The 262,367-nt window shown below is 35.9% G+C and overlaps 6 protein-coding genes across 8 annotated transcripts; 2 read left to right on the top strand and 4 right to left on the bottom strand.

Annotated features, from left to right (window-relative positions):
- Window positions 1–281: 281 nt before the first annotated feature.
- On the bottom strand, window positions 282–75,042 carry LOC149075621 (uncharacterized). Its single transcript, XM_089243107.1, has 19 exons — window positions 74,770–75,042; window positions 28,683–28,741; window positions 26,378–26,525; window positions 25,244–25,639; window positions 23,078–23,176; window positions 19,598–19,708; window positions 13,459–17,763; window positions 12,903–13,310; window positions 12,485–12,699; window positions 12,147–12,333; window positions 9,988–10,089; window positions 9,125–9,235; window positions 6,986–7,123; window positions 6,367–6,888; window positions 6,016–6,233; window positions 4,568–4,754; window positions 3,757–3,858; window positions 712–822; window positions 282–599 (listed from the first exon to the last, which is right to left on the bottom strand). The coding sequence occupies exons 1-19, from the start codon at window positions 74,861–74,863 to the stop codon at window positions 511–513; spliced, it is 7,602 nt and encodes a 2,533-aa protein (XP_089099233.1). The 5' UTR covers window positions 74,864–75,042; the 3' UTR covers window positions 282–510.
- A 38,698-nt stretch (window positions 75,043–113,740) lies between these two features.
- On the top strand, window positions 113,741–124,024 carry LOC149075620 (uncharacterized). Its single transcript, XM_089243106.1, has 2 exons — window positions 113,741–114,033; window positions 121,273–124,024. Exons 1-2 carry the CDS (start codon window positions 113,841–113,843, stop codon window positions 121,848–121,850), a joined length of 771 nt encoding a protein of 256 aa, XP_089099232.1. The 5' UTR covers window positions 113,741–113,840; the 3' UTR covers window positions 121,851–124,024.
- Window positions 124,025–129,825: 5,801 nt separating this feature from the next.
- Window positions 129,826–141,070, bottom strand: LOC149075619 (isocitrate dehydrogenase [NAD] subunit gamma, mitochondrial-like). Its single transcript, XM_089243104.1, has 12 exons — window positions 140,928–141,070; window positions 138,859–138,909; window positions 137,777–137,880; window positions 136,963–137,078; window positions 136,768–136,825; window positions 135,730–135,862; window positions 135,465–135,598; window positions 135,235–135,337; window positions 134,912–135,058; window positions 133,639–133,733; window positions 132,781–132,841; window positions 129,826–132,148 (listed from the first exon to the last, which is right to left on the bottom strand). Exons 1-12 carry the CDS (start codon window positions 141,012–141,014, stop codon window positions 132,059–132,061), a joined length of 1,179 nt encoding a protein of 392 aa, XP_089099230.1. The 5' UTR covers window positions 141,015–141,070; the 3' UTR covers window positions 129,826–132,058.
- A 1,999-nt stretch (window positions 141,071–143,069) lies between these two features.
- On the bottom strand, window positions 143,070–147,993 carry eIF2Bgamma (eukaryotic translation initiation factor 2B subunit gamma). Of its 2 annotated transcripts, none has more exons than XM_089243102.1 (2): window positions 147,897–147,993; window positions 143,070–144,449 (listed from the first exon to the last, which is right to left on the bottom strand). In XM_089243102.1, exon 2 carries the CDS (start codon window positions 144,424–144,426, stop codon window positions 143,104–143,106), a length of 1,323 nt encoding a protein of 440 aa, XP_089099228.1. In that variant the 5' UTR covers window positions 144,427–144,449; window positions 147,897–147,993; the 3' UTR covers window positions 143,070–143,103. The 2 variants fall into 2 exon arrangements, with proteins under 2 accessions (XP_089099228.1, XP_089099229.1); XM_089243103.1 differs by having other exon boundaries at window positions 143,070–144,445; window positions 147,897–147,983.
- Window positions 147,994–148,212: 219 nt separating this feature from the next.
- Window positions 148,213–167,267, top strand: LOC149075617 (uncharacterized). The gene is made up of 11 exons (XM_089243101.1): window positions 148,213–148,372; window positions 149,789–149,883; window positions 151,516–151,622; window positions 151,771–151,954; window positions 156,499–156,603; window positions 157,391–157,467; window positions 157,589–157,702; window positions 158,802–158,901; window positions 160,423–160,591; window positions 163,566–163,660; window positions 167,061–167,267. The coding sequence occupies exons 1-11, from the start codon at window positions 148,285–148,287 to the stop codon at window positions 167,214–167,216; spliced, it is 1,290 nt and encodes a 429-aa protein (XP_089099227.1). The 5' UTR covers window positions 148,213–148,284; the 3' UTR covers window positions 167,217–167,267.
- Window positions 167,268–170,063: 2,796 nt separating this feature from the next.
- ssh (Protein phosphatase Slingshot) lies at window positions 170,064–254,705 on the bottom strand. Of its 2 annotated transcripts, XM_089243099.1 has the most exons (14): window positions 254,380–254,705; window positions 243,367–243,422; window positions 235,860–235,954; window positions 234,895–234,965; window positions 230,410–230,588; window positions 229,419–229,484; window positions 188,766–188,900; window positions 188,225–188,284; window positions 185,568–185,661; window positions 185,241–185,416; window positions 184,192–184,338; window positions 183,170–183,370; window positions 178,909–179,141; window positions 170,064–176,072 (listed from the first exon to the last, which is right to left on the bottom strand). In XM_089243099.1, exons 1-14 carry the CDS (start codon window positions 254,452–254,454, stop codon window positions 173,569–173,571), a joined length of 4,092 nt encoding a protein of 1,363 aa, XP_089099225.1. In that variant the 5' UTR covers window positions 254,455–254,705; the 3' UTR covers window positions 170,064–173,568. The 2 variants fall into 2 exon arrangements, with proteins under 2 accessions (XP_089099225.1, XP_089099226.1); XM_089243100.1 differs by lacking the exons at window positions 229,419–229,484; window positions 230,410–230,588; window positions 234,895–234,965; ... (1 more) ...; window positions 243,367–243,422; window positions 254,380–254,705 and adding an exon at window positions 220,341–220,468 and having other exon boundaries at window positions 173,331–176,072.
- Between the last annotated feature and the right edge of the window lie 7,662 nt (window positions 254,706–262,367).

The following is a 262,367-nucleotide window of genomic DNA, read 5'->3' as shown; positions in this document are numbered from 1 at the left end:
AAGAACCACTGGGTTAGAGCTACTTCAAATACAATACGGTGCATGTTATGGTAGTGTTTCTCAAAGTCTGCGTCGCGGCGTGCTTGAGGTATTGATTCGTGTGCCTATATATGCTTTGAAGTGGTTCTTTTATAGGTGAAATGCCTACAAAACCATTCGGGGAGCCATAGACGAACCATGATTTGGGCAAGGGAAGGAGCTATATAGTTTGTTTGTTGAAACTTTTACCGTTTCGATATTTGTTGGACACACCAGAAAAATAAGAAAATGAGACATTTTTTGAAGGGATTTTTTATTGTTTTACAAAATTACAAAAAAGAAACATCTCACGCAGACACACAAACATTGACACACAAAAAAGAGGAGCGTCTCGCAATCGAAACGAATATTTTTTTTTACATCCATTCCATTGAAACAGAAACAACCCAGTTCTTTCTTGTTCAAAAAAGCATCACTTTTTTGTCTCTCTCTTTCGTCTCCAATCGATACCTATTTATTCATTTTTTTTTCTCACAGGAATTGGTCAATGATGTGCACGACACCATTCGTAGCCGTGATGTCAGAATAAACGATTGGCACAGAGTTGACAGATACGCCACCTGTGAAAAAGAGGAAAAAAAACATTGATATGTTGAAATATTCTACTGGAAAAAAAAAGAAAAATTACACGTTAAGGGAAAAGGTGAAATCCGCCATATTAAAAATGTATACCTTCGTAGACGTTGAAGACGACTATCTTGTTGTTTTCCGTTCTCCTTTCGTCGCCATCTTGGAATCCACTCGTGAAAATGGTGCCTCGCAGAATATGACTTTTCAGAAATTCTGCGGGAGGGAAGAATAAATGAAGCATTACGAATACTTTATTTTGAGAATCGAGTCGTACGGTATATGTTTATAACTATCCCATACAGAGTGACATGTCCTGACACTTCATATATATATATTACGGTAAATTTTTGATAAATCGGTTACTATGCACAATCGCCTCGATAAGTTTGATAAATTTATCACTTTCACCGGTGTTTATGCATAATTGTTTTCTTAATAACACAAACATGTACAGACACAAAAATATACGTAGATACAAACATATAAACGTAGAAAACTCATACACTTCTCGTGACCTTACTCATACACTTTTACTTCTTTTGAAATCCCAGGCTACGGTCTCCAGCCCTTATGTGCCACTGGGCGCACGTGCAATTTTCCTCCCTGGACATTGGGTTCAGGTATCCATTTTTAGTCAAATGGCTATTACGTTACATCGACTTGATAGCTGTCTTCATGGGGAGAACGGCGCGAGAGATTCCATACTTGCGAGCACGATGCGAGGGGGCCACTGCTATAAATCTTTGCTAACGTTTTCCGACACAACCCTGCCTGTTTTGAGGTAACGGAAGTAAGTCACTTTGCATCAGTCCGGGGTTGTGAGCGGTTCTATCTATCTAATCTATCTACACTTTATGGCCTCAAGAGACCCGAAGGTCCTTTTTCCGAATGCAGTTGGTAAGTTTAGTAAATATGGAAGAGGAATCATGCGGAAATATCAAATTCAACCATGAAATCAGTTTCACCCGTACGCGATTGGTGCATTACACATGTTACTATGAAAATCAAAATTAAGTTTATATAAGTGGAGCCCGGACGTTAAGGCAAAATGACATAAATGCCTATTTTAACATTGTTTAAAGTTTGTTCGTAAATTTCAGAGGCCATCTTATGTAGAACTTGGATAGTTCGAGCATGAGGAACTTCAAAAGATTTGATTTTTTTTAAATTTAAATTTCTAATTCTTAGTAGTAATTGTTATCAGAAAGCCCCAAAACTCCCGTTCCAGACCCTTTGAAAGGCGAATAGGTGCAAGTGCCTGAGAGATAGAAAATTTAGTGTTGCTCTGCATTAACTTTGCTTTGGCCAGATGGTGTTAGACATGTGAATGCTTTTATGTCAGACAAACGCAGCTATGTATGATAGAAGCTGAGAAATATTTAGAAGTTTGATTTTTTTCCCCTCCTTATTAACATACATCCGATTCTCGTTTTAACGAATACCGTTATAGCAAAAAAATCCCGCTTTAACGAAAACTTTTCTAATCCCCCAGATAAGTTTGCATAGGAGCAATGTAAATATTTGTAATTTCGTTATTACGAAGTGATTCCTCCATGATGTTGGAGTTTGTTATAACAGGATTTCGACTGTATCTTGCTCATGCACTGGACTGCATTGTATATGTATGGCTGACCGATCACTGTGTCAAGAGGTCATCAGTTGACGTCATGGCTCACCCAGGCCATGCAGGAGTTGAGAGGGCTCTGGGCCCATACTGTATTGAGGACTATTTTGTTTTCTTACACCTTAAATGCATTGCAAACACCATGGCAAGTTGTTTCAGGTACTTATTATTCGATTGAATTGACCAGAGACTCCTTCAGGGGCGTGTGACACGTGCAGCAAAACCGGGCTCTGCCCTTAAAGTATATGTCCGCAATATGTGTAATATATGAATAAAAGAAAGTTACTTTCTTTTTACTACAGTAAAACACGGTAGCTGTGATTCAAAGCAAATAAATGAGAATCATGTGCTTGAACTAGATGCCTGGTCACCCGGGGCAAGTAGGCATATTAGTGCCCCCCCCCCCTTGCGATGTAACTTGAAAAGGAACCCCATAATCATTTTCCCTACGGGTGCCGAGTCTGGTAATGCTGCCTCTGAAAATCGACATAACCTTGAGAGGACCTCAAACACTATATTTTTTTTGCATAAAATTAATTTAATTTTGAAAATAATGTTATTATGAGCTATAATTGAAATGTAGACGCAGTAAATGCAACCAATTTTGAGCCAGTTTTCGGGCACTCAATATCTACGTTTTTAGTTATTTTTCCTTTTTTTTCATTAATTATAAATGCCTTTTTAGTGCCTATTTTAAGCATTTTTAGCACCTTTTGGCCTGCCTATTTTGACCATTTTCAGTGTCTAAACTTCCGGGCTCTGGTTATAAGGATAAAAATTTATAAATTATTATCAGTCTGGTAATGTTAGCTCTCTTCGCATTCATCAAAATTTCGAAACATATTCAAATATCGCAGATTGTCATCACCAGCTCCATCATCCACCTAGACTCAAGTTTGAGCAAAATGTTCAGTAAGTTTAAGTAATTCATTGACAATTTATTTCATATTTGCCTATACGAACTGAGAACTATGCATAATCACAGGTAAAAAAGTGATAAATTTAAGAAAATTTATCAAACTTCCCAAAATGGTCGGCGAATATGCGTAATAACCAGTTGTTGTTAATTACCGGATTTATATTACATTTACCGAAACATATACAGGGTGCATAGGTGACAGGGCGGAAGATGTTTTAATTGTGAACCGTTGATCCTAGAGACTTAAATTACAATTAGAAGAAATATCCAAATAACATGTAGTATTCAGATATGTTATTCATGTTGCAAGGGGGTTGTGTATAGTTATTAAAATAAAAATTTTATATTTTTATACGAACACCCTGTGCTCAAGGACACAGTTAGGAACATGTTCTCTTCTGAAGACAACAAACAAAAAAATTCCACGTTTCTTAGTGCAATATGCACTGAAACATTCGAATTCAAAAAAAAGGAGGAAAGTTTGGGGAAAAACAAAAAAAAAACACAGCGTTAAATGCGGGTAAAACGGTTCACCGTTTAGAAAATTTTCTTTCTGTAAAAATTTTTCATAGACCAAAAGCATGAATTATATTGTGCCTATTACCTGTGAATGCTTGTTTATTTTCGATGACCTGCTTCCTTTGATCTTCGGTCAATGCCTGGAAAGCGACGTTGCTTGGAGCGAAAAGCGTTTTGCCTCCTTCTCCTGTTCAATTGCATGAACACACAAAAGAATTAACATCTCAAATAATCATCAAATGAAACAAAAGTTACAACTTCGAAGAAAAGAAAATGCGAGAGCCTGAAAAATAAGATATCAAAATTATAAATTCATTTCTCCAATGCGAGTCATTATGTGACCATATAACCCGTATTTTGTGGACATTTTCCCATATTCTTTTTTACTTTTGACATCTCTCTCTCTCAATTATTATCGGCTTATTAATTCTTGAGCAAGAAAAGCTCTATGGCGCATGCATTGTGGACTATTACGTCTACAATTTTCACTACGAAAATACTGTATCATACTTTCCATTTCCATCGCGCTTTTTATAACTACCTATAACACAATTCCTCCTTGATAACTATGAGGAAACTATGAAATTCAGATAACTAATTAGATGTTATGAGTATGAGCGGTCTAAGGGCAAAGTTAAGTTAAAATTATTTTATGCGGTGTGTAGCGCACAAAAGATAAATCTGTCATTATACGTGTTTGTGGGACAGCAATCACCGCATACACTCGATTTACTTCTCGCGAATCGATTTGATGACTATATTACAGTATTTTACATTGAATTGTAAAACAGTGTGTAATCATTTCTGAGCCACCTCGCAGGGCAATTTGCCTGTTGCGGCCTTTATGATTGTATTTTTGTATTTGTAATGGATGGCGAGTCGATCTGTATACAGACCTGATAGCATCCAACTCAGGTGAGCGTTTTTGATGGCTTTGGCGAATTCGGTCAATTCGGGGTGAGATTCGATAATCTGTAACAAGTTTCCGGAAGGAGGCTGCAACACCCTGTCGACGATGATCAGTCTCACTGGACTCGAATCCTCCTGCGTTCGCTCAACAGGTACGCCTAATGCCGTCACCACCTAGTAGCATAGCACACAGAGTTAACACATCATTATATATATTTTATCAAGATATAACATAACTATATTCTGTATTACAATATTAATAAGTATTAGGATAATATTCAATCAGCTAGATCAGAGGTGGCCCGCGAGGTGATTCTGTGCAGCACCCGACAACTAAAAAATATTGCGTATCAAATTAAATTTGCGATCATTATTTGAGCGCAGATTTCCTGGTTAACAAACATGCATTTATTTATAGTGACGAAAACAATTTACTATGTTTCTCATCATACTGCCTTTTCACACAAATCACTCATGTGAAGTTTGTTACAGGTTTTTTTTTTCTCTATTGGGCAAGTTGCCTGTTGTTATCTGAATGCATATTTGGCATTTTGCTCACGGCGACTCACAATGACACCTCGAAACTTCATCCGACTGAACCACGCAGACTCTGGGCAAAAATGTGTCATATTTGATAGTGATTTGATATTGTGCCGTTGACCAAGGAACAGGAACACGATGATTTCCGAAAACAGAGAAGCATTCGTCTCTGAATTTCGACATGGCAGGTTGGTGACATTCCTCGTTGCAACTAAAGACTGGCACTTCTTCAAACTGAGAATCACCAATATTCTGGTTGAAGAAGGTAGCTCGCGTACAGTGGCATCGGAGCCGGTAATTTGTGGCGCGGATCCGAGCAACCCAGAATTGATTCAGAAATCAAAATTTCCTACATAAAGCCGAGACGAGCACCCACAGGTTCGAAACGCTTCCGACGTCCGTGCACACGCAAAAAAGAATACACTTATCACACATCTGCTTTTTTTTTACATCCGGAATTTAATGGAAAATGGTTTACAAGAAGAAACTGCAGTTTTCGATGCATTGCATCTAGCTGAGAACGCAACCAGATAAGTGGTAAGTTTATGAAGAAGGAGGGAGAGGAATACAAAGCTCTCGGTAAAAGTAAAACGACTTAAATTGCCCGTGTTTCCCCATATTACTTATGAGGTATACAAATCTGCAAGTTTTCCGGATGCGGCTTATATTGCTGCGTGGTACCCTCGGTGCAGCCCACTTCGCTGCAACTGACCATAATGTTGACCCTCGAACAGTGAGAGGTTGGCCACCCCGAGCTAGATCAAAGGAATGGAAGCGTTCCATAGGTTAGTGAAGCCCACGTAGTCTTTTCGAGGTGATGTTTGATGTTTTTAATATTCTCTGCTATTAAGTGTTGATTGGTCGTTTTTTTTATTTTTATCTTGTCTTCACTCACCTGTCCACCGTGGTACACATTAAAACGGAGCTTGCTGCCCTGTAACAAAGTAGATGCTGTCTCGTCGTTCCTCAGCGAATCGGAATTGAGCTTCTGCGGGAGGACGTGGTACCTGAGTAAGTCCATGACCTGCTCCGGAGCTGCGTCCAAGGCACCTACTAGATCCGGTGGCAACGAGTTTAGAGCTTCGTCAGTAGGAGCGAAAACCGTGTAGGAGCCTGTAAATAAACATATCATTAGGAGAGATTTGTAAAATTTCTCTCTCGCTTCAAGCATAGAAAGTGGTGCACAACACTGACCAATCTAATTTAAATGAATTCACTTCATTGGAGTGAGTCAGCGCCTACGCACCTCCATCTTCAATTTTGTCGGATAATCCGCTGCTCTTGAGGTATTCGGCGAATTTCCGTAACCCGATATCGTTAGCTAATTGAGCGACACCGCCGGAGTATTGACCAGAAGTGGAATAGGTGAAAGTCTGCGATGAATGTCTGTTTGGCTGTGCGGAGCTTTGATTGATGGCCTGGACGAAGATACCTTGGACAGGAAGGTTCCCTGCCCGGACTGGGTTGTTGGAAGGCAATGAAGCCGACGATACTGCCTGATAGGTCCTAGACCTGTGACCGAAACTAGAGTGTTGACTGTGGGTGGTGATAGTCTGGCCGCCCTGCTGGTGACTAGTAGTGGTGGTGGTAATTGGTGACCTCATGCCCATGATGAATGTCGTCGTGCTTCCTTGATTTGATGTCAAGGAGTTCCGACCGGGTGAGGAGACGGAACCGATCCTGTTGATGTTTGATGGAGACTGAGGACCTTGAGGTTGTGGTCCAGTCAACGACGAGTGAGTTTGTTGCGACGATGGTCCATTCACATCTACGCGAAACAAAATAGTTCCCGTTACTATCACGAAAAGCACTTCAAACGGAAAAAATGGCAACATGTAGAGAATGCCATGTCTGTATGTCCTTACCATTGATGGTGTTCTGGAAACCTTCGAAGAATACTAAATCCTGAGGCGTGAGCAACAGGTTCTCTATCACGTGAATCACGCCACTGCCCGTCACTACTTCTGGCGTCTTTATGTTTATGTCATTCACTTGGTAACCAACTAAAAAAACAATCGAAATAAAAAATTACCGCGATTGGAGGAAAAATTATCTTTTGTAAAGTTTTATATAAAATATACACTGTGGTGAAATTTCTTATAATTATATAAAATTGTTTTAAGAAATTTCTTTTTATAATTTTTTTTGGCGAATATGTAGTGTCAAATAATTACCATTGGAACCCCGGTATAACTAATTAAGGTTTTCAGATTTTCAGTATCAAATAAAATACAGTACACTGGCCTCGTCAGGCCGGATTGGGGGGGGGGGGGATAACAGAAAAGCAGGATAGATCGGAGTTCAATAAATGCTCACTTCAAACGGAATTAATGGTCCAAGAAAATATTAGACCCATTATATGATAATTTTTTGTATCAGAAGCCACTAGGGGTACTGCAATTTTTGATTTAGTTCTTACTAGTTGCGAGGATCTTGTTGAACATGTTTCGGTGGGGGACGAGTTTTCCTACAGTGATCATCGTGCCGTTAGTTTTCACTGCAACTTTTCTTCGGATAAGGTTGATAACAAAAAACTGGTTCCTTGTTTTCGGAGAACTAACTTTGATGTTTTGAGAAAGAGGTTAGCCGAAGCTTCAAAGAGCGGTCGGAATCAGTTAGGGTTGTAAGTCAATAAAAAAATGTTGTATGAAGCTGTCCTCTGTTTTGCACGACCTAATACACTTTGTTCGAAAAAAGCGTGTTTGTACATCGCGCCCCTATGGTTCACGAATAGCGTGCGTAACCTTTATCTTGAAAAGAAAATAGCATTTAGAGAGTATAAAAGTGGACGAGGTGACCTGACATTGTTTACTGAGAAAAGAGGGGTGTTGAAGAAAGCGATAAGGGATCGAAGAAAGGAAGTTGAATCTAGGTTGACAGATAACATTGGCTCTGACCCAAAATCATTTTTAGATGCGTCAATAACGGATGTAAAGCGACTAATTGGATGTAAGGCGAAGTTGTTATCCCCCCCTGTCGATAGGAGGGTCTAGGGTAGACAGCAATGTAGGCATGTGTAGCGTATGTGCAAGTTTCAATGACTTTTTCGCGTCGGTTTTTAATAGAGATAATGATATTCAATGTACGGGTGTTGCATGGGGTAATAAAATCTTCAACGATATTCAAGTGGATGACGTGGAGGTCCTAAATCTTCTAAGAAATGTATGTGAAAGCAAAACACCAGGACCAGATGATATCTATCCCAGGGTCCTCAGAGAATGTGATAATGAATTGTTGGGGCCCGTCGCACAGATATACAGGAGTACTGTTTGCTGAGGGTATCGTTCCAAGGGATTGGAAACTTGCTAATGTTGTTCCGATATTTAAGAAGGGTAGTAGAGAAGTTGTGTCTAATTATCGTCCAGTGAGTTTGACGAGCTCCCTCTCGAAAATTTTGGAAATTATCATCAAAAAGCCGTTAGTAGGTAGACTAGGATGGGCCAACCGAGGCACTGCCTAAGACCTCGAGCCGAATGGGGTCCTCGACAAAAAATTTACACTTATATTTTGCAGAATAATAACCCTTTCAAGGGGAGCCTCCAAGAAAAAGTCTGCCCCTAGGCCCTGAGAAGGCACGTTACGGTTCTGATCCATGTGTTGATATAGGGAGAGTATAAAAAACTTCCCACTCCTATCTCCAATTGTCGGAATTTTCTCTTGCAGAATCATTGTGAGAACAGGCATTTCTATTCAAGAAAACAGCTTCTAGGCTACTGGGTAGACCAATATCCGATATGGCAGGGCTTCACTTAAAATTACTTAAATCATGCTCCTTGATGTTTCTGCCGTTCATGATATCAATTTCGATTTACGTACGCTGCTTTTCAAAGATCACTTGGAGAAGTAGACTTTCACACTGCGAAATAACAGCTTGATCCATCTACTGCACATGGAAAATGCCATCACTATCAATGTCCCTTTTATGTTCACACGTGTTGTCACACCAAAATATTATTCATTACTATATATGCAGCACACAAGTAGAGAAAAGAAAGCAAACTTACATGAAACAACTCCAAGTTTGAGTTTACCACCTCTGATATTCTGGAAGCTTTTTCCCAGCAGGAATTCTCGTCCGTAATGGGCACCTTCGATAATGTGACCTAACAGCAAGGCTATATAGATATAATTGGTTAGTGTGATTGTCCATCCTTCAAAATATTTAACAGATAATCTATCTAGATATATGCATGTTACTGCCAAAGCCCGAAGTGCAGTCAATCGCAAAATGACCGGCCACTTCGGGAATTGGCCGAGAGTTTTGGCTTAAGTCCCTTTTGCAGAAAAGATTCGGACTTTGGCCGGCCAATTCGCGAAGTGGCTGGAGATTCCTGGTCAATGGTCAATATGCTGATGTAAGACGGTCCGGTAGGCACCAAATCTATTTTTTCGTCGCCAACACGTTGATACATGGACGAGCGCCATGTGACGAGAGAGAAAAAAAAGAGAAATTTGAGAGGAAAAACTAGTCATATATAATATAGACAAATATATAGACAATATAGACAAATAGTTTTTCTGTCAAATTTTTGAGAGAAAAAAAAATGATTACCTCATCGTGACTGTGATATGATGGGTTGCCATAATTACAGTATTGTATGTCCATGTTAGCTATCATGAAAAAATAAATACGCCAAATGGCGATGACCCAAATTATGCGCCTTTTCTTTACGGACTATAACCTAGGGATCTCCAGCCACTTCACGAACTGGCTGGCCAAAGCGAGAAATTCGGACATTGTCCGGGTCAATTTGCAACGAAATTGGCAAATTCGTGAACTGGCCGATTTCGGGCTTTGGTAGTATTCTAGAAAGTTTATATATACATAAGAAAGATATATATCGTAGGAATTGTCATAAAAACTCACCTCGAAGAGCAGTTGTGTTCTGAGCCAGTTCTTGAAGAGCAGCGTCTGGTAATTGATTGAAGGCTGCGTCTGTCGGCGCGAAAATCGTGTAAGGCTGGTCACCTGTAAGAAAACAAATGAATTCGAACAGCTTAGTCTCGCACTAAAATGACCATGTGGGGCTGACAGGGGGACCAGAAGAGTGGGACTGACAGCTCCAGCCCAGGGACCCGGGATAACTACCAGCATTTTTTGTTCTTTCATGCCATAAATTCAATATATAAAGGTCAGTGAAAAGTCTGGCTTTGTGGGGGGGGGGGGGGGGCCGCCAAAGATCCCAACCTAGGGACCCTGCCCCAGGATGTGAGGGCTATGAAAACGACACTCGAGCACAAAGAGCTTCGATCTTACACGTTAGGGTGGTACTGCCCGAATTCCAAAATTTTTACATTCTATAAGGGTTTGGTTTGTTTGAACGCGGTAATGTAGACACTCTAGCATTTTGTAACACGTGCTGCTAGGGATGCGAAAGCCACTGGCACTTGGATTTAAGATTGGTGAGAAAGGACCAATCATGTGAACGATCAAAAGAGTGATCTGGAGCGTGTGTAAGCTTATGAATGACCAAAAGAGTGACCTAGAGTGCGTGCAAGCATGTGAATGACCAAAAGAATCACCTAGAGCATGAGTAAAAGTGTAAATGATCAAAAGAGTGACGTATAAAGCATAGAACCATGCCAGTGAGCAATCAAAAGAGTGACCTAGAGCATGTGCAAGTGTGTGACCAAAAAAGTGTGTGAGCATGGAAGTGACCAAAAGAGTGACTTAGAGACACAGGTGTAGTTGCAGGAAGGGGTGGGGGGAGACCAAGTGGGTTATAGCATGGGGTGAATCCGAGTAAAGAGTAGTCAAGAAAATTATACTAGAACGGGAGAAGAGCGGCAAAATTCATGTAGCCCACAGGCGGTGAGCTTCTAAATTCACCTCTAATAATAATAATCATTATGCATTCAACATTCCAAGATTCGAAGTCACAGAGAGTTCATCTATAGAGATCTATTGTGCCTCCCCCCCCCCCAAAGCTGAGGTGTTTGGTCAATCTCAGCCCCTGTCCCCCGTTCTGGCAGACTTCTTTGGTTAATCCCAGGTCAGAATTTTTTACAGGTCTGTCTCAAGTAAATTTATATAAAAAGATAAAAATAAAAGTAGGCTCTCACATCCCGAGCGGCAGAGCTAAAGTCCTGTCAGCCTTCTTCCTATGAGAGCGAGGGGGGGGGGGGTTGATGTGGTGAAGCAAATTTCAAAACCAAATCAGCCACACCTCGTGCAGCATGTGCTCAAGAATTACTGAGCATCGTTCGATCAAAGATCCACCTGTATTGCTACTGTTTTACATGACAATGTAGGTAGATGTCTTACTAGCCTGTAGGAACCTTTCATGATTCGAGACACCATTCTGGTGAACGTACATCTCCAATCTCCAACAATATTTCTCTTTCGAAAATATTGTGGCAATATTTGCTAGCGCACGATAGTCAATGTTATTGTTGCGTCCTCTGATTTCTAAATTTGATTGAATATCTAATTCGAATATCTGATTCTAAATTTGGACAACAGAAAATTTTCTCCCAACATGAAAAGAGGTCGGAAATGGACGAATGATCCCAAAAACCGTTTTGAGCCGTTTTTCCTCCGCGGGAAAAAATTGCTTGGCTCCTATGAAATGCGGTCGGCAACTAAATGTTCATTTTTTTCCCGATTCGTCAAGCCTTAACATCTTCTCTTACAAGCTATTGGCAAGAAATTCGGATAATCTCTATTTCACGAATCGGCGATAAATATGTTACCTTGTCCCAATCTAACCGCATGTTAAAAAAAGGAACCAAGGAGAACGAAAAAAAAAGTAGACGAAAAGGAAGAAAAAACAAGTGAAAGGAAAACAGTATAATAAATAAACGGAGGTAAAAAGAACAACTTTTTGTCAGTTGCAACAAAGTTTCACGATGATGAGGAGAGGGGAAAGAAAACAGAGAGAACTTATTTGAATTTATTCCACTGGCGTGGACGCAATATCATGTCCTTGATCGTACTGTTGTCTACTTGAAAAAATCAAATTATTGGAGTTGAGGGTCATGTTGCGACGTTATAAACTGTTCATGGAAACAAAATTATATTTTTACCTCTCAGAACATCTTCCAGCCCGGCTATTTCGATGTAATTGCTCATCTGGGACAAATCCGGCCTGTTCTTGAGCGCCGAGACTATGTCGTCCTGAGGTAACGGGTACAAAAGCTGATTGATGACGTAGAAAATACCATTGTTGGCTCGAGTGACAGCGACCGCCTTCGCCCCGCTAATTATGATGAGCTGCAAAAAATAGAATATAGTGATTCACACATGATTCATCCGTAGTGCAATAGTTTGACAAAAACTAAAATTGTAGTAATAACTTTCGAGCGAATTCAGTTTCGTACTGTTATTGATATTATCGTGAAAAGAAGTTTGATTATCGACTCACTTTTCCGTTCTGTGACATGGTTACGAGCACTTGATTGCCCTGCAGACTTGGAACGAAATAGCTCTCTTCTGTTCCACTTGGTAGCACTTCGCTAGTTACGATGTGGAAGAGAAGGACGTTTCGAAGAAGATCTGGGTTCGATTCCAGCTGTTCGACAACTCCCTTTGGCAAGCGTGAGAAAGCATCGTCAGATGGCAAAAACACCGTATACGGACCTTGGAAAAAGTCACAAAAGTAGAGGTAAATATCACAGGAATGTATGATATATATATACATTAGATCAGTCGACTCCACCTTTGACGCCACCGCCACGCCCCCTCCCCGTATCTCCGCCCATGACGCAGTGGATCATCTCTTCTCAAAGAAGGATAAATTTTGATTTCTAAAATGAATTTTACATGATATTCAGTTTATATACCTGGTTCCAAAAGAAGATAATCCAGACCAGCTATCTGGAACAGGTGGAATATTTTTGTGAGTCTGACCGGCTGGCCCTGGATCAGTAAAGCTGGATCCTGGACGATCTCATATAATGACCGGGGTCCATCTCCAGTTTCGCTTGATGTTGTTACCGCCGGTGGAGATCCCGGACGAGTTCCTGTGAACGACTGCGTTGGAGATCCTGGACGGATTCCAGCAGGTGAAGGTAATCCTGGACGTGATCCAGTCGGTGATGGTGATCCTGGACGTGATCCAGTCGGTGATGGTGATCCTGGTCGACGGGCAGTGGAAGATGTTGGCTGTCTCTGTCCGACAGGTGACGGCCTACTTGAAGGGTGAGAAGCAGGTCTTGATCCTGGGGATGGTTGAGCTGAAGGACCTGAACCTAAAACAAAGAAAAACTAGACTCTAAATACACACACACAGAGTTCGGCTCGTGCATACAAACAATTCTTTTTTTGTTCCAATATATATTATGTCGGAAAGCATAAATAGTTGATTATTTAGTATTCAGAGAAGCCTGGTGTTTTTACCTGGTGTCCTCCTCGAGTCATCCCAATCTGGCACTGGAAGATTCAGGTCATTATCGCCACCGATTGAAGGCTGCTCTACTGCTGGGGGCGATCCGCTAATTCTTTGAGTGTTTTGACTAGGTGGCCTCCTCGTTGTTTGAAAACCTCGAGCTGGTGGTCGTGAACCCGGTGTCTGAGCTGGTGACGGCTGTCGTCCAAAATCGTCGTCCGGAACAACATCTTTATTTCCAGTGTTTCCGTCTTCTCCTCCGGGTGATATCGAACCTGGTTGTTGAACACCGGGAGTTCGTGGTCCCGTTTGAATTGAGGGCCCCCTTGTTGTTTGGAAGCCACTTGCAGGCTGCTGGGGACTGCCTCCAGGCCTACGTTGGGGTTGCAACCCAGGAGTACGACCTCCCGTCGTCGGGCTGCAAACTGGTCTCCTGTCTCCAATCGTTGGCCTTTCGTTTATTGGACGGCAATCGGAAGGCTGTTCTGGTTGTTGCGGTCGCCCCGAAAGTTCTGGCGTGGTATCTGGAATAGAGGGTGTTTCAGAAGAAGGCAAGCTCGAGCAAAGTGGTCGTCTGTCACCGGCATATGGACGTTCATTTGCTGGCCTGCAAGTTATGGTTCCTGCAGGAGAGCCGGGAACCCGCTGACTGCCTGGCCTTGAAGAATGAGGACTTCCGGGTGCTGGTCGGATTTGTTGAGGATTTTGTTGGGGAGAAAGAGGGCTTAGGATCTCATTTCCTGTGCATGTAGGTCTGTTATCTCCTAGCACTCTTGCTTCACCCGGTTGTCTGCACTCGCCCGGTTGCCGAGGTTGTTGCTGCCCACACAATGGTCGAGTATCGGTCGGAGAAGATACTTCACCCCGATGTCGGCAGGACGAAATTTCTTCACAAATTGGTCTAGGATCATTTGGATCGTAATTTTCTTCTAATCTTTGGCAATCGTTGGGGTTGTCTGATGTGACACATAACGGTAGCAATCTGTTCTGGTTGGTTATGCGATCGGTCGTTCTTCGACAGTTGGGTTGCAGTTGTGACGGTGACGTCGGCGTTCGAATTGGCGATGAACCCCTCGATGGTTGGTTGAATGATGTTTGACCGGTGGAAGTCGTTCGCGCTGGTATCCTACCGGGATTTCCATGCCTTTGAGGATCGAATGGTTGCCCCTTCGTAACGTGCGATGTTTGAAAGCCAGGACGTTGCGGAGGGAAAAGTGAAGATCCACTGATAGGTGTAGTTGGACGTGATGGTGGTGGTGGTCTCAGTCGTTGTGATGGTTGATTGAATCCTGTAGGTGGAGCACCTGACGACGGTGGGCCAACAGGGGGCTGCGGTTGACTTCCCGTGAATCCATCTTGTTCTCCTGGTCTTGTTGATTGCGAGCCTGGGCGAGGTGGCTGAACTGGAAGCGATGGCGTTTGTTGCCCTGGTCTCGCTATTGGCTGTAAGCCCGGACGCTGAGTGGGTTGAAACTGGCTCTGCTGGCCGGGTCCGATCGGAGGCTGAACCTGTCCGAATCGATCGGGCTGTTGTGGCTGACCAGGCTGTCCCGGTTGTCTACCTGGCTGTTGTGGCTGTCCCGGTTGTCTACCTGGCTGTTGTGGCTGTCCCGGTTGTCTACCTGGCTGTTGTGGCTGACCCGGCTGTCTACCTGGCTGTTGTGGCTGACCCTGTCCGAATCGATCGGGCTGTTGTGGCTGACCAGGCTGTCCCGGTTGTCTACCTGGCTGTTGTGGCTGTCCCGGTTGTCTACCTGGCTGTTGTGGCTGACCCGGCTGTCTACCTGGCTGTTGTGGCTGACCCGGCTGTCTACCTGGCTGTTGTGGCTGACCAGGCTGTCCCGGTTGTCTACCTGGCTGTTGTGGCTGACCCGGCTGTCCCGGTTGTCTACCTGGCTGTTGTGGCTGACCCGGCTGTCCCGGTTGTCTACCTGGCTGTTGTCCTGGTTGTCTTCCTGGCTGTCCTGGTTGTCTTCCTGGCTGTCCTGGTTGTATTCCTGGCTGTCCTGGTTGTCTACCTGGCTGTCCCGGTTGTCTACCAGGCTGTCCTGGTTGTCGACCAGGTTGTTGTGGCTGGAATTGTCCAGGCTGTTGTGGTTGGAATTGTCCAGGCTGTTGTGGTTGGAATTGTCCAGGCTGTTGTGGTTGGAATTGTCCAGGCTGTTGTGGTTGGAATTGTCCAGCATGTCCCGGTTGTCTACCAGGCTGTCCTGGTTGTCGACCAGGTTGTTGTGGCTGGAATTGTCCAGGTTGTTGAGGCTGGAATCGTCCAGGCTGCCCCGGTTGTCTTCCAGGCTGTTGTGGTTGGAACTGTCCAGTCTGCCCCGGTTGTCTACCAGGCTGTTGTGGTTGAAATCGTCCTGGCTGTCCTGGTTGTCTACCGGGCTGCGGCGGTTGGATCTGTACATCTTGCCCTGGTAATTGTGGCTGGAAATCTTCTTGCTGCCCTGGTTGATGACCAGGCTGCTGTGGCTGGAACTGCCCTTGCTGTCCTGGTCGCCCACCAGGCTGCTGTGGTTGAAACTGCCCTTGCTGCCCTGGTCGCCCACCAGGCTGCTGTGGTTGAAACTGCCCTTGCTGCCCTGGTCGCCCACCAGGCTGCTGTGGTTGTATCTGTCCTAGTCGGCCTGGTTGTTGAACAGGCCGTTGGGGTTGCAATCTTCCTGCTTGCCCTGGTTGTTGCGGCTGGAAATCATCTTGTCGGTCTGGTTGTTGACCAGGCTGCTGTGGTTGAAACTGTCCTCGATCTCCTGGACGCCGACCAGGTTGTTGTGGCCGTAACTGACCTGGTTGTTGAGGTTGGCCCTGTTGTCCTGGTAGTCTACTAGGCTGTTGGGGTTGAAACCGACCTGGTTGTTGAGATTGGGGCTGACCAGGTTGTTGAAGTTGACCAACAGGTTGTTCTGGTTGCAATTGTCCTCCTCCTCCCGGTCGCTGTTGTGATGGCCTTTGTATCGGTCGTGGTTGTTGTACTGGTCTTGTACCAGGGACTGGTCGAGGCTGCTGTACCGGTCTGGTTCCTGATCCTGGCTGAGAAGGAATACGTCCAGGCTGAGATGGCACAGAAGGCCTTGGTTGAAATCTAGGCGGTTCAGCAGGTTCTTGATCGGTGATATCGGATGGTTGAAATACTTCTTGTTGTATAGGAATATCGTGAATGTCGACAGTATTGTCATCCAAAGGAGGAGAGACAGGGCGCCTAGAAGGAATTCTCTGGGTTGTCTGGAAGGGACGTCTTTGTGGTGGTTGTGGGGTAATTCGTGCTGCGGGTGGTCTGACTGTAGGTCTAAAAGCAGGGGGTTGTCCAACTGGAGGTCTAGGAGTGGGGGGCTGTCTGATAGGAGGTCGAGGAGCAGGGGGTTGTCCAACTGGAGGTCGAGAAGCAGGAGGCTGTCTAACAGGAGGTCGAGGAGCAGGGGGTCGTCTAGTTGTAGGTCTTTGAACAGGTGGTTGTGCGAGCGGAGGTCGAGGAGCGGGAGGTCTTCCCGATTGCGATATACCACTTTGGGGAACTAATGGCTGACTCACGTCTACTGTTTCGGGTTCTTGATCATCAACTAAATCAACTATTAGAACATCTCCAGGAATTCTCGGTCGTTCAGTTTGTGGGCGTCGTGGTATTTGATCACCAGGTGACTCTGGAAATTGGCTCAGTCTGTCTGGTGAAAATGGTGTTTGTGTTGTTATCGTATCTTGGGATACAGGTGCTCTTGGGGGAGTGGCTGGTCGTCTTCCGGGCACGGGGCGTTGTGGTCTCGGTGAACCTGTGGTAATCGTCGGTCTCCTACCGGGAGAAGATGGTGGTGAAGGAGCAGGGATTCTTGGAACACCAGGTTGTACATCACCTGGTGCCTGAGGTGCCGGTGGTTGGAGAACCGGAAGTTCTGGCTGTGAACCGGGTGGTCTTCTCTGGAAGCTTCCCGGCCTTTCTGGAATGCCTGGCTGAGTGACTGTTGGCCTTCTTGGTGTTGGAGCACGTGAGCCGGTTTGACCCGGTCTACCCGGAACAGCCGGTATGGTACCCCCAGGCCTCTGTCCGGACGGAGGAACGCCAGGTTGTGACTGCGTACCTGGTCTGGAACTGAATGGTGGTCGTGTAGTACCTGCTCCAGGAGCTGGCCTCACGCGCGACGGTTCGAACGGTCGACTCTGACTAGCTGCCGATGGGCGGGTGGTTCGACTAGTGTCAAGTGGTTTGCAGTTGCATTCTGAATCGATTCCTTCTGGAAGTAAAACCCTATTTATGACGTGGATTGCTCCATTAGTAACAGGAATGTCTGCAGTGACTATCGGAATTCCATTCACGAATGTTAGTCCTGGAAAAAAAGAAGAAAAATTGTGCTCAATTTTCTATTGCTTTCTTATTTACTGTTCGTCTAGTACTATTATCCTAGTACTGCCAAGTACAGTTGAATTCTACTATAACGGCAATATTTGACGGTTACGACTGATTAAAATAAAGAATAATCTTAATGAGCCTTGCTTATGACGTTAATGAAAACGCAAAGACCCCCCCCCCCCCCGGATATAACAACACATTTTTTTGCCTTTATGCTATACAAATACAAATACAAATACAACGCCACAACAGGCAAAATGCCCAACGAGGTGGCTGATAAAAAGATGCCCATAAAAATATGGATGTCATATATTTCACAAATACAGCAACCCAATTAAAAATGCAATTAACACAAATTACAAACAATATATACACATGATAAAATATTATACAATGCCCATAAAGAATACTTATGGTTGTCTTATTCTAAGAATGGATAGCTTCTCGATTTACCCCAACATGTTTATCGTATTTCTTTTTAAACGTGTCAATTGTGTTACAATTTACTACCTCCGGGGGTAAGCTATTCCATTTATTAACAACCCTATTGGAGAAAAATTCCCTGCGACACCATAACCTTGCATTGTCCCTCACCAATCGATACTGGTGTCCCCTTGTAAAAGCAGTCGATTGGCGGTGTACTAAAAGTTCATGGTCCATCCTATCCATCCCATTGAAAATTTTGAACACTTCGATCATATCTCCTCGACACCTGCGTTCATCCAATGTAAACATATTCAAAAAATGAAGTCTTTCTTCATAACTCAAGCCCTGTGTGCCAATAAGGACACGCGTAGCTCTTCTCTGCACCCCTTCAACCAAGTCTATGTCCCTCTGTAGGTATGGTCTCCAAAACCTTACAGCATACTCCAGTCCAGGGCGAACTAAGCCTCGAAAAAGCGGAAGAATGACTTTAGGAGAACGCGAAGAGACCTTTTTGAAAATGAGACCAAGCATTCTATTCGCTTTTTTGACAACCGCTGAACAATGTTCAGAAAACTTAAGTCGCTCGTCAATGAGAATTCCCAAATCGGTGACTCTAGTTGCATCCGGGATAGTGACACCATTCAACTCGTAAGAGAACCGTGGGTTGTTATGCTATATTATATATCGTAATTAGGGCTATAATATGACACATATACGGAATTTTGTAATTTTCCCTTAAAGCCTTTTTTTATGAAAATGTTCCGTCTCTTCAATGAAACTTATTTTAATTCATAAATTGGGGGATGAAGATAATTTGCATAGTTTATTAATAATATTATGGTAATTATGGCTGTAAATATGAAAATTAATCTCACATAAAAGGTGTCTCATGATGATATGATCATGTTAATATATACAGGGTGCATAGTGGCGTATGATATTTCAATGGCGAACCGTTCTTAGAGGCATACTTCCAATTAAAAAAGTATCCAAATAACGTGTAGTACTCAGATATGCCATTTATATTGCAAGGGGTTGTATAGTTATTAAAATAAAAATTTTAACTTTTTATACTGACACCTTTTGCTCAAAAACCCAAATAGAAATTTGTTGCCTTGTCTCTCTTAAGGCCAAAAAAAAAATTATAAGTTCCTAAAGAAATATTCACTGATATATTCGAATTCGAAAAACGAAGGAAAGTTGGGGAAAAACAGCATTAAATGTGGGTATAAAACGGTTTACCGACATCTAATGTTGTTATTTCTTAACTGTAACAAACAAAGTTCCACGGATTCTGCGATGTTGTTGAAACAGAGTTTGACTGTTCTGTTCAAGCCCGTTGATCTATTTATTTATTTATTTTGGTAAAAAGTTTGTTTTCATACCTCTTCGTTGAGTGAATATCAAATCTACGCCTGAAACTGTCTGGATGTAAGAGCCATTAGTTATGGCTCGGACGAATAAAGTCGAAGGTATGAGATGCAAGAGAACCAAGTCTGAAAAAATAAGAGAATATCAAGCTCTGTAGCACAACAACAACTGCAAATTTATAACACATCTATACAACAGCTAAAAAAAAGGGGCAAGTATCCTTGTCAGTGTTTCTCAACCTTTTTGAAAACAAGGACTAGTAAATTTTCTGAAACAATGTGACGGACCTCTTGTGTCCACGAAATGTCCCGTATTACGGGACATTTTCGTGGTTTTCATTGCTCCGATTTTTTTTATATATGTGCCCTGTTTTTCAACTTTATATTTGTAATGTTTGCTAAAGTCATGAATACAAAGTGCTTTCTTAATATAGGGTGGGCAAAAAGTCCGTAGAAACTTTAAAAATTCATAAAAGACGGAAAAATAACCGAAATAAAAAACGGTTTGCAAGGTTTGAATCGCTAGGTCACGGGAATTTTTTTAGGACGGGGAAAACAAAACCTCAAAAAACAGCCGATAGGTGGCGCTGATGTACACAAGTCAAAGAAAAGATATGCAAAACACGAACGGAATTTTTCCGGTTTTTATTCGTTTTTAAATTTTCTACGGATTTTTTGCCCACCCTGTACACAAATTATACTATGATAATTATGGCAAAAATGATAAATAATATTTATCTCACAGTTTTCAATTTTTTTGGAATTTTAATTACGATTTATGATTATTCCTACTTCTGACAATGTTTCGATGTCCCGTGTTTTACGGATTATTATTTAAGAGATTCCAGTTAACCGAATTTTATTTTTCTCAGTGAAGTAATCATATCATTTGAATATTTTTTTTCGTGAAATACATTTTTGTTTACTGAGATTGTAGCAGCCCTTTATTTCTACAACTTCAGTAATTTTATCAAAATACATTTAAAGCAATAAATTGCAGTTTTTTTGCAAAATTTAGTAATATTCCAATTTTAGGATCGAAATTTCTTGCATTCTACTCGATGATGTATGGTGAACCTAAGTATGACGTCGTTATTTCATTGGGAATCCATATGGATATCACAAATATCATTTACAAAAGATGAATAATTTCTTCAAGTATGACTGCGGACCACCTATGACATCGTCGCGGACCATAGGCTGAGAAACGCTGTCCTATGCGGTAACTACTCGGATATCAGCATTACGGAACTAAGTTCGCGAAAAAGTGAAAAAATGTTGAGACTTACTTCTTCTGATTGTTAATTCGGTTCAATTAATGGTCATCGCTCAATCCATAGTGATAATTAGTTTATAGAGAATTTTATAATGAAGATTCGACCTTTTTTTGATTTATGATTGACGATTTACTTTTGATTTAATGATTTTGTGATTTATGATTACCATTTATGACTTAGTTGTACAGTATGAGGACACGCTACTGTACATATGACCAGTGTTCACCAATACGCTTCTAGATGCGTGATATTCACGCATCAAAATTCGATTTTACTCCTCCAAAGTTCATTGAAGAGTGAAAAAACTCCTTCAAATTTTAGATTTTTAAAAAAAAAAAAAAAAGAGTTATTTCTCTGTTTTTCCATTGAAAAGTTCCCTTTTTTTCAAAACTAACAGCTTAATGTTTAAGAGAAGATTGAAATTACTGTTAAAAATTATTTTATCAGATAACAGAGTAGTACACAGTACAGTAGGACCTCCCAAATCCGGAATCCTCGGGAACTAGGCAATTCTGAATTCTGGATCCACTTTTATTTATTTCCCAAGTTTTCATATTTAAAGCAGTAATATGCCTGTTTGAGCACTTTGATTCACACTTTCCTGTAAAAAAAATTAATAAAGAAATATACTAAGTGATTCCATAATTGCCGTTGGTTCATTTTACTGGCAAACCGTTGGTGCTAGAAGCATACTTCCAATTAGAAAACTATCCAGGTAACGTGCAGAACTCAGATACGCCACTATGTTAGTTATTAAAATTAAAAAAAATTTTAAGTTTTTATAAAGATCTTCTATCCAAGTTTTATAGTGTAATCCCGGCCTTAGAAAAGGGCGAAACATAATTAAGGTAAAGAAAAACATCAAAAGTCCCCAGTTAGGGGAAAAAAATAAATTCGGTCGAAGTGTCCGGATTTGGGAGATCCTACTCTATTATGTAACATATAAGAAACATCATTGAACTCCTGCTGCCACCTATCATGTAAAATACACAACTCTTATAATCCTTCAATTAAAATTGATGGTTTGATTGATGTGCGCACAAAAAATATGGTGTGTGATATTACTAAATATTTTATGAGCAATATAATATTGGTTTAATCATAAAGTTTGCTTTGAAATTTTAACAGTTGTTGTGTGCTGTAAAATAAACGTTAGTAGAGCAAAATGTAGCCCTCCTTGGCTTTTTGAAATCGCAATTGAAAAAAAATATATAGACCAGAAACAGGTCGATTAAGGTTTTTCCTTTCGACTAGAATTACAAAAAGCCAAGAAGGACAACATTTGAATTTATTAATGTTATTATGCAAAATTGAATTTTGAATCTAGATGACTTATTGGCGAACAGTGCTGCACTGTATAGTTATTTTCAATATTTCCTTGAAGGCATATTTTTGCTTCCAAAATTTTATTTTTACCCGTTTGTTGGTGGTTGTGGGCAAAAGTAAGTAAGAAAAGCACCATTTTTTTCTTGGTGAATAAGTTTACAAATTATGGTCGTTTTAGAGTCAAGGAATGACTGAGAATGCTTCTGTGTACACAGAATTTTTAGCTACGCAGAAAAAAAATTCCCTACGTCAAATAAAGTAGCATGCTAATTGCCATTCCCCACAGATGTAGATTTTTTTTTTTGTATGGGGCCGTTCAAGTATTACGTAAGCAAATTTTTAGCCATTTTTGACCCCCTCCTTCCCCTTGTCAGCAAAATTCAGCAAAATGCTAACCCCCCCCCCCCCCCTCGTGAGCAACATTTCGTCATCAGCTCTGCTCCTCTGAATCCTTACTCATATTCTCATAAACGGTGGTTGATGACGTAAGCATTATCCAACCCCCCCCCCCTGTCATCAAAAGTCAGCAAATCGGAAACACCCCCCCCCCCCATCGATGATGACGTAATACTTGAATGGCCCCTATCTAGTGTTGTGTCTGATTTTTCAGTGGGCTGCCATCCATATTTAAAGTTGCGAATGAAGTGTAATGATTCATGATGAAAGTAATATTCTCTGTAATGACCCCATTGTTCCGTCGAAAACGGACGTTGTATCGTAAAGATAACGTACAGGATAGTAGTTATTTGAAAGAATTTGGAATTTATCCTATCAGTCGTTATAATGGAAAGGTCGCTATAACATGGGGTCGTTATTACGAGCGAGTGACGACTGCATTTCATTTTTTAAGAGAAAAATTATTGAGGAATACACAATCGAAGAAATCCAATACCATATGCAAGTGTTGCATTTGTTGCAAGCATGTCTTTGAGTTCGATGCTGAGGTATTCGAAAGCCTTGTCTTCGGGTGCCAAGACGGTGAAAGTGCCATCTAAACAGAAAAAAACATTATAAAATATGCAAGCACAAAGAAAAATTTCTTATTGACGTAATATAAATATCATTTCCGTGACAAAATGCAAATACAAAAGGCCACAACAGGCAAAATGCCAGCGAGGGGACTGAAAAAAAGAGGCCTATAAAATTACGGTTGTCAAATATAACTAAATACAGCAACCCAAAATAAAAGCAATTATCATGAAAAAAACGGATACTGTACAAACTAAAATAAAAATTAAAAACTGACGTTTATGTGCCATGTATTTAATAAAAACTAATGTTTAAATTACACGGTCCACACATACAAAAAATTATTTTCGTCTTATCTAAGTATGGGTAGCTTCTTAACTTATCCCACTGTCTGTCTATCGTACCTGTCAATTGAGTTACAATTCACGACCCCCGGGGATAAGATATTTCATTTATTCACAGCCCTCTTAGAGAAAAATTCCCTGGGACACCAAAACCTGGAGTTGTCCCTTACTAATTGATGTCGGTGTCCCCTTGTAGAAGCAGTTGATTGACGGCGTATCAATAATCCATAGTCCGTCCCATCCACCCCGTTGAAAATTTTAAACACTTCGAACATATGCGAGGATGACGTCACTCGTCTCAGAGGAAAGGTTGAGATATCCGCTGCCTCTGTAGTCTAGGGGTCTAGGACGTTCACACGGAAAGTGAAAGGACGTGGGTTCAATTCCCCTGAGAGGCAGTTGAATTTTTTTTTTCACTATTTCCAAAACTATATCTTCGCATCAGCCAGCTGTTAAAGACCTTTGTATACTTCGACAAAATATCCCCACGACACCTGCGTTCCTCCAATGTAAACATAATCAAGAAATCGTCTCTTTCTTCAGAGCCCAAGCCTTTGTATGCGCCAACAAGAGCACGCAGAGCTCTTCTCTGTGCCCCACCCCCCCTCCCAACCAAGTCTGTTCTTCTGTAGGTATGGTCTCCAAAACCTTACGCCATACTCCAGTCCAGGACGAACTAAAAATAGGAAAACTGAATCGCTATAGGACATACATGCTCGGCCCATGGCCAGTGGGCCAAATGTGGCCCTCGGAGTCATCTGATGTGGCCCATGACCTCAAACTTAATTTTTTTAAAAATGAACTAAGTGGTACATTATCGCTGAAGTGACCCGCGGCGCAGTTACGCATCATTTAAGTGGTCCACGACACATTCTTAGATTACTAAAGTGATCCGCAGCACACTTCCAGATAAATATAGTGACCCATGGTACATTCCCAGATCACTCAGGTGACCTGCGACATGTTTTTAACCCAATGAAGTGGCCCGCACTCTCCAAAAGGTTGAGCACCTTTGCTTTAGGAGAACGTGAAGACACCTTTTTAACCACTTCACGTACAAGCACTTGACAAGAAATTTGGATCGTCTCTATTTAACGAATCGTCGATAAATATGGTAACCTTGTTCTAACCTAACCTCACGTTATAAAAACGAAGAGTGCGGGGAAGAAAAAATATTAAAGTGAAAAGTATAATAGATAAGGTAGATAACAGAGAGTCCTCTTTTCGCTCTCACCCTACGTGTTCTCTTCCGCTCTTACATGCATATAGTAGAAAGATATATTGTATGTGTGGATGAAACATTTCCCGTAGGTAATACGGTTGCTATAAAGCTTGAAGATAGAGGAAACAGAGAATTTCTTTGAATTTATTCCACTGGAGTTTGGACACAATATTACACCCGTGATCATAAAGGCGTTAAGAATGAAACCGAGCGTTCTATTCGTTTTTTTTCCCCCCACCGCTGAACAATGTTCAGAAAACCTAAGCCGCTCGTCAATGAGAATTTCCAAATCGATGACCACTCGATGTAACAACCCCTACCATTAAACGCATAAGTGAAACGCGGGCTGTGTTCGAACCAAAATGAGCGACCACGCACTTCCCATGCTGCGATCATATTCAATTTTGTACTACCCTCTATTAGCTTCACGTCATTTGCGAATTTTCTAACAATCCCATTGATACCATGATGGAGTGTATCGATGAAAGGTGGAGAAAACTATATTATACGTATTTCGTCTAACCTGAGAAGTAATTAGAAAGTCCGGCGATCAGAATGAGTTTGTAGAATTCCTTGTGATAAGTTTGCAGGTATCCCATGATGTCGGTGATGGGTAGCGGATACAAAGGTCTGTCGATCACGTGGATCCGTCCCAACTCGAAGCTCAAGTCTTTCTGTAGAATTTCCGCGCCGGAAACCATGACCAGCTGCTGGCCGTAGATGTTGAACCTGATCGGGTATCCCTGCATAGAATCGACGACCATTTCGTCCGTCATCTGCGTGGACGCCAAGTCTCCGCTCACGAAATGATGCAGTACGAACTCCTGGAGCAATCTCGGGTTCCTTTCCAGCTCTTCGAGGGTTCCGCCCGGCAGAAATGCGAAAGAGCTGTCTGTTGGGGCAAAAATCGTCCATGATCCTGAAAAAGAAAATAAACTCTTCCTAAAAACACAGCATTGTCCACATTGATGACATTCCTATATCGGTTCCTAAGGGGTCATTCAAGTATTACGTCAGCATCGAAGGTGGGGGGGGGTTTCGGATTTGCTGACTTTTGACTTTTGATGGCAAGGGACGGAGGGGGGGGGGGTTTGAATGTTGCTTACGTCATCAACCACCCCTTTTTGAAGATATAAAATATTCTAAGCTGCTGACGAAATTTTGCTAACGGGGGGGGGGAAGGGGGATCAGTGTTTTGCTGACAAGGGGGGGGGGTCAAAAATGGCTGAAAATCTGCTTACGTAATACTTGAATGGCCCCTAAGAGTCACTTGGAAATAAGGTGGTGGGGGAAAGTCGAAGGACAACCTAAAAACCACCACATCTTGAAAACTTGTGCTTATAGGCGCGTGGAAATTTCAGATTGATAACTTCAAGTAAAACTAAACATATTCCACTGAAAATTTTTATATAGTATTATTTTACTGTAATTTTAAAATTTTTTTGCTGATGCAGATCTGAATTATTTTTACTGGAGCAAGTTAAGTTGGAATCGTAGTTTTAACACTCTTAAATTTTCATACATCTACAAGCACAGGTTTTCAAGATGTGGCAGTTTTTCGGTTGTGCCTTTAAACTTTCTTTCACCACCTCAGTTGGAATCCACGAGGAGATATGAGCAATCTTAACCAATCGAAATGGGACAAACAACTACTTACCCGCGTTCACTAGAACAGATTCCAAGTTTGCTTTCCTCAGTAAAAGACAAAACCTGTATAATCGATTTCGGATGAGGAAGTCGTAGAGGGGTCCTATAGGTCCATCATTCACGTATTCGACTTCACTTCCAGGAATATTCAGTTGGAGCTTAGGAATAAATATGACAGAATAACATTTATCTCTTAAATGGATGCCTATTACAAGTACACACATGCATAAGAAAATATGACTAGAGTAGAAATGCGGTTAAACTCTGTTATAACGACACTGAAGATTCCACGAAATTTCGCCGTTTTACCGAGCCTGACGTTTTCAAGAAATTTTTTGATCAAAAATATAAGCAGAGACAATCAATTACTGCCTGCACATGAACTTATTTGTTTATGATTGGATTGTGATGACCATATTTGATCAAGAAAAATGCGGGAAATTGAGATGATTAATACGAGACATCACCGATTCTCAAAAAACATGTCAAATGTTGACAAATATTGCTTATAAATGGGGCTGGGATTTCTATGGCTTTGCAAATTCTTTTTATATTTTTGCATATTTTAATGATTTTAATGCATTATTTTGCATAGTTCCGCATTTTCAATAAGAAATATTTTTTCCCTTGCCGTCTCATCTTCTAATGGAACACTCTTAGGCCGGGATTACACTATAAAAGTTCTTTCATAAAACTTGAAAAATGCAACCAATAAGCCCAAAAATAACATGGCAGTAAATTTATTTATTATTTATGTTGTTATCTATTCAAGAAGTGCTGGCATCTGTCTTCGAATCCGGAAGCAACAATTCAGTGGGGCCTGTATATATTTAGGGTTACCATACGTCCTCCTTTTCTTATATTTATTTTACAAATACAAACATATACACAAATTGAAACACGTGTTGCACAATGTAACGCAAATATCAATATATAGGATAATACACAAATACATACACACACATAATGCAAACACTTTGTAGCCTCAAGGGACTGAAAAGTCCTTTCAAAAGGCCTAAAGGAATTATTGAATATTATGGAGGACATGTCATCATTTTTACTGTACGTCACTTGAAGTGTCCTCCTACGTTTTAGAAAATTTGTCCTTCTGTCCCCCTTTTCAGGTTTCTGGAACTTTATTTTCTCTAGGGACTCCCAAAAACCCTCCAAATGACGGGCCTGCCCTCGAAGAAAACCACAACATCCATTTCAAGAATACCATTGTTTGCTCACCAACAGCTAGAGACATGTACTTAAGTGGAGAGGGGGAGCGGGGGAAGAAGCCAGCAGTGAGATATTAACGCATGGACCCACTAGGGCACAGCCCGGGGGACGAGGGGGGGGGGCTCCAGTGCAGAAAAGCACTCATGAAAATGAAATTTAGTCAAAATTTTGACAGTGAGTATTCAAATTTGGTAACAAATATTTCTGATGGATGGGGGAGGCGCACCAGAAAATTCACTTTGCATGGTGGGGGGGGGGGCTTATGATGCTGTTAAGATGCCCTTGAAGGAGGGAGAGTTCCAATCAGAAATATAGAGAAAATAGTAGTATAAAATTTTTAGACTGTCTTTTTTGTCACTACGGTGGTGCCATCTATTGTGAAAATTGGAAAAATGTGAAGTTTATGATCGCACGCGCAGGCGTCCTCCTTTCTCATTTTTTAAATCTGGTAACCTTATATTTATTACCACATCAATACAGAAAAACAGGACGGAATACAGTTTCGAAATAATTGAGGAAATAATTCCTCAGAAGAATGTTTACGGGATGTATACACGGTTAAATGTCAGTAGTACCACAAAATTTGAGAACGTTTTCTTTGAGGGTTCAAATTATGCCGTACGGTCACCCAAAATATTGGTTTTGCAGAAGGTGAAGATTTGTGCATAAAGACCCACGAGGGGTTGGTTCAAGATTTATTCTCCAAAAGAAATTCCACTCGGCGAGAAACTTGACGATCAGGTCAAATTCGGTCAATCCAAACCTGTATGCAGTCGACGCCCGATTTACGAACCTCTAATTCATTTTTTTACGAACTAATCTTCTGGTCCCAAATAATATACTATTCCTTTAAATGTCTTTCTCATTTACGAACTACTTCGCACGTCCGTACGGGTTCGTCAAAACGAGCATCAACGGTATTACGAAGTCTCGAAGGTAAATGTGACTCTCTCAACACTTGAAAACCATCAAAGTGAGCTAGAAATCTCACTGTCCAATGCGGTTGGTTCGTCACTTTTACGATAAAGAGAAAAAAATGATTAAATTGTATGTTACAAAACTTTTGACGCTCATCCTAATAAAATACTCACTTCAGTGGCAGGTGCAGGAACGTATGGAGCACTGACAGGAGTCCTGGAAGCTGCCGCTGCTGTAATGGAAATAAGTAATGCAAATGAATCAAAACGTTATTAGTCAGAAAAGTATTGCGAAACTAAACGATCAATTGAAAGTCCGGAGAACTTTTTGAAATCCATTTAATAATGAATTTTTTTTCTCTATTGCTATATTTCATCAGGATTTTAATCATTAGTAAGCCTATTATTATAATAGCAGTAATATTCAGTAGCATTTTTTATCGAATTTTTATCCTAAAACTTCAAAATTTCGAAATTCTGAGTCAGCATAGTAGATGGCGCAAACCCAGTATTTTGGTTCTCCCCATAGTCCTATAACAGTTTTTTTTTTCAACATCACGATTCCGGTTCCATTAGCGTAACGATTTTAATGGCGATAATGGCCTAGAAAATGGGCACAAAAATTATTTAAAATCGAATTTTTTTCCCCCGTAGTACTGAACAACTACATTTAGTTCGATGTGATTTTGCCATTAAATAAAGTAGCCGTGTCTGGCTACCTAATTGTTATGTTGCAAATGAAAGACGCCATCCCACAGAAACTTCTCATCGTGATGGTCACGACTTGAAGTGGAAGACTAGTCACCGACTTTTGTGACCTGAAGAATTTCCGTCACAGGGCGTAATTTTTTCGCAGATTTCAACAGTTTGGTAAACTGCAAGCAAGATTATATCCTCTTTATGACATGAATGTCGCTCTCCACTTGTTAATACAAGATATACAGAAGACTGGATGTTGTGAAGATATTTAGTATTTGAGATGTTAATTTTTTTAAGGAAGGAAAAAACTCATCTCTGCCTCTACCGGGAGTCGAGGGACCCGGGTTCGACTCCCGGTAGAGGCAGAGATGAGTTTTTTCCTTCCTTAAAAAAATTAACATCTCAAATACTAAATATCTTCACAACATCCAGTCTTCTGTATATCTTGTATATATCCTCTTTGTTAGGAATTTTCTTCTCGACCATAATATTCATCCACCAATATATTTCTGTTCTCTTTCATTATGAATTGTGTATCTGATGAGATTAAAAAAAAATTTTTTTTTACAGAATTATTACTTATTAATAGATCCTGATTTATATGTACTAAGAAGTGGCATAATATGCATTAAAAATAAAGACAAATCTGCACTTACACCACTGCAGAGATCAAAAAAAGATGCGCCAAGAATGAAAACGCATGTATCTAATAATGCCGAAACATGACGTTAATAATGGAAATTATACGCAGAAATGAGAAAAAAAAATATGCACTTGAAAATGTTGAAAAAAAAATTATGAAAATATGCATTTAAAAATATCGATCGTTATATGTAGAAACTAAATATGCCTAAAAATTTCTTCAATAACCTCTCGGGCATATTAAGAATGTTAAAACGTTAAATAAATAAAGATGCATTTAGAAACTGAAGGTTTCACTATAGCATAGTTTCCCAATCTCTATGTCCTATCGCCCCCTTCTTCAGCAATACTTTACTCCCAACGCAATATAACCCATAGGATCTAATGTAATAGCCGCAGCTTCCATCGCCCTCCAGGGGGCGTTAACGCCCACATTAGGAATCACTGCTCTAAAGCGTCAAAATATGTGCAAAAAATAAGCAAGCAAGTAAATAAATAAAACGACGCCATCTCACAGAAGATGTGTCATCATATTCGCAAATTGAAGCTAAGACTAGAATTTCTGCCTGTGATGATCCCGAAGAGTTTTTGAGAAAAGACGAGAATACTGTCGTGACATTTTTGTCCACAAACTTTACGATCAGAGCACTTTTTTTAGGAATTATTACGATAGATGCCGAATTTCAGTCTAATACGTATCGAAATCCGTGAATTGACTCGTGTAATGAGATAATGTTCACAATAAAAAATCGTAGCGCTGATATTTTCATGGTACTTCAGAGAAGTTTTGTGGCTTAAAGTATTGCCATCAAGGATTGTTTTTTCGTTTTTTTTCTTCCCCGGATAGCATTGCTGGTATGGCAAACACATACAGGGTGTGCCACAAAGAACTCCCCGATTTTAAAATGCAATTATTCGGAAATGGTGATTGATAGAGAAGCATAAATTAAATGGTATGTTGATTTTGAAAGCCGTAAAAATCATATAGAAGTTTCAAAATTAGTTACAAATTATGGCAACAGGTGGCGCTGTGCGGTGTATTCGCAGTACGGAGTCTGAGAAATAGGCTGAATGAATGAACGCCAGGGGCTCTAGCACCGGACTTATCCCGTTGCCGAGATCTCTTCCAGCCCAGCTTCGTGGCAGAGTCTGGGACAAAGTGAGTGCACGTAACAGTTTGAGTGTGTAGCTAGTATTGTGTTTGAAATTTCAGTGCTGCCATCTATACTTCAAATTGTGAGTGAAGTGTAATGATTCAATATTTTGTAACGTTGTAGGCTTGTTGCTCTCTGTGGCGAGACTTCCGAGAAATAGGCTGTAAAATGTCCTTTGCAAGCACATCACAATCGATTTAAAACGCGCGTACACCTTTCGCAGCCCAGAGAGAACGCAAACGAAGAAATGAAATTTTCAGCCACCTTCTGCAGTGCCTCAATGGAAATGAACGCACATGCCTCACAGATTAAATCTTAAAGCTCCCTAGCAAGGCCGTAGCGAGGAGGGAGGACTTGGGGGGTCCGGTCAATCCCCCCGAAATGTGAGAAAATGACCAAAAAAAAAGGAAAAAGATGGTCAAATCTATTGTTCTATCACTTTAGTCCCCTTCCCCGAAATGAAAGTGCCCCCCCCCCCCTACGAACGAAATTTCTGGCAACGGGCCTGCTCCCCGGTGTTGCATGATTGTTCCAGGAAACAGGGTGCTTCAATTTGCCTCAAAGAAACTAGTCGCAGGGGGGCAAGATCGAGTGAGTATGGAGGCCAATCCCTGCCTGTTGCAATAAATGCGGAATTGTGCAACACACACACACACACACCCATCTTACATGAACCACGAAGTGTCTCAACGATTTTCCAACCCAGGCGACAAATCGTTCCGATGCAACGTACCATTCTGCAGTAGCAATCGTACGCGCTATATCTGTGCTCGAAACGTGCAAATTTTGAATTGATTGGGATGTGATTGCAACGACTGCTTGCAAAGGACAGCTTATAGCTTATTTCTCGAACTCCGTACTGCGACTTCGATTTCCAGCGTCTCACCCGTCGACAGTATTCATAACGAATTGCGAAATTTTATCAGATTTTTACGGCTTTCAAAATAAACCGATCACTTGTTTTATTCTTCTCTCGATCAGCATTTCTGAGTTACTTCATTTTAAAATCAGGAAGTCCTTCACGGGACACCCTGTATTATACCTGTTGCGCTAAGGTATAATCATTTGTAATATATTTAATTATATACGAAAACACAAAGGATTCTTTTAATTCTGGAATATAATTCAAGGAAAAAAATCCTCAAATTGGAAAAATAAACCCATCCATCTAAGCTCCGCGGAAAAGTTTGGAAAAGCATCCACTCAATCACACAAATCCTAGCAATTTTTTTAGATTAGTTTTGTTGGTGATTCGTTATTTCTGAAGCAAATTTCGCGAAAAGGCGTAAACACAAAAAGTGGTTCTAATATTTTATCTAAGGCCACATGAATCAAATCTAGTCACGTATATCCGAAATTTCTATTCTCTGCTATTTAAATCAAACAAACAAACAAATGCATGTATATGTATTATTTCAAGTATATTGAGAAATGTGTGTGTGTCTAGTTTGTTTTTTATCAGAATAAAAACGTCATTTCTTGTTAAAATTTGGTTTTTTTACCAAGTTGTTTTTGTTTTTTTCATTCAGCCTCATTCGATCCATCTCAAAGTTCATTTTTAAGTCTAAATACCATGTATGTTGACCACATTTCATCGATGCGAAACCAGGACGGCATTGGTGGCTAAAATACATTCTGTTAACATTTGCCAAGTATCGCCAAAAAAAGCCAATAAGTGCCCAGTAATAGACCAAACTCCATTTTGACTCAAACTCACATAAGAAAATCTAAGAATAATAAAGAAGGGTGTGTGTCCCTCATACAGATTATTTTATACATCGGAGTATCCATCCCGTGACGCAACAAGCAATTTTAAACAAGATTAAAAATTTTACTAATATTTTAAATAATATTATTTAGAGTAGATGTCAAGTTTCTTTTGCCATTAAGCGCAGATTTTTTCCCCTCCTTTAGTGGAAGATTTTTTGACTTAAAATCGTACGATTGGCTTTAAAATACTTTCATCAACATTCGTTCGTGTTTCGAGTGTGGTCCAAGAATATTTTTCTCATTCAAGTGTGACCCAGGAAACCTGAAAGGTTAGACACTCCTTCTTTAATTGACACTTAAAGTGGAACATTTAGGCCAACTACTCCAAAATAATCACCAAGCCAAGCGAAAAGCTTTATGCTATTTTAACTGAACATCTAAATCGAAACCGGAATTGTAATATCTTCTCAATAGATGGCAGCAGCGTACTTAAGAGAACTGCCTAATTCAATTCATAGTGGCCGAATGAATGACTTTAGGGTCAAGTTTTTATTTTTTAAATACAGTCAACGTAAACAGTGTGTACCGTCTATAAATGCGTATAAGACTGCGTAAACTAGAAAAATACGTAAGAGGCATTCTGACGGCCGTATTCACCGATAGAGTTTAAACTACAACCGCAGGTGAAAGGATTGAAGATCGAGACGGATTGGTTAAATTCAGGATTTTAACCAATCCTTGTCGATCGCTAATCTTTTAACCTACGATTGTAGTTGAAACTCTGTCGGTGAATACGGCCGTTAGTGTACCCACCCTTATAAATGAGTGAGGCGCTTGCTTAGCCCCCTACATGTGCAGATTTCTGGATCGGTACTCTATAGAAAAGAGTCGAAGGCATATCCCTAGGAATGCGTAGAAGACTTCGTATCCCTATATATGCGTAAAAGTCTTGTGTACCACTACAAATACGTAGAAGGCTTAACACGAAAAATGCGTGGTAATGATTCGTATCCTTAGAAAAGCATGAGAAGCTTGCGTACACCCCCCCCCCCGTATTGAGCCGTACTTAATATTTATATGACATCCATCATATTTTTATGGGCATCTTTTTCTCAGCCACCTCGTTGGGCGTTTTGCCTGTTGTGGCGTTGTATTTGTATTTTCAGCAAATTGCTGATTATTTTTCCCGTACCCCGAGCAACCCATAACGTACCCTCCACAAATACGCGTACAGCAGATTAGAAAACCACAAAACCAAACACTCATGAATTTATATCAATAAAAATGAAACTCGATTTCATGAAACACAGTAAATCACGAGAATATTATCGAGAATCATGAATGGATGAACAATTGTACCGAGCGTGGGATGTGCCCATCACGTAATAGTTATATGAATAATGGACACAGCAGATCTTTAACCTGCTTCCCACCTTATGTCATCTCATCATGATTGTTTTTTTTCCTCTCTTCCTTCCAGTAAGAGAATTATGTCTGTGGATATAGTACTAGACACACCTTTAAAAACCTATTTACATAAAAAAAATAGGATTTGTTTTACCTTATTTTTACTAGTACTACTAAATCGAGTTGGTTTTTTTTCCCGTTCAAAATCCATTTGTCAATGCTACTCTTCGTTGTCTATCCTCGATATTTCTCCCGCTTCTTGTTCTTCTTGATTCATACAAAATATATTACAGTAAGATAATCTCCTAATCAAAAGTATGCATGTTAAACGGATTCATTTAAAGCACAGTAGGTCATAACAGTTTCGCGTGGAGGAGGATAAAAAAAAAACTAATATTGAAATTCCCTTCCCCATTTTGGATAATAATGAGTGATTCGTTCTTAATCCTCTTCCCACGAGAGTAGAAATTCCCAGAAAAAGAAAATGAAATTTTATTTCTCTACTTTATTATATTTTATCAGAAAGTCATCTTGAATGTCAAAAGCACTTCCTAGGAACTTTATTTGGAATTTTCAATTTTTTTTATATTTATATATGTATGAGGGAAAAATCCGAAATACGGGGATGAAAATATTTCTCTGGAGAAATTCGAAATTGAATGAAAAATAAAATCAAAAGACCATCAATGGGAATAGAAAACCAGAATGGAAAATTGAAGTTATTTGTCTTGTATACGTTTCAATCCATAATACAAGCATTGCAGATTTTTTTTTTCTTATCTTTTGTCCGAGAAATATCGTCTACGAAATGATATCAAGGCTAAAGATATTATTTTATATACGTGCAGGGGTTTGGAAAATTTTTTCTCGAGGGTGTTTTTGTACAGGGTGAGCCGTAAGTGCGTGAAATGATTTCTCAAAATATGAAAATATCTTTTAGGTGATTCAAGCTGTACATAAGAGAAAAATATAAAGTTAGCATGTGTCGTGTAGTTTCTTGGAATATGTATTTTCTAATCGTTTTTGATTGAGTTATAGTCTCACAAAATAATTATTTCCTCAGAAAATTAAACTATAAACATTATGCTCTTTTTTTTATATTCTTTGACTTGAATGTATACAGGGTGAAGGGCAAAGTAACTTGGTTTTTTTAAAAAAAACCATAAAAATTTAGCATTCATAAATCCATCAGATTAAGCAAAATCTATGTCATGGTTTGGAAGATTTTACTTTTTAACTTTGACAAAAGTTTGAAATTCCACCGATTGGTGACACTTCTTGATATGAAACATGGATACGCAAATGAAATCACTTTTCAAAACAGCCGTCTGTTTATAAAACTCCAATTTTTCTATTCTAGTTGGATTTTCAAGATGAGATTTTGTCCATCCAATGTAATTTTTTCTATGATGGAAGACGCTTTGAATATACTTGATACTGTGAATGAATAAATCTGATGAAGCAATTACAGTAACTTTGTTACTGGGTCAACTCGTCGCTCCAATTAACGGGTCTGATTGCCCTCTATGACGTTTTAATGTTATAAAACGGCTGATAATGTTATAAAACTGCTGATAATGTTATAAAACTGCTGATAATGTTATAAAACTGCTGATAATGTTATAAAACTGCTGATAATGTTATAAAACTGCTGATAATGTTATAAAACTGCTGATAATGTTATAAAACTGCTCCTTCACTCAGTAAATGTTCCATATATTCGTAGAAGTGCAACTCCCAAACATTTTGTGAAAATTATCGGATTTATATTCAGTGTGAGACGTGAATCTGAAACGCGTTGAAAAGGACTCATATTTAGGACCTTTTTTTCCCCTTTAGTCTCATAGAACAAATTCTGTGAGATAAGCTGAGATGTTTATCGCACATTCACCGTTTCGACCAGACTCATTTCAATTTCATTTTTACTTTGCTTTCATCAAAAGAGCTCCAAGAAGAATAATCCCTCTCTGAACATTGTAAAAGCCACAGGAATCGTCTTCAAACCAGCTAAATGATACCATTTCATTGCTTAAAAACAGCTTAAAGTAAAAAATGACACATTCTTCGAACGGTAAATTTTTTTCTAGAAAAACAGAACTCTTTCGGGACAGTAAAATGAATTTAAAAAATTCTTTGACTTAGATGTAAGATAATAAGGTTTCGGGTATAGCCATCATTAGATACAATTGACAAACATCAGGTATCGTAGTTTCCAGTAAATAAGTCACACTAAGAAAAAAATGATCGAATAAAAAAAAGTTTTCGTACAAACGTCATGGCTTTTTTACACGACATAGCTTCGTATAAGCCGCACGGGATTTTCGACTGAGAACTAAAAAACACTAGCAACCAAAAAAAAATCGAATTCGGGTGCTTAAGTCCACGCTCTAATTACCTTTGAGAATTTTACAATACAAGGTGTCCCATAAATTCGTAAATTGTTGAGAAATTCATAAAAACGCAAGGAATTAATTGTTACATTTCAATGCGGTTTGCAAAAAAAGTAATTCTCACAAAACAGGACTTTTTTTCTTTTTGGTACAGAAAAAAATTAAGTTCAAATTTTTGTCGTTAGAGGATGCTGCACAAAAACAATTCAATGGAAATACGCAAACCAGAGTCCTATAAAATGCATTGGGTGTACGATTGCCAGCTCATTACTGCGAAGTGCCCGAGTGGCATGGTGGTAAGATGTTCGTCTACCATCGCGAAGGTTGTTGTCAGGGTCCCGGGTTCGAACGCAAGGGAGGATATAGATAAGATATTTTCCCTAACGAACTCGAGGCGACCACCGATAGACAATGCCTTCACTTCCAACCCATCGCAGTAAATTGCAATATAGCGATATGGCCAGAGTTGGTGTTTGGTTCAGTAGCTCATTACTGCATTTTCGTGTTACTGGCAGTTTTTATGTGATGTTGACTGGTGAATGCAATTTCTATTAATTTATTTTTTTATTATTATGAATTTTTATTTAATATGGATTATTATTTGCTATAAATGTATTTATTTCTATTCACGAATGTATGTGATATCCTGTATAACACGCAGCATTTGACGTTATCCCGTTAAAAACTCTATTTGTTTAAACAGGATTAGAAAGGAATACATTTAAAAAAAATCTCATAAGAGTTAATTAGAATCCTTTAGAATCAGAAATAAACTCATTGCGGGAAAATAATAAATAACGTAAAAAAAAGGGGGGGGGCTGGGGCTTTGAATTACCCACAAGACCTAAAAATTAACTTTTAAAGCTATATATACATAAGCAGCGGTTTACGTATTTAATTACGGTATATTTAATGAATTTTCGTAATTTCCATACTAAAAATAATCCATATAAGAGGAAAAACGCCGGTTCTCAAACAGCGAACACATGGCGACAGCGAAAAGAAAACCAGACACGGGACAAGCTTCTATACCGAACACCCTCTATTCAAAGAGAAAAATAGATGACTGATGCTGTCGATGTCATGGAGGAAGTTAACAACCCCAAAGAAAAGCAGAACAACAACCACAAAAGAAAAGACAATGTGGCACAAAACATCTCGATTAGCAATTTTAAGGGATCACCAAACAATACCGTCGCATCAATTACCTCAATCCTCTTCTTCCTCAATGGCTCTTTTTCTTTTTTTTTTATCGGGGAAAGAGAAAGCGTGTGACTCCAAAAGAGATTCTGTGAAACTCCCTTTTTTGTTCACTTCAAGCCAACAGATAACAATATGATGATGATAATGATAATAATAATCGTTCGTGTAACCTGCATTTTCTTTTTCCAAGTTGGGTTTACGTGACAAAAATTCCAATACCTTTCGCGGCTCCTGGATACATATCTCGTTTATTCTTGTGAAATATTATCTTTGGAATTTTTAAATATTTCCGGAATATTTTAAACGTTACAGCTCGTAAAATATCATCGTCACGCGTTTTTGTTATTCAGTAGAGAATTCAAGAGAATTCGCGCTTTCTTATATAGGAAATTTCTTTATTTCACACAATGCTCCGATTAACATATGAAACGCATAAACCCGTTTTATGAATTCGTGAAAATGCTGTGCGGATATTGTTTCTTTTACCTACTTAGCACGTGTTGCTGTTAAAACTGGTAGGAGTTACGAGATGCAGTCAGTAAGTAGTAGAGACGTTACTGTTCTTTGGGCAATTCCATGATGATGGGTAATGATAATTCAGATCATTCATAACGTTTAGTTTTGAGCCGTGATCGTAATTTCACACTGCTGCGCATATCCTGAATGAAATATTCAACTCGCGGACATCTTAATAAATTGAGAGGAATGATGTTAGAAGCTGTGGGAGTGATATATATCGTTGCTGTTGCAGGATGAGCACGTCTGAAGAAAATAAGACGTCGATCGTGTGGTGCTTCCGTTCTCAAAACATAGCTCGAGGACACTTTTTGACAGGTCGCATGCTGCGATGTTTTACTGTACGGATTTTGATTTAGAATTTATACGTCATTGCAAAAGATCGCGGAAGTTGCCATAAGATAACATTTCAAATGTGATTATGTAACATTTTAAGTTGAGATAAAAAAAAGAAGTGGTATATATGGGGTGTGATTCCTTTAACTGCAAAGCCGTGTCATAACTCTTTTTTAACCAAGCATTCATTTTTTGAATTTTAAAGATTCCTTTTCTATTTCTGATGTTCGAAAATGCATTAAAAACCTAAATGCCATCAAATCTTTATTTTTTTTTTTACATTTTCAATTGATGTATTTTTAATTATTATTTTTTTTTGTGAAGAAATAATTAATTTCGTAGATTTTGGATTTTTGCGACCCATAGGTTAAAAACCTTTGGCCTAAGGGTACGTGACAAACTATTTAGGGGCAAATAATTAGCGATGGCTGACGGAACGAGTAATGTAATAAAAAAAATGGGCAAAAAATTAATCATAGCTCAATATACTAGGGGGGCCATGCATGCCTTTAAGCAGGTTTTCTATGCATTTATAGAGGCGTTTGAAATCCTCCTATGCATTCTCGAGAAAATATGCTAGCTTCCTACGCATTTCTAGGGATTAGAAAGATCCCACTCATTCAAGAGCGTATGCCTTCCACGCATTCCTAGAAGTGCGCAAGCCTTCAACGTATTTCGATTAAGCAAGTCACCGACGCATTTTTATGCATGAATATCGCAAGTATGAATATCTCCGCCCATGTTCAGTAGATACAGGGCTAGAACTTTCTAAGTGGAAGTTAGAGGACGGGGGACCGTATGGAAACTTAGATTTTTTTTTATTTTATGACACACTGAATTTATTTGAAATAAAAGTTTTTCCATGTTTCTATGCAACTTACAGCATTTTATATCGTGGGATTTGGATTCAGAATAAGTCACGAAAAACAAAATTCAGGTCGATGACGTGACAAAATAAAGCGACAACAATAAAAGGGGAGTTTTCCGAGACTTTGGTCACCATTACTGAAAGAATCGGTGTTATGAAAGCCATCTTTCACCATAATCTTACTTTATAGCATCCATTTCCCGAGCTTTAATATCCGTTGTGAGGATCAACGACTTTTTGTCATGTCTTCCATTAATTTTTTTTTTTTAATTTCGAGTAATGTACACCGCCCGCACAAAAAATTACCGGTTTGAAGTTGTGAAAAGCAAAAATCTGGTTACTCATTGTCAGCCTTTGACCTTTTCCTGCTGACATACGTTTGAATCATCCATAGAGTTTATTGAATGTTTTCGAGATCTTGTTTTCTGAGACTTTACATCTCTGACTCGGAACCACTCTTAACGGTCCACTCTTAACTCTTCCATTCACAGTTTCGTTTTTAGAAACAAAAACAATTTTACAACTGACAAGTCCGGTTTGGATGACACCGAACCATGATATTCGGCAAGAAACTACGTTATAAATATAGATGACTGCGTTGGAACCACCGCTATTTTGAGATGAAAATTTATCACTGAAGCCTTTATTTTTATTTTTTGCTAAACAATGAATGTGTGCACTGAGATATTACTGATATTCAATTTCTCACCATGACAGTCTAATGCAGACATTTTGTGAAAAAAACGCACAGCTGTTCAAAGTATGCCTTCGTGACAGTAGTGTTCAGACGCTCTTCCCTTGGATCGTCTTCAAGCCATTGTCAGCTATCTTTGAAGCATCCATATCCCATTAAGGGGTCTCCTAACTTCTAACATATGTCTCCTACCCTTTAATATGGATCTCCTACCTTTTGACACAGTAAAAGCTTTCTTATGTGGAAATACTATTTGTCAATTGATTTATTTCAAATTTTTGGCGCATATATTTGATTGTGTTATCCTATGCACAGGTACATCCATGTTATCCTATGTGCCTGTACAAAAACTTTTACATATCTCCAATACTTAATTTTTACAAATTTTCAAAAAAACGCATTTAAAACCGCTTGTGCACATGATAAAATGACATAAAATCAATGGAATTGAATAAAAATAGACGGAAACTGTTGAGTTCATAAAATGATGAAAAAGATTTGAGATCCATTCATAAACACTGGAGTTATAATTTTTTTTTAAATTTCTTTAAATTTTGAAAAATTTTGAAATTTAAAAAATCTAGTTATTTAAATTGAATTGATAAAGTCTCAATCTTCTTCCATCATTTTATGAACGGAACGGTTTTCTTTATTTTGACCCCTTTTTTTCACTAAATTGCATTGATTTCGTGCAATTTTATCATGCGCGTGAGCTGCTTTTAATGCATTTTGTTTGAAAATTTGTAAAAATATAAGTACTGGAGATATGTAAAATTTTGTACTGGCACATAGGATAGCATATACCAGCTGTTCTCAACCGGTGCTCAGCGGAGCCCTTGGGGCTCCTTGTGCACTCTCCAGAGGCTCCACGGCCGCTCGAGGAAAATAAAAAAAAACTGAAATTCAAAAAAATAATTACAAATATTTTTAATTAGTAAAAATAAATCAGTAACTTCGATGAATAACTAAAAAATTGGCCTACGGGGCTCCGCCATAGAATTTTTTTACTTAAAAGGGCTCCGTGTGAGTCGAAAAAGGTTGAGAACCGCTGGCATATACAATCAAATATATATGGTAAAAATGTGAAATAAATCAATAGATAAATAATATTTCAACATAAGGAAGTTTTTTACCATGTTAAAAGATAGAAGACTCCTTAAAACACTGTTGAAATGTTTTGACTAATGTACGAGATATGCTACAACAGTTAAGCAACAAAAGCAAAGATGTTTAAAGCAAATGTTTTTCCCATTTTTTGTTGGCATTTACACAGGTCATAGAATGAAGTAAAAGACATTCTCAGCCAGAATTGCAAAGAAAACTCACACAACAGCCGTATAAAAGAACAATATATATTGAGCCACAAAAACTTCGTATAGGTCTGTGAATATGGGATATTACCGCCTCTGCTGAATACACAGACTTGACAATGTCAATCCCCGTACCAGTAATAAGATTATAATTAATGGTGGCTTGGGTATATCAAGGTCCATAGCAATTGATCAACGGTTCGCCAGCAATTTCCAGTGCTTATTGTTAGCTATGTGCATAAAAATATAAATACCTTAAACAAACTCTAATGAAAATTCCGAAATTATGAGAATTTGAAAATTAATGAAAGAACAATATGATTCCGAAATTGATGACAAATAATTTCAGAATTATTAGAAAATTTCCAGAATTATTCTAAAATTAATGGAAAGGTTGTAATGAGAGAAATATTTCCAGAATTAATAAAAATTCATATAAGAAATAATTCCAGAATTCGTGAAAGCTTTCAATAATTTTGGAACACCCGTTTGATTCGGGGGCCCTCGGCTCAGGCCCTGTCGGCACCCTTGCTAAGATGTCATTGGCTGGTTTCACTAATTTTAAAAGTAAACATTTTTCTTAATCAAGAATATTTATTCGAATTTTTTAAATTAAAAAAAGATCAATGTACCGCTAAATTGGTCATGTTATTGATTTTGAGTCATGTCTGAAAAATTCTTTAGTCTCGAGGGAAGGGGGGGGGGTGATACAAACGGGGCAGTTTATCACGTTTTTGTAGAAAAAAATTAAAAATTTAAAATTTAAATTTTTGACAAAAAATTTAATTTACTATTGACAAAAAAAAGGAAAATTATATTTTTTAAAATTAGTTTTTAAAATTTTTATTTCCATTCCAACCTCTCGGAGAAAAATTCTGCAGGTAAATGACATATAATCTGCACTTACAAACTCCAATGTTTTTTCAACGTGCAATCCGAGAGTTTTACGCAGGAAAATTACAATACTTCATTAATTATTTCTAAATCTCTGTAACTAAAGATAATATCAACAGAGTAGAGAGATAATGTTGCACGACATATATCTCAGTATTCCACCTTGACCATTTTTCTTACTACTCGTCAATCCTCTGTGACATCAGATGTGTGATAATTCACCATCTATTTTAACTAAAGTTGTGTAAATTCTTGAAAGTGGTAGAAAGAGGACAAAATCTCCAAGAGGTCAAGATAGTTCAGATCGAGCAAAAAAGCCTCTGGGTCCCGTGTGTCCTCAACGATGAGGACATCAGCTAATTTGCTCGCTCTTCTTCAGTTTGTTTAAGAAGCTTAACCCACTTTTATTGAAAGAGACAGTGCCATACACCCAAATAATCCCCACAAAAGACAAGACTCGACCACATTGCTTTTATTAAACTACGAACAAAAAAACCGAGATCTCAAAAATTTTTCTGAAAGTCAACAGACAGATCATCGTAGATTTATTTATTACACTTTACGAAACGCTTCACAAATAAATAAATACACATACTGATTATGAATTAGCTCATAGACTAAGTAAACACAAAGAAAAGAGGTTTCCTGGCTTTTTATTATTTTATTTCCACAAGAAAAAACTCGTATCTATCAAAATTATCCGTTTGTGGGTGAAAAGGTGACATAGAAATGCCATTTTTTTGCTCTCTCACGTGCATAAAATACCCAGAAGGTGAAGGATAAGATTTCGTGACACCAAACCCTGATGAAGGTTTGGTTAAGAAAATAATGATAAATTTAAGTTGGGGAAAAAACAGGTTCAACAGCAAAAACGTGTAATAACACACGTGTCTTCAGAAAAACGATTATTTTATGAGCCATTTAAAGTGGAAATTCCCATCCGTTTAATTCATGGTTAGTTTTAAGGATGTAGATGAAAAAAAAACCTGATATATGAAATTTGGAAATCGAGATGATACGAGGAAATATGGAAAGACTAAGAAAATATATATATTGCTCCATGTCATGAATATTTTACCGTTAATGGATGATCTCATATCTTTTAACGTAGGCAAAAAGTCTCAAAACTATGCTCTCTCTAGTAGAAATATTATTTATCAACTTATTTATCTAAAATTTGGTACCTCATAAATTTCGATTGTATATCCTATGCTATATATAAGCCATACAATGCATTAAATATCTTCAATATGCACTCATTTTTGCGCAAGTTTTTGAATATTAAGACAAAAAAAAAAAGTTAATATCTTGATATAATAGCATAATATCAACGTAACTGAACAAAAATTGATTCAAGGTGAAGAAAACTGTTCAGTCCATAAAATGATGAAAAATGTATGCGATTATTCACAAATACTTAAATTGTGTACTTCTTTTAATTTCTAAAATTTTTAATTTTTAATGAGTCAATGCAATTTTTATTTTTCCTCGTTTTATGAACTGAACAGCTACTTTATTATTTTATTTTTAGCATGCTATTTTATCATGAGCACAAAGAGATGTTTAAAATACATTTTTTCCTTAATTTTTTTTCAAAAATTTGCAAAAAAAAAAAAAAGAGTTTGGAGATGTATGAAACATTTTTATATTAGCCCATCGTTCTCAGTCCTGAAAGAACTTTAAATTTTACGTTGTGTTGATTTTGAACCGTGAGGTTGCCTAAAGTTAGTTTCTGTCGAAAGATAAGTATGAATGATTCGCTACCACAAATGTTTCAAAATCTAGAACTAATTTTGAGGTCTCTGTGAGCATTTCATTTAGCTAGGCTAGGTAGAACTTTTTGAGTCTAGCGTCACCTACTGGCGATGCTAGGACTGAGTAAGATTTGTGCCCTTAGATTTGTCAAAGGGTCGGATTTTTGCTCACGCAAGCAAAACAAATTAGTTGAAATTCCTCGCCGACAGCACCTGAATATGTCAGAACTAAAAAATAACTCAACTCTCAGCTGAACTACTGCCATGCATGTATATCATACACTGTAATTTTATCAAATTCTACAAGTACAATAATCAATAGATCAAGTTAATAGTTTTACAGGGATCCGGAAGGAATTGACCGATTTTAAAATATTTACAAAAATTAAAAACACAAAACACGCGTGATGAGTAATATGTGAATGTATAGGGAAAATGTTTACATTAGAGATTATGAACAATTAATAACGCTAGTGTGTCGTTTATGAAGCTCTTTTGATGAAGAAGTAAAGTCAGTGGACCCAGTGCAAGAATATTTTCAGGATTCTTTAGTAGAAAGAATAATTTTAGTTGATTTATATCAGTTGAATATTCTTATGAATATTTGTCCTGCGTTTGGTAATGATTACCCTGAGATGGGTTACAGACTCTGGACCATTACGACGCGCCAGATAGGCATTACGTCCTAACTTGCGGTTCTGCTGATGACACACTCCGCAGGATTCAATCAAAGCTAAAAAAACGAATGGGTAGTTTGAAATTTCATAACAAAACAATTCTTCTAACTAAATATCGAAAAAGAATTTGATTTCATTCATTACTCATTCGGAAATTAAAGCACATTAATTAACAAAAAAAACCAAGAATGTCCCGTAAAACGGAACATATGGTCACCCTATGTAAGGGGGGTTGCCGATAACGTTCTGGTCAAAAGGGGTGGTCTCGCTTCAAAAAGTTAGGGAACCACTGTACTAGAGTTTTGAGGCTTTTTGACCCTGTTAAAAGGTATGAGACCCCCCTTAATATATTTTTTGTGGAATGGGGTACAAAAAGACATCACAAAATATCTCTCTTAATATAGACCACAAGCTATGCAGACTTGAATTGATACCGATAAGAAAAATGAGTATATAAGTACTAAGCGTGGGATGGAATTCAGTCACGGGCAGTAGTTTATAAAAAGCCTCATATATTTTATCTTTGATCCGATTATTCTATTTATAGTCATGAAGTCAGTCTATCTTGATGGGATTTTTGTTTTCCCCTGAAAACAAATACCAAACCACTCACTACAAAAAAAAGAAAAGAAAATGAGATGAATTATTTTCCTTCAAAGAATGATATACCTATATTTTAAGTTTCCCTGATCTTATCTTGTACCAAAAACAAACATTTTTGAGCTTGGTATATGCATTAATATTATATTTATACGAATTCAGCGTATGGTTTATTCGAGAGGAATGAGAGAGACCATTGTGTGGTAATTGTCTTCTGGATGGTTATGCCTTGGTATAATATCTAAGCCTGTATTTCTTGAAATAAATTCAATGTGCGGTTTCGATGGTAAAATAAGATGCATCGCCGTAAATATCGTAATTTATTTTTTTAAATGTCATTATATGGATGGAAATTAAATGCTATAGAAATGAATTATTATCATGTGCTTCGTGACTTTTATGCATGAATTCTGACAAGAGTTATCAGTCTAACTGCCGGGTATACATTATCGGGTGTATGCATGTTGATTCTGTCTAGCTAGAGGACCTAAATTACTAAGAATGGTCTATTTCTATCCAAACGCAGCTGAATGCTTTTTTTTTTCTTTTTTTTCTCAAATTATGGATCTTTCTTTGAAAGAATCGAAGTTAACGGCTTGAGGTGCTTGCCAGGAAACACTTTTTAGTTACCGTCAAACTCGGTTATAACGACCTCGGGTATTACGTCGATAATTGGTAGCTGACTACTATGGAGACTACTTGTTTATAACGTCTATGAAAACGCAGCGATCTCGAAAATAAGGACACATTTTTCGTCACTTTGCTTCCGTGTCGCAAGATATTCTTGGAAAATTTCTATAAAAAATGTCTCGTGTTTTTCCGACGAAACTTGCTTTAATTCAAATACTAAAATCAGGGATAAAGATACATTGCGATTTGCGTATAATTTATAAATTATGTTATAAGAATTTTTCCAATAATTATATTAAGTATAAGAATATCTATAAAAAAGTATTCATCTTCCACATATTTATTATGTAGAACTTTTTTCCCAACAAAAATAACTTTCAATTTCTTGCAGACTTACTGTAGCATTTTATTTCCAGTCATCGGTGTGTGTGTGTGTTACTTATAGGCAATAACTTGAGATATGCAACATTTTCGGCAAGAATTCAAGACAACATCCCTTGTTCATGACCCCGATTTACCGTATTTTTCTCGATAAAGTATGATCCCCTTCCCCCTAATCTTTGAATTGTGAATAACTTTAATTTTATATTTAATTGTATCTGAGTATATTTTTCAAATTTTAAAATGTCTTGTGGAAAACGCCAATATCTGTTATAAGGGCAAAAAGAGTGAATGAATCTTTGATGTTATAATCGAGTTTGACAATATTTAATTTTGCGCGGTTTATTTTTCTCACGCTTTAACCTTTGATCGGCACCAAGGAAAGAAGTTGATAGGATGGATTCAGATAGAACTGTTGGTTAAAAGATTAAAGATGTTAATTCCATTAATTTGATGAAATATACAGATTTTAGAGAAATGTGCATTCAAAAATGTGCGAGATCGATTTGAACCGGCCCTGTTTTTGCACCAGCGAAGGCGAAAGTATACTGTATTGAGAGAGAGAGATAGAAAGAGAGGGAGAGAGAGATAGAGAGAGAGATAGATAGAGAGAGAGAGAGAGAGATGATTTAAGCTATTATCGCTATAAAGATGTTTCCATAGACAATAGTTTGAAACCTCTAGCAAGAGAATCACACATCCAGTGTTAATTGTGTGCTTTTCGGAGAGTAAAACGAATCCTTGGCTTCCGAGGACAAGGACGATAAACTTTTAGTTTCTCAAAAATTGCGCAAGAAGTGCTTTCAACCCATTCTCTTAAAGTCAAAAGAGTGATTCATTATTTGGAATTATTATACAGATGCGATGTCGTGATTAGACCTTTGTATTCTTCCCCCTTGAGGTTAGGAAGGGCCTCTAAATCAGAAACACACATAAATTTCATCGGCTACCCCAGGTGGCGATTCAACGAGAGCTTCGCTGTCAGTTTATATAATGAAGTATTGCGTCCCATTTCAGGGATGGGTCATAAGGTTACTTTAAGACATAAATATTTATATATTGTGTTTATTTATTTCCTCATTGTTAGAAAGATACATCTTATCAACTATCGTTGTTGTTCTCAAGCACACCCCTTTGATATTTATTTTCTCGTGCACTTTCTCTTATTTAGTAATATCGCATCTGTAAAAGAAGAGACATTTCAAGTAGAATCACAGTTGTGGTGGGAATTGGTGATCTGGGTTTTAGTCGTGTTCAGAAATTATTCTTTTCACATACTAGCATTCCCTTTCTTTTTTACAGTATCAAATTCCACCTTCGCCTCAATGAATTTAAATGATAAATTACAATAACGCTGAGAAGACAATGGGATAATCATTGTGTTTGTATTGTTCAAGAAGAATGGATATAAAGAAATAACACTGCTGGAAATTAAAAAAATGCAGCAATTTAAATGAATTATCTAATATTTATGAAGTTTTTACCGGAGATAAGCATACCATAGATGAGCAAATGATCACAAAGTCAAAGGAAAAAATATGCCGCATTTTCATGTCTTACATAGAAAAATAGGAAAAAATTTCAGTAACTTGGTGTACGCCCGAATGGCGTGGTGGTAAGATGCTTGTCTACTCCCAGTGAAAGTTGCCGTCTCAGGTTTGAACCAGGAGAAGAATATAGAACAAGATATTTTCCCTTACGAGATTGAGGTGACTACCGATAGATGGCACGATCATTTCCAGCCCAACTCGTTAATGGCAGTAAATTGTGGTATAGCGATATTGGTCGGAGTTGGTATGCGGTGAAGTAGAAGTAACTTGGTGTAGGACTCTTCTCGTCTTCCTATGCAAGTTTAAATATGTTGCGGAAGGCTGCAATAAAGTGCTTCTGTACGTTGTTGGGGTATATAATGCCATATTTCAAAAAGACGATGCCCCAAATCTGTTAAAATTTCTGATGGATTCCGATAGCAATCCAGATCTTGCTCCCATCATGGCTTAAAAATTTTCCTTAAGCCTGGGGTCTGGTGAACGGGCCGACCAAGATATCGTGTGTATGTTGTGGACCTGTATATACCGCAAAGTCACTCACAACGAGTGGATGTGAATTACTCTGTTGGAGTATGTTCCTCTGACAGCGTGTGTGTGTGTGTGTACACTGGTGTGTTACCAGTTCCGATCGAGATGACAACCCCACACCATCAACTTAGGTATTTCATGTGCCGATAACGTAAGCAGTATGAGGCATTTTTTTTTTCCGGAAGGCATCTTTTATCCACTGTCCACCATCATTTTGATCAAGGCAAAAGTGATGTTCGTCACTGAAAGCAACATCAATTCACTGTTGAATGTTCCAGTTTGCTGCAGCTCTACATCTATATTGACGATGGTGCCGTCTGTGGATCAATGTCAGATGCGAACGCCTTGCTGAACGTGATACCAACACGATAACTGCGGAAATCTATCGCACAGTCCGGGTTGAAAGGGGCGATGATATAAACATACTGTCAACTGTGGTTTCAAAATAATGTTGATTTAACTATAGGCATTGACGTAACTATAGAATGTGATCGATGAACATATTATTGACCGCATGTCTTTGTATGTACGTCGAAAATGAGACATATGCATGTTGTGTATGTTTCGGAATTCACACACTCACAGCTTTCGAACCATCTCAATTTTATACTTTATATATTTTATTTTCCATTTTTCTTTTTGTTCTTTTAACGTTAAATTCCATTCCAAGTCTTACATGTTTTTGTGTTTTAATCTGTCAATTTTTGTTGTTAAAGTTTTGTATATTTAGAAGGTTTATATTTCAATTTCTAATGTTTTTGTGTTTTAGTTTGTATATTTTTATATATCCTTCATTTTGCTTTTAATCTTATATGTTAAGCTTTTATTTATTTCAACGATAATTTTAAGTCTTAATGTTTTTGTTTGTCCTGCAATTACTTTTATGTTTACTTTGAAGTTTTTTATGTTTTTGTTGTTAACTTCTTTTAAACTCAGTATATTGTCGAGAGAGTTGTTTGCTTTAATCACTGTGAAATTGTGATCGCTTCGAACCCACCTTTCCGTATCGTATGCCTGTATAGGCGGGACTGCCGAACTTATTGATATACCGTCAACTGAGATACAGAAATAAACCTGTTACTGAATTGCATTTGTCTGAGTAGGAACTCAACTCGCTCGTTAGTTGAGCGTGGTTTGCCAGAACCTTATCCACCGGAGCATGTGCCTCGATGAAGATAACACTGTCACTCTTTGTGAACAACACTCCCTTTTTCGTTATTGCGGTGCTCTTCTTTTCTGTACTATACTCCGTTCTTGTTCAGTACAATAAATCACTTTCACTTTCACATACGTGGGATAACTCTGCTTCTTCACACATTGTTGAGACTACTACTGCTTAACCGCACATGCACCTCGTAGACATTCCTCTACGGGATTTCTAACGAATTGTTCTGAGTGTATGTGTGGCCCTAACGTATTTATGTTGCGAAGTTGCGCTTGTTTCGAGTTCATGCTGCCTACTTCAAGAATGCAATATGATTGATGAATAGAAGTAATTCAAGCAGAATTCGAAGTACAAAATCCTGCATACGCTTTAATTCACTGCCCTATTCCCCCTAACTTTGACGTCCTTTCGCAAAGCGATTGAATAGTCAAAAATATCCAAAGAAAGCCACATCAATTAAATCTTCCTCCCTATCTCACGTGTCTTTAAAATTTCAGATCAAAAGCATCACTGCTTCAATATGTTGCATTTTTATTTTCCGCAGCGTTTAGTTTTCTATATTAAATTTCTTTCATACCCATTCCGCATAATAATCTGTTACCAACTCTCGAATTGATTACGGACACGAAATTTCTTTCATATGGAATATTACGTGTCCATATCCATACACGCCATCAAAGAAGAGATTGGAAAACACTTTGACTCATGAGTAAGGCTTGGACAAGGTTCTTTTAGTTTTGAAACACGAGATTCCATTTCCAACAAAGAAGAAATAGTATTTATCTTACAGTTCGAAAGAAAACAGAACTAGAAATGTTCGTAAAAAAAAAAATCCAAACATAGTAACTCAATCCATCAGCCTTCAAAATTCGACATCCAAGACAAATTAATGGTATTATCTTTTACTGATTAACAACACCTATCAGTTCCATACCATAATATAATTGTTTGTCGTTGTCTTACTCAGAACCTGATCAAGATATTTCTCTTCTGACCTTTCAACAAAAGATAGAGATCAGAGATTATATTGGTGGGAAAAAAAAGAACACTACCATTGATGCCGTGCATTCTCGAGACATTATTGAATATGAATCCAGTTTATGACGAAGGTCGAAGCATTGTAATAGTTAAATTATGATACAAGTTTGAATAAATTTCTTCAAAAAAAGGAAAGAACATCTCACCATTAATCTAAATAAAGGAATGATTTCTTATTCGAGAAAGAAAAAAAGTGTTTTTCTGGGGCAAAGTTCGAGCAACAGCAGCTCAAAGTAACGAGTTTATATTTCATTAAATAGAAAAATGGCGGTGAAAAAAATACAAAAAAAACTAAACCAATGACCCATATAATGAAGTAGCTTCCTATACACAATATATTGTGTGTGTGTGTTGATGCCGAGGGCGACCAACCGGTCTTGACCCCTGAACCCTTGCTACGAAATTTACTAATCTCTATCATCTGAAATTAGTTACACTAAAACTACATTATAAAACTTGAAGGATTTTTTTTTATGTTATTATTATGATTATTTCTAAATAACAAAAAAAAAAAAAAATAGATGGGTTTTGAAATCACTATATGGGTTTTTTTTTTGAACGAGAGATGTTTGACAAGTCAAACATATTCATTAAGTTACAAGCGTGTAATTAAGGTAAAGGAATGGTAGGTGACACGGCATCAAAACCTTCTTTGGTGAAGACCATCTCTTATATATGATATTGTTCATTGTAATTGAGGTCTAAGAAGGTCCATTCAATTAAATCTAGATGATGACACGTTGGAGCATCTCACAATGATTACCTGTCCCTTTTACTCATCGGAGGACGTCTTGTCCATATTCCAAACTGATGGTTTTACCATAGGAGATAATTAAAAATAGCTTAGTCATGATAATATTTTCACAAATATGAAACTTAATGATAGTGTATGTGATCTACAATTTTCTAAACTATCACCTTGTTGGAGATGTTTCTTCTGCAATGAATCCAAAATCATGCAGTAAAACTTTAGATTACGAGTGTTTCGCAGCAGAAATAAAAAAAAATTGAATGAATTTTGGCTTGGATAAACGAGCAATGCAGTACAAGCAAAAATTTCAAACGTTTCAACAGATCTTGACTTTATGAACTACAGCAGGGGTGGATAAGAGCCACCATCAAATGATGACGACAGTTAAGAAGAAATAAGATTTCTAGCTGGAAGTATATTTCAACTCAGGGAATAACCACACCCATCTCCTCGGGAATTGAATGCAAAACATGGTATAATGAAAATGGAGGCTCCTCAATGCTAAAATAAGAGACTGTTAAGGTGAGACATCTCTTCAGTATCTTTTGTATCATTTCGAAAAATCCATGTGCCGTCAATACAAAATATAAAGCAAAACAAAATACAGACTGTCATGGAACGAATCATTTGAGTTTCCATTATTTCTTATAAGGAAGTTTGATTTGATGTACGAATGTGTTTCGAATCACTAGCACATATGCGGAATAAATTAAGCTCATAAAACGAAGTTTCACTGTATACGAAGACCAACAGCCAATTCCAGTCCTACTTTTGCGAAGATTCCGCTGAGTTTTCCGCTATAACTAATTAAAATTCAGTCTGGGGTTTCATTAGCTTAATAAACCGTTATTCATTACTTTTTTCTCCCCCATAAGAATTCTCATATAACCGTGAATTAAAATTCAAAACGGAACTGAAACTATTAAATGAGATCACTGAAATAAATTGAAATTCTCCAAGACGGTATATTTTACTCGTGGAAATGGGCAAAACCCGAATTTTTTTCCTCTAAAGTAGACACTGAGGAGTCTGATCGAGGCTCCTTGTCACAATGTTGTATTATTTATCTATGTAAAGATGTTATAACTGGTCCGGAAAAAGACATTTTTATCATGTGGTCACATACTTACATGCAAGTATGTAATAAAGTACGTATATGTACGGTAGCTAACTAGATATATAGGCAAGATGCCCTTGAAGAAGAAGAAAAAAAATGTCTCCTAATGACTAAGATAAGCCGACAAAACTCTGGACAGCCGTAAGCGAGGTCCCTTGTATCTTGTGACAGCCAAACAAATTTAAACTCTACGTTTAAGGAAATAAATATAAAAAAGGGTAAGAAAAAGAGAGAAAAAATGGAGAAGTCATTAATTTCACCATCCCGTCGAGAAGCTTCTAGAAGACGTATATACACGTTCTGGATACCGAGCCATGCGCTCCCATTTAACAAGGAATGATGAATGTTCGGACTAACTGATTAAAATTTATGGATAACGCGAAAATTTTTTAGCTTTTATATATACTTTTTTTTTCTCACTGGGGACGTTTTTCTGTTTTTTGGGAAAAACCAATGGACAAAAGAATAGGACGATCTATCATTGGAGAAGTTTTAAGTTCAATGGGGGTCTTTAACATGCGGATCAACGATTTTTTGGCATTAATGAAAATGTTGTTTAGAAAAAAGAGTGATTATTCTTTCTCCCTGTGATGATCAGGGCAATTAAATGCAGAGAAATTGAGCATTTTTCTATTCATTGGAAATTGTTATTTTTCTTTCTATGGCCTTTGTACTATGAATATACACTGTGTTTACAAAAAGTCTGTGTCCTTTTCGGAATTTTGACTTTTTCCTCGAATTTTCTAGAAAAATACTAGGTGAATCGTTCTGAAATTTCGGTCATATATACTAATATTTGTATCCACCATTTTGAGTGAAAATTTAGTCACGCGTGTATTTAGGGGACGGACACAAAAAATTAAATAAGAACAAAAAGTTTCCGATCAACACTGTATCAGTAAAAAAAGCTGCAAATGACTTGCAAAGATGTTGTACTAACTTTCTGCACTACTTTTGTGCATTTTCGTGAGAATAGTGCGCATATTCACGAAAATATAAAACATGTTTTCTTATAAAAATTCCAATTTTCATCGCACTTTCTTGCTTATCCTCTTCAAACCTGAGACAAAACTAACCCTTGAAAAAAAAAATTTCAATTGGTTTGTGTTTTCAAAATATCCTTTTAAAAATAAAAGAAAATTGAAAAACAATTCATTTGGGTCGATATCTTTACTATTACCATTTGAATTGGATACCCTTACGCATACCTTAAGTCTTAACTTGAAAAAAAGAATCCTTAAAACCATGAAAAACCGTTAAAAATAAAGGTACACATATGTGTATCTCTAGAGCAATAACATGCCGAGTTTTTAACCGATTTTTACGAAATTTACAGAAAACATGATGCTGTACATGAGACATACGATGTGGTAATGTAAAATGTGAAAAATCATTATTAAAAATGAAATACGAGTATTTTTGGTAAATGATCATTAATTGCACATGCGCAAGAAATAACAATTTTATTTTCCAGTAATTTGATTGCCAGATATATATAGTGCAACTTATTTTTAAAAATTCCCTGCTGAATGTTGTGAAAATTCAGGAAGATATACGTGATACTGTGAGCTGTGATTTTGAAACTTTCTGAAAGTAACTGAATAATAAGGATTTTCCATAAATTGGTATACGCTTATTTTGTCATTTGATTATTTAGAGAAAAACCCCACAGCATTATGCGAATAAGCGAAGACGAGTGTCTGATGCTGTGTAAGAGAACGTGTTTTAGCATAACACGCGTGTATAATGTCAAAATAAACAAACTGTGAAGTCAAAAATGAAATAACAGCAAGTAACCGTATACCCATTTATAGAAAAACCTCTTATTATTCAGTTACTTTCAGCGAGTTTCGAAATTACAGCTCATGATATTGCGTGTACCTTTCTGAATTTTTCACAACATTCGGTAGGAATTTTTAAAAATAAGTTGCACTACATATATCTGGCAATCAAATTATTGAAAAATAAAATTGTTATTTCTTGCGCATGCGCAATAAATGATCATTTACTGAAAAATACTCATATCTCATTCAATAATGATTTTTCACATTTTAAATTTCTATACTGTATGTCTCTCGCACAGCGCCATATTTTTCTGCTAATTTATTACAAATTTGTTGAAAGCTCGGCACGTTATAAGCGAAAATCATGCGATGGAAATGGGAATTGTTATAGAAAACATTTGTATTTTCGAAAAAACCTCAATCTAAAGGATCCTTGAAATCCAGCCAAAATTCTCAGGAATCAAAAAATCGACTGAGACACCTGGAAAGATGATTCAAACCTCTATGTCTGGACTTCTGGTTTATCTTTTTATAAATATATTGACCAGATTATACAAAATTACGAAACCGGGACTTATGGACAAATACAAATGCAACGGCCACAACAGGCAAATTGCCCAACGAGGTAGCTGAAAGAAGATACCCATGAAAAATATGGGTGTTAAATATAACAAAAATACAGCAACCCAAAATAAGAGAGACTTCTAGTCAAATATCCTTATTTTTCTCCAAATATTTACGACCACGTTATATCATAATAATGGTTCACCGGGTTGAGTCGAACTTCGACCGGCATGTTTTTTCAACCGGAGTGTCTACCAAGTATGGTCATAATAATTACAGACCTTCAATTCATTTAAATATACAGGGTGTCCCTGAACTCATGGGCCAAACTTTAAGGGAAGGTAAAATACATATAAAGAAGCATTTTTTCTACAGCAATGTGGGATCGGAAATGACAAGTGTTGGCGGAAAAACACGAAATGCTAAGGAAATGAAAAATTTTCAGTCGCTGCAGCAACTGTTCGTGAAACACTTCCTGGCATCGTCGAAAGGGTACGCCAATCAATTGCCATACGCTGCCAGGCCTGTATCGATGTTGGTGGTTGGCACATTTGATCACTTACTGATATTATTAATGTAAATAAAAAGCTTTTTTCATTTAAAGCATTGCGTGTTTTTCAGCCAACACTTCTCATTTCCGACCCCACATTGCTATACAAAAAATGCTTCTTTATGTGTATTTTACCTTCCCTTAAAGTTTGGCCCATGAGTTCAAGGACACCCTTCATACAATATTAATTAATATCGAATCGCTAGAAAGCATTTTACCAAGCGTTTTCACTTGATCGCTGTTTTGTTTATTTTATTTGTTTATTTTTTCAATTTTTCAGTAATATTCAAAAGGCGGGACAGATCTTTTCATAGACGAAACGGGTAGTGTTGTTTCTGTCTACCAATAGCGATAAGAACAGCCCACATTCACGTGACTGAATTCGCAATGAACGTGTAATAATTGTTTATTCCCAAGCAACCCAAATTTAGATGTAGATAGGCATAGCAACAGTGCCCGTACACAGAAAGGATTTATAAATTGCAAGGATTATACAAGAAAAAAATTGCATATTCGTTATTTTACCCATAAATTTAAATGCCACTCATCCTGTCCACTTTCACTTGAAACTCTGACAGTACGCATCGATCATTGCCAAAGAATTGGTTATTAATATATGGGCCTGCATTATCATTATTATTATCATCATCATCTGTATAACTGAAGAAAACAGAAGGGGCTAAACCTAGTGTGTGATGTGCTTTTTTTTCTCTCTTCTAGCTGAGGAGGTCATGACATTATTCAGCTGCCACACCTTATAATATGAGCTTGTCTGACCCATTGGATGCTCGTACATACATGCATTAAGCACTGCCATTGTTCGAGTCGGAGAGTCAGTCTCGTGTATTCTGGCTGCTTGAAATTTTGCTTTTTATGTGTTCTCTATTTTTTTTTAATACATAACCAATAACATTAAGAAAAAACGTGCATCTCGGAAGATAATTCCATCACGATCACACGAATTTCATGCGATGTACCAACATGGGATGCAGTATGTACTTGAAAGCGTGAAAAACGAACAGGGTAGTTATAATGGCCGAGAGTTGTTGTCACTGTTCAATATGCCGTTTACAGCGAGAAAGGCTAAGCGATCAGATTTCAAAGAAGATGAAAACGGGACATTTAGGCAAAGCATCAGCGATTCTCGCCAAATATCACCGATTTCCCTCAGTTAGCTCCGATTCTAACGTCGCCAATTTTCCTCAGCTATCACCGATTCTAACATTACCAATTTTTTCTCATCTATCCATTTCGCTACTACTAATATCAATTTTCAGCAGCTATCGCCAATTCCAATCAAACATCAGTTCTTATCAGCTATCGCCAATCTTCCCCAAACATAATTTTTCAGCATATATTGCCTATTCTCACCAAATTACAGCTACAATTAACAAAAAAAACAAAAAAAAACTGCACTTAATACATGTTTCAAGTGTTTCCTCAACCCTTTTCCGTTCTCGGTCCTCTTTGGAGCATTTTATCGTCCCTTCCTAGTCTTACCCGGACTCCCAACATCCATGAGTGAAACCCTTTCTACTTAATGAGTTGCTTTCTGAGTAAATTTACACCGTACAAAAATTTGGTGAGTAAAATAGATCTTACCCGCCAGCAAGACACCTATGATGCGTTATCGTAGCCTCCATTCAAATGCCCTTTTAAAGGACTATTAAAGCTTCTGAATCAGAAGAATACACGCTGACACCATTTGGAGATCCAATCATCTTTTCAAAGGAGGGTTCTTTAATAGTATTATCTAGTTTCTTGAGTTACGTATATGTATTCTTTGATAAGCCATGTATGTCATGAATGAAATCGCACAATAATTGTATTATTCATCATTCTGAAAGCATAGTAATCGCATTTGAAGTCTGCAAAGGCCGTTCACTGCCTTCATTTGATTCACGAGTTTTCCTCCTTATTCCTTGTGATCCATCTTTTAACACTAGGATTATCAGTTCTTCAAATCCCCAAGACACACCAATACCCAAGCCTGACCATGCTAAATTAATATAACACAATATGTAGCTAATCATTGTAAATCATTGTCGAATTTGATTGATTGATGACCAGAAGTAGGTTATACTTGGTGTGATATTATTTCATAAAGGCGAACATGGAAAATTCGGATATTCAATACCAGAAATCGCCAAATATTGCCGAAATTATACTCCTCCCACCCGTTCTAACTACCAAAATATGGTAAATATGATGAAAATATCGCCAATAGACGAGAGAGACATAATGGCTAATTTTCTCTCGTTATTATTCATTTTAGCATCATCATACTGTACTTTTTGATTATTGCTTTAGTAAATGAACAAATTTTTTTTGCTTATTTTGGTATTTTTGCTCGTTTATTTGCTTTGTGTGTGTGTGACATTTTTACTTTTTAGTAATTGTGAATTTGTTTGATTTAGCTGCTTTTTTTGTACACGAAGTTTTATATGCTTTGTGTGTATTTTTCCATGCCCAATGTAAGGGCAATCATGCCTTCTGGGCATGTATTTGAGTAAATATGTAAAAATAAACAAACTGAAACCCTTAACAGCTAAATCTTAGAACATGAAAATTATCTGTATTCATGATTTTAGTAAAGACAACGAATGCATTGAATACATTATTCTTCATTGAAATAATCAGGAAAATACGGGACACATTGTCACGGGACCTTAGTTAAATCGTCTGCCGAAAGTCACCAAGTTGGCATAACTAACATCACAGCCTGCGTTTATTTTAACTCTATAATACTCTATAATACACTTTCATGTGTATATAGTGTTTGTAATTTGTGTTAATTGCATTTTTAATTGGGTTGCTGTATTTTTGAAACATATGACAACCATATTTTTATGGGCATCTTTTTATCAGCCACCTCGTTGGGCATTTTGCCTGTTGTGGCGTTGTATTTGTATTTGTATTTGTATAATAATACAATTTACAAAAAATATTTTTTTTTCAATGAATAAAATCAATTGCCGTGTATTAAAAAAAATAGAAAATATTTTCCGACATTATCTAATTATATAGAAACACGTGTATAACAGAAACTTCAAAATACGGACATCTACTAATACTAATACATTACATAATACACGGAAAATGATAATTAAGATCCAAAAATTAATAAAACCTTCATTTCAAGAAATATATCACATCAGAAATCCTAGATGACCGTAAAACAGTTTCAAGGAAAATAACTTAAAAAAAATATATATTATTATTATTATAAATGATATTTTTCTTGCGTATTAAATAGATAGGAAAATAAATTCTAGGAAATATTGCAAAAAGCAAAGAAAAAAACCACAATAAGGGTGATAATTGTTTTATATTACAGCGTACGTTTCCTTCAACGTAGCACTTATCCATGAATCACCAGCCATAATCAAGTTGTTAATCTCTTAATAATAATCAGAAGTTGAAAATTCCCGGGATGAAAAAACAGAAACCTCAAAAAGTGATTTTCGATCATTTGAAAACAACGAGGGGAAGAGAAAAATAAAAGAAAGATATTTAAAATCTTGTAGTAAATCCCTGGTGTGAACTTGAACTATGCAAATTATCCACATTTACGGTTTTAGTGTATATAATGAAAATGCAAATATGCCATGGGATCTTAGTTAAATTGCCTATTAAAGGTTGCTAAAAAAATATATATTATTATTATTATTATATAAATGATATTTTTCTTGCGTATTAAATAGATAAAAAAAGAAATTCTAGGAAATATTGTAGAGAGAAAAGAAAAAAAACCACAATAATGATGATAACTGTTTTTTTATTACAGCGTACGTTTCCTTCAACGTGGCACTTATCCATGAATCACCAGCCATAATCAAGTCGGTAAGATCGTAGTAATAATCATATGTTGGAAATTCCCGGGATGAAAGAGCAAGAACTTCAAGAAGCGAGTTCGGATCTGTTAAAATCAACAATGAGGAGAGAAAAAAATAAGAAAAGTATTCAAAATCCCGAAGCGAATTAGCATTGAACTACGCAAATTTCCTACATTCACGATTTTAGTGTAGATAATGTGAATGCAGATAATATAGTCTGCATTTGAAGTAAACCGGAAAATACAGAACATTTTTTATCAAAATCAGGATGATCAAAAAATGTGAAAAATACGGGACACACAGTCTTGGGACCTAAGATCCTTAGTTAATTGCTTGGTCACCAATTTAGCTTAACTGACAACTGACATCCCACCTTATATTTGTTTAACCGTATAATATTATAATTCTCATCAGAAATGATTTTTTTTCGACGAATGAAATCAATTGCCGTATATTAAAAAAAAATTAAATTGGAAATTCCGAAATTTTTTTTAACCTAATTTTACAAAAAATACACACAAGCAGTGCCGTCTTCACGCTTGGATGCACCTAAGCACGGCCCGGGGGCCTCAAGAGAAGGGGGGCCTTACAAAAGTGAGATCTGTTTGAAATTTTCAAGAATTTCCCAGGTAGAGCCTCAGAAAAACCCCTTGGCCCAGAGGCCCATGATACTCTTAAGACGGCCCTGCATACAAGACAGAAACTTTAAAATACGAACACCTACTAATAACACATATACGTATCTTAATGCAAGAAAATGTTATTTAAATTCAAAAAACTAATAAAATATTCACCAATAAAAATCACACCGGAAATCCTAGATGATCGAAAAACAATTTCTTCAAGGAAAATAATTTCTCAAAAAAACAAATTAATAATTATTATGAATGATATTTTTCTTACGTATTAAAGAGATAAAAAAAGAAATTCTAGGAAATATAGAAGAAAAAAAAACCCCCAATAATGATGATAATTGTTTTACATTACGGCGTGCGTTTCCTTCAACGTAGCACTTATCCATAAATCACCGGCCGTAACCAAGTTGGTAATCTCGTAATAATAATAATCACAAGTTGGAAATTCCCGGGATGGATGAAAGAACAAAAACTTCAAAAAGTGTTTTCGGATCAGTTAAAATCAACAAGAAAAGGGGGAAAAAAAATGAAAGATGGCGAAAGAAAAAGTAAAAACTTGTTTTGTTTTATCCCAATATATAAGTATTAGATGATTCTTCGGCCATTATTATTTGACTTCTTAAGCTTCTTCCGGGATGCTTTTATTATTATTATTATCAAAAAGAGGTTTCTTACTTTGACCTTACGACATTTGAGGAGATGGTGGAGTTAAACGCCATTTTTTTTTTGTTTCATTTTCCTACGCCTTTTTCTCTGATTCTCTTTCGTGTGAATTTCGCTTTCTTTTCTACTGTGTAAACCACACATATTTCTAGTATTATGTGTGTCAAATATGAAAAACTTTTGAATGGAAGAAACGACACACACTCTTTCTATAGAAAAAAAAAATAATAATAAGTTCCCACCGAACTCTTTTGGTGTTTTTTTTAGCTAAAAATAACTGCTGTGTGAATATGGAAAGAAAATACTAGTTTTTTTTTTATAAATATTTTTATGTGTTTTTTTTTTGAAAGAAAAATGAAGAGGAGTGTCTTTTGTGTGGTATGTGAAAAATGGAAGACAATACTCTTTCTCGTGATTATATGTATTTGGAATGGTTTCGTGAGCAATTAAGCGTAGGTTCTTTTTTTTGAGGGTGATATCGGTCGTGACTTAATTAGTATTTAATTGTTTTTGTTATGCAAATTATTCCTTTTTATTTATTGTTCGTTATTTGTTGGATTTCTGAAAAGATTCATTTGCATGTGCGATTAGGTCTGAATAGAGAAACGGAAAAAATCACAAAATTATGATAAAATTCTTGGTTTTTACTTGAGTAATGACGAATATTTTCTTTGAGAGAAAATGGTTTTCTATATTTTTTTATTTATATAGTTTTTTTAAATAACGGTAACTGTAATAAAGGAAGTATGGAATTCATAAATTATACTCAAAAATCATCATTCTTTTATAAATAAATATTTTTGATTTTTCTTAATTATAAGAGTATAAATGAACTAAGAATATTTCGTATTATTATTTCTCTTTCGTTTTTTGTTTTCTACTATTACAAATGCAAAAATAATTATAATAAATCTATGATTCCGGAAGGAAATCCATAAATGGCTTGAATACCTCTATCCATCTCTTCAATGATATTTAGAGATGCTGGTTTAAGTAATTAATCACTTATATTGCGATTAGGCCTGAATGAAGGGATACAAAAAAATCACAAAATCATTATTTAAAAAAAAGAAATGGTGGTTAAATGACTTCTTTGAAATTTTTTTTCGTAATAATAATACGTGGAAAGGAAGTATGGAATTTATAAAATGTAAAATTATATTCCCCAATCATTCTTTCATGAATAAGATTTTCTACGAATTGGATTTGCCTCTAATAACAAAATATAAAAGATCTTGGAATAGTTTGTGTTATTTGTCCCCACTATTATTAATTTCAGAATAATTATAATAATTCTGTGATTTCGGAAGAAAATCCATAAATGATTTGAATAATCTTCTATTATTCTCTTAAAAGATCTCTGGCGATGCCAGTTAAGAGATTGAATGCTTATATTGCCTGTTCAAATGTAAATTGATTAGAAATTTGTTGCAGTGAACCAATGGAATTGATTCATAGAGGTTTAGAAACTAATAGGAGTGTCTTTTATTATGTATATGTTATGGTAAATGTGATAAATTTTGCGATTATTATACATAATAAATGGTTATATTATGCATACTTACCAAGCATTTTGGTAAGTTTGATAAATGCTACAGAAATTATCACTTTTACCGGCGTTTATGCATGACACCAAAGCGTCGGTGGTGAATTTAATAAATACTAAAACAATTACCATTTTTACGGGAAATTATGCATAATGCCCAAATGTCGTTGGTAAACATGATAAATTGTACTAAATTTATCACTTTTTCCGGTTATTATACATAATTACAATTTATTGGTGAGTGTAAGAAATCGGTCCCATTGCCGTGATAAGATTTAGATGATAGCACTAATGAGCCAAAGTCTGAACCGGATATAACGAACTCTGATTTAACTAATTTTTCTGAATATCCCCGAAGTAACTCCTATTAGCGATAATAGTGATCTTTCATTTGATAAATTTTACGATCTTATTCCGTTGTAATGAACTCCCATTTAACAAATTATTTGAAGATTTCTTACAATTTTATGTGCGTATACAATCAGACCTCAATATAACTCCTATTTGACAAATTCTACGATCGAATCTCGATATAACGGATATCAAATTCACCAATTACACTAGTGTAATATGCATGAAAACCGGTAAAAGTAATAAATTACAAGCATTTATCAAATTAACCAGGTAGGCTTTTAGGTAGTATATATATATATAATCACCGAGGAAAGTGATAATTTTTTATCATTTATCAAATTTACCAACGGCACTTGGATATTAGCAGGAATTACACTATAAAAGTTTGATAAAAGATCTTCCACAAAACGTGAGGAAAAACAATCCATAAGCCTATTGGTTACATTCGTTCAAATTTTATAAAAGATAAAAGAACTTTTCTAAAACGTTTATAGTGTAATGCTGGTCTTGTGCATATTCGCCGGTAAAAGTGATGAATTTATCAAACTTACCAAGACGATTGGTAAGTATGCATAATAACCGATTATTATGTATAGTTGGCCTATGAAAGATTTACTTTCTCCATACAATTTTGTAGAAATTAATCTCTTTTAAGGAATTAAATAGAATGTTTTTTTGGGAGGGGGGGGGGTTCACGAGTTGATTATAAATTAATTTAATTGTTTGCGTTTGTGTAAATTATTTATTTCCTTTCTTTATTCATTTTTTATGTTGTCTTTCTTCGGATTTCTCAAAAGATTTATTTGCAAGTACGATTAAAATGATAAGAAAGATCTTTCTTCAGAAAATTGTGAATTAAATAAAAAAAATCTTGTTTTCAACTTGAGTGGTGATGGCAAAAAATTTCCTATTAAAAATGTCTCATTGAAAAATATTAATTAAAAGTAATACAAAGGAAGTATGGAATTTATAAATTACAGTCGAATCATCATTCTTTTATTAATAAGAAGATTATGGATTTGGATTTGCCTAATTGAAAGAATATAAATTATCTGAAACTTTGAATTATTACTTTTCTATTTGTTTTGCACTTTTAGTAATTCTAGGATAATTGTAATTATTCTACGATTCAGTGAAATCCATAAACACTTTGAATACCACCTCTCTTAAAAAAGCTTTAGAGAAGTCTTGTGGGATATATCTAGTCAAATGCGTACCCGAGACTGAATTAATTTATTGGAGTGATATATATTCAAAATAGTTTTATAAAAGATTTTTTTTAAAAATTCGGACTTTTTATTGTTTTCCGATTGTTTTTGCCAACCTCCCTCATCGTTTACGGAGTTCTTCAGGTTCAACTGCACATGCATAAATTCGTATTGCATTGTTTAATACTTTTAATTGCAGTTATAATTATATCAGTTTTATAATGCTCTAACTCTTTTTTATGTACGAGAATAAATTGAATTGAAACTGAAGTAAATCAATTGTATTGCTTCATAGACCTCACGTATAGAAAATTCAATATGGTTGTCATAAAAGACTTTCTCCGTATAATAATTTATTGGATAATTACTTTCTTACTATGAGAAATTTAGTAGAAGTTTTTTCAAATGTTTTATCAGCCACGACCTAATCAGTATTTAATTTTGATTTTTTTATATTTTTTTAATGTAAATTACTCTTTCTTTATTGTTCTTTTCTTGGTTGTTTTTCAGTGGGTTTCTGAAAAGATTCTTTTGCATGAGCGATCACATATGAATGAAAGAATCACAAAATTACAATAAAATTTCTTGTTTTATAATTGAGTAACGACGGTTGAATATTTCCTTGGAAAATATATTGATAATAGCAAAAAAGGAAGTATGGGATTTATGAATTACAGTTGAATCACCATTCTTTTATGAATAAATATTATGCATTTTCTTAATTAGAAGAATATAAATGATCTAAGAATATATTTTGTTTGTTATTTTTTTTCGACTACAGTAGAGCCCCTATTATGGAAAAACTCGAATCTTTCGAAAAACAATAAAAAATGCTTTGAACTGTGGTGTTATTTAAAAAAAAAGACAAGCAAAAAAGCATTACTATACTAGCATACTTACTGCATTTTTAATTCATGAATAAGATATGTAGATGCCATACGATGCATTTCAAAAAATGAAGAATGTGAAAAGGTTGGGAAGATGAGAAATGATTGAGAAGAGTTGAATTAATGGGATTGATGTTGAACGACGCTAAGATACTGACAGCTTTCAACTGCCTTTCCAATGATTTTATGTAAGTAATTAGGGTACAATGCCATGTTCACCATTAGGAAGAAAACGGTCAAGCTTTTCTCTTTTTCTCTGCGACTCCCCCCTCCCCTTAAAAGTTAAAATGATTTACGTGTTCATTTTAGGGAGTATAATGTTTTATTACACCAATTATGTCCATTATAGGGCTGGGGGTTGACTATTCCCTTTCAAACTGAAATTAATGTACAATACGTACCTTGTACTTCTGGAGAGAAAAAAAAGGTTTAGAGGAGAAAAAAAAAGAGAGAAAGAGAGGATCTCAAATAAAGTAAATTCGAAAATTTTCCGTGCTTTGGATTATCCGCAACCTCGAACTTTCGAGGCTCGGATTTCCGAGGATCTACTGTATTACTAATTTCAAAACAATTATAACTGTATGATTCCAAAAGAGAATCAATAAATTATTTAAATATTTCCGTTCAAATTCTTTCAAAGATCTTTTAATACGTATATTGTGTGTTGAAAACGAAATTAATCAGAAATTTATTGATGTAATCCAATGTGATGGCTTCGTAGAGTTTACTGATAGAAATGAAACAGAAGTGTCTTTTCTCATTTGCTGTGAACTATGAGAGACTTTCCTCATACAATTTTTTGGAGAATCACTCTCTCCTGAGAAATTAAACAAAATTATTTTGGTTACGTCTTAATCATCATTTAATTGTTTTGTTATGTAAATAATCTTTTATTTATATTGTTCGTTTTCATGTTTTATTATTATTTGTTTCAGATTTCTTAAAAAAATTCATTTGCAGGTACAATTAAGTCTGAAGGGAGTAATGTGCTAAAAAATTTACAAAACTGAAAAAGTTCTTGTTTTCAACTTGAGTAAAGACGATTAAATATTTCCTTTGGAAAAATGAAGGAAATCGAGGAAATGAAAATTTTATTTTTAAAAATATTTATTAATACTGTATTAGTTTATGAAAGAAATATGGAAGTTTTAAATTTCATTATTTTAGAAATAAGATTTTCCACGAGTTAGAATTGCTTAGAAAAAAAGAATACAGATGATCTTAAAATATTTTTTTTCATCTTTTTTTCTAGTAATTATAATTTCAGAATAATTATAATCATTCTGTGATTAAAGAAGGACATCCATATATAATATGAATACTTCCATCCATGTCCTAAAAAATCTTTAGCGATGATGGTTTAGGGATTAATCACTTATACTGTATATCGAAGAGTAAATTAATTAGAAATTTAATGAAGTAAATGAATGTGATTGCTCCCTAGAATTTACAGATGGAAATTAAACAGGAGGCTCATGAAAGACTTTCTGCATTCACCAATTTGTTGCAGAATTATTACATTTTCTCGAGAAATTAAGTAGAAATCATTTTGGTTGATATTGATCATTTTAATTGCTTGGAATTCGATTGTTTTTATCATGCAAATCATTCTTTTTTCTTTACCGTTAGTTTACATGTTGTTTCTCCTCGGGACTCGGAAAAGATTCATTTGCACGCACGATTAAATTTGAATGGAGGAATGCGTCAAAAAATTGAAAAAATCGAGAAAAAAAGAATTCGTTTCCAACTTGAGAGTAATGACATAGAAATATTTTCTTTGAAAAAAAATATTTAGCAATAGTATCAAAGAAATATGGACGTTTTAAATTATATCCGAATCTCATTATTTTATGAATAAGGTTTTGCACAAGTTGGATTGGCTTGACGGAAAAAATATAAATGATCGGGCTATATTTTGTAACTTTTTTACTTTTATCTGGTAACGTTAATAATTTTAGAATAATTATAACAAATTTATGATTCCGAAACGAAGCCAATAAATGATTTGAGTACTTCTATCGACCTCTTAGTAGATTTTGGTGATGCTGGTTTAGAGATCAAGAGGTGTCAATTCTTTATAATGATTTAAAAAATATATTTAACTCAATTTCCAATCAAATGCAAAAAATTTTATGTCAATCGGTTAATTTGTTCTTTTAAAATGAAAAAAAGAAGTGAGACATACACACATACAGCGTAAATGTGTGCGAGAAAAATCACTCTGAACGCAGTTTTCTCAGATTGCATTTTTTGAGTTCATCTTTAAGATGAAAAACACTATTACACAAAAAAGTCTGAAATTCTTCAGGAAAATGTTTATTCGACATGTGTTATAAAATAAACCTGGAATTTTGATATCTGACTATTGATTTGAATTTTATGAATTTTTAAAGTTTGAAGAAAATACAAATTTCGAAAATCTGAATTCGACACTTTTTCTTAAATTACTTCCTATAGGTCAATTGCTAAATTAGAGGTTCATTTTACTATATGTTGAATGAACATTTGTGCAAAATTCCAGAATTTTTGGTGCAGTAGTTTTTACTTTTACGCACTCAAAAACTGCAATCAGAGAAAATCGAGTTCAAAGTATTTTTTCTTGTATACATTTACATCAGAGCTGCGCAAGTTTCAAAAATATCTAGGTGCCAGAAAAATTTTTAGCCACAGAAAAAAGTTTTTACAGGAAGAAAAAGGTCCAAAATGAAGTCTCTTTTGACTCTCTCAGGGGCATAGCGACCCTCTTTCATGTTGGCAGATATGCTACTTTGAATTCCAAACATTTTGTGCTGCTCTCAGCCTGCAATTTAGTAATTGAACAAAGAAAATTTTAAAAGTCAATACCAAATTATTATTCACCTTGGTGACCTGGCACCTGGGGTTTGTCAAGCCCTGATTTAGGCTACACTATAATTGATTACTTCTTTTTTTTTTTACTTTGAAAGAACATATAAACCGATTGACACGAAATTTTTTTGCACTTGATTTGCAATTGAATGGAATATCCATCAAAGTCTTTTTTTCAAAAATCGACCTCAGAAGTCGGGACACCTTCTAATTACTTATACTGTGTGTTGAAGAGGAAATTAATTAGAAATTTATTGAAGTCAATGAATGCGATTTTTTCATAGAGTTTACGGATAGGAAATAAACAGAAACGTCCGTACGTTGAACGCTGTATGAAAAACCAAGTTGGAAATTACTTTCTCTTAAGCTATTATGTGGAAGTTTTTTTTGGGTGATATCGGTCATGAGCTAATCGTCATTTAATTGTTTTTATTATGCAAATTACTCCTCTTCTTTATTGTCCGTTTCTGCGTTATTTCTCGCAGGGTTTGTGAAAGAATTCATTTGCATTTGCAGTTAAATTTGAATGGAGAAATGCGTCAGGAAATCGCAAATCAAAACAAAATATTATTTTTAATTTGAATAATGGTGCTTAAATATTTTCTTTGGAAAAAAAAAAGAATATTTATGTTAAGGAAGTATTAAATTTATAAATAGTAGAATATTATATAATGGTGTTTTTATAAAAATTCATTAATAATTTTTCTTGCTTTGGATTTTGTTTTAAAGAAAGGAGTCTTGGAGGAACTTTCTGAATATTTTGTTTCTTTTGTTGTTTTCTATTATAAATTAATTTTAAAGTAATGATAATGATTTTAAGTTTCGGGAGAGAGGTCGATCACTGTCTAAGACATGCTTTTCGTAGTGGAGCGTCACCAACGCTCAACGCTCCTCGGAGGGGGGGGGGGGGAAGGCAAAGTTTTTCTCGTCCTTCGTTAGGGACACAAAACGTCTTGAGGACTGGGTTATGGTTGAAAACGAAGAAGGTAATAAAAAGTAAAAACTTGTTAAATACTGCTTAAAATCCAACTAGAAATGCACTGAAATAAAAACAACGAGATTGCATAAGTTCATTTTTAATGGCAGCGTGACAATATTTCATAAACAGATTCACTCAGAATACGAATCTTATCATCATCAGTGATTTTCCAATTAACAATCTTGTTTGGCAAGTCTTCCGAATGAAATTAGTTAATCTAAATACGCTCGTGATTAGACAATGATGGTAAATGTCGATTCCGATTCACGGCGTAAAAACCACATTCTACTCAGAAGGTTCGGTTCGATTCGGGTCAGATCCTAATTGCCCTGCGCTCATTGATATTAACCATCTTGCGACCTCAATAATATGCCAAGTTTCCATCAATACAAAGCATAATAGCTTCGATCAAAGCTTGTGAAAAAAAGAAAAGATTTTTTAGTATCAACCTCCCCTCATATTAAAACTCTTGAATAAAATTGATCTCTTGAATATCTGTGGAAATACATCAGTGGTTTTAACAAGTCAAAATGGTGGAGAAGAGAAAGAGATGTGCTAAATTGAGGAGCTTATCTTAAAAAGGGAACATTTCCACAATAACGAAATTTACAGTAGAAGTAAGGAAATCTTTTTTCCCCCCAGAATGGACTACTTTACGATAGTGAAGAGATAACCCAACAAGTAGCATACGGGAGTGATGGAAAAATATTTAAATATTATGTTTCTCTTGATCAACATTTTAGAGAATTAGTTATCGTCATATAAATTTTGCAAATGTTCCGTTTTGAATGAAAATCAGTGGAAATGTTACTTTTTGTTACAAATTAGAGCTGGTTAAGTCTAGAAAATTGAAAATTTCTACGCCACCCGTTGAACCCAAAAGGTTTCGCCTAGCACAAGAAGATACTCTTATTTTACTTTCTTGTGAGTAACGTAAGAAACACGATTATTCTACAGTGGAACCTCCCATAACGGGCACTCCTGTTAGTGGACACCTCTACTAACGAGCACTTTCTTGAATTGCATCCACGGGACTCAGTGTATTTTTTTTATCCATTAACGGACACTCCTCGTTAGCGGACAAAATTTTAGGTCCCCTGAGTGCCTCATAGAGAGGTTCTACTGTAGAATGTGTGACTTTTTAAGCACTTCTAAAAAACGTGCCGTTTTGAGAAAAAAAAATCCCTTAACCCTTTCAGACCCGAACATTCATTTTTTGGAATTTTCAAAATGTTTTTGTGATTCTGATACTCAAAAAATGCATTAAAAACATAAATATCAGCTTTATTTTATTTACTATTTTTTTTGTGAAGAAATAATTCACTTCATTCAAATTTTTTCAGCCAAGATGATGCAAAGTAATTCACGTTCACATACAATTTCTTCTGGAATTTTATCGCTAAATTTCATGTAATAAATCACACTTTTCTCGGAGGTACTTCCGTCTAGAAGCCATCTTAGAAACCGTTGAAAGTTCAACTTCAAGTGCTGCCCTCTGTTCAAAACTCCATGAAGTTCATATTCATCATACTTCTAACTAAAAACTTACACGATCCTTAAGTCAGGGCATAACTCTCTAAGGTCAAAAGAAAAATTCTACAGTGCGAAAAAACAACCCACACGTTTGGGGCAGCAGGGTTAACGCCAATCGGACAAGCACTTTGCTATGTTGCCTCTGGACTAAACAATACCGAAGTAAATTAACAAGGTCGATACGTTCCCTTTTGGCAGAAACGACTAACTTTACATTGTGATTTCGATCAAAAATATTCCCGTTTGAATAAACCCTGTTGCATAATCGGATGGAACTCATCCCAAAGATTCAGAAACCGTTGAAAAGTGCATTTCGAAAAAAAAAGTAGAAATGTTGCTCCCTTTTGAAAGCTCTCAATTAGAGCTCCTCAATTAGATTTCAAGATGTGTAATGCTCTTAATTCCACACCCCGCAGGACATTTTTTAACATCTGATAAATCAAAAATTTTGAAATTAAGTTGAACGACATTATTCTTATCTTACCACTTAACGACTGAAGAAACAAGGTCAAACAGTGAAGTGAAAAAAAAAAAAGGACAGTATTCAGAACAATGAATGGGAAAAACGTGTTGCAATACGTCGCAGATCATCTTTTTTCTAAGACATTTCTTATGTGACAAGTTCATCCCTTCCAGTAAAAAAAAATTAAGCAACACTTAAGACGTTATGCAGGGAAGCAGACATTAGAAATGACCGATAACCGATTACGAAACCGTGAAAGTTTCGTACATGATAACCATGTCCCATCTTGGGTTCCTATTTTCTTCCCCTCCACTGCCCTTATTTCAGAAAAGTCATTCATCAAAAGACAAAGTGTCGAAAGAAAAAAAAAACCCTTGGGTCTAAGGTTCTTAGTTTTCAAGATCATTTGTACGAAGGTTGGTAGCCAAGGTGAACTTAGCTCTCTCTCTCTCTCTCTCTCGCGTGGCTTGTGTTACGACAAGATTTCTTCGATGATATCAAAGAACCCTTTAGGGTGAAATAAAAGAGAGACCACATTCTTAATTACATGGTGTGTGCGTAACCTAATGAAAAAAAGGTGAATCTGCAAGCGTTGTTTATGCTTATCAGGAAATGAATTCGAAATTCATCTCGTCGTCGCTTTACCCGTTGATGATTATCCTCATTTGCATAAATACGTGAGATGCGTATATCATATTTACATTAGAGTGTTTCATTTCTTCTTCAGTTCCGTTTGAAGATGACCTTCAGAAGATCGAGACACGCTCATCTTATGAAAAGGCGTTTCATTATCGGGACATCTAATGGTTTTTTTGGGGGGAAAACCCGGAATTCGAAAATCATTCGATCATAGTCATTTCCATCTCTCTCTCTTTTTCTCTCTCTCCCTTTCATTTTTCTTTATTCACTTATTGTAGACAACAATCTATACTGCGATAAGATTTTGTAATATTACTTGTCGAAAATAATGTGATTCACGGGCGTATCTTCAGAGGGGGAGGGGGACACAAGGCTCCTCTTTTAGAGAAATTTGAAATTAATAATCTTCACACACACAAAAAGCATTGCTTTAACTTGACTGAAATTGATTAATACAGGTATTCTCATTAATATAGGTATAATTTATGGTGATATAGATGGCTTCTTTCTCAGCCGGAGATATCAAGGAAATAATTATTTTCCGGATATTATGCTGAGGTAAGCTCGGCATAATATCCGGAAAATAATTGTTTCCTTGATAATTTATGGTATTTTTAGATTTTTTTTCTTTCCGAATACACTGAAACTCTTCTTAACGGTCACCTCGCAGATGCGGTCATCCTCTCTTTTGCAGTCAAATTATAATTGAGTTTTATTTTAAAGATTTCAATAAAAAAGCACCACCTTTCAAGTAAGGTGACCCTCTTTTACGGACAAATTTTTTTTCGTCTCGCTGGTGTCCACAAAAGAGGGTTTTTCTGCATTACAAAATATTTTTAAATTTTTAATCATCTTGGGATGGGGAACACGAGTCTCCTATTTCTCTTCTCCTCTGATATAAAATTGGAATTTTAATGCTATACGTATTATGTTGAAAAGTTTTATATTGTTCATAATTTTTGTGATCGTGTTTTTAATTGGGTTGCTGTATTTTTGAAATATATGACATCCATGTTTGTTATTGACGTCTTCTTCTCAACCACCTCGTTGGGCATTTTGCCTGTTGTGGCGTTGTATTTGTATTTGTGAGCACAGCTCCACTCGCAAGCAAGAGGCTGAAAGGGTCGATCTAGATTTTTACCATCTGTCACTGTGTTCACCAGTTGGGATATTCGCAGTTTTTTTTTTTGTTTTTTTTTTGATGCTTTTCAAAAATTAATGAAATTTGATTTCATTTTTCAACCAAAGAAATTCTCTCAAACTTTTAAACAATCCTTTTCTTATGAATGATGGACGCATAGACTGCCAAACCTGTATTTAGCATGGTAGGCACTCTTAAAATAATAATTATGTGATGACATTCTATTCAATGCATTTCTGTTCGGTATTTCATCTCTGGGTAACGTTTCTAGACGTTCCATGTGTACGAGGTTCAGAATCCTCCGCGTTTGGGACATGCACCATATAAGGGGGACATTCAGATATTACGTCAGCAGAGTTTAGCCGTTTCTGACACTCTCCGTCTACCGTCAGCAGAAGTCAGCAACACTCTGACCCCCCTTCCCTTGTCAGTGAAATTTCGTCAGCTCAGCTCATCTCCTACTGCATATTGGGATCAAAGGCGTCCGCAGGGGGGAGCTCATAGGGAACTCGTGTTCCCACCCCATAAAGAAAGATGGTCAAAAACTCATTTTTGATACAGATCATATTCTGCAGGAACGGAGAGAAGACTTGTGTCCCGCAAAAACTGGACGTATGGTCTGCGTGTTGAAATACGTAAAGTGACTCGTGCATTGAAAATAATCTTGATTGTGGCGCAGTTTGGAAAAAGATTGGCCCCTTCTGTGCTAGACCCACCTTATTACCCTGACCTGTCATCATTTGTCTGGATCCTTAGAAAAAAAGATCCGAAGAGACATGAATGAGGACGGGCATTGTTCAAGAAAGTTACACCACGCAGAAGCTCGTTGGATCGCTTAGTAGAGCTGGTCAAGATATTTTGGCCAATGTGTCATTGTAGCGAGCTAATCGAGGTCATTATCAGGACCATCTCAACAGAATCGTGGGTCCGCGGACCAAGTAAAGCACTGCTGGTCCCTGAAGGTACAACATAATTGATGCTATTCGGCAAAGTCATCAAAAGATTCCGTGCCCTGACCGGTCAATCACATGCGTAGGGTCTTCGAAATTGACTCACGCATGATATATGCCTTCTCAAGAAGTTGGATGCAGTTTTCTTAAGCCAAAAATCGTATTCTGGCAGTTTTTTTATAGAATGTTTTATTCAATTCTACCACAAACATCGGATAAACCTTTTCGTTCGTCTTCATCAGGGAGTCGGGAACCAAACTTTACCACCACCACCACGAAGACCGACCATGGGCCCCGCTCTGCATTCAGAGGAGAAATAAGCGATGTGTCCTGAGACGTAGGCCATAGTGAAAGAGCTTAACTAAACTTGACGGACGATCTATTTTGTTGATTTTTCGTCCAACCAATTGACATAAAAAGGTGCAAAAAAAGGTTGCACTAAAATTTATCAAGGCCTAGAGTTTTTTTATTTGATTTTTTGAATTAAAAAAAAGTTCAAATTTCACTCACAGGTAGCACTGTGAAACGAAAAACTCGACAGAACACATAAAATGCAACACTAACAGTAATGCAATATCAATTTGCATTACATAAAACTACCACATTTCAATATGAGCACCCTTTCATCCGTTCAGATATAGTCTGAGTAAAAAAGGGCGCTCATATTGAAATGTGATAGTTTTATGTAACGCAAATTGTTTAATTATGCACTGTTAGTGCGCATAATTAAGGGAATTGACACATGATCCGCTATTGACCAATTAGAAAATAGCATCTCTGTCAGAGTGATAAAAATTCTAGGTGTATCACATACATTTTGGAGAGAACTTTTAGGGTAGGCAGGTCCCCCGGCTTGTTCGGACCAGACCAACCCGAATCGCTTTGAAATTCAATTTGAAAATGTAATAAAATATAAAATGAGCGTTTTTTTCCCTGCCATGTTGTGCTTCCAAGAGCAACGAATGGTGGTGTGTGAGTGTTGTGCTGTTTTTTTTTTTTGTATTTTGAGTAACCTTTGGTGAGATTATCCTCTATAAATTTTATCAGCCACCTCGTTGGGCATTTTGCCTGTTGTGGCGTTGTATTTGTATTTGTATTTGTATTATAATTTCTATTTGAGCGGCTTTTAATGATTCTTACCGTAATTTGAGTTTTATTTTTTTTAAAAATTGAATTCCTATATAATGGCCGAAATCGTAGTTTAAGTGTTTAAAATGGTAGGTCTGTATTTTGAGTTGGATTAATTGTTTTGAAGCTTAATATAAAAATATTTAAAATTTAATTGCGGAACAACGCAATGTCGCCTCAGTTTCCTCAATGAATATTGTTCCTTTTATTTAAAATGAAATGAATGTCATGTTCCGGCCTCGCGACACAAGCCACAAAAGCCATCATCTAAAAGCGATTGGAGCAGTATAAGGGTTAACTGCTAACAAAATATTAACTACGAAAATGTACGATTTTTTTAAATTTTTATTGTGAAGATTTTGAAATTATAAATCAGCAAAAATGATATCATAATCGACCAAAAGAGGATTGGTGTGATGATTAAGATTTTTATAAATCCACTGGGATGTATAATTTGAAAATCAATCAATACCATCACTATTGATTCCCCATCTTGATTATACGGTGCCCAAATAAGAACATTTTTTTTTATAATCTCACCTGTCTTGACACCAGCGGGGATGACTTCGGTGACAGTCGCGGATAAAACCAGCAGAGATAGGAAGAGCCACCGATCTCCGAGTTCCGCCGCCATCCTCGATGATCTTTTGTCGATCTTTTCTGTTCTAAGGGAAAAACTTCCTGCAGGAGAGAAAATGTTTTCCCTTTCAAACCCCAGAGAGAATCACTTTCTAATATAAACGTGGGAGAGATGGATCTTCTTCTTCACTCTCACTTTGGGGCCTTTTCTTTTACGAATGAGGAACAGGTTTACACTATTGACCCGCTTTATATATATTTATATATCACCAGGTACATCTTCTTCTTCTTCTCATACTCTCATCCATCCAACCAACCAACCACCACAGACACACATTTTTCTTTTCCTTTTTTTTGCTTCTTAAATGGCCTGTGTGTGCCTCCATCTTCCCTCCGTCCTTGGACCATGGGTCAGAGGTGACGTGAAAAAGACCGGCTGGGACTCCACTACTAGAGAATAAAAAAAGAGAATTTTATTATTATTATTACAGCCGGTATTGAGGGTGGAGAGAAGGTAGCATGTGAGTCCATTGTTATTCCGTCCGCAACACTTGGTTTGGTTGGTTATGCGTTTTCTGACGCAACGGGACTTCAAGATGAAGAAGAGGTTTAATCTGTTCACTCCATCGGGAACCGAAGTGAAATTGGCTCGTTCTTTTTATTTTTTTTCATACTTTCATTGTGTATTTCATTTGGTGACTTTCTCACTCTCATAAATAGATGAGGATGGAATATAAAGTTTAGTCTTTTTATCGAGTTCATTTGGAAGTTTATTTTTTCTTGTTGGGAGGGGGAACTTCTTGTGAATCATGGTGCCCTTCTTTTTTCAAGGATACTCGGGAATCAGGTGTTAAATTCAGATTGTTTTAAGTGATATGGATATGAGATTTCGCTGAAGTAAGCTGAAATCAAAAACCAACGGTAAAATATTATCATTTATATCAGTGATGGGGTTAAACTACGGAACTGCTTAGAGGTTCTATCCGGCCTACCGCAGACTTCAAAATAGTAGTATAGAAATTTTCAATTTCAGTAGTATTTTAAAGAAATTTAAAGGAGATGATCCCTTTCTTGCACATGGAAAATATAGATCTGATGATTGGAATTGATTTAAAAACTTGCGCATGTGCAAAAATTAAAAAAATGGAACACATGTGCAATAAATATGCATTAATTTATTAAAATATACTTATTCATTTGTTTACAGTTTTAAAGGACCATCCATTGTCTCATTTGCAATGAGATATGGCTGTCTTCAAAAGTATACAGCACATTCCGCCACATCATTTCCAAGCATAAAACTCCAAATACCGTATTCCTCTTCTTCAGCCGGCACGCCGGGAAACATCAACAGAGACCAGTATGCATGGAATACCCGTGTTTTGCGACATGCCGGGAAATTCGAGTCACATATTCTGGAAATTTCTTAAATACTCTACCTTTATTTTAAAAATTCATTGAATTGACTAAATGCACATTGTGATCTTTATTAAACCTCGCTTTTCCCGGCATGCCGGGAACGAACTCGACCCCACCATTCACAAAAGTGGTGTATCTCGGCATTCCAGCTAATGCGGGGTAATACGGATCAAAGTCCAAATATGACGAGTGACAATCTGTATAATTGTTTTAGACTGTGATGATTCCCTTGGTACAAAATTTAAGAAGTGATAGAAAACATGCTTAATAGTTTTTCTTTTCTTTTCTTTTTTATATAATGTGTGAGTATACTATGCATCGTTGAGAATATGCAAAAACTAACAAATTACTAATTTTGGCAACGAGGTCTTCGTGGGTTTCAATGGGAGTCGCGTATACAACGCCCAGGAGATGGCACAAAACAATTAGGGACAGGGCTACAAAAATATGCCGAGACATGCGATTCGGAGCCGACTGTGTCCAATCCATTAAAACAAAAATGTATTGTTCAAGTGATTTAGCATTGCGCGGTGGAAACGGGCCTGGGATAGATAAGCTTGATAAGGGTAGCGATGGGATTGTGAGCAAAATCGCTGATGACGTGAAGCTTATGGAGGGTAGTCGGGAATCAAAGCGAAAGTCAGAGGCTCCAGGTGAATTTGAATGTGATTGCAGTATAGGCTAACCTTTAGCCTTGGAGCACAACCTTTAGCCTTGACAAATGCATGGTCGCTCATTTTGATTCGAACAACTCACGTATCATTTACGAGTTGAATGTTGGTGTCATTCCGGATGCAACTAGGACCACTGGTTTGGGAATTCTCATTGACGAGCGGCTTAGGTTTTCTGAACATTGTTCAGCAGTGGTGAAAAAAAGCGTGCAGAATGATCGGTTATACTCTCAAAAAGGTCTCTCGCGTTCTCTCAAAGTGATCCTTCCACTTTTCCGGGGCTTAGTTTGTCCTGAATCAGAGTATGCTGTCAGGTTTTAGAGACCATACCTACAGAGGGACATTGACTTGATCGAGGGAGTGTGCAGAGAAGAGCTACGCGTGTCCTTATTGGCACACAGGGCTTGAGTTATGAAGAGAGACTTGATTTCATTGAATAAGTTTACATTGGAAGAACGCAGGTGTCGGGGAGAGGGGTGGGGGGAATATGATTGAAGTGTTTAAAGCTTTTTCTTCAACGGGATGGATGGGATGGACTATGAATATTAATGGATGGACCATATTAATATGCCGTCAATCGACTGCTTTGACAAGGGGACACCAGTATCGATTGGTCAGGGACAATTCTAGGTTGTGGTGTCGCAGGCATTTTTTCCCCTCTAATATGGCTGTGAATGAATTCAATAGCTTAGTACCGGGTAGTCTTGAATTAAAACACGATTGACACTTTTAAAAAGAAATACGATAAACATATTGGGATAAATCGAGAAGCTATCCATACTTAGATGAGACAACCATTATTGGGTTGCTGTATTTTCGATATTGTTGAGATGCAGGGGCGTCGGAAATGTTTCGAACCTGTGCGTGCTCGTCTTTAGTTTTATATCGGAAATTTTAATTTCAGAATTAATTCTGGGGTTGCTCGGATCCATGCCACAAATTACCATGGGTGCTTGAGCACCCACAGCACCCCCGGCTCCGACGCCACTGTTTAGATGTATATATTCAACATCCATATTTTTTATGGGCATCTTTTTTTTCCCCATCTCGTTGGGCATTTTATCTGTTGTAGCCTTTGTATTTGTATTTTCAATGTGAAGCAAATTGGCTTTCAAAAATAATTAAAGGTGCATTTGTAGAAGTAAAGCTGACGTAGAGAAAGTATTCCAAGATTGTGTAAAGGTTATTTGGAAGGGGTTGAAAAAAGTTATTTATGTGTGCTATGAGTCTTATTGCTCTTTTTTTTTCAGAGTTTTATTATTGGAGTGAGATTTGAAATGAAGTCACCACCCTAGACAGCTAAGCCATATGATAGTAGAGAATGAAATAGCTAGTAGTAAAGCGTAAACATGAAGGACTGATCTGCATATGGTTTAAGCTTTAAGATAATAGAGTTTGTAATTACGTTACGAAATTTATTTCTCAAATATTTTTAACAATGAGTTTCCCATCTGAGGCTATGATCGATATGAATACCTAGGTATTTAATCGTGGAAACCTATTCGAGACTCAAGTACTGCCATGTAGAAATATTTTGGCAATTATTATTATGGAATACCAGATTATGGTCTAATATCATACCAATATATGGTCATATTGGTTCGAGAGGAGAAGTACACAAACTTAGTTTATGTTATATTTATTTGCAAATCGTTACTGATACACCAATTACGTGTTATCAATAAATCAGCGTTCATCAAATTTGCTAGGGAATGATTGTCATCAGTTGAATAGCGTAGTGCAGTTCCATTTGAGAATGTGGTTATGTTACCTGTCAGTTGGATGTTACAAAAGTGATTTATGAATATATTAAATAGCAATGGTCTCCTAGAACATAGCCTTGAGGGATTCCTTTTATTATTTTCAATGGGTTACTACGGTTATTTCCAACTTTGACTATATGAGATCTATGATTTAAATAAGAAGCAATATATTGGGTGTTACCACTGATTCCATAGATATATAATTTATCGAGTAAAATACGGGGTCGGCACTCTCACAAGATTTTTTTATGTCCATAAAAAAGACAACAGTCTTTTTGGATGCATCAATCTTCTCAACTATATGTTTAGTAAATGTCACAAAAGTGCTGTCTCGGCGTTTCTGTTTGGAAGGAAACCATATTGATTAGAAATGGAAAAAAAAATCGAATACGCGCGAGAGGAAAGAAAAATTCTATTCTTAATGATAATTTCAAAACGTTCTGAAACTGACGATAGAACTGAAATTGGTTTTCGATTTAAGTTTCAACGTACTAATTGAGGCAACCGTGCCGCAGGTTGTCCACCCAGAACGTAGACTGATAATCAGAATACATCGTTTTCTGGTTGAAAACTCGTATATTATACAATTTCAAAATCATCGTCTCGTCTCTCCACATTTCCAAGGGGAGGATCTTTTGCGACCCCCCCCCCCCTTTCCCTCACAAGCCTGGACTTATGTGGAATATTATGATGATATTGCGAAAAAGAAAAAACACAAAATTTTGGCTGACAACATCCGTAGCTATCTATCATGCTCTTCTCTGAATTTGAGCATATTATTTTCCTGGTGCCTACCTAAAAAGGCATTTTCTGATATTTCAATACTGATGACATGAGATCATTAATTTTCCATTTATCAAATGGCGATTAACTTAAACTATGTAAAAAACAGTTTTTTTATCGGAAAAAAACCCACCGCGAAATATTTCACGCTTTCCTTGAATATCACAAAAAACAGGAAATAAGTCATAGTTTACACAAGTTTCCTGAAGCCATAAATTCCCAAGTTTCAACTTAATTCCAGCTTCTGTATTTTACAGCTTTCGTGATATCTTTGTTAGAGAGAGAAAAGACACTTTAAAACTAAAATTTCGTTAAAAGCCTGATAAAAGCCGTAAAAAAAACCTATTGCGAAAGCTTTTCATTTTACTTATTATTATTTTTTCAAAATACAAGTTTCTGTTTTGTAAAGAGAACCAGTCATGGTGAATTTCATTTTGGAATGTGAAGGTCAAACTGGATAATCACTGCTTTTCAAAGAACTGTGGTTTTTTTTTTTTCAATTATTTAGCACACCATCCCTTTAAAGTTCTAATTCAAAAGAAGCCATAAAATGAATTTAGTGTCTTTCGTTGTTGAAATTTAACTAACAATTATGTATAATACCAATATATCCTTAAACTATAAGCTCGTAAATTAATGAATGAATTTTTATTTCAGTTTGAAATTTCACCATAGTTTTAATTACATACTTGATGTAGTGAAATGATGTTCTTTGGAATTGACCAGTGTTCATAGATTAAAATCTCTTAACGATTTGCTTAACGTCTTATTCCTCTTGTGTTGATTATTTGGGCTTCGATGCAATATTTCATCATCCCAGCTCAATAATGTCCTATTACTAGTACTATTTAACCGTACACGCAACTCTCGTAAACATTCTTCTAAGGAATATCCAACGAATTGGTATGAGACGGAACATATGACAAGTTTGTGTGTGTGTGTGTGCGGGGCCCTAACTTATTTATCTTGTCAGAGTTATGCTTGTTTAGGGTTATACTGGTGCTGCCACCTTTCTGCCACATTTTAAAGTGAAAATGCTAACTTTCATTTCATTTAAATATCGTGTTGGTGGTTTGCCTGCTCCCTGCGGAGAGATTTTTTTGAAATGGCTCGTATTCACGCCTTAAAGTTGAAAAATTTCACTCTACATGTTTGGCATAACAATCAAGAGAAAAAAATGGTCGCACGTGGGCATTCATAGATTTTGGAGATCAATACTGTTCCTAAGAAAAAGGGGGACGGGTCTCATATCTTAAGGGGTATTTTAAATTACTTTTGACTAACTGTCTCCTCCATGGATTTCTGAAAGAAAGTTCAGAGACCACCGCAAGAGATGTTTTTAAGGAGTATGTAGGATGTGATCCTGAAAAAACCTACATGTTTGGCATACCTTAGTATGATATACTGTATATCATTATAGTAAAAGTAATTCTTGTCGAGCTGTGACTATCAAATGGTGACGGCGCCCTAGGTAATAAGTTTCAAACTGGTGTTCCGTGTAAGTTCGTGATTCCCAAATATTGAAAGTGGTGTTTTTTGATGAAATATGAAAAAAAAAATCCATTGGGGAGATGAATAAAATGTTGAAAGAATATATGTATACATATACTCATGTTTGGTGATCATCAAAACGTTGGAAGCTTAATACCGAGAAATATTTAGGGGGATGAAATCGAATTGAATACAGGTTATGTAATTATAGGTTGGTAATTCCAAACCCCAGTGAGTCAAAACAGTTTAGCATGCTCGAGCTAATTTAGCCATCTTAATATATTATTGAGTAAGAACGTACCATGAGATATTCTGTAAAATTTCAATCCCATTCCCAAGGGTGCCACAGGCATAAAAAGTTTCTAAATCAGTGCCCCACCAGTTAGAATTTCTAATAAAATCACCTGTAATGTTGACACTCATGAATTGGTTTGAAATGATCAGCTGTTATTCAGCCGTTGATCAGCTGTTTCATGATCAGCATTATTTCAAGGTCACATTACACCAGGGCTGAACAAATCTATTGCCCAACATACCGGGGCATGTAAAAATTTTTTATTTTTTTTCTACCATATGTATATAAAAAGAATAAAAAAGTTGAACATGGTTCATTTTTTAAAATTTGTTTCATCGACGATAACGCAAATATTCCTACATACATGCGTGAAATTTCAGAGTTGTTTTCTTTGGACGCCATGATGCAAATGCGTAGTCAACTTATTTTCATCTATTTCCACGGTCCTAATGTTTTAGCAGCCCGGTGCGGTCGTGGGTGCATGATAAAAATTCTTCAATTGATTCTCAAATTGCGGAAAAATATTTATACCAGATTTCTGTTCACACAAAAATATCCATGACTTCTGCTGCTACCTATCGAATAGAAACTGAACTATCTGATGCATAATTTTTGTACCGGATTTTTAAAATTGGTAGTTGGTTTAAAACTGGCCGCGCATGAAAAAACAAACAAAATTTTTCATATAATATTCATTTTTATGCACATGCCAGTATGAATTTTATGCCCCAAAATACCGGCTAATATGTTTTTTTGTTTATCGATAAATTGCTTTTTGTAAACGTCAAAAAATTTAGTAACCGGTAATTTGGCACGTAAAATTTACATCGGTATGCAGAATAAGAAATATTGTAGTTTCATAATACGTGTTGTTCATTTTCATTCTGCACATCGGTTTAAAACCGAAAACCATTTTATTTTGAGGATTATAACACATAGTTTCGATTTTACTCAATAGGTGACAGCAGTCGCAGCTCAAAGCGGTTTCTCGTATTTATTATAGCAAAGGATGAAAATATGAAACAAGTCAGAAGGTTAGGAAATCATCTTCCTAATATTTTTTCTACAACGGTTCGCAAATTATTTCTCTCATTTATGCCGGTTCGCGAAAATTTCACTTAATTCCAGCGATCTACGATGAGAAAAAGGTTGAAGAACACTGAACTAAATCGCACAAGGCCCAGGCTTCTAGTATCAATGGGTAGTTTTATCCATTGTGGAACATATACTGCTGTAATAAACGATTTGGGGGCATTCCGTTTGTTATTTGCATTTCGTCTCTTTGACGTGTACGTCAGCGTCACCTATCGGCTGTTTTTTGAGGTTTTTTTTTCCTGTCTTAAAAACATTCCCGTGATCTAACGATGCTAAACCTGCAAACTGTTTTTTACTTCGGTTTATTTTCTGGTTTTTATGAATTTTTAAAGTTTTTGCCCACCTTGTATTTTGAGTTACACGCACGACCGGCCATGCAAACTTTTGGAGATTTTTCCAGTCGTGCATCTACAAGCGAGATAAAGTTAATTTACAGAACGCTCTTAACCAATAATCCCCTTTCTACTACATATTTGCATTTTCGAACTTACATAGTAACTTGTTTTTTGCCCGTGCAGTGTGTTTGATACTATATTAACAATTAAATAATTTATTACTTTTTGAATACAATAGCACGACTTTTTGCGGCGTAACCCACCCTCTCTTCGTATCCGAGTTTCATCATCCGCAAAATGCTAATTAATTTTTTTCCCCTTTCAATCTTGAATATTCTTGCTCAAGAATGTGGAAATAAGGCCTAGAAAAAGTTCAGGCCTCACGTCAGTTTAAATTCCGTTTATATTGATTAATTTCTCTTTCTTTTGTGTTTTGTGGTTAGTTGTCCTAATATCTTAATAGCCAATGGCCCATTGCGGTTAAGTATTTTCGAATTTTGTATGTATTTCTATTATTACTCCGGACATGCCACCTAGGATGTGCCAAACCCATGAAGTAAATTAGTTCACAGCTGCGACCCGAGAAGATACGCTACCCTCAGGGCTATAATTTCAAAACTAACGAGTTTCCGACCCACATCACAATATTATTAATTAATCAAATGTATCATTGATAGCTCTTCGAAAAATCGGCTAAAGAAGCTGTACAATTTTGCCAATGTCCGATGGAGGTCACACTAAAACAAAAAATGAAAAAGAGTGACATTCGAATAAATTTCATTTTAAGGCGTTTTGAAGCGTTTGCCACCCAGGCTGTTTAATGAAGAAACATCTGACTTGCAGAGCACTTCATAAGGGCGGTTTCATGACGCGCCGGAGTCGGTACCAGCTGACGTCATGTGTGACGTCATTGCCCTGACAGAACCGAAGGAGGTACGCCCGCTTTGCTACCTTGTTGGGTACGATACTTTGCAATCGCCGTACTGGCAATTTTACTGAATTATATGATACACCGTTTAAAAATTTATAAAATACTAGATGCATAGATGGTGTCATTTTCGGACTGATCAAAGATGTCATAAATGTTTGAAGCTCTCCGAAAGCTCTCCAAAATATTTTTTATTCGCAGTGTATTACAGTTTATCATTGTATATATAGTTTTTAGTTTTTATAATTAAACTTTCAATTTTGTTGCTGTATTTTAGAAATATATGACATCCATATTTGTTATGGGCATCTTTTTTTCAGCCACCTCGTTGGACATTTTGCCTGCTGTGGCCTTGTATGCATTTGGGTTTGAACATCCTTCAGATATTTTTGACGGAAATTCTCATAAAGCCGGCACTCAAATATAAAATACGTATCCAGTTTTCAAGAGATTGACTATTGCAATTTCGGCAGGGGTATCTTGGATCAATAACAATTCGCCTGTGACAATTTAAAAAAAGTTCAACCCCTGGAACTTCAATTGGATGAGAATGCGTTTTAGATGTCATTCCCAGTTGCGAAGAAGGTGAGGCTCCATATAGAAGTCAGTTTTGTAGGTATTATAGCTGGCAACATGAGAACAATAGAAGCAAATATTAGAAAAAAGGAAAAAAGTCCTAATTGTTTCGAACGGTCATGATCATTGCTACAGGCCTATCGACATAATGATTCTCGTAACATTCATAGCATCTAGCATTATCGTTACACATGAAAAATGATACCCTAATCTTCGAATCCTTGATACAAAATGAAGATTTTATGCTATTTTCTAATCCTGACATTTGTCTATTACGACCATTAACTTTACAATGGTAATAATAGTAATGATCGCATAGCCATATATCATAGACCGGCGAGCACGACTGACCATGGATTCGGCCTTCCAAGGTTAGTTACAGTTACCTTGATATCATGAGGGGGGATTCCCAAGGGTGATTTCAATTAGCCGAAGATTACATGTCAGAGACAGTAATACAGACACATCATCATCGAGACTTTTTAACATTTCACGCTGCCGCCACTTGTAGTAAATGACCTCTTTAGGCTTTATATTATGTAAAGTTTGCATCTACTAATGCTGTATAAACGTCAAGGGCGTATGTTAAAGCAGTGGTTCTCAACCGGGGGCCAAGGATATTCCAGGAGGGAGCCACGAAGAAATTTGTAAAAAGAGTGGTCAGAAGTTTAATTTCAAACAAAATGTATAAAATATTGTTTTTCGCAATTTTTCCGTATTTAAGTAATATTAACAAGAAGTGGGGGGGGGGGGAACAACATTGCATGTAATCTGGGTGGTTTTACGATGTACGTTGTGGGGCTGACGGAGTACAGGTCATGATACAAACTATAGAAGAGGCTTCAGCAAAATTGGAGTAACTGTAAAGACAGGAAATTGTGTGTGTTCCAAGACTTAAGTGTACAAAGAAACCTGCCATTGAAAAAGTAGACAGAGATTTGTTGACCATTTATCGACATTCTTTTCAGTGCTGGTTATAGTGATTTCCCGCTTAGTACAACTTATTTTCATGGTTCCAACTCCAACTAATTCTCATTAAGATTCCCCTTTTGAAGCGTTTTCCTGCTTACAATGTTTTTCATGACTCTTTTTTGGAAAACGCTATAAGTGGGATCCACACACTGTATCTCAATGAAAATATCACAAAAAATTCAATTGTTTTAATTAAATGTTAAACTTTGCGATGTAAAAACCATACATGAGAAAAAACCTCGAAATTTACTTTACGCAAAAACCATAAACTTTAATTTGGCAGATACGAAGAGACACACTGAGTTATGGGCATTTCAAATTGACCCCTTACGTGAGAATTTATTGCACTTTTCAGAGAAATCAGCAGACGCAGCGAATATCAAATAAACGGACTTAACCCTTTTTCCTGATCCGCACTATGACTGCCACATTGGAAATAAAAGCGTGTTAAGAACCCGAGATATTTCGGGGTGACCGAAATGAAACAGATCAAGTCTGACGAGATATCTCGGGATTGCCACTGTAAGCATTAAATAGTTTGAAAAATGGCCATATATAATACGTCCTTTTAAATTTTTTTTCTAATGTTCACAGCGTTGTTCTTACGGAGCGCGAAAAGGGCAATGAAATTATTTTGGATTCTTCAAGCCTGTTAATGGAAAACATGTACACACAATATCGGTTAAAAAACCTTCAAAGAGTTGCTGGTGGTGTCAATCTTAAGGGAAGTCTCGATACATTAAGTGCTTTGATTAAATAAAGGAAACCAATCAGCAAATTAAATTACGATAAGACCTTATAAAATATGTTAAAATTAGTTTTTCCTTTCCATTAGTTAATTGAAAGGCATACGAATACTTGAGATTGAAACAACAGTAATTTTATGTCAATTACAGTTTCTTAAATTGTACAGCATTATAGAAGGCGTAAATACCTCCATATTCCACTTGTGAGCAAGGGGATCCGCACCTCAGTGAGACCCCATTTATAAGTCTCTCATTTACTCACAACCGAGCCCCTCTTGGCCATTTTTTCCCCTTACCTCTTTCATTTATTTCCCTTTCTAAAGTTATAAGAGGGACTATTTTCACATATTAAATTGTTGAAAAATTCTACTACTTTAGCGCAAAAATGTCTTTTTTGTCGGAATATTTCATCTCAAACTATTTTTACGTGTATATACAGGGTGTATAGGTAACAGAGCGTATAGTAGTATTTTGCTGTGAACCATTGATCTTGAACCATCTAAAAAATTTAACATTTTTATTTTGATGACTATACAATCCTTTGCAACATGAATGACATATCCGAGGATTTGGATACTTTTTTGAATTGGAAGTGTGCCTCTGGGATCAACGGTTCACCAGCAAAATACCATACGCTCTGTTACCTATGCACCCTGTATATTAAATGTAGTGCGGACTGTTGTGCATTATGTGAAACGGACATTACGGACTGTTGTGCATTATGTGAAACGGACATTACGGACTGTTGTGCATTATGTGAAACGGACATTACGGACTGTTGTGCATTATGTGAAACGGACAATACGGACTGTTGTGCATTATGTGAAACGGACAATACGGACTGTTGTGCATTATGTGAAACGGACAATACGGACTGTTGTGCATTATGTGAAACGGACAATACGGACTGTTGTGCATTATGTGAAACGGGCAATACGGACTGTTGTGCATTATGTGAAACGGACAATACGGACTGTTGTGCATTATGTGAAACGGACAATACGGACTGTTGTGCATTATGTGAAACGGACTGTTGTGCGTATTGTGTGTAAGCCAACTCATTCTCCACTTGGACGTAGCTTGTCATCCAATGAAACATCAGATTTTTACGATGAATGCAAATCTCACCGTGTCGAAATTAACGTCAACAAACCAATAATCATTGGTTTCAAAAACTTATTATTTATAATTTCTTACGTGCGTTTGAAATTCTGGTAACGAATCATTATATGTTCACAAATTATTTGAACTCGTTTTTTTCCAAATGAGCAGTTTTGTCACTGCGTACATGATTTCTTTGGAATGGGTGGTTCAAAAAAATATTTTAAAATTTCTCTCACTATTTTTTTTAAAATTCAGAGTATGGCTACAATATGAACCTAAGACATATGAATTATCATTGACGTACGCAAAGAGGGAGAGGGTTGTTCTTATAACCTCCTTGAGCCGAGATCATAGCGTTATTTTGCTGAAGAAAACGTAACTTCCCCCCCCCCTCCCCTTCAGAAGAAAAAAAAAATTGAAACAGTAACTTGATGACATCGTGCCGTCTTCAAGTGCAAAGTTTACATTGATGAAAATAATTTATTGTATTTTTTACTGTATTGTATTGTTTATTTTGCTTTTCCAATATTTTCATAAATCAAAAATTAATTAAAGTAGTATTTGAATATTATTTTAACACTCAAACAATATTTGAATAACTATCTTCTAACGAGAAAACCGGGGGAGGGGGTTACGGGGTGTAGAAATGAGGGGAGGGCACAGGAATGAGAAATGGTCGAAAGGGGGCCATGGACAAAAAAAGGTGGAGAACCGCTGTTTTAAAGTATATGTTACAAATGTGGTCATGATTATGGTCTTTTCTCAAAATAAATACACAAGGTGCGTTCCATAAAAGCTCAATAAAATCATAAAGAAAATCAAGAAATAAAGGTACAGCGAAAAATAACTTATTCTTCTTCCAAATATCTTCACTCAGAATGATATGCAATGGTCCCATCGTTCAATCCACTTTTCAAATCAAGTAGAGAAGACTTTCTCTGGAAGCTGCATCAGAGCGAACCCTACACACAGCTGAAATAACTAATAAATTCTCCCACAGAGAGCTTCTACTTCAACGTCGGAAACAGCCAGAAATCGCATGGTGCAAGATACAGATTGCAAGGGGGATCGTGGCATGATTTTAATATTCATTTACTTGTTACGTTTTAGTTTTGAAAAGTTTGAAAAAGAAGACATATCGAGAACGCGCCGTGAACTGGTAGAGATTTCAGCTGTGCAGGATTCACTCTGTATGAGGCCAGCTTCTAGAAAAAAACTTCTCTACTTGCTTTGAAAAGTGGATTGAACGATGGGATATTTGGGGTCATTCAAGTATTACGTCAACATCGGGGGGGGGGGGGATTTCGGGTTTGTAGACTTTTGATGACAGGGGGGGGGGGAATGGCGCAGTGGTAAAGATGCTCTTCTTCCGCTATGAAGGTTACCATCAAGGTCCATGGGTTCGAATCCAGGTGTAGAATATCAGAAGTAAGTTCTTTACCTATCGAACCTAGGACGACCACCGATGGATGGAGCCTTCATTTCCCAACCAACTCCACTGGCTGGAAATTGCCGTATGGCGATATATGACCGGAGTTGGTGTGCGGTAAAGTAGTGGGGGGGAAGGGTTTGAAGGGTGCTTACGTCATCAACCACCCCTTTCTGAAGATATGAATCTAAGCTGCTGACGAAATTTTGCTGACAAGGGGGGGAGGGGGTCAAAAATGGCTGAAAATCTGGTTACGTAATACTTGAATGGCCCCATTGGATGAGATAGGAGAGCCATTGCATATCATTCTGAAGGAAGATATTTTGAAAAATAATTAATTATTTTTCGCTGTACCTATATTTCATGATTTTACTCTCAGTTCTTATGGAACGCAATTTATGCACATACATGATTATCCCATTTTGCATTAGCTCTACATACTACAGCATGTAGAGCTGATACAAAATGGGATAATCATGTATGTAAACACCAAAAATTTAGTTTTGAAGTGAATAAATGTATCGGGCTTCAAGTGCAAAAAATGTTTATGAAACAAATATTTCACACTCATTCTATTTAGGGTGTTGTAAATCCTGATGCGGCCTTCATCTCATCAACCGTTCGTCGTAGAATTATGGCGTTAGTTTGAAAAATGCTGCAAATATGTTCCGAAATCACCCTGTACCAGTTTTGGTAGTGACAATCCTAACAAAAAACCAATCAAAAAGTTGTGTCTTCTGAGGCCGACAAAAAAAAAATCGATTTTCTAAGTTCGCTGATATTCGCTGATATATCCTGAATTCAAAAATCGGAGAAAAGTTGGGAAAGAACAGCATAAATGAGGAAAAAAAGCGTTGTCCTTTAGTTTATGCTGTTCTTTCCTAACTCTTCTCCGTATTTTGAACTTAAATATCTCAGCGAATACTGCTCTTAGAACTATGGAATTTTATTTTTTTGGCCTCAGTAGAGACTGGGCAACAACTTTTTGATTAGGTATTTCAGGGCAGGGCGTCCATATAAAAATTTAGATTTTTTTTTAATTTTGTGACACATACTCGGCCGTATTCACCAACACGGTTTAAACTGCAATCGCACAGTGAAAGGATCGAAGATCGAAACGGATTGGTTAAATTGAGGATTTTAACCAATCCGTGTCGAGCGCTATTCTTTTAACCTGCGATTGTAGTTAAAATACGGCCGATAGTATTTTCACTACCAAAACTGGTACAGGGTGATTTCTGCACACATTTTCAGCAATTTTTAAACTATAACCATACCTCTACGACGAAGGGTTGATGAGATAAAGGTCGCATTAGGACTTACAGAACACCCTGTATAATAACTGTGCAAACTATTCGAATCCAACATGTGTTTCCGTAAACAAGGACGAACAATCCCATCCTTTCCAGAGCTTCTCTGACAAAATCAACTCTCAAATATAATTGCTGTTCGATGCTACGATCGCAAAACCAATCACGATAGACAACATCGGGGAATCAATACATCCTTTTCTACTAACGACTAAATTATGCAAATTTCAGCCCACTACTGCGTAACAGTCGTACAATAGAAATTAACGTGTTTAGAATGGGAGCGCGGAAATCCAACGAAAGGGCTCGTTTCATTTTCAGAGCATGTTTTTCACCGATTTATCTCAACACAGATAAAAGAGTCAGAAAGAGAAAACTCAAAACACAATAGAAGCATTTATAATTCGTTTTTCAAAATAAAATACTGTTTTTTAACATTTGTGGGTGCTAAGAATGATGTGAGATCGGACGAAAACCAACATTTCAATTATAAACACGTCCATTGTTTTTAAAGAAATTGATGTTTTTGCCTTTGAGGTCATTCAAGTATTACGTCAGCATCGATGGGGGGTGGCGAGGTTCCCATTTGCTGACTTTTGATGACAAGGGGGGGGGGGGTTGGATGATGCTTACGTCATCAACCCCCCTTTATGAAGATATGAAATTTTCTTAATGGCATCTTCTTATTCGGTGCGCCAAAAACGGAAAAAACCTTTCGATAGCTATTGGGCACCTGAACTAACATTCTACCTATTGATAATCCCCTTCAGCGATCTCTAAATGTTTCACGAATCCTTGAAGTGCTCAGGAAATGTTTCTGGGCCGCTTAAGTGCTCTGGAACTGTGCAACGCATCACTCAATTGATCCGTAATTATGGCACGGATCACTTAAATTATCTGGGAATGTTCCGCGGGTAACTTGAGTGATGTAGAAAATCACTGGGGGGGGGGGGCGCTTAAGTGCACTAAAAGTTGTGCCACATGTCACTCAAGGGATCTCTAAATGTTCCACGCATCGTTTAAGTGTTCTGGAACTGTGTCGCGGATTATTTAAGTGATCTTTGAATGTGCCACGGGCCTACTTCAGTGATCTGAAAATGTGCCACGGGCCACTTCAATGCTCTGGAACGTTTTGTGACACGGGTCATTTAAGAGAACTGTACGTGTGGCGCTTAGTTCATTTCTAAAAAATTGGGTTTGGGGGACAAGCCACATCAGATAACCTTCAGGGCCACATTTGATCCGCAGGTCAAGTGTTTACCATATATGGCTTAAAGGTTGGGTCGCAATGAATTTCTTAAAGAGAAATTTTGAGTTCTTACCTTTCAAATAGCATTGAAATTAACAGAAATCGATTATAATAGCATTATTCTATTTCGAAATTTTAATTTTTTTTAAATGTTTTTACATTAAAAAATATTTTTTTTCCGTCTGGGGGGGGGGAAGCACACGAGCCCCCTATGCCCCTCCCCCTCCCTCTTACGTTTCTGACCCCAATAATATGCGTTAGGAGGTGGGGCAATGCTGACGAAATTTTGCTGACAAGGGGGGGGATGGGTTCAAAAATGACTAAAAATTTGCTAACGTGATATTTGAACGGCCCCTTTTATCATCATTATTCTTTATTCGTTGTACCTCCGTCTAATCATGGGAAAAAACACAATCAAAAATTACATCGGTATATTTACCCCGGAATGTGATGGAATGAAATATTCTAATAAATTATGTGCAATTTTTTTTTTCCAGATAATTTACTAAATTGGTTGTCGTATAAATGACTGTCATTAAATCCTGATTGATCGGAAGTTCCTACAATAGGTCAGTCTAAAAATATTCTTCGTTTAGTGTGAATATTACACGAAGGTGTACATCAACTAACACGTGTACATCAGGGGGGTGCACAACCTTTTCAGTCCGCGAGCCAAACATAGGGTGTTTCTGTCACTAATGGGCCAGAAAACAAAGTGTATATGGTGTGACCATTTGCACCGTGTTTTACGGGTACATTCCCGTAATTTGGCAGTCCCAACTTTTTACAAAACGTCCCGTTTTTTTCGTTGTTGTATCAATGAGGCTAAAACTTAATTTTTTTTTTTAAATTCGGAATTAAGATTATTTTCATGACATAAATTATATTACGATAATTATGACTCTATCGTAATTAATTATTGTCATATAAGTATATTCATCTTACATATCTCTCAAATACAGTGAAACCTCGCTACAACGATACTCGATATAACGATAAATTCCTTTGCAAAGATATTTTTTCTAATCTCATTTGAAATTGATTGTAGTCTAATCTTAAACACCTCTCGATGCAACGATATCTTTCTACTACGATAGCTTCTATAACGATGCTTTTTAAGATATTTGGAAACAGCTGAAATGATTTTTTTTGTTTCGCTCAAAATCGTCTCAAATTTAATTTTAACTTTCTTACTCGTTTTCATGCTTTCAAGAGCGTCTAATAACATAAGTGTTGTGCATCGCGTGATCACCGAAAATGTTGATAACGCGTTGTTTGTATTGCCACTGTAAGACACAAAAGTGCAATACGATAAACTTCTGTACAGGGGCAATGCATCTGAATGAATTTTTATTAATCAGATAACCAATTATAGTTTAGTTATAGTCGCGGAGAATAACAATACTTTAAAACGTATTTTCTGATGGTACTAACTAGCAGATTTAGAAAGGATGCCAACAGCAGCATAAATTTGGTGGCACGTGATGACAATGTAGCCTCTCGCTATAACGATAATCCCTCTACAACGATATTTTTTCTTGGCCTACAGAATATAATTATATCGACGTTTCAATGCATATAATTTTGGTGAATTAAATTTTTACCCACTGTGGCTTCCAGTAGCTTTCTATTCCCGCCTTATGAGATTTTTCAGCACTTTTAACGTTGACAATTTTTGTGGCTTTAATTCGTAACTGTACTTGCCTTTGACAATTATTATTTTTACCAATATTTATTTTTTCATTTCCACTAATTTCTTTTTCTTTTTTTTTTATTTCACTTTATTTTTTTTATTTCCATTAATTTCGTTTCCATTTCACAATTTTCCTTTTATTCTTGTTGCACTTGAAATGCGTTTTCATGTTTTCGCAAACTCATGTTATAGTCTCGTGCAGAGCCGGGTTTACGGTTTTGTCACTTATGGCCTCCACGAATTTTGCCACCCTTCTCCCATTCTAGAGTCCTTTTCTAGACAACTCATTCCTCGAATTCGCCTCTTTGGGGTATTACCAACACCCCCATATTAGATGGGTGTTGGTATTACTCACTTGCCCCTCCCCGTAACTACGCCGGTGTCTCTAAGTCAGTCCTTTGGTCACTCACACTACTTGAGTGCTCTTTTTGGTTATTCCCATGCTCACCCACTCTCTATGTCACACTTTTGGTCACTCACATGCTTACGTGCTCATTTTGGTTATTCCCATGCTCACACACTCTCTAGATCACTGTTTTGGTCATTCACATACTTGCACCACCCCCCCCCCCACCCCCACAAGTCACACTTTCGTCACTCACTGTTGCTGTACATGTCATTCCCATGCTAATAGACTCTATAAGTCACTCTTTTGGTTACTCACTGAAGTGGTTCCACGCTACCTAGGCAGGGGCTGGTATATAGTGAACTATACAAATTGTTCAGGGTCAGTCACATGCTTGCACACTCTCTAGGTCAGTCACATGCTTGCACACTCTCTAGGCCACTCACATGCTTGCACACTCTCTAGGTCAGTCACATGCTTGCACACTCTCTAGGCCACTCACATGCTTGCACACTCTCTAGGTCATTCGCATGCTTGCACACTCTCTAGGTCACTCACATGCTTGCACACTTTCTGTTAATAGGCAGAGATAGACTTTAAATGCTGGGGGAGGGGGGCACGATGATGAAAGCTCGGGGGCACGATGATGAAAGCTCGGGGGGCATGATGATGATGATGTCAATTCATATACATGAATATACATTTTATCAGTCGGCTCCGCCATTGACGCTGGGGAGCAATGTCTCCCTACCGTATCTCCACCCATGTCCCTGGGTCAATCTTTTGATCACTCACTGAGCTGATCCCTCGTTCTCTGGGTCACTCTTTTGTTAACTCACATGCTTGAAAACACTCTAGGTCACTCGTTTGGCCACTCACTGACCTAGTCCCCCTCACTTTCTAGACAGAGGCGGATTTATAGTTTTACCGATTATGGGCTACAGAAATTTTGTTACCTTTCTCCCATTGTAATAATTTTTTTGACCACTCATTCCTCAAATTTGCCACCCCTCCTAACTTGCCTCCTTGGGCTTATAACCCTCTAAGCTCCCTTGTAAATACGTCACTAGTCTCGGGGGCAGACAAAGCTTTTTTGTACCCATCGGCTGAAAAATTGTAAATATACAGTAAGAAATAAGATTTCTCAAACTTCACTTCCATTAGAGTGGCAGGTGTCATTATGAGCTTCATTCATAGCTTTGCCAATAAATCATTTGTTGACATCAAGAAGCTTTAACGTACTCATTAAAAATTACTACATCGGTCAATTCTCATGGCAGTTCTGACGGATGTGCATAGTTTTTGTTTGACACTCTCTAATATGAAAAAATCTTATATCATCATTATTTTTGTTTTCCACAATCCCGTCCAAAAACTGTTTAAGAATGAATAAAAATGGTCAATTATGTCGTAACGCCCACGTCAAAAAATTTGATTGACGTGGTCCCAACAAAAGCTCCATTATGCAAATTATTTGGAGATGGGTTATTATTCAACGTTCAATCTTTTCAAAATTTCATGGTTAAGTAGGACTATTCCAAACATGACTCCCTTTCCCGTGATTATAAATTAATTGTTCCCAAATTACTATAATGTTTTTATCACGTTTTGAAATCAATGCTACTGGAGTTACCTTTAATCCAGGGATCTTCAAACAATGGCCAAATGTGGCTCTCCAAGCTTTTTTCTGTGACCCTGCTGATCAATTTTTAGAAAATACCTACTTTACATAGAAAAAGTATTCAATTCCAAAAAAAAAAATAATAATAATCGTAAAAAAGCTCTGGCCGCTGAAGTCTGTACTGCTGTATTTTAGAACTGTAGCTACTTTCCAGATTCAATACTATTGCTGCGCGTTTGATACATTAAAAAAGCAGTCGGGGGGGGGGGGGGGACTCCGAACCAAAACAGTTTTTGAGGCTTATGATTTCATATAGGCTATGTAGTATTTCGAAAAGACAAATTCGGTATACATAATTACAGAATTTACAGAAATGTTGAAAAAGATCTTAATGAAAGAAGATTAATTTAAGAAATCAAATTTTTAATTTTAGTAGGAATTTTTTTTTATTTTATTTTATTTTACTTATAGTGTTTTTTTATTTTCAGTAGTTTATCTTTCCTTCCATCTCCCCTGATTTCTTTCCTTTTTTTTTCACTTTCATTTTTTCTTCTTTTCTTCACTTTCGTTACTGTTTTCACGTTCAATGATTTTTTTAATTTTCGGTAATTTATTTTATTTCATTCCTGCTGCTTAACTTTTTTTTTCCACTTTACTGGCTTTTACTGATTTTGTTTTCCATTTTACTGATTTTTTTTTTCTCATTTTCTCTATTTCCTTTTGCTCTTTCATTTATTTTCACAATTTTTTTTTCAATTTCCATCAATTAACGTTTTTTTCATTTTTCCACTAATTTTCCTCCTTTCCACTAATTTTTTCCCCATTTCCACTAATTTTCCCCCATTTTCTATTGTTCCTTTTCTTCTTTTCATTAAATTTTTCAGTTCACTTTCACCAGCACGATTTCGTTTTTTTTCTTTATTTCTACTACTACAACTAACCATAGTCAAAAGTTCTAAGCCGGGGCCAGGACCATTCGTGCCAATAGCCGGCTTCCAAATTCGGCCATCATTAAGGGCCTGTGCGAAAAATTAGCCGTTACTACAAATAATTTATTTTCTAATTTCTATTAATTTTTTTCTGCCATTCTTACCATTTCTCAACGACACACACTCTCCAAAAGGTTGAGCACCCTTTATTTAAGTGATGGAGATATATTGAGAATGAACTCATACTGGCAAAGACCCTACAGAAGGAAAAAATGTGTTTCATATTTCAGTGAAACAAAATCGCACTAAAATAGCGATGGCTGATTCTCTGTTACGATTTTGTTTCACTGAAATATGAAACAGTTTTTCCTTCTGTAGGGTCTTTGCCAGCAGTGGCAAAGTAGTTGAAAGTGGTAAAATGACATACAATTAGTTCACTGTTCATGAATTCTTTTCGAATGCTTGCACTAAAATAGCGATGGCTGATTCTCTGTTACAAGCATTCGACAAGAATTCATGAACAGTGAACTAATTGTATGTCATTTTACCACTTTCAAGTGAAAATCATTAAAATGATCAAAAACTAGAAAGTATAGACCAGAGTTCCCAAAACATTTTTTGCTCCATCGCTCCCTCTTCAGAAAATTTTTCTCATCGCCCGCAGAATGAGGTGACTTTGAAACTCAAGTCACTCCATAGATTCTGTACTATACCGACAGCTTTTACCACCCCCAGATCGTTCTATCGTCCTCGGGGGGGGGGGGGGCAATATTGCCAACTTTGGGAAACGCTGATCGAGACGTATGGTCCAGAGCTGTATATCAAGGGCGGTTTCATGTCTTTGATGTTGCGCTTGCCACCTTGGATCAGTGAGCGTGGTCTCGAACAATACCTTCTAGAGCAGCAATACCTTCTGCTCTAGAAGGTATTGTCTCGAAGCCGCTGAAAGACGTCACGGCCCTGCTCCTTTTCAATCGCGGACGACATGTCTCCAATACGGTACGTGTTTTGTAAGATGGATAATTTAAAATTTTAGTTACTTATTTTACTATTTTTAAGTGAGTGATCTCTCGTTGATTGTGGTATTTTAGCGTCCCTGATCTGCGCGGATGGCATTTATAATATTTTTGTGATAATCTTGAGTAAAAATGAGGGACAAAAAAATACGAGTAGTTTTGGGATTGCAACGTTGCAAGAACAATTCTCGGATATATTCCTCTTGGATAAATACTTTATCCTTTGGTGGATTAACAGTGCCGTCGGAAACATGGAGAAGAAAGGTCGATAGAGAGGTTCGAAAGAGTTCTTAAATCTCTGTCAATGGTGAGCGCAAGACATTCAACCATAGAAAAGATGTTATTAAAGAGCTGAAAGAGAGACTTAGGAAGGAGCGAGTTCCCTGATACATGCCTACAAGATATCCATATTTAGTCTAGGATAAGGAATTTTATCAAAATTGAAATGTTGAATAGGGATAAAAAATACATTCGTAAAGGGATGAAAAAAGCAAAGAAATGGATAAAATCAAATGGATAAGAAACAGTTGGTATGTAATTAATGTCTTTTTTGATATATATTAGCATTCGAATTAATAATGATAGTAACTTCAAACATCTTTTTTATACTTGCTTCCCATTTTTTTTACGTTGCAGTGGTATTGGTAATAACGAAGTATACAAAGATTTTAAAATTCAATCCTAATTCAAACGAAAAGGTAATTATAACCATTAGAAAGTTCAGAGGATAATTGAAATTATCTGTCTCGAGTTGGCTTTCCATCCGCCGAATAAAAGTTAACTAACGTACGTGATTCAACTGAGATGGATCTGAGCAAAATATTCTCAGTGGAAGTTACTCATAAATAAATGCAAAACTTCATATTTTAAATGTTTAAATGGCTGAACGAAGCAAGCCAATAAATATGCAAATGCTAAGGACAATAATGGAAAAGATAATTTTGGAAATAATTCAGTGGAATGGGCAGTACAGCGACTGTGCAAACTACCTTAATTAACAAGGTAGCAAAGCGGACGCACTCTGTTCTGCAGAGGAATGACGTCACGCGCGACTTCAGCTAGTACCAACTCCAGCCCCTCGTGAAGTAGACCTTGTTATATAGCCCTGGGTACATGCGTTAACTTGGTGATTTGACAGTCAAGTAAACGACTCAAATATATATATTTTTTTTGGGGGGGGGGAAGAAATCAATAGTCTATTCAGTTGCTAAATAACACATTTCGCTGAGATTTGGCACGGTGGTGAACGACATTCCCTTTGGCGATTGAAGATTAGTTTTTTTTTTCTGAGATTTCCATCCTTGAATTCCGAGATCAATATCATCAAAGATTCTATTTCCCTTTGATTTTAAGAAGTCGGTCGTCAGCATTCTTTTCAGAGGGTTTCTAACCTTGAATTCTGAGGTCAATATCATGAAATTAAATTCAGATTTTCATGTGAGAGACTGCCAGGTGTTTACAAAATTTAGAAAAATTAAATCAAAACGAATTCAATATAACGAATCGTGCATTTATCTAATCATGGCACGCTATCGAGAACATTTAACAGGTAAAACTGGAACGCGATGTAAAATTCTTTTCACTTGATTCTTTGACCTCCTCCTAACCAGAACATGTCCCGCCGCTCTGTCTCAACGAAGAGATATAAGCAGTGATGGGGATCCTTTGACCACCAAACTTCTCAATATGAATAAGATAAAAACAAAAGAAATAATAATAATAACGAAGCAGAATGTCAAGTCGATGTTTATTAAGGTGGAATCGGCTGGAAAATTCTTAGAATCCTGTCAACAAGGTTTTTTTTTTCCTTATTGGACAGCATTGAAAACATGCGACGCCAAAAGATCGAGGATACGATTACGGTTCACCTTTAAGATCTTGGTGTGGGAAAAAAAAAACACATTTTAAAAGTCAAATGCATATGAAGTATTTTTCGTACCACTCACCACCAAAAACCATCATCCAATTAAAGGTCAAAACCATTTTGACCTCAAATGACGTCAGATCTAACCAGAGAGTCTTTTCTTTAGTGAAAAAATATGTTTTGTATATAGATGGGTCACGATTACAAACAAGAAAAACCAAGTTCATCATTACGAAAAAAAACCAGTAAATAAAATAGAAATATTCTATATGCCACATATTGCAAATCGACTTGGCATTGCTGATCACTATTCTTCCCTTTTTTTCTTATGTTTTTTTTAGCATGAAGGTTGCAAAGTGGAGATTGGCCAGAGATTTTAGATGGAAAACGGGAAAGAAGAGTCTAGAAAATCATTATGCGTGGGTGCGCAGATGCTATAACACCGGCTATTTTCATTTTAATATGTTTTTATTTTTCATGATCAACATCACCACTATTATTATTTTCCCATGTTAGAACGTGAGAAAGTAATCGTAGAAAAATTGGAACTGCACGAATTTTTCTTAAAAGATTGAAGAGAATATTCAAGTCCCGGTGATCTATTCTCGGTATTTTGCATGCTAAACGTGAACCAAAAAACAAACGGAAATTTTTATTTTTATTCTGATTTTTCTCTCACATCTACGTACGTGGTCGTTCCTTTGATACAATTTTGTTTCTAGAAATTTTGACGTTTTATTGAACTCCTCGTGAATTATAAATGACGTGGGGTTGACGAGTTATAAGATAAACACTAACCGGTAAATAAGAGTCCCGGCTGTAATCTACTAGATGGAAGGGGAATTCATCATTTGAAGTGGATGGTAGATGCCCACAGGTTTCAATAACATTAAATGTAGTGACTCTATCCTTTGATCTTATATCTTTATAGTATATTTCGTTTCAGAAGTTACTAATTTATCATCAATCGAAATCGACTTAAAATTAATAATGATAGTTCTGATGATTTGTGTTCAATTACATCGACTGTTTGGATTGTAAATGATTATTTACTGCTTATTTGTAAGTAGCCATCTAATGTTCATCCCCATAGAAACGTAATGAGGAAAAACTTCTTTTATAAAAATGGATGTAAATAGGTGCTATTATAGCATAATTTTTATTGAAACAGTGAATAAATACAATTTAATTAATTAAATTGGATTTTTTTTGTTTGATTAGTGTAATGGTCATACATAATGATGATAAAATTAAGACTGAAGTATAGTTTTCCTTTATTTTACTGTTTTCTATAAACTGATAAAATCTCAGGAAAATTGAATAGTTGTTATCTTGAATTTTATTTCCAATTTCCTCAATTCGATACGATTTCATGAATCTCTGAACATGTAAAATTTCAACAGCTCTCATAAAATGGCACAGACAAGGGAGAGAGATCAACTCTTTTTTTTGATAAAAAAAATTGGTGTAAGCTGTATCATAGACACGGCCGCCAGTTTTGACGTGAATACGTTTTTTTGTGCCATGAATCGCGTGGTAGGTACTGACATAATGAAATTATGCCACTACCGTCGGCTTTGTCTTTAGAATAGCTAACAACCTATACCAATGTCGTCTATTTTCGTTGTAAACTGTTCGAAATATAGCGGAAATTAATTTGTTACGAATCAGGGTAACGGGCCTGGTTCCAGACGGGAAGAGATATTGAAACCGGCCCGACATCGTTGAATGAATGTACTTTTGCAAAAGGGGCCATTCAAGTATTACGTCAGCATCGAAGGGGGGGGGGGTTCGGATTTGCTGACTTTTGATGACAAGGGGGGGAGGGGGTTTTGAAGGCTGCTTACGTCATCAACCATCCCTTTTTGAAGATATGAAATATTCTAAGCTGCTGACGAGGGGGAGGGGGGTCAGTGTTTTGCTGACGTTTGCTGACGGGGAGGGGGGGGAAGGTCAAAAATGACTAAAAATCTGCTGACGTAATACTTGCATGGCCCGATATCATTGAGATCTGACGATATCATTGCTTTTAACTTACGTTGGGTGCTTCCTGAGGTATGAGCGTTTAAAAGAATTTCGTCACGCAATTTTTTGCAAATGCTCCCAGTACCGTCAGATGATTTAAAAGGCGTATTCACGTCAAAAATAAAAATTAAAAAACAATTACCTAAAATCTGTACAAATGAAAGTCACGTATTAAATGCTTTTGATAACACCTTGATCGGTCTTAAACAAGCTGCTTGTGTTTAGAGGCAAGAAAACAACTTTCACTCGTTAGTTAAAACTGATTAAACCTTTCGCCCTCACTGGGACACGCATGTCCCGTTGTCATTTTCAATCATTATTACAATACTACTAGGATATATGTGTCCTACTAAAAAATACCAATGGGACACATGTACCCCACTGATCCTCCCCTCACCTGACCTGATGATTTATTTTATTTTATTTATTTTCGTTTTGTTTTGTTTTTTTTAGCGTATTTTCGATAGTTTATTCTAGTTGATATATTAAAGTACTTATTTTTTTTTTTATCTCAGAAACAAAAGGTAGCGAAAGGGTTAAGACTTGCAGGCATCATGCATTGTCATCAAACGAATTTTTCTTGAAATTTTCAATAACGTCAGGCTTCAGGTATGCAATTGTGTCTTTCTCTTCAAAAATTGGTAGGTACCATACACACAAGAACTTCTAAAAAATCGAAGCAAAGTTTATATCTTTATATTCAATAGCCTCTCAAAAATCAGTGCAGTTTCATTACATATGGTGTTTTGATAGAATAGTTGGTGGGAAAAAAAATTAAGGACAACCGACACATCGTCATATCTCGAAAACTTGTGAATGTAAATACGTACATGAAAATTTTAGAGCGATAACTGCAAGTGGAACCGAGCATTTTGCAGTGAAAATAGTTTCGATGAGTGCTGTACTTTTTCGGAAAAAAAATTGTTGAAATTGTAGTAAAGATCAAAACCTGGAAAAAAGGGCACGCACGCACTGGTGTGTGTTTTCTGACGTCGGGATTTTTTTTTTTTTTTTTGAGTTTTTTCTCATATAGCTGAGACTGTTTTGATCAGTCATGCACTGTGGAATCGAGTTTGTATCTCAAAGTGTGACGATGGCCAAAGACAACATATTTATTGGACATTGAAAAAGCAAAATATTTGCACTCAGGAAAACTGCGATACCTAGTCTCGAAATTTCGAGAAAAATTAAAAGATTGAAGACAAGACTGTTGGTTATACAGAGTGGAAACGAGATTTATAGTCTGAAAGCTTGCACAAGAAGGCTTCTTTCTTTTACCATTCGTCAAAAAAAGACGGTTTTCAGTTTTTACGTGAAAAACAAAAGCATCTGCGCAACTCAGAAGAAATACAACTTGCCTTGCTCACGTCGAACTGTGCCTAATGTGATTTTAAAAAAATCAAATATCTAGTATGCAAAATATTTGAATCTCTTTTTTTTTTTGTTTTATCACAATTTTTTTTTTGCCGCTGTGGTGGTCGAGTGGTTATAGTGACGGACTCGAGATGCGAGGATCCGGGTTCGAACCCCACAGTGGTGGTCGGCTGAAGTTGGTTTTCTGTGGTTCCCAACTTCAAGGCGCAAATGCAAGCCGATCTCCCCGTTAAAAACTCTCGCCACAGAGAGCAACAGTCCTACAACGATAAATCATTCAATCATAACACTTCACTCATAGTTGGAAAAACTAGTGGCAGATGGCAGCACTACACATAACAAGCATTACAGAGAAACAACAAATCTTCACGTCAGGTTTCACTACACGTACACGCACATTCCTACCGATTCGTTGGGGGGTTCCGCGGGGAGGCGTTGTGGGTGGCGTGCATGTGTGGTGTAGTAGCAGTAGATAGGACCTCCAAAAAATGGCTCGGGGATCCATGATGTTCTTAAGTCAGCCACCTCGTTGGGCAATTTGCCTGTTGTGGCGTTGTATTTGTATTAGGCGCAGTTCGACGTGCGCAAGGCAAGTTGTATTTCTTCAGAACTGCACAGATGCTTTTTTGGAACTAATTGTTTCAAAAACAATATTAGTTAATTTTTTGTTTTTATCTACAACTAAAATGACCTACCAAATAATTTACATGATAACTATTTATTATTATCATTACATTCATACTTTTATTTTAATTTATTTTAATTTTCTTCTTATTCTACTTTTCACAATGTCGGATATAAAGTGTTAAAACATCTCTTACTTGGTATTTTCCCTTACTATTTTGTACTATTTCAGCAATAATGTCGTGATTGCAATACGATTGAAGTTCATAAATTTGAATTTTTCACAGAAAATTGCGTAGATCCGAAATCACGCACCTCGGGATAGCGTAAAAGTCGGATGTTACTATATTTCAATTTTTCACTCCGAAGGAACGAGTCTCTGAACATATCGGTATTCAAGTTATTTACAATAACCACCATCAAATTCAAATAACCTCAAATACATTCAGCAAAGGATTAGGCGTTTAAAGGTATCCATCCTTTTGAATCTAAACTGAATGCGGTTCATACCGCAAAATAGACGAAAGGCTCTTAGGGAGGTCCTGCATTAAAAGCTGTTGTTTTTTTCTGCATGAAATTTGGTCATGGAAACAGGCCACACATTTCATTTCAAGAATGAAAGTTCACTGGGGATATTCATATTTATCATTCAAATCCTCACAAGTCGGAAGTAATATCCATTCATCCAAAAAACTCACCGGTACCCAACAGCTCCAGCCCATTCTATCAATACCATACAAAAAAAAATTAATTACCATCATCATCCTCATCTAATTTCTATGTGATAAACTTCTCCCGAAACTCATCAATATCCTGTCATGTTCACACCTCAATCTGTCATCAAAGTTACATCAAGATTTTAGCCATCTTTTGTGTAAACCGTAACTGTGTCAGGATAAAAGATAAAACAAGAATAAGACAAGTATCAAAGCTGATATCATATCATTTCCTGGTGTAGAAACAACCTACACATTGCTCGGTATAAAATCCCAATCACGCTGTAAAATCTAAATCTCTTATAATACTCTTTTTCTTTTTCCATCACCTATAAGACGAATGTTTCCCTGAAAGAATAAAAGAGAATTCTCTCTCTCTCTCTCCAGCCATCTTTCTTTTATACATGACTTGTTTCCTCATCGCGCATCGTCGCCATCATTCGCTTCAATCATCAAATTCTCACACATCCCAAGAAAAAAAGAAAGAAATATCTATCTAAAAAAATAAAGAACCATGAAAAAATCGAATTTTCCACGAAAGTTCTTCTTTGGAATTTGAAATTGAATTCTTTTTTCAGTGCTTTTTCAATATTATTAAGGAAAAGGTTGAGGAACATTGGTTTATAGGACGGTGATTCACAACGTGGGGCCCACGCCCCACACGGGATCAATTTGTTTTTTAAGGGGGGGGGGGACAATTTGCAAATGAGTTTTTCTATCCAAGGCTTGGAACTTTTCAGAATTTCCGCTATTTTTATATCAGTTCAGAAATGTATACTTTTTAAACAGTTTCTTTCCGACTCCTTTCTTTTATTTTCGCTTTCAGTGTCTTTTTTACAAGGGGTTTGACTAGGGGGTTCTTAACGTTGTGTGTTCCCTGGACGATTTGTGCCAGTGAGATTAAGTCAACGGGTCCCTTGTGCTAACAAAATGAAAAGACTATTCAGAACTTTTTACAAAATAATTTTCTGTATATATGTTACTGCCGAAACCCGAAGTTGGTCAATTCGCGAACTGGCCAGCCCAGTTCACCAGGCAAATGTCCGAAATTCGGACTTTCGTCGGACTTTGACTGATCCCTATATATTGATCCCTATAATTCGAGGTCATCCCCGCGTTTGCGTATTTTTTTTTTTTTTTTTTTTTTTTTTTTTGTGATAATTATGGCCATTTATAATTAGCCATAGCTAGCCATAATAACAACCCTAACGATCAAAGGAATCTGAAAATATAGAAATCTTAGTGATCCATATATAGGAAATAGGGATGTATAGGGATCAACATATATGTGCCGGCCAAAGCCTGAATTTCGGACAATGGCCGAATCAACTGGACCGGCCAGCTCGCGAAGTAACCAACTTCGGGCTTTGGCGATAACATATATAATAATGTAAAAACAATGAGTTAATTGCTTTCCCATCCTTGCTGACAGACTCATCCGGAGTCTCCGGGGGGGGGGGATCTCTGGAAAACTCCTGGTTAAGAACTTAAATAATTAGACTCTCTCAAGGTGAATACGAGTTTACTTTCTGAATAAGAAGAAGCGAAAATAATAGCGGGGCCAGAGGTGTTTTAATAACTTTGTCCCCCCCCCCCTCTTGGCCCCGACTTTATATATTCTGTGTGAGAGGGGAATAAGCACCCAAAAATGCATTACATTATTACAAAATATGCAAGAATGTTGGAAAATACTCCTATAAAGAAAATATAGATGCAATTAAACGTAAATTAACAAATAATTATTAAAAATTTTGAACCGCAGAAAATTTCAAATTGATGAGAGAAATAATTTCAAAACCAATTAAAATTAGGACCTAATGAAAGAAATTGTGTCTGAGAACCAATGAAATTCAGAATCAATGAATGATGAGCAAGAAAAATAGTTGGCTGAGGGGTAATTCTCTCTCTCTCTCCAGCATCCATGAAAATTCAGAATAAATGAAAGAAATAATTTCAGAATATAGATGAAAATTGCCCCCCCCCCTCCCACCAAAACGCGGAAACCGGTGCAGCCATGGCCGTCTTATGAGCATCATGGGCCCCCGAGCCAAGTGGTTTTTCTAAGGCCCTACCTGGTAAATTCTAGAAAATTTCAACCGGATCTCATTTTTGTGAGGCCCCCCCCTCTTCTATTGAGGCCCCTGGGCCGTGCCCGGGTGGGCCTATGCGTTAAAACGACCCTGGGTGCGACCGCACCTGTCACACACCCCTAAGGGAGGCTTTGATTACAAGCAACGGGAGAAAGATACAGAACCAGGGTGAAGGCCCCCCTTCCCCGGGAGCAAAATTTAAAAATGCAAAGCAAAAAAATAATGGTTTTTACATAACAAAAAACAAAAACTTTGTTATAGAACTATGAAATTTTACCGAAAGTCGGAGAGGGAAGGGGGGGGGGGTACCCCTCCTGACAAAAGTTCTAGTTGCGGCCCTGACGGGGGACATCAAGATTTCAAAGATGCTTTGGTGGGACATGGCCTAAAAAAGGTTGGGAACCACTGGTTTAGAAGTATTGAGACAAGCAATATTCTAAAACACAACTACCTCGTCGGAGGTAAAGTGGTAGTAAATTTGCTCTTTAGTGGGGATAGACCGGGATTGTGCATGGTTTTTTTTCAGAGTAAAAAGTATATTGAGACGATGTGCTTTAAACCAACGGTGCGCAACCTCCGTCCCGCGGGACAAATGCGGCCCGTGAAAACTCTTCCGTATGATAAGTAACAATATCATATACATCTGGACTGACCATATCTCATTGAATAAAAATACGGGATCCATACGAGACATCGTAAATTATCGCCGGAAACATTGTCACAGGCAAGTGAAGTTGCCAACTACAGACAAAAATATTTATCGAAGGCAAATAAAGTTGCAAATTAAAGCCACAAACATTATCAATAGCAAGTAAATTTGTTAATTATAGCAGTCGCATTATCAAAAGATTTTAAATTAGCCAACCACCGCTAAAATTGCTGAGAAAACATACAATGACGGGAAATAGACGGCTGCTCTGCAAGTCGCAATGGATTGAAGTGTAATTCACCAAACACGAAAACGTATTTTTTTGACAAATGTGTGACACGAATACCAGTGGTACCTAGGCTAACGAACACCTCAGCTTACGAATTTTTCGGCTAACGAAGATTTTATATCGTGATTTTTCTGCCTCTGCTAGTGAATGTTTCGTTGATATGGATGGATACACGCGCTAGCATAAAATAGCCGCGTCGTGAACTGAATTTTAGTGTCACACACACAATCATCATCAGAATTATCATCACTCTAGCACGATTAACTCATGTTCACCTCGGAAACCTCTTCCATAATCCTCTCCACTTCTCTTTCTGTAAGTTTTTGAACTATTCAAGGTGAAATGGGAGATTCAGGTAATAGATACCTGACAATATTATTCCAGCAAGCCTCGTTGAAAAAACGGGAGTTTTTATAAAAAGCTTTGGATCGCCAAAATTACGGGAATGTTCCATAAAATACGGGTCTTATGGTCACAAAGCAAACAGCAAAGGTATAAATATGAAATGTCAGAAGGGGTCAAGAAATTTTCGTCCTAATATTTTTTTTTTTCGCCGGTTCACAAATTACAGTTGATCCCGCTTATAACGTTCCCATTTAGAACGTCTTCCCGCTTGGTGCGACTTATTATTTTTTTCTGTGGTCCAAACTCTAAGTAATTCTTATTAGTATTTACCGTTTGCAGCATTTTCCCGCTTACAACGTTTTTTTGAAAAACGTTATTCGCGGGATCCACTGTATTTTTCCCATTTATGCCGGTTCACGAAAATGTCTGCTATGAGAAAAATGTTGAAGAATACTGAACCTAAACTATACAAGACGCACATTTTAGCCGTTGCCCAGCAATTCGACACTATTTCTGTATGAACTTTTTTTTAATGATGTCCCGATTTCTCAGTGGCATGATCTGGCCACCCTGTCCTAAGCCCGCGTCTGACCAAGTCCGGTCCCGAACCGTAGATCGGCTATGATTCTATAAAGGAGGTGAATTGTAATTTGATGAGACCTCTTTTCCTATAACAACAGCACGGAAAATTATAATTTGCGGTTTGACTATAATTTTAGATTTTTAATTGGTGACCACATTTTCTCTCTCCTTCTAAAAATTTCCGCATTTCTTTAAAAATTTCGATTTAAAAAAAAATTATATCACTTTCAATATTTTTCATACGGGTAAATCAATTTGAAATTTCTCAAGTCTCCAGTGATAATATTTTTCGGGCACGTAAAATATTGATTCGGGCAACTATTATTTCAAGGCCTGACCGGGCACGTAAATTTTGGGGGATTTGTCCAGCCACGCTGCATTACTAAATTAAATTCGTGATCATGATTTAAGCTATTGGTTCTAACAGCAGACTACCTAGTTAAGAAACTGCAGCGATACCTCGGCTTACGAACTCTTCGGTTAACGAAGATTTTTTTTTTTTCGTAATTTTTCTGCCTCAGCGAACAAATATTTCTGTTGATATGGATGCACGTGCTGTCATAAAACAGCCGCATCGTGAGCTGAATTTTTTTCCAGGTGTACCTTCACTTCTCTTTGTGAAAGTTTTTGAACCGTTTCATGTAAAATGAAAGGTTCAGCTAAGAGGTCATTCAATTATTACGTCAGCGTCGATGGGTGGGTGGAGGGTTTCCGATTTGAGACTTTTGGTGAAAAAGGGGGGGGGGGGGTTTGAATGATGCTCACTTCATCAACCACCCTTTATAAAAATATTCTTAAGAAATATTCTTAATAGCATCTTAATGAGTGTGCCAAAAAACGAGGAAAAACCACTCCCTCGTTTGTTTAGGGGCACTTGAATTAATACTCCACCTATTGATAAGTCCTCTATAGAGCCACTTTAGTGGTCTCTAAATGTTCCGCGGATCCTTTAAGTGATTTGAAAATGTGTCCGGGCCGCTTAAGTGCTGTACAACTGTGCCACGCGTCACTCAAATAATCCTTGGATATGCCGCGATTCATTTAAGTAATCTAGGAAAGTGCCGCAGGTAACTTGAGTGATGTAGAAATGCACTACGGACCGCTCAAGTGCTCTAAAACTGTGTCGCATGTCAATTGAGTATCTGTGAAAGTGCCACATGTCACTTGAGTTATCTGTGAATGTGCCGCGGGTCTACTTGAGTGATCTGTGAATGTGCCACGGGTCTACTTGAGTGATCTGAAAATGTGCCACGGCACGCTTAAATGCTCTGGATTTGTTCTACTGGTCACTTGCGCAATCTGTAAATGTGCCGATTAGTTCATTTTTAAAAAATTAAGTTTGAGGTGCCTGGCCATATCAGATAGCCCCAAAATGTCCATTTATAATTAGAGATTGCTCTGCATAGAAAAAAAAAAGAGAGAAAAAAAAACCCCTACCGATCAAAGGAATCTGAATATCGATATTTTAGTGATCCATATATAGGGATCGACATATAGGTGCCGGTCAAATCCCGACACGTCCCCAGCGCGACCCAACCGCAAGGGTAAAAGGCTTATATCCCGGGAGGGACAGAGCCTAGGTCGTGTCTGGTCTATCTGTCGGTCAAATCCCGAATTTCGGACATTGGCCGGATCGACTGGGCCATCCAGCTCGCGAAGTAACCAACTTAGGGCTTTGGCAATAACATATATAATAATGTAAAAACAATGAGTTAATTGCTTTCCCATCCTTTCTGACAGACCCTCTTGGAGTCTCTCTTAAGGGGTCATTCAAGTATTACGTCAGCATCGGGAAGGGGGGAGAGTTCCGGATTTGCTGACTTTTGATGACAAGGGGGGGAGGGGGTTTGAAGGTTGCTTACGTCATCAACCACCCCTTTTTGCAGATATGATATATTCTAAGCTGCTGACGAAATTTTGCTGACAAGGGGGGAGGGGGGGTCAGTGTTTTGGTGACTTTTGCTGACAAGGGGGAGGGAGGGGGGTCAAAAATGGCTGAAAATCTGTTTACGTAATACTTGAATGACCCCCTAAACTCCTAGTTAAGAACTACTTCTTTAGACACTCTCAAGGTGAACACGAGTTTAATTTCTGAATAAGAATAAGCCGAAGCGAAAATAATAGAGGGGCCTTCAGATGGCTTAGAGAGAGGGTTGCAATGAATTTCTTGAAGAGAAAGTTTGAAAATTAGCCTTGAAAAATATAAATCGTGAAATTAATAGAAATTTATTATAATAACATATAAAGGCATTTTCTTCCGATATTTTCATTTTTTTTTAAATATTTTTTGCATAAAAAAAATAAATTTTTGTTAGTCTGGGGGCCATGGGAGGGGCACGAACCCCCTATGCCCCCCCACGTACATCTCTGATTCTAATACGCGTTAGGAGATAGGGGTCGACGAAATTTTGTTGACAAGAAGGGGGGGGGGGGTCAGAGTTTTGCTGACTTTTGCTGACGGGGGGGGGGGGAGTCAGAAATGGCTAAAAATCTGCTGACGTAATACTTGAACGGCCCCTAACAGAAAATGCATTTTAAAAAAAGGGGAAGCCTATGTTTTCAGATCGAGCTTTCTTTCGGCGAAAGACTGAGCATCAAATCGAACAGTCTAGACTTTATAGGAGCTTATATTTTCCCTCTAACTGATTAACTTAAGAAGGGTGGCCGTATCTGAGGGGGTGACCGTTAAGAGGGGGGTTTCACTGTGCATACAAGCAAAATAAAATAGTACATATATGGATCCCATATTCATTCCACAATATCCAAACATTTCAGAAATAGAAATACAAACAAATATGCGTGCATCGGCTAGTCATCAGGGATGCAATACTCTACCAGAGATCTATACAATAATATAGAGGCTATTGAATTCCGTTCGCTTTGGGATTTGCTTCGAGTAATAGGCGGTGAATAATCTGATAAGATTGAAGTTGAAGTTGTGTCTGAGTCTGGAGGTAGGCTAGCAGAAGGTCTAGTCTTGGTATGTCATATATGCATATGAGTCTCCTTAGAATTTATAAGGTTTTACATCATTTTAGTGAGGACTTGCTGTATAGGAAAAAAAACTTTTCCATCTAAATGTAGGGTAATCACAGATGGATGGGGACACCTACGGACTTCACTGTGTTGTGCCAACATCCGCTAGTCTACTAAAGTATGGTTGTATGTGTGCGTACATTAAAAAGGTCAGCAACATCTTTCATCTTCCTGTACATTTTCATTTATCCAGTTTTGAAGCAGTTAATTTCAGCCTTCGGTGAAATTTTGTCTTTTTTTTATAGCGTTCCTTGGTGTTTTAAAAACTTATCTTTAAGTTTCAGGCAGATCTTGGAACGAATCAAATGATTTTAAATAGCAACCTATAGAAAAATCACGTTTCGGCTTATGAAGATTTCAGCTAACGGACGTGATTTCGGCACGAATCATCTTCGTTAGCCGAGGTATCACTGTACTTATATTTATTAATTCTCTAGTGACGAAAATAGTTTTCTATATTCGCATCATACTGCCTTTTCCGACGCACAAATTGCTCATAAATCGCGCATCGTCGCCACCACTCGCTTCAATCATCAAATTCTCACACATCACATCACGATTTTTATATATATATAAAAAGAACCATGGAAAAAGCGAATTTTCCACGAAAGTTCTTCTTTGGAATTTCGAATTGAATTCCTTTTTCCTTGCAATTTTCTTTTTTTTTTTCAACATTATTACAATACGAGAAGGAATTGCTCGAAGCGGGCGGGTCCTCGAAAATAAGCGAGAGACCCCGGACTTACTAGATATGCAATAACATAAAAAGAAATGAAAGAAAGAAAATATTTCGGTGGTTTTTCCCGGGGAATATAAAATGCAGGTGAACCGACATGGACATATACAACCGAATAGAAGATAAAAGTGATGACAACACTCGGGGCGGAGTATAAATTCAAAATGGCAGCAGCAGAAAAGATTTTTTTCTGTTTTTTTAAAAGTCAAGGTCGATGTGGTTTATGGACCAGGAAGATTTAATGAGTGAATAAAATAAAAATAAAAGATGGAGATTATAATTCATGAGATGGACCTTCATCTTCGGATTTCTGTGTCATCAACGGGGCTAACTAAGAAAACTAAAAACAAACTTGGGAATTCACCTCGTAAAATAAAATATATGGAGCAACTTTTATATATTTATTCATTTCTGTTAAATATTCATGAAAAAAATACCGGCGGCCAAAACGTATGTCCTTTGATGTCGTCTCAAGAAGAAGAATTTGGAGTAAAACTTTCATTTATTTCGTTTTTTTCATCTTATTTTTTACTATTAACTCTTCCCTTTTCAGACATATCCGAACGTGACCTGTGATGGGTGGTTCAACGAGGTGAACTGTCTGAAATTTTTTGATATATTATAAGTGATTTTATTATTATTTTATTTTTGATATGCTTTGTCTAACTTCTTTTTCATTTTTCTTATTATTATGATTATATACGTGACGAAGTTCAAGGTGCATCCGCAAAGATGATCGATCAAATCCAACTGGGCAAAGATGAGAAAATGACCGAAGAATCTGTGATGGGTAGTTTCCCAAAAAAAAGAGGGTAGAGAGACAAAATTATAGGGGGCAATAGTGTTGGAATGAGACCTATACAGGGTGTCCTGTAAGTCCTCCTGGTTTGGACTTTATCTCATCGATCGTTCGTCGTAGAGGTATTACTATTCTAATTTAGGAGATTCTCAAAATGTGTTCAGGAATCACTCTGTACAAGTTTCGAGAGTGAAATTTACAGTGTGCCAGGAAATAAAAAAATCTAAAATTTTATAAAGTCGCCCCCCGTTCTCTAATTTCCGATTGGGAAGGTGTTGCCCTGTTTCTCTTGGAAGACAAGCTAACAAAAAAATTCTACGTTTCTAATGCAATATTCGCTGAGATATTTCGATGCAAAAACTGGAAAAAAATTTGGAAAGAACAGCATAAATGAGGGGGTAAAGACGTTGTCCGTTAACATATGCAGATTTTTCTCCCAGCTTTTCTGCGATTTTTTAATTCAAATATTTCGGGGGAATATTCCACTTAGATACGTGGAACTTTTTTTTTATTGGCCTCGGGAGAGACACGGCAACAACTTTTTAATCGGAAGTTAGAGGACATGGGCCCGCATAAATTTTAGATTTCCTATTTTATGACACACTGGTACAGAGTGATCTCGAAACTACTACAGAGTGATTTCTGAACACATTTCGAGTATTTCATTTTAATTAGGACCATACCCCCTCTACGACGAACTGTGGATAAGATAAAGGCCGAATTAGGACTTACAGGACGCCCTGTATATCTACGTTAACAACATTTTCTTTCCAAGATCTAAAAACCATAGCCTAAAATCTGAACCCCTCTAGGGGGAGGAGAATCACTCCCCGGGGCTAGATTTTGGTTTCGCGTAAAATCTTACATTATAAAGTGGGAATTATATCTCGATAATCACTGAGTTTCTTTTTACAGTTCAAGATGTCGTTAAAGCTGATTTCTTAATTGTTTTACTTTAATTTTTTTTTACATAAATATTAGGTGTGCTTTGTTTCTTTTTTTTTCAAACCGAGCATAACTTCGGTCTATCGTTATGGGCAATTTACTACCGAATGAGTTATGCCGAAAGTGTGAGTGTGTGACCTATCTAATAGTCTGAGTATATATGTAGTGTTGCGTCTGATTTCTCAATACTGCCATCTATATATCATATTGTAGGTGAAGTAGGATGATTGAATATTTGTAAAGTTGTAGGCGTTTTGCTCTCTTTGACGAGTCTTTTTTTCACCCGACCACCACTGTGGTACCGGTGGGGTTCGAACACGGGTCCCGGCATCTACATTCTAAATACATACAATCAGAACACGCATTCCGATATGTACTAATTCGTTAGGAATTGCGTAGAGGAATCTACGAGATGCATGTACGGTTAAGTAGTAGTAATAGTATCGATTAGTAAGGGGCAACTCCAGGTTGTGGTGTCGCAGGGAATTTTTCTCTGAGAGGGTTGTAAGTAAATGGAATAGCTTACTCCCGGGGATCATGAATTCGAACTCAATTGACACGTAGAAAAGGAAATACGATAAACATATTGGGATAAATCAAGAAGCTATCTATACAATTAGATAAGAATTCTTATAAGAATCCTTTTTATGAGCAATATATTTTAGCATAATCATCAGTTTTTATTAGTTTTATTATAGTGTGCATTAGTTTTTGTGTGATAATTGCTCTTATTTTGAGTTGCTGTATTTTAGCTGTGTTTGACATCGCTATTTCTTATGGGCATCTTTTTTCAGCCACTTCGTTGGGCCTTTTGCCTGTTGTGGCCTTTATATATTTTTATTTTAAAATAAAACTATTTTCCCAGAAAATATGAATATTCACGCTTAAGGACATTGAACTGATGCATAGGATATACAGGAAATGTGGTTTAATGATCAAACAACACATACGGATGCAGCTTTCTTCTTTTACTGCAAGTAGGAGATACGATGTTTGTAGGGAGAGATTTTAAGGAGAGATCAGGAGAAAAGAAAAAAAAAAGTCCTAAACTCAGCCACCAGAGGGAGAGATAATCGCCACTGAAAGATCCCAGAAACCAGCGGCGGCGGCGGCAGTGGTGGTTGGTGGTGATCGAAAAAGACACACAAGGAACACATTCAAAACACACACACACACACAAGACGGCAATGGCGGCTCCATTCGCGTTGTTGCAGCATCATCAAGCGCTCATCGTTATAGTTGTGATATGCATCGCCTTCAGTTCATCAGCACCTCCCGGAAAGTCAGATATATGGACAGACTCATCATCGATGGACTTTGAAGATGATGACGACGGCAATCCCATCGTTTGGCAAAACAACAATGCCTTCGACTTGGACGGTAAAAACAATCATAAATAATACAAAACGAATACGTATTCTATTGCATGTCGATTCGACGGAAAAAAAATTGCATGCTGATTTCATATACTCTTGTTATTTATGTGTATGCGTTTATAAAGATAATTTGCATGACAATCAGTGTCTGTAATGTGTAGAGTATAGAGAAGGAGGGAGAGGAGAGATGGATTTGCTTAAAAAGATAATCTATTTTTGGGATGATGAGAGAGAGCAACAGCAGCAGCAGCAGCATCTGGAACTTCCATCCCGATGGTTGATTTCGTAATCGCGGAAACGCTCTCGATTCTTGCCAAGTGCATTTTTAAAAGAACGTTTCTTTTGGAGAAAATGCAAGAAATCTTTAAGCACATAATACATGCGTGTCTTCAAATGACTGATTTTTTGTAGGCGTGCTATTTAACACATAATCACAAAATTTTGCGATTACATAAGAAAGGTCTCAAAGGTGTTCGTTTCTTTTTTTTCTTTTTTTCACACAGCACATAATTATAGAAATTGGTTGATTAATGTTAAATCTGGGTAACGCAGAGACCATAATAACAGTTGGTGTTCCTGATAGTTAGTCCCTACACGACCGATCCTTCGCATTTTTGCAATGTGCATTCGAGAATTACAAATAGAATGGCCACAACTGCCCATCTAATTAACTGAAGAAAACAAAAATATGGATGTCAAAAAAAAAATTTCAGCAACCAAAAAAAACTATGAGAAAAATACAATACAAGCACAAAGACCACAACAGGCAAATTACCCAACGAGGGAGCTGAAAAAAGATGCCTCATAAAAATATAGATGTCAAATATAACTAAAATAAAGCAACCCAAAAAAGAGCATATATCACGAAAAAATGAATAATTAATGGTAAATAATACACTGATTATGGTTGTTTTATTCTAAGTAGGGATAGCTTCTCGATTTATCTCAATATGTTTACCGTACTTCTTTTTAAATATGTCGATAATACGGTGATCTCTCATTTGAACACTCTCTCACTTATACGTTTCTCTCAGTTATAAGACAATGTCCTGCAATCCCGGTCAGAGATATAGGTTAACAATGCTATCCACTTATATATGCCTCTCTCACTTATGCGTCTCTTTTTTTCCTTGTTCTCTTGCACCGTCACATAAGTAAGAGATCACTGTATTAAGAAATCATTGTTGTCCTTATCTAATCCCTGAGATGTGAAGCGGAGTCTTTCCGGTCTTTCAATATGAATGTCTTTATCTAATTACGGACAGCCTCTCTCGATTCATCCCGTTATACGTATACTCCTTTTTAAACGTATCAATTGCGGTAGAATTCAAAATACACCCGAGGGTAAACTATTCCATTTATTCACATCCCTGTCAGAGAAAAATTCCCGGTGACACAACCTAGAATTATTTCTTATCAATCGATACCGGTGTCCTCCTGACGAAGCACTTTCTTTAAGAACATAGCGATGGAAGTAGAATAGAGTACCACATTCTGTCGTAGAAGTTCCTCGGGCAGTGTCGGTCTCCATCATGGCATGAGCTAATTTCCCAAAATATTCAGATACATTAACAGTGTGCAGGGGGAGTTCACAGAAGGAAAAAAAAGTGAGCAATTTTTCGTTGCTGTTTGTCACCATTTTACCGAATATAAGTCTACTGCTGTCTATTTTTGCGACCGCAAGCGATACCGAATAAAAACCATTATCGTATATCTAATGTTGCAACAATAAATAAAAATCCCGAAACTATTCTAATTGTTTGTAAACACCTTGTACATACGTACTTACATGGAATAATTATGTTTTATAGACACTAATATAGTGAATATAAAACTCATGCTACTAATCCACAATTGGAACTTGTAGTTCCACACAATCAACTTCACTACACACCAACTCCGCGTATATCACTATATGCAATTTATTGTCGTTTGGGTTGGAAATGAAGGCGCCATCTACCGATGGTCACCTCAAGCTCATTAGAGAAAATATCTATATACTTCTCCCGGATCGAACCTAAGACCTAAGGTGATATTCACGGAAGTAAACGAGCATCTAACTGCCACGTCATTCGGGCACAATTAACTCTGATATTTTCGAAGTATTTTAACGTCATGAAATTTTCATGTTTAAAAGAAGTTATATTTAATATAACTTTTTTAAACAAGTAATGATGGTGAGCAAATTTTTGGAGCAAAAATGTGGCTTTAATTTATATTTTGAATAATTGAACTGCTGTATTAGAAGCATAGTAACTGATTATTTATTATTGATTCACAATTTATTCACTGGAGACATGGCATTCTCTGAATGTCAGCTAAGTTGTAGCAATTAATTCGCATTAACGCAGGCATCATACTGTACGCCTGTCCCTGCCCAATCTAACCTCGGTATTTCCAAAATAAAATTGTCATTCTCACATTGTACTATCCAGTGCGAAAGCCTCTTAGCTCTTTGAGACCTTGCATGCACAAATGTGGTGGTTGCTGTTTCCTCACTGTAGAATTTTTTTCTTTTGACCTCAGGGAGTGAAGCCCTGGCTTAAAGGATTGCGCAAATTTTGAGTTAGAATTATTGTGAATATGAACTTTAGGCTTTATGGTGGCTTCCAGGAGAAAGTGCCTCCGGGGAAAGTGTAATTTATTACGTAAGATTTAACAATAAAATTCTCTGGAAAATAGTTATATGTGAAGATGAATATATCTTGCATCATCATGGCTGAAAACATTTGAACGAAATGAGTTATTTCTTCCCCAAAAAAATAAATAAATAAAATAAAAGTTTGAAAAAATAAAGATTTGATGACATTTACGTTTTCAATGTATTTTTTGATTGTCAAAAATGCAAAAACATTTTGAAAATTCCAAAAAATGAATGCTCGGGTCTAAAGGTCTAGACTAGGGAGTCTCTATTTGGGAGGCTTTAGCTACATATGTTTCACGTGCGACGTGCTTAAATAAGGCTATGATTATTAGGCCATCCATATAGTGTGGTTCTAGAGAATAAAATGAATTTATATAAATAGGTTTTCACACACGTTTGTAGAGATTGGAGAACCGTAATTTTTAAAGATAAAAATTTTAATCATGAATTAATTCTCCGTATAAAATTTAGTGCTCATAAAAAATTCAGTCCTCTTGCAGTAAAAAAAAATAAATCGATATTAGACAGATCACATATGGTAATGGCAGCAGCAGCAGCAGTGGAAAAGTAATGGGTTCAAGTTGAGCCCCCGTGCGCTTTGCAGAATCATCATCGACCGGTCTGGAATTATGAGTGCTCCCAGTTGGATAGGATAAGTGCTCTTATTACTTCTACATTGCTTCTTGAAGCGCTTACCTTTTCTTCTTTTTTTTTTTTTTTTCCTTTCACCAGTCGGTATAGTTACTAGGACAACGTGCATAAAAAGAGAGAGAACCACTCTTGGAGGTTATATTTCGGAGCAACAGAAAGGATCAATGCTGCAAATACCGGAAGCAACGATGAACATTAATAAGGAAAGGCAGAAAAATATGTAACTATCGATTCGATTCGTCCCCCTTATCACGGAAATCCCAATGAGAATTCTACCATAAAAAATGATTGTTATACGTAAAGAACCAATATACACAGAAATTCAATGGGACTCGTAATGTTTCGTGGTGATCTCTCTCTCTCTCTCTCTCTCTCTCTCTCTCTGAACTTCACGAATTTCATGGGTTCAGTGTACATAATCGCAAGAGTTGTACACGCAGGAATTGAAAATTTCGATATCTTATTTAGAATAAAAATATAATGTTAATTTTCTACCCGTATTTAATGCATAATAATAATAATCTAAATAATTAAAGGCTGGATGCAAGAATTTGAGGGGTTTTTTTATTGGTGCCATCTATGTTGCTCAATTTAAATAGGTTTTTTTTAAATAATTTTTTTTTAATTATTATTTTATCCCTAATTATTATAAAAAAAATTTACTTGACATAATGCTATTGTTGTACAACAAGTTTTTAGAGCAGCGTTTCTCAAATGGGGCACCTAGGATCCGTAGGGTTTTCCGAGAAATCGCTGTGTAGAAATAGGTGGAATAGTGATGAATGATAATAATCGGTAGTGAGAAATAATTATGGATAGCAGTAAAGTATTTATAATGTTGTAATAATGTGGATATTTTTCCATGAGTAGAAGGCCCGGTAATACGCACGCCTAATGGGGTATAAATGGGTAAAAATGAATCGGTGAGCTATTCACGGCCCGGTTTGACTGATATCAGAACCCGGCTGTTGAGAAACACTGCCCTAGATCATACATACTTTCCAGGCGATTCCTAAAACATCTATGTAATTTCAGAGGTTTCCTAGAGTGTTGATATATTGTTTCAATACAGGGTGCATAGAAAAGCCCCTTTATCGTGGAATAACTCGCTAACCGTTGATTCTAGAAATATACTTCCAGCTGGGGAAAAGTATTCAAACAACACGTAGACCTCACATACGTCATTCATATTTCAAAGGGTTGGTATAGTTATTAAAATAAAAAAATTAACTTTTACTTTTTATTTGGTCACCTCGTCCTGAAACAATTAGAAAATTGTCGTCCTGTCTCCCCCAAGTCTATAAAAAATCCATGTTTCTAAGTGCAATATTCGCTGAGTTATTCGGATTCGAAAATCACTGAAAATATGGAAAAGAACAGCATAATGAGCTTGTCCTCTGGTTTATACCGTTTTTTCCTCTCATTTTCAGCGAGACTTTTGAATTCAAAAATCTAATCGCCGTTTTACGAATTCGAATACCTCAGCGTATATTGCACTTAGAAACATGGAATTTTTTTGCATTGGCATCAAAACGGACAGGGCAACAACTTTGTAATTGGGTTTTGAAGCACACGGGGACTGTATAAAAAGTTGGTTTTTTTTATTTTAATAACTATGCATGAATTACCCTTGAAATGTACCCTTGAACCATGAATTACATACCTGACGTTACATACGTCATACATACGTCATTACATACACGTTATTTGGAAACTTTTTCTAGTTGGAAGTACGATCAATGGTTCGCCAGTAAAATGTCATACCCCTGTTTACTATGCACCCTGTATATACAGCATATAACGCAGGGTTCTCGACATTTTTTGACTCGCAGAGCCCTTTTTGGTGAAAAAGTTCTATGGCGGAGCACCTATGTGAAGGCACAAAATATAAAATTTCTTATTTTATGAAGTAATAAAATTGCTTAGAAAGTTTTTATTTTTGAGAGGTTCATTTTAAAAAATTTTAATTAAATTAAAATTACCAAAATAAAATTATAAAATTATTTTTTATCAAATGCTAAAACTTTTAATGTGTACTATTTTTGAAATGATCATTTATACTACGCAATGAACTCTTAAATAGGTTTATTACAAATTTAAATAACCATCATATTGATTAACACAAACTAAAGCTTCTAAAAAAATTATTACAACTTATTTTGATATAGAATTATACACTTTTATAGTTAAAAGAAATTACTATTTACGATGTGGCAGAACTAAAAATACTTAAAAAAATTGTTTTTACATCGGCTTTAGCTTTTAAAATCAATTTTAGATTATCTTACAAATCCATAAAAAAGAAAATTCCGATTTGGACACACTTGACCCAAAATTTGGATAGCATTCTTTTATCGTCTTTTTACGTGTTCGATAATGGAAAACACTATGGAAAAAACACTGGAAATATTCCAAAATACGATTTTTGATCAAGAAAAGTGTCAAGGGATATTGTTTTAGACTACAATGGAGATTATAAATAAATAAAAATATAAAGAGGGGAAAAAAATTTTCCCGATATCGATACGATTACAATATTGATAAAATAAATGTAAAAAAATAATAAATATGGAGAAACGCTATTTTTTCAAAACTGTAATGCTTGGGAAATAATATTTTATAGTCAAATTTTTCAAATAAACCTCAGTTTAATAAAAAAGATCATACCTTTAGAGAGAGAGGAAGATAATTTTTTAAGCTCAATATAATTGAAGTTATGAGTTATGTTAGTTTTTAATTAAATTTTAGTGTGTACATAACTAATTTGCGCTAGAATTTACTAAAGTATTTCAATAATTTTCATATCGATGTGTTTGAAATTAATTAAATTGTAAGATATTAATTTGATATTTTAATATTTTGGCTCAAATAGCGAGAATTACTTACTATGAGTTCATATAGAGTTATAGAACATTCGATATAACTTTGATATTATTTAATGAATATCGTGAAGGAAATTTCTAAAAATTTTATTGTTTTTTATTTTAGAAATTTATTACTTTTGAAAAGAGAAAAATAATTTCCAGACACGATGTTATCATCCGGTAGCTAGTTTTTTGAAGACTATGAAATCAGAGAACCAGGACTTTCTACTTCATCCGATATTTGTTCAAAATATCAAATAAATAAAATGTCGTAGCAAATGCGCTTTCTCTCAGTGTTGCAAAAATCCAACTTTAAGGTGCAAATGTCACTCGATATCTGCTTTTAGAAAAAAAAAAGTGAAAGCGATTGCCGGTTTTTCACGTCTGACTTGAAAGCTGGATGGCAGCATCTAATTATACATCAGGCTTACATACAGTATATGCACTCTTAAGGTTACCAGATTGAGAAAGAGGAGGATGTCTGCGCGGGCACCCTTAGTGGCGTCACCTATCCCAATTTTCGCAATAGATGGTGTCATTATTCCGACTAACAAAACCGGCCACAACAATAATTTTTCCCAACTCTAAAATAGAACTGCTAAAAAAACCAGAGAAACAGAAAAAATTCTGGGAATTCCGGTGCCTATTGTGTGTGGTGACTGCGTGTGGGGAGAAAAAACACAAAAACACTCATATCAATGAAGAAATATATGTTTCAAAGTGGAGAAAAAAAAGATTTCCCAGAAAAAAAGAAAAATAGTTCTGGAAACCTGAAAAGGACAAAAGGGTTAATTTTCCGAAACGTAGGTGAACGCTTGAAATAACAAAAAAGGAGGACGGTTGGTAACCCTACTCTTAAGTTCCCCAAAAACACAGTTTCGGCTTCACTCTTCAAAGTAGGGGCATAAGCCGGGGAAGGGGTCATGTAGGTACAAATTTTGAGGGCCCTAAAAATTTTGCTGTCTTTTTTTTTTTTATTAATTTACGAGCCTTTATTTGCCTAAGCGAGAAACAGGCCCAGTAGTACGTACAGTACCATGATATTTCTTTGTTTTGCCTTATATTTCTATATTTGCCATTGCAGGCGACGACGTATCCCTAAATCGGTCCCCCGAGACGTCACGGAAAAGGTGGATCGATGACGACGATGGCCTCACTTCTTTACTACAAGATGTTGAAGACGACGATGACGACGACGACAATCAAATCGACGATGGCGGTGACGAGTCCATAGACGGCGACGAAGACGATGGCCAGGAAGAAGAATTCGTAATAGAGGGCGTGGATGCCGCTGATGCAGGCAGTAACCAAAAATCTGAATCTACGAAGGACCTGATGGACGACACATTGAAACTGAGGCACGGTCGTCATTCTCGTCACGATGAAAACGACGAAGAAGAAGGCGATGATTCGGACGACGAAGATTTCGCAGATGCGGGGAATCTACAGGCTATGGACGAATGGCCGAGTGAAGAACAAGTCGCACCTCTCGGGACATTCAATGTAGTTTCATACAAGGACGACGATGACGGAATCGATCAAGACGACGACGAGGATAATTACGACAAATCGGATGAAGACGACGACGAATCAAACGATGCATTTGCCGACGAAGACGAAAAAGATCAAAAAATATTCGAAGATCGTGTTTTGATGTTCTAAATTTTAAAAGATTTCGTTAATTGTATTTTGTGTCTAGTTTGTTTTTTTTTAATGTGATTTATCATCGGAACGTGATGTCTTTATATTCATGATCAGTTTGTTTATGGAATGTATTTAAAACAAATTCTGTGAGGCAATTAGAAATTTGTTGATTACGAAAACAAATTTTCAAACAAACAAAACAAAACAATTTCTAAAAGTAATAATATTATCATGAACTCTTTTCGCGCTTATCAACCCTCCAAAAAAACCGTTTGAATTTTATCATAAAGTTTAAAAAAAAGTTGAAAAATCAATCAAATTTATATCTTGAAATCGAAACATATCCTAAAGTTCATAAGATATATACAGTGCAAAAAGAGTTTCTAAATGCATATTTAAATCAAAATGCAGTATTTTATGCAAAAACTCTAACTTATATGACAAAAAAAGTTCGGAAAACCACCATCTCTCACCAAATAGGTTGCTAGTTATCGGAATATTTACAGCAAGAAAATTGTGAATTTCGGAGAGAAGTAAACAGCTAAACCAGAATTCTTTAACCTATGGATCGCGACCTAAACTCAAGTCGTGGGGACTCCCGAGATGGGTCGTACAAATTCATTTGCCTTCTGGTTACAAATCCATTTGTTGCGCCAGTGGGAGTTTTAACGATTCGAGTGGTCTGGACTGGGACATAAACATTTTTCTCAGGACCCTCTCGAATGGCCCCGTTCAAAAAGACAAGTCAAAAAATTGAATTTTTGAGTTATGCACGCCATAGGAACGGTGGAAAATGCCTCTGCATATTGCAAAACAGCAACAACTCCGAACTGTGTGTAATACGCTCTCTACCGCAAATAAATCTGAGCCGACTCCTACTATGAGTTCCATACAAAAGGAATCTTTAAAATGCAGAAATCTCAAAACGGAATTTTGAATCGCCTTCTTTGAACCTTTTGCAGTCTACATTATATATTTTTGAGGGCAGTGGCGTCGGAGTCGCTCGAGCACCCACTGAACAAATTCAGAAATCAAAATTTCGTATATAAAAATCAAGATGAGCACCCACAATTTCCGAATACTTCCGATGTCCCTGTTTGAGGGGGGTAAGTTGGTAACCAAAAAAGCATAACACCATTACAGAATGCACAAGAATTCTAAAGAATATATTTCTAAAAATATGAGCATTCTACCAAAATTAATGAAGATTCAAAATTGATTATAATTCGAAATTAATGAAAGAAATAATTCAGAATGTATGAATGAAAAAAATAATTCAGAATGTATGAATGAAAAAAATAATTCAGAATGTATGAATGAAAAAAATAATTCAGAATGTATGAATGAAAAAAATAATTCAGAATGTATGAATGAAAAATAATTTCAAAATATATATATAAAGCTTTCGGTAATTTGTGGCTTGTTTCATTCCAGGCCCTTTTGCCCCAACCAGTACCACTCTAGAGATATCTTTAGTATGGCGTTGCTCAGCCCCCCCCCCCCGTTAAAAATTCAGGCATCTGCCATTTTCACTTCAAAATATTGAACACAGATGGCAGCACCAGTTTAACACGAAGCAAACATGACTCTGATAACATAAATACGTTAGGGCCACGCATATATTTATACACACAGCAATACGTTCCAGCGTGTATCGATTCGTTAGAAATTCTACATAGGAATCTTTAAATGTTTATATGAGGTGCGTGTTTTACGGTTACGTAGTAGTACGCCCACAAGCTAAGATGCCACTGAATGGTATTACTAATTTTGAAAACCAAAAATTTTGTTGACGAGCAACATTCAATAAGCATTTTCAAATTAAGAACAGGCCCCTGGGTCGCGAAATTGATCGTGTTGTTGATTTTGGGTCGCGGCTATAAAAGGTTAAGAACTCCAGAGCTCTAAATACTACAGGCATTACAACTGAACATGACAAATGTGTAAGTTGAATATTTATAATATCAAAAAATTATACAAATTATCATCAACTGTGATTTCAGTGACGATGATGAATTGAAGTAAGATCTATTGTTAAGTCGGGGTGGTCACAGAAATATGGAAAAATACAGAAATTCCCGTAAGATATGGGTCATATGGTATTTCGACTTCTATGTATAATTTGTTAAAGAACTACAAAACTAAAGTATTAAAAACTTTCACAAAATTCCACATTTTTTTTTTTTTTTCAACATGGACTGATTCTTCTTCTAACAGCGTTTTTCATCCGTATAAATGGAAAGTAATATTGTCCATCAAGTATGAAATTGAGTTTCGCCCAAGCATGTAATAGATACTCTGTATACAGTGTTTCAACGCGAGTCATCAATCATGGTCTTGGCAGCTCTTCCTTTCATCCAACATTTTTGTTTAATAAGTTTTCTTTTTCTTATACACACACACACATACTGAATGTTCACATTACTGCTTTAAAAAAAAAACCAGCAAATTGAAAATCACGGAATTTCCACAAAAAAAAAAATTTGATTCTTTTAAATGTTTTCTTGTTCTTTATATGTATTGAACGCATGTTATTTGTAAAGTTTGATGCTGAATTTGAAGAATTTTTCGAATGCACTAATGTCATAAGAAGAAAATTTTTTTTTTGAAAGAAATTCTTTCAATCAATATTGTGGTGAAATGTAAATATTGGGTTAATAATAATAAAAAACAAATGTTGATTCAGTGTTTTCTTCCATATTTCACGTGATTTAGCATAATCTGACCAATTTTATATCAACATTTTTAGTATAGTGTAGTGTCTTAATAATCCTTGGATTGACGAAAACTCGGAATGTCCGAAAAGTAATAGAAAATGACTTTTTAAGTGTCGGGGGGGGGGGGGGGGGAATCCTACTCTTGCCAATCCTAAAAAAAGATTCATCTTTGCCTAGCAGTTATTCAAATGAAAATTTCCAAATGGTTTTGATTTTTCTCTACAGGAGATATTATCAGTCAACTCACGTATACGTGTTAGTGATGCACCCGCTATTCTAGATATCGTTTGCTAAACTGTGCTAGTTGATTTCACCTGAAATTTTTGACAAGAAAAAATTGCATTTTGCTGCAAAAAAACGACTTAATTAGAAAGGAAATGCTGTTAATTAATACGTGGAAACTAATTTTCTTTTAAATCATGCCTATGGATGTATAATTCACTAATTATTTATCATTATATGTTCGACATTCATTTGATAGCAGTGTTCTGAGCAAAACTCGGGCTACTTTGCCCCACCTAAAAAGTCGTTTAAAGCAGCCCCGAAGTAATTATTTTGCTGCTCATTAACGAATTACCAGTAACGAAAGAATTTCGACGCTATTTCTAAAAAAGTTTAACACTTTCGACGCTATCTCTAGAAATAGCGTCACAGAAAAACGGTTGATATTTGAAAAAAATTACCAGCGTCTCTCTATTAATTCACTAAATCCCACTTGCGGGAAAAAAACCCCGATGTTATGAAAACATTATGAGCAATTATACATTTGAAAAATTATTTAAAAAAAAAAGTAATATATCTAGTTTTAATAAATTTTCAAAAATATATATGCACTTATTGCTGCATATGCATTTGCATATAATACGGATCTAGTCATTATATAAGGTGGTGCAAAGTAACTCCTAGGAGCGGTTTATTTTGCAATTGTGAATTTTAAAAAATTCACAATTTTTTTTTCAATTGTGATGGCTTTTTATGGCAACAGACCTGTTTTCACATCGTCTTAGAATATATATCAACATCATTTTCAAAAATCCTTTTACATAATTGCTATGTCTAGTGTGAGTTTTCCGTAATGATAACTCTCAAAAACGGTCCCGTGTGTGTGTGTTACGGTATCCATAATTTCAGAACTTTAATTTCATTTCATGAGTCAACGGAGAAATACGACTTGTGAATATGATAATTGTCATAAAAAAAGAAGTCAACCTACTTTTTTCTCTATCCTTCGCAAAAGGAATTCCTTCCAGATAGAAATATTTCTTTAACTTATATTATTTACTACTATAACTTCTTACTTCCAGTAATGAGAAATGTTGTTACGCATATTAATATTATCCTAATCTACTTTCTTATCAATGGCGTCACTAGTTTTTGGTGTCATCCATGAATATCAGTCTAGATATAACTGTTTCCGTTGTTTTCGGAAATACTTCCTCACGTAATAGCTATAGGAGACTAAAGTAATATTTCTTTCGAATATTTTTTCTTCAAACAAAATATCTAGGAACATCTGACATAATAGGGTGACCATATTTATTTCATCGAGACGAAAAAGAAACGTCGGGATTTCCAAACTATAACGTCACCAAAATACTATTATCTCTTGCATATAAATTGTACATTCCACTGCTTTTTATTTTTGGGGATTTTAGTTGTTTTTTTTTATACAAATTAATTATTCAAACATATTTATTCTATTCCAATCTCTCAACGGCAAAAAAAAAACAAAAAAAAACCGCCAGATAATACAGTGGTAAAAATAATTAGTTTAAGAAATTCAGAGGGGTTTTTTAAGCGTATAAAATTCACGGATTATACGCAGAAAAATACGGTAGCTACTTATAGTGGATACAACAGCCAATTGCTTTCACCAAGAAAATATAACCAATCAGCGGAAAATAAGGAGCAAAATTCCATTTAAATCTACTACAGCAAATCAGCAGTGAGTCTTACCGTAACATATCCATATAAAAAATTCAAATACGACAAATTTATTCGAGTTAAATACCGTATATACTCGTGTATAAGCCGTTCCTCCCCCCCCCCCCTCCACTTCAGGAACACCAAAACCGCAATAAATTGAAAACCCGTGTATAAGATGACCCCAAAAAAAAATCCGTGCATTTTGAAGAAAAAATTCTTATATTTTCATGCAAAATGAATAGCTTGCGCCAATGTACAATAGAAAATGTTTCAAACTTTTTAGTCCGCTTCATCTAAGTCTCCAAGCTCATGGTAATCCATGAGATCATCATAGGCAGTGCGGCATCTTCGTTTTTAGGATTTCAAAACACTAGAATTTTCGAGCTGCTGCAATATAATTATAAATTTGAGGTAATGATTTTGACGCATTCATTTCCTGGTGAAAAAAAAAAAAAAAAACATGGATATGTGCATATTTTTAGCTTTACATTAATCATTATTTTCGTCTGCAGGTACATTCAGTTGGAACTTTTTAATGTTCTGTCGAGCGATTCATCAACTCGTATTGATTCAGCTTCTCATTTGAGAAAAAAAACTAATTGCAGCAATCTACCCATGCGAAGATATATTTAGGAGAGAGAGAAAATTTAACTGCTCCTGCGGGGAACCGAACCCACGTCCTTTCACTTCCCGGGTGACCGCACTAGACTACAGAGGCACAACGAATATCTCCATCTTTCCTTGGAGCTCGTGCGCACTGAACGCGACCGTCCATGTACGGTCGGACCTAACTCAGGCCAAAGCTCACAATTGCTGACACTGCCACCAGATTGAGACTTATCCGAGGATGTCACTTTCCGCTATCTATACGGAGGTTTATAACAGCTAGCTGATGCGAAGATATATTTAAGAAAGAGAAAAAATTCAACTACCTTTGACCTGAGTTAGGTCCAACCGTCCATGTACGGTCCCGTTCAGTGCACACGAGCTCCAAAGATTGAGATATTCGTTGCCTTTGTGGTCTAGAGCAGTGTTTCTTAACCTTTTTTTGCCCGTGGCCCCCTTTGAACCATATTTTTTTTTCTCGTGGCTCCCCTGTCTTACACACAGAGTCTTCACCTCTCATCTAGAAGCAAGATCTTTTATATGTATTGAAATGATTTTTTCAGTGAATTTATGCTGAACTAAAATTTTGTAAAGAAAATTGGCCTCCAGACCACTGGCCTAGAATTTATTGATTTCCATGCTAGCCCGAGTTCTATCAGGACCGTCTCAACATCATGGGCCCCCCTAGGCAAAGTGATGCTATGGTAGTCCCATACTTAGCTGGAAATAAACAGCCTACATATTTCCTACTTATTTTCAAAATTAATTTTACTATAAAAAGATCATAAGGTGGGATCACTTATGGACATGAGGCGGGACTGACAGAGCTGCAGCCCGGGGCCTGATATGGTTTTCATCATTTTTTGTTTTTCACACTATATTTAATATAGAGGGGGGGTTTCGTCCGTGGGCCCCTTGAAGTATCCCAGTACCACTAGGGGGCCATATGGCCCCCGGTTGAGAATGACTGGTCTACAGCGTTCACCCGGAAAGTGAAAGGACGTGGGTTCGACTCCCCGTAAGGCACAGTTGAATGTTCTCTATTTCCTAAATATATATTCGCATCAGCCAGCTGTTAAAAACCTTCGTACGGATAGCAACATCATCCTCGGGTAAGTAATCTACCCTTCAGAAATTCAAACTTGTGAATTCAAAATTTTTAATAGGTAGTTAAGAGACTAAATTTGATGAATTTTTTTTTCTAGCGTTATTTCGCTATATTTTTCCCTTTGCTCTTACTTACATTTGACTCGTACAGGTTATCCATAATTAAACACTTTTTCAAAGCTGCCTACAGCTGAAACCAGTCATTAGAAAGTTAAGAAATTTTATGGATAGAGATGGGAATTTTTTTCAGCTTAAAAAAGTTCCAAGCATCACCACTAGCAAGCGTTTTATTAATCAATTATATACTTAGCCACTTTCAACTTGTACAATTTTTATACAGCTAAACATGTTCCACATGATTGCCATAATTTTCAGTTACCATCTCAAATCGCAAGATGGCGTGTTTCGCATTTGAACAAAGTGTGTGGTTGGAAATGTTAAGCATGTCAAGGGCTGAGTAGACAACAATCCTGTTCCTTCAAATTTTGTTATCATTTTTCAGAGGTTTTGAACATTGAATGGGTCTTTTGAATCCCCTTGAAAATCTGAATTTTCTATAGAGCAGCTACTACTACTTAACCATACATGCACCTCGTACACATTCCTCTTCAGAATTTCTAACAAATCAGCACATGCCTGAGAATGTGTGTTCTGAGTGAATATGTAGCCCTAACGTATCTATGTTGTAGAGTTGTGCTTGTTTCGTGTTCATGCTGCCATCTGTCTTCCATTTTCTGAAGTAAAGATGGAAATGCTTGAATTTTCATGTTATGTCAGTATTGTGTTGTAAGTCTGCCTGCTCTCTGCGGAGAGACATTTTAAATGGGAGACGACTCGCATTTGCACCTCGAAGCTGGAAAACTGCAGAAAACCAACTTCAGCCGATCACCACTGTGTCATCAATGGGGTTCAAACCTGGATCCTCAGGACGAGAGGACTGCACAGCGACCATAGAGCACCTACTGTGGAATCAGTATTTTGATAAAAGAATTTTATGAACAAAGCGCAATCTCATAAACTTAAGGTCATCGTGAGTAGCACAAGCACATTGAAAACAATATCTAAAATAGTGTTTATATGCACAAAAGTAGTATGAAATGATAGATTGTAATGTAGACGAGCATTTTATGGTAAAATGATATATTTACATTATTTCTGTAATGTAGATACATATAAATATCTCTTTGAAAGTTAAGCTTTATAACAGCTGCTACGTAACGTTAAAAAAAAAATATATATAGTACAGTTTCCAACTAATATGCCCTCTGATGGCGATATTTGGAACTAAAACAAATATATTTTCCGCTGAAAGAAATTCCCATCTCTTTAATTTCATCATCCATAAACTTTCAAACTTTCTGATGACTGGTTTTGGCTGTGGGCAGTTTGAAATAGGGTTCTTTGATTATGGATATCCTGTAGTTACATATATGTATGATCTTGAAGATAATTATAAAAATACTCATTCAATATCATACTCACTAACCATGCTCTGCAATAGTCTTGAATAAGCATTTTATGGTCCATCTACCCCTACTAGAAATTCAACACGTTCTAGAGAGAGGAAGGGAGAATATCGTTTGCACATACAAATATCACCACCATAAATCAATCATTTTAGTAATACTTTTTTTTTACTTTACTTTTCATGGGTTTTAATTTTATTATTTGATTAGACGTCGATACAACAAAATACAGATGAATTTTTTTCTTTTCACATCAATCAAATATGTGAAGCTTTTAACCACTATTAAATACTATGTAACATATGCAATATATTAACAAATACCAGAAATGGACCAATGGGATCTTCTAAGACAATTACAGCATCTGTGAAAAGCCATCATTCACAAACTTTGAAACTTTTATATTGAATAAACTTTATTTTATAACAGTTAAGAAATGATACATTTCGTTTATATCTGCAGTATTAAGTATAGACAAATATTTGTTCAATTGTTACAACACCAGAACAAGATTACCTACTGTAGGAAAGGTTTTAGAAAATTTAGTACACATTTATAAATATCTCTTCATCAATAAACTTGTAATCAATAATTGCAATTATACTTGATGTTTTATTCACCAAAAAAAATATCCTTTAGATAAATTTTGAAATCACTCTTACAAATTGGCTTCTGACTAGTAGTTGATTTGAGAATCTTTGTATCAAAATAATGCCTGATTAATGTATCACAGCAAATTTTGCATAAATATCCATACCTACACTAAAACTAATTCCCCCCCCACCCCCTAAAAATTGGCTCTTGCTTTCAATAGACCAAAATTTTAAGTGGTATATGCTAACAAATAAAAGTTTTTTTCCCTCATTGTAAATGGCTGTCTATAAAAGAAATTTATGTAACAAACTACAACTATAGAAACAATTATACATGGTAAGACCTTGATTAACTGAGGTACTTTTCATCAATTGATTTTAAAAATTAAGTGCAGTAAAGTAACTGGTGAAACATCTTGCATTGTGACAAGTGTCACAGAATGTCCACAGGAAAAATCTGTCAGAAGAATGTGTGATTGTCACAGAGTGAGGGGGAACTGGACCAGGAGGGAGTTATACAAACAATAGATACAGCTATGGGTTGGCTTAGGGCCGTATTCACCGACATGGTTTAAACCTATAGTTACAATTTTTGGATAAGAGATCAACATCGATTGGTTAAAACCTTGAATTTAACCAATCCGTGTCGATCTCTTATCAAAAAATTGTGACTATAGCTTAAACCATGTCAGTGAATACCGCCCTTAGGGATTTCCAACCCTCAACGATGCGGGCACTAGAAGTTTATTTTTTTCAGAGAAAGATAAAGATGAAACATAAGTTTGCAAGACTCTGGATGAGTACCACTGTGCTTCCTAAAGCATTCAAGAGTGCTACAGAAATCATTGAAAGACTATTTGTCAAAGTACAGTGCATCATTTGTGAAATATTGTAAATTGTAACACATTTCAGTAATTCATATATATATAACACTATACCACATTATGTTTATTTCATCATTTTTAAGCGAGCATTTTTTTTCATTAACATAGAATAGTTATTATAAACAAGCATTTGTGTAAATGTAATTTACACCATTTACAGCTCTACTTCATTTGATTCCAAAATTCCGTAGGTCCTGAGGTTACGGTTATTCAAGTTAGATCTGGTCCACATTAACTTGGATAATCTGGGCCCAACTGTACTTGAAAACTTGATTACAGAGTATTATTTCAAAACTGCTAAATTTACTAATTTACAAATTCATAAAAAGAAAGTTTAAAAAACATTACAAAAAAATTTATGAGGGAAATATGCAATTGAATTCAATTATTTTAAAATTAATAGTAAATAAAAAATTAACAAGTCACCAATATTCATGTTGATCAATGGACAAATCCAAGTGATAAGTTACAACTGGATAAGCAAAATATTACATCTCTGAAACTATAAGATGAATAAAAATGATATTATGTGAAAATACAAAAACCATATAAATGAGAAATGTATGAACTCTCTTATGTATCAGTTTTAATTTTGATTATTATTCAGAAAATATTCAGAGAATGTGGGACAAAATAAATATCTGTATTACTGTTACTTTTCTTTTATATATTATAATTATACAATGATAAAAACAAGTGTAAATTTTACAAAATATACTTTTTAAGAAAAACACAATATACCTAGGAGATATAAAAGTGTCATTTGTATGAAAGCCATTTGCATATGAGATACGATTACTCAAAATTTCTATAAAACTGCCGGTATACTAAGAATCTCTACATATGTCGTAAGTAATCTTCTCGTTTATCAAACTGCATAGGAATAGAGAAAGCTATACCACTTCAACTATAATTAGTTCATGAGAGCTATAAGGTTGTTTTCTCTTTAACTATCCGAAGAACATTTTCTACAACATCTGTGGTAGTGGCACTTCCACCAAGATCAGGAGTATGAACCTATAATTAAAATTAAGATTAAAATATTAAAATCTGCCATGGTAATCTCATTATACAGAGAATAAATTTCTATATAAAAGTAATTTTTGTATGAGAAATTTGTGATGGGATTTTCTTGGAATGTGTCTGAATTTTTCCTTATTTTTCAGAGCTCATAAAAACTGTGTAAGCAATCCCTTATGATTTGAAAAAGTTCTTCGGTAAAATGCATTAATTAAAATATCCATAATCTAAAATATAATACAAAAAAATATTTAAAAAATTTATCATAAAATAAAAATATATAAGCTATATGACAGAGGTCTTCAACCTTTTTCTATTCGCAAGCATTCCCTGTATCCATCATCAAAAGAAGAGCACCCTTTCCAGCATACAAATCCATTAAATCTGGATGCTTTCAATCCTAGAACGCAAATTGTACAAGGAATTTCATTGGAGCGTTGATCAAGTGCTCGCGAGCACAAAATCAGACACGAGCATTGAGCACTCTGGTGCTTCAGGAAGCACTGTGGTGCTCGTGAGCAACAGGTTGAAGATGCCTGCTATATGGAATTTTTAACAAAATAGTTTTAATATTGCATCTAATATTGATCTGCCTAATAAAAGTAATGGTAGTAACAAAACAGAATTACCTTATCAACATTGACTGTTTGGTAAATTGCATCATCAAGGATTTTTGCGTGTTTATTTAATCTAGAATAAATAAAATCAAAGAGGGATGAGAAAATAATTGACATCATTAAGATAATAAATAAAAGATGTCTATAATTAAAGTTGGTGTGTTTTCTGATCTAAGCTGTCTACAGTTTTAACCATGAATTAAAAAGCTATGAGGCATTAGGAATGTCTTAATAAAGGGATGGGAAAGAAATTTAGAGCAAAAAAAAGTTCTGGCATTCACCGCCAAAGGGTATTTTCTATTGCAAATTGCATTGCATGAATAGTTTTTGCAAACATGAAATGTTACCAACTGTTTGAGCTTCCTGGAAAAAGGTATGTGAATATCTCCAACGGAATCATTTCCTAGAAATAAGGAAAGCAGAGTCATGTCTCCAGTGGTGTAGATGGTAGCGTGCTAGCCCGGTTTGCAAGAGGGCCTGGGTTTGAGTCTCGGGGGGGAGGGGGGGGGGAGGCCAGATGACTTTTCTTTCGGAGTTCACCTTAGTGTAATATCCAGAAAATATCTATTTCCTTAGAACCATTTCCATTCTCATTTCTTCACATAAGAGTATGAATGTGCTGTGCTGGTGACTCCCTTTTACAAACACAGAAATTCTGTATCAAAAGAAGCTATATTAACATTTTCCATCTTTAAAAGGGGTTTTTAAATTCTCCCCACCCATTCTTTCGGGATCATCATTTTGGGAATTGCTGATCTAAAGCACAGAAAAGTGTTTTTGGTATTATAAATAATATGATACAATATTTCATGATAATAATTGAAAAAAAAAAACCATAGTATAAATATAAAAAAGAAAAAAATTCCTCACCCAAGGTGCTTCAATAGATCTACACTTGCATTGATCATTGCAATTGGATTGGCAATATTTTTTCCAGCTATTGTTTTTCCAGTATTTCTTGAGCCCTGTGAGTAGAATATTAAAGTTTTGTTTTCACATTGTCAGTGTCAGTTTTCATTGAGTGCATATTTTTAAACTGTAAGCCAATGTTCAAACATTGTAAATGTGAATATCTCCAAGCTTAAATTGATAAATAATTTCTATTAGAGCTAGATAAATTAATTCGCATGTTAGTGCCACAATTAAGAAATATGAATAAAGATATTGATATAAGTTTTGATGTACAAATATATATATATATGAAGTGCAGGGTTTATGGAATAGTCTGGTAATATGGAATACCAAGTTTTCTTCGCCTTCAGGTATGGCCATCAAATGGAACAGTGATAAACTACTTTAAAATACTCCCATGATGCTATGGAGTCAGCGTCACTCGGTTGTTACCATCATTACGGCTACTATGGAAGAAGATTTATTTTTTCCTACTTCTAGAATTTTGAACATTTGCATTTAAAGACAAAATATTCAAACGATAAAGAACCTGGCATTTTTCTGCAATTCTGGGTGCAGTTATCAAATTTTTTAACTAGGATAACTTTTATAAGCAGTCTAAAGAAATGATAGTCAGAATGGGTGAGATCTGGGCCGTAAGGAGAAAGCTCCAATACCTCGAAAAACAAATCAGTTATGATTTCACGCATATGAAAGATCATGGATGGGTGTGCATTACCATGCAACAAGAATACTTTATTTGACAACAGTATAACACAATTCACACAAAGTGTCAAAGCACTTTGTGTGAACTGCTGTTCGCTAGCAAATCCCTACAGCCAATCATGCACACTTCTACAAAGTAGAGTGCTGTCCCTGTACTGCAATGAAAACCTCTGATGAATTTCAGATCATGACACATCCTCCACCACTGCTCTTTGTTCCTCCTCTGTGCACATTACTTGATGCACAGAGGAGATATTTTACACTGACACAGGAGCAAGAAAAATTATTCTAGCGAAGTCAAACTGATAATATGACCACAATAGTATCAACTCTAACTTTTAGAGTATATATATACATGTACTCAGAAAGCTTTCATATATTGCTCCTTGTATTTGAAGATAAATGGTGTATCATCTAAGAAGTTTCATATAATATTATCAGCTCTTGAATTCAACAAAAATATTCAAGTTTTGATATTAAATATTACGAAAATATTTAAACAATTTACGCTATCGAATGTACATACAGTTTCAAACACAGCAAATTCTTCACCATAGTTTTGACCAGATGCAATTCCAGGTCCACCAACTAGACCGCAAGCGATATTAGTTATTATGTTTCCATAAAGATTTGGAAGAAGTAATACATCAAATTGATTTGGGTTTGAAACCAGCTGCAGAAATAAAATAAAATAAATTAATATAAAAAATAAATGAATGAATGAATATTTTGATAACAAGTTATACAAGTAAAATTAAAGAAAAAATCAAATACATGAAACTATTACCATAGTGGCTGAAATAAAAAAAACGGAACTTTAAAAATAATAATAAGCAGCTTTATAATTACTTGCATACTGCAGTTGTCAATGATTATGCTGTCAAACTTTATCTTTGGATATTCCTTGGCTATTTCTTCACAAGTTCGAAGAAACAACCCATCAGATAACTTCCTACAGCACAAGAATGATAAATATGTGATTTTTAAATAAAATATCATAAAGCATATGATATATTTCTCTGTAGATGAGAAATATATTTGAATACACATTTTGCTCTAAAAAAACAATGAAAACTCACATGATATTAGCTTTATGAACAGCTGTTACTTTCTTCCTTCCATGCTGAGTAGCATATTCAAACGCATAACGAGCAATCTCTTTAGACTTTATTCTTGTTATGATTTTCAAACTCTCGACTACACCTGGCACACCCTGAACAAGAAATAAAGTTTTTTTAAAGATAACATTTAGACAAAAAATTAAACGAGTTAATGGAAAATATATTGAAATATCCTTTTGTCAGCGTACATCGAAAACCTAACCGAATGATGACTGTGACGCACCTCATGTTCTAGACAACTGTATTCACCTTCAGTATTCTGGCGTATGAGAACAATATCGATGTCTTTGTGTCTTGTGGTGATTCCTGGTTGGCTTTTGCAATGAAGAACATTCACAAAAAGATTCAACTGCAAGCTAAAAATTATTTTACAAATCAATGCCAACATTCTGATTAATAAAACTTTGTAATAATTTTTATCAATAAGACGAAAATAAAACAATATATATATATACAGTATGAATTTTGAATTAAATGTTATTCGTTAATATGGCATTTTATTAGCATCTAAAATGAAAATAGAACATGCTTGAATATAATGATTATTGAGTGCAGGAATGTGACATATTGACTAAGTATTATAGTACCTACCATATTTATGTGTAGGGGTACATCTTACAAGCAATGAACTTTCTGTGTATTGTAAAAAAAATGAAAAAGACATTTTCTAACTTGGAAACTAAAAAAAATATTTTTCAATACATAATCGGAGATAACCGAAAATTATTTGCTTTATTCAGTTATTATTCCATTTATTATTATTTTTCTTTGTGGATCTTTTCTTATATTTTCCCCAGAGGAAAAAAAAGTTCTCACAATTTTATAACCAAATACTTTAATGAAAAAAACTTTTGGATTTGCTAGGCATCAAACTGTTACAACATTTTAAAAATGAAAAATGTTAAAGTTGAAGTCATTTCTAAAAAAAATGATGCCAATTTTAGAAAGCTCCGTGAAATCGGCCAAAATACATTTTTCTTTAATTTTGCAATCACTTCACACCCTTGCTAACTTAGACTCGTGATTCACAATAAAAAATTTAACAGGGCACATTCATACATTTTCAATTCATAGAAATATCAATACTTTGAAAACTGGTCAACCAGGTTGAAGTTATTTGATAAACTATGGCAAGTAGATAATTTCACAACTTATTATTTAATTTTCGATACCATTAACAAAGTTAATAGTTGAGAGGTGGGAACTGTTACTCCTTTCAACATGATTAAAGTACAAATGTACAAGAAGGAAAATAATTTACCGAAGCTCGACGTTTCTGGACTTGAAGTGGGGATTGTGGCCTCTCGTTTCTATGTTACCTGAAAAAAAAATTCCCACTTTTTTAAAAAAAGTAATTACTTCTGTAAATAATAAAAAGTAAAAAAAAACATTCAGATTTGGACTTATTCTGAATTGAAGAGAAAGAATTTTATTGAATGGTTCAACAGCAATTTACCTTTAAGGGCACACCCATTCCTTTTAACCGATATGATTGCTTCATCAAGGTTATCAACATTTTCAACAGTTGAATCCAAATGAACTTCTTCAAAATCAACTGGTATACCACCAACACTGAACAGAATAAACACAAAATAAGAACACAAACTTCAAACGTCCATTTTTTACAGACATCTTTCGAACATTTAAGGGAAAAAAAAATTCCCTCTATTTTTTAATAAAAACTGAATTTCACACACTGATGTCTCATATAGATGTGAGAAAACAAAAATATGAACTTTCGGATGACAATTCTATGAAAAATAAGTCAATCTTTGAATGTGATGATTCACATGAAGTGAACAATGATTGTAATTTTAAAGTGGCCATCTCTGACATACTCTTGAATATATCATCTAATAAATTATAAACAGATTCACGTGCAACTCTTAAGCAACACTTCACCAAATCATTTTAGACTAAACTATGTTTACCATCTCTGCAATGCAGAGAATACAAAGTTCAAATAAGGTAATACTAAAGCACAAATAATATAATGCCAGTGTACAACTGTACAACCCACACAGGTAAAGGGCTTACATCCCGGAAGGGACAGAGCCCGGGACGTGTCTGGTCTGACAGTGTACAACTGTACTTAGCTTCAGTTTTTCTTGCGAAAAAAAAAATTCATCGACCAGAATTAAAATTTTAAGAAAAAAATCTATATTTTTGTGGTGTATTTGGTACAAAATTTTAAAAAAAATAAAAATCGATTTCATTCAAATAAAATTCAGTTTCATTCAATAAACTGTTTCCACCTTAGTAATACTTACCGGAAAACTTCTCTTACATGTCCAAGAAGCTCAGGCCCAATTCCATCACCAGGCAGCATTGTAACCATAAAGCGGCCACCATACTTAGCTTTAAGCCTGTTTGCCTATGAAGAAAGAACAATTAAATGTTTCTGGCATGGGGAAAAAAATGAGGTGCAATTTAAAATTAAGGGTCTATTGTGTATTGAAGTGATTGACAATACTGGTTTGTTTGTGCATGCATTAACTGGTCTGTTGTGAAAGTAACCTCCATATTGCCGCCAGTTGATTGCTGTCTGTCTTTGAAAGGCAGTGTGTTAAAATTAGTGTAGTAATAACAAATCCTGTAGTTATGAATTTGATGAGGCGGAAATGCTTTGGTTTAAAATGAATTAATTTAACATTTGTATAACACGATGCGAAACATTACGAATGGTTAAGTTAAACAGACATTGATTCATGAGCAACCAGCGTCGTGATATATCTTATATACCACAGCACATAAGATCTTCCCTATATAGTCCTATACATAGTGGATTATGATGTCTCGATGACATCAGCACAACGGATTGATGATTCTAGCATCCAATTTGCATATTGAATCACAATATCCTTCTCCTCGGGCTACAGTGGTACAAAGCTCTTGAATGTTGACAGTTTTCTGATGGTTTGTTTAGGCTACACCATCTAAAGAAGAAAGAAAAATTCACGGCCGTGTCTATGACACAGCCTGCCCTAATTTTTTTATAATTCTTCTTAAGATTTTTCTGCAGGAGAACTGATTGTTCTGTGACATACTTCACAATTTTTGATTTATTCTGCCAGGACCGCAACTAGATGGGGAAGGCAGATCTGATCCTGGGCACTGTGGGGGCAGGGCACCAATTCACCTTTCTATTGCACCTTCTACATTACACTGGGGTGCCAAAATGTGTGCTCGTACCAGCTGACAAAGTATTTAGTTGCACCCTAGATTCTGCTTTAGGGATCCCTACTACCTAGATTTCTACCACAGATTTTAAAAACCATGTACGGAAAACTAGAAAATACAGTATATTTCATGGAAATCAGTGTATTGTTTCAAACTGAAAAAAATTACTTACTGGAAAGGTGGTAATATCATTTCTATTTCCATATGACGGCTTCACATTACCCTGAAAAGTAACACAAAGTCCTCCATAAAGAAACTAATACATAAAGATGACATGATATGTTGAACTTATTTTAAATTCATCAATTACAAAACTTTGCGGAAATTCTTTTTGTTCAAGTGTATATGAAATATACAGGGTGATCATAATTAAAGTTCCCATACTCTGAGTAGTTGTTCTCACAAACTGCTTATCCGAATGCAGCCAAATTTTTAAAAAAATATATAAAAATTGATGCTCTTTATTGCATTTCATATTTTTCTATGGAACACATAGTGTATATATATACCAAGTTTCAATGAAATACTTCTACCCAGAATAGACAGAATTTCGGTATACCTACTGACACTGCTCAGACCTATGTAGCGCCCATTCTGGAGGGCGTATTCCATTGAAACTTTACACATACGCATATATGGACCATGGAAAAAAAGAAAAGGAAAATTCAATACAAGAAACACCACTTTTGGTTGCATTCGGATGAGCAGTTTGTAAGAAAAACTACTCTGAGTATGGGAACTTTAATTATAATCACCCTGTACTTGAGTCACAAATGCATCAAACAAATAGAAGCATAGTTCGCCAAAATTCTAGAGAAATTTATGATGTGTAGAAGCTATGATAACACTTACTAAAAACATACACTTGAAAAAAACACACTAACTTAGGAAAAAATATTCTAGTTATAATGCGTGAAAAGACATTTATTGTTAACAGAGACAGTTCACCATTACAGTGCATCCCGCTTATTAAGTTTTTCAAAAACCATCATGAAAAACATTGTAAATGGGAAAACGCTTTAAACGCTGAATCTTAATGAGAATTAAATTGAGTCTGGAATATGGAAATTGGTTCTACCAAGTGGGAAAACATTCCAAGCAGGAACGTTATAAGTGGGACCAATTGTATTATGAGATGAAATTTAAAAAAAGATGGCATTGATATCATTATATCAGGGTCCGACTATACATTCACGACACATACTATACTCATTTGGAATTTTTTTCACATTTATCAAATTCATCAATTACACTAGGGTATGTATAACCACATGAAAAGGCAATAAATTTCAAGTATTTATGAAATTTACAAATGACACTTGGGTATTATACATATTCGCAGGTAAAAAAATATAAATCTATCAAACTTATCAAAACGATTGGTAAGTATGCACAGGTACTGGTTATTACGTTTCATAACCGATTTATTACATTTACTGTGCATATTGCATATTTTTATGGAAACTTGCCAGCAGTATCAAATAGCATGAGTGGTGCAATGCAGTGGTTAGATGCTCGTCTTCCACTATGAAGGCTGCCGCTAATGTCCACAGGTTTGAACCTGGACAAGAACATCTGGAACAAGTTCTTTACTTTCCTTCAATAGATGGCGCTTTCATTTTCCACCCAACTCCACCGGTAGAAATTGCCATATGACTGGAGTTGGTGTGTAGTAAAGTAGTAGTAACAAATGTGAAAGGTAGTGGTGGTGTTCAACCCTATCCAACTATGCATTGTTACATTATTAGATTTTTTTTTAAGTTTGCACCACCCCTGGGCGGGGGGGGGGATTTTGTAGGGCAGATCTGAGCACTCTCCTGAATTTTATTCAAAATTTAATATTTTTTACATGAAATTCAAACAGAGCACCCAATGTGTTTTGTAACAAGGAGCAGAGCAACCAAAGGTCTATAACGCTTCCGAGACGCTCCCGATTGGAATATTAAATATTTCGTGGCACCCCGGGATGCTTCTCACGGAAGCCTAATGTATTCCGCGGCACACTAATTGAGATTCAAAACAATTCCCTCGGGTATTTTGAAACACGTGACAACAATCCAACAGTTGCGATGAAAAGACCAACAAATAAACAAATACCACTTGGATAAGAGAACGATTTGTCTAATATTTAACCTAATTTAAACAAGGTGACCTTTAATTAGAATAAAATAGTTGGTGGGATTGTATAAAGGTATGTTTTTTAAAATATGGGGGAAGAAATAAAAGTGAAAAATGCGTCACCTCTGTTTTGGCGAGGAGCCCAGCGACGGGTGCGATTTGTTTCAATTGCTTTCCCGTTAAAAATCGACAAAATCCCGAGTTCAACATTATTTTTGTTTACAACGAGTAGACGACGGTATCGAGGACTGTTGCCAACTCTAAAATACTATATATACAGGAGTAGAGCAGAAAAACAACTAACTATGCATGTTTAATGACGTCAGAGTTACATTGTGGTGGTGGCCATAGTAAGAATTAAGGCGCCTGTATAACTGGTATCTCAAGGGGATTCAGAATATTTCTGCTTTCTTTATTTCAAACTTGGCACAACTCCGGCCTATTGCCATGGGTAATTAACTACCAAATGAGTTTTGCCGGAAGCGTAAGTGCGTATCTAGTGTTGTGTCTGATTTTATCACTGCTGCCATCTATATTTCATAAGTGAAGTGTTGATTCAATATTTGTACCATTGTAAGCCTGTTGATCCCTGTGTCGAGACTTTTTAACGGGGAGATCGGCTCTGCCTCGAGAACCACAGAAAACCAACTTCAGCCAACCACAACTGTGGCGAAGGTGAGGTTCGAACTCGGGTCCTCACGATGCGAGCCTGTCACTATGACCACCACAGTGGCGGAATATTTTTGCTACATCAATGGCTCCACAGGCGTCAGCTCCCCCTCCCCCCTCCACCATTTCTATCATAACCAACAGAAACATGGGCGGAGATACGGGGCGGAATTGCCCCCCTCTCCAGCATCAAAAGTGGAGTAGGCAGATCTAATGTATATGTGTATATGAATTGACATCATCATCATCACCGTGCCCTCTCAGCAATAATGACCTTTCCCCCTCAGACTTCCAAGTCTATCTCCACCTATGAACAGAAATATTGGGTTCGAGAGTCCCCTCATCCCCCGTCGCCTCTGATGTTTCCAATACCGGAACTTTTACGCCCAAGTGATTCCCAAAGTGTGGGTTGCGGTTTCCAATACCGGAACTTTTACGCCCAAGTGATTTCCAAAGTGTGGGTTGCGATCCCCATCGGCGGTCACGTGAATGCAATCGTTCTCACACAGGCAGGGAGGATCTGGTGCCCCGGTTGCTGAAACAGGAGGGGCACCAAATTCATTGTATTTATGTTCAAAATAGCGGGTGGTGGGTGCGGAGAAATGGTCACTACCCCCAGTAGAAAGAGTAAATTTTCGTTTTAGTTGTGGTCTGCCGGCATTATTTTTCAATTTTTCTTGCACCTGCTTTCCCCGACATTAATCCAACGGCGTTACGTTGGGAATACTGGGTAACTCCCAGAGACAATTACCTGATCATTATGAGCTCTCCAATGAAAGCTAATATATGGTCAAGGCCGGAATTTGAATTCCGCTGACTACGCGGCCGCACTGAACAAGAGCGATTTTTTTTTATCACCAAAATATTAATCACTTTACACTCAAAAAATATCCGGAACCTACCTTGTGTATGATGAGCTTTTTGTCCCCCTCAGATATAAAATTTATAAAGCAAAAACTTCAAGCTTTTATCATCGTGGGGGGGGGGGGGCAACACGTGAAATTTCAACCTTTTATGAACTATGGGATAAGTTACTGCAGAAAATTTAATCACTGAATTTTAAAACAAAATGTAAAACTCACTTCCACTTACTATAATTGATAGAAAGATTTAGAGGAGACCCTCATACAACAGTGGATAGAAAATGGTTCATGATAAGTTGCTTATATTAGGAAAGCCCAACACTTACTCATCTAAAGAATTTCATGTAAAAGCTGACAAGTTTTTTTTTTTTTTTTTTTTTTGCAAATACAAACATTTTCCTATTATTTTTATATTATGATAATTAATTTCATATTAAATACAATTTTATGAAATAAATCTGTTGCAATAGACAATTGTATTAAACAAAAAAACTCAGATAATTATTTTTAACTTTTCTGGGACAAAATGACACCACCTCAGGCTGACATGAAATCTGAAAGTTTTGTGTCATCCTTTTATTCCAATCATACAATCACATATAAAAAAAAGTTTAGTGTCTATACCCGGATTTATCAAGCAGCATTTGAGTGTTTCGCATGGAGTTCCCCTCGACAAATGAATCTCATAAATTGTAGTGATCGAAGACCAAAATAAATAAAAATACAAGGCACATACAGTGAGGCAAACATCTAATTTTATTAGAACCTCAGATGTTCAATAGCTCATAAGCCCTTTGAACTACTTCATTGCTGAGTTTGGTTCCGTCATTAATAACCTGCTCTGAACCGACAACACAATTTTTCAGTTCACATCCACTTCCTATCCGAACATTATTGCATATGATGCTGTTCTGAATAACAGATCCTGCATCGATAGTGACATTATCCATCACAATACTATGAGAAACCTTTGCTTTTTCGTTCAGGTGACAATGGGCACCAACAACAGACTGTTTGACTGAAGACTTTGTCAATAATTCGCATTCATCTCCAACGATACTTCCTGGATCAACCTGAGATTTAGGAAAAGGTAATGGTTTACGTGGAACACCCATGATAGATTCTATACTCGAGGACATGTGTTTATTAACGTCCGCATAAGCAACTAATGTGTTCACTCTCACACAAAAACTCTCAGTATCAACATAAGCAAAACATTTAAGGGGATCATTCAGGTAGCTTTCTTGTAAATATTTGGCATTCATGTTCCAAGACGACAATTCTAGAGCCATCTTTTTCAAGTCCATAGAATCTGTATCGATGTTCTGAGAACTTGGTGTAGTTTTAGAATCTATTTGATCTACGGCATATTTCTTGTTGAACTGACTACTGACGATAACAGGAAGGAACTCCCCTTTCAAAGTCGACAAGTTTTTGCTGTTGAAAATAAAGTCCATCACACTTTTCTTCATTATATACAAGTGTGAATCAAGCAAGTCGCTACGAACTTTAATAAGTGGGTGCCGAGCCATAGTGGATAGCTTTACAGGCACCCCGTCTTCAAAATCAGCTTCAGAGTTGAAAAATATCAACCTTCCAATATCATCCATACCTATGATATCTTTTTCCTGAGTATGCTTCCCTTTGTGACCAGGCACTGGAAGGTTGGCCATGGTTTTTGAAAAATTAGCAAGCAAGATAGTTAAAGAAGAATCATATTTTCTGTGAAACACAATCAATTTCTTAAAGTCGAAATTAGTAACTAAATCACAGCTGACCACAATTACATCAGAATGGATTTTATCCTTAATGTGTCTCAAACTATCAGCAGTGCCCCAGTCATCATTTTTAGGAACACTTGCTAAATCTACTTTGATGTTGAGTTTTTCTAGAGCCTCCTGAATTCTCAACCTTTCAGGCTCGGAAACTATGATTATAATATCATGAATCCCAGCTGCTTTCAAAGCATGAAGACAGCACTTAATTAGCGGAACATTACCAACTGGCATCAGGCATTTGGGAATAGTGGACGTGATCTCCATAATACGAGATCCACAACCGGCGGCCATAACCACTGCTTGAATACTCATCGTTGAGGAAATGACAAATCTGCCTTCGAATAGACAAGAATGAACAATTAGAAAATAGGATGATATTATATGAGATTTAACACTGTTCAGACTTTGAAAACTTAAAGCATTGTTCATAAAAAAAAAATACTGCAGAAGCAGAACACCATTAAGCTTATTAGCATAATATTTCATATTGCCTTAGCTTTTTCCACTGGAATACAAGTCTAAATGTCATATTATGAATAATAGGTCCATAGTAACTGGATCTCGCACCTTAATTTGGCCAACCAATTTCAATTTATCATTTCATATAAGAAACCTCAGTTGGAAAAAAACTTGATTTGTATAAGATACATGAGTCGTTTTTTTTTCTCATTTTTTTTAAAAACAGTGGTGACACTGCTGTAAAAATGGAATGCACTGGAACTAGGCACAATGTTGTTATTTACACCGCATCTACCCTTTCTTGCAGCAAGTTAACTTTCCACTTTCACAACATGCACATGTGAAATGACAAAAAGAGCAAAGACTCTTAAGAGATACTTTCTCCAAGACCTAGAACTGCAGAAACTTAAATCCTGAGTGTGTGAATGATGGTAGAACACTCTTTCCAACCCCAAGGAATTCAACAAATCAGTCCCATCGTGTGCTGCATACACTTGAGCATTCATTTGCACCGATTTTGCTTGTGTTTTGTAGGAAGATGTAAATGCATGCACATCTCCTAAAATCATTGATGACATTTAAGCTACGGTCAAATTTTTTTCAAAATTGAAAAGAAAATCTTAGAATGCGAAAGAAGTAGCCACTTTCGCAAAAAAGCGTACAGGAGGTACAAAACGAGTAGACATCCATCCATCAATCATTAGCATTTATCTAAAGCTTTTTTTTGCATTTTTGGGAAAGAAATTTTTTATCTAACTTAAACCCTGCATTTCATTTCTGCTACAAAACCACACACATTCTAAGAAGGAGGAATTTCTGACAAATTGTCTGGTGTATGCCAGAAAGTGCTGTGCATATGTTTGTATGTGTCTACTTAACATATTTATAATGTCTGAAGAGTGCATAATGTATGTTTAAATAGAACTGCTGCTACTACTACTATTACTGACCACACTGCACTCCAATCAATGTTTAAACTGTGAAATCTTGCTCCCGGATCGGAAGTGAAAATAGAATATGCTCAAGTTTTTCCATTTTGTAGGTATTGCGTTGAAAGCCCCAAAGCAGAATGTTTTGTATTGTTCTGCAATAAGCCCTTGGCTGACTTCTAAATGTTCTGCAGTAAAATGTAAAATTTCATTTCAAAACGTTCTGAAATGTTCTGCAGCAAAAATCCTCATAATAGTGTTTTCTGCATTTCTCTTAAAATTCTCCCAGATTGTTCCGTGACATATGTTACAGATTTTGGCATATTCTGCTCTTGAGAGTCTTTTTTTTTTTCAAACTGAGCACAACTCTGGTCTATCGCCATGGGCGATTTACTACCTAATGAGTTGTGCTGGAAGTGTAAGTGTGTGTACCTAACAGTCTGAGTGCATATCTAGTGTTGTGTTTGATTTTTCAGTGCTGCCATCTATATTTCAGAAGTGAAGTGTAATGACTGAATACTTGTACTGTTTGTAGGTCTTTGCTCTCTGTGGCAAGACTTTTTTCTGGGCAGATCAGCTCGCATTTGCGCCTCAAATTTGGGAACCACAGAAAACTAACTTCAGCCGACCACCACTGTGGTGACGGTGGGGCTTGAACCCAGGTCCCTGCGATGCAAGTCTGTCACTTCTTTCTTTCTTTCAAACCGAGCACAACTCAGGTCTATCGCCATAGGCAATTTACTACCTAGTGAGTTGTGCCGGAATTGTAAGTGTGTGTACCTAACAGTCTGAGTGCGTATCTAGTGTTGTGTATGATTTTTCAGTGCTGCCATCTATATCTCAAAAGTGAAGTGAGTGATGTGTAGTGACTGAATATTTGTACTGTTTGTAGGCCTGTTGCTCTCTGTGGCGAGACTTTTTAACGGGGAGATCGGCTCGCATTTGCGCCTCGAAGTTGGGAACCACAGAAAACCAACTTCAGCCGACCACCACTGTAGCGACGGTGGGGCTCGAACCTGGGTCCCCGTGACACGAGTCCGTCACTATGACCACTCCACCACCACAGTGGCACGAGTCTGTCACTATGACCACAGCGGCGAGGTTGAGTGTCTGCTGTCTGCTAAGAGACATTTTTAAGTGGGACACTAGCTCAAATGACCACCTCCAAGTTGGATAATCACAGAAAACCAACTTTGGCTGACCACCACCTTTGTGAAATGAAGCTCCTCCGATGCTTACATGACTGCCACCATATATAAACAATTCTTTCTTTCTTTCAAACCGAACACAACTCTGGCTTTTTACCTTGAGCAATTTATTTACAGATCGAGTTGTGTTGGAAGTGTGTGTGTATGGGTATCTAACAGCCTAAGTACGTGTGTTGTATCTGATTTTTCAGTGCTGCATATTTCAAATTGCGAGGATTCGAAGAGTAATGATTGAATATTTGTACTGTCATAGGCCTGTTGTTCTCTGTGGCGAAAATTTTTAACAGGGAGATTAGCTTGCATTCGCACACCTCACACACATTCTTCTGCAGAGTTTAATAATGAATCAGTACATGGAGGAACCTGTGTGTGTGTGTGTGCATGGCCCTAACATATCCATGTTGTGCTCAGGTGTCAAAGTTGTGCTTGTTTCATGTTCTTGTCAGTGCTTGCTATCGAGAACATGAAACAAGCACATGACTGTACACCGGCTAATGACAATGACACTGTACTACCATACAACCTCTTATAAAGTGAATCATTATCCAGCTCTGCTTCTTCTGTTTAAGAACGTTGTAAGTACAACATCAGACCACACAGTCACTTATTCTTTTTTTTTCATCATTACACATGTGCATTACACAGTGGGAAGGGAAAGTCTATTTGTTGTGAGACAGTATACGTATGTAACTAACTTATGATACAAAAGACATTGCTTGCCTCTCTTTCATGGCATTTATACATTGGAAAAGCAACAATTGCGTATAATTACAAACCTAATCTTTATAACTCAGTACATTGACTTTTTACCCCCCTTTCCCACAATGTCAACTCCAAAGTCTCATATTATGAGCTACTGAGAGTTTAGTTATATTTACTTTGTGACCTCACATTGATTGAGTACTTTACTACAAGTGATCTACGAATTGCCAGTATTTACCGTATCTGGCAGGTAAAGGATTTTTAATCAACACTTCACATGATATAATCAGTTAAATGTTAAATTGGTACAAATTAGGGATAATAATGAATATAGCAAAAAGCCATTCAATTATGGTTACAATGTTGAGGGACTGGCCATCTAGCAATGACTCAATGACATTGCGTAATTTCTATGTGGCCATCACTTTTAAGCGAGACAAAAACAAAGAGAAAAACATAAAATCCAGTAAATAAAATATTTTACCAAGCTTAATGGAAATTTGGATCAATTGAGTAATAAATCTGGTAGATTTTTTTTATTTTTTTATTTACCAACTCACGAGTGACTAGCTTGAGACGACTTTGACTACTTGACACACTCGTCTCAGAGAAAAATGCGGAAATACTGATGAAAATAATTTTCATCCACTAAATTCAGGAATTTCATTTTTATAATTATCTTTCTTTTGCCTATAATATGTGCTCAATTATATTTTATAGTTCTGCTGAATTTTTTTTCTGAGTTGTTTCTGTGAGGAAGTAATCTGAATAAAACTATCTTTTGGGCTAAGGCCGTAAGGATCTCTTTGTTTGTTTACATATTTCGAAATATAATTTCAGTTCTCAGCAGGTATAGAGGACATTAATCACTCATGGCAGGAAGAAGCTGCGAAAACGTGCCTCCTAAATGTTTCTCGAATAGACAGCAGTTCCGAATTGTTCAGAGGGAACACCAAAAATGTGAGTTTATTTACACCATACATGCTCAACCCTTTTCCCGCGGGCTACATTCGGCCCGCGAATTCATTTGATGTGGTCCGCGACCTTAAACCTTATTTTGTAAAAATGAACTAAGTTCCCTTAGGGAACAGCTTCGGTATAAGGGGCAGCTTGGCGATTTTCGGCATGTGCGACGGTCCCATCCCAAAAGTCGCGAAACAGCTTCTGTATAGGGGACAGGTTGGCGATTTTCGGCGACTCTTTTTTCGGCGCCAAATATGTCCGACGACCCCATCAGAAGTCGCCAAGGCCGTTAGACACATTACGAGCGCCGAAAAAAAAAATCGCCAGCATATAAAACAATATGAAAAATATCATGAAACACAAGAGAAATGAAAACACAAATAAGAGCTGAATTGAGTGAGCTTGTGTTTGTGTATGTCTTGTGTTTCATGTTCATCTTTTTCATCATCAGCATCATCTTTTTTTCATTTTAATCAGTGCCTGGGAATCCGGGTTCTTATAAATAAACAATTGTAAAATAAATAAATAAAATAATAACGATGCAGGGGCATCCTGCATGTAGAAAAAATATATATATTGGAAAATATTAAAGGTACAACCTGAGGGAAAATATATCCAAAATAGTTCCAATTAATCCGACACGCACACACTACATCATATATACGGAAGGAAGAGAAAATACGAAGAACTATCCCAACGGTTTTCCAAAACGCTGCGGCTATAAGGGGACATCATTTGGAAGAAAAAAAGAGAGAGAATAGAATGCAAAAAGAGAAAACCAGTTTGAAAATGGCAGTAAAACCCGTTTGAAAGACGCGCTAGGACGCTAGGAACACGGAAAAACAACAACCAGCGCCACTGCCTGGCAGAATTCTTCTACCATTCTGGAACAACGACAACCCAGCAGAACAACAACAACTGGCATGGAATCTTCTGACTGGCTCACAAGTACCACATAGTGATTGGATGTAGGGGCATAGAAATCGCTAATTCTGAGCCCTATCATTTCTTTTCCTCACAACGATCATACTCGCACGAGCAGGGAATTTTTCCCCCTGAATATTCTGAGGGAAAATGGACTACTTACTGACGTCACAAGCAGACTGCGGAGGCCTTCTATCTCTAGGAGGTGCTGGCTTAGTCCCCATAGAGGCAGAGATTAATCTTTCTCTCCAAATCAATATCTATACATTAACAGCCTGTACTCAGTATATTTTGTGTCCCAGTCACATTTTAATGATAAGTGCTTCTCATGCAAATGTTAGAAGATCTTTCATGCTGCCATGACAAGATGCGGTTGAACAGTGAAAATTTACTGAAATATCTTGCTAACAAATACTTCCTATGATTATTGTTTGCAGTTATCAACAATTGTCAGTTAATTGATGCAATTGCATATTACTTTTCTTTCAGTTCACAGGAAACTGAGGAAAGATGATGTTATCAATCGGAACAGAGAAAATTATCTGGAAGTCGAGAATCAACTCAAGTACATATCTGAAAAAGAAGTGTGTTGTTATTTATTCGTATTTCTCTGATATGATATACTGTAAAATATCATTACAGTGATACTTGATATAATGATAAATCCCTTCCACAACAATATTTTTTGTCCTGTTTGGAAATTACTGCCTCTCTTTTATAACAATGATCCCTATACATGATGTCCCGTAAATAGAGGAACAAACTTTAACAGGAGGTATCAAGAAGATTGAAATTTGCATACAGCAGTGTTTCCCCAACAACTGGGCCGCAGCCTGGTACAGGGCCCTGATGTCAATCAAACCAGACTGTGAATTATTCCTTCCAAGTTTCATTTTCCCCCATTCATTTCACTTATTCGTGTGTATATGACCAGGCCTTCCACTCACAAAAAAATAAATCAACCAGGCCACAGGCTTCCAAAGGTTCAGAAACATTGCAAAATAGGAGCCCATGACTAGAAATGTCATTGTACGTTGCTAGGCGGTTTTGTTCATGACAGGCTGGAGAGGAAATATGTGATTTTTCCTTCCTTTTTTTTGTCAGCTCCCTGTTCATATATTTCATATATTATTGCATTCTAATCCTATGGCGATTACTGATAGAATGAGAAAAGACCACATATTTTTACCCCAGCACTGTCATGAACAATGCCACATAGCAACGTATGATGCCATATCCAGTCATAGGTGCAGTTTGTACTCGCTTAAGCAGTATATATACTAAAATTGGAATGATACAGAAAAGGTTGGGGTACGATTCTTATTCCTTTTGATGTTCTCTACCTCCCCTTAAAGTTTGTACCTCTATTTATGGGACACCTGGTATAATGATATTTTTTCTTGGTAAGAAGAGTATCTGACATGAATGTCGCTCTTCACTTGTTAATACAAGATATACGGAAGACTGGATGTTGTGAAGATATTTATTATTTGAGATGTTAATTTTTTAAGGAAGGAAAAAATTAACATCTCAAATAATAAATATATTCACAACATCCACAGTATTCCGTATATCTTGTAAGAAAAGTATCGCCAAATTGAGATTTCACTGTAGTCAAGATTCCCATGGCCATCCTTATAGGGTTGGGGGGGGGGCATATATTTTTGTCTGGGTATGAATCTTATAATTTTCTATTTTTTTCACACTATAAATTTATTGGAAAGAGGCCCGTGGAAAATCCTGGCATGTAGCTGCCAAAGATCCTAGCCTATGGGTTCCAGAATGTGATGTGTGTGTTGAGCTTTTCCTTGGGTTAGACCTCTATAATCAAAACTTTTTCAATCTGACTAAATATTTATTTTGATCATTGATCATTTTTGTCGCACCACGGTCATTTTCTGCACACGAGGGCTAATTAGACCGGGACCTACAATTTATTGCCGATTCCGAACGGAGGGCTTGTTTTTTATACTCATCGAGAGATTGGTGCGCTAACCCCTCGATGGGGGACTCCCTGCGGTAGCAATTTTTTGTTGTGGTCAGGTTGCCATTTTTTGTTGTACCCTTGTGTCAGAAAATTTTTCTGACAAGGATGAACCGGGTATCGAACTCGTGACACCTCTAAACATCCTTTGGTACTTTAGGCGAGTATCTTATTGACCAGGCTACCACGCCCCATATTTATTTTTAATTCTTTTCTCTCTATTTGTTTTCAGATGGAAGACTTGGCTTTGAATTTTAAGAAAACAAAAGATACCTTGATCCTACGTAGAATACAGAATGCGGCATGTTTAGGGACTGGCCATATTGAAGCATTTTTCCGGTTTGTATTTCCCATCACACTTTTAAAATGTTTGTAGAAGTGTCAACGTTTAGGTATAATATGTTTACAGCAGTTTAAAATCCAGAATTTAAATTCATGTGGAAGATCAAATTATAATGTTTGATTTAAATCTCTCTCTTCTGTTTAGTGTGGATGGGGCATTTGTGACACTGGTATCAGTGTTATGTGGAAAAGATGCAGAGAAGCAGTTGGAAGCGGCAACGTGTCTTACAAACTTAGCATGCGGTGAACATAAAACAACTCAAAAAATTGCAAAAGCTGCGGGAGCATATCTGGTCTCATTCATGAAAGGCGAAAGTAGATATCTTCAGGTTGTATACACTTTCGAGATTCACAACTAACATAGCAACAGTTTTTCTACTTGAACATTATTTATTAAATTACTTATTAACCTCTTTATGATCACGGGCGTAACCTCTTTACACATGGGCGTCAAAACACCAGTGGAATAAATTCTCTGTGTTTTTTCTTTACTCTTTCTTCACGATTGTGAAGCTTTATAGTAATATCTTATTACCTACGGAACTTGCTCTTCCTTTCTTTATGTATCTTCTACTATATATATGTAAGAGCGAAAGAACACATAGGGTGAGGGCAGGGTTGGCAGGTTTTTGACAGATTTTTTTTTTTTTCTTATAAAATATACAATTTGAATAAAGCATAGCATAAACACGAAAGGGAAAACAGTGGAATGATTTGACATTCTTTGATTCAAGATGATTCTTGACCTTCCAAAATTTCTTCAACTGCTTATATATGTGTGCATTGATATAAACCATCTGCTGTACTCGTTTTACAGCAGATAAGAGTTTAAAAAAAGGTTTATTACATCATATATGTATGGTGATTTCTGTTATTAAATAATCTAGATAACCACTGATACTTAAAACGATACTCTTGTTGTGCATAACATTGAAATACACTCATTGCCATAAAAATTTGCGCACCAAGAAATAATTGTGGGATCGAAACGAAAGTTGGCCTGAAGGTACATGTCAGGCAGATATGCAAATGATTAGAAATGCAGCGTGATTGCGTAATGCCACTAGAGGGCGTTGAACTTCGTTCTCCTTGGAGTATAAAACAGGTAAGCAGAGCTTGCTGGAGTGTATTTAATCGTTTGCAAAGGAAATGCTGAGGTAGACATGCCGCTACGCCGCCATCGAAGACCATATGAGCAGTTGTCAGAGTTCGATAGGGGAAGAATCATCGGGATGATGGAAGCTGGGTGGTCAGCTCGGCGAGTAGCTCATCAACTAGGCCGTTCTGATTTTACTGTGAGGAGGTGTTGGGACCAGTGAACAGAAGAGACGTCATTTACACGGCGACCAGGTTCAGGACGCCCTCGACAGACCAGTCGTCGAGAAGACCGTCACATCATCCGAAACGCACGCGTAGAGCCAACTGCCTCATTGGCCGCTATCCAGACACAGGCAGCAGCTTCACTACGGGCCCCTGTGTCTTCCCGAACCATCGCAAGGCGCCTGGCTGAAGGACATCTGGTATCGCGGCGCCCATTACGTGTGCTGCCAATGACACCCACCCACCAACGCCTCCGTTTGGAGTGGTGTCGAGCACGACGGGATTGGACTGCAACGGAATGGAACCAGGTCGTCTTCAGCTACGAATCGAGATTCAACTTGAGCAGTGATGACAATTGTGTTCGTGTGTGGAGGCCCCGTGGTGAACGCTTCAATCCTGCCTTCGCTTTACAGCGACACACCGCTCCCACAGCTGGTGTCATGGTATGGGGTGCTATTGCTTACGATACACAGTCACCCCTAATATTGATCCATGGCACAATGACAGCCCAGCGGTACGTCCATAACATCCTTCAGCCACATGTGTTGCCACTCATTTCAGGGCTCCCAGGAGCCATATTTCAACAAGACAATGCTAGGCCACACACAGCAAGGATGTCACAAGACTGCCTCTGCCACATTACCACCCTTCCCTGGCCTGCTCTATCCCCAGATTTGTCACCAATCGAGCATATCTGGGATCATTTGGGACGGCAAGTTGGACACCCTACGAGGTTGGTCGAACTAGAGGCGCATTTACAGCAACTGTGGAACGAGATGTCTCAGGACATCATACGGAACTTGTATGCCTCAATGCCCGCTCGTATCGCATTGTGCATTCGCGCTAGAGGGGGGTCCAACAGAGTACTAAAACTTCTGTTCATCTGTACTTTTTTCTGCAATACATGATCCTTTTTCTTGGATTTTCTAATCACTTACTTATATCAACGTAGTACTTACATGTGTAAAATTTCGTTTCATTTTGACGACTTCTTCTGGGTGCGCAAATTTTTATGGCAATGAGTGTATATTTAGCGATCAAAATACTAAATTGTAGGACTAAAATGTCATTTAATTTGGCAATGCTAGCTTGTATATGTCAAACTTGGTTTATTCTTACTTTTGCACTATGATATGGTACATTTACTAGCATTTATAATGCAATGGTTTTCCAATTGAAGCTGTATTCAAACGTGCAAAACATATGCTTTGTTTATCAGGTTTTGTCAGCTCTGCTTTGGTTGAAAATACTCTTTAAAGCTCTGTGAATTTATACACCCCGATCTAAGAAATTTTTAGGTGAAAATAAATAAGTTTAATTAGTGCATTAGCAGATGCTGCGTGAGAATTTTTATATGGAATAAAATTTTGGGCAGATCATAAAATTTTAAATATCAAAATTGGTATTTTTCCTCAGTAATTATAATTCTGAATATAAAAAACAAAAACTATTTGACATCAGTGATAGTAAGATTTTGATAGTTTTAATACCGAGTTAGTTTCTGGGGTCAAAAACCTAACCCTGATACCCCATTATACATATTTTGAATAAGAAGCTCTATTCCACTTAGCAAATTGAACACAGGTAATGAGTAGCTTTGATAAATAAACCATAAAATTATATTTTATATGTTATAGACTCTTATGTTGAAAAATTAAAAATTGCAAATTTTAATTAATATATTTTGTTTTAATTATTGTAATAAATTAATGTATAAAAATGCATTGTAATATGCCAAAAAGTAAGTTTTTCATAATGTTGAACACCTATTGTGATCAAAACATTATCAAAAGGCATTCACTTAGGTTTTTGACGCTTGTCATGTCAAAAACCCAACCCTGGGTGAGGGTAAGGAAAAAGTACTCTAAAAACTCTCCTATCTACATTACCAATTAAACCTTTTCCTTTTATATTTTTTCTTTCCCCCCCCCCCATCTTCGTTTTTCTAACGTGCGGTTAGGTTAGGTGGAAAGGTTGCCATATTTATTGCCAATTCGTTAAATACAGGTAATCCAAATTTCTTGCCAAAACCTTGTACATGAAGTGGTTAAAAAGATGCCTTATTCACAAAATAACAATTACTATGTATATTCCATTTATATTAATTCTATTTGACCATTCATGCACCTCATATACATTCCTCTGCACAATTTCTAACAAATAGTTTATATGTGCAAGAATGTGTTGCGTGTATCTAACATATCTATGTTATCAAAATTATGCTTGTTTCGTTTTATACTGTTGCTGCCATTTCACTTCCATATTTTGAAGTGAAAATGACAAGTGCTTGAATTTTTTTCATGTTATGTAAGTATTCTGTCGAAGATCTGCTTGCTCTCTGTGGAGAGACTTGTTTCAAATGGGATATCAGCTCACATTTGTGCCTCGAAGTTGAAAAATCCCAGGAAAAAAATTCCACTTAGGCCTGTTCCAAATGAAAAATTCTTATAATTTCAAATCTTTACATAATAAATTGAGACTTTGTGGATGAGGATAGATAACGTTAAACAAGATGACTACCGTGTTTCCCCAAAAATAAGACTCGTCTTAAATTAGTTTTTGCTTTAGAAAATGCATTAGGGCTTATTTTCGGGGTAGAGCTTATATTAGGAAAAATTTCTGATTTTTCATTCTCTGAAACATCACCCTAAGGCTCAATTTTTTTAATGCCATTTGAATGATGGTTACTCAAAAATCGACAAAAAATTGCAAAATCATGAAACATTTCTTTTGGGTGTTGCCATTTCTAACATGAAGTTTGGTTTAGATTTTGGGGACTAAACAAGGAGGTGGGCATGTGCCTGCTAGAAATACTCGTTGCTTCATTCAGTCCTCAGCATCAAACTGTGCAGATTGTTTATTTTTGTCCAAGATTACTCTATAAAAGTTTGATAAAAGATGTTTTACAAACTTGAAAAAAAAACAACCATTAAGCCTATTGGTTACATTTGCTCGAATGTAATTGATACACTTATTGGTTTAATTTTTCAAGTTTTATCAAAGAGCTTTTACAAACTTTTATTGGAAAATCCCGGCCTAGGACAATGACAGTCTCAAATTTATCTGTTTATGTAGACGTTCACCTCTCGTCCAAAAAGGCCTGCTTCAGCGTCAACAAAAATTTAATTTTTCTTTACATTAAAACTTATTTCAAGTATAAATTTCAATGAAGTCCTTTATTTATATTTTTATTTGATAATAAATAATAATAAAAGCATCATTTTATATAGTTCAATACATTCGTTATGTGTTTCAACATTATACTAAATGTGCCTCATTGACAATTTTAGCTACTGCTTATTTTCTGGGAAACACTGTATTTTCAAGTGTGTGTGCGTCTTATTGCAGCAGAGATATTGCTGGTATATTAAGGTATATGTCACATACACTGCACAATCATCTTCATTGAGGATGATTGTTGCAAATGTGGCCAAAAGTTTTAGAAGTAACAACCATTGAAGACCACAGCTTTTTACCACAGAATTATTTTTTAACCTTATTGATGATTGAAATAGCTAAATGAAGTAAACATGTATTCATATTTGATTGATAGGATCAATGCGCTTGGACTGTTGGAAACATATCTAATGACTGTTCTTCCTGCTTCCATATTTTGAATGCTCAGGGTGTATTACCAGCTCTTGAAGCTCTTTTGCAGGTAAACAAATGTTTCTGCACTTTATGTGAACATATAATGGAAGTTTGTTGTAAGGGTAGCCCAAAATTGTCATACTATCATTTTTCTCATTATAAGTGAATTCAAGTTTTTTGTTCGATCAGGTAAAAATTGTTGAATATTCCTTGAAATTTGTACTCTGGTCTCCCCGCCCCCAATTCTTTTTTCTTTTTAACTTGCATGTTCTGAGACTTCCGGCATCAGATCAGCACTGGTACATTTTACTGACACGAAACTTGTCACTCCAATGTAAAAGTGTTTTAATCTTCTCAGCAGTGTTTACACAGTATCTTGTCTAACTTAATGTATTGTATCTTGGTGCTTACAAGATATCTCGCCTCCTCAAAACCTCATTTCGGCAATGACAAGCTTTGTGAATTTTCGCTTCTCTGTAAAACATGCTTTCCTCCCCCTCCCCTAACCTATTAGATTAATTGCTGGTGGGTGGAGGCAGCTTTTGCTAACATTTTGATAACAGAAGGAGAGAATCAGTGTTTGCAATGTGCATTTCCCCCACGCCTTTGTGGTCATATACGAATATAAATATAGTATTAATAGAAAAAGAAATATGTGCTTTTCTTCCTACGTTCACTAGTCTCTGAGTTAGGAGGAGGGAAGCAATATCTATAATGCAGATTGTGAAAATGGTAAAAAACCACGGAAAGGGTTAGGGAATGTAAATGCAAATCAACAGATGGAAGTTTGGTTCATTTTGTATATTTATGTATTCCCCCCCCCCCTTAAATGATATCTCACATTTTTTTTACAGTCCCCTCATTCAGAAGTTGTGCAGTCAGCTGCTTTTGCCTTGAATATGTGCTCGCAGTATGAATGTAATGATCTGAGGTGATTTTGTTTATTACTCTTGCAATCAATTCCAGTATTTTTAGTCATTGGCTAAAAGTAAAATGTATAACCATTAAAAGTATTTTATTTGCAGATAATATTGATATTATTTGACTTCCAGAAAGATGATAGAGGCGGGTTTGGTCAACTCACTGATGTTTGCGATAAATCAAAAAGATGTATCTAAACAAGCTTTGCCATATATCTTTTCTACAATGTCAAATATAAGTGCGCTGTGAGTAAATACAGTATTTAAGAAAAAAACTGCATTGATTGTTTCTCTAATTAATAGTGCTTTTATGCTGAACAATGCTTTTTTTTGGCATTAATTTATTCAGTTCCTGATTTAATCTTCAATTATTGAATACACAACTTACCAAAATTACAAACAGGATTTTTTCCAGGCATTGTCCTTGGGTGGAAATCATGCAAAATAAGAGGTAGCCTGATTTTTAATCAGAAACCAAAGAATCCCATTAATAAGCTTAAGTTTGTAAAAAATAAATAATTTAAAAAAATGTTTCTCTCTCTCTTATAAATATTCGGGCTATGCTACAAAGTTTGACATTTCAGTGGGATCCCCCCCCCCCTTTCCCAACACTGGCCTATCGAGATTGAACAGTATGTCTGTTCTCCCTCCTTTCCAGTATAAACTTGTTCGTAATATATGCAGCCCTCCTTGGTTTTTTTCAAATCTTGGTTGTATTTCCATCCATTTGTCCCCAATCTTCTGTAGGCCTTCATAAATTTTACTTGATGCCAGAGCTAAATTTTGCCACAGAAAATATTTCCAGGTCTACAACTCCATTCCTCTTGTTTTTCCTTCTTCAGCTATTTTTGCAGCTTCTGACTATCAAGTCTTCATCAGTTTTAATGAGTCAAAATTGGTAAATTTTTCCTGCTTATATAACATCACCCACATGCCAGAAGCACGAATGTCTATATTTACTCCTTTTTTATAAACTGGTTGAATACCTTATTTTGCTATCTAAGTTTTGCCTGAAATGTGAATGTGTATTGTTATTGAAATGCATGTTACAAAACATCATTTCTCACATTCTTTTTTTTCCCCCCACGGACATTGCCTGTTGTGTGCTTCTTGCGGGAGCGGGATGATAAGATGCCATCTTATGGGAAGGGTCCAAAAATGTTGTTAAGGAGAGGTAGAGAACATCAACAGGATTGAAAATTCCACAGGAACCCATGACCAAAAACATCATCACTGCATAGTGACGTATGATAATATTTCCATTTATTTGCTCCTTGCAAAAGTTTTATATAATTTTTTTCTGCTTAAATTCGGAATGTGAAAATAGAGTTTCTGAAACCTTCAGGTGTGCCGATTGTTTCAATAAAGATGAGCTGATGAAGATGGCGAACACAGTCATAGATCACCTCAATAGAGAAGCATTGAGTGAAAGTTTAGATGTGATGGTATTTTGTTTTCATTTTTCTTATAAAAAAAAGATTTGCATTTCAAACATGTTATCATGGTCGGTCATCATTTGCTTTGTGGGCATGGCCATTCACATTCTAGAAATGCATATAGCTTCGATATACCTGATGTTCCTTATTTTATTAGACCATAGCACTCAATCTGATTCTCCTGTCCTGCATTTGCATCAACCATGCACAATGTAATTCCATCTGTAGGAATACAGCATAACAATATATTTTTTCTAGTTCAATCATGAAATAAGGATTAATGTATGTACTTAAAATAAAAATATAAATACAGCAGAGTCCTGATAATTCAAGGTGGATGGAAGCAAGACCATTTTCATCTTTTTCTCAACCACCTCGTTGGGAATTTTGCCTGTTGTGGCATTGTATTTGTATTTCGTAATATTTCCTTGAAAAAAAAAGAAGTTGGGTTGTTGGAGGGAAAAAAACAGAAAAAGAGGGTTTTCAACAAGGAAATTCAAAAATTTTCAGTACCTCGAATTATCCGGAAACTTGAATTTTCGGGACTCTACTGAACTGACATACATCTGTGCAATAAAAATTTTGACATGCATAAAGAAATTTCAATGCAAATTTCATTTTTTTTTTTTTTTTTGCCTCAAATGGCTATAAGACCCTTTTTTTTCTCGCAATACGGCATTTTGATTAAATATTTCCACAAATAACTGAAATTTTTTTTTGCATATTCTGGGTTGACCGAGTTCTGATGTGCTTGAAAACTGTTGCCTATTTGCACACACATTCTGTGCTGAGGTTACCCTCAGCTTTTCCTTGGGGTTAATTTCAGAAATAAGTATTACTATTACTACCAAACTGCACATGAACCTCATAAATATTCCACTGAGGAACTACTAATGAATTGGTATACTGTCTTAATGTGCCATACATGTGTTGAGTACCTAATGCAAAATTCTTTTCCTTAGGAATGTCTATTATATATATATTCCCATAGTGGTGCCTTTTAAATTCAGAAGCAAAAACTCAGCAGGTTATTTTGCCTGTTTCATATTATGCCAAGTCGACCTTGACACACAAGACTGCAACAGGCTAAATGAGAAATTGGCTCACATTTGCATCTCAAAGTTGGAAGAATATAGAAAACCAATTTTTCAACCGAACACTAATATGTTGCCTCTTGTATTCAAACCCAAATCTTTGCTATGTGAGTCCATGATGATACCCTCACAACCACACAGTGGCTGGACTAAGTACTAACTATTCCATACCAACTTCATAACTATCATTACACCTCATTTTTGAAAAGCAGACTTGTGTATAGGTGGGTCATCTTAATCAAATACGTAATCACACTTTCACTAAACTTTTTGCAAAAAAAAAGCAGATGATGGTTTCCAAGGGCATCCTAATGGTCTTTAGAATTTTAAAAAGTGTCCTTGAAATACATTTACTAAAAATGATTAACATTTGCACCTAGGAAATGTTTTGAATGTATATATATATATATACTGTATATTTTTCCACATGTTTCAGCTGGTGACTCCATTGATAAGGATCCTTGGTGGCTTTAGCGCAGTATCAGATGAAGCTTGTCGATTCATAGTAAGTCATACCAGCTTTGCATCTTCAGTTATGCCAGTAATGAACTCCTCATACCATCATCTCAAGAAAGAAATGCTGTGGGTTCTCACAAATATTTTGGGTAAGTATTTATATACGGGATGCTAACAGCATGCACCTCCACTTACTAGCAAACTGTTTATCTTAGAGGAGACATACATTCAATTAGAGAAAAAGTATATATATATATATATATATCAGCTTCTTACACTGACACCCTGTGCTCAAAAACCCAGTTAGAAAGTTGGTGTCCTGTTTCTCCTGAGGTTAACCAAAAAAAGTTTTGCATTTCCAAGTACAATACCTGCTGAGATATTTTTGAATTCAACAATGGTGAAAAGTTGGGGGGGGGGGGCAAACAGCATAGAAATGCAGGTGGAATGCATTTTACCCCCCATTAATTATGTTTTAACCCCTTGCAACGTGAATGACTTATCTGAGGTCCACATGTTATAGGATACTTTTTCTAATTGGAAATATGCCTCTAGGTCTAGGATAAATGGCTTCCCGGTAATTTGCAGTGTGCATTGTTAACTATACACCATGCATATACACCATGCACTTACCTATAAATTAAATTATAGTGTTAGTAATTCACAAAAATGTTCTAGACCAGGGGTGCTAAACCTTACTAAATGATACTAATGTCCCCTTGTCGAAGCAGCTGATTGACAGTATATTAATAACTCATGGTAGATCCATTTTGTTGGAATCCCAGACACTTGTGCTCGTCAAATGTAAAGGTATTTAAAAAACGAAGTCTTTCTTTATAATTCAAGCTCTGTGTGCCAATAAGGACATGCGTAGCTCTTCTCTGCACTCCCCTTCAACCATGTCTATGCCCCTCCTTAGGTATGGTCTTCAAAACCTTACAGCATACTCCAGTCCAGGACGAACTAAGCCTTGGAAAAGCGGAAGAATGACTTTAGGAGAACGCGAAGAGACCTTTTTGAAAATGAAACCGAACATTCTGAAATCTGTTTTGGTCGCTGCTAAACAATGTTCAGGAAACCTAAGCCACTCATTCAATGAGAATTCCCAAATCAGTGATCTTAGTTGCATCTGGAATGATTCCACCATTTAACTTGAAAGTGAAGCATGGGTTGTTCGAACCAAAATGAGCAACCATGCATTTGTCAGTGCTAAAAGTTGTACTCTAATCATTAGCCCATGCTGCAACGATATTCAAGTTAGTCTGGAGCCTCTCCCTATCGTTTTGATTCCTGACTACCCCCATAAGTTTCACGTCATCTGCGAATTTGCTCACAGTCCCATCTATGCCTTGATCAAGCTTATTGATGAAAAGTAAGAAAAGAATGGGACCAAAGACACTTCCTTGAGGGACTCCACTTTGACACCTGTCCAGTCAAAAGATCCTTCATTCACCATAGCTCTTTACCACGATTCTATCCAATTCCACAAGTTGCCCCCAACCCCAATCTCAAGTAAGCACTTCAAGAATTTACCATGTTGGATACGTTCTTGAAATCACGCTTTTTCTTTTTTTCCAAAGCCTCATAATCATAGAAGCAAAGGAGGTTGGTTATACGACTTCCCTTCCTGAACCCATGCTGATTATCAAATACATTATTCTCATCTTTCCTCTTCATTAATTGCCTTTTGATAATTTCTAAAATTTTTGAGAGGGAGCTTGCCAAACTCACTGGACAATGATTCAACACGGTTCCTCTACTACCCTTTTTAAATATCAGAACCACATAGGAGCAAGCTTCCAATGAAAATCCCAAAAGAGGATGTTGAAAAAAAATAATGTTAAAAACTTCTGTACCTTTTCTGAGTGTAAAGCCTTAATGTTATCAATCTGTGTTACGGTAAATTTTCAAAATCCAGTGATTGTTCATGATTATCAATCATTTTGGTAAGATTTAATGATTAATTTTACCCATATTTTGCAAAAATTATATTTACCTGTGATTATGTATAATCCTCTCTCTCTCAGGTCGTGTTCGCAAATGATAAATTGTTTGAGATTATTCAAATTTTTATCAGAATTGTGCAATTAGTGTTAAAGATTTTGTGCTCCAGTCTAGTATGATGGTAATGTAATTGGTAATTAGATCGATAATGTGTGTTTTCAGATGTTGATAAATGTGAGGAAAGTCAATAGAACATGACTATTAACTATTGTTTTATCTTTTTAACACTTATTTTCTTTTTATTTTCATGGCAAAATACTTTTAGTATATGTATCAAGTACGAAAGGAAAACTAATAAACTGGTTTAATTAAGAGAAGAGTGATAAATTTTTCCATATTTATCAAACTTTATTTGGGAATCATGCATAATCTTCAGTAAAAGTAATGATTTAATCATTTTTGTCGCACCACAGCCATTTTAAGTACACGAGCGCAAATTAGACCAGGATCTGCAATTTATTACTGATTCCGAATGGCAGCCTTTTTCTATATTTACTGAGACATTGGTGCACTAATCTGTCAATGTGGGACTTCCTACGGTAGCGATCTTTTTCTGTGGCCATATCGTTTCTGTTGTAACTGTGTTAGGAAAATTTCTGACAAGGACGAACCGGGTATCGGACTCACAACACATATAAGCATCCTTTGGTACTTTAGACGAGTATCTTATCGACCTGGGCTACTGCACCCAGTAAAAGTAATAAATGTCACAATTATCAGCAATTATGCATAATTATGAATTCATCGCATTCACTCTAACACAGAGAGATTTCATTCCCTAAGAATTCAGACCCATCACAGATTTCAATCCCTTGGGAATGAAACCTTCAATTCATAGGCGAGAAATCGCAAAGCACCACTTTATTGCCCTCAAACTGTGATTTGGTAACTAGGTAATGGCAGATTAAAAAAAATTAAGATTGAATCGTTTAATATAATAAAAAATTTTATCATTTTTGATGAGATATCTAAATACACAAAAAAGAAAAACCACCTACCAAAGAACAATGCTTAGGAAAATCGTTTTTCAAATGAAAAAAATATTGAGGTGTGAACAATACTTTTTTTTTTCAAATAATTAAAATTTTCTTCATGTTGTCAATGTATTGTACTTAACAGTTTCCTGCAGTCAAGAGGAAACAAGCATTGAATGGCAGCAGATTATTGGGGCTACGAGGCAGTTTTTGAGTCCCTTGGATGCTTTTGCTGTTCAGGTAATATTTTGCTGATTTTCTCGTATATACGTAAAATTATAGAAATACAGTGAAATCTCTATAAGTCGAATGCACACAAAATGGCTGACAAAGAAAACACTGAGTTATCATTAGTTTGAGTTATCAGAAATTCTGGAGAATTAAAAAAAAGATTTTCAGTGCCATTTATACAAACAGGTCAAACTATTGGGTATGAAGAAATCGGCAAGGATAAATTATTCTAATGCCTAATTATCGAATGGCAATACTGAAAAACATACTATATCAGGGTTCTCAAACTTTTTCCACCTGTGACGCTTCTTTCCCCCAATTAACACTTCTCTGGGCTCCCCAGTGCAGTAAAACAATCTCTTTAAAAAACCTTTGTTTGGTTGCCACTCTGTGACACCCGACAAAAGTTGGAGAGCACACAGTTTAAGACCCCCTGTACTGCATTGTATGTTCTACTTATTGAACGTATTACGTTATATTTTGATGAGTACAGAAGTGTACACAATATTTTTATATGTTACTGACAATGCATAAAATTGGCCATTTTGCCTCATTAAAAAATTGACCTGGCCAATGTCTGAATTTCTGACTTTGGCCAGCCAGTTCGCGAAGTAGCTGGTGATCCTTGGCCAAAGTCCAAAAAAAAAAACATGATTCAGGATCCTCGCTAAGTTATATTTTTTCATAATAATTATCACCATGTTAGCTATAGCAACTCTAATGATCCAAGGAATCAGAATATCAGTCTTAAATATTGTAATAGTTACTTAAACTTTTTAACCTTTTATATAATTTATTATCATGCTTCCATCATATATTATCACATTTTAATATCAATTCGTTTGTGTTCTTTTTAAGAATTGTACTATCCGACGTCTAATCAGAGGGCTTTGGCCTCAAACTGAACATGCTGAAATAAGGAAATCCCCATAGGACTGCAACCATAGGGAGCATCCACAGCTCTCACTATAGTGATTATCTTTGTATTGATTCACACTAGACACAAATCATATCGCAGTCACAATGTAGTTATCTTTCCCCCCCTCCCCAAATTTGATATGAAAAATCTGTCTATATTATAATATTTTTCTCTCGTCACATGGAGCTAATCCAATAAAGATACCAAAGATAGTCATGCATCACACAGTGGCGATGAAAAAAAATTTATGCAACACCTGCCAGACTGTTTTACATCAGTACATCGGCCAGGGATCTCCAGCCACTTTGCGAACCGGCCAGCCAAAGCCCAAATTATTTCTGCAAATCAGACTTCGGCTAAACCTCTCAGCCATTTTGTGAATTGGCTGCACTTTGGCGGGAACATATGTATTAAACTTATGAATAGAGAGGAAGAAAAATTATTCTCTATAAAAAAAATCAGTAATTTTTTTAATTGCCTCTTGTTTAGTTCGCAATTGAAGAGCACCTTGCACGAACAATGAATGCCCTTGTTTTTTCTCAAGATTGTTGGTACGTTATTCAGAAGGATATGCCTTACTTTTCAACACAATAAACTTTTTTTTTTCAAATTTAGACTTTTTTTCTGCTATCAATAATTTGTTTTATTTTTGTTTAAAATCTAAAACTTCCAACTTTCGCTTCAAAATTTTTGAATCTATGAACAAACCAAAATTTGTACTGGCATTTGAATTCCGAATTCACTCCAGCTGGGTGGAAACAAAATGGTAATTTTGACAACACCAGACCTGTGACAGATGATTTGCTAGCACACATGACAATGTTCAGTGTTTATCAAAATAAAACTGGAGTGGGGGAAGAGAATGAATTTCTTCGAATTATGTACATGGCACCTTTACATTTGTCCTTCCAGTGTGAAATTAATTTTTTAAAAATTCATCCTATACTCAAAAACTTAGACTTAAAGAAAGAAAACTTGAGACATCATTTTTGTCGCACAATGATTATTTTCTGCACACAAGGGCTAATTAGACTGAGACCTACAATTTATTGCTGATTCCAAATGACAAGCTTGTTTTATACTCATCGAAAGGTTGGTGCGCTAACCCCTCGATGGGGGACTCCCTGCAGTAGCAATTTTTTCAGTGGTCATGTCGCTGTTTGTTGTACCCCTGTGTCAGGAAATTTTTCTGACAAGGACGAACCTGCTATTGAACTCACGACACATGAAAACATCCTTTGGTACTTTAGGCGAGTATCTTATCAACCTGGGCTACTGCGCCCACCAAGCATTTAAGTCTGGGTATTATTGCAATGGGAGTTCACTGTACTTATAAAAAATAAAACTGTCAAAACCCTTTGTACAAATGCAGTTAATGAGATTAAAGGTAATATACAATAGAAGTTGGTCAATTTAAATTTTGGATAATAGTCTTCTATCTGATTAATATTAAAATTCCTTGTGTAATTCAGACTTTTTCTAATGTTTTTGTATAATTCGTAGTTGGAGGGAAAAAAATCATGATTTGTGTGAGCAAATTTAATTTGGAAAAATTCTACAAGAAACCAGGTTTTGTGCTTTTTCCCATCAAGTTAATGAACAACAAATTTTTAATGACTAATATAAAAATTTGGTGTTTCTCAACTTTTTTTTTCTTTTGATAATTTAATACCCATTTTAACATTGTTCAGCTAGAGTGCATCGTGAATGTGCACCACTTAATACCGATTATGCTTTTCAACTTATACATCAAGGTGTAAAATTTAAAATCTGAATTTGTTTTGTCCTTTATTAACAGTATAGAAAGAATCGGAAAGTTCAAGATAGTAATATATTAATGCAGGTATATTTCCTTGATAGCATAAGAATAAGAAAAATTTTGGAAATAGTTTCATAATGGATGATCAAAGCCCCATAAATCAGGCTTTGAACATGGTCAAGGAACTTCTGCAGTGATGATTCCTGAACAATGGAATGATGTAGCAGCTAATGTCAATAATTATAAATCACATTAAAATTTGATAAAACGCTTCATAACTAATAATAAAACTCTAATAATTTATAATTATTATTTTATGTGAATGTTGATGATTAAGTTGCAATTTGTAGTCATTTTATGGATCCAAGATAGATTAATTGGATAATTTGATTTTGGACTTTGAATTAACCAAGTTTAATGACTGAGCAGTTCAGAGGCAATTTTACATTTGCTGTCTAATTGCATTTAAAACTATTCATACTTTTTACTAGTGTTCAGATGAAAATTTTGGTTAATATCAGCAAATTCTTTGGTCCTCCTACGAGTGAATTTTAGACTTTCCACTATTTATCGTTAATTCACCAGGAATTTTAACATGCTTAAAAGGGATGATGGCATGAATACAAAATGGCACATGTTTTTTTAGCTATTGGAACTATCAAAATTTATTGAATTCTGAAGAATAAATTTAAGAGTAAGTGCATATTACTTACACTTTTTTATTTTCCCAGGTTTTGTACTTTTACTGTACAACTGCATCGTTGAAACCAGAATTTATACAATCATTCAAGGACTGCGGAATTGTGAATCAAGCTGAAACACTCTACAATTGTGGAAAAGAAGAAATAGACATTGCAGCCAAAACATTTGTCACATTATGTTGTTAAAACCTATTGATATTCAAAATAACTCCATTAAATGTTAATTTATAAATTTGCCATGTTATAGTATTTTAAGTTCATAACTTTGATGTGGCACCAAAAAAAAAAAGCTGTGGTGGGGGTGAATTAGCTGGTCCTATTAACATAACTTCTTGTCTATAATCTGCACATGCAAAGCTTTTGTGGCTATCTGTATCTCCGAAGTGGGATAAATCTATTGCCTAAAATACCTGAACAAGTAATGTGAAAATTTTCACAAGGCATGTATTTATTTCCCAACCATATACAGTGAAACCTGTGTACAATGATACTTTAGACAAGCTTAGTCAGTTTTGTTAACACTGATTTGTATGATGCAACTTTTCAATTCATCTGATCAATCAGCATGCATTGTGCCATACAGAGCAATGTAAACAACAATAGCTAAGCTTGTCTAGTCATATCTAAACAGTGTGTGCCCAGCTTAAATGATCTGCAGAACGTTTCTACACCACTTTAGTGGTCCACAACACATCTACAGATCACTTAAGTGATAATTAAGTCTGTAATAATAAACCTGCCTATAACGATATTTTCATTGGTCCTATTAAATAGGAAACGGCTCAAATTATCTACAACGATAACCTGTTCACCAGGTGTACAAGTATGAAATCTGGATTTCAGACAACAGATGGTGCATCAATGCAGTTTGTGCAATAAAGATTTGACACTGCGCCATCAACAAGTGTCAGACGCGCATGAGTGATAAATTGGAAAAGTGTGTTCAATATGTCGAAATTTATACTGAACAAAGATCATTCGCGGACAGCGTTAATTTTTTGTTTTCATTTGAAGAAAACTGCTGAAAGATTCAATGACATTCAGAGAGATGGGAAACAGCTTGTTGACGAATGCCCAATTGCTCTGCGAGTTGTTTTTGTGTTTGCATATCATCTTCGTCCAACAATTCTTGCAATTCCACATCTTCATTTTTTTTGGCAGTTTTCCATGTTCCTTGTCTGCAACATCAGTCACCATTTTTGAAACGCTGAAACCATCGTTCACACGTATCTTGTGCGATGGAGCATGTTCACCATAAGCTTCTAAAAGTAATCTGTATGATACAGTAGCAGTTTTCTTCAAATGAAAAAAAGTTAATGCTGTCCGCGAATACTCTTTGTTCACACAGTATAAATTTCAACATATTGAACACAACACTATGGCACACTTTTCCAATTTATCACTCATGCACGTCTGACGCTTGTTGATGACACAACAAAATGGCACAGTGTCAAATCTTTATAGCACAAACTGAATTGGTGCGCCATGTGTTGTCTGAAATCGGCATTTCATACTTGTACACCTGGTATAACAATATTTTTCTAGATCTCTCTACAGTAATGTTATGCACTGGTTTCACTATATATCCAATGCTAGCATAAAATATTATTTCATGTAAATTTTTGGAAATTTGGCTTCCTCTGATATAAATGAAATTTCACAAAGAGTCAGGAGATACGAATCCTTTCTTTGCACTGCTATCTAAAAATATTCATGTGTTTAGATTAGACCATAGTTTCCCAAACTTTTTGTGCCATCGCTTCCTTCTTCAGTATTTTTTTCTCTCATTGCCCCCCAACGAATCCTGTTTTACCCACAGCTTCTAATCACTCCCCTGGACCATTCCATCACCACCCAGGGGGCAATATTGCCCACTTTGGGAAACACTTAATTAGACCATAAATCATACATGCTCAACTCATGACCATCGAGTCAAATGTGATCCTCAAAGTAATCTGATGGGGCCTGCAAGCTCAAACCTAATTTTGTAAAAATAAACTAAGCAGCACATTACCAGATCACTCAAGTGAACCGTGATGCAGTTCCACATCACTTAAGGCTGGGTACACACAGGATAAACAAGATAGTTTTAGATAAGCTTAGTCTTTTTTTTTTTCACATTGATTTGTATCACATGTTTCAATTTATCTAATTAACCGGTGTTGCATTGTGTCATACGAAGCAAAGTGAACAAAAATAACCAAGCTTGTATAAAGCTGTCTTGACTAGTCATATCTAACCAGTTTGCACCCAGCCTAAGTAATCTGAGGCACGTTTCAAGATCACAAGTGATCCACGACACATTCGCAGATCACTTAAGTGATCTGGAACAGCACTCCAGGTCACTTAAGTGGCAAGCGACATACTCTCTTTTCAATAAAGAGGTCCATGGCACTTTTCTCTAGATCGCTTAAGCGGATCACTTCAGTGACCTGCAGAACATTTTCAAACAAAATAAAGTGTCTCACTCTCTGAAAGGTTGAGCACCCTATAAAGTGATACATCTTCTCAGATTCCAAAATTTCTGTATCAGTTGCCTACCCAAATGGAAAAGAGCTTGAAATCATTGGAAAATTTGTTTTTTTTTTCTTTTTTTATTGAGTCCTGTTGATCTTGCAATATCCTAGGACAGGGTTCTCAAACTGTGTGGTGCGAAGCTTTGGTGCACCTCCAATCTTTGTCAAGGGTGCCGCAGAGTTGTCAGTATCACCAAGGTTTTTTGAAAATATCCTTTGTTAAACTGCTCTGGAGAGCAGGCGGAGCTCACGGATAAGCATTGAATAGGGAAAAGGGACGCCATGGGTAGGAAAAGTTTGAGAATTCCTGTCCTAGGACAAAGACAAACCAACACATAGTTTGGGAATCATTGCACTAAAATAATTATACTTTCGATGACTATGCAGAGCAACTAAAACAGTTCAGTGTTACAACGGCTTTTTCCTCAACTGTTGTCTTGGTATGCATAATACTGTTACACAAGTTTTAATTATTGTATTGATATGTGAAACAAAACTAAATAAATAGAACAATATATTTACATTGAAATTATCATTTACTAATAACATTTTTTTAAATAATCTCCCATGATTACACACACACTCATACACACACACAAAAGACAGCACCAACTGAATCTGGCGCATTATGTGACACTTACAGACAAATAGCGAAAAGTGAGGGGAGAAGAAAATCAACATAAACTAAGCTGTACAAAATAAAAGGGGAAGAAATCAGACTTCATAACACTAGCAAATATTTACAACAATAAAACTGATCAATAATTTTATAATTTCTAATTCTTTCAATTTTCATTACAGAAAAGGGTATATGTAAATTGCATCGGAACTGAATTGCAATTCAAGTAAAACCATTAAAAAATATGTCATCATGAAATTGGAATAAATGAAGAGTAGTCTATGAAGCTGCTGAATAAAAAAAATCGAGAGAATTACCCCTTTTCACAATTACAATGCTATTTTGACGAGCGTTAAGTTTTTTAAAATTTGAAAATTACAAGGTCGAGATATATATATATAGATTAATCAAACAATTATTAATCACAGTTAAAACTTTCAGTTTAGTTAATTAACTCAATCAGTCCAAGTAAAATTCAATTAAAATTTTCCTTAAAATTATGTAAATCAACTTTATTTACTTGACAAAACCGATTAGATGTCTTAGATGATGTTCCTCTTCATAAAATTTCAGATAAGTGACTGTATTTAAATATTCTTGAATCAATAATTTAAAATTTTTTGTGATTAGGAAATACAGGTCGATTCAATGGAAACTGCGGAGGATTTCAGTTCCAAAGTGAATTTGATTAGAGTTTTAAAAGAAACGCTCAAAATATATTGCTTCCCCTGTGAACATCAGTTTTGCATTCTGTGAACCTGTACCTCCACCAAGTACCATTTGGGAACAGAACCTGCTCTTAGACATTTCCTACAGTTTTCAAAGTAAATGAGCAACAGTATGAAGATCAAAAGTAGTTTGAAAATCAGTGACTAATTTAAAATAATCGATTTTCAAAAAAGAAAAGATTTTAGTTAAGAAATTCCAGGATAGTTTGCCATATTAAATTGCTTTTTGCGGGTGGCCAGAATTTTTCAATCTATTCCTATATTTGTTCACATTTAGAAAATAGGTGCTTGAAATGAATGAAATATATTTTTACATCATCAATTAATATTATATAGTCACCAATACTACGTTTGTTATGAATGGTTAGTCTTCAAAAATATTCAATTAAAATTTTATTAATCAACTAAAAGTTTTTGATTAACCAGTTAAAAATTTTAAAGTGTGATGCGACAATGGCATACTTTACAGCAGCCATTCACAATTACTAGTTCAGGAATTATCAGTCATTTTGAAAAGATGATATACTCGACCACCATTTCCTTGTTACAGCGTTATCAGCAAAGTTGCATCCATTGGTGATTTTTTTATAGATTTGGGCATATCTAAAGTATGTTGTGTTAATGGAAATGTGACAAATTTAAAGCTCCACAGAATATCAGAAGAAAACTCAGATCAGTTATTAATGTTTGTATCAGAATACAAATGACACCATGCTACCACTGAATTTCTGTACAACAAAATAACATTCCTGTCACAATCAAACGCATTCTCTTGTGACTCGCGTCTTTCTAACATTATTGTTTGCTTATTTTAGAATATCCATTTAGCTTAGCACAAAGTTTTTTTCCATGTCCAACCAAGGCCCATATGCTTGTTCAACTCCAAGGGAAAAACTGGAAAATGGGCAATGCCATGCCTTGGGTTGGGGGATTGAAATATGTACAGATATAATATACAATACTTGCTCAAGAAAGTGGGGGAGAGGGGTGTGACATCGAGAGAACTTTCTTCTGAGATGGGGAGATGGGAGAAGAAAAAAGAAGTTTGAGAAACTGCTATAAATCAGTTTTCCTCAAAGTGGGTAATATCACCTCTTTGGTGGGAGGGGACATTCCAAGGCGCAATAATTACAGCAAATACAATGTAGGATCCCCATGGTACTGCTCGGGAGAGGGGGTTATGGAGAAATTTTTCTTCTCAGAGGGCGGGGGGGGGGGAAGTAAAGAGAAAAGTTTGGGAAACTGTACTCTAAATAAGCAATTTATGACAGCATATATGCCGATTCATGAACAGGCATTAATAGAATTTGTTTTTGTTTTGAAAAATTTATAAAACCATAGCAATTAACAGATTCCCATGACGCAGATAATTTATTTTTGAACATTAGCTCACAAATCCATTTATGTTTATTATTTGCAATGAATCCAAAACATTCAACATGTTCTCTCAAAGAATTATCATCAAACTTTTTAATCAAATTTTCAATCTCTCAAAGTAATTTTAATCTCTCGTGTAATATATTCTCTGCAAATCAGTGATATCGATTCCCAGGAACACTTTACATTATCCAAGTTCAACTGTTTTTTAAGTGATTCAAGAAAATGGATCTCACAAAAATTAAATTTTATCCCAGAAACATCTGCAGCTCCTACAGACCAAAGTGTCATTAAACTTTCAAGATACACAATTTAAAAACTGAGGATCTGACACACATTAAATATTGCACAAGTTTATACATGATTTCTGTCGATGTGCAATTCAGTTTTTCTATGCAATTCACATTTACCAAAAAAAAAACCAATTTTTCATGAATTGATAGATAAATCATCTTCATAGGGACAAGGGAGAACAAAAGGGCAGTGGAAGTAATCAATTTGCCGAACAGATTGAGCAAAACAATTTCAAAATCAGGAAGACGAATAAGCATAAAAAACAATTTAGCGACCTTTTTGTACCTAATTTTGCAATTACAAAATAACAATTCGACACCTAACTACATACATATTAACTTATCTCTTCCAGGCAAATGAAAACACTTGGTATCTGAAGTGTAGTCCAAAAAAACTAGTACAACATTCCCCCGGTCAACGTAACGCGACTGATTAAACATAACATACTGGATGATAAGTTCATTAATGCATGTAAATAAATTAAAAACAACAGTGTACATAAAATAGCAAAAAAAAAAAAAAAAAACACTAACCAATAAACAAAAATCATTCGCCAGTTCTCCATATAAACGGTTACATCAGAATTTGCTGCTCAGAAACAATAAAGGACCAAATATCATTGAATTGAGCCAATTCAATGAACCGCAGTGTTGCAGATAGAATTTTCTATGCGACTAACTACACTACGGGAACCGGTATGTTAAACATTGCTCCAAGATTAACGACATTGATTATGTGAAGGCACGTTTTTTTTCTCTTTAAAAATGTTGCTTAAGTATTGGAAGCATAGAAAAGAACTGGCAGTTATACAAATCACAATCAGCGAGATCAGCAGTGTTATTGTGGCACTATTTTCCGTAAATTATAATACATTGTCTTTATTAAAAAAAATTGATATTTTGCACCCACACACCCTCTCCTCACAAATTACCAATGTAGCGAATCGAAAAAGATAGCTTTTTTTAGTAACCTTCAAATGTACATGAAGAAATAATGCGAGACTATCACATGGTATTATATAATGGGTTCGTGTGTCTTTGTCGAATAGCGAGCCTGCTGAGTGGATGTGTGCTGCCTTGCTGCTTACGCATAATTTTTCTCAAAGGTCCCAATGGAGGAGGAGGAGGCGGTGGTGGGGACGGAATATCAGGGCTATCAATCAAGCTACTCAATTTCACAGCTGGAGGTGGACGCCCACAGGTTTTAACATCAGCAGGCATGACGCGTATCTCCGTCGAGGGCTGAGAAGTCCTTGATATTCCAGTACCACATTTCAAAACTCCTCTCTGGACAGGATCTTCGGTAGGTTTCTCGATTTCTTTCGCGGAATCACTTTTGGTTTGGTTGCGAACTTTTCCCGTGAAAGAACACCGAGTCGGCTTTCGCAAAAAGTTCAGGTCCAGGCTTGTTTTTCTATGGGGAGTGGGGGGTGCCACAGTGCCTGTCGTGTTACTGCTGCTACAGGACAGTTTTTTCTCGATGCTGGTTGGCAGAGATGACCTTAAACCAGTTGGCTGGCGAGGTCCAAGGCCGAAATCTGTACCGCTGAGGGGATTAGATGTTGCTTCTGGGCATGAAGTTGAATACAGACACTTTTCTCTCTTGGTCGTGTCATCGTCTGTATGCGAAGGGGATTTTTCTTTTCTAAGTGATTCTGATGTTGACTTGGCTTCCAATTCTTTTGTTAACCTCTTAACTATACCTAAATCCTTACCGCCCTCCTCTTTGAGAGCCGTTTCTCCAAAGACTAGACCACACGTTTCTACTGAATTATTACAATCATTCCGGTGCTTATGGTTATCTATCTTATCAGCATTCTGGATTTTTGGAACTTTGCTTTCCAGTATTTCGCACTGCTGCCTGACGACACCAAATACTGGATTGTCATGAAGAAAACCATTGTTCTTGCTTGTGAAAATAACATCTTCAATATCAATGTCGGGAAGAGAACTAGCACTGCCAAACTCAGCATTGGAATCTGTGCTCGTGCAACAGGACGATGATGATAATATGTTCCTAGAAGGTAAAGACTGTATGGCACTACTTATGACTTTCTGCGTCCCACATATTACTTGATTCACAGCTTCGACTACAGATGGTGTGCTTGCGCTATGCATGGAATTAAGCCTACCACCGTAATGGGATATTACGTTTGGGAACTTCTCTTCTGAAGTTTTACAAGTCTTTATTACAGGTGATGCCAAAGCTGGCAATGGATAGAATTTTCCACTGAACATGGAAGTTGGCCTATGCTCACTACGGAGGCTACGAGAACGCCTGACGGGTTTGCCCCACGAGGGCTCCAGGCTGATAGGAGTGGACGGTACAGTGTCATAACGCAATGGAAAACCGCTATCGAATGACATGGTTCTCGTTAAGCTCTTTTCTTCCAGTTGTTTTTTAGTGCGCTGGACAGTGCCAGGAGTGAAAGGTATTTCTTCTTTATCATATATAAAATTTGTTCTGGGAGGCATCTCAGTCTCCCGGAACAAATCACATGACACTGTTGGCGTTTTGACAGGAAAACAAGAAGGTGATAGAGACTCTATTTTTGGGGAATCTGGGGAAGATGGTGATGACTGGCCTCTACTGCAGCCGATTGGATGTTTTTCCTGAACCTTACAATTAACTTGTACTTTTGCGATCATATGGCTACCAACTGCATCAACCTTTGACTCTGATGCACATCGCTTTGACGAAGGACTGGAAACATTATAAGCACGAGCAGCTTTTTCTTCAGAACACGACAGTGGGACAGATTTTGCAGGAACAGGCTTGAAGGCAGATTCACGCTTTTCATGACTAGTTTTATCAAAGACATTGGCAATTCTTTCAACAGGCACAGATTTCGACAAATTGGAAACACCATTTTTAGTATTTTCTGCCTGCTTTTTCCCACAACAAGCTATAGCAGATTGAAAACCCAGCTGCCTATTTGCAGAAGGCTTGATAAAAACAGATTCATCTTGAGGGGAAAAATTAGTCATGCTGCTATTACTGTTACTACTATTGTTCGTAAGGCACGTTTTCACCAAACCTTCTTCAGGCCAAAGTGAAGGCTTTACTAATACTGCTTGATGCTTTGATGCAGCTGGCTTAGTCTGTGATAAGATGGGTTCCACTATTTCTTCTGTAGCAGGCTTCATCATAAGTCCATCATCTGTCGGCGATGACGGCTTTGAAACAGATTCAAACTGGGTTGCCAAATTCAGGACTAGGCCGCTACGGTTTTGGCTGTTGGGAGATTTCGCTTCAGCACGGGATGATTTTGAATCTGGAGCATTAGAGTTCACATGAGATTCTAATTCATTGATCCGATCCTTGATAGATGAAACTCTCGGTATTGTTGGATCGACTTGCAGAAGCTGATTCTTGTCAGATTCACTGATTTCTTTCTTTACTGATGCAGAATCAAAACTTTGTTTCCCGGAATTTGAAATACTAGAGCTTCGAGTTCCTCGTAAATCTTTATGATCTGCTTCAATACTGCAGAACATCGATTTCGATACTGCAACAGTAAAATATAAATATATTAACACAAGTTTATGTGATATTTAGAGAAAAATCATTATTCAATATGCAAATACTTAATAGCCTAACTTTGCTTTCTAACACATTTTGTTCTTAAACTATCTGTTAATCTCACCATAGGAGAAAATTGCTGCAAAATATATTACTACATTCAAAAAGTTCCGAAACTTATTTTATTATGGAAGAATATATACAGATAAAAACCTAGTTATTTGGTGTTTCCTTTGAAGTAACTACCTACCCAGTGCAATTATGCATTTTTGCCATTTCATACAGATTGCAAGCCTTTTTTTGTCACATGCTCCAGTGCTTTCATCGCTACTTACTGCACTTTTTCGGAACCTGGGAATCATTGCCCCTTAAGCAAATTCTTTATCTGAGGCAAGATCGGGGAATAAGCTGGTTGTAAAAGGATCCGAATGTGATGTTTTGACAGGCAATCTGACACCAGGAGAAACCTATGAGCAGACGTTTTGTCGTAATGGAGTACCCATGACTTGGCATTCTAAAGATCTCGTCACTTGCGTCTCACAGAATCATGCAGACGTATAAGGATTCACATGTCGTCCCTCCCAGTGTCCTCCGATTTACCTGTCAAAACATAACAACCAGCTTATCCCCATATGACCCTTTTCCTTGGATAAATAATTTGCTTAAGGGACAGTGATTCTGAAGTTCTGAATTAGTGCAGCGAGAAGAGATAAAGGCACTGGAGGATGTGACAAAAAAAGGTTTGCAATCCACATTTACAGCTTTGTATAAATAATGACAAAAATTTATAATTGCAAAGGGTAGTTACTTAGAAGGGAACACCAAATAAACCGGTTCTATCTATCGATTCTTCCATAATGAAATAAGTCTCGGAACTTTTTGAATGTAGTAGTATATGTATATATAATAGAACCGCTCACAATTCCATATTAATGCAATTAAGTAGCTTACTTCTATTACCTCAAATGAGAGAGTTGTGTCTGAAAATTCTAGTCACAGTGAACCTCCTACAGTGATGTAGCTTTCACGAATGGCATCAAGATCAGAATATTCTGGGCTTTAGCCCTTAAATACATAGCTTTGCATATGTGCAAGGGGTCCTTACATGTTCGTTACTGTAGCCAGTTTGAAGATAAAAATTACCTTTGCACGTAAGGTAAGGTCATGTTTTTTTATTTTATACTTTGAATTTGCTGGTAAATGTACAAATTAACAACAAAAGCTCTTTATTACAGAGCATGTGTTCCTTTGGCTAATTTGCTAAAATGTTTTGTTTGCATTTTCTTTTTTTCACCTTAAAGTTTGCAACCCGAACTTTTTGCTTGCTATAGTTTGAATCACAAACAATGTAGTTATGTATTTGAAAGTAATATTATTTCAATACATTCACTTTATATGCAATTTTCAAGGTTCTTTATGTCCTCTTTGACGCTCTGTATATACAATACAATTTGTGAAATATATTTCCTTAAATGATTTTTCCAGTTTTTCTATATGTGTCAGTAACAATGAAAAAAATTATCAGCTTGAAAAAACAATCATATATTTAAGGATTAAGAGCAATGCATGAGTTACAGAATTATTATTTCCATAAACCTCATCCATATCTGGAACTGCCATCCTTAGATAACCAAAATAATCTCATCTACAATGAAGATGTCAGCTTAAGATATGAAAGAAGCATGAGGAAATACAGTAAAATCTTTTTATGTATACTGATGGGACAAAAAAATTTGTCTATAAAAGAATGGTGACCATGAAATAGGAGTTTGAAATACATGCTTTTATGGCAAGGGGCTTTCATGCTTTTATGCTTTTTTTAAGGCAAGTAGAGATAGTAAGTCTATGTTGTTTTGCGCAAATGTGTATGGGTACATGATAAAGCCCACCATCATTTTCAAATCTGTGAATCCATGAGCATTGAAGGGAAGGATAAGCCAAAGCTAAAGCTCTCAGTATTTTGGAAGAACAATTAAAAGGCTTCGATTATGAAAACACTTTTCCTGCATTGGTTTAAATGGTGTTTCGTTCCGGAAGTCAGGAGGCACCTTGAGAGTGAATACATGCTATTCAAAGTTCTATTGATACTGGATTGACCGAGGAGGAATGAATGCAGCTGACTGGTCCTGAAACTGAAGCAGTACCAGATGAAGAAGATCAAGATAAAGAAGTAGAAGACAAGTTCACCACAAGTAACATAGCGGAAGGGCTTCGCAGCTCAAATCAGCAACATTATTATCTCATAACATAGATCCCTCTATTTTACGTTCTTCACATGTAGAAAAATTAGTAGAGGAAGCCTTGTCAACATACTCCAACATACTTGATGATATGAAGATACGGCAAACAGAAAAATCACATTCTTCCAGAAAACATCGCCAACAATCGCTGCACCCTTTTTTACATTCCCTTCTACCTCTGTGTCACCCTGCTGTTTCTTATGATGTTCAGTAAACGAGATACATATACAAAAAAACCTATGGTTTCGGTTATTCGCAGATTTCCATATTCACTGTCACCCCCGGAACGTAACCCCCCGCGAATACGGGGGGGGGGCCCAGACTGTAGTTATTTTGTACCACGACCCTTTAGCCTGGAATTTTTTAGGCCATAGATTAAATTTTTTTAATACCGAGTTATTAATATACCCCAAATTGAAGCATAACAAATACAAATAAACAAAAACTTAAAAATAATATTTATTGATATTAATAATGTATTATGCATCCACATAACCACACCTGATTAAAGCTTACACAAGGTCGAAAGGGGAGAAAAAAAGATATGCCATGAATAAAAACACAAATTTATTGGAAACTTACATGCTTCACTAGATATTGAGCCATTAGGAGGAAACAACATGTCTGCAATGCTGTCACTGGGTGACCAGGACTTAGGTCTGGAGCTTGTTCCTGGAACTTGAAGGTGTCTAAGAGATTCACTTTTTGTTGGAAGGCCACCGTTTTTTACTTTTAACTTTTCTTTCTTTGGTTTGTCATGGGATTCCAAATTTGTCTCTGATTTTGACCTCCATAGGCTATTATGTCTATGTTTGCTGTAAAATAACAATATGAATATGTTAAATTAACATTATAAATGTAACATTTATAAAGATGAAAATCTAACATGTATCTCAAATGCTATCTGCACAAATAAAAATAATTTGCGTCATACTCAACCGTAGCAGAAAAAAAAAAATTCTCTAGACTGGCTAGATAGGGAAAGATGTCAACCATGTAAATAGCAAGGTATAACAGAATCGATTATGAGAAATTAGTTTTTCATGATGTTGATTCATTAAGGACATAATAAATGATATGTATAAACTTCGCGTAGCTATAAAACTAATAGCATTTAATATTTTAACGAAATTATTCAACAAAAATTTGGCCTTTTACAAGCAAACACATCATGCCCGCAAATTAAAAAGAAAATTACTCAACCAAGCCTCAAATATTGTTCCATTCTCTGACAGGTTCACCTCATCTACCTTAGTGAGATAATACATAAAGCATGTGTATCTGAAATATCATCAACAACTGCCATAAATTTACCATCGGAACCATTGCTTTCTGAATCAAGAGTTCTTTGGTATCATTCTTCAGTAAATTTAATGAAGCAAATCTACAGGTCCAGGCGATGAACTTAATTTATTGCAAATAATTTTTTTTTATGGCAAAACTTATTTAGAAAGCATAAGTTTTTATTCTTTCACTAAAAAGATCTGCTCGATAGAGCTGGGGGAAAGAGGGACCTTTTCACTTAAATTAATTTTTTACACATTCTAGAAAGTGTCTGGATTTTCCAAGTTTTGAAAAACAATCCAAGATGAATGAATCAACAGTTCTGACTGCAAAAGAAAAACTGAACTTCATCATAGGTTAAGAAATTCAGAAGAAAAATTTCTCGCTTCCCTTTTTCATCACATGTCGAGCAATAGGGCTGAATTGTGATCATAAATATTTCAAAACAAAAATAAAAGACTAACAATCTAATACTGGTGTTATTGAAAAGCTACTGAATGTCTGATACAGAGAAAAATCAGTGAATAAATTGGTCACAGTGCAGGATTTATTGAACACACAGTGGAATCTCGATAACTTGACATCTATTATTTCCTTGGTTGGCACAATACTAATTTCAATGTAGGGAAATCTCTCTAACTCGATACATGTTTAGCTTAACTCCGCTTAAGTCGGCTACAATTTTTGTCCCTTCACCACGACTGGTTTTTACAACTGGCCTTGTGTTACCAGTTCTAAGAATTTTTTGACATTGTTCATGGGTATTAGGACAATCCTTTGTTTCTTTGTTCTCTATGATGGGTCCCTTTTTTTGCATTGGGGGCGGGGGAGGGGCGTGCATGTAAAGAATGAATGTTTGAAACCAGTTGGCCGGCTTATCATTTTAGTGGTTTCCAAAAAGGTCTTTCATTCTTTTCATGGTCAAAACAAAGTGTGGATATTGTCAACATCCAATAGGGATGAAAATCTTATCTATTGGGAGTTTTGATATCGTCTGTTGTAAAGAATGTTTTTGGTAGAACTCAGTTTTACGATTTCTTGGAAAAGGAGTAATAGAAAAAGAGCTAAAGCTTGGTTAGACGCTGAATATGTCATTTGGTTTTCATCTTGAGTATCGACGGCCGTGAATACAATGGCTCCACACCAACTTCATACTTTAATTTTAAAATCAAAAGTTGAAATTTTGAAAAACTAGAATTGGGTAAAACACAGAGTGAACTTGTCAAAGAATATGGAGTTGCATGGAACACTATTTCAACGTATGCCAAAAAAAGAAAAAATTTGGCAGCATTTGAATCTTTGATTTGAACCAAGTAGAAAACGCATAAGAAAACCAGACTTCAATGACGTAGAAGAAGCAACTCTTTTGTGGTTCAAATTCGCTCGATCTCACTCAATCCCATTATTAGAAGCAATAATTCAAGAGAAAACAAAGGATTTCGCATAAAGTCTCAATCAAAGTGATTTTACTGCAAGCAGTGGATGGTTGACCCGATTCAAAGAGTCTCATGGCATTGTTTTTAGGAAAGTTTGTGGCGAGAGCATATCTGCATCTCAAGAAACTTGAAAATTGGAAGAATGATATTCTGAAACCAATGATAGAAAGGTATAAAGATGCAGATGTGTTTAATTGTGTGATGAGTGAGAAAGGTTTATTTTTTCGCCTTCCGCCTAACCAAACGCATGCCTTCAAAGGCGAAAAAAGTAAAGGAAGTAAAAACACAAAGATCGTTTGACAGTTCTTTTGGCTGCAAACTCAGACGGTTCTGAAAAACTGAAACCATTTGTTATCGGAAAATCAAAAAACCTGCAGTGCTTTAAAAATGTTAAAACTCTTCCTGTGGACTATGATGGCAACAAAAAGGCATGGATGACATCAGAGATTTTTGAACAATGGTTGAGGAAGTTATAGAAAATTTTCAAGTGAGAAAAGAAAAGTTTTATTTATTTAGGATAATTGCACTGCTCATCCAAAAATAACGGACCTTTCTGCAATAAAATTATGCTTTTTACTGCCTAATTGAACAGCAATTGCACAACCACTGGATCTAGGAATTATCCTAAGTATGAAAACATTTTGCAGAAAATTACAGATCAAAAAAATTTGAGAATTTGTGGATGTTGGAATGGACGCAAAAATTTCTGTTTTAGATGCTATTGAAATGATTGATTCTGCATTGAAGTCAGTCACGAGTGCCACAATTCGGAACTGCTTTCGTCATGTTAGTTTTTGTTCGGAGTCTTGGGAAAACGATAATTTATCCGAAGATTCCTCTCAAATTATGTGAAGACTATATTCTAGAATCAATCAATCAAAGAGGAAGCGCTTCATGTTCCGAAGAAATAGAATCAGAAAGTTCAGATGAAGAAGTATCTGCACCATCTCGCCACAATGCATCAAAAGCTGATTTGATACGTCGATTCCTACGCACTCAGGAAAAAGCCAAACAATTGTGGGATAAACTGAACAGTGTAGAAGAATGTTTTTCACTGCGGAAAAAAAAAATATATATATATATATACTTGATTATTTTTCATGAGGTAAATTTTTTTTATATGTTTTGATTCTATTATGAAACAACCCCGAATTAAAATTATAATGAGAGAATTAGCATTTTATTTAATCAAATTATTTCAATGCATATAATTACGTACACAAAAACAACTCTGTTAACTCGACATCTGCTTAAGTTGACATGTTTGTCGATACTTTTAGGGTTTCGAGTTGCAGAGAGTCTACTGTAGTTCCAATAAAATTAACATGATGTTATAGTGATTATTGTTTTGATTGATTTAAATAATTTCACATTTTTTTTAATGCAGAAAAGTGTTCTTTTTAAAGACAACGTTTTTCAAATTATAGCGTTATGGTTTGGAGATGACCTCATAGTGGCAGGAGGGAGGGGGCATTGGACATTTTTTTGTCTGAAAAGGGAGTGATGACTCAAAAAAGTTTGGTAACCACTAATATATACACACACACAGGATGGCCATAAAATAATTTCGCCTGTTTGGAAGCATCTGCAGCTAAAACTAATGAACAAAATTTAACCTAATTTCACATACAGACTGTGGAAATGAATTCTGCAAAAGAAAAAAAAAATGGTATCAAATGTCACCAATATGGGAGATTTCGGCACTGTCTGGAACCAAAAATGAGTGAATAATCAGAATTAATGCATGCAGAATTTTAATAATGTTTTAGTAATAAAAAAAATCAACAATTTATGAAACAAAAAAAAATAATTTTTCATTCATCAACATTGGGGGTCTCCTCCCCCCTCCCCCCCCCAGCCAAAATTTGCATGGGGTGATGTCCAAGGAATGGGACAACCATGCATTCAAAAAATATTCACTGATAAATATGATTACTGAAATGCTGACCTTTTTTTTTCTCCCCATGCCTTCCACAGTTTGTGCACAAAATTTTATTTCATTTTGTTTATTAATTTTAGCTGTAGATCTCTCCAAACAGTGAAAGTTATGTTATGGCCACCCTGCACTTATTAATGCAGATCTCTGTTTTTAAATTTGAAGACCCAAATTTTCAATCATTCACCTTGCGTCTAAAATGCCTTGGTATATTTCTAACTGCTTCAAAAATCCGGAATTCGGTTTTATACAGTTCCTCTTGTTTTTGACAAATTCCAAGGCTTTCTGCAGGTTCCAATCATAGGCTTTCATCACATAGGCAATAACCACCGAGGCAGACCTGCTGATACCCATCTTGCAGTGAACTAGCACTTTTGAACCTTCATCTCTGGAAATTAAATCTGGTTTAACATAGTGTTACATGATCACAATTTAAAACTTTGATTCCAATGAACCTAAAAATGTGCTTGTGTGAAAATATATTCCAATGCATAAGAGAACAAAATTGAAAGAAATAACTGGGACAATATTCATATGTGCATTTTTTCATATTTGTTCAGTATGAACAAAAACAATCAAACATATTCAAAGATTTCAAAATATAAGAAGGGAAATTTTTTTTTAATCATGTTCTTCTCATATTAATTCCAGCTAACGTAAAAGAATGAATCCAAATGAGTGCCTGTTTATCTTCCTCCCAGACCAATAATGTGAGGCCTTATTGCTGCACAGGTGTAAATGCAGCACTTGGGGGAAAAATTTTTCAACTTCAGCACAGCTCCGGCTACACCCTTTCCAGGATGAAATTAAGCTATCATGCAATCACTGTTCTCCTCTATTCTACAAATACATAATTATTAGAAAATGCTAAGTAATGTTCAGAACAAACACTGTGCACTTGAAGTTATGTTTAATTGATATTTTCATGTTATAATATAATTTTTCATAGTCAATTCTTTGAAAATTCGTTGTATGGAAACAAAAATTAAGGTAGGTGAATCAAGGCTTCAAAACTATGTAAAATTGTCAGTACTACTGAGGATAGACAAGTATGGTTATTACTCATTCTGCTGTAATATTGACAAATTGGCATTTGCCTTTTTTTTTTGTTTGTTCACTGCCTTTGGTAAGATAATTCCTAAATTCTAAGTGCTTTAAATTAAAATTAAATCACCAAAAGAAGGAACGATTATCAATAACAGAACATACTTCGCCTTTTGTATGTATCTGTAGGTCTTATCCCAGTAATGTAAGATTTCAGTGGACTCATCGTCATAAACTCGAACATTCTGATAATCGAACATTCCAGGAAAGAAATTGTCGATTTCTCGTGTAACATTCAAAATATGGCCGATTCTGAAACAACAGAATTTTTTTACACAGAGGCATTACAAGACAATTATGTTATACAGTGTAAAAAAATTACTTTATTATTAAAAAAAAAAATCAATGAGATACTTTCATAACTTACACTCAATGAAAGAAAAATAGATACTCTAGTTATAGATAAGAAATTTTATGAGCAAAGTTTCTGAAACTTTACAAAAAAAAAGGACTTAGTAAACAAGGTTTGAATATGTGAAGTGCTGTTTGCTCTATTTAAATATTCACACCTTACAACTTGCACCTCTGGCAAAACAATACTTAAATATCTGGAATTGCAAATGAATCATTCCAAAAACCAGGTGTACATTGTTCTTGTTATTTGATGACATGGAAAAATTCAGGGCGATTTGAAATTTTTTAAATGTTTAGTGAAGTTCATAAAGGCTCTAGCCAGAAGTGTGTGGATCTTAGGACCTTTCCACTTTAAATCTTTATCTGCTCTATCATATATGAATGATATGATATTGTAAAAATTAAATTTAAATAGAACTTCTGATGCAACTTCTTAAATGCTGTAGTTTTCCGAGAGATAATGAACCCCCAAAAAATGTGTTTTAAACTAATTTTTCTTTAACTATAAAATAATGAGATGGAAAAACAAAGAAGAAAATTTTTGCACAATTAAAGTAATAAACGTGGGAAAATTTTAAAAGGGGATAACTCCTGTAGGTACTCACATGAATAAGTTTACCACCTTTCCAATTTAGTTTTACTTTGAAAACACCTGAGTATAGTAGTGGGCATTTTTGAAATGTTTCGACTAGATATTTCTTTAATGTAGAGCATGGAATAAAGTTAGCTCCATATCACAGTCAAAAGATTTGGGAGAAGAAAAACACTAAAGCGATATTTAAACCGAAAAATGTTCTCACTTGTTAGCAGCCAATTCTTCCAAATTTGAAGCATTCCATTCTGAGCCTAAATAAAGATACTGGAAGATTTCGGTAGGAGCATCCATCTGCCCAAGAATTGTTAGCATCTCTTGGTCGATGAATGATTTGAATTCTTTCAGGTTTATGTCTAGTATTTCTTCTAACCTTGTGCGAATCTATAAAATATTAGAAAAATGCTGTTATCAAGTTAAAAAATGAAATTATCGTAACTCAATTGCTAGCAAATAACTTAATTTATGACGAGTTGATACATGGTGAAGAAATAAATATTTCCCCCAAACAATGTATAAGCTGTCTTGAGCTTACATATTTGCTAGTAACTTCATCTAAATCTACGGACATCATGAGTTCTTTCAATTTCACTCGAATGTGCTTCTCTGTCTCTTCTTTTTCAGTAGGCCTGAAGAAAAAAAATAATTGTAATGTGTAGCTGCAATTGGACAATATATTGTAATTAGTAATTATATACAATGTTTAATAATTAATTATATGTATTATATAATTACTAATACATTATTAGTACGTATAGTAACTTAATTTTCAGGGGAAAAATCAGTACATATCAACGATTTCAACTTCTGTTTAATACCTTGATCAAATTAGAAACAGGATGAAAGAAAATATTTTGCTCAAATAAAACACTGTCCACAAGATTATCGAAATTAAACTTCCCTGATTCAAAGGATTTTGGAGGTAATTTTACTGAGCCAGATTCGGACAACACACATTTCAGATGACAGCACTTTACATTTATTAAACAAAACAATTTACCAATAGGCAGCATCGTTGCTTTTAAAAATATTTAATATGTCTTCCTTAGTTTCAACATTGCTTTCTATTCGCAAGTCTACTAAGAGCAATCTGTAATGTAGTCACATCTGAGCTGTAGTTACATCTGGAAGCCACCATTTGTTGTCATGTTCTAGGAATTAATTCGGACTTACTGTGTTGGACTGTGAAAAACACAGCTGTTAACCAAGATGGGCAAGTTGAACATCTTTTGAGTAGCCTGACTTTGAGTGCCTATTAGCCAAATAAGGCGTCACTGCAATTCCCTGAATTCAAGAAGTTCAATTTAGATAATTCTGCAAAAATATTAAGAGAAATAAAACCAGAAAAAACGCCATGCCAAATATGAAAATAAAATCCTAAGTCATGATAAAAAAAATACTAAAAACTCAATCCTTACGATCATATTGAAACACTATGGGTTCTGTTTTAGGAAAGGATTAAAAATTTTAAAACTAAAATGGCTTTATATAAGAAAGGACCAAAAACATTGGCTATCATGATGGACAGCAAGAAAAGATTGAAAGATGCAATAAGTGCTTCGTTAGTGGTGTTTGCATCATATGAATGAATCTTGTGCCAAAAGTAGCTCTGTGTGGGTGTTTATCAGTGAAATCATGATGTGCTATAGTGCATCAAATAACCTAAATATTTAGGGAAACAAATATTTAACAACTGAACAATTTTCACAAAATATTTAACTTTGTCATAAGTCTGGACACTCCAAAAAGTGGCTAGGCCTTTTGAAAGACCTAGACTTCAGACACTGGTCACTTCTCAAAAAAGTTGGTTAATTTGGCATTGAATGTAACATGCATACATGAGCATTTCACAAAGAGTATCCACAAGCAATTAAAAACTCTTTGATTGATTCTAACATTAAAATGAGACACGAGAAAATATCAGCGGAGGAGAGAAAAAATGAACTGTGAAGACTTGGCTATTGTAAAATAAAGATTGGGAAAAATCTACAAAAAATTGAAATTTTTATACAGCCCTTCTTTAATAAAAAAAAGTTGATAAGTAAAATTTCTGTGTCTTTATTATATCAAAAGAAAACTAATTTTAGCATGTAAGAAGTTTCAAAAATCAAGAATTTCAATCACTGACATCCTGATAAATCTTCATTCAGATCTTACTGTGTATAAGGTACAAATTTTACTAATTGACATGTTTTACCAAGGATTTTTTACTTCCAGTTGTTCTAAAGGAGTGATACTATCACGGCTAAATTTTGGAACATCATAATACCCGTATTTTCAGGCATGCCAAAAAAAACTGAGCCACATGTTCCAGATAATTCTTAAATATCTGGAACCTAAAAATGAATTAAATTGGTTGATTAGATCCTTTCTTCTCTCTGCATTTTAGAATCCATCCATGCCAGACAATGCGGGAGAATACGATAATATTTCTCGTCTGGGTTAATTGCTCTCAGATTTCTTTTTACTTATTCCATTGAAAATTATCCACATTATTTACCAATTATCCAAACTTTTTAATATCATAAAAGTGTAACAATAAAAAATATCATCTCATATACAGTGATACTTGTCTAAGAAACACTGGGACAGAAACCAGTCTCGAATGGAATCAAAAAAAAAAGAAGAAAAAGAGTCCAATCAATGATTGATGCTCTAATCTGCACCTTTATAAAACTGAAACCTGTCTAAAATAGAATATTATTTCAGTCTCTTGATGATCAGTTTCATACAGATTCCACTGTAATATGTAAAACTTATTAAATCACAAAAATACAATGTAATCCTTCAACTTTTTAATTTCAATCCAGTACTACATGATTACTGACAATTATAAACATTAATATAAAAGCCTAGACTGATTCAATTCCTTAAAAGTATTTTCCAAAAAGTAAAAAAAAAGCTCAACTATGAGTCATACTATAAGTCATGATGACTGAAAGAGGATTACACAACTGGAAGTTTTTGATGACAAGATTCAACTTGAAGAACTTATGAAGATGATAGATTACTATAGCTTGTAACTGAGTTGGTATTTGTTCATGAAACTTTTGATGCAATTTATAAAATCAAGGTTGTTTGGAAAACACAAAATTAACAAAGTTGAGGAAAAAATAACCAATGGAAATAAATTGTAGTGATGGATGGGATATATCTTGCATACTCGGGAGAGAGAAAAAATATTATACATACTGTGATCTAACTGTATCTGGAGAGGGAGGCCTCCTGGATTCCAGGTCGTCCATGGCATGCCTAAGAGGAATAAGATATGGTTAAGTGCTGGGCTAAATTGCTACATTCATGTAACGACAAATTTCAAGCAGCACGAACTCAAATGACTTTTTATTTATTTATTTTGTAAGTATTTGATAAAAATCAAAAATAAACGTGAAGACATAATATTATATAAACTCATAAATACCCGATACACCATAGCAAATGAAGTAAATTTCAATTTATATCAGTTTTTTACTGCTATAACTTTTTCTTTGTTTTTCAATTGTGGTAAAATGACTAAACTTATAAATTTTTACAAATGAGAAAAGAGTAAAAATTTTGAGACACATTCTGATTACCTCACGTCTGTTGAGAAAATTTACTGTTAAAAAACATTTTTCTTCTATTGTTCCCAGATTTGAAATGCAAATAATATGTTAATATATTTATAACAGAAATTATAAACATGTTGTAATTTTTTAAAGTTTAATGCTGCTACAATATTGAACACACTCACCATTCGTTGAGACATGATCTGTCAGAATTAATGCGACTTTCATAGTACTCTATCCACTGATGGGTTCCTCCGGCCTTGAAATAATTACACTGCCTTGCTTTAGAGCTGGCTTTGTGCAGTGTCTGCAGAGCTGACCTGAAATAGACATTTGAAAAATGTAATGGCTAAAGATGGGTTCCTGAAATCAAGTGTGTGTGCTCGCGTGTATTTCAGGTTCAGATATATACTTAATGCTACCATACTGAATGTAAATATACATTGGTTATATTTGAAGTTCTGGACTTTCATATTTGATTATAAAATAAAAGAGAACATTTCTTGTATAGGAGAGACAACCCTACTGATGAACATAAAATTATGATTGTATATATATTAAAACATATTTTAAACTCCTGTAGGAATGAAGGATACTATCATTTAACCCTTTGAAGTGGCACAGCAGAAATCACTAAACTCCCTTTAAAAAAATTCATATCTTTTTAATTAAGTAGGCTCTCTTCCGATTTTCTGCAGGTGTAAACTAAAGAGTGTAAGGGAAAGTGTTCCATAAAAAAATCACCTTAACACAATATCTGGGCTTGGCATTTAATGGCATCTTACTCTGTGCGCCAAAAACGAGAAAAATCTTTCGCTAGTTTGTGGGCACCTGAACTAACATTCTCGCTAATGATAAATCCCTTACAGAGCCACTTCAGCAATCTCTAAATGTTTCATGGATCCTTCAAGTGCTCAGGAAATGTGTCTGGGCTGCTCAAGTGCTATGGAAATGTTTCTGGGCTGCTTAAGTGCTCTGGAACTGTGCCACGCATCACTCAAGTGATCTGTAATTATGCCATAGATCACTTAAATATTCTGGGAATGTTCCGCGGATGACTTGAGTGATGTAGAACCACACTGGGGAGCACTTAAGTGCTCTAAAATTGTGCCTCCATGTGGCACAATTTTAGAGCAAGGGATTCAAGGGGTCTTTAAATGTGCCACAGATCATTTAAGTGTTCTGGAACTGTGTCACAAGTTACTTAAGCGATCTTTGAATGTGCCAAGGGCCACTCAGATACTCTGGAATTGTACCACAGGTCATTTAAGCGATCTGTAAAAATGTGCCGCTTAGTTTTTTTTTTTCATGGGGGGGTGAGGAGGGCAAGCAACATCAGATAACTTTCAGGGCCACATTTGGTCTGCGGGTCAAGGGTATATCATGTATGGCTTAAAGGGTGGGTCGCAATGAACTTCTTAAAAGAGAAATTGAGTTCTTGCCTTCAAATAGCATTGAAATTAACAGAAATTGATTATAGTAACATATAAAGCTATTTTATTTTGAAATTTTAATTTTTTTACATTAAAAAAATGTTTTTCGTATGGGGGGATGCCCTATGCCCCCCTCCCGCGTACGCTCTGATCCCACCAAAATGCATTAGAAGTTGGGGGGGGGGGGCAGTGCTGACGAAATTTTGGTGACAAGGGGAGGAAGGGGGTCAAAAATGGCTAAAAATTTGCTGACAATACTTTCTCAGAATTTGCAAAAAAAAAGTATTTCAGAACTAATCAAAATTGGTAATAAAAAAATATTTAAAAAATAATTGTAATAAAAGCCTCCCTTTTATTAAGATGTCACTAAATTATATGGGTTGGTGGTCTGGGGGCAAGCTTTGTGGGAAGTTTCAATTTCGCCCGCCATGTCTAAAAGGTTGGAGGCCACTGCTTTACATAATTTAAAAAAAAACAAAATTTTATGTATGGCAGCATTGTAAGCTGTCATACCAATTATATGGTACAGTACCCAAAATAGTAACTTTTATGTAATAAAAATTTGCTTTCAAGCCAAATTAAAGGTTTGCTTTTCTGAATTTTGCAATGGTATTTTCATTTTGATAAGTAAAACTTGGAAAATCAAATTGGATCATTGAAAAAGTTTTAATCTTTTAAAAATTTCGATTGCTTCATATTATGAGTTGGCATTCCATCAATTCTGGCACAAATCCGTTGAAAACAATTCGCTATTAAAAAAATCCCGCCCAAGACAACAGTGAAGAAAGCAAGGTGAGGTATATCCATGAATAGTATGCGATTCGCGGAATCGGCGCATGAATTTTCGACGCATCCGTATTCTCTTATAGGCGTTATCTTCTTCTCAACCTCCACATTTTCATTTTCCACTTTTTTTACCCGTTTTTCTCGCAACCATACACGGAAAACGAAAAAAAAAAAAAATTGAAAAAAAAAAATCATCGCCGCTTTCGTGAAGGAATTCACCATTTCACGGACGATGGCTAGAAGAGTACATAGAAGAAAATAAACGTGACGTCTTTCCGTGGGCCATATATGGAGCAAGGAAAAATCGTGGGCAGAGTGAACAAGATCTCCAAAGAGGAAGATTTTTTTTAATAGCGAATTTCCTTTATATGCGTTCATAGAGCTTAAAGATGGATATAACAACCCTCTCAACGACAGAGAACGGAAAATCCACATGAAAGTGTCCCTTCAGTGACACAAAGAGGACAAATAAGTCAACGATGCTCACGTCGAGACAAAAAAAAAAATTGAAAGAAAAACAAAAAGATTATTTAATTTTCAAGAGTGGCTGCCAGCCCGTGACGAACGAACACCAAATAACGTAGAAATAAAAAAAAAACTGAATGAATCATCGAAAAGGATTAGTGAAAGTTCGTTCGTACGCACACGGATAACAAAAAAAAAACAAACGGTTGAATGTATCTCTTTCCAAGATAATTTCTTCATATCGCTGGAAAATCGAAGTCCTTAAGAAAAAACAACTTCATGCCATAAAAATTATTATTTACGTACAGTAATGTCCCCTCAAGTCATATATGCTGAACCCGTGGCCCGCGAAGACACACCTAATATTATCGGAACTTGGTTGATATCAAAGAAAAATATCATTATTTTAACAGGTGACAGATATATAGTTCTGAATTCTCTCAAGTCAAAATCTAACGTGCAGGCGTATGGCTATTTTCACAGAAAAATGAAAATTCAAATCGGGGCGCCTTGATGAGTTCGTAGACTCTCGTAGTGAATATTTTGCAGTCCCTTTTTTCAACTTCAAACTTCTGCACAAACTGTCTTTTCATAGTAATAGACTGAATGGAATTACCTCCATCAAAATTTAAGAAATGTTAAAGGAAAAAACAAAATATTTAATGAATTCAGAACGTAAAAAAACTTCAATTATTAGGAGCCCTAGTTTTAACTTTAGACCAAGCCCTGTTGTCACACACGTTACGACACCACTGCTACTTATCAATCATTTGCAATTTTCATTGTAATATTTAATTTGATATTTTGCACCACTAAATTTCACTGTGGCCTGCAAACATTTGAAAAAAATTGCCTAATGGCCCGCGATCGGTTTCAATCGGATCAATCCTCTCAAGTGGCCCGCACTCATCGAAAGGTTCGAGCCTTCTAAGTTTAGTTCGTTAGTTAAGCGGGAGGTGATGTCGTTGTAGAGCAGAGGTCTTCAACCTTTTTTCAGTCGCGAGCACTGACTGCACTCATCATAAACAAAAGAGCACTTTTACGACAAGTTTGACATACGAATGCACGAAATCAGGATGATTTCAATCCTTGAATGCAATTTGTGCAAGGTGGTTCAACTGGAAAGTTGACCAAGTAGTCGCGAGCACGAAATCGGACACGGGTATCGAGCACTCTGGGTATTTCAGGGTGCACCGTGGTGCTCGCGAGCAACGGATTGAAGATGTCTGTTGTAGAGTGATTATCGTTATATCAGCAGTTTAACATTAGGCTACAGGCATTTCCAAACAAGACTTGAAAAAATATCGTAGAGGGATTTATCATTATAACAAATATCGTTGTGTAGTTAGGTTTCAATGTATTATCTTTAACGCTAGAATTACCGAGCGGTCATTCCGACCGCTTTTTAAACTTTGATTGTCCACTACTTCATTTTTCAAAATTTGACAATTTGGCTACGTGACTTTTCCTAATTCGTTAAGGAATCTTTTGGTGGAAAAAAAACCGAGTCATTCTGTTGATTTTTGAAAACTATTTTAATCTAGAATTACCGATCCGTCATTTTGACCGCAATTAAAAATTTCGTTGCTTAACCAGATACTACTAATGCATTCTTTAAAAAACAAAATTATTCATTTTCTCTTTTGAAAATAGGGTGTAAGATGGTTCACATGTTTCGTTACATTTCAGGCGTAAATAAACATACAGGGTGTTTCAAAAAAAAGATGGGCGAGTTTCTAAACGGTGGTAGAACGCATTTAAATAATCTATTTTTTTTTGTCTTACAAATACTTGGTCGAAAATAGAATACAAAGGTGCCAGAGTGCTCTTGAGGGTAAAGAAAAGACGGAGAATCACATTTTGTTTTCGACCATGCATTTTGTCACTGCAGGCATAGGTCGATGTGCTTAAGTGCGAGTAAGAGTTGTGCAGTGACCTTAGATACTTAGTATCATGTATTTTATCGTACAGCGCTATTGTTTTCCACATTTGGTCTCTTCCGGATGGCGAGAGAGATACCCCAGCCCCATCACCTCTCTCTCTGTATCCGTGCCAGGCATTTTATGGTACAAAATTTTTTGTTCCATTTAGCTCCAAACGTAAAATCTTTTAACTGCTTCTAGCTAAGATGGGAATGGAGTAGAGGGAGCATAGGCGGCGGAACCCATTGGATTCAGGTCACTTCAGCTCCCGAGAATTTCTATGAAAAGTGCCCTTAATAAAATTCATGAAGATGCTCTCAGCATACAAAGCAATACGAATACACCCCCCCCCGCGCATGCTTTATTGAATCCCTTATATACGAGATGTACCCCTAGTAATCCTTAATTGTTTTGCCTTATCGGAACCCATGAGTAGGAGAGGGGGGTATAACTTGGTTGTGTCATTCCGAAGTTCTAAAATCAACGAATGCTTGGGGTTGAGCTCCTGGGGTACCCGTGTCTCTCCCAAAATAGCCCCATACGACAATATTCCAAGGCAGGCAACCCTAGTTCTTATGAGACCTGTTTCAACCCGAAAATATATCCACATTTGCAGCTGCATCCTGCATTTTTACAATAGCAGTCATTTTTACCGCTCGATAGGTCTTGGAGAGATGGAAATTCCGGTAATTCTAGTGTTAAGTAAAAAAAACAGCAATCGAAATTACTAAATATCTAATACATATATCAAAACAGCGATTCTTAACCATGACAAAACAATCTTGAGGATGTGAGTTGGGAAATATTGCCTGATAAGAGAGTTAAACATTCCGTGGAAGCAAAGAAAACAACGACAAGAAAGGGCAATGTTGTGTGCAAGTGAAAATGTGCATCACCTCTTCCTACACCAAACTCTAGCATTTAACGATAAAAAAAGTGTTGATTCTCAGAAGACTACGGTCATAGGACTGAGAGCATTTTCAGTCCTATGTATGCGAATTTAGTGACGAATTTCTAAAAACTGATGCAGCCAACATCATTATCAAGTAAAGTTGCGTAACACGATGGCGATTCAGAAATATGACCACCCATTGCATTTTTGAGACTGTTAATAACGACTGGTGATTTTTCCAGCATATGTCGACGATGAAAGCCATATGTGGGGCAGCTGCGTCTTTTTTGTGGTTTTAATTCAAAGGTTTTTTCCCCATAAATTCGCTAGAACATCAATCATACAGCAGAAAAGGAAATGTCTAGAGAGAAAAAAAAAAGAAAATTCTAGAATAACTTCACTGACGCTGGATAACAAATCTCTCGTAATTTTTTGATATTCGCGGAGGAAAAAATTATGATAGCGTTGTTCCTACTCAAAAAAAAAAAAAAAAAAAAAAAAAAAATGTGCTTTTGACTGTCATACAACACTTCACTATGCTGTCAGATAATGAATGTCATTTACTCGATTGTTCAGCTTCTGAAATTCTTTAAACTAAATCAATAGCACATAATACCTCAATATAAATTAAGAACCAGCAAAAAAATTATTTAAAAAATTATTTTTCTGCAATGTGGATAAAGACAACGACACCTTTTATGGAGTTATAAGAAGTCATTTTATTATTACGTTTTCAGACAAGAATTAGAATCTAAATCCAAAACGTAAGATAAGAATGATAATAAACCAGATACAATTCAAAATAAAAATTTTGGGTGTAATACTAACCACGTAAGTCCACAAGGAAACAAATCCTAACGTACACATAAATAAAATATTTGTCCAACTGAGTTCTCAGAATGAAGACCGAAATTCATTGCATTGGTTTCGCTATAAATCACGAGTTTTCCCTTTTCATAGAACGCATCGAACCATTAAAGCAAGCGAAATACACATAAATCATTAGATCCACCTACAAGACAGCGAAGAACACTGTTGATTTGATCGAATTAATACGGACAGATCTCCCGCCCAATAAGAAATTTTAGAGTCAAAGGAGTTTATATGGTGTTGTTTAAATGCCAGAAAAATGATAAATAAAACTAAGACGCTTTCTCGAAACCTCCATAACTTCAGCCAGAATATCCCACACAACCAATCATTTTATTACATACGTATATACGTTTCTATATCCCACACCATCCGTACAGAATTGAATGTGCATACACCCCATTACTATGAGGTAATTTGAAAGAAAGAATAAAAAAAAACACCCGCTGTGGCCTGGATGCAAGGTTTGATAAAAACCCTAGAAATAAAGTACTACACACAGTTATAAATGAAAGTGAAGGGGAGGGATTCGTTTTATTGTCACAGCAGTCAAACAAAAAAGCACACACACACCTTATAGGAAATACAAACATGTAGAAACGTTTCATTTTATTTCATATGAAGTTTATTTTTTCTTTTATTTCACGAATCAAACACGCCCAAAAAAAAAACGTCCGGCGACACCAAGGTTCAAGAACCCTTTCTGTGGATTACTAACTGTTTTTCCAGCTGGGGACACGACACGAAACTCCAGTTATTAGGGCCAAGGGATATATCAGACCTATTTATATATGCATCTGTACAGTTGAGTTTATTAAACACACGATTGTCCGTCGGTCTGTCCTACAACTGTGTGGATGCAGCTGCAGCTGAAAAACCACACGGTACTGTTACAAATGAGGGAGGAAAAATAACCGCTTACAAAACCAATCTACTTTGGAGACAAGTTTTTAAAACATCTCTGCAATAGTCACGACTTCCGCCTTCCTACAAGGGCTTTGACAAAAACAAAATGACGCTCAAAACAGGAAGCGTTCAGTCAGGCTTGTAGGGAAATATAAAAAAAAAACCAACGATTTAACTTGAAGTTTTAATGCAATCAAATTACACTCTTCTAGACAAAAAAATTCTTTTCGGTTCAGTTCTAAACGCAAGATAAGTCTCCGAACATTCAAACAACAGCAGCCAGAGGCGTATTTACAGAGGAGCTTAGTGTGCTACAGACAAGGGTGATAAGTTCGGAAGGGAGACAAATTTGAGTAGTCAAGAAAATTAGTAGAATGGGAGGGAAAGGCGGCGGAATTTGTGTAGCCTATAAGCGGTAAAACCATAATTATAACCGCCTCTGCCTAGAAAGTGAACGTCTAGGTCAGTGAGTGACCAAAAGATTCACCTAAAGTATTTTCAAGCATGTGAGTAAACAAAAATGACCTAAAAAGAAAGGGATCAAGTCAGTGTGCGACCAAAATATTGGCCTAGAAAGTGTGCAAGCATGTGATTGACCAAGAGAGAGACCTAGAGATCGAGGGACCAGGACAGTGAACGATCAAAAGAATCACCTAGAGCAGCGGTTCTCAACCGGTGCTCCGAGTGAACTGTACAGGGGCTCCACGGCCACTCGAGGAAAATATGAAAAACTGTAAATTAAAAGAAAATTACAAATGTTTTTGAATAATAAAAGTAAATCAGCGACTTCGATGAATAAATAAAAAATATGCCTACGAGCTCCGCCATAGACATTTACCAGAAAGGGCTCCGCGAGTCAAAAAAGGTTAAGAACCGCTGACCTAGAGAATGACTAGCCATGGTAGCGACCAAGAAAGTGTGCAAGTATGTGAATGTGACTAAAAGAGTGACTTAGAGGCAGAGGCATTAAGGGAAGAGATGGGGACTGGGCCAACACCCCCTAAAAGAAGAGGGGTGTTCTTCAGGGGGTGTTGGCTGAGCGGGCTTTAGCTCAAAAATTTGAGAAATGAATGATTCAAGAAAATGAGAATGGGAGAGGAGGGCGGCAATACCAAAAATCCGCCTATGGAGCACTTTAAGACAACTTCATGATCTCCATCTAAAAATTACGCGGTCATATACAATTACCATCCGCGTAAATAGTCAAAGTCAGTTATAACGACTTGAGCCGCAACCACAAATAAAAATTTACTGTCTTTTGGGGCCCCAGCATCCATTTCGCCCCCCCCCCCCCTTCATAATCTTTAACGGTAAAAACTCAGCGCCCTTCATGGTTCAGTGCGTCCCCTCAGACCCCCACCCTCCTTTAGTTGTAGCCCTAATAAAGACCTTGGTTTTAACGACACCTCGAATATAACGTCAATAATTGGTGGCTCTGACTGATCTTCGTAAAGAATAATGTTGATGAGCATTGCTTACAACATCGATGAAACGTAACTATCTCGGATATAACGACGCTTTTGCTTCAGCGTTTTCCCAAGATATTCCTAGAACTTGAGCTCAGCATATTGAGGGAATCTAACAATAAAATACAGTCTTTAATTACATATTTTAAGCTCTGACTTGCTTATTGGTATAACCCGTATCCGGATCATTACTCGACTTCTCTGTGAAAATATCCTGTTTTTCAGTGAAACTTACTTTAATACACATACACAACCTTTACTAAAATCGGGGATGTAGATAATTTACCTAATCATAACACATTATAACTCGTCTGCAGTATTTGATTGCATCTGATTATAGTTCTCATAATTAAAAGGTCCTGAATATGTCAACTTCAGTTGAGCGGCAGCTAGATTATAACGACAAAAATTCGTGGAATCTTCGATGTCGTTATAAGCAAAGTTAGAATGGCATATCAAAATCTATATATTTCACGTTTTTCTTCCCTTATTGAAACTCTTTCGAAAAATAGATATGGCGATATGACACGATAATCGCATTCACGTCTAGAGATTACAGTATCGGTTGTCTAATAACCACATTGGCTGGATTTACGGGCTTTTAACGATGCAGCATAAAACTTTAACGAATAGCAAAAACTGATTTTTTTTCATAACTCTCCGTCGACACTATCCAACAGTTCTCGAGAAAAAAAAAAGTGAATTAAATTTTTTCCAGAGATGAAAAAAAAATACGCGCTCACACACAAAGGAAACCGAAAAAAATCTTTTCCTGGAAGATCGAGGAAATCTTGGAAAAGTAAGAGTGTGTCGTTCCGGTCAAGCTTCAAAACTAAACGCCTCAATTGGTCGCCTGTAGCAATGTTACTTTTACAAACGCGGAAGAGACCTTTTTTTTCATTCTTTTCACTTTCTCTTTTAAAATCGATAATTGGCGATGTGCCACCAGACGTTAAATCGCCGTGTGAAAAATGTTCCGAGTCGTTGCTTGTAACATTTTTTTTATAAGCGTCTGCCTTTGAAATTCAGTGCACTGACCTTATGCTGAAGCAAATGGTAGAAGGCATACTTTGAATTAAAACTAAATCAAATAAAATATAATAATTCAACTAGTAGACCAATAGGACACTAAATACGGTCCTGATTATCAGCTGCAACTTTTGAATAGGAATTTATACTCAGAATCAGAGAATCACAAGATAGCCGTTCAGTAGCTTCTGCCAAGTTTTTTTTTTTTTTTTTTTGAAAAATTTGAAGAGCGTTTCTCCACCTTTCAATATCACTTGTGATCCAACTTACAACATATCAGTTTCAGTTGACCCCGTTCCCTCAGATTCCGTAAATCTTATCTAAGCTATAGGGTTTTCTGTAGCTGCATTGAAGACCAAGTAACGACTCCAGTCAAAGCCACAAGCAGATACAGGTTCTACGAACGGGGTGGGGAGGGGGGAGCGAAACACTGAAGGTGTGAAAAGTGAACGGGTGGGTGAATGTGCCCCCTCTCGCCTATGTCAATAATACAATTTTTTCATCCCCCCCCCCCGCATCTGCCTATAATTAAAGCTGGGTTGAAGAGTCTTTAACAGCTTTGACTTCAACTAAACATGTAACGCAATGGTTCTCTTGTCCCGTGATTTCTTGCGTACAATCCGCATACTATGCAACCTTCTGGTAGTTACCTTATCCAGCAATTGATAAATCTAGAAGAATGAAAGAGGTGTTAAATAGTGAGGGGAAAAAATCTATTCTTCCACTCGTAATCTTTACATCATTTGTAATCTATAAAAAAAAATATATTTTTGTGAATTATTTTCAATTTTTATTTTCATTGATCACTTTATGATCAAGGACGTAATATTGCGTCCAAACGGCCAATGGAATAAATTCAAAAAGTTCTGTTTTCTTTCCTCGCTCCTCATCACCGCGAAGCTTTGTGGTGCAACCCTACGAAAAAAAGTTCTTTTTACCTCTGTGACGTATCCATCTACTATATACATGTAAGAGCGAAAGAGAACAGGTGGGTGAAGGTGAAACGAGAAATCTACTTCGTACCTACTCTATTATCTGTAAGTATTACAGATAAAAGGGAGGGGATCTTACACTAATATACTATACTGTTTTTCTTTCATTTGTTATTTTTCCTTACTTTTCTTTTTCTTTCCTTCTTTCCTTTTTTTTTACAAATAGAAAGTACTTCAGTTTTTTTTTTTTATGAAGGGATACTTTGACGCTATCTAACATGCGGTTAGGTTAAGACAAGGTTACCATATTTATCACCGATTCGTCAAACGGATCATCCGAATTTCTTGCCAATCGCTTGTAAGCGAAGCGATTACGGCCATGGGCGCCAATCGGTGATAATACGCTGTGCAGCTCTTTTTTTTGTCAATGAAATACGATCAGCTTAGGATGTTCGAAAATCTGATAACCCCGCCGATAAAGGTGGAACCGGTCAGATGCTGACCAGTTACTGGTCCTTGGGTTCTGAAAGATTGAGAAACATTGATGCAAGAAATGAGGTAAAAATCCTTTTTTTTTTAAAATTTAACCTCAGCAAGCAGCAGCACTATTGTGTACCTAGTTTTATGAACCCAAGGCTAACGAACTAAAAATATACGTAATCAGGTTCAAATTTACAAAAAAATAAAAATAAATAAATGTGAACAACAGGTCAGGAAAACATACACTCATTAACTAACGATTTGCTTCGTAGTGTTTATGAAACAAGGCAAATCCGTACAACCTTTTGCAACGTATTACCATTACACATATTTTTAAAAAGCAAAGCATATTTTATTTTACATGGGATATATGTAATTTTTTCCCCCTCCTGTTTGGAAACTTTTCATCTTCGAAGGTGGTCCACGTTTCTCAACTTCGGTTCTATCCGCCCACGTACATAAAAATGAATGTAGAACCAGGTTTTCAAAAAAAATATGACTACGAATGATGAATATTCACGACGTGACCGGGCGCTAATTTATTATTCATTAATTTTATTTTTCTTCCGCTCCGCGCTTCGACGAGCGCTAAAGCGAAATTCTTCAGCCAAGCACACTGATATAAAGAATGGCAGAGAAAAGAAGGTCCCAACCCAAACATCCCCTTCTCTCCCCGTCAAAATATGTCAGATGCAAGACCGACCCACTGCATTTGCCCTGGGTAAAATCGTCCTTGGGCCGACCTTGTTGTGCAGCAGGTGTGCGTAAGGGTTAACTTATTGTTTTTCATAGAGGAACGAACTATTAACCTGTTGTTACTTGTCTGCGGGAGGCCAACGGCCAGTGATCTACAGGTTCAGATTTCTACTGATTTGCTGGTTTGTTGAACGCTTTGTCAACGCATCCCACCAGCACCACCTATTTCTTCTATAGGTGGTGTTGTGGTACTCCTACTCACGTTGAAAAACCGTTGGGGCCAGAGATTACAAATAAAAAAGCGAGAGCACTCTCCCTGGCCGGCTTCAAAGACATTTTCAAGGGCTCTGAAATAATTTTGATGGATTTAAGATACGCGAAGCTAGTTTGAGGAATGCCTTATTTGAATGTCATCGTTGAATGGATGGAAGAAGAAAATCGTGAGGAAGCAATGACAATACGATTTTAATCTTTTAGTCATCCTTTTCCACTTGATATAACGAACAGTGCCGTCTTAAAGCATGGGCATGGCCCGGGGGCCTCAAGAGAAGGGGGGGGGGCCTCACAAACATGATATTTGGTTGAAATTTTCTAGAATTTACCTGGTAGGGCCTCAAAAACCTATTAGTCCGAGGGCGCATGATGATCTTAAGACGGCCCTGATAACGAATACACAAGTTCAGGACCATCAAGCTTATCTGAACTGAAGAACAAGATGCACCCAAGTTCCCATCAATTATGCGATTTCCAACATTTCCGAAGGATGGATGCACTTGAAGTCAGTCTTAGAAACAACAATGGCTTCAGACAATGGCTATCTGGCTTCAGACTTCGAAACGGTTGCGCACCCATCAAAAAATATAACGCAGTGGTAACTTTGAAAAAATATTTTTTTTTAATCAAGGGGGATCTTTAAATTTTTTTTTTAAATCAAGTATTACGTCAGCAAGAATTCGGATTTGCTGACGGGGAGGGTGACTGATACTTAAATCATGAACCACGTTTATGAAAACATTAAATATTCTTAATAGTATCTTTACTGGGAATGACAAAAACGAGAAAAACATTTTCCTAGTTTATGGGCGCCTGAACTAACCTCCCCCGATAACTCTTCTATATAGATCTCTAGTACACCTCTCAAACCGGCCCCTCCCACGTCCTGTCGCACTTGTTGGGGAGGGGGATCGTCGGCCAAACCGTTTTGTGTCCACTTAGCATGTCACATGCGTTGTCCTAGAGAGATTTGCTGGACTGCCGTACATAAGCGAATACATGCTTTTCGAACGCATGGGGATGTGGTTCACCGAGGGCGTGCATTGTGATCGGGGGGGGGGATTATCTACTTTCACCCTGCCACCTATGCTAATGATACAATTTTTCGTGAATGGCGGATCGCCACTCACCCTCGTACCGTCTACGTCATTTATGTATGATGTGGATGAGAAACAAGCAAACGGGACAAGCAAAGAAACTACTCGTGAAAATAATTTTCTTGTATGACAGAAGGATGTGACCACAACTGCTTTGTGAGTAGGTGGGGTATTAAAAACGAAACAAATGTTTGGTGTATGTATTTACTTTTCCCCTGAAATACTTGATCACGCGTAGTGTCGGCCCACCTTGCACTAGGAAACAATAATTCCATTAATAGCTAATAGAAAGAAATTAATTCAAATTACTCAAACGGTTGCTTTTAACCCTCTACCGATTCTTGAAGGGTATCTGGAGGTCCCTGAAAATAACCAAGTTTTGCTTTCTGAAATGGACGCGTCCAAACTTTTAATACTCACTCCTAACCCCCATAATTTCTTACCATTCAGTTCCTATATTGTATTGTTAAACACATAACGCGTGAGAAAAACTTTTGAAATCCAATTGATGGGGCATCTACACTTGTCTTTTTCGTTCCCGCCCCTGAGAAGAGTTGTCGGGGCGGGAACGATCTTTTATATACCCATGACCTCCATCTATCAACGGCAATCTATACCACTCCTTAATTATTGCTTAACTTAAACAAGTAATTAATAATAAACTTAAAACACAAGCTCAAAATAGTGAATTTAGTCTATAATCATGTGAAAAATAATCCCCGTGCAAACATAGCAAAGTTCACTGCAGCAGTGTCAGACGGTGGTGGTCAGACTCCTTATGTATATTCTCGAAGGGCGATCCAATCAGAGGCGTACACAGGATCGAGACCTTTGAAAGCGGCATAAAAGGCTTAGGAAGTGGGTCGTAATGAATTTCTCTAAGATAAAGTCTTGGGCTTCAAATAGCATTGACATTAAATTGAGAAATTGGTTATAATAACATATAGGTATTTTCTTCCGATATTTTTTTTTTTAATATTTTTTTGCATCAGAAATAAATTTGTGGTCGTCTAGGAGGGGATCATAGAAGGCTCGTGCCCCCCCCCCCCACTGCATACGTCTCTGATCTCAGAATGCGTTAGGAGGCGGGGGTCAAAAATGGCCAAAAATCTGTTGGCATAATACTTAAATGGCCCCAAGTGTTGGACAAATATTTAAAAGGACTTATTGAACATATATAATTGCTAACATCAGTATCCGACTATAGCTAGTTCCTCTTTCATATTTAAAACAATAATATATATTTGAAAGAAACAATGATAAAATGAATGTTGGCAAACACAGGGTATTTATCAGCTCTTATTTTAGCCATTTCAAAACTCTCAGGAAATATTAGTTGATATAAGAAACGGGTTCGGTCTCTTTTGTTCAATTTCTGCAGCCATAGGGTACAGAATATTATATAAGCATATATGTACCGCTACGAGCATCGTCATTTATCCATTTATGCTTCAAGAGAAGCTGTTGCTTAGTTCAAGAGTCATGTCTCGAACGTATCCCATATGATGCATTTCGCAAATGGAAAGACTTTTGACAAAGGTATAAAAAAACATTAGTAAAAATAATGGACAAAAAAAAAAAAAAGACCAGCACGCTAATATACGATGAATATCAAACTTCCAGTACAGAAGTTATCGATCAATGGGGACGTACAGTATCTGCAATAATGATGCCCCCCCCCCCCCACCGCCAACAGAGAGAAAGTGCATTGAACTCCTCCAACGGTAACTATTCGAGAGCCGACCGTACTTCCGACAACGCCCCTCAACTGATAGGAGCATATCATTCATATTATAGTAGAGTCAATTCATTCCAAATGTGCTCGCTTCTCTTATGCCACTATGCGTCAAATAAAAAAAGCGTAAAGAAGGGATTTTAAGAGGTCACAAAATTTTGAAACTGCTGGTCACTGCGTTGGACTTTCTCCCCAACGAAATAACAATAAAATCTGACGGACATTTCATTTTTAGTTGCGCTTCAATGCGCTCGAATATTATCAGTAATCATCGTTTACAACTGTCAGCAGGGTTGAAAAAAAAGCAATTTAAAATTTTTCTCAGACATCTGATTGTCGCGAGAACAAGAAAATAAAAACACGCGGAACTACTCGTGCAGAGATAATGGGGAAAAGCCTATTACGGTACTATAAAATTCGAAAAAATAAAGAAAAATAAGTGAAAGTAAATATGAATTCATATCGCGAGAAATTCCCTACAAATATTTGTACATGTATGGGAGACCCGTTACGCCTTTTTTGAAATTCGCATTCAAAATTTAATTATAGAAATGTTCAAGGAATTTCTTTAAGTCTGTATAAGTGGTTCAATTTCTTTATAAATGCCATATCGCATGTTCAGATGCGATCAGCCTCGCTGCGATTTTAACATCTCTTACTCAATTCTATTGAATGTACCTTCGCCTTGCACTGGATTCACAATTACAATATGTGAGCCCACGTCAATCTGATTAGGGATATAGGCGGATTATTTCACCTTTTATTCAAAAGAGAAATCGAAACCCATACACGGGAAAAGTACAACTATACAAAATAACGCCTCAGAAACTAGACACCGGTAGTGATGTAATATCGATTAACGAATAAGTAAATGGGGCAAGCTAAATAAATAATCTTGTCTAACATCACCCTTCCAAATAGAGATGACGTTAAAAAAAGTTTGACAGTACTGTTATGAACGTTACTATAATGAATAAAAATATTAAAGGGTAAATGAAAAATTTATTCAATAACAGTAAAAAAAAAAAATAAAAAAAAAAAAAAAAAAAAATACGAACTTTAATTCCGATTTCAAAGTGGAAAAAGGAAGGATTTATTAAAATAACAGCACTATTTACAAATATGGTATTGGGAAAATATGCCAAACTGCTGGAGGTGAAGACATTAGAAAAGACAAGTTAATCATATTTCATTATCGAATGAGAATATTTAGAAATAAACTCGACGTACCTACTGTATTATGCAAACGGACGCATATATGACACATAAACTGTGCAGTGAAACCTCGATAAGTCGTCACCTCATGTTATCGAAAAATTATGACGGCTTAAGAGGAGTGCCGTCAGTTTTAATGTGCAATCTTGTGAAAAAAAAGAATCGTGTAAATTTAAAGTAATGACATTTATTAAAGTATGAATCAAAATAACAATATTAATAAAATTTTATAGATTGCAAAAGAAAAAATATTAGCAATTTTTTACCTTTTTTGATCCCTTATTACTTAACTTATTGTCGTAAAATGTACTGGTACTCTTTGATTGATACTAGTAATTTTTAATTTAGACTAACAGGCAGGGGAAAGTAAACAGGAGACCTCAACTTAGGCAAGAATGTCTGATTTTTTTCAACAAAGATATTTTGTTTAAGTTTGAAGCCCTAAATTAGTAGGGCCCCATACAGAAATTAGATCTAGCTCGAACAGTCCCTAACGTTTCAAAAACCTTAGTCGGCAAATGAACTTCCCCAGCGTAACTTTCGTTACTTAAACTGTTCCCGCTTGGGTATATAAGATTTTATGGTGACATTTAAGCATATGGCAATTCTGTTAACACGCTCTTTTTTTTTAATGGGAGCCATAAAAATAGTCTGTTCCTCTTTCTCAAACTTTTTCCCAGTGGCGAGTTAACCGAAATTCTGTGGTGTTTGGCCAGAACATAAGCATTTTCATTGTCATTAAAAAATCAGAAACAAAGCATACACACAAATACAAATGAAAATATCATACATCAGCATGTTGTTTAGCTGTATGCACGTATTTGTGCATTTATCTCACGTCTAATTAGTTATAATTAGCAAGACTTACTTTTAGATCAAAAATCAATTTTTTGGAGATATGTTCTGACCAAACACCACAGAATCAGAGACGAGTAAACGAGGGTTTAATAACATTGTTGTCTATGAAAGCTGGAAGGCCCTGAAGAAAAATGACGACTTAACCGGAGTGACGACTCATTAGGGTGACGACTTAACGAGGTCTTACTGTATATTATTAATTTCAAGATTTTTTGCAAAAAAATGCAATGATTTTTGGATTATTTCTTTTTTTGCCCTTCTTACGTGAGAAAGTCGTTCACTTTTTGCAAGCAGACAAATGAATTAAAATGAATGAACCTGATAAATTCTATTGTTAAATGCTAAATTTTATTACTAAAAGCCATTTTTTTAAATTTCTGTCATTCCCAAAAACTTCGAGTTAAGGGAAAATTTTAATACTAAAATAGGGAAAAAGTTCGGGGGCCGAGTGAAAACTTCGACTTATCGTGAATTGGTAATAGTTACAATAAAAAGGTAAGAGAGAAAAAAAAAGGCATTTAAAGGAAAATGTAGAAAAAAGAGAGGTAGCTGCATAACAAAGGAAATGGGTATAAATAAAATTAGCTCTTATTAGAAGTGAAACTTCAAAGGACACTATTCGAAATTCCATACAACCCCAACACAACATGAAAGAAAAATTTCAGCGTTGCCTTATTGTCCTTGCCAAACAATATCCTTGCAAAAAAAATTCGAAAAGGGTATATCCATTTTTATACACACGTATATACATCAAAAAGACAGTAGCAACGATGAGTTACGCCAACTAGATTAAGAATTGACCCAATTACAAAAAGGAAAAGAAATTCGCGAGTAATTACTAGGGGTACGAGCCACTAATGGAGTGCTTAAAAAAACGGAACAAGCGGGGTTCCACTATCTTAGCTACTCTCAGATTGATCCAACCCTTTTAGCAAGGGTATTAACCAGTAGAAAATGCTTAGGGGGTCCACTCTATCACTCTACTTGATTCCAACATCTAGAAAAATACCCAAGAGAGGAGTGGGGGTGAAATCCAAGAGGGAAAAGAAATGACTAAAAAAATAGTCAAATTGCAGGGTCTGAAAACGTTAACTGCATAGGCTGATGGACCATTCGATCCATTCACTCTCGGTTGCATGTCCATTAGGGAAACAGATAATAAAAAAAGCGACAGAAGTTCAACATGTTTCCTTCAGAAGCATTAAATTGAGTTACGATCTCCACGACAAAAAAAAGAGTTCTCCTACAATTACGAGTTGGACTAGAAACAACACGGAAATAAATGCAACCGTATGAGGGAAGGAAAATGAAATTACTTTTCATGGAGACTTTCTGTTGTTCTGTGAATATGTTTAACTTGTTCGCACTGACAGAAGTTTGACAACAGAAAAAGAAAAAAAAAAAAGAAACCACAAAACTCCACATTGTAATGTTCACGCCGAAAATTATTGAAAACCTGTTGATAAATAAAAAAAAAAAAAAAAACGAACTTTTTTTCCTCTATTTTTTCATGAACAACAGAATTCAAGTCACGAATCCAGATAATTTTCTTGTCAAAATCAATAATTTCACTATATTATTCGGAGAAGATAAGTGAACGATAAGGCTACAAAATTAACAATTCGCCGATCCCTTATATATGCATAACAATCGACTACTGCAAATTCAATCAAAAATATTCATTATTAACGAACCTATTTTTACTTTCCTAAAATTAAACACACATAAATTTCATCTTTCAAAAGTAATAGTTTCAGAACCACCAAAGAAGTACAGTACAAGAGAATTTCTCATGACATACTCCCACAAGCAAGAAATGATTGGATACTTCATAAATACATCATCAATCGAACAAATGTTCAAAGTGATTCGATTCCAACAGAATTATTTTCCTTATTCGGGTCAAGCCTTAAGGTACGACCATTTTCTCCGGAAAGTGATAAAACAATTCGACATCACAAAGACTGTCGTTAAACACTCAATGGCCAGTTATAAAAAAAGTGGGTTCATGATCTTAATGAAAAGAAATTGGGGACAGATAACTATCGCAAGTGGACAAAAAAGAAAAGTTAAAGTTAAACTTTCGAAAACTTACTCCGTAACTATTCTATAGGCAGTAAATTATGAATTTTTATTGATCATTTGCATGAACAATACTTTCTTCGCCGGCCGTAAAATATATACGAGTCTTTCTCCCATGTTACCAAAGACAGCGTTCTTTCGCAGACAGTATGTTTAAGACTCGACCATCATTTATTGACCCACTTACGTCATACACAAGGCGACGTCAACATATACTGGACAATGTTGCATGCTTCTCGAGTCGATGAATTACATAAAATTATGGGCCCTTATTTTTTTTTTTATAAAGGGACAAGGAATATTATTTACGGTCAAGCACTGCGCCTTCGTCATTTACCTCTAATAATTCTTAGAAAATACGGAAACGCGCGTACAATGCATTTTAACGTCAGTCGAGCAGGTCGGAGAATAGGTCACATCAACAATATCAGCCAAGGTCCTGCAATATTAACCTCATTAATAGGACGAATGTATATATATTTTTTTTTTGGACTGGTAAAAACAGAAAAGACTTCTGATGAAATGATTTGGATCTGGCTAATACTCAACTTTACCATCGAATAAGTAACCCAGCATGGCTCGAACAATGTGTTCGAATCACGGGAATTATTTATATAGGAAAATGATTTCTAATAAAGGGCTTTAGAGGAGCGGAAGAGTATGTCTATTCTTTAGAAGCTCGGACGGACATTCAAGGTTTTTAAAACCTTAAATTTCGACAAGAATAAATTTGAATAAAATTCAAACTCCTGGATTATTCTACCATTCATCAGATTCTCTTGAGAACGATGGATCTCAAATACGAAGAGCGAAAAGCTAGCTTACTCTCATTGCCATTCTGAGAATCCCATAAGTACCATTCATGGTTAAATGATACATATCACTCCTTAGAGGGTCTCAGAAAATTTATAGAATGCTCAAAGTAAAACAAATTTTTGCACCGATATTGAATGGAAAAGAAATGAGAAAGCTCAAGTTTGACGTAGCCTACTGTGTTGCACATGGGATTGGCCTTCACACTTATTATGTACAGTATAAAATAAATATTTTCCACAAGTTAAATTGTAGAACGCAAGGGATTAACCCTTTAAGCATCTCATTGACGAGATATCTCACCTCTTTTAAAGTCTCTTATTTTAGGATTGATAAGCCCAGATATTTTGAAAAGCTGATCTCCCACACAATGGAACACTTTTCGCTATACCTTTTCTATTTTGTTTCGTTTGCACCTACTCAAAATCGGAAAAAAGGCTATTTCATTAAAAAAAAGTTATGACATTTTCAGGAGGGGGGGTTAGTGATTTCTGCTGTGCCGCTTAAAGGGTTAAAATACAGTGATAAAATTTTCGGAACGATATCGGATAATTTGAAATCGCTCTATAATAGAGCAAATTGTTTCTCGAAATGGGAAAAAAATATTGTCTTCCAGTTATACGACGTATAATTTGGAGTTAAATATCCAAAAAGATATCGAATTGAACTTTATTATTTGTAAAATACACATGATTCTGATCAGAGAAATTACAATTGTTTTGAAATCAAAGAAAAAATATGTAGCATTGCCATTCTTCTAAGATCGTCCTGAGTTTATGGAACTCCTCGATCATACCGATTTCCCAAACAAACAGTCTAGCCATGCAGCAGAATGAGGAAAACGTTTTTAAGGTCACATCATGTAAATAAGAGAAGAAACTTATACAGGAAGTAGTAGGACTAAAATAATCAATACACTGACCTTAATTAGATGCGTAAATTAGAAAGTGAGAAAGGAAGAAGCAAAAAACAAACGTCCAATCTAAAAAAAATAAAAAACCAATAACTTAATAAATTGGATCGACCTTTGAATCGATATTATTTGATACGTGATAATAAGTATTCACAATGAAAGACAAAATAGATTAATTTTCATATACTCAAGGAGACGACACGAGCAAAGTACAGAAACTTCGAATCGGGAAAAAATGGACTCGTAACATTAACATAATTTACTACCCAATGCTTCAAACCGAAAGATTTTTGTCCATTCAGAGAAATTCTCCGAAAAATTAAAAAACTAGTAAAGTAAAATTAATTTTAAATAACCGCGAAAAATTCAATACCGATTACGGGTTAAGTGAACGTCTTTTCAAATCCGGGTCCCCGGATCACAGGAAACCATTTGCAAGTTTCGTGACTTTCTGCACCACAAAGGAAGGGAAAAGATACTTGAGTCGAAGTGGGGTAAAGAAAAACCTTCAAAGAAATATTAAATAAAAAATTTAATCGTTCCAGTAAAAAAAAATTCTCTTAGAATAATCATTACAGAAATGATCTTCAAAAAAAACTCAAGAAGGTCGGGACCTTAGGAAGATGAAATCATCTTTCGCACGAGATCGGTCACATTAACCAGAAATATGACTAAGTTTTAATGAAAAACAACCACCGTCAGGCTATTGCTGAATACAACTCGTTCCGTATAACGTTTCAATCATTATTATTATCGCTACTTGCATCCTGTTCGTAAGGAACAGGTAATGCCAAAACTCGAGACATTAAAAAGAGGTCGCGCAAAGGCGGAGGAAAGTTTATTTTCATTTTTCTCCTTTCCTTTTTTGTTTTTCAATTCTAAAATACAGAAGGAAGAACAAAAAAAACCATCCAACAACGGGTTCATAACCTTGAGACCAGTGACTCTTACATCACATAGACACAACGACTGTTTTCTTGACCTTATTTCCTGATTTTATTTTATTTTTCTTAATGTAAAACCTAAACCTGGAAGAGATAGATCATCAACCTCATCACATCACTATGATCTACGACAAGAAAAAAAAAGTTCGAGAATGATAGTTCTCTGAACACGAAGCTGGTTCGACCAATTCGCCCACACGTCACGAAGAGGTCTCAAGAAGATCGCGAACCTGACACCTACGCCCATGCGATTAATAATTGTAATGATAGGTGAATCGAAATGACTCGACAACAGGGTCAGTCCAGGATCGAAAACTTGAAAAATAGGCCAATCTATTCCATAATTTTATCTGAGCTACTATAAGTCTACACCTTCCAGTCCCGACGAATTTAAGATACAGTCGAAATGACGGGGTTGATCTCAGATTTTTAGGCAACTCTAAACTTTCTCAGAAATAAAAGCTTGGTTGGGTGATAATACAAAAATTTCACCACCGTAGGCCCATAGCGATCAATGAACAAATTAAATATTAAAAGAATCCTAAACGCTATAAAAAAATGACCATGTCCAAGGCATCTATGAACGTAGATGAGATCTAAACTTATCCTTAACGCGCGAACGTAGAGATCCTTCTTATCAAAGTAAGTTCGAACCATTGCTGATTCTGAACCGGACTTCCGTGCACAACGATTGCATTTGTGATATTAAAGAGATTCCTCTGAACGACATCACAATAAATCAATCACGGGAAAGTCTATCGCTATCGCGGCATCAACTCTATCAGCAAGACTTCCTAAGTTAACCTGAGCATAAAAAAATAATAGTACGAAAGGAATTTAACGTTAAAGAAGATATGAAACAGATTCAAGTAAAAAAAATTGAATCACTGGATCATAACTTTGATGAATATGTTGGTCACATGTTTAACAACCTTCTCACCTTCATTGGGATTCAGAACAACCATTGGAAGAACTTCAAGTTCGGGTAGAATCAAGCGAAAGAAAGAAAAATAAAAAGCCGAATTTTTACTTCAAGGACAAGTAGCTGTTAGTTGGGAATGCCATAGCACTTTCGTCAAAGTGTATTTTGAAGCAATAAGAAAATACACCGAGATAAGCCACAATGATACGCAATGGACGACTGGACAGACTCGTTCATGAAGAGCACATTTCCAAAGTTCGACTATACGCGTATTTTTATCGACAAAGATTTTCCGTTTTTTATACACATCCAACAGAATTTACAATACATATTTCCTAGGGGCTTAGTAAAATAAAGCTATTAAATAATGCTTTTTTTTTATTTCCCAATCTCCATCATTCAGAAATTATATGGAACAAAATGGCGATATTTGACCACTGAAAAAGAAGTTGAATGACCTTGACAGAGCGAAAAATAAATAAAAAAAACACGACTGTTTGACACTTGTTTATATGCACTCACAAACGGGTCACACACAATGAGATTGAAGATGGGAGAGTACCTTTCCACAAACACGAATATTAAATGGAGAAAAACACATCAATTACATAGGTAGGTATATGCATCCATTAATATCAAGCCTCTCCCTCCCCCTTTAGGCCTTCCCGAGGCAGTGAATAATACTACTTTCATAGACCGACCAGCTTGATCTTGGCCTTCATGGGCCGAAGCTACCACGCCCTGGGCTCTTAACGTCCGTTAACCGTTAATTACAAACTTAATAACATATGTACGAGGCTCTTGTGATGGGCGACCTGGATCATTCGCGAGAAAAATGTAAACAGATAAAAATAATTTTATTTTCTATATACATACATACACACACTGTTTTCCTTTGCGTTACTTATTCAATGAAATGAAATCTAATATCGCGTATGTCTCAATTCGAAGGCGACAAACTTGACGTAGTTAGCTTAATAAAAATATTCAGAGTCATTTTCCTCCCTGGCCTCGATTTCATTTGTTTCTTCTTTAAAATAAAGAAAATTAAGTTCCTTCAATTGATTGAAATATATATTGGGAAAGACACGATGCAATAATAACGAAAACAGCGAAAACCTATTTACGATTTTCGGAAACTCATTCAAGACATTATTGAGCATAAAAAAAAAAGTTCGTCGTAATATAATATCTATATGGTACCCATTCACCGGGAACATCTTCAACTGGTTCCAGTGAACACATCGATGATAATGATAGGTCTGCAATAGAAATAGATAACAATACTTCAGATTTACTTCATTTCCTGGTACGTACGAAACCAAAAGGTAAATTTTCAACATATATGGTCCGATACCATACCATCAGAGTGCATTTCTATTTATAAAAACTTAATTCGATGCATCTAAAAGCAATTTTCCCTTAAATGCGACATTTTCTATCATTACATTCTAGATATCACCCCGGATAAGACGCACATATGGACACATCCAAAAATATATATATATATTTTATACAAATATATGCAGATACGGTTACAGGGAAATCAGACTGATAAATGCTCTATTAATTCGTCACGGCTGGATCACCTCAGCTCCTTTACTCTCTCTTTCTTTTATAATAAAACGCGTTATTTTTCGAACGCGTATACAAGTTACACAAACATGAGAATTTCACTATGAAAAAAGGCGTATCGGGTAAATAAGAGCACGTGCTCAAAAGGTGCTTTGAACTCGGTTTTCCTTTAATGTAAATAAATTCAGAATTTTTTTTATAAAAGAAAGGATGAGTAAGCGATGAAATCAGGTGAGTGTGACGTGATAATATCAACATAAAACGTCTCTTTCTCCTTGGAGAAGGATACGACATTTTAGGTCCAGCTGAGATAAACCACATAAGGTTTGAAAAAAAAACACGGAACAAACCTCATAAAATAAACTATATAGCTGTTCTAAAATAGTGATGGAAACTATTTGCAAATTACGAAGACATGGAGCAATCTTACAACTCTTAAAATTCGCATTAATCAACTTGAAACGAAATCTCTAGTTTGTGATGCATATAAATGCTCAACCAACATGCAGTCATAGCAATGTAGCATAAATGAATTACGAATTTCATAGTTCGACTGTAGGAAAATAGTAAGCGATCATAAGGACATTCAAGAAAAGTTTAATGTTGCCCATTGAAATATATTTCGGGGGGGGGGGGGGTGTTTGTTCTATTAAACCCAACGCAATGTACCATGGTATCCACATCCTGGAGCAGGGTCCCTGATCTTTTGCGGGCCGCCTGGTCAGCCTTTTCACGGACGCTTCTATAATTGATTTATAGCATGAAAAAGCAAAAAATGGTGAGAACTCTACCGAGCCCTCTCAGCCCTGCCCTTGGGTGGGGGGGGGGGGGCATGCTTAACACCAAATATAAAGAGTACCTTGAAATGTGGAAAAATTAACCTTTATTTCTTTATTTCAGATCACAAACTCACACATACGTAATTAATGCGTGTATTATATGAATAACTTACTTTCCCACCCCACTGGATTTATTTTGATTTACTGGCTTACATATTAAAATTCATCAACAATTTAGAACTATGCACCAAAAATAATAAATAATAATGCTATTACTCTAGATAATATTATTATACTTAGTCATCGGGAGCCATTAAAAAAAAAAAAGCTTAGTAACAAAATTGGTCCAGTTCGAGAAAGAATTCTAAATACAAAGGCCACAACACACAAAATGTTTAATGTGGCTGAAAAAAATGCCCATAAAAAATTTGGATGTCGAATGAAATATCTAAACTATTTAAAAAAACCACAGCAACCCAATAAGAGCAATAAAAAATTAATAATTATAAAATATAAGTTTTCTGCCCAAAAAAAACCACTATGGTTGTCTCATCTAAGTATAGATAGCTTCTCGATTCACCCCAACATGTTTATCAACATGTTTTTTTTTAACGTGTCAATTGTGTTTGAAATTCACGACCTCCGGAGGGGTAAGCTATTACATTTATTAACAACTCTATCAGAGAAATATTCCTTGCGACACCACAACTTAGAATTGTCCCTTACCAATCGATGCTGGTGTCCCATTGTCGAAGCAGTTGATCGACGATGTATTAATAACTCATAGAAAATTTTATCCATCCCTGTGAAAATTTTAAGCACTTCAATCATATCAACGTGACATCTGCGTTCGTCCTATATAAACATTCTCAAAAAATCAAGTCTCTCTTGAGCACGCGTGGCTTGGCTCTTCTATGCACCCGCGCGACCAAGTCAATGTTTCTCTGTAAGTATGGTCTCCAAAACCTGACGGCATACTTCAATCCAGGACGAACTAAGCCCCGGAAGAGTGGAAGGATCACTTTAGGAGAACGAGAAGAGAACTTTTTGAGAATGAAACCTAGCATTCAATTCGATTTTTTGACCACCGCTGAACAATGTTCAGAAAACCTAAGCCGCTCGTCAATAAGAATACCCAGATCGGTGATCCTAGTTGCATTCGGAATAACACCACCATTCAACTCGTAAGTGAAATGAGGTTGTTGGAACCGAAATGAGCTTGTCAACGCTCCATTCATTTGCCCACACTACAATCCTGTTTAGGTTGGTCTGGACGTGGCTTTAGTGATGTTCGTTTTTCCCTCTAATCTGGTAAAACGGAAAAAAAAAAATCACGAATGCCCCGGTCTGAAACACTTTCTTATCGCTTTGATTTGCGACTACTCCCCATTAGCTTCACGTCATCTGCGAATTTTCTATCAATTTGCTTCTACAAAATTTTAAAAAAAAAATTCCAATTGTAATAATTTAGAGCTCCAGCGTATTTTTAACTGACGAATTCAAATTCATTATTAAATTTGTGAAACGTAAGGACGAAAGTAAAACCGTGAATGTGCAGCAGAAGATATATATACTTTCACTTTGAAAAATCAACGAGGTTTTTTTTCTTCCAAAAAAGGCAAAAAAAATTCAAGTTCTGAATTGTCCGTATTTCTAAGCTGTCTAGCTTCCAGTCGTAACGGAATGCGGATGCGATTTGTTTCGGAAGCTCAAGAACCTCATGCACATGCATATCATTTAAGGATTTAGTCTGGTAATCTGCAAAATAACCGAAATTTCGCTTAAGAACAAACGAATGCCTCTGCCTATCGAAATGCCAGAAGCTAAAACATGCGCAAAGCCAACGCCCTTGCGTTTGAAAAAACAAAAACAAAGAAACTCGAAAACATCTGATCAAAACAAGAGGATGTTTCGAAAAACAATACGAATTATAAACAAAATACACGGAAATAGCATTGCACCACAGAAAAAATTAAAGAAATAGAACGTAATCTGTTATACGTTAAACGCTCTCGACTAAACACAGTAGTTACTTCCTCTCACAATCGCGAGAGAAGGTTAGAAAAGAAATAATGAGAGACAAGAGAGAGAAAGAGAGAGCAGTTAGATCCATGCGCATTGCCTTGCTGATTATTTTCTACCACTCGGTCACGCCATCGTGACCCCTTGATACTACTTACAAGACTTTGTTACTACAGCAAACGGAAAACAAGGGAGAAATCAATTCAGAGCGAACTGCGCAAGATCCGTGGTTGTTATTCAAAATATACATTAAAAAAAGCATTGGAAAGCATAGACAATGTCTTAAGCACTAAATACGTATCTGAAATATGCATTTTCTTGCCTATCGATTAAATATGCTTGAATATTCTTACAAAGAACTTTTTCACTAGGAACTGCATGTTGTTTATGCGACCATACTTTCATTAAATCTTGTTGGAAGATGAGCTACAGCATGCAAGGCAATAAAGAGTTTGAAACAAAAAAAATATGTATACGTATATGATTGGAAAGGCAAGTTTCCATAGCGTGATGAAACAAAATTTAGGCGGTGAAATTAGAGGCGAAAAACTGCTTTTCGCTCCTTTGTTCCGAACATAAAGAAAAAAACAATTCACCTAACTTTTCAACCAAGGAAATAGCACGTATGCTTTCGTGAAATGAAGAATTAATTTTATTTCTTAAAAAAAATTCATTACGCAAAGAATAGAACTCCCTCTTAACCTTTCTTCGGAGAAAAGTAAAAACGAATTCATCAAAATAGCATTACTGATGGAATTTTTTTCCCAAGTTATAGCTCCATTGATTGTCAATGGAGCTATTTGGAGCTATGGGAATCTTTTAATATTACGTAAAATAATAAAAAAGTACACTATTTTACACTTTCGGTATAAATAAGATAAGCTCAACGCAGCAGCATCGTTTTATTTAAATGCGCGGAGAATGATAAGATTGTGCTCATGAATTTTGATTGATATCCAACTGGACAGAAATATCCTTCAAAGTAGAACATTCAATCACGTGGAAAAGAACAGCATCGTAGGGTTCTTAACGTGAGTTATATATCTTCAAGAACTAACGAATATACGTGTTTGTGGGGGGGGGGGGCGATGTAAACAAAAGAAAAAGGGATTTCGAGTATGAAGAAAAATTCACATCTTTTGTTATTTACAATATAAACACGATCAACTAATATGACGGGGAATACAACTACGTATTTTACCTTCGCATTCGAATAAATGACAAACACTACATAAGCACTAAAAGCTCATGCAGCTAAAAATTGATTTTTTTTTTTAATCACACAAACACATTTCGTAAATTCGTTCGCGCAGCATTCCATTCGGCACCATGCGGAGGTGGGAGGTGAGCGAGTAACGCTGCGTTCGAATTAATTTGAGGCACCACGTAGAGAAGCTGATTTAATTGCGTTTGTAACACGAATGGGAAAAAAACGAATTGCGTAAAAAGCTATTTAATAAAACCACCATAAATAGCCCCAGGTTTTTCTGAGCTGCCAGCAAGTGTTTAAATTAATTTACTGCTTGCTCTAAATAAAGTGTGAAATTCTATGTTCTCTATAAATATTCTGTATTTAATCTTTAATAAAATTAAAATATTACGTTAATTTTAAATGAATTAATTGAAGGAATTCGGTTTACTTTGCTAAGTCGCACACACAACACTAGCTTACGGTAAGATTCCAAGAAAAAAACTGAATGTCGATGTAGCATGAATAACCTCAATATTAATAATATTTAATCGACTTCACATTAAAAGACAATGCACACACGAATGGGGAAAATTTCACGAAAGCGGGAGCGTTTCACGTACGCGGAGGGAGATCACCGTGCTGAGATTATAGTGTTATTTTGCAGAAAAAAAAATGGGGTAGGCTGCGTCATAGGCACGGCCGAAAGTTTTGATGTGAATACGTTTTTGTTGCCTTGAATCGCGTGGTAGCTACTGACAATAAAATTGTCATTATCATCGGCTTTGTCTATGGAATAACTAACAAATGCTACCAATGTCTATTTTCGCTGTGAACTGCTCGAGGTATAGCATGTAAACAATTTGTTACGAATCAGGGCAGCGAGCCTGGTTGAAAAGACGGGAAGAGATATTGAAACCAATAGAAACCTTCCGCCAGCAACCGGTGAACGATATATTCGAACACAGGTTCTCGTGATGCAAATCCCTCACAATGCCCACATGGCCGTGCTGGGCGCAGTGGCTACCATCAGTGCTGAAAATGTTCTCCCCAAAGTTTTGGAGAAAAATCTAACTTTCCATTCTGAATGTTGAAGTTTAGGTAATGCCAGAATAAATGCCCGTTTACACACGGTAAGTGATTAAGTTGGTAACTAAATTTTAAGTTACCGATTGTTCAGAGAGGTGTCCACACGATAAGTAGTAAGTAGATGCTCATTGGATAATTTTTACGGAGGCAAGCGCAGTTGGCGTATGCGCGCTACATTCGACTCGAATCAACGGAGGGAGAGAGACGCAACTCGCGGCAGAATAATAGTAATGTTTTTTTTTATGTATCTGGCATTCAAAGAGGTGTTTTTTTTTAAAGCTCATAGCTTCCGCAACAATGAGTGAAGATGATCCAGTAGAATTAAGGAATACTGTGATCAGAGCCACATTATTATTTCTTTTTTTGAAGAATACATTTATTCACTTTCACTTATACAAGAGGGGAAAAAAGAATACACAACATATATTATAGACTGACGTAAATATCGATTGTATGATATTTTAATCGAAGGAGATAAATTATGTATGTAAGCCGAAAAGATTATGGGACAAGATTCTTGGCGTTTGTAGGAAATTCTAAGGGTTAAAAATTAAATAAAAATTCATTAAACATAAAAATTATTTGAAATTATTATTTTTTTTTAATTTAATGCAGATGCTATCTTTGTTAAATACTTGAATCAGGTATTTTTACAATAGATGATAGCAAATTCGTGCTTTTTTCGTCCGAATTTCTGAACTATGGGGATTGTAAAATAAAAAAATCATTATTTAATAGCTTTATTTTACTAAGACCTAGGAAATATGTATTGTAAATGAGTATCTGACGATACTTGCGTTAGGTACTTCCTGAGATATGAGCATTTAAAGAATTTCGTCGCGCAACCTCTTGCGAATGCTCCCAGTATCGTCAAATGATTTAAAAGACGTATTCACGTCAAAACAACCCTCGCCTTTTCGAAAGAAAAAAGATGTCCCCACCCGCGTTAGAGAGAGAGAAATCCTCCTTCACTTATGCTAGTGCGCACACAATATTCCCCATTACCTTTCATATCAAATCATTAAATCCGTAGTTCCGTGATATAAGAGTTTATTCGAACTATGGGTGCGATGCCGAATGACTTTTCAGAATTCATAAAAGAACTAAATTCATGCCTCTCATAATTACAAATCCATAAAACAGGGTTCCCAACAAAATCTGATCATTTTCCTGACTGAAAAACTCCGGAAGAAAGAAATATAATTCACTGTCTTGACCTTCCAAATTTCGAATTTTTTGTTTCCCGAGTTTGGGTTTTTTTCCCCTTTCACAGATCTTTTACCTGACTTCTATCAAATATTTGCATATTTTGCCAGATTCATACCAAATACTTTACATTTTTCCTGATCATTTTTCACGTTCCCCTGATTTTCTAGGTCACTGGGAGCCCCGTTAAAGAACTAAAATAAACGACGAAACAAGAATGGAATCGAAATTTTCTGCAGGATCATGTAACTGCTATACCGAAAAATTTCTCATGCATACCGGACTTCAATAATATTAAGGGTAACTGTCCATACAGTATTACGTACGCAACCATGCTTTCACGTGCGTACCACAGAGGCATATTTATAGGGGAAGAAATAAAGCAGGCTATAGCTCAAGGCAGCAAATATGACGAATTAGTGGTCAAAAAAATTAGACTACAACGGAAATGAGTCGGAAAAATTTCTAGTCACAGACAGCAGAAGCATAAATCCGCCTCCGGCGTACTGTATTGCTTGGCCTATCCGCCGAGAAGCTACCAAATCACAATAATATCATAAACTATCACAATAATATCTATCACAATAATGTATTGAAAAAGGTATTGTGAGAGGCATTGTAAGTAAAGGTATTGTAAAGGCTTGCGAGGTCTGCGTTAATTCAAAAAATTAACCACGAACATTATCGTATAACAAATCGTAAATATTAACGAATTAAATTGCATTTTGAATATTCAGGATTGGTTCAGAGAATTTTGCAAGAATTTATATTTGTTTGCAAAGAATAACAAAAAAGCAATTACATGAAATTGATTTTTTTTCCCTTTCTGTTGCGACGCTTACATCAAGAAATACGGCAAATATTTTAGCATTGGAATTAAAACATCAAAACAATTGGTTATTTTTTGCTTCAATCCAGTTACACATCTCTTCCCCAATACTACTAAAAAACTAACTTAATCAAATAAATTTGAGATCTAGAAATAGCTATCAAAAGAAAAAAATTGTAGCGAAATTTTTCCGAGATTTTTCATCACGTTTAGGAAAAAATGTCAAATATACAAACTATCATAAGTATATCAGCACAAAACCCACAACTAAAAAAAAATAAATAAATTTCCAATTCTTCTTAACCAAATAATGAAGAGGAAAAATTTTTTTTATAGGCTCACCTCACCCTCTTTACGGAATTCTGATGAACCATGGTTGAAAGTAAATGGAAAAAAATATATATATATTTTTTTTCAATTGTCACATGTATCTAGCCAAGTTTCTAACAACGTCATTCATCCGAGATCGCATCTGAACGGACCGAAGACATTTCATGAAATGAGTTTGTTTACAATCCAGAGAGTGAAGACAAGAATTAGCTTCAAGCCAAGAACCGCGCTCATTTTCTTTTCGATTTTTTTCCCCGTGGAAACACGCCATCTATCGGTGTTCATCAGACTTATTATGGGCGGAGTGAACGCGTATGAGCGAAAAAAACATGCAGCTGCTTGATTATAAAAACAAAACTAAAATCATTCTCAAGAATTTTTTTTTTTGCGCCAACCTAAGGCTGGGATTACACTATAAAAGTTTAATACTTATAAAAGTCCTTTTATAAAACTTGAAAAATGCTACCAATAAGATCATCGGTTGCATTTTCTAGAATATAACCAATGATCTTATTGCTGGCGTTTTTTCAGTTTTATCAAAGATCTCTTACTTAACTTTTACAGTGTAATCCCAGCCTAAGTGCAGTTACCCTTTTTTTGTCAAAACTAAAGATCACTCATACATTTTATCGCTGCACGGTATAATTTTTCAGGCTTTCTAGGGATATTCCGATTTATAGGAAACCCTGTATTGCAGCAATGCTCAATCTTTCGACACTTGTGGCTTCTCTGCGCTGTGATAATATACCAGTTGCGCCCTCATGAAAATAATAATTGCAATAATCCCTAGCAGAGTTTAGAGGTTTTTTTCGGTACTTCATTGGTACGATTCGTACTTTGTAGCGCCCCTTCCCGCAATGTTTCTCCTTACGTTTTTTGAGTAGCTTTTAAGTTTTACTCAGAAGCCGAATTGCTAGGACCTTTCTCTAATCGTAAGGGGCCGTCATATCAATGAAGTATCTTTTTTTTTTGAGTTCGAATTATCCTTGATTAGTTTGTCGAGTCCACCTCGACATAGGACCGCAAAAGGTTAACGCAACTAGGAGGGAGCAAGCAGGTCTGGTGCCCCGGGCGCTGAAGTAGAGAGGCGCCGAATTCACCCTTTAAAAAGCTGCTTCTACGTTATACGGGGGCACCAAAATGATTGCTTACCCCAGGTGACAAAGTATCTAGTTGCAGCCCTGTGCACAGTATTCTCAACTGGGACATCAAAAGTGTTTCAGCTCTTTGGGTGCTCCGCTTGATCCTTATGTAAACGATTATGATTTCAGAATTGTTTTTCTTTTTTGGGGGATGTGGAAACATTGCTTCAAAATATTGGGGTGCTCGAGCACCAGCAGCACTCCCTGCCTCCCATGCCTGTTCTAGAGTTGACGAAGAAGTCGTGACGAGCACTTAGGAAACATTGCAGAACTGTGAAAAACCATCTTGAACTGAATTTCACTTTCTGCATGTACAAAATCAAGGAAATAAATATTTTAGTGATAAAAGTTGAATACAAACAGTTTTCCTTATGTTGCTGATGATACATTTTTTAACTTTCAGTTGAAAAAAGTTTTTCTTCAAATAAAACCATTTATATCTGTTCTGAGATCATTAATCATTTCCAGAATTATGGATAGAAATTTACTACAGTAAATATGTAATGACTGTGCTCTAGAAATCAAATGTAGAGCTGTTTTTTTTTGTTTCTTCCATGTTACAGTTTAGGTTTCCATATATACAGTTTTCATGGCACTTTATACCATCATATCCAGACCTGATGCTTCTGATAACAATAACCAAATGATAACTGTGCAAGGATGACATCACTCTCCACTACCATACAAAGGTTTTTTTTATTATTATTATTTTTTAACAACTGGATGTTGCGAAAATAGCGGTAGAGAGTGACGTCATCCTTGCATAAGTCGCCACCTGGTGGCAGCGTTAGCAGATGTGAGCTTGGCCTGAGTCTGGTCCGGCCAAAGCTGCATTAAGAGTGCATCTTTCAAGCGGCTTTGGGTCCGGGCATCCATGTACGGTCCCTTTCAGTGTACACGAGCTGCAAGGAAAGATTGAGAGATTTGGTGCCTCTGTAGTCTAGTGGTCTAGAGCGTTCACCCGGAAAGTGAAAGGAAGTGGGTTCGATTCCTCGCAAGGGCAGTTGAATTTTCTCTCTTTCCAAAATATATCTTCGCAACATCCAGTTGTTACAAAAAAAACAACCTTCGCAAATGATAACTGTATACAAAAAAGTCCAGCTTGCAAGCATGGCGACCATATATCCCGTTTGGTCGAATGGAACGATGGTAAATGGGTATTGGTGAAACAAACCAGTTTTTCTTTTCCAACATAATTGGTTACAAATTTTTTTAATTTATTTTTATTTTTTTCATTCCATTCTAAAATGTGACTTTGCCCTTGAGCTAAAATCTTAAATTTCCATTATTTAGCCATTGCGAGGCATTAGAATCAAAACTGTCTAATTGTATGTATCATGAATTAGATAATTTTTTTTAAAATGTTGAATGTGTTTCATAGATATCTTGAGTAAGTCTCTCGGGGGGGGGGGGGAATTGAATTTCATGAAGAACTGAAGGAAAGGGTTTTTTCCATTTTTCCATCATAAATTTGCTTTCACTATAAGAACAACATTGTAAAAAACCATATAAAAAAAGAAATTGCAACATTATCCCATTTCGTCATAACTTAATCAGATTTTTTCCTTGTTGCAAAAGTGATAAATAATCAGATTTTTATGATACATCATATTTTTTGGCAAGTAATGTTTTGGGCATTTTCTAGACATTGGCCACATTTTTAGCATTTTTGAGCAATCTGTCATTTTAGAAATTTTCAAGCAATAGATAATTTTTTGGTAATTTTTATTTATAACTAAGAATTTTAATCTGTGGAAATTTCTTCAGAGATGTAGTATGTGCTTACAATGAGTTATCTTTTTTTTGAAAAAAAAACTTTTGCATTCCCAGTAGTTACTTTATTGTTCTCAGAAATACTTTTATTATGTTTCTGAAAAACACACCAAGCACTTGCGAAAGATGCTATTCATTCAGACACTCAAAATCTTTACATTTTCATCATGGCTAAACAGAGGGACTTTAGTCAGGAGTGTGCAGACGTGGTTTTGCCACCGCTTCCTGTCTTCATAAGAAACTTTCTTCTCCAAAACTCTTATAACCATGTTTTTTTGCATTATGCTTTGAAGTAAAAAGCTTTTTTTCAATTGTGGAAAGTTATAGATTTTCTCCAAGACTTTCGGGAAGAAAATTTTCAGCGCTGATGGTAGCCACTGAGCCCTGCACGGCCATGTGCGCATTGTGAGGGATTTGCATCACGAGGACCTGTCTTAGAATATATCGTTCACCGGTTGCTGGCGGAAGATGTTTTTCTGTCACTTTGCAGCTTCAGGCACGCATGTGAGTTGATCTTCCTGTTGAAAAAGTCTTGCAACAGGTCCTAAACCATGGCTGCTACCAAAAATAAAAATTGGCATTGTGACCCCAGGCAAGTACCCACTTTTGCTCCCATTCCTCGTAATTTTAATGAACAAAAAAGCAAGCTTGACACTCTTGTCCAGCACACTGGACCCCCATAGTGGCAGCCCTGCCTACAGCTGTATAATTATTCACACATCCCACTTCACTCATAATTCAGAATACAGATGATAGCACTAACTTCATACACGACACTAAATATGCACACAGGCTGTTAGGTATATCAGGTATCAGTTGGATATAGAGCACATACACGCTTTCCTCACAACTTGCATTTGAGAGTGGATAAAATTGTAGTAAATTGCTTAAAGACTGTAGACTGCAGTTGTGCCCAGTTCAAAAGAAGGACCAATAGCACTACACACTGTATTCAATTTTGATAATATGTTAACAGTTTCAACCAAAAACCGATTTAATGTGTAGCAACACTGCAATTCAGCTTGAGAAACAATCAACAAGATTACAGAAACTAAACATCTACTAGTCTGCTATATGACAAGCTGCCTTCAAATATTGCTCCACCGAGTAATTTTTATCAATATTTTTTAAACCTTTATAAAGTGGTTTCTTCAAATATTTTTTAGAAGAAACTAACCAACAGCAGCTTTTTTTAAACATTGAACATTTAACATTAAACATTTGAAACTGCATCTCATAAAATTCAATGCAATTTATTTTTGGTAGCAGCCATGGTTTAGGACCTGTTGCAAGACTTTTTCAACAGGAAGATCAACTCACATTCGTGCCTGAAGCTGCAAAGTGACAGAAAAACAACTTCCGCCATTTCCTTCATTCTATACAACACTGAAGAACAGGTATTGTGCTTTAGGTAGGAGTGGTTTTCATTTGAATCTGGTGCAAGAATTTTCATTAAATTTGATAGAAAAAAAAAGGTAAATTGATGAATTTTTGTTTATTTTTTACCTTAATAAGATGAAAAAGCAATAACTGAAAACGAAGGGATGAAATAATGGGAAAATTATAAGGTCATATTTTTAATTTCTACATCATATTTTCACGTTTTTTAGGTCAAATACTTGCATATCTTCAAGATTTGCAGGTCATAAAAATCTGAGCCCTAGTGATAACAATACACAAATGATAACATTGTCTCTGCTTGAATGTATACATACGTTGAATGTATTACATTTGCAGTGACAGACTACTACACACACACACGCACGGAAAAAATAATTTATATATACACTCACCGCCATAAAAATTTACGGACCAAGAAAGAGTTGCCCAAATGGAACAAAATTTTATATATGTAAATACATAAATAAATTGAAGTGTGTTTTTTTTTGCGGCATTGTAAACTGATGTTTTGACACGCCCCCAAACGCTTTTTCCTGTATACTATCCATAATTTCTATTTGGCGGCCACTTTTGTAGATGCCACTTTTTTACGGAATGCTAAGTGGCCGTCTTAGAGAAGTTTCATTGCAAGTCACTCTTTTTCATCCTTCATATGCCATCATTCAAATTCTAATAAATATACTAAACTAGTCAGTAAGATTATAATGAAAATTTGAAAAATTTTTCCGATATAAAAGAGCGAAAATTTTTTTTTTTTTTAAATTCTAGATACAGCTATATATTTCTGGAATTTTAGTACACATTGCCAACAAAAAAATAAGGGGGAAAAAATCCCATCTTATCTTTATTCACTGAAGACAGTAAACAGTCAAGGTAATTGCTTGTCACCACATTATAACCTAACCGAAATACCACACAATATATAAAATGGTTTTATTCAATGAAATCATGAGGGATGTGATGGAAGATAATTATTATGAAGTAGATTTAGGTCTACTGCATACCAAGAACTAAGAATCAATTTATTTCACAGCATACCATTCACAATGTTTTAATAAAATAAATGTTCAACGAAAACCTAAAGTTTCTAGAAACTAAGTCCAGTTGGCATGTGCAAAACAAAAAAATAAATAATTATTTTTCACGCTTCAGAAATCAAAAGACTATCCAATACATAGAATTAAATTTTTAAATAAAGTCAAACTAGGTTATAACAACATCTTGACTTTAATGTCAATAATTGACAATCTTGGCTGATTCCCATAGAGTGTAATGTTAATGAACATTGCTTGTAATGTTGATAAAAACACATAGACCTCTGCCACTTTTTTTTTAAGCTTTCGCTTCCATTTTTATGGTGTTATTTTTATAAATTTCTAGACCTACAGCTCATTACATCAAAGAAATGTTTGCCTGTTATTATACTAATACGTACCACATGTCATGAACTTTACTTCACAATCTTTACTAAAATCAGGGATGGAGATTATTGGCATAATTTGTGAATTTTAGTATGTATATAAATACAACTGTAAATATACAGTGGAACTTCGGTCAATGAGCATGCATAAGGAGTAAAAATCTTGAAAATTTTTTACTCTCTTAATAATTGGTGATTCACATTATGAGCAAAAATGTTCAATTTTATTTATTTTCACAATATCCCAACTGAGCTGATGGTTTTTCGCTTTTGTTCACACACGTACTCTGGAGTAATAATTATATAATTATGAATATTTGTGGGGTAATAATCTTCCCTAAAGTCTTCTGTCAGCATGCTTCACTTGAAAAATGAACACATGTGTGAGTGTGACAGTTTAGGATATGGAATTAGATGTAGCATCGTAACTCTGCATATGCGCGCTTGAAGATTTTTTTAAATTCTGCTTGGAGGAAACTGTGGGCTGATTCCATTATTGATTGTGACTAGCTCATGTGAATGTGCTAGTCATGAACAGGAGCAAACATTTGACAAAGAGATTGTGTTTCCTTGGGTTAGACCATGGTTTCCCAAACTTTTCATTCCATTGCCCCCTTCTTAAGAAATTTTTTACTCCTCATTGTCCCCAACTCAAGTGAACCCATAGGATTACATGTTAAATCCGTAGCTTCTATCGCTCCCCTGGATCATTCCATCACCCACCAGGGGGCGATATTGCCCACTTTGGGAAACACTGGATTAGACCAAGGGACTAAAGGTGCATGACGATGACATTTAAACACCAGTGGTAGAACATGGTCAGGAGTTTACTGTAGGGATGGGATGAATAATGATTGGGCCGAATGACGAATATTCTGCGGCCGAATATCAATTTTCTTAAAATTTATCAAAATGACATTTTTAATTGAAAATAAAATTATTGGTAATTTTAAATGATCAATGTTGAATATTTTAATTATACAATTTATTATTTAAATAAATATTAAAAAACTGGTAACAGAGATTTTTATTGTCATGATACTGAGAGACAATCAAATTTAACAATGACATACTGTATTTTAATACCACAGCAATACCTCGACTAATGAAGATAACTTTTTCCGAAATAGAGTTCGTATAGTTCTTCCCATCTATTTGTGATTTGATCAGATCATTTCTGTGTCAACTTATTCCTCATGCCCAGACTGTTCACTTTCATGCAAAGAGTAATGTACTGAAAGAACACATACTCTGAAAACAAGCGCTCCCACCTAATTTTTTAAATGCATTTTTTATTTTAGCTGAATCTTCAGTTTATCTGAAATGGTTCAATGCATTTCAGAAAAAGTAGGTACATCTGAAAAAAGATTCCGAGGTGGACATGAGTTAATCGAGCTCTAGTGACAGTAATTTTAATGATGACTAGTGTGAAAATTCAGCTCACGACATGGTTATTTTATGTTAGTGTGTGCATTCATATGATCAAAAATATTCATTAGCTGAATCCGTATTCCTCAGCAAAGACAGAAAAATCACGAAGTAATCATTCTTAGGCAAAAAAATTCAAATGCTGAGACATTTGTTAGCCGAGATGTTACTGCACTTAGAGAATCAATTTCTTTTCAACACTTGTTACAATTTTATATCTAATTAAGAAAATGTTACTCTCAATTACTCTAATTATTCTCAAGTATTAATGCATCAGAGAAAATTTCCAACTTATTTTTCCTCTCTAGATGTTCTTTGCCTCTCTTTCAGTAGCTCAATACATTTCTTGTCTAGGTACATCCTTCAGTAAATGAACTTCATATTTTACTTATCCTAGAAATTTACCCTGACATGACCTCTTGCACACAAAAGGATACACACAACACAATAAAATACAATCAGTAAATTTTTAATTTATGCAAAAAATTCTAATTAACATAACTTTTTTAAATTAGTTTGTCAGTCTTTGACTTACACAGATATTCGGCCAAATATCTAAGCATCATTCAGTTGAACCAAATATTTGGCAAAAGGGCCAAATAGCAAATAACAGCCAAATATTCGTCCTACATCTTTAGTTTACTGTAGATCAGTTTCCCAACCTTTTTTGTCCATTCGCCCCCCAACCCAATCTAACCCATAGGATCTTATGCTATACCTGGAACATTCCATCTCCACCATAGGGTATTAACGCCCACATTGGGAATCACTGTTGTAGATGAACCGATGGATCTGCATTGCATGCAACAACAAGAGCTCATCTGAGGAGGAGGAAGAGAGAAATGAGAAGTAACTAACTCATTTCAAATGAAGATTACAGAGATTTGTTAAATGTGGGATGCAAAGCAAAATTTGGTAGAAAAGAACCAATCAAATACAGCTGTAGCAAAGCGAGAATATATTCAATGATAATGCAATTTTCCATTTCCGAATCATTTTAAAAAAGAGGCAAATGCAAGTGTCATTAGATAGGTTCTTCTCAAAGTCACACAAAAAAGAATAACTTTGCAGACAACAGAGCATCTGTAAATCCTCTTAAACAATAGTCCTCCTCTTTGCTGCTTGGAATAAGTAAGTTTGTAAACATTATTGTATTGTTTGATTTATGATGTTATTATATTTCATTGCATTATTTATTATTATTGTGTTGCATTATTGATTGGCATTTTTATTAATCATTTTTATGTGAATGAATAATTGTGGAACGAATTATCAGAGTTTCCATTATTTCCTATGGACAAGTTTGGTTCAGTATATGAGCAATTCATATAATGAACACGTTGGCAGAATGAATTAAGTTTGTTAACTAAAGTTCCGCTGTAATTGGTATTCACTTCACATATTTGTCATATGTTCAATTTTTTTTTGTGAAATATATCCCAATTCATTGCAGACTTGCTATAGCCTTTCACTGTCCATAATATGGTTACTTATACATAACAATCAGCGATTTTGAAAATAACTGTTACCATTTTTGGCAAGAACAAGCAAAGTCTCATGCTTATGATGCTGATGTCCCCGTATTTCCATTGCTAAAATATAGTGATCCCCCCAACCATGATGAAACAACTACTGTTTTTTATAGTATTTGGTTGCATTTGATTACAATTTTCATACTTGGAAGGTCTTGGAAATTTCAACTTCAGTTGTAATGACATCTCTGATATAAAGACAAAATTTTAAGGAATCTTCGACATCATTATAACCAAGTTTTGAGTTTGACTGTAATATAATAGGCAATATAAGATTCAATAAATATACCTATTGATACTGAAAGCAATTTTACATTGTAATTTTTCTTAATTCTAAAAAAAAAATTTAAAAATCCTGTTTAAAAAAATATAAAATTACTGTAATCTAGCTCACCACATAGCCTGAACTGATACCGGTTTGAAAATATGATGTCTCCCACTCGATGTTACACTAAAGCCACTAAAAATACACATGATGATAAAAACATGAGAAACCTAAAATGAACTATATTAACGGTGAATTTATGAATATCAATTCATAAAAACAGATTTTTTTGAACAAAAATTACATGAACATTAACAAAGCTTCTGAAATATATATACAGGGTGGGCAAAAAGTTCATAAAAACTGGAAAAATGACTGCAATAAAAAACAGTTTGCAGAGTTAACATCGCTAGGTCACGAGAACTTTTTTAAGATAGGGAAAAAAGAACTAAAAAAACAGCTAATAGGCGGCACTGACATGCACAAGTCAAAGAAAAGATACGCAAATAACGAACAGAATGCCACCAAATCGTTTATTACAGCAGTATGTGTTTCACATGACCACCACCACAGGGGATAATACATTGCAGGGGAGTCACAAATCCAACAGCAGCAGAGTGCAGCAGATCCACATACACGGTTTACAATGGTGAACTGCTTGTGGATTAGGAGCACAAGTTCTCATAACCATCTCAATTGCATACTTCCATCGAAGTCACTCGTACCAGCGCCACCTATAGGCTGTTTTTTAGTTTCTTTTTTCCTGTCTTAAAAAAATTCCTGTGACCTAGCGATGCTAACCTGCTAACCGTTTTTTATTTGGGTTATTTTTCCGATTTTTATTCATTTTTACAGACTTTTGCTCACCCTGTATATATATCAATTTTAAAATGGTATAATCAAGAAAAAGCACCCGTTTCTCTTTCTCTCTCTACAACATCAATTGTTTGATTCACCCCACAAGATACAACAGTTAAAGAATTATTAAAAAATGTCATGAAATTTCAATAGTCAAAAATTACTAAACTTCATCAAATTTCACTAATAAGAATTTGATTCAGATTGCATACATTTAGCAGAATTAAAACTGTTGTTGGGATTCTCCTCTAAATGAACTTACCCATCTCCATCGAGAGTGATACGAGTGTCTGCCCAGACTGGAAGCACTAAACCAATGGTAGTCTGCTTGTTGCAATCAATGCCAAGCAAGCAACTCTCTTCAGTCTGCTGCTTACCCATTTGAGATACTACCACTAAGTATCGCGTGCGCCCATTATGGATACTTTCCAGCTTGACAGCCTAATGAAAATACAAAAGCAAAATTAATTTAAACATTTAAACCATTGCACTGTAAAACATACATATCAGCAGACTCGTATAATGAGTTGCTGGTCATAAAATTTTGCATCTCTTTTTCTCTCTCAGATCAAATAAAATCATCATATACCTTGATCACTTCATACCAAGGGTACACAACCTTTTCAGTCTGTAGGTCAAATATGTGATACAGCTACTGCACATGGGTCAGAACTGATGTAGCAATTGTGTTGTGTGTATTGACACTTTTCTTCCGAAACGCCTTTCGAGGGCCGGGTGGAACCCTCTTAATGGGCCACATTTGACCGGCAGGTCGGAGGTTGTGCATCCCTGTTTTATACAGTAAATCCTCAACAAGTCCAATATCTGTTTAAGTCAAATTTTTGAAATTTAAATAAGTTTTCCCAGAACCTTTAATATTATTGGGTAGTTCGATGAGTTGAACTAGTATTAAGACAAAATTTGAAGTCTGAGAATGCAAATTTGATCAATAGACTTGACTGTAGTTTGTTATATAAAATACAAAATTACTAGTACAGTGTTACCTTGATAAACCAAGATTCTGTTAATCCCAAATACTTCTCATATATTAATTTTGAAAAGTAATGGCACAAAGGATGTATAAAATATGTTGTGTTGAGATAAACTAGTTCACCCACAACTTCAGTGTGTAGAAAGAGCTTCACGCACTATGTGAAGGTACTGTTTTCTAAAAGTGCATATACAGTCAAACCTCGTTGGGGGATACATTCTTGGGAGAGCAAAAAATGTTATCTCAGTAAGAAGAATGACCCACTACTACTACTGAACCACAATGCACCTCATCCATATTCCTCTGCAGAACTTCTAACAAATGGATACATGTTGGAATGTGCATGTACATGTAGTGAATCTAACGTGAAGTTTGTTTCTGTGTAATGCTTATTATGTGTAGTGCTGTCATTATCCATCTAACTATGAGTGAAGTGTAAAGATTGAATGATTGTATCGTTGTTAGGCTTGTTGCTCTCTGTAACGAGAATTTTAAATGGGGAGATCGGCTCCCATTTGCACTTTAAGTTGGGAACCACAAAAAACCAACTTCAGCCGACCACCACTGAACCGACAGTAGAGCTTGAACCCAGAAGAGTGACTTGCTAAATAAGGTGTATAAGCCCTGGCCTAAACCCCCCCCCCCCCCATTGACATACATGTACAGAAAATTAATTTTTTATTGAAAAGAGAAGGCGGGCTTGCAGTTATTTTCAATGAACTTTTTATTGTTCGAAAATTGGCGATTTTAACACTTTCAGGTCTAACCCTGAGCCTGACTAGGGATGCTGTTTTTGTTCAAGGGAACTAAGCCCGAGTCTAACTCTCGCAGCTATAAAATGGCTGAATATATATGTGTTCCCAGTGTTTTTAAATTTAATTTATAAATCTTCTAGTTCCAAAAAAATATATAGATGGCAACAGCCAACTAATGTAGCTTTATGAAACGATGTGGAAGTATAGTTGAAACGCATTTGTCTTCCTAGGTAAGGTAGCCATGTGTGTTATGTTTCGCGATGTCTCATAAATGATTTTTAGACTTATCAGATGCTGATGAGTTGGCTAATTTAAGAGATATATTAGCACACGATTCTTTGTCAGAGTTATCAGATTCAGATGATCCAGAATAACAGCCCGCTTGTATAAGCGATTCAAAATCACAGTTCTCAGATGACGATGATAGCACCAGTAAATATATTTGATTTTTTTGCTTTTGAACAATTTTGTGTATATTACTTTTTTTTTTCAAATGTTTTAGGATATATTTTACAAAATTATTATTCATTTTAGATGATGAAAAGGAACAACAGAGCAAATCGCAGAAACTGGAAAAAGATTGAGGAAAGAAACTCAAACTTATTACGAACGTTGTGGTGTTGTTCTGTGTGTTTTGCATTTTGTACCATACTAAATCAAATTTCAAAAGATGATAGTTTTTTAAATAAAAACTATTTTTAGATATTTGTACAACATTCAGGTAAGTTCTTATTCAGAACTGTTTGCAATTTTATGTTGCAAAATGATATTTTTTTATGCAGAACTTTTTTTTAGAACTGTAAAACATACTTTTTTCATCATTTCTCATTAAATATTAATTATTAGTACTTTTAAATAATTGCTATATTATGAAAGAAAAGAGTTAGAAATTTCTAGTTAAAAAAAAAGTTATGATATATATATATTCTAAGTATTTTTTTAAAAAAATCATGAAAAAAGTGCCAAAAACCCTCAGTCCACAGGGACAAACATAGTTGAAATAGTTCAGACCCAAAAGTGTTAAGTTAAACTGATATTGTTTATCTTAATTTACCCTGCAGTCAAAAGTCATGAAATTTCATGAACACCCAAAGTATATTTCATAGTTTTTATGCTAAAAACTTCTGAATCAACATAGATGCCATAATAAAATATTTCAAGATCATGAACATTTACTATATTTTCTTGTATAACCTACAGAGTACAAAACGGGAAAACCATTGGAATTTATTATTTTACACCGCTGCACATACTATCAAATTTTTTTAAGGAGGTTGGAACAGAACTATATATTTTCAAAATTAATTTGTAAAAATTTTTTTTTTTTAAATATGTATTATAAATGTGAATAGAAAAATTAACTTTTCTAAAAAACATGACCAACAATCTCTTCCATTCCTTAAGATTTCATTATTGATAAATGCAATGCACAGGCAATTATATGCAACTGTGTATTATATGATGCTTTTATTTTTTCTAAAAGCAGCAAAATTCACATCTGTAGATTATATGCAGGAAAATACGGTATTAAAAAAAGTAAATTTATATAATGTTACAAGATATACAGAAGACTGGATGTTGTGAAGATATTTATTATTTCAGATGTTAATTTTTTAAGGAAGGAAAAAACTCATCTCTGCCTCCACCGGGAGTCGAACCCGGGTCCCTCGATTGCCGGACGAGTGCTCTGACCACTAAGCTACAGAGGAGATAGAGATTTTCCTTCGCTAGAGCATATATATGTGCCGAACGGAACCGTGCAATGGACGGTGAACGTTTTTTTTTTTTTCAAAAAAAAAAAATTAACATCTGAAATAATAAATATCTTCACAACATCCAGTCTTCTGTATATCTTGTATTAACAAGTGGAGAGCGACATTCATGTCATATATATATAGCCCTCTGGTGGCTCGTCGTCCATGAGCTATTAGCTGATCGGTTCACCGTCCATTGCACGGTTCCGTTCGGCACATATATATGCTCTAGCGAAGGAAAATCTCTATCTCCTCTGTAGCTTAGTGGTCAGAGCACTCGTCCGGCAATCGAGGGACCCGGGTTCGACTCCCGGTGGAGGCAGAGATGAGTTTTTTCCTTCCTTAAAAAATTAACATCTGAAATAATAAATATCTTCACAACATCCAGTCTTCTGTATATCTTGTATTAACAAGTGGAGAGCGACATTCATGTCATTTATATAATGTTATTAATTAATTGAAATTGATAATTCAACTTCAGAACTTTATTCAAGTTCTGGAAAAATCCCTTATGCTTCAGTTATAAACACGATTTAGTTTTGTCTCAACAATGAATTGAGTAAAAGCAATCGTTTTTTTATAATAGGTACAAAATATAATGGGTGCTAGGATACTTCCTAAAGCAATGCAAGTTTCTGACAAGAATGCATCCAACGAATAAAGAGTTGTAAGAGCTTCTTATCACCTAGATTAGAGTGATGAATCTCATATTTCAGGAAACGATCTATGGCAAGGTTAGTATAATTTTAAAAAATTAGAGAGGAAAACTACAGATTTTACCACAAATCAAACTGAATATAAGAAAGATTCAAAGGCAGAATATTCATCCATAGTGTTCTCAGACAATAGGGATTGCTAAGAGCGGATAACACAATTACCACTTCTTGACAATAAATTCACCCCCTAAATATTTCTCTGAGGATTTTTTAACAAATTGGTACATGCAGGAACATGTGTGTGTTTATATGCACCTAACATATTTATTTTTTAGAGTCATGCTTTTGTTTCCATGATACACTGCTGCTGCTGCTATCCGTCACATATTTTGCATTTGAGAGAGAAATGGCAAATTCCTGAATTGCTACACTATGTAAGTACCGTGTTGAACATTTGCCTGCACTCTGCGAAGACACTTTTGAATGGGAGAAACATTTTTATTTTGATTTTTTTGTGCACAAAAATTCAAATGTTTTGAGAATTTAGCTGTCAATCAGTAATACAAATGAATCACATTTAACAATAGTTACCATCTTCAATGTATCTTCTGCATGCAAGAGATAGAGCATGGCTTGCAGGTGCTGCTGAATGTCACTAGTAGCTAAAAATACAAAAAAAAATGGATTTTTCAGGAATTATGGTAATAAAAAAAGAGGGCTGTTTGGAAAGTAAAGATACATTGTATATAGGCAGAAAAGTAATATTTTATTGCATACGTTGGCGACACTGACTTCGACCATGATCTTTTTGCTTTCCCCTTGTGATCTTTGTCATTGCTACACTCCATATTCTGAGAGAATCCTTTTCTATACCAGCATGATCTCACACAACCCTGTAATGCTCTTGCTATGCACAACTAATTCTCTTAAAATGCATGTTCAGAAATTCGACTGAATGGCTCAAAATCTTAATCTAATTCAAAACCTTAACCTAAATTCTGTTGATCACCTTTGGAATAAACTGGAATAGCATCTCTGCCGGCCAGCAGCACCATCTTAATGTATGGGCCCATCCGGCATGGCATGGGGCCTCACAAAAATGATTGTTTAAAATTTTCTAGAATTTGCCATATAGGGCCTCAAAAAAAGCACTTTGCCGGGACCCATGATAATCTTAAGACTGCCTGCCACCCATGCTATAGCAGCCAAAAACTGTCAGAATGGAATAGCATGCTATTCTCTTTCAAAAGAGCCAATCTAAAGAATCTATAAAATAATGGATAACCTTTCTCAGAGTGATAGCTGTTATTGTAGTAAAAAATGATCCAAGTTTTCATCAATTTATTCTGCATGAACTCGTAACTTAAAACTTGGAGGTGCCCAGGTACTCATGATTCAGATAGTGCATTTAATAAGCAAAATCAAAAAAGAACCCCCCCCCCCCAACTGACTTTTTGATTATTGCTCAATTTGATATCATTTTCCTCAACAAATCATGATAATCAGAAGTTCAAAAATGCATGCACAATATGTATAAACACAGTATGTATACATACCTCCACTACTGATAGGTTTCCTGTACACATGTAAACATTCATCATGAGGAAGAACAAGAGCGGCTCCTTTAACGGCAAAATAGCACTCACTCACACTGGAAAAAACATTGATTTGAATTATAAATTTGAATGTGTTCATAATTGTATAATGAATTTTTGATTCGCTCAAAACCAAATTAATATGATGTTAGATTAAGTTAACTTTATTCAATTAATTTTTTCATCCAAATAAAAGTCTAGAATACAATACATATATAGGTCTATACCAGGACTTGACAAATCCCAGGTGCCATACCAACTAAAAAATTTGGATTGATGCCCAAAATTTTCTACGCATGTGGTTACAAAATTAAAGTCTCAGGACAAAACAAAATTTTTGAAATTCATGTCAGTATCTATCAACATTAAAGGGGGATTGCTGCATCCTGGAAAAGTTGGAAGTAGTGTTATTTTTGAGCCTGTCTCTCTGAAAAAAAAAATGCTTGTCTCCTAATAATTTTTCTGACACCTATGTTTTTTTTTGTGATTTTTCAAGCCCTTGGCCTATATATATACAATAGTTGTACCCAGAATACAGCTAATCATCTGATTTGAGATCTCGGAAGGATGTTCAAAAATTTAATTTAAAAAATAAAACTTTTGGATATTGACTGGAAAGCTTTCGGCAAAACCAAAACACAAAAAATATTTGGCATTAACTGTTTAGATGTTGTATTTAGTCATTACCAGCTTGATCCATGTAAAAAATTAATGTCCTAATAACATCACACAACACATGATTTTAAAATCTTAACAAATATGAGACCAAAAGCATAGAGTTTGTGGAAAACATGGAAACCTCTAATGGCAATAAGAAAAATGATCAATGGCTAAAGGAAATGTGTTCTCTGCCGGCATGCAAAATAGAAGGCAAAAATTTGAATATGCTGCTTAACTTGTCATCAAGGTATGACAAAATAGCACATCATGCCAATTTTTGGCAAATTTTTGAAAACTAATTATTAGGGCTAAGACCTGTGTCTTTGCATATTTTTATTTATTATTATTATTTGCATATTTCAATATTTTTACATGATAGAGCAACTTTTAAGGCATTACTTTGCATATTTCTCCATTTGCAATGTGAAATATTTTTTTCCTTGCCATCCTATCTTCTACTGAATGACTTCTACAAGGTTGAGAAAAAACAAAGGAAGATCTCAATGTTTAGAACATCTGTACATTAGTCCTATGAGAATACAAATTCCTTCTCCACCTTTCTACATGCTAGAAACAGAATTTTACGAAGTAGACCTGTAGCATGCTAGTCCTCTCCTCAAGGTTTCCTGGTGATATCAACTTCCACTGTTCTATTCCCTTCAAGAATAGCATTGTAATAATTGATTTCTAATGTTTGTTGATTAAATTGATTTATCATTTATTGTTGTTATGTGTTCAAGAAGTGCTGTCATCTGTTCTCAAATCCGAAAACAACAATTTAGTAGGTTGTTTTGCTTGCATGTATTATCACATCAATGCAGAAAAACAAAACACAGTTGAACTTCGTTTTGAAGTCTAAAAACTACAGAAAAGTATTTTGAACTAAACAAATTTTATATTAACCAGCAAAACAGTAAATTGATTATGTACAATGCGAAAAATATTTAATTTGAAATTAAGAGAAAATTATACTGGGCAAGTTTGTATTGAAGAGATGTTCGACTACATAGTATAGACTCCCATTTCAGCTTCAAGTTTATTAACAAATTTGTCTTTTTAGGTTGTTTTTCTCCTATAGGATATGCATTCAAGCAGTAAATTTTCAGTTTGGTACAGAAATCAAAGTAATTTTGGAAAAAAATGAACCTGTGTCACTGATTCTATGAGGCGCCTTTGCATTTAGCAGTTGGTAAATTGAAGAATTTCAGTTCAAAGAAATTGAATTTTCTGGATGTAAAGTAATTTGCCTCCTCTGGGAATCAAACTTGGGGTCCCCTTGCATACCGGGCAAGTGCGCTAACCAATACACCAGAGACACACTTTTCAATTCCTTATAACACACATTAGTTGCGTGAAGCACTGAGTGGAGACAGAGCAGCCTCCCTTAACTACAGCAATTTTCGCTCCAGTTGGCATTTTGTATGAAGAGATGGCATTTTTTCGGCCTGAAATATACTAAGAAATTGCTGTAGTTAAGGGAGGATGCTCTGTCTCCACTCAGCACTTCACGCTACTTATGCGTGTTATAAGAAATTGAAAAGTGTGTCCCTGGTGTATTGGTTAGCGCACTTGCCCGGTATGCAAGAGGAACCAGGTTCGATTCCCGAAGGTGGCAAATTACTTTTCTTTCCGAATATCGGTTTCGGCATTACATCCAGAAAATTCAATTTCTCAGTATATTTCAGGCCGAAAACATGCCATCTCTTCATAATTTCAGTTCAAGTTACATCTGATGATATGATCTGAGTTTTAATTGCATTAATACTTTTCATTGGTGCATATCATTTCACTAAAATTAACTTTACCGGAAATGGAAGAGGAAAATTTTAGGGCATTTTTCTTGTGTTTTATACAGAATATATTTAGTTTTTTATGGCATAAATGCATTTTTTCTAGAGCACTTTCAAACAGTTTTTAGGTCATAAAAAATCCTAGCCCTAATAATTCAAATCGAATCAAATTTATTATCATTAAAAAAAAGTACAAGTACAAAAAAATGAGAAAAAAGGGGTCAAGTAAAAAAAATAACCCATTCTGGTAAATACTAGTCAAAATATAGGCCTATATTAATATGGGAAACAAAATTTTGAATGGATAGTACTAGATATATATATAAAAGATTCATGGCAACAGGAGTGCAATTTAAAAAGTTTTATATACTGGATCAAAAACAACTAGATGCAGCATGTAAATAAATTCAAAAAAATGTTATGTTATATAAGAGTTATAAGAGCAACAGAAAAACAAAAAAATTCTGTACCATCAAGTGAGAATATGAATTTTACTTGACACATTTTTTAAAGGATGATAAATTAGTATTGTGAGTGATTTATGGTGGTAATGTATTGTAGAATTTTGGGGTAAGATAAGTAAAATGTTTTTGCAAAAGGCTTTTATGAGGTAATGGAAGTGAATATAAATTATTTAGTCCATTTGAAGATTGAGATGTATTTAAATGTAGTGAGAACACCTTTGAAAAGGAGGAGAATGGATTTATAAAAATATAACTGACATAATGCAAGTATTCCGAGATGTTGATGAAGTTGTATTGATGGTGTAGTAAAATCATTTGTGATAATTCTAATTATTCTCTTATTGAGACTGATTGTAGGGAAAAGGGTTGAAGGATAGTCAGAATCCCAAACAGTTATGCCATATATTAGGAGTGAGTGAAACAAGGAGTAATAAAGAGTTAGTAAAAAAGACAGATTCAAGTAAGGTTTGAGATAGTAAAATTTATAAGTTGCTAGCCGTAGTCTTTTTTGCAAAAACTTAACATGACTCCTCCATTTAACATTGTGATCAATGTATATGATAAGGTATTTAATTGCAGTAACTTGTTCAAGACACATGAACAATTACAATTAGAACTAATAGTACAATTCTGATTATGAAAAATTAAATTAGGGTTAAGATGAATGTCAGTTTGGGAAGAGAAATTTATAAACTTAGGTTTTGATGTGTTTACCTGCAGGTTGTTAAGAACAAAGCACTTTAGAATTCTAATTAAATCAGTATTTATTAAGTTAGTTAGAGATTGAAAATCGTCAGCTGAGTAAAGTAGTACTGTGTCATCAGCAAAAGTTATTATATACAGAAAGTAAAATGTTTCCTTGATATCTTGGGATGAGAAAAAGCCATCTCTCTCTCTAAACCGTCCCACCTGGGGGCAAATTCCTGAAGTTAAGAGAGGCTACTAATGTCTCTACTTCAGTGCCTCACGCCACAGTGCGTGAAATAGGGAAGGCAGGGTCGTGTCTCCAGTAGTGTAGATGGGAGCATGCTTGCCCGGTATGCAAGAGGGTCTGGGTTCGAGTCCCAGTGGAGACAAGATGACTTTTCTTTCAGAGTTCACCTCAGCATAATATACAGAAAGTAAAATGTTTCCTTAAAAGTTATTATATTGCCATATATATTTAAGTTGGATAAATCATTTATGATTACAAATAATATTGGTCCCAAAACAGAACCCAGAGGAACGCCTTTAACTCTTTACAATGGGGTGCTAAGACTATTGTGAATTTTGACTGATTGTGTTCTATGGGTTAAATAAGAAGCAATAAGATTGAAAGCATTATCTTTGATTCCGTAATTTGACAACTTATTTAGTAGTATATGATGATTCACGCTATCAAAAGCTTTTCTTATGTCAAGAAATATTGTAACAGTTTTTTTAGATTCATAAATATTTTCATAGATAAATTTAGTAAATGTAAGTAAAGCAGTTTCTGTATTTTTATTAGGAAGGAATCCAAACTGATTGTTAGAGAAGAAATTGAAATATGACAAGAAAAAAAAATTATATTTTTTGATAATTATTTCAAATACTTTTGAGATAGAAAGTAAAACTGGCCTGAAGTTATTGAAATCATTTGGATCTCCAGATTTATAAATGGGGAGTTGATTACGATAGATGATTTTAGAGACCTCAGAAATTCACCACTGGACACACATATATTTATTGAATCTGAGAGTATTCAAAATATTATAAAGAAGAGTTTTCAAGACCTTGGTGTTACTTGTTTCTGCAGAGGCTCCAGAAGTGGGTAATTTTTTAATAATTGTCAAGATTTCATCTGCAGTTGTTGGAAAAATGTATATTGAGTGACAATTCGGTTTCAAGTATTGCTTAAAATCATCATTTATGTTAATATCAAGTGGAGAAATATTAAATATATTTACAATGAATTTCCAACGTCTTGCAGAAGTGCTACATTTTGAAAAGTGGGATGGAAAAATATTCAATTTTCGCAGATTTTATTTTGAGTTTGACCAGTTTTACAACATTTTTATAGGCATATTTACTGGAATATTGAAAGGAAATTTTCATGCTTTACAGTACAATTTTTGTCTAACTTTTGTCAGGTGTTGTGATCCATACACCTGAAAAACAAACACCAAAAAAAGGATAAAAGGATTCAACTGTGATCTATTATTTTTTTTCAATTAATATATCTATATATATAGTGTGATTGTGTAGTATTGTTTCAAGTTCAAGTAAAAATTCTTCAAAATTATTAGAAGGGTCTGTATTAATGAATGAAAAATTGTAATTTTGAAGAAAAATATGAAGTTAGCAATAATCAAGTTTTTTAAACTGACGATTAGTTTGTTTTAATCTGATGGTTGAAGTGTGTTCACTGGAACACAGCTCACAAATCATGGTGTTTTGGCTTTTAAGATTGAGATGTCATTTAACTTTCAAAAATAACATCGAACAAATACGGAGAATACCAACAATTAATTTATTAGATTAAACTAAAAAAAAAACATTAGTGTAAATGGTTAAAAGTAACTAAACATTATTGAATCAAAATAAAGGAAAAAATAAACAGAAAGTTAAAATCGACGAAAAAGGAAAAGCAATATATGCTGTACATCACGCTATTTATACTCGTCGTGGGCGTGGCCACACAACACATGAACATTCGATTACGATTAACACACAATGAGTAAGAACCATAATATATGCAAAAACAGTCAATATTGCAACCACCACAGTGTAATGATCTGTTAGAGCAGAGAAAAAATGGAAGAATGTATATTAGTAATATCGGATGAAGTTTAAATGAATATGTGATCCAGACATGTATTTGATTGAGATCTAGTTATATTTTGAATAAACGACTGGAATCCTTAACTAAACAATATGTTTAAGTATTCAGTAGTAATATTAGAGTTAGAGTTGAGAAAATCAATATTGATATCACTGATGATTAAAACATTTTTACATTTGTTACTATCAATAGTAATTTTTAGTTTGTTAATGAAATCAGTAGATGGAAATGAATGAGATCGATAAACAGACAATATAGTAAAATTTAAAGATTGGTGAAATAATGCAACAATCTCAGCTGTTTGCATGGTTATTGATGTTAAATGCTTCAAGTTTAGGAAATTATTAACAAATACAAGTATACTGAGAAATTGAATTTTCTGTATGTTATGCCAAAACTAATACTTGGAAAGAAAAGTGATTTGTCTCCTCTGGGAATCAAACCTGGGTCCCCTTGCATATACCGGGCAAGTGAGTTAATCAATACACCAGACACACACTTTTTAATTCCTTATAACACTCTTTAGTAGAGTGAAACGCTGAGTGGAAACAAAGCAGCCTCCCTTAACCTACCATCTTTTAATACAAAAATACCAACTGGGGCAAAAATTGCTGTAGCTAAGGGAGGCTGCAATGTCTCCACTCAGCGCTTCGTGCTACTAATGCATGTTATAAGGAATTGAAAAGTGTGTCTCTGGTGCAAGCCAATTCGTTAACACAGTTGCCTGGTATGCAAGGGGACCCGGGTTTCATTCCCGGAGGAGACAAACTTTTCTTTTCAAATATTAGTTTCAGCATAACATCCAGAAAATTCAATTTCTCAGTATATTTTGGGCCAAAAAAAAACCCAGCTCTTAATACTATACTAGTATACCACCTGAATTATTATATTGCCTGGAGAAATGAAATATTTAAAGTCCAGGAATATTGTAAGTAAAAGTATATTCCATTGTGAAAAATCCAGACTTCAGAAAGGACTAAAAAGGGCTGTCAAACTGGACAATTATGGGCTTGATTTTGCCCCATATCTTCATTGGGACACGACGGATGACTGTGATGTCACTTGACATTCAAATCAACTGAAGACACAATACTCATTTTCATATTGTTGATGTTTTCCTCTGGTGTCTCAGGCACAATCCTTGTATTTTGGTGTTGCATCTTCTAGAATATTGTTGCAAATCATCAATTTCAGTTTGCAGTTTTGTGATTTCTGTTTTCAAAAATGACTTTTCGGAAATTATTTCCTGATGTTTGTTTTGGAGGTCGGCTATTTGAATTTGATATTGACCGTTTTGCTCTGTCAAGGTTAGGAACTAAGTAGATATTTACAATTTTAGAGCCACGATTTGGTTTTCAAAAGACTTATTGATCATATCAATTATTTGTTTTAATTCAGATAACTATTAATTACTTTCAATTATTAAATTTGTTTTTGTTGATTTTGAAAAATAGTTCATTTTTAATGTATTAAAAAAATCAAAAAATATATTTTATTAGCTTCAAACTTCCAAAAAAGGAAAAAGAGAAACTAATTGGCCAGATGACTAGTTAATTGAAATTTAACAAAACATTCATCAGATTTTCTAGGAAAGGAACTCAAACTTCATTACAAGTTCTCGTAAAAAATAAGAATTTGCTAATGCAACTAAATAAAGTAAACTGAAGCAGTTTTCAGACATTTTGGTATTAGTTCTTTTTCCGTGTTACACAAATGCTCAATTGTACGATATATGTTTTCAAAGAATTCACCTTTTGACATCTGGTGTGCCTTCTGTTTGCTCATTCTCTGCACCATCTGTGTCATCCTAAAAACACAAAAACAACCTTTTACAGTAATCGTTTCTTATGTTCAAAAAAAGTTTGACAAATCACTTGATCATTTAAACACATAATCTAATTACTAACAACATACTTCACAAACAAACAAAATGACTTTAATATTATTTATTATTAATGGATCAAACACAACTTTTATGAATACAACATTTTTCTTAAAGGTCATTAAAAGCATAGGAACAAACCATAGTTTAAGTACACCTTCATTCTCAATTTATTTTTTTTTCCTCACTTTCTCTATATCCACAAAAACCGGTTTTTTTGCAACATTCTGAGTTTGCAGCAAATGCAAATCCTCTGTTTCTGAGGACTCCCATTCAGGAACAGATTCTCTCAAACATTCTGAACCAAAGAACCAGTAAAATGTCTGACAATCACCATTAACTCACATTATGTGCATCTTGCCCCTGTGCGGTCTTGTGGGCATCAGGCTGGACTCGCATTGTGAGGAATCCAGATTTGAACCTCATTGGTGGCAAAGTAATGGTTGGCTGAAGTTGGTTATCCTTGGTTTTTTATTTTCAAGGTGTGAGGCAAACCAGTCTTCTATTAAAAAAAGTCTCTCTGAAGAGAGCCCTTCAACATGATACTTACATAACAATATAAATTCAGGAACTTCTCGTTTTTACTTCAAAATATGGAAGGCAGATGGCAGCACCAGTGTAACAAAGCACACATAATTCTGATAAAATAAATACATTAGGGCCACACAAACACTCAGAACACACATTCTAGCATGTACTAATTCGTTATAAATTCTGCAGAGGAATGTGTACATGTAACGAAAGAAAGTCTCCTCAAAGTAAAGTGACACGTTAAGAAAAGTAGAATTTCAGAAAGAAATTTTCTCGACACAGAAATGTAATCCATTTAGATAAGCCCACTCTTCAATCAAAAAGTAACTGAACCAAACAACATGAAAAGAAATTTTTGCAGAGAATTCACATAAAAATTTGTATGAAAGTCCTCCAGCTATTAAAGAGGGGGAGAGCAAATTCAAATAGTGAATGAAAGAAATATTTGTATAAGGCATGAAACAATTTTCTTGCAAAATAAACAAAAAAATAATGAAATTAGCAAAAGAAATGACAATTTTTCTTTTTAAAAACAACAAAAGGGAAAGTTTTTATGCATGACTTAAAATTCTCTGGCTCGTTTCTAATGTCATCTTGTGGACCAGCTGAACAGAGAAAGGATTTAGATACAGCTCCTTTGCTTCTATGCCCTTTAAAACCACCAGCCCATGAAAACTTTCACTTCAAAAAAAATTTCATTTATTTGGTAAGGTTAAATCTTAAAGCTCTGACATAATAATTACATAAGATTTTTTTTTAATGCTCAGCAATTTAGATGAAGCAGTTAATGGGTAAGATATTACAATCACATTGAAATCAAAAACAGTAGGCCTAGACATAATAAAGATATCCTCAATTGCTAATTTAACTCTATCCCCTTTTCAATTCCCAACTTACACATAAATATGCATTTGAATTCATTTGATTTTTCACAATGGATATAATGATTGAAGCAATAGAAAGTATACGACTAAAATATGAATAGCTATTAGTGTATTTCCTGCAATGATAAAAAAATTTAAATATATTTCTTTCATTTGAAAAAATATATGTGTGTCTTCACATATTTAATCTTTGTTACCCATTACTGAGGAAAAAAATAAGGTCAATAAAGACTGGAAATACCAATTTAATGTGGAACATTTGCAATACAACTCAACAATTCTTAAAAGAGATATAGATTAGTCCCATAATTTTGTGGATTAGGTAACTAATTTCTGTGATCAACAAAACCACTGATGCAAGAAGTGAAAAATCTAAGAATAATAAGCAATGAATGAAAAAAGGTCACAGAATTCCCCAAGGGTTTTCCTTTCAAAAACTTACCCCTTTCTTCTGAATTAGATAAAAAGATGAAGTCATAGGAAAAGGAAAAACAAAAAAAAGAGTGTTTGAAATGTTTGGAAAAGTGACTCCAAAAAAAAAAAAATTTCCAACACAATCCAAATAAAAATAAGATATAGGGCCTAAACAACATTCTGAAGGACAAAAAAAGGTATGAACAAGATAAAATCTTGGCTTAATATCTTTTGATATTTAAATACAATACATGCATGTATAAACTACTGAATTTGAAAGGGAAGCGTCACCCTATAATCATGTGGCAAATATAAATTTTGACCAGGGATTGGCAAAATTTGAAACAACTAACCAGCTAAAGGCACCAACTAAATTTTCAAGGAGCCAAGCATTTTTTTCCCAGAAGGAAATGGGATCTAAACAATTTTTTTTTTTGCTTTTTCAGGCTTTGATTACCTTTTCCTCACACTAGTAGAAGTGCTTACATAAACTACAAAAATGTTGCATTGTCCCCAGTAAGAAAAACTCCAATTTAGTCATTGCACATAGGAAATTTTAATTGCCAACACCAACTTTTTAGTTGCCATAGCTACCTGAAATTTGCCAAAATCCTGATCCAGACCTGCTAAGCAAAAGATTAACAGTCATAACGTGGGGAAAGTAGAAAAATTTGCCTAGCCTTTAACAAGTTCATCATCAATTGCTATGCGATTGCTAATCTGAACTTGTTTCAGTTAAACAAAAAAAAACTGAAAATACATATAGTGGGTCGCAGATTTGTAAACACTGACAAACGAAGTTTAAATTTCTGTAAAACTTGTACTTAACTTCAAACTTTGATTGGAAAAATATTACTCCAACGTATTTGATATTTTATTTTCACACTATGGCATCACGCCTTAAGTATATGAGATTTTAATAGTGTAACTCGTAAATGCAAAGAAGCATGGCAGAAGGTATGAATGACAGGCGATGATGTTATGCCAAGTTGGACAGAGAATTAAATCTCAGATATTGGCACCAAGCCATTCAACAAGTGGAGCAAGTGAAGAAAGAAAGAAATGGGGTAAGGAAGGTGGTTTGTTTTGCCAGTTTCTTCAACTAGTTCATAGCCTTCAGCTTGCTTTGCCAGAAAAAACAAGGGAGAAAAAATTACTTTATGCTAACTTGCCATTTTTAAACTTGCACATCAACTTTATGATGTTTTCAAAATATTGAATAAACGATATTCACCATTCAAGATCAAACAAGGCTCAGAGGTTTTTGGTTTAAACCCTTGTTTTAAGGTTTCATTTTTTTCCATGAAAATCATAATAAAGACAATCCCTCACCCAAAAACAAAAATACCACCAACATAGATGCAGAAATCTACTGAATCTCATAGTTATGTACCAGCAGAAGCAGTGATGCTTGAGTAAGCTCATGACACCCTGGATCAATTAAGTTACACAGTGAGATATTTTGGGGATATAATCATATTTAATGATTTGCAAACTGTTGTTTCAAAAATTTAACTTAAGATGATATTTATCTCACATGCTCTTAAATATTAGTCTAAAGTAAATAGGAAAGACAAATACTTTACCTACTCTTACTATTTTTAGATTTTCCCACTACATACTATGGATGCTGAGATTTTGTTTGACTTTTGTTCTCCCAATCACTAACAGCTCACAGTGACTACTAGGGAGTATTCAACTGGAACTTGCAGTATAATTTTATTTCTGAACAACTGAATAAATCACACTAATTTTTTTTCTGATTAGTGGAAAAATGTAACGACACATAAAGTCAGCACTGATATAAAAACTAGAAGTCTCTCTGCAGAGAGCAGGCAGACCTTCAACATACTAACATAATATGAAAATTCAAGCATTTACCACCTTTACTTCAAAATATGGAACACAGGTGGCAGCACCAGCAAAAACTCTTAATAAGCCCAACTCTAACATAAATATGTTAGGGCCCTGCCAGGTCCGTCATTTAGGGGGGGGCTTTCCCCTCCAGCTTTCAAAAATACATTAAAAATGGTGTGTATATATATATATATATATATACACAAATATATATATACATACATTGAGTACATGTGCTTTGCCCCCCCCCCCTCCTAGAAAAAGTTGAAATGACGGCCCTGTGCCCTGCATATAACACAACACGTTTCTGCATGTACCGATTCATTAGAAATTCTACCGAGGAATGTGTATGATGTGCATGTAGAGATAAGAAGAGGTGATATAAAAACTGAGAATTTTGATTCCTTAGTTTGTTAGCTGAGTCACTTTGATAATAAATTATAAAAATATAAAATAAGAAACCACAATAGGCAAATTACCCAACAAGGTGGCTAGAAAAAAAGAAGAAAAATAAACAGAAAAATTATTAGAAAACCATAAAATATTGTTGTCATAGCCTAAATACACTACCCAAAAATAATTAAGCCAGAAAAAGTAACTAAACTAAAATATGTTAATATAAATATGGTTATTATTCTCCTCAAATGAAATTTCTATGCTAAATATTCTTTATATGCAAAAAATCCAATAGAATTTCGAAAAATTGATTTCATAATAGTTTTATTCAATCGCAGATGAAATCATTTAAAAGGTGTTTTAATGCAGATAAAACAGTAATTTTCTAAAATTATAACCTGACAGAGCAGAAAATTGAATATGCACTTACAATGAGAAGTTCATTATAATGACAATGTTCCTCGTGCTTGTGAGCTCTCCATTATAATGGACTTCTACATCTACAGAGCTTGACAAATTGAAAAAGGAATTAGGTGTGGTAAGCGTCAAAGGTGGAGTCGACTGATCTAATGTATATATGCATATATGAATTGTCATCATCATCTTGCCCCCCCCCCCCCCAACCAGCAATAATGACCGTGCCCCCTCCAGACTTCCAAGTCTATCTCCGCCTATGGAATTAGGTATCAGCCATTTTTTCTAGGAGCCAAACATTTTTTTCCAATCAAAATCATTTGTTTAGGCTTTTCTGGGGCTTAGTGGCCTTTTCTCATGTTGGTGGAAATGGTTACACAAATTCTGAAAATTTTTGCATTGTCCTACACTAGTTACACACACGTAAATTTTCAGGCACCAGTGCTGATTTTTTAATCGCTGCCAAAACCTAGAATTTGTCAAGCTCTTTTTTACTGTAATTGAAATTTTAATCTTATTCCCAAGAGGGCAATTAATGCAAGAACTCTATTTTGATAGCAACCCTATTCTATTAAGACAAAAATGTGTTTGCAATTGGTTGAAATACGCGTTGGGCTTTGTAAGAGTCAAGGTTCCATCGGTTCAAACTACATAGAATGGCAATAGTTCAACAGAAGATAAGGAAGTGCAATGTAAACCCATGTGAGTCCTACAAAAGTATTACATCACTTGTATACTTTGTCATAGTATTATCATGCACCGAATGGACTAATTAGACCAGGAAGTACAAGTTAAAGTAATTTATAGCTAATTCTGAACAGCAAGAGAAACACTTTATCTAAATCCCATCATTCACCATATTCCTTAGCAAAAAAAATTCATATATTTTTTTTCAATAAGAAATTGTCCCAATTATTGCAACTACATGTGTTTAATTTATACATTAATGTTTGAATTGTACATTGAAACAAATTGGACATCAGATTTCAGTAAATATGGTGAATCCATGTTAAAACCAGAACTTGGCAAATCTAAGGCACCAGGTTGTTATTGATAGCCTAAGGGGTGCACTGATAAGATGCTCGTCATCCACTATGAAGATTACCGTCAAAGTCCCAGGGTCTCTCATTAGATTACCACCAAAGTCCTACCGTCAAATCCAAGCAAAAACATCAGAAACAAGTTCTTTACACCTACCGAGCCTGGGGCAACCACCGATAGATGGAACCTCTATTTCCCACCCAACTCCACTGGTTGGAAATTGCTGTATGGCGATATATGACTGGAGTTGGTGTGCTGTAAAGTAGGTTGCTACTGATGACTAAAAAAATTAGTACTGGTGACTAAAAATGCTAGTCAGTTCTTAACTTTTCACATTTCAAGTGCGCCTTAGAAATGCATTAGTTCTTGATTGGAGGGGGGTGTTCATGGACTCCTTGCAGTGATTTAGGAGCATCTGTAAGTTTAAATGAGAAACAAAACTCATTGTTTTTGCATTGTTATAGGTTTCATTTTATCAGCACAGGGGTCTTTTGCCTTCTTATTGACGCAAAAAGCCAAAAATATGGAGGCTAGATTAAGGATAAGCTTAACAACTCCTACATTGGGGGGCTTGAGTAAACTATTCCCTTCCCTGGTCTCGCTTACCTGTAGACATATGCAAAAGGCTTGCAAATGAGTATAAATGTGTAGAAGGCTTGTGTATTTCCCCATATGAAAATGAGACATACTTGCATACTTGCTGCCTCTGGATATGCTGATGAGAAGAACTCCTAGAAATTCATTGAAAATTTGTGTGTACTTCTAAACATGCATACTTACATACTAATCATTTGTAATCAGACCTTGAAAAAAAAAAAAAAATTGGGCGCTAGCCGAATCTTTCAAAAATTAAGCCTTTGTTTTCCAAGAAAAACTACCACAAATACAAGAAGTTTTTTTTCTCACTTATTCAGGACACAGCATGGTGTCCAGACTATTTTTATATTTTTAGACATGCAAAAACCGTTTGTGTTTTCCTCAGACTCCAATTTAGTAAATACGCATAGAAATTTTAGATGCCAATGCGAATTTTTTAATCACCCAGTTCAAGAGAAAGACTCAATTTAAAGAGAGTAGAATAAAAGAGAGGCTCTATTGTATTAACATTTGGCAAAGCCAGCTTAAGCATTGATGTTTGTTTTCCATTTTTTTTAAATTGATACCCACCACACTTCATTGATGATAGTTCAAATTATTATAGGAATTCAGGCATCTTATAAGGGTTCGAACAATTCTGAGAAAAATGCCACCAAGGTTTTATTTCTTTTAAAATTCATTTTGCATGATTTATAGGACATGCTATTAGGCACTTGGGGGTTGTTTTTTCATTTATTTGATAAATAGACTTAACCTTGGAAGTTTAACCAGAATGTATGAGAATTATCAGACTGACAGCCCTCACTATTTCCTTTTCCTCTTCACCAAGGAAACAACTAGATACAAAAAGGAAAAGGAAATAAAAGATGAAAAAAAACCAAATGAATGTAATGGAGAAAAAAAAGAGATAAGTGAACATAAAATAAAAAACAAGCTGTTAGATAATATGAGAGTTATCAATCAACCTGAAGAATAATAATAATCAATCATATCAATCATTAACATGTTATAGCCTAGAACAACACAAGATCAAAATGAAAGGATAGAAAGAAAAACCCCAGAAATAATTTAGTTTGGAGGGATTAAATGCATAATTTTCATTTGCATGTGAATGCATATGCATAGGCTATATGACAGTTAAAATAGTGTACCACTTTAGGGTGACTCAAGATATTTTGAGAACAAAATTAAATTGAAATTAGCAATGGGACTGTGTCAATCATGTTACCACATTTAAGTTAAATGAAAAATTTCAAGATTTGGCATACCAATACTGATTTTCTAGATGTCATGGCACCTGGAATTTGTCAAGCCCTTGATTATTTCTAATTAAGTTTATTAATTATTAAATTACCTATGATAATTCTCATTTCCAAGGCACGTAGCTGTAAATGTAAGAAGTTTGCAGATACCCCATTTACGGCAAAAATATTTTTAATGAAACTTGCAGATTGATTCTGAACTCATGGAACAAGCTTTAAAGCATGGTTGGAGCATGAACTATGTTCATTTTCAAAGATATGTGCGTGTGTGCTGAGCAAAGTTTGCGTAAGATCATAGACCTAACAAATATATACGCAGGATAATATATTTTTGTAGCTAATAATTAAAATTTTCATAAGTATAATAAGCCAATTTCTAAAATGTTCAACCATTTATTTAGTTTCTTCAAGAAAAAAAAGTTATTTTACACTCTACGAGCTATTCAAGTATTACGTTTGCATTGAGGGGGGGGGGGTTGGATTTGCTGAATTTGATGGTGGGGAGGGTTGTATAATTACCTTAATAAAATTGATGAAAAAAGGAGCAGGAAACACGAAAAAAGAAATGAAGATACAATTGGACAAAAAAATTGTTCAGAGCATCAATTCTTGCACAACTTGAAAATGAGCTACCAAAATATAATCAAGTGCTGAAACAGGCAAAACACCTCATCAGCTTTGCCTATTTCTTGACATTGTTAAATTTAAATTAATTTTTTTCACCATGAATTTTCAACAAACTTCATTTGCTGACTGTATTTCATTTATTAGCAGGTAAAAAAGTGCCCCTAAGAATTGTTTTAGATTTTTTCAAATGACATTTTTGTAACTTTTTTTCCCCATTTTTGGCCCAATTTCGTGAGAATGACCCATGTACAAGAGTGTACCCAGGATCTGAACTTGGGGGGGGGGGGGGGGCAACTCACCAACACTAAATAGATACGTCTGTGTAAATACCAATTACTACACTTTAATTTCTCTTCTGGGGGGTAGCTGCCCCCTCTGCCCATCGCTGGGTATGCCCATGCATGAAAGTATTCTTCTTCATGAAAAAAGATGTGACATTTTGCAGAAGGTTTAGTGATTTCTAATTAAGATCAGGGAAATTTTAAAAACCACTTAAAGGGTTAATAAAAAAATCCTGGTGAAAAGGTTCAATCCAAAAATGCTTTCAGATTTCTACTTATCCTTCATAACCTAATTCTGGTTTGTACGAAATGATAGGCCCTATATGTCTCACTTCTATTTCATCATATTTTAACACGTATAGCTCACTTCCATTCAAAGAAGTTGCAGGGTACAAATTGTAAAAATCCTCACAAGTGCAGGGTTTTATGTACCAAATTTTTCCCCTTTAGTTAGGGTCCTCTCTCCTACAATGAATACAAGTCAACAATCAGGGAATTACTGAAGCAATGGATAACAGTAATAATTCTGATAATGTTCTAGAGTAGCGGTTCTCAACTCTTTCTGACTCACGGAACACTTTTCAGCATATAATTTCTATGGTGGATCCCTGTTTGACTCAAAGAAGTATTTTTAGATTTAATTTATATTGTGGAACCCTCTTTAGGCCTCATTTTTCATTTATTTATCAAATTGAATGGTTAATTTTATTTTCTTTGAACGGCTGTGGAGCCCCTGGGAAGTGGACACGGAGCACCAGTTGAGAACTGCTATTCTAGAGAAATTTGTTTTCAGTGTGTTTTCTCCGGGCAAATAAGAGCAAATCTCCCATTCATAAGAGTCTCTTCACAGCAATCATACCAACAATATTAAGAATTCACGCTTAGTAGGTAAACATGTAGGCAATAGCCTGCAGATTAGGTCATGTCACTTTGTGTGTGTGTATGGTACTCTTCCATTATAACCATACCGCTTGGCACCTGTTTTATCTTGGCGAATTTTCTTTGAATTTGTGCCACCCCACCACCCGTTTAGCATTAAATATTTCCTTCAATGTGATGTTCATAAATTTCTTTTCTTTAACAAGGCATGCAGAAATAAGCCAAAAAATAACAGTTTGGTGTTGGAAATGCATGGAACGGTTATGACAGAAAAATACAGTCACTTCTGAATTTGGAAGAGAGATAACAGTACGTCTGCATATATGCTTGCTCGTCTTGACCATGGGGTAACTTAATAAATAGTCCAGATTTTCGATTTTTTTCACCCCTGCACAATCCAGTTGTGATTGCAGTGCTGCAACCTTTCCAAAACAAAACAGATGCAACACCCCCCCCCCCCTTCCACAAAGCAGAATGTTTTGCAATGTTCTGCAACAAGACCTCTGACTGAAAATGTTCTGCAGTAAAAAAATTTGCATATACATAATAGCATTTTTCTACACTATTCTTAAAATTCTTCCAGATTGTTCTGCAACAGCACTGGTTGTTCTGCGACGTACGTCACACATTTTGACACATTCTGCTTTGGGGTGCAACACAAGTCTCTTTGATGTACCGACTGTTTGCGGGTCGACTCAAGTGTTTGATGTTTGTTAAGTACGCACTGCTTGGCTCACACTGAAATAATTTATGACATTTTCATGATATATTTCATACACACTGATGGGAAATTTCAGTACAAACGAATAATTTTCATGCTATGTAATTATCCTGTTGTAGGTCTGCCTTCTCTTTGTTTAAATGGAAGACTGAGTCACATTCATGCCTTGAAGTTGAAAAACTGTAGAAGACAAACTTCAGCCAACCACCACTGTGTGTCAACCGGGGTCGACCTTAGATACTCACAATGAGAGCCAGTACGATGCCCACATAACTGCACAGAAGGTGGTAATTTTTACTGCACAACATTTCCAGTCAGCCAAGAGCTTGGTGCAGAACAATGCAAAACATTCTGCTTTAGGGATACAAATTTTTCAGTTGCAATAGTGACCTGGCACATTGGATTTGTCAACCCCCTCTTGTAGGGTTTCCCTACAATATAGATTTTACTTCAAGAGTTCTGCAAGGGTAAAAACTTTAAGACAACACTGATCTATTATAAACAACAGCTCAGAGTGACTCATCCAAGCTTAATAGAAAAATCAATGATTATGACATCATCGATTCAAAAGTGAAAGAACTTACAGGAAAATCAATAGATCATAATCCTTGACATAAACAGCAACAAAAATGAGGGATTTATTAGAAGTTCATTGCATTTAGATGCACATCAACATCAACCAATGTCAATAACCATAAAAGGTAATGAGTTTTAATCTACTCTTGAATGTAATTCACGGTCAATATACACAAATAGAAGCTTTCCAATGAATTACAGCATGCTCTAATATGCTTATAAAAAGTGTTTTCAACTGGGGTATGGCAATATAATTTAAATAGCCCCCCTTCACTGTTGGTCAACAAAGTGCAATTGTGGAGCAGTAAAAAATCGCATCAGGATTGTTCATGCATATGAAACTGTATTGCATTCATTAACAATTAAATTAAATTTTAAAACTTTTATTTCAGCAATACTCACTGTAGTTTGGCACTGCAAATTGTTGCTGGAAGAGGAGGAACCACACGGTGACCTCTGAACCGTAACAAGAGCCATAACCTTATAAAAAAAAAAAACCGAAATTGAATCGTCGCGTATTGCACTGCACTACAGCTCTCTATTCACGCACTAATTTAATTCCTTGAGAGAGATCACATTATCTTTTTTCTTTCTCTTCTTGCAGTGCAGCAGCAGCAGCTCTACAACGTGAGCGGTGCAATTGTTCATCCAATTGAGTATCGTACACCCATTTTCGCTGCTCGCGAGCAACAGCATTCCCCTGTCCCAAAACAGCCAAAACAAGCAAGGCGCATGCTCCACACTTCCGCTTTCGGCAATGTGTCCCGTCGACGCGGGCAGACGACCATTTCCTCCAATCATCAGACGTTTCTTATACATGAGTAACAACACTCATAACGTAACAGTCATCCTAATTGGTGCTAGTGTACGGCCACGCGTCTGCGAGGATGTAAACATTTTTTTTTTTTCTTGACAAGACCGTAAACAATGACCAAAACATGCCAAATTTAGGAAACATTAAAAAACAGTGGTTAAGAAATAACAAAAATGAGCTTCATATTGCATGGTTTAATTTTATTTATTTTTCACATTTCTATTTTCTTTTCTTAGTTATGAAAACTTGAAGCTCACTCACTTCTACGAATGTCATCGCTGTGACTGTCAGAAGACGGTCATCTTCCGCCACTGAGCTATAAGTAAGGCTATCAGTGTCTTCCGCTGCTAGGGTCATGGCCGGAGATATGGGGGGGGGGGACATTGCTCCTCCACGCCCACTCCCTCCAACGTCACTGACAGCGCTGATTGATCTAAGGCGACTGGATAGGGGATCCCTTATTGTAGTGGCTATAGATTGATCTAATGAAAACAGGGCCGCAATTATGGAGAGGGAGTAGGCGGGTCTCGTGCCCCGGGCGCTGGGCACGAGGGGGCGCAAATTTCATTCTGAAACCTCTCCTTCAACATTACAAGGGGGGTGTCAAAATGCGCACTTGCCCCGGGTGACCAAGCATCTAGTTGGGGCCCTGAATGAAAATGCATTCGAATTAATTGACATCATCGTCATGGCCCCTTCCCCCAGTCTTTCATGTTTATCTCTCGAAACTGTACCAGAAAGAAAAAGTACCAATGACCACGGTTTGCCAAAAATAAGGTACCTGTAAGCATAGGTGCCGGAACCTAGGGGCTGAGGTCATTTCAGCCCCCGTTCAATATATTTTATAAGGGGACTGAGCCGCCACCCCCCCCCCCTAATAATTTCTGAAAAACAATGCAATGCACCTTCCCTCTGCTGTGTATGTGCTTGAGTCCTACACATACCGACACGACCAGCAAACTTCAACCTCCCCCCCACCTTCCCCAGTGTCTTCTTCATGTCAGCACATGAAGTGAGTACTATCGGACATGCTAAGGTTCAGTGTTTGCTTTTGAAACCGATTTATGAAATCTTAACAAGCAGTCGATGGGAAATTTTTCTTTTTAATGTTTTCAAAAGATTTTGAAGAAATAAAATCTAACGTCTGTCTTTTTGGAAAACATAAAAGAAAAATTCCAAAACTTCCAAAGATGTTCAAAAAAAAAAAGAAGAAAACAGGAGATATTATCAAAGACTTTTCAAGTCTAGAAAAAACAGGACGGGGCAAACTTTCAATGCCCATACTAATAAACATTCATGCCATAATTCTGCCTTAGATTCTAATTACTTCTGAAATACAAAATTTCATTTTTTAATAAATTCAATGTCGAAAGTAAAATATACTTGTAGGGACCGGGGGGGGGGGGGGGTGGGCACAAAACTATTCAAGTGCTTAGGGCCTGAAGCGTCTTAATCCGGCCGTGTAAAATATATATACACCATTTCTAGCTAGTGTATTTTCTAAAGCCAGGGGGGTAACGCCCCCCCCCCTCCCGCAAATGACGGAACTGGGCCTTCAATCGGGACCAGAGACATCAGGTAGGGCTTATTCCTCATAAGTTCGGAGTGAACATGAATTTTTAGGGCCTTCTTACACAGCATATAGAGGCAAATACGTATAAGAATGGGGAAAAGGAGGGGGGAAGGCGTGTGGGTCCGGGTTTAAAATACAACAGGCAGTCAGTTTTTTGGCTCTAAAATTGTTTGAGAGCCCCAGGCACATGACCAATTTGCTCATGCGAGAAACAGACCCTGAGTTCAGGGCAGTGCCGTCTTAAGGCATGGGTCCACCGGGGGCCTCACAAAAATGAGATCTGGTTGAAATTTTCGAAAATTTGTCTGGTAGGGACTCAGAAAAATCACTTGGCGCGAGAGCCCATGATGTTCTTAAGACGGCTCTGGGTCAGGGGCACATGCGTTGAACCTTTCGGACATCAAGAACCTTGATTATATGGGGCTTTTCTAGAATGACGGTCTAGTAATATCATTTTCTAGAACATTGGGTGCTCTATCCGACCCGCGAAATGTGTTCCGAAAGAAAATTACTAACACACACACAATGTAAGCCAGTTTCTGGCCCACGGCCTGGAAAAGTTAAGCACTCCCTGTTCTAGAGAGTGAACCCGTGAATTAGTAGCACGTAACTAGGATTTTCGATGCCCCACAACTTTAAAATTCGATAATTTTGTAACGGTGTTCTTTGTTCCCACGTATATAAAACTGTGGCGGATTTAAGTCGGTCAGTGGCGTGAAAGAAAATATTGGACCCTTTAAACTAGAATAAAAAGTGTGGACTTTTTTGGTTTTTCGGGGCCCCGGGTTCACGCTCGCCGTTAAATCCGCCCCTAAATTTTTCTGATCGGGGCGATTGCCCTCCCTGCTCCTTCTAGTTCAGGCCGATTCATAGGCAGGTAAAAGATCGACTAGTTGAAGGTTCCACACCATAGGTGCCGGAACCTAGGGGTTGAGACAGGGGCCGTCTCTATTTTATCGGTAGAATAGAGACAGTCCTGGCTTTCCAGTCCCATGGGTGTCATAATCATCGTTATCGAGAGGTTTTATCGCAGTTTTTTTTTTTTCAAACCATAGATTGCACTTCATTAGACTTGAGTGCAAAATTACGTTTCAGCCTACAGTATTTTCCCAGTTAACATCAAAATTGGAGGTTTGCAGACAATGAGATTCTAGAACTATGTACATTTTTGAGCATAAATATGTAACTTGCTAGGCTGGCAGTTCTAGCCTATTGGCTCTTTTTTCTATAGAAGTTTGGCTTATGATGGTATTAAGAGCGACTGCACCCACGGTAATTGTAGCATGGGTCGAGCAAACCCCTAGAAAGTTTATACAGAAATACAAATTTCCCGCATGAACGTCAACGGGTTTTGAAACACTTCCCACGCCCCTGCAGCTGCAATGACCCGCTGTTCTTTCTGATAAATATTCCCGTATACATCATTACCAAATTTAGTGGTATTTAAGTATTCTATATTCTGTATTTCAGGAAGTAATGGCTGATCGCCAATCACTACATCCGTGTTTCCCGAAAAAAGAATTTTAAGAAATAATTACTCTTCTCTAGAATTTTGAGGGGGTTTTTATTGAAAAAAGAGAAATAACACTGATGCAAAAAAAAAAAAAAATCACCTAATATTTTCACTCCTCAACGAAATTCGGAGCAGCAAAATTGAATTTTTGTGCATAAATCACTCACCTAGAAGGCGTATTGGTGAACACTGCTCTGTCCTTAATCAATCATGCCATGATTATAAATAACATTCGGTTAATTAGACATTCAAAAAATCATTGGTTGACGCTAAAACTATCCTCCTAACAATCAATATAATCAACAAAAGAATCGTTATAAACGCGTTCATCATTAATATAATTTTGTGAAGAATAATTTTTTGATAACTGTAAATTTCAATGTGTAATAACAGTGAAAAATAAGCATGATGTGAAGTAGAATTTTTTTTCCAAAGATTTTCAAAATGTTTTCAAGCGAACATGCCGACCTCTAAACTCTGAACTGTGGGAGGACCAATCCTTCCGACTGGCCCAATTCAAGCCCATTCAGTTGAGACCCCGTCATCGAAAAAACGTTCCAGCTGCTAACCATAATCGCCAGTGGTCAGTCGCATGAACATAGCGAAGAATGTAGCTCCGTCACAAACTTTCGTATAGCTCAGTTATCAGGCGTGATCAAACCCAACAGAGGTGACAGGAAGCATATTACATCCGAATCACTACGAAGCAGGATCCGTTATTTCTCAGGGTGTTCAAGCACGTCGCACCAACCCAAGATCAATAGAAAAAGTCAGCCGCGGATATAATACCCGAGAACTCGTCCTTGGCCACAGAGAGAACCGATCGATCACCGAATCGAGCTCGGACACATGCTGAGCAACTTAATCTTTAACAGAAGAGGAAGAAGAACCCGAACTCGGATATCCAACCTGGCATGTGGAACGAGTGGACTTTTCTCATTCAAGACCCTTCGGAAAGAAACCGCTATGGTGAAACTGACCCAGTGGCTGCAAACCTGCAGGCCAGTCACTCAAGACATCTGCTACATTTGAAACAACGCAGCTCTCTCTCACCAATTCGAACAAAAAAGTTGCGCCACAAAAACATACTCGTTGTTCGATGGATCAAGAAACCTGTCCAAGGGTTTGCAACGGAAATGTCACGAAACGAATCGATTGCAAGAGCTAAGATATCTTTGTGTGTCACCATGTGCTACGGTAAGTCCGGAATCAACGGGAAGAATCCCTCGGCGTAAACTTTCTCAAAGACCTCCCTGAGTGGATTGGCAACTGTCTAATGGGATAATGCCCTTTTTATAGTGGTCAACTATCGATTCCGCAATAATCAAAAATTAACAGAGAATAGAAAAAGATTTTCAACAATGGAAAAAAAGGTATCAAGCAACACTATATATAGTTCTCTTGACAAAAAACTGTTTCACCAATGATCTTGACCGATTGTTGCGAAGATTTGTTAAATGCATTTCCACGTGAAAAATCAAACATATCTAACAATTTGTCATAACTGGTTAAAATTTTTATCAGATATTAGAAGGGTTTTTAAACCCTGGTCTTGCAGGGGCTTCTGCTGAAAAAGGTCTTACAAATCCACTTACAGCGAGGGGTTCCCATGGGTCACGACCCATACTCGTTTCGCAGAGGCTTAGAAGATGAGTCATACAAATTCACGTAACTTCTAAGCGGGGGCCCGGATTCGAGCCCCACTGTCACCAAAGTGGTGGTCGGCTGAAGTTGGTTTTCTGTGGTTCCCAATTTCGAAGCGCGAATGCGAGCCGATCTCCCCTTTACAAAGTCTCGCTACAGAGAGCAACAGGCCTACAAACAGTACAAGTATTCAGTCATTTCTGAAATATAGATGGCAGCACCGAAAAAAAATCAGACAGCACTTGATACGCACTCTGACTGTTAGGTACACACACTTACACTTCCGGCACAACTCACTAGGTAGTAAATTGCCAATGGCGATAGACCTGAGTTGTGTTTGGTTTAGGGGAAAAAGGTCTTGTTCTAGATGCACTTATTGCATCACTGGTTTCACTGATTTTGGAAAACAAACAGTCCTATGGCTTGTGAAGCTGATCTTGTTTTTTTCGCGTCACGACTAAAAAAAAGGATAAGAACCCTGTTCTAATCTGAAAAACTTGTGGAGATAGATGATAGATGGCAGTGCTTACCAACATGCATGAAGAGGGAAAAAACTGCATGATAGTGATGACTAGAGCCGGATTATAAGCACTAAAAAGGTGGTGAAATATGCTCCTAAAATGCCAAAATATGTAAAAAACCATCAAACATGCACTAATGCACTAAAGTTATGAAAAAGTTAAAAATTCTGAAACATGTACAGAGAAAATAAGAAAATATGCATTAAAAAAATCACCATGCAGAAAAAAAGCATGTGTTTTTAAAATGCACGTTTCCTATTTCCTCACATCCAGGGATACGTTGCACTAAAGGTAGAATGGTTTCTTTGGTTTCATCTGCGCTTTCCATTTCATACTTTCATCACCTAGCAGCTTTTCCATGAATTGTTGGAGCCCTTACGTCAGCCCAGGCCCTTGCAACCCACTAAGCAACATCCTTTACATCAATGTTTCAATTTTTCAATCATATCTTGTCCTTCAATTTCGATAGACACATGAGTCAGTGTAGACAGGTGCACTACTGTACAGTTGGGGTAACTAATTTGCTGCGGTAGAGTTGGGAACAACAAAAAATAGATTACGCTGACACTTGTTCTTGTCGCCGATTGATGAATTTTTTCTCCTTGTGGTGGGACGTCAGATAATACGGAATGGCGGATAATCGAAGGGTGGGTAAACAAGACTCTACTGTATATATCTCTTATCATTGGAATCACTTTTTTTAGCTATATACTGCCAAGTAGACTTCGGATCGTTTCCTTATTATTCACACAAAAAGAGATATAGCTTAACTTTATCTTATATATGTCACACCAAAATAATTGTTGAAATTCCATGGCACATTTAAAAATAATGTAACTGGTATTATTTTTATTTTACTACTAGTTAATTTTTCCCTAAACGCAGCACTTAATTTTTTCACTTTCAGCTCAAATAAAGATGCAGCTTAAAAAATTCTCAAAAAAACAAACAAAACCCAGCATTATACGAAAACAAGGGAAATAAACCCCCAACGACTTACTGCAAAATACAACTAATACGATGTAATATTTGGGGGATTAAATAATATTTCTTAGTAATTAAAGCAGGTGATATTTAACAGATGGCACAACACCAACCAGAAAAGAATCAGGTCTGTGTGAAGGAAATAAATAAAAATACATGCATATTATAAATTAAGACAAAATTGAACTACAAAATCACCTATGTGAAATCTATTTTTTAATTTCCAAGAGCAAAACTGAATCCCCACATCCAATGGATTATAAATTTCACAGCTTTCAGCAAATGCATTTTTTTTTTCATTTGTTTTTAACAAGTCAAATTTCATTAGATTTTGCAATAATAATAATTTTATAACTGCTTGCCTGTATAAAGGAACAAGTGACAATCATAAAAGTAAGTGGGTAATTCAGATTTATGCATTGCAATATATTGAATGGAGGTAATTTGAATGTTTCAAAACAAATAATGTCAAATAATTTTCTTTGCATAAACAAGTATATATTAAGTTATATATATATATAACTTAAAGCAATATTGAACAATTTAGTCAAGTAATGTAATGATAAAAAATTTTGGTTAATAATTTCATATGCACTGGGTCATTTTCCACTCAAGCTCATATGCTGTTACTGACAGCATATTCGTACATTTAACGAAATGTAGTTGTTTGAAATCTAAATATTCTTATTTCTATGTTACTTCACACACAAATATATTATAATAAATAACAACAAGCAAAATGCAGCTTTCTGGATTAGCTTTCATTAATTTATTTGAAATTTATCAGTAAGAATATTCTTTCAGCTTATATAATGGGAAGAAACATGATTTATTTGTTCCAGGATTGTCCTATTTTTTAAGCATGAATTCAAAGATTCACAGGATTCAAAGATTCCTTCCTGTTGCACCATGAATAATTTATGAACAAAATCAAAGTAGAGAAGTTAAATTACTCGAGAGCTTTTAAACACATTTGCTATGTCTAAACGTTTAGCATTTTGCTATGTCTGAATCGCAACTGGGACAAGAGCGTGTTTGCCCTTAAATTAGTAGGGGCATAGTTAGCTATATCCAAAACACTACAACCAAGCTCTCAACCACTTTTGATTCCAGCAATTATTTCAAAACATATTTTATATCAGTGGTCCTCAACCTGAAGCTGTACGGCTCCTCTGCTTCCTTAACATACTTTAAAGGAGCCAGAGATTAAAACTGAGTGAAAATGAAGCCTACATTTCAGGAGGCCTTAATGAGTTGTGAATAAAATATACAGATGTGAAAACAAACCATATAAGTAAAATATGGCAAGAAAACATGTGACTTCTTCAAAGAAAGAAACAT

The sequence above is a fragment of the Pholcus phalangioides genome, unplaced genomic scaffold (assembly GCF_987345545.1).
Source record: "Pholcus phalangioides strain wild (caught in Gottingen) unplaced genomic scaffold, Ppha-v1.0 ptg000015l_1, whole genome shotgun sequence".
NCBI classification, from domain to species: Eukaryota; Metazoa; Arthropoda; class Arachnida; order Araneae; family Pholcidae; genus Pholcus; species Pholcus phalangioides.
This window is presented reverse-complemented; position numbering and strand designations above follow the sequence as displayed.

Excerpts from the sequence above, each read along its gene's own strand:
- eIF2Bgamma (XM_089243102.1), bottom strand. The coding sequence starts at position 144,426 with ATGAGTATTCAAGCAGTGGTTATGGCCGCCGGTTGTGGATCTCGTATT.
- ssh (XM_089243099.1), bottom strand. The coding sequence starts at position 254,454 with ATGGCTCTTGTTACGGTTCAGAGGTCACCGTGTGGTTCCTCCTCTTCC. Across the intron at positions 234,966-235,859 it reads GAAACCTATCAGTAGTGGAG|CTACTAGTGACATTCAGCAG; the intron begins GTATGTATACAT and ends TTGTATTTTTAG. Across the intron at positions 188,901-229,418 it reads GTATCAGTTCAGGCTATGTG|GTCAGCTCTGCAGACACTGC; the intron begins GTGAGCTAGATT and ends TGTCTATTTCAG.
- LOC149075620 (XM_089243106.1), top strand. The coding sequence starts at position 113,841 with ATGGCGGCTCCATTCGCGTTGTTGCAGCATCATCAAGCGCTCATCGTT. Across the intron at positions 114,034-121,272 it reads CAATGCCTTCGACTTGGACG|GCGACGACGTATCCCTAAAT; the intron begins GTAAAAACAATC and ends TTGCCATTGCAG.
- LOC149075619 (XM_089243104.1), bottom strand. The coding sequence starts at position 141,014 with ATGTTGAACTCGGGATTTTGTCGATTTTTAACGGGAAAGCAATTGAAA. Across the intron at positions 133,734-134,911 it reads AATTTGCTGTGTTTGAAACT|GGCTCAAGAAATACTGGAAA; the intron begins GTATGTACATTC and ends TTCTACTCACAG. Across the intron at positions 132,842-133,638 it reads GATCTATTGAAGCACCTTGG|ATTAAATAAACACGCAAAAA; the intron begins GTGAGGAATTTT and ends TATTTATTCTAG.
- LOC149075617 (XM_089243101.1), top strand. The coding sequence starts at position 148,285 with ATGGCAGGAAGAAGCTGCGAAAACGTGCCTCCTAAATGTTTCTCGAAT. Across the intron at positions 149,884-151,515 it reads AGTACATATCTGAAAAAGAA|ATGGAAGACTTGGCTTTGAA; the intron begins GTGTGTTGTTAT and ends ATTTGTTTTCAG. Across the intron at positions 163,661-167,060 it reads TGGATGCTTTTGCTGTTCAG|GTTTTGTACTTTTACTGTAC; the intron begins GTAATATTTTGC and ends TTATTTTCCCAG.
- LOC149075621 (XM_089243107.1), bottom strand. The coding sequence starts at position 74,863 with ATGGCGGCGGAACTCGGAGATCGGTGGCTCTTCCTATCTCTGCTGGTT. Across the intron at positions 25,640-26,377 it reads ATCTGTTCTAGTGAACGCGG|GATCATGGACGATTTTTGCC; the intron begins GTAAGTAGTTGT and ends TTTCTTTTTCAG. Across the intron at positions 23,177-25,243 it reads ACTTTCTAATTACTTCTCAG|ATGGCACTTTCACCGTCTTG; the intron begins GTTAGACGAAAT and ends TTTTCTGTTTAG.